The sequence below is a fragment of the Oryctolagus cuniculus genome, chromosome 10, assembly GCF_051225735.1.
Source record: "Oryctolagus cuniculus isolate XC-2025 breed Fujian yellow rabbit chromosome 10, ASM5122573v1, whole genome shotgun sequence".
NCBI lineage: Eukaryota > Metazoa > Chordata > Mammalia > Lagomorpha > Leporidae > Oryctolagus > Oryctolagus cuniculus.
The window spans coordinates 82,915,756-83,159,548 of NC_142876.1; the positions used below are offsets into that span (position 1 = coordinate 82,915,756).

At 41.0% G+C, this 243,793-nt stretch overlaps 1 long non-coding RNA gene and 2 pseudogenes across 3 annotated transcripts; 1 reads left to right on the forward strand and 2 right to left on the reverse strand.

Moving 5' to 3' along the window:
* Window positions 1-114,405: 114,405 nt before the first annotated feature.
* LOC149124317 (uncharacterized) lies at window positions 114,406-233,390 on the reverse strand. 3 transcript variants are annotated; one of them, XR_016214213.1, is made up of 4 exons: window positions 233,164-233,390; window positions 232,317-232,504; window positions 143,712-143,779; window positions 114,406-114,556 (listed from the first exon to the last, which is right to left on the reverse strand). It is a non-coding gene; the product is annotated as an uncharacterized LOC149124317 (long non-coding RNA). The 3 variants fall into 3 exon arrangements; XR_016214211.1 differs by lacking the exon at window positions 233,164-233,390 and having other exon boundaries at window positions 232,317-232,765; XR_016214212.1 differs by lacking the exons at window positions 114,406-114,556; window positions 233,164-233,390 and adding an exon at window positions 132,166-132,239 and having other exon boundaries at window positions 232,317-232,765.
* On the reverse strand, window positions 172,007-172,179 carry LOC108177180 (DNA-directed RNA polymerases I, II, and III subunit RPABC4 pseudogene; annotated as a pseudogene).
* A 3,492-nt stretch (window positions 233,391-236,882) lies between the features above and the next one.
* Window positions 236,883-241,009, forward strand: LOC149124318 (UPF0235 protein C15orf40 homolog pseudogene; annotated as a pseudogene).
* Window positions 241,010-243,793: the final 2,784 nt, after the last annotated feature.

Sequence of the window (243,793 nt, forward strand, 5' to 3'; positions counted from 1 at the left end):
TCCGATCCAGCTCTCTGCTACGGCCTGGGAAAGCAGTAGAAGATGGCCCAAGTCCTTGGACCCCTACCACTTGCATGGGAGACCTGGAGGATACTCCTGGCTCTGAGCTTTGGATAGAACCAGCTCTGGCCATGGTAGCCATCTGGGGAATGAACCAGTGGATGGAAGAGCTCTCTCTGCCTCTCAAATAAATAAATCTTAAAAAAAGTTTTATCCAAATATGAGACATATTTTGAGTAGGACATTTCAAAAAGAAGTATCATATACAACAAATAAAAATTAAGTAATGAACTAAAACTTTTATGGACACTTAAGCAAATTCTCTTAGAATAAGCTGGGCCCTGGGCAACTCTTTCTTAATTTGCTAATGATGATACACTCAAGTTATTGAGTTAATTAGAATTTCCTATATATGCAGCTGAACATTCTGGATTTGGCTTAGACAAATCCATATTATCTATTTTAAAAATTTATTTCGGTTCATTTTTCCCCTAGGACCAACAAAGATATCTGTTCTCCCTCCAAATCACTAAATCCAGCATGTTAAATTTGGTCATTTAGACCCAATAATTATATATAACACTGAAGAAAGTTTTGATTTTAAATTTATAAAAGTTCATAAACAACTCTAATTAAAATAGAAGTAAAAATGACTTATGAGATAATCAAGCCATTCCCATGCCAGAATTACAAAATTCTGAAATCTCTAGGTAGACAACATAAAACCTTTTATCTTCACCACAAGCCATTAACATTTAAAAATTGGCAAAGTTGGCCTTTCATGTAGTAAATAACCTCCTACGATACTACCATCCACACATCAATTGCCGTGGCCCATGTTCCAGCCTGACCTGGTCCTGCTTGGCTTGGAAGTTGCCAAATGTTACTTTTAAGAGCAAGCTTTCTGCCTGCAATAAGAGCTGGAGAGGAAAACCCTCAGAGCACAATATTAATAATTAGTGTGCCAATGATTAGTGTACCTTTAAGAGCCCATAAATTAGAAGTTCAAGTCATAAATACTGCAAACACTCCACTAACACATATGCTCCTAAAAACACAGTGGGCCATAATGAGGCCGTGGAAAGGGGGTAGTTTTTAAAATGTATACATTATTCATGTCCCATTGGTTTTTAGAACAAACAACCCCTTGAAGGAAATGAGCTGCCAAAGCAAAGTTAAAGCAAAGTAATCTTGGGACTGGGACTAAATCAGAGAATATAAAATTTTTTTATTAGGGCTGAAAATTCTGTCCCCAACGGACAGAGCAGTGGTCTGGATATGAGAGATCTAGATTTCTTTCTAAATCCACAGGGGATGAGAGAAGTGTTAATGACTGCTTCTGAAAAGAATTTGGAGTTACTCACCAGGGATGAAAATCATCCATGTGGTTCTGCTGATATTACATATTGCACAATGTCCTTCAAAGATTTCTCAGCAGCCAATTGCCACAGCTGACCATGACAGAAAAAGCCAGTGTGTTGCTTGGAAGATGATATTCCAGCTTGAGGCAGGGGTCTGTCTTTTTCTTTTTCAGTGATGTATTTTGCAAGGACAGCTCTATAAGACAGGCAATGCACCAGGTCCTCTTCCATCAGAGGATTTAGGTTTTAGTATATTGAGCTCCCAAATTATAAACATTTTTTCACTCTCTCCCCAGAAAGGTATGCTCACTGACCTAAAGCTAGAATCCTATAACACAGGCCTCTCAGGGACTTCAAACATACCCAGGTGTTCTTTCATTTCAGTCCTTTCCACCTCATTGGCACTGTGGCCTGACAGACAAACTGTTGCCATTGATTGCTCTCTTCGTTACACTGTCATTGTTACTCTAAGGTGAAATCTGTTGCTTTTACAATAATGTTCAGTGAGATGGTCTATGTGATGGACTGAATGCTTACGTTCCATCAAATTCATATGTCGAATCTGTAACGCCCCATGTGATGGCCTTTGGGGGCAGGGCCTTTGTGAAGTAATTAGGTTTAGATGAGATGCTGAGAGTGGAGCCCAGTAATGGAATCAATGCCCCTATAAAAATGGGCTGGCCTTGTGGTGCAGTGGGTTAAGCTGCCTCTTGCAATGCCAGAATGCCATATGAGTGTCAATTTAAGTCCTGGCTGCTCTACTTCCAATCCAGTTCCCTGCTAATGAGTCTGGGAAAGCAGCAGAAGATGGACTATGTCCTTGGGCCCTGCCACCCACTTGGGATACCCAGATGATTTTCCAGGCTCTTGGCTTCAGCCTGGCCCAGCACCAGCCATTGTGGCCGTTTGAGGAGTGATTCAGTGGATGAAGGATTCCCTCTCTCTCTCTCTCTTTGTGTGTGTGTGTACGTGTGTGGGTGAGTGGGTATGACTTGTCTCTCTGTAACTCTACCTTTCAAATAAATAAATGAATTTTAAAAAAGGAAGAGACATGAACTCCTGCTCTGCATATATGCAACCAGGAAGGCTGTGTGAGGACATAATCAGAAAGAAGGTCTTCCCAGAACCTGACCTTGCTGAAACCTTGTTCTTGGACTTCTGGTCTCCTGAATCAGAAGAAATAAATGTCTGCTGTCTAATACATTTCAACTATGTCATTGGTTAAAATAGCCTGAACTAATGTAGATTGTCTACAAAGTTTTTTATGTTTTTGAAATTAATTAAAATTCAAAATTAAGTTATGTGTAGCTATCCAATCCTGATTTTTAGGATATAGTGAAAAATACGTCCACACTTTATTAGGGGGTATTTAATCCTGGAGAAGCAAGAGCAAGAGAAGAGGTGAAATCAAGTCAAAGAATGAAGGGAAACCAAGGCAGAGTTACCGAGCTGGCTTCAGCCTCTCAGAGTCCAAAGTGCTAACCATTATACCATGGAACCCTGCTGGCTTTAGCTTTTCAACAAACACAGTGATCAGCCACTCAGAAGCCCAGTGGGGTAGCCATATCTAAGAACAGTCTACCAAGGGAAACAGTACCAGCACTTTATCTTATGGCCTCTTCCAATCTCCTGTGGTTTATATTTCAAAGTCCTCCCCATGGGTTACTGTCTTCTCTATTCTCTGGGTAGCAACTGGGAAAGCCAGAATCCTGTAGCTCCAGCTCCAGGGACTAGAACTGCTGTTGCTGTTGCACACTGAGCACTATGAAGACCAAGCAGTTATCTGATTTTGTCCTCAGGGGAGAGATGTCCATAAGAACTTTAGAGCCATAAAAGCAGGAATCCCCACTGGGGCTACTTGAACAGGAACATGGGCAAGCAAAAAAGACCCCCAAAGAGGCAGTGCAGGTAGAATGAGCACATTTGAGGCAACATGTAACCTGTATCTAGCACACGCTTTCTCTTCTCTTAGTGATGGATGCATTTAAGTAATATAGAATTCTTCCTCCCAGACAGAAGACTCAGCACAAGCTCTTCAAGCAACGAAATTTCATGGCCACATGGCAGCAAGAGCCAGCTTCACTACTACTGTGTGGCCAATTGAAACGCTGGCTAGAGAACACTGCAGTTAGATTTCAACAATTTCTTTTGGGGTTTTTGACCCTTGGAACTCTTTCCACAGATATGAGTACAAGGCAAGATCTTCAGCTCCTGATGGCTAAGAGAGAGGCAGGGTTGCTTGCAACTGTAAAATGGATGCAGATGACTTCTGTTTCTATTCTGTTTTTTTTTTTTTTTTTTTTTTTTTGACAGGCAGAGTGGACAGTGAGAGAGAGAGACAGAGAGAAAGGTCTTCCTTTGCCGTTGGTTCACCCTCCAATGGCCGCCGCGGCCGGCGCGCTGCGGCCGGTGCACCGCGCTGATCCGATGGCAGGAGCCAGGAGCCAGGTGCTTTTCCTGGTCTCCCATGGGGTGCAGGGCCCAAGCACCTGGGCCATCCTCCACTGCACTCCCTGGCCACAGCAGAGGGCTGGCCTGGAAGAGGGGCAACCGGGACAGAATCCGGCACCCCGACCGGGACTAGAACCCGGTGTGCCGGCGCCGCTAGGCGGAGGATTAGCCTAGTGAGCCGCGGCGCCGGCCTTTGATTCTGTTTTTAAAGATATGTTTCAGACATGGAACTCTAATGCAGCAGGTACATTGTATGTAAAATAGAGTTCACATAAAATGTATACCACAAGTTAGTCCTTCTCTCTAACAACTGCTTTGCTTCATGGCCTCTGCAGGGTCTGGGTGGGCCAATAATGGACTGTGCTACACCAGTGAACACTTTTCCAGCCCCCCCCCCCCATTAGGTACAGGCACTTTCCTTCATCTACCCACACTCACTCATCATTCACCTCTGATTGATTTGAGCAACTCACTGATTGAAGATGTGTGTCTGTATTTGCTTGTCTGTCCATATTTCTGGATCCTTACTGAAATCAATCTTTTATGAGCTTAATTCCTGTTTTTTTTTTTTTTTTTTTTTTTTTTTTTTTTTTTTTTTTTTGACAGGCAGAGTGGACAGTGAGAGAGAGAGACAGAGAGAAAGGTCTTCCTTTTGCCGTTGGTTCACCCTCCAATGGCCGCCGCGGCCAGCGCGCTGCGGCCGGCGCACCGCGCTGATCCGATGGCAGGAGCCAGGAGCCAGGTGCTTTTCCTGGTCTCCCATGGGGTGCAGGGCCCAAGCACCTGGGCCATCCTCCACTGCACTCCCTGGCCACAGCAGAGGGCTGGCCTGGAAGAGGGGCAACCGGGACAGAATCCGGCGCCCCGACCGGGACTAGAACCCGGAGTGCCGGCGCCGCTAGGCGGAGGATTAGCCTAGTGAGCCGCGGCGCCGGCCAATTCCTGTTTTTTAAAACATTTTTTTTTTTAAATTTGAGAGAGAGACCAGATAGAGAATGTGCACTCCCATCTACTACTCCACTCCCCAAATGCTAACAACAGCTGGAATTGGACTAGACCAAAAGCCAGGAGCCAGGAATTCAATTCAGGTCTTCTACTTGGATTCCACCAAATCCAGCTACTTGAGCCATTACCACTGTCTCCGTAGGTCAGCATTAGCAAGTAGCCGGAGTCAGGATCTGGAGATGGGCATTGAGCATAGACATTCTGACATGGGACCCTGGAATCTTACCCACTAGACCCATTGCATTCCAATTTTTAAATAATGGCAAAGAAGTTGCTGTTGCCAGTGGTAACAGAGGAAACAGTATTGAAATTATTTGTTTCCTTTTGTGTCTCAGATTGAAAGTCAAGAACCATCGTTAGCTTAGCTTAGCATCCTCAGTACCTAAGCTAGAACCTGCCCTACTGGGTGTATTCAATAAATATCTACTAAATAAACAAATGGTACAAAATAAGACAGAGAAGATCACATGCCCCTCCTCTTCCAAGCACAAACTTAGTTGTTATAAAAATCACTGGAGAAAAGGGAAGCAGAATAAGAAATAGTCCTTTTAGAAACAGGCATTGTATCTTAGTGTTTAGGAAGCCAGTTAGGATGGCCTGGACTTACTTCACAATACCTGGGTTCAGCTCCTGACTGGGGTGATCCTGACCCCCTGACCCCTGTGACGCAGAAGTGACGGCTCAAGTTCCTGGATCCCTGCCTCCCATGTAGGAGATCTGTAATGAGCTGCTTACTTCCAGGATGGGCTCAGCCCTGCCCATTGCAGGTGTTTACATAGTGAACCAACAGACGAAGTTTCCTCTGTGCTGACGTGTCTCTGCTGCTCAAATAAATAAATGATTTTTAAAAATAAATGGTCATGTTATGATTTATCAAAGTATGAGATAAAGATTGTGCTCATAAGGGTACTACTATCCACAGCCTCCTCCTCATCAAATAATATACTGGACATCAGGGTGAAGCAGAGTGACTGCTCTGCCCAGACCATGCCTTTGCTACACAGTTGTCCAATATCCCGATACCTGCACTCGAAGATTGGTGGGGATGGGAGAAACTCCACAAAGTCGAAGAATGAGAATGCAGGGCAGCAGTATGCCAGCTGTGGCTCAGGCTGCATACCCAAGCAGAAAGGACCTGGGCCTCACTAAACAAAACCCTGCTGTTCCAGGAATACAAAGCCAGCCTGTGCTCTTTGTACAGATTCTCGCTCCACAGAACTCTTTTAAACCCTCTCTCTTTTTCAGATTTTACACAACATAAAACCAAACTAGATGTCGGAAGGGAAGGATTATGGCAGTGGGCTCTGTGATTGTAGGCCACTGGTGCCCAATAGGAGGCAATGTGGGCCCCACAGGACATTGAGCAGTACCTGCAGGCAATTTTGGTTGTTGCAAATGGAGAGAGGGGCAGGTGCTACAGGTGGCTGACAGGTAGGTGTTCAATATCCTACAGCTTCAGGGAAACCCCCACAGCAGAATGATTTGAGTCAAAATGTCAACAGTACTGAAGTTGAAAAACTCTACTTTAGAATAGAAAGGATTGGGTCCCGAGTAAATAAAGTGTGGCCACCACAGAATGGCCAACTGCAGGGATTGACACAGGTTTCAGAAAACCGCTGTCACCACAACTTGATTTCATAGCTCTAACCTGCTTCATAGATTCACACTGGCAGAAGGAAAAAATGGATGCCCTGCCCTAGCTTGATCCTGTAATCTCATTATTACGCATTGGAGCATGTCAACAAAAACTCAAGGCTTCCCCTCTGTTGCCTGCAGGCAAAGAAGGCAGAAGGCAGACAACTGTACTACATTTTATTTCTGCCTTCTGAGCCTTTTTCCAGAACATCTGGTTGGCACAGTCTAAATGAAGGGATGCTGGGAAATGAAGATTTTGCTATACAACCTTGAGCTATAAAAGGATAATATAGATGTGGACTGTGTGACTTATTATGGCATTATTCTTAAATTTTTCTTTTTAAGATTTATTTGTTTGAAAGGTTGTGCTGTGTGTGTGCGTGTGAGAGAGAGAGAGAGAGAGAGAGAGAGAAAGAGAGAGAGAGTTATCTTCCATCCACTGGTTCATGCTCAAGATGGTGTTAACAGCCATGGCTGCACCAGTCAGCAGCCAAGATCCAGAAACTCCATCCAGATCTCTCAAATTGGTGGCAGGAACTCAAGTCCTTGAGCTATCATCCACTGCTTCCCAAGCACATTAGCAGGGATCTGGATTTTAAGCAGAGAATTAAGACTCTAACCAGCACTCCAGTATGGGATGCTGGCATCGGTAGGACCAATTCAACCTGCTCCACCACAGTACTTGCCCACATATCTGTATTTAAATATAATCCTGCTCCCCACCAGATGATTAATTGTACCTGTCTGTGTAATTCCTGCATTCTCAATCTAATTGGTCTCTCCACTGGCTGGCTTTGGTGTTTGAGATATTTACTCTCCCACAAGCATAGGTGAGCTCCACATTTCCTCATTTCATGGGGTCTGACATTGTCTCTGCAACCATTTAGAAAACACTAACTCTGTCATTTAGCATGTCTTTGGGGGCTCTCCCTCCAAACACAGAGAAGATTGCTATCTGTCTTCTGGAATGGAATGCCCTGTCTATGGAAAAGCCTGTGGCCAACGGATGCTTTCACTCAGGTACACAATATTCCTTTATGCCTGGAAAACAGAAGTACATGTGCTCATTGATCTGAAGATATTGTTCCTTCCTTCTTTGTGGGAAACTATTATGTTTTCTCTTTGAATGTATCTTGTTTGGTTTTGTCTTTTGCAGAGGAAATATCTATCTCAGAGATTCATTTATTCATGCTGGTTGTTTTAGTCATATTTGTCTATTAGCATTCTTATTGCTTTAATCTCATCTTCACTCACTATAATTACATACACTCTCTCTCTTTGCCAATAGTTGAATTTCCAGATTGTTTCTCTTACTTATTATTTCTATTTATTGGATCATTCTTTCTTCTTTCTTTCTTTCTTTCTTTCTTTCTTTCTTTCTTTTTTCCTTCCTTCCTTCCTTCCTTCCTTCCTTCCTTCCTTCCTTCCTTTCTTTCTTTCTTTCTTTCTTTCTTCCTTTTGACAGGCAGAGTGGACAGTAAGAGAGAAAGGCAGAGAGAAAAGTCTTCCTTTTCCATTGGTTCATCCCCCAATGGCCGCTGGGGCCAGCACATTGCAGCCGGCACACCGCGCTGATCCGAAGCCAGGAGCCAGGTGCTTCTCCTGGTCTCCCATGCGAGTGCAGGGCCCAAGGACTTGGGCCATCCTCCACTGCACTCCCAGGCCACAGCAGAGAGCTGGACTGGAAGAGGGGCAATCGGGACAGAATCTGGCACCCCCACCGGGACCCGGACTATAACCTGGAGTGCTGGCACCTCAGGCGGAGGATTAGCCTAGTGAGCCGCGGTGCCGGCTGGATCTGTTCTATAAGGATGTTGTTTTAGGACTCAATTTGTTTCATTGAGTCTACAAGCTACTCTGTTATTGTTTCTGTAACTATTATATGAAAATACTGGACTCAGTGGAACACACTCATGCAGAAAAAATTGAGTCACTTGCTCCTACTGCTTCTTCCAACCCACACTGTGTGCTAATCCTTTCTTCTTTTGATATGATAAGTTGGACAAGTCCCACAGTTTCCTTGGTCCCTTTCAAGTCAAAAGAACAGTCTTGTTACAGTAATAAAATCCCAGTGTAGAGCATATTATGTATCTAATTTTGAACTGCTTTCCCTCCCCAGTTTAGATTCACTTTAAGCAGGGAAGTCAATAGTGGGTTGTCTCCTCTGTTCTCTTGGCCCTGCCCAGTCCTCTGTAGCTTTTTCTCCAGCTTGACTTCTGAGGCACATAGACTCTAATCCAGAAAGAAGTTAATAATCAAACCCCCCCAAGGGATGGCACAATATTAGGGAGGAGTCCTTCACATGGGGACTGTGCTGTGGTTCTTTGGACGCCCTCCCATCAGGGACTTCTGACTATAGTACCCTTGACAATGGCAATGCCATGCTCCCCACGGGCCACTTCCATCTCCTCATCCTGTCCTGGACAGCCTGATTTCCACCCCTCTCCTGGGTCATTTCTCCTGGGTGGGAGCTTTTTGGCAATGCCTCTGTGCATCAAACAGCTTTCCCTAACATCAAGGGAAGTACACAGGCTTTCTCTTTGCTGTACCATCATATACTCAAACTGGAAGAGACAGCCACCGATTAGCATTCCTCTTACACCACATCCAGTTGTGTTCAGGGGAATACATCCCGTGTAATGTGGTGTGAAAATGAAGGGTTATGCCATATCAACATTTCTCCTCACACTTCCTTCCGACCTTAGCTGCCCAGAGAAGCCAGGGTGGTTATTCTTAAAAACTGGGCAACCAGCCTGGCCATTTCAGAATATCCTACTTTGCTTTATACTTCAGTATGAAGGGACTTAGCATCTATTACATTTTTAAATATAAGGATGTCACATACAGTAATTAAGACATATTTATACTAAATCTTAAAAGGCTGATGATTTAGTTTTTTCTTGCTGTCATAACAAATTACCACACACACAGTAGCTTTAAAAGCACAATTTTTTTACAGTTCTGTAGGTTAGGAATCCAACATGGGTTTCACTGAGCTAGAAACAAAATTCTAGTTGACAGGGCTTCAATCATGTCTGGAGGCAGATGGGGATCCCTGATGTAGGGAATATCTTCTAATAAGATGAAAACTGAAGTGTACTGACTAGACCATTATTTCCCTTAAAGACTGAAATTGAGCAATAAATATACTTAGTATGGTAACTTCAAACTAAATATGACTTTGTTGAAATAGCCACAGAATTGAAAATGGGATTTCTGAGTTAACTGTGGACTGAGCACTGTATTACATTAAATATTCAGAAAATTTAACTGATTAACCAAAATTCTAAGGTAGGGATCATTCTATTCCAATTTTTAAAATATTTTAATTTATATAAGGTGAAAAAATTTCATATATTTCATATATACAGATTTAGGAGCATAGTGACACTTCCCGACCTACCCTCCATGCTGCCCATGTTCCCACTTCCCTTCCTCCCTCCCTTTCCCATTCTCTCTTCCAATTTTTACATGACATATTTGTAGTGCACTCCATAATCAAAAGCTTAAGACTCAATCAAGTAAAGAATTCAATAAATAGCAAGGAGGAGGAGGAGGAGGAGGAGGAGGAGGAGGAGGAGGAGGAGGAGGAGAAGGAGGAGGAGGAGGAGGAGGAGGAGGAGGAGGAGGAGAAGGAGAAGGAGAAGGAGAAGGAGAAGGAGGAGGAGGAGGAGAAGAAGAAGGAGAAGGAGAAGGAGAAGGAGAAGGAGAAGGAGAAGGAGAAGGAGAAGGAGAAGGAGAAGGAGAAGACATTGTTCCTTAACAGTAGACTGCAAATCATAATCAAATTTCAAGATGTCAATTTCACTCACATAAATTACATTTTTTGTACTCTATTAGTTACCACAGATCAGGGAAAACATATGATATCTGTCTTTTTGGGTCTGGCTTATTTCACTAAGTATAATGGTTTCCAATTTCATCCATTTTATTGTCAAAGTCAGAATTTCATTCTTTTAAGGCTGAGTAATATTATATAGTGTATTTATACCACATTTGTTTTATCCAGTAGTCAGTTGACAGACATCTGGGTTGACTCCCTGTCTTAGCTATTGTGAATTGAGTTTCAATAAACATGGGAGTACAAAAAACTCTTTCATATACTGACTCCACTTTATTTGGATAAATTCCCAGGAATAGGATGGGTAGATCATAAAATAGATCTATTTTCAAATTTCTGAGAAATTTTCCATACTATCTTCCACAATGGCTGTACTAATTTACATTCCCACCAACAGTGGATTAGGGTACCTTCTTCCCCATATCCTTGCCAGCATTTATTATTTTTCTATTTCTATATGATAGCCATTCTAACTAGGGTGAAGTGAGACCTCACTATTGTTTTTATTTGCATTTCCCTGATGGCTAGTGATCCTGGGCATTTTTTCATGTGTCTGTTGGCCATTTGAATTTCCTCTTTTGAAAAATACCTGTTTGAGTCCTTTGCCCATTATTTAACTGGATTGTTTATTTTGTTTTTGTTGAGTTTCTTGAGTTCTTTATAGATTATGGATATCAATCCTTTATCAGTTACATAGCTTGCAAATATTTTCTCCCAATCTATTAGTTGCCTCTGAACTTTGGTGAGCATTTCTGTTGCAGTACAGAAGTCTCTTAGCTTAATGTAATCCCATTTGTGTATTTTTGCTTTAACTGTTTGTGCTTCTGGGGTCTTTTCCAAGGAATCTTTGCCTATGCCAATGTCTTGCAGAGTTTCCCCAATGTTCTCCCAGTGTTTGATGGTACCAAGTCACAGATTTAGAGCCTTGATTCATTTTCAGTTGATTTTTGCATAAAGTGTGAGGTAGGGGTCTTGTTTCATACTTCTGTACATGTAGATCCAATTTTCCCAACACCATTTCTTGAAGAGACTATCCTTTCTTGAGGGATTGATTTTGGCTCCTTTGTCAAAGACTAGTTAGTCATAGGTCTGTGGGTTGATTTCTGGGGTTTCTATTCTGTTCTGTTGGTCTACAAGTCTGTTTTTGTCCCAATGCCATGTTGTTTTGCTTATAACTGCCCTGTAGTACATCTTACAATCTGGTATTTTGTTGTCTCCAGCTTTGTTTTTGCTATTTAAGATTGCTTTAGCAATTTGGAGTCTCTTGTGTTTCCATATGAATTTTACCATCGTTTGTTTTATAGATCTGCGACGAATGTCATTGGTATTTTGATTGGGACCACATTGAATCTGTACATTGCTTTTGGTAGTATGGACATTTTGATTATATTAACTCCTTCAATAAATGAACATAGAAGGTTTTTCTGTTTGTGTGTGTGTGTGTGTGTGTGTATGTGTGTGTAAATGAGGAAACTGGGACAACAAGAGGTTAAGTAACTTGCTTATTATTTTTCAGGTAGTATGTTGGGGAAATGGGATTTGAAGCTTGGCAGTACAAGGGTACTTCAAAACATTCATGAATAAGTGGCATTAAAAAAGTGAAAAAGCAGATGGAAGACCTTTCTCTTTGCCTCTCCCTCTCTCTATCTGCAACTACATCTCAAATAAATAAATCTTTAAAAGTATTTATTTTGATGCAACAAAATTTTGAAATCAAGGTATATTTTTTCATAATACACATTTTATATGTATTATGAAGAAATTTTTTCAGCAAAAGAAAGTTTTGTAGCGAGGTACCTCGTGGTTTAGTTATATTTTTCCACGCACTTTTTAAGGTATGCTCATAAGTGCCCAGAGCCTATACTCCTAACCACTCAGTTTCACAACTTCTCTTTTCTTCCCTTAGAAAAAACCTGTATATATCCTCTGCCTGAGATGGATGACATATTCCCACCAACTACATGATGTTTTTGCTATGAAATCAGATGGGATCATTTCCTTCTTCTGGTCATTGAGATCCAATCAAATATTTTCCTCTAAGGATTTGAATTTCAAAGGAGTAATTCAAAAAGGAATCCATTGGAACGGTTTCTTCTTCTTTTTTAAAATTTATATAAGGTAAACAAATTTCATGTACTTCACATACACAGATTTAGGAGCATAGTGATACTTCCCACCCTCCCCTCCCTCCTGCCCATGCTCTCACTCTTCCTCCTCCTGTCGTTCTATTCTCTTTTAATTTTTATAATGACATAATCTCAGTTTATTTTATAATCATAGTATTAACCTCCTGCTAAGTAAGAATTCAACAGGCTGGCCATTCACCCCTGCTTCTACACTCCTGGGCTTGTATCTCTACTTTCTGAAGCCTGGATGTTCACCTCATATCTTCAGCTGAGACACCTCAGCAAGGAGTTTTTGAGGTTTTCTTTTGTTTTTTGTATGTTTTACCCAAATTTCAAGAGTCTATTTCTGTTGCTTCCCACCATATAATCCTGACATGTCATGTTAATGTTAAGCAGAAGAAAGAGCAGAAAGTCTCTGAATGGTAATTTTTCACCATCCATTTCACAGTCAAGTTGGGCGTCTTTGTTTCTGTGACATATTGGATGCCATGACTCACGGATCAATACTATCTTAGTAAAGTGTAATACTTCATTTTGCCTTACTCAGGGAGGAATTTATTTTGTTTGGGAGAAGTCAATGAAAGAGGGATAACTAATAAAAATTCAGTGTTTCCTTCCAGTGATTTAGGTTTTTGCTGAATTTGAAATTTTTATGCCAATACTCCATGGGTCACTGATTTAGATGAATTAAAGACATAAATCATAGGGAAGCTGTAATTGCCAGAGTGGTTTAGTTTTCACTTTATATTTATAAAATCTATTTATTTTGCTCAATATTATTGCTTCTGCTTTACCTGTTTATTGTAGTTATGCTCAAACAATTTCTTCCTTGGAATATCCATTTATCTATGCCCTGCCTAGAAAGTGTGTTGAATCATCATTTCGGTATACTGGGCTTTACCAGTTTGCCAAATAGTTCTTCCACCTTTGAAAGGAAACCTGAGGCAGCAACTGGATTGCAGTAGATTAATCCACCACTTGGGATAATGGCGTCACATACTGGAGTGCCTGGGATTGATTCCCACCTCCAATTCCAATCAGGCTTCCTGCTCATGCACACCTTGCAAGGCGGCAGACAATGGCTCAACTAGTTTGGTCCCTGCTACCCACAAGGGAGACCCAGAAGGAGTTCCTAACTCCTAATTTCTATGTGTTAGTACTTCTAAAGCACTTATAAAAGTTTTTAAGCCACAGAAAATCCTTGATAAATGTTAGCTACTATTTTTATTTTGTTTATACATTCAAGTGCAAATTGCAAACTTTTTAAGAGAGTATCAATAAAAAAAAGTCTCAAGTGTGCTATTGACATTTGGGGAGTGAAGCTGACTATCTCTCTGCTTCTAAAGTGAATAAAAATGAATGAATGAACAAATAAACACACTTTGAAGGAAGGGAGGTTTTCTTTAGTAACATTCATGGTATTATGAAGCCATGACAAAGTCCCTTGGGAAACAGCTATATTAATAAATACCTACAGGGCTGGCTCCATGGCGCAGGAGGTAAAAGCCCTGGCCTGCAGTGCCGGAATCCCATATAGGTGCCGGTTCAAGTCCCAGCTGCTCCTATTCTGAGCCAGCTCTCTGCTATGGCCTGGGAAAGCAGTAGAAGATGGCCCAAGTCCTTGGGCCCCTGGGTTCTAGTCCTGGTCGGGGCGCCGGATTCTGTCCCAGTTGCCCCTCTTCCAGGCCAGCTCTCTGCTGTGGCCAGGGAGTGCAGTGGAGGACAGGCCAAGTACTTGGGCCCTGCACCCCATGGGAGACCAGGATAAGTACCTGGCTCCTGCCATTGGATCAGCATGGTGCGCCGGCTGCAGCACGCCGGCCATGGCGGCCATTGGAGGGTGAACCAACGGCAAAAGGAAGACCTTTTTCTCTGTCTCTCTCTCTCTCACTGTCCACTCTGCCTGTCAAAAAATATAAATAAAAAAATAAAAAAAATTTAGTTTCACCAAAACCACAACTTAGAAATCCATCATCCTCAATTTACATATAAGTTACCTAAAACTTAGGGACTGTAAACACATCTGTCGCTCCCCCTCTTCACGGAGGAACGACACAGGACCCTGCGCTGTTCTTTTGTCTGCTCGGCCCTCCCCGGGTTTGCTGCTGGTTCTTCCCGGGTTGGCTACCATCCCTTCCACCCCCTGCCACTTTCCCCACTTCCGCGGGGGAGCGGCACACCGCCGGCCGGCTCTCTCGGGGGCTGCACAGGTGTTCCTTCAGATAGATGTTCCTGGTGCATGTTGTCTCTCTCCTCCTTTATAGTCCTCTTCCACCAGTCCCAACTCTGCTACCCACACGCCGAGTACGCTGCTCTCCTCCAATCAGGAGCAGGTCCTACAGTTTATTGGTTGAACTGGAGGCAGCTGTGTAGAAGCTGTTTCTCCCTTCTCAGCACCATATTGTGGGAGAGCAGATGCATAGAATAAGTCTTAATTCCAGTAACTTAGTCTAGTCCGAGTTGCTCCCCACAACATCCTTCAGACACAAAGAGACAGGGCTACCAGACCTGATGGACTCAAAACTCATTGCTGGAGCTGGCACTGTGGCGTAGCTAGTAAAGCCATCGCCTGCAGTGTCGGCAATCCCATATAGGCGCTGGTTCGAGACCCGGCTGCTCCACTTCTGATTCAGCTCTCTGCTATGGCCTGGGAAAACAGTAGAAGATGGCCCAAACCTTGTGCCCCTGCACCCGTGTGGGAGACCTGGAAGAAGCTCTTGGCTCCTGGCTTCGGAGAAGCACAGCTCCAGCCTTTGCAGCCAATCAGGGAGTGAACCAGTGGAAGGAAGACCACTGCAATAGTCACAGGCGCTGGAAGAAGAGACACAGGATGCAATGAGGATCATTGCAGAGAGACAAAGGGAAGTGTTTCTGAGACAATGTGTTTAAGTCGGTATCTGACTAAGGAATAGAAGGCAGTCAGACAAAGGTGGGGGTAGACTTGAGATACAAAAGGCCTGAGAAGGGAAATGATGCCATCCTGGTTTCATAGCCTCCTAGTCACTTGGTTGATGGGAATATGTCAGAAGTCAGAGGTGGGGGATGCATATCACTTTGCTTCTCAGGCAAGTTGTATAAACAAGTAGTTAGGAGTACAGACTCTGGCCACTTAATAAGCATACCTTAAAAAGTACATGGAAAAACAGAATTTAAAAATATGAGTCTATTATGGTGCAAAAAAACAAAACCCATTTATAGTTTTTTCATAATGTTCATTTTCCACAAATTTTGGAAAACAATTTTCACCAAAAATACTTTTGTACCAAAATAAACTCATACTTTTTCATTATCTATTTATTTTTTGTTTTATTTTAAAGGTAGAGAAACAGAAAAAATGAGACCAAGGAAAGACAAATAAAGATCTTCTATCAGCTGATTCATTTCCCAAATGTATACAACAGCTGGGGCTGGACCAGGTGGCTGATTCCAGGATCCAGGAACTTAATCCAGGCCTCCCATCCAGGTGAGAACGATCTAAGAAATTCAGCCATTATCTGCTGCTTTCCAAGGAAGCTGAATGGGAAACAGATGTGGGACTTGAGTCAAGTATTTTGATATGGGATGTGGGAATCCCAAGTGGCATCCGACCCACTATACCAAATATCTACTCTCAAGTTCATACACTATTTATTTAAGAGTTCTGTATCTATTTAAAATACAGAGCCTCTGAGAGAGAGAAAGAAAGGGAGAAGTGGAAAGACAAAGATATCTCTCAACTGCTAGTTTACTCCCCACGTGGCCACAATGGCCGGAATGGGGCTAGGCTGAAGCCAGGAGCCCAGAGCCCAGTCTAGGTCTCCCACATGGATGAAAGGGGGCCAAAGGATTTGGACCATCCTCCACTGCATTCCCTGGCACATTAGCAAGGAGCTGGACTGGAAGTGGAGTTACCAGGGCTTGAACCTATGCCCATATAGGATGTCACATTGCAACCTGCTGTGCCACAACATCACAACACGTGTCCCAAGTTCATACCTTTAATGCATTTTTCCCTGGACTTTTTGAAGTCTACTCCTATTGCTTGGGCTCAAATCCTGATTGTTCCATGTTTTTCTGTACATTAAGCAAATTATGTAGCCACTTGTTGAATAGAAGGGGTACCAACCTTAGAATTTTGTTAAGTGAATTAATTTTTATGATGCATTTAAAACAATGCTTAATAATCAGTTAATGCTCAGTAAATTTGAAGTTTTCTTATTATTATCTTTAAAGTATGCAGAATGCCTCTTATTGGGCAGCCAGATGTCAAAATGTCCCATCAGGACAATGAGTCAAACTAATGATATCAAGCCTTGACTCACTCAGAGTGAAGTGCAAGTGAGAAGAGGGGCACCAGCTTCCCCAGACTACCATTTTTCCCACAGAACAGTGCCTGGAGAGAGTTGGGTATGCACTGCAGATAAGAGGAATCATCTCCTGCTTCTTCCTGAGTCCATGGGCTGGAGGAGGTGGTGCCTGTGGACTACCTCGGCTGAGATCTCGGATTAGGAGGCCTCTCAAGGGTGGTGCCTGGGTGAGGAATGATGATGTGTGCATGCGTGGGGCTGGCCCAAGGAGCCCCCCACCCTTGACTGTACCTCCATCCAAAACACTGCAATGCCCTGCTTGTGTGTCACATCTGGTGTTGAAAGAAGAGTCCCTCACTCCCACCCCAGATGGGCCCACTAGGCAACGCCTCGTCTGTAATTGGCTATAGTTGGATCCAAAAGATCATACATGAGATTCTAGTTTGGAACCAGAGTTCTCAATATTCTATCAGAGCAATCGATTCTGGGGCTTCACTTGTCCCCATGAAGTTTCCCAGTGACTGATGACACTGTTATGGGAAAATGTATTGCAGCACATCATCTGTATGGAACCCTGTTGGTCAGTTCCACTCATTTTGTTTTTTGTTAAATAATATTCTGTCCCATATCAATGGTTTGGGAGACTGACTTCCCACTAAGAGGAAGAAACTGCTAACAACCGTGAACCTTTGCTCAGTTTCACACAAGGTCAGTGGTCCAGGTCTATGAATCCCTAAGCACCCTAGAGCTTCAGACACAGTCAGAGACATCTTGAAACTTGTTCCAGCAAAGAAGCCAAAAAGGTCAGTGCAACTAAAGAAAGATTAAATAGAGCCCAAGATGAGACAGGTAGAGGGGACCAGACAAAATGTAGATGAATCCACCAAGGCCATATAGCTAAATCAATAGGGAGTCAAAACTCAAAGTCATGTGTACTTGGTTCCAAAACCTTGCTCAATGCAACAATCTAGATGAAAATTAAATAATAAACAAACACTTAAAGATGATGATGGCTCAGGAAATGATTTTGGTGTTTCTGTAAAACTCTATACAAGGCAAACTGGTAATATTAAACATAGCTCATTATCAGGAATGGAGGAAATTTTTGCTGGTGATCCTAGAATGATATTTTAATCTTTTGGTCTTAACAATAGAGAATGAGGCTCCCATGGCTTGGGGGCTGGTGGGAAATGACAGACTGGATGAATGACTGGAATCCAATAGTTCCTCAGTGCAGATGTGTCTAATGCCCTCTCCAGCATTTAGCTTTACCATGCACCATAATGAGGGGAAAAGTAAATCTGAGTCAATGATACATCTGCTCATAAACTTAGATTTGTTAAATATGAAGCAAAATTCTGACAGCCATAAAGCAGGGTGAACAGTTGTGTGTTTGTATTAAAATATCATTGAGATAAGCAATAACCAGCTATCGGAGCAAAGGAACATCTGCGATATTATCACACTATTTCTGGCTGAGTCATCTCATGCTGGGAGAAAACACAGGGAAATGGAGATATCACTTGTGGTGTTTTTAATTGAGTTAAGAAAGGACTGTATTTTATCTTTCCAGGGTAGGCCTAGAGATGCAACAGGTGTCACTTAAAAATAAAATTTTAGCTGATTGTTATAGTTCACTGCAAAACAAGCCCTGCCATCAACTTTAAAATAAAATTGTGCCATAATAATTTCTGGAATAAAATGTCAGTACCCTAATTCCTATGAAGAATGAATCCATGAACTCCTCTAATGCCTGCATTTTTCAAAAGACTTTTTTGTTTCATCTTTGGAGTAGAAAATGACACATCACAAACATTTGAACATTTGGAGTGCTGTTTCTAAGGTTCTTTTCATGAAAAGACTTAAATAAAAAAATCCCTTCACAATAGGTATTAATAAAATTCTTAGTAATTTATTAACTACACATCTTGGATAGTGATCAGGCCAAAAAAGACACTTATTACACTGAGTTACATTCTATAGAAAAGTACTGAATTAATGAAATTAAGACTTCATATTGTTGCACAAAGCCCTAGAAGCAATTTATCATTCATCTCTCATCATACAGACAGAGACAATGCACGCACAAAAAGCACCCTGCCTGCACTACAGAATTAGAAGGTAAGAGTCATAGAGAAGGTCCAATGTAGCTGGATTAAATATTGGATTCTTTGGCCTTGAACAAGTTAGTTAATCACTCTGACCCTCAGTTTATTTTATCTCCAACAGTTGGTAAATGCTACAGAGTCTTTGTCTTACAGGATTCTTATAGGGTTCTTGTGTATTTGAGATACTATATTTAAGCTACCAAGACACAGCACTCTGCTCATCAAAGATGCTTCATAAATGGGCATCACTATCAGTTTGATTAGAGCCAGAAAGAGAAAAAAAGGTAGAATACAGATTTCCTGCTCACTACATCCAGTTATTTCTGCATATATAGCAAAAAAGATCATTGCCAGATCTTTGCCAATCCAAGCAACACAAAGAACAGGCAACTTACCCTGAAGATTGCTGAGTCCAAAGAACTAGATTCAGCCTCCGAGCCCCCAACTTATCCTCCACGTGGCAAGGAAGAACAGGTGTTTCCTTCCTTATTCCTGACATCATAAATTTTGCCAGGTGGCACTTGATTTGGGTATAGCTTTGCTTTGTACTCAGAAGGTCTGATTTGTAGATTTTTTTTTTTTTACAGGCAGAGTGGACAGTGAGAGAGAGAGAGACAGAGAGAAAGGTCTTCCTCTGCCGTTGGTTCACTCTCCAATGGCCGCCGCGGCCGGTGCGCTGCAGCCAGCACACCACGCTGATCCAATGGCAGGAGCCAGGTGCTTCTCCTGGTCTCCCATGGGGTGCAGGGCCCAAGGACTTGGGCCATCCTCCACTTCACTCCCTGGCCACAGCAGAGAGCTGGCCTGGAAGAGGGGCAACCGGGACAGAATCCGACGCCCCAACCAGGACTAGAACCCAGTGAGCCAGAGCCGCAAGGCGGAGGATTAGCCTAGTGAGCCGTGGCGCCGGCCTGTAGATGTTCTTTAAAAAAAATCTATTCCTTTGTTTGAAAGTCTGAGTTACAGAGAGAGAGGAAGAGACAGAAAAAAACAGAGCTCTTCCCTCCCCTGGTTCACTCTGCAGATATTCACTCTGCAGATGGCTGCAACTGCCAGGTCTGGGCCAGGCCAAAGCCAGAAGCTTCTTTCAGGTTTCCTACAAGATTGGTGGAGGCCCAAAACACTTGGGCCAACTTCCACTATTTTCCCAGGCCATTAGCAGGTAGTTGGATCAGAAGCAGAGCGGCACAGACATGAACCAGTGCCCACATGGGATGCCAGCACCTCAGGCAGCAACTTTATCCACTATGCCACAGCACCAGCCCCTGATTTGTAGATTTTCTCAATTCCCTTGTAGCCCTTCAAAAAACAAAGAACCCCACAGCCCAAAAATTCATTTCTATGGACACAGATTCAAAAATTCATTTCTATGGGCACAGATTCAACCATGCAGAGGAAACTTGGACCGAATTTTAAAGACAATCTTTTCTGTGTGCATCCATTAGGTAAGGAGATTTCTTTGAAAGTTATCTCTAAATAGGAAAATACAAAGAAACAGCTGGTAACTAGAAATTTACCTTCAGTTCTGCAAACTACAGTCATCAACTTAAATTTAATAGTTATAGTATGATGAGCTATAACTTTGTACAGTGTCTTTTACCTGTACTGTTTTTAAAATATGATTGATTGATTGATTTGGCAGGCAGCATGATAGGGAGCAGGGAAGGGGAGAGAAACAGAGAAATCTTCCATCTGCATTGACCAGGATTGAGTCAGGATCCTGAAACTCCATATAAGTCTCCCATATGGGTGACAGGAGTCCAAGCACTTAGGTGATCTGCTGTTTTAACAGGTGCCTCAGCAGGGAGCAGGATCAGAAGCAGAGCAGCCAAGATTCAAACCCCAGCACTTGTACATGGGATGCCAGAGTTGCAAGCTGCGGCTAAACCCACTGTCTCTCAATGCCAACCACTTTTACTTACACTTTATTGATCAGACAGCATAGTAAAGATACAAAATATTTAATAACTCATTTGAAATATTGAAAGCTTAGAGGGTTGGCTTTATTTCCAGTACATGATTCCTATATAAATATAAGTTACCTGACAAAAATTTGTTATAAATATTTGTCGCTCCCCCTCTTCGTGGAGAAACGACACAGGACCCTGCGCTGTTCTTTTCGTCTGCTCGGCCCTTCCCGGGTTTGCTGCTGGTTCTTCCCGGGTTGGCTACTATCCCTTCCACCTCCGTGGAAGGGCGTTCCCCCTGGCCACATTCCCCACTTCCGCAGGGGAGCGGCACACCGCCGGCCGGCTCTTCTCGGGGGCTGCACGGGTTCCCTTAGATGTTCCCCATAGATGTTCCCGGTGCATGCCGTCTCTCTCCTCCTTTATAGTCCTCCTCCGCCAATCCTAACTCGGCTGCCCACACGCCGAGTACGCTGCTCTCCAATCAGGAGCAAGTCCTACAGTTTATTGGTTGAACTGGAGGCAGCTGTGCGGAAGCTGTTTACTTCTCTCCTAGCGCCATATTGTGGGAGAGCAGATGCATAGAATAAGTCTTAATTCCAGTAACTCAGTCTAGTCCGGATTGCTCCCCACAGATCCCCCTTTCTTTTTATTTTTGGCGTTGATACGCGCCTGTCTTCGGTGCCCCGTGGCACGCACTCTGCTCTGCTTGCTAGAGTTGCCACAGGTTCTTACACGTCCTATCAATCAGGCAAACCGAATCCGGGTCCTCTCTTCGCCATGTTGTGAGGAGGTTTTTAGGCGCTGATGCGTGCCTGTGTTCGGTGCCCTGCAGCGCATGCTCTGCTCTGCCTGCAGGTGCTTACAAGCCCTAACAATCAGGCAAACCGAATCCAGGCCTTCTCATTGCCGTATTGTGGGGGAGACTTATTAGTGTTGGTTCGTGCCTATCTTCGGTGACCTGCAGCTCATACTCTGGTTGAGCTGCCTGCTGGTGCTTACCGCCTTAATCAGGCAGACCGAATCCAAGCCTTCTAATTGCGGTATTGTGGGGAGGCCTTACTGATGTTAATTCGTGCCTGTCTTCGGTGACCTGCGGCGCATAAGCTGCTAGCCGCCCGCAGGTGCTCACCACCTCCCTAATCAGGCAGACCGAATCCAAGCTTTCTTATTGCCATGTTGAGGGGAGGCCTTTCTACTTCTCTATTTCTCTATCTCCAGGCATTCCTATTTCTCCCATTTTACTTCTATCTTCCAGCATTCCTATTTCTCTCATTTTACTTCTAAACTTCCCGCGGCTTCTCTTATCCCCGCGGTTTCCCGGCGCCCGCCCGAGGCTGCTTCTCGGCACCTCGCCCCGCGGCAGCTTCACGGCTCTGCGCGGCTTCCCGGCGCCTCGCCCCGCCGGCGCCCGCCCCGCGGCGGCTTCACGGCTCTGCGCGGCTTCCCGGCACCTCGCCCCGCCGGCGCCCGCCCCGCGGCGGCTTCCCGGCTTTGCGCCGCTTCGCTCCGCGGTCTCCACGCACTTTGCGCCCGCACCACGGCCTCGCGCCAGCCCCGCGTTCCCCATCTATTCACGCCCCGTGCTCTCTCTGCACGCAGCGGCTTCCGTGAATGTTTCCGCCACCACCGGCATTCAGTCCAAGTTCCCCGGACTAACCTGGCGAATTTCAACCTGGCGGCCCACGTCTCTGCCTCTGGTTCCAGATCTTCGCCTCTTGCTCCCCGGGGTGACTTGAAGAATTCCAAGGTGGCTTATATCTCCGCCTCGGCCTGCACTCGCGGCTTCATCCTCCCTAACATTTTTCTCTACCCGGTATGTTTCCTTAAGTTTTCTTCCAACAATATTCCTCTCATTTCTCCTGGCTACTCCCCACAGTCCGTATCCGAGTCCAAGCCTCCTCCAGGTTTCACTTTCGCTTTCAATCTCCTAGCTTCCCCGCCATAATCCGCATCCGAGTCTATGAAAGCTTTCACTTTCGCTTTCAATTCTAACTTCTTTCCCACAGTCCGTATCCAAGTCTATGCCTAGGCTTTCAATAGCTTCTTCCGGCACCTTTCTCGTCTGGCTTTCCCCTAGGCTCTTCGCTAGTCTCTCTGGTAATTTCCCAGTTCTTCCCGTTTCTTCCCTCCTAAGTTTGCTATCCGTCCTAGGTTTCCTAATCCGAGTCACGGCACCATTATGTCGCTCCCCCTCTTCGTGGAGGAACGACACAGGACCCTGCGCTGTTCTTTTCGTCTGCTCGGCCCTCCCCGGGTTTGCTGCTGGTTCTTCCCGGGTTGGCTACTATCCCTTCCACCTCCGTGGAAGGGCAGTTCCCCCTGGCCACATTCCCCACTTCCGCAGGGGAGCGGCACACCGCCGGCCGGCTCTTCTCGGGGGCTGCACGGGTTCCCTTAGATGTTCCCCATAGATGTTCCCGGTGCATGCCGTCTCTCTCCTCCTTTATAGTCCTCCTCCGCCAATCCTAACTCGGCTGCCCACACGCCGAGTACGCTGCTCTCCAATCAGGAGCAAGTCCTACAGTTTATTGGTTGAACTGGAGGCAGCTGTGCGGAAGCTGTTTACTTCTCTCCTAGTGCCATATTGTGGGAGAGCAGATGCATAGAATAAGTCTTAATTCCAGTAACTCAGTCTAGTCCGGATTGCTCCCCACAAATATTGACCTTCCTTCCAAATATTCAGCCCACTTATAAAGAAAACTGACCTCACAGGGGCTCTATCAAGTGCAAATACTCTAGTTTTTGTACATTCCTTTCCTATATTGTATAGCATGTGAAGAATTACTTTCCAACATGCTGATATTTGTTGGGAGAATAGTAGAAGTAGTGCCCTCAGTGTGTGTGGGTTTAGTCCTGTCCAATTCCCAAATGGTGGGGGTGGGTGTTTAGCATAGTGATGAAGGCACCACTCGGGATGTGTGTATCCCATAGCCTAGATTTGAGCCCTGCCTCCACTCCCAATTCCAACTTCCGCAAATGCAATCCAGTAGCTGGTCCTTGCCACTCAAATGGGAGACTTGCATTGAGCTCCTAGCTCACAGCTTCATCATGACCAACTCAGACCACTGTGGCTCTCTGGGAAGTAAGCCAGCTAGGAGTTGGCTTTCACTCTTTCTCTCTCGATGCTTTTCAAATAAATTAAATACATTTAAAAAAAAAACTTTTTGAATGATGGCTTCCTGGTAGACACATTATCCAAAATTATTCCCAGCTTTCATTGCCTGGGTTTTTCCTATAAACCCTTGCTCTGAAATTGTAACATGCTTATTCTTGTTTTGCACAGGTTCTTAGATATCAACTTCAGCCATTTGGAGAACATAGGAGAGATGTCCACTAACCCCATGTTCTAAGAGCCACAGGGGTCTCCCGGTCCATCTCATGAGAAAATCCTAGAACTGGTGACCCCATCAATACAGCAACTAAAGAGCTGGCAAAATGAATCAGCCCTATCTGAAACTCTAAAATAGTTGTAACACGCCACAGAACTCACAGTCCCAACATGTGCAACCCCTTAAGACCTACTGTTGCAGTATCCACTGCAATCTGTAGAGAACAAGAGTGTTGCCAGCATGCAATCTTTAGACTTGGATGTTTGGGTTCTTAAGTGTTACTCTGGATATTTATTTGTATAAATGCATTATTTAGTATCATACAAGGACCCATTTGTCATCCTTAATTATGGCTTATATGAGAGTTTATATTGATTGGTTTGGGATTGGCTCTGAACTCTTTGTCCAGGGACAAAAAAGTAATTTCCATGAGAAATTGCCATTCGTTACTTTCTCTGCTGTTTAAAATATACTTGTTAAAAATGCATGCTTTTAGGATGACTGGGGCAGCAATCATTTTTAACTACATCTAACCTCTAGTTATTGGGTTGTGTGAGTAAAATATTGTAAGGTTTACAAGTAATCTAAAATAATTTAGGACCCAGAGTTGCCAGTTTGCATTAATGTTTTACAAAGTCTGTTCTTTTCCAGTAATGGAATTTTTTGTTTACATTATCTCAACAGGTTTGAATTTATATCTTTACCAAGAGAAAAAGAAACAGAGTGATACACAATTTCTTCACATACGATTGTAATTTTCTGGAGGTGTTTGTTATAAATCCTGGGCCATCTCTCTCCTAATGAATCAAACCTTACAAAAAAGATTATTACAGTGGATTAGTGGTTGTTCTTAAAGTTGGAAAGTAAGTATTATTGTTGTTGTTGTTGTTGTCGTTATTCCATCTTAAAAGTACTGAAAGTGATGCACAGATTAACAAATTTTCCCAGAGTAACTTCAATATTTAATAGCAGGGTCAAAGACTTAAACCCATGTGTATCTAATACCATAGCCTGCACCCTTAACCACAGTGCTTCAAAAGTATACCAAAGTTATATTAAATTGATGTATTAATATAAAAATTTAAATGAAGGTATGCATATAATATAGATACGATAAACAACAGAGACCCGGACGATAAAAAGTGGTTGAAAGAACAGTAAGGGAGATTTTTTCAGGAGATTAAAAAGAACTCATAGTTACCCCAACTGTAAGTGTCTGTTGGGACCTCAAGTTGGCAGAAGAAGCAAGGTCCATGCTGGGAGGCATCTTGAATACCAGGGAGAGGACAATGCCCAGAGCCACATCATGGTTCCGGACTTCTCTCAGCTTGCTCAAATCATGTCCCCATCCCCTCTCAGCTGGACCATGGCAGCATGCTAGGTGGCACTGGCATGGACCTGAGTAGCTTAATCTTTACTCCAGTTTCTTACCTCCACAGAGAAAACAATTCAAGACTGAGCCATTAATACAGTGCACAAGTGAGAGCAGGAGTTAAATTTGTAAGAGAAAAATGAATATACATTCATCAGTGAGCGCGGGTCACACCACACAGGGGGATACCCAAGATACGTGTCAAGCATGTCCCAGAGGGAGAAAACATGGGGGAGGCCAGAGAAAGATACATAAGAAGGTCCAGAAGCCCAGAGCTAAAGAAGCAAAGCTGTGCTGCCCCATTATCAGTCTCTTTTATGAGGTTGGCGGCTTTCTAGGAGCTTCATGGCACTGCCACATGGAGTTTAGCCTCCAGGTAGCCACCATGTCCCCTTTCCTTTCTGGTCCTGGATGAGACACAGATGCATCATGGGAAAGTGGTTCCACTAGGATGGTAAGCAAGGGGATACAGTCACCATGAGGGACTGGCAGAAACTCCAGCTCATTTATCCCTGTCTATCTCCTTGCCTAGTTTCCCTGTATCTGTATCTCTGCCTTCAGCCCTGCTTTCCCAGTATGTCTGCCATGCTTGTTCTCAGTGGTCCTTCCAAAATGAAAATTACATGTCCTTATTCTTCTTGCAACCCATCTGGAATCCCCCATTATCCTCAGAAAAAATGGAATCTAAGATGCTCACTGTGGTTCCCATAGTCTGTTAAAATCAGGCCCAAGCATAACTGCCTACATCTCCAGTCTTGGTTTCTGATGATGTCTTCCCACTTGTGCATTAAACCCTGACATCAGATGCACTGAACTTTCATTTCTTCACAAGGCCAATCTCTGACCTCCAACTTGAACTTCATCTATCCTGGTCCTTCCACATGAACATTTTTCTATCATTCCTATACATTTCACCTGCCAATCCTCACCTATCATTGAGATTTCTGATTATACACAATCCTTCCCGGCTCCAGCCAACCTCCCCAGGCCCACTTGCAGATCACTGTCCTTACGTTTTCTAGCATTATCTCATGATATCGTAATAAGCTTTGTGCTTTGAAAGGAACCCATTTGAGACAGCATTCCCTGAGTGTGGGTTCAAGCTCTACCTTGTTTACCAGGGAGTCTCTGGTGATCACTACACTATCTGCCAGTAATTGCCCTACACACAGTATTGGACAAGAACAAGAAGAGATCAATGGATGAATGAGTTATTGGAAGGAATGGAACAGGACAGATGAGGACAGATAAGAAAGGCTATATGTGAAAAATGGCACAGGGTAATTTAGTCACCTTGAATACAGGACTCAGAGAACAATATATTTAATACCACAAGATACCAATGCAAATATTTTGTGAGAAAAAAATGATTTATTTTTTCAAGATAATTGTACAGGATGTCCATAAAGTTTGAGAATACAGTATTTGGCTTTTTAGAAATTAAAGATTGCTTTTGAGGACTGGCACTGTGGCATAACAGTTAAAGCACTTGTCTATAGTGCTGGCATCCCAAATGGGCCAGTTACTGCCCCAGTTGCTCCACTTCCAATCCAGCTCCCTGCTTATATGCCTGGGCCCCTGCCACCCACATGGTAGACCTAGATGAAGCCTCTGGCTCCTGGTTTCAGCATGACCCAGCCCTGGCCATTGAGCCCATTTGGGGAGTAAACCAGCAAAGGAAAAATCAATCTCTCTCTCTCTCTCTCTCTTGCTCTCTCTCTCTCATTCTCATTCTCTCTATATATAAATCTGCCTTTCAAATAAAAATCTTTTTAAAAAGATTTCTTTGATGACCACAAATCATAATAATAAAAGTGATACATATTTGCCTGTTGTAGACACATCCATGGATATAAGAAGTTGCAAAGGACTTTCACGCAGACAAATAGCCCTTTAATCAGGGGAGAGGGAGAATTAGTGGATGGCACTAGGACACTACCTATCGAATGGCTTCCAATATCAATGAGATTCTCCCACTGCCAGCCTCCAGAGAGTTCATCTGAAAATCTGAAGGAGCGTGACAGTCAAGAGTGTGGCTTTTGATGTCACCCTGACATAGGCTTAAAACCCAGCAGGGCCACTGTCAACTTGAAACATTCCAAGCCTCTCAAAGTCATTTGAGATCATTATCTTGATTTTTGAGTGAGCCTCAGTGGATCTTCCTTAATTATTCAGGCAGTTTTGTCTTCTAAGTGAGGAACAAAGTTCAGGCAAAACTGCATCATATCTAAACTCTGGGTGTGGTTCTAACTCAGTGTAACTCAAAGTTTTCTACTGGGAACTTTCTTGGCCACCAACTCATAATCATTATTTGCATCTAGTACTTTCTTCATCAGTGTATCTACCAACCTGATTAGTCTAACACTCTGCCAGAAGCCTAAATCTCACATAAAACTCTATATACTCAGGTCATGTTTTGGTAGCACCTTTGCACTGGGAAGTAAATTCAATTCCATGTTGCTGTGCCCCCTGTAGAAAAGACCATCAGCAAATGAAAATTTTCCCCAAAGCATCCTCCTGCTTTTTAAAATTCACACATAATGGACTGGCATTGCAGTGAAAAAGATTAAGCTGCCACTGTGACACTGGTACCCCATATCAGAATGATGATTGGATTCCTAGCATCCCTACATTTGATGCAGCTCCCTGATAACCCGCAGAAGATGGCTCAAGCACTTGAGCCCCTGCTACCCAAGTGGGAGACCTGGATGGAGTGCCAGGCTCCTGGTTTTGATCTGGACCAGCCTTGACTATTGCAGCCATTTGGGGATTGAACTAGCAGATTGAAGATTGATCTCTCTCTTTCTCTCTCCCCCTCTCTCTTTCTCTTTCTCCCCACCTTTTTCCCTCCCTCCCTCCTTCCCCCATTACTCCATCTTTCACAGAAATAAATATTTTCACACAAATAAATCAAATAAATGTTACTCTAGGGTAAGGAATAATATGAAAGAAAATAAGCTAAATAAAAGGCTTGTCTACATGGAAATCAGGAGAGTGGTTGACCATAGACCAAGGGGAAAAAAAGGAAGCAAAGATCCAGAAATTCCTAATGGTGAAATAAAGCTTCACATGAAAAAAGTATTCTGTGCAACTGTGAATTCTCATGTGTACATTTCCCTCTAAAATCATATGCAAAAAATCACATACAAATTACTAGGAACTATTTATCCTAGTGAGCACAACTATGTTCACATTCAATTCTTGTGCTGTTCATTGCATTTATTCCTTTTCAGTGTTTCACTATTAGTTAAAATAAATAGAAGGTGCTATGCTGAATTGTTCTGCAAAAGTAGGGACCACAGTCTATTCTTAGATCTTTTGCTCTAGGCCTGAAAGTCTTTCCAGAGTTTCTTAGTTTTATATTTTGAGGACATGATAATCATTTTGCGATATTATGCTAGGCATTAGTTTCTTTAAAAATAACATTTCCTGGGGCAAGGGTATGGCTTAATGATTAAGATACCAACTGAGACATCTGTATCCCATATCAGAGTGCCTGGGTTTGAATCTCAGCTCCAACTTTCGATTTCAGCTTCCAGCTAATGCAAACCCTGGGAGACATCAATAATGACTTAAGTAATTGGGTCCCTACCACCTACATCAAAGACCCAGATTGAGTTTCAAGTACCCAACTTTGGCCTGGACCAGCCTTAGCCATTGCAGGCATTTGGGAAATGAACTAGTAGATGCATGCTTTCTCTTTCTCTCTCTCTCTCTCTCTCTCTTGCTCTCTCTCTGGCTCTTAAATAAATAAAAAAATACACAAAAGTTTGGAAAAATAGTCTGCCTGTATTAAATTCTTTGGCTTTTCATTAATGTTTTGAATATTTTAGGACTGTGGGTTATATTTCTCATTTTCAAAGGAAAATTACTCTGCATCTGCTGCTGTGAGAGCAAAAAACATACTACTCTCCGAATTGCCTTTTTTTCCTCTTTTTTACTGTTGTGTTACAGCACAACCTTCTGTGTATAGCATACAAATGATAGGTGGGATAGATATTGTGGGTTTGCATGCATAATAAATTTAGTTCTATTTGAGTAGTTGGTGAGTATTTCATAATGCAAGAGTAGAAAATGGGACAATTTAAATATTTTGGGAGGTTTCAATATATATTCACTGAGCATGCATATACATATTTACACACAATTTTCATCACTCTTATTTATAAGCAAATAGCCAAACAGGCAATTATTTGTCTGTGGGCCAATATGACATAGTCAATGGTTTGGAAAATATAGGCTAGTTAACTAACTCATTATTGTAAAATAGAAAATGCAAGTAAGGTATATCAGCTATTTGAACATAAGCCCCTGAAGATAAAATAGTTCCCCTAGAACTAAATTTAGGAGCTATGTTTAGATATAAGTTTTCTCGTTTTTGTAATATTTAAGAGAACACGGAAATACAAAACGTTTGAAAAAGCTATTTGAGACTAAAATGTCGCCCAATATCCTTCTATAAAAGAATCTAGCAAATCAAAACCAAACATATTCCTTCATAATTTTACATTTTAATTCCTGGGAGTGATTCTTTAGTTGGACTGCAGCTTTTAATGCAGTTAGTCATTTGAATAGCAAATGGCAATACCTGTAGAGAAAGGCAAAAGAAACCTAATGAGCTCTTATATTAATGTCAAGATCTCCATGGTCATCATATATTTGAAATGGCTCAAAAGAAGGCAAAAGAAGTTGAAAGAGGAGACTTATGTGCTCCAGGCTGTATTGTTTGGGCTAGCCAAGGTGTCACAGGCTAGTGACAGATGCAGCCAGCACTCCATCAATGCCCATCCTGCTAAAACAGTGAATGAAAATGACTGATCTCCAATTTGCATCATCTTTTCAGTCCATCAACACAACATTATTAAAACCAGTCAGCCAAAGCCCATTAGAACAGCACTCACGTAGGAAACAATGCCCAGGTCTGCTTGTTCTCCATTTTTATGCACTGCTACAGGACTATAAATATTCATCGTAATGTAACTGAAAATTATTGAAGTGAGAAAAAAGAGAAACAGGGAAGCCATTTGCTTCAATTCATAAACAGCATCTGTTGGGAAGTTATTCATAGATTGCTTCAGGGCCTGCTGAGCAGCCAGCCCACGGAAAAGGATGCCATTGCAAGCAAATTGGCGCAAACGGCATGGAGATGCTATTAGACATGACTCCCTGACAGCCAGGGAGAATGATCAGCCACTGGGTTGTTTTATGTGTTCTTTTATCACTGGGACACAGAACTACCCTCCAGCCAAAGTCTCACAGAGTTCAAATTAGAAAAGTAACCTTCTAAGTGCATTAAGGCCTCACTGGTGGCCAAGGAAACTTAGAGGAGGCAGCCACACTCCAGGTGACGGAACTTGCTTGCCTGCCTGTACCTTAGGCACACATCGCACCTTGCCTGTACGACCTTGCAGATTTGAACATCTCTGGTAATACACTGTCCATCAAAAGTTAAGCACTAAAGGAAAAGGATTCTAGAAGCTTGATTCTGAATCAGTGGTGTGTTCGCCCTGAAAGAAGTCAATCAGAACAGTTGCCACTTACCAAAGCCAGACTAAGAAGAAAAATTAGCACGGAATGCGTTCCAATCTGGCATCATGGAGAAGTCATATTTCATCAAAAACCGGATTTATGGCTTCGCAGTCAAAGCCCCAAATTCAGTTCAAAGAAAATAAACACAGCAAGAGCTTTCAAATGTGAAGTGATCATGAATAAAATACATGGGTTGATTTAGTAACTGTTTATACTTATATATAGATTTATGTGTTTGTGGTTAAACGGCATCTTTGAGGCTGAGGAAGAAAATATTTATCTCAGATTTTGGGTGTCCTTTTGGCAACACAAATGTCATCCACTTCAGCCTGAACCCACTGAGCAATCTTAATATCCCTAAAAGAGAAACAAGACACAATGCACCACCGAATACGAAGTCATGGCAAGTTTTACCTCTCCTCATGAAAGATCCTTGTGTATGCAAGTACACACACACACACACACACACACACAGAACCCAAGGAGATCAAGCCTTCAGACCTAACGTCCACTTTATAGAAAATATCAGGAAACAGGAGGACACATTAACACCATACATGTGCCATCCAGCAAATTTCAGACAGGGGAAAACTACAGGACAAGTGACCCAATTTCCTTGACAAAATGCAAAGAAAATGAGTGGGGTTAATAAAGAACCCATAGCTTAAAAAAACTTAACAGATACATCATTTAAATGCAGGACACAGATCTTGTTTGGATCCTGATTTACATAAACCAACTGTATACCCTCTCGGGGAGGAAAGATGCATATACATAAAATATTTTTGTGTATATTTATGAATCAAGCAAGCATGAAAGCTGGCTGGATACCTAATGGTTTTGAGGAAATCATTTTCATATAATAATGCCATTGTAGGTATTTTTTAGAGTCCTTATCTTTCAGATACATTTTGAAGTATAGTTTCCAAAATAATCCAGTTGAGAATGGAAGGAGCAGGTGGGATATGGATGACACAAGACTCCGTGTGGTATGATGCTATTGAAGCTATCAACAGAAACATGAAGGTCTATAGGCTAGTTCTCTTTATTGTTTGATATCTTTGATTTCCCATGATTTTTCTGGAATGGCTTACACTGACTCATGAGAGTTGATTGCTAGATTTTCAGAAATTATATGAGGCTATTGGTAAACCATTGGTGGCTTAAAATCAGCCATGGTGGGTATATTCATATGTTGAAATTCCATTAATGCTACAAACTGGGGCTTTTTTATTATTCTTATTCTGAAAAAAAAATTGTTAAACGCTGACTAGCGTATTGCCACATATGCCCAAGGTCTAAGGCATAGAACTACTATACAGTTAGGAAAACCTTCCCATCAGCAGTAGATGACATTGTCTTTTCAGCTTAGGTTCTTCCCTACACTCCGTACAATCTCCCCCGCTGCTTTGTCACTGCCTCAGAACACAAGGGTGATAGCCCATCGACCCACAGTTTACCCTCATAATGTGCTAAGTATCAGCTATTTCTTCTTCCACCAAAACTCATCCTATCTGTGGCCCTTGTTCCATAGAAGCAACCTTGACATAAGCCAGTGCTCAGAGGATCAGTGGGCCTGAGCCTAGCTACAAATGAAGAAGCTGAAACTCATATGTGGGGAGCAACTCGGACTAGACTAAGTTACTGGAATTAAGACTTATTCTATGCATCTGCTTTCCCACAATATGGCGCTGAGAAGGGAAACAGCTTCTACACAGCTGCCTCCAGTTCAACCAATAAACTGTAGGACCTACTCCTGATTGGAGGAGAGCAGCGAACTCGGCATGTGGGTAGCAGAGTTGGGATTGGCGGAAGAGGACTATAAAGGAGGAGAGAGACAACATGCACGAGGAACATCTAAGGGGAACACCTGAGGAACACCTGTGCAGCCCCCGAGAGAGCCGGCCGGCGGTGTGCCGCTCCCCTGCGGAAGTGGGGAAAGTGGCCAGGGGGAACCGCCCTTCCACGGAGGTGGAAGGGACAGTAGCCAACCCGGGAAGAACCAGCAGCAAACCCGGGGAGGGCCGAGCAGATGAAAGAACAGCGCAGGGTCCTGTGTCGTTCCTCCACGAAGAGGGGGAGCGACATAATGGTGCCGTGACTCGGATATGAAGCTTAGGCAGGGTTTAGTGTCGTTCCTCCACGAAGACGGGGAGCGACACTCATAAAATATTTTTCTTTGGCACTTTCCAGCCTTATGGCAGATTTCACTGTTTGGGGGGTAATTCTCACCCGTAAATCTCTTTCATGCATATTATTTCACTTATGCATTTATTTTTTATATTTATTAAGTGACTCTATAGTATATGCAAGCTAAATCTTCAATATCACATTGCTGCATTAAATCCTATGAACAAAAATATGACTCAAGAAAGAGGCTAGATTTATCCTCATTGACCAACTAAGGTCATAAAAATAAAGAAAAAATGAGACAACTTAAGTGTCTTATCTAAGGTCACCTGGCTAGTTAGAGACACACTCAAAAAGCCAATGCCTAGGAATATTTTCTATCATGATCTAAGAATCTTTGTTCAAACACAAGCTGCTTGTTTGTGTAATCATGAGTCAGGTTTGTGTAAACATGTGTATCACAAAAGAAAGAAATTCCAAAGACTTTTCCTGCCTTTCCCCCATGCCTTATTATGAAAGCCAATTGCTAATGAAGTAGAATCCCCAAGCATTTATTAAGTGCCTACGTAGTCAATGTAGCACCTGCTAGATGCTATCAGAAAATGAAAACATTCTACATTTTATGAAAAAGAAATGTTGGCTCCCTTAATTTGTAGTTAGCCTAGATTGCCAAAAGGGTGTGTTTTATTTGAAATACTGTGATTTGCAAAATTATGTGGCTGTCATTCCTGGTTTCTTCATGTATTCCAACAGAAGCCAAGCCAGGCAAGCCAAGCTTACTCAGGAACTATTTAGGGGGCTTAGGGCTGTTGTACTATTAATATCTAAATTGACTGCATTTGCATCCTTCTTAAACTAAATTAGTAAGACAAACAATCCCATCAGCACTTGTACTTTCCTTCTGACTTTCTGTGACTATTTTTTATTTATTTATTTATCTATTTATTTGCGAGGAAGAGTCATACAGAGGGAGAGACAGAGAGAAAGGTCTTCCTTCCATTGGTTCACTCCCCAAATGGCCACAATGGCCAGAGCTGTGCTGATCTGAAGCCAGAAGCCAGGAGCCAGGTGCTTCTTCCCAGTCTCCCATGTGGGTGCAGGGGCCCAAGGACTTGGGCCATCTCCTACTGCATTCCCAGGACACAGCAGAGAGCTGGATTGGAAAAGGAGCAGCCAGGACTAGAACCGGTGCCCATATGGGATGCTGGCACGGCAGATGGAAGATTAACTTACTGCACCATGGCACCTACTCCTCTGTGACTATTAATTCCAGCTCATGTCCTGCAATGGAGGATATGACCAGGTACGGGGGGCATGGTAGGGGTAGGGGAAGAATGTGATTTTCATGCTAACACTAAATATAAAGGCATTCTGACCTTGGCAGAGAATTGAGCATTGATAGGTACTCAGGAGATGACAGTGAAAGATCTTGGCCCCAAAGATTTGAGCACAAATTAAGGCCTCCCAATGGTTTATTAATTCTTTTTTGGTGTGCATACCTGCTAATGACCTGAGACAGTGATAGGTACTCAGGAGATGATAGTGAAAGGTCTTGACCCCAAAGAGTGCACAAGCATGTGAAAGGGACACTTCTAAGTAGAGATGTAAGTATATTTGAATCTGCAAAGCACTATTATGAGGCTAAATATCAAAGTGTTCAATGGAAGCACAAATTAACATCTCGCCTGTAGCTTTGGATCAAAAGAGATATTCTTAAAGACTGGGGTATCTAAGCCAAAACCTAAAACAGAATGAAAATATTTCCAAAGAAGTCACTGAACTGGGAGAAGATATCACAGACACTGAATAAACACCATAAATGCTGAGATTGGGAAGATCCCACTTGGAGATCATTTGATGCACTAGGACAGATGAAGCCTGGAGAAATGTAACTTTAGCAAGCAGATTGCTAATGCAAGTGACTAAAAACTTGGAGAAAGTGATAGTTTTAACCAGTTCCAAATGGGATCATATCAGAACATTTTGAAAGTTTGCCTAGGAATCCATGAAACTTAGGTTCATCAATGTAAGCCACAATTATGCTATATCTACTGTGTATAAGCTTGGAAGGCTAAGAGTGTAGCTTAGATACGGACCAGATACCCACCAAAATAGAGAGCACAGGTGTATTTCACACGTGAGGAATATACCAGAAGGTGCACAGCATAAAACAAAGGTCTTTTGAGCTGTGAGTTGCTAGACTAGGACTTTAAGAATGGAAAGAACACATAAAAGAAGGATCAAGAATTTCAGGCAATTGAGATTTGTAGATTCAACATCTAGATTGAGTTCAGAATTGGCTACTTCTTTTTTTTTAAGTTTTTATTTATTTATTTATTTAAACTTTTATTTAATGAATATAAATCTCCAAAATACACCTTATGGATTACAATGGCTTTTTCACCCCCATAACGTCCCTCCCACCCACAACCCTCCCCTCTCCCACTCCCTCTCCCCTTCCATTCACATCAAGATTCATTTTAAATTCTCCTTATATACAGAAGATCAATTTAGCATATATTAAGTAAAGCTTTCAACAGTTTGCACCCACACAGAAGCACAAAGTGTAAAATACTGTTTCAGTACTAGTTATAGCATTAAATCACGATGTACAGCAAATTAAGGACAGAGATCCTACATGAGGAGTAAGTGCACAGTGACTCCTGTTGTTGACTTAACAAATTGACACTCTTGTTTATGGTGTCAGTAATCACCCTAGGCTCTTGTCATGAGTTGCCAAGGCTATGGAAGCCTCTTGAGTTCTCTGACTCTGATCATATTTAGACAAGGTCATAGTCAAAGTGGAAATTCTCTCCTCCCTTCAGAGAAAGGTACCTCCTTTTTTGATGACCTGTTCTTTCTCTGGGATCTCACTTGCAGAGATCTTTCATTTACGGTTTTTTTTATTTTATTTTGCCAGAGTCTCTTGGCTTTCCATGCCAAAAGTACTCTCATGGGCTCTTCAGCCAGATTCGTATGCCTTAAGGGCTGATTCTGAGGCCAGAGTGCTGTTTAGGACATCTGCCATTCTATGAATCTGCTGTGTATTCTGCTTCCCATGTTGGATCCTTCTCTCCCTTTTTTATTCTATCAGTTAGTATTTGCAGACACTAGTCTTGTTTATGTGATCCCTTTGACTCTTAGACTTCTTAGAAAAGACCCCAGTGGCACAGGCAGTCAAAGCCAAAATTAACAATTGGGATTGCATCAAATTGAGAAGTTTCTGTACTGCAAAAGAAACAGTCAGTAGAGTGAAGAGGCAACCAACTGAATGGGAAAAAATATTTGCAAACTATGCAACAAATAAAGGGTTAATAACCAGAATCTATAAAGAGATCAAGAAACTCCACAACAACAAAACAAACAACCCACTTAAGAGATGGGCCAAGGATTTCAACAGACATTTTTCAAAAGAGGAAATCCAAATGTCCAACAGACACATGAAAAAATGTCCAGGATCACTAGCAACCAGGGAAATGCAAATCAAAATCACAATCAGGTTTCACCTCACCCGGTTAGAATGGCTCATATACAGAAATCTACCAACAACAGATGCTGGAGAGGATGTGGGGAAAAAGGGATACTAACCCACTGTTGGTGGGAATGCAAACTGGTCAAGCCACTATGGAAGTCAGTCTGGAGATTCCTCAGAAACCTGAATATAACCCTACCGTTCAACCCAGCCATCCCACTACTTGGAATTTACCCAAAGGAAATTAAATTGAGAAACAAAAAAGCTGTCTGCACCTTAATGTTTATTGCAGCTCAATTCAAAATAGCTAAGACCTGCAATCAACCTAAATGCTCATCAACAGTAGACTGGATAATGAAATTATGGGATATGAACTCTATAGAATACTATATAGCAGTAAAAAAAAATGAAATCCAGTCATTTGCAACAAGATGGAGGAATCTGGAACACATCTTGCTGAGTGAAATAAGCCAGTTCCAAAGGGACAAATATCATATGTTCTCCCTAATCTGTGACAACTAACCAAGCACCAAAAAGGATACCTGTTGAAGTGAAATGGACTCTATGAGAAATGGTGACTTGATCAGCCCTTGCCCTGACTGTTGATGAACAACTTAATACTTTATTCCTTTTAGCATTTTTTTGTTCTACTTAATACTATTGGTCGAACTCTGTAATTAATACACAATTATTCTTAAGTGTTGAAACTTAACTGAAAAGTGATTCCTGTTAAATATAAGAGTGGGAATAAGAGAGGGAAGAGATGTACAATTTGGGACATGCTCAATTGGACTTGCCCCAAATGGTAGAGTTAGAAACATGCCAGGGGATTCCAATTCAATCCCATCAAGGGGGCACATACCAATGGCATCTCACTAGTCCAAGTGATCAATTCCTGTTCACAACTGATCATAATGATAGGACTAAGAGTCAAAGGAATCACATAAACAAGACTAGTGTCTGCAAATATTTATTTATTTGACAGGTAGAATCACAGACAGTGACAGGAAGAGACAGAGAGAAAGGTCTTTCTTCCATTGGTTCACTCCCCAAATGGTGCAACGGACGGAGCTGCGCCGATCTGCGCCAATCCAAAGCCAGGAGCCAGGTGCTTCTTCCTCATATCCCACGTGGGTGCAGGGGCCCAACCACCTGGGCCATCCTCCACTGCCTTCCCAGGCCACTGCAGAGAGCTGGACTGGAAGAGGAGCAACTGGGATTAGAACCAGTGCCCATATGGGATGCCAGCACTGCAGGCGGAGAATTAACCTAGTGCACCACAGCACCGGCCCCCCAAAATTGGCTACTTCTTAGCTGTTTCATTCAACAAGTTGCAACACTTCTCTGTGCTTCAGTTTCTTCACAACTAAGATGAAAATGGCAATAATTTCAACTCAGCAAGATTGCTGGGAAAAGTATATGAAAAGATCTATCATGTGAAATATTTGTAGGGCCTGGTCTATAATAAGCACTCATCAAATATTAATTGAATAAGAAACAAAACTAGTTATTGCCTTCCTCTGTTGGAGATCCCAATTTTGACATAATCTCAGCAAATATTATAGGATGTGATGACTCAAAATGCCATCTTCAAAAAAACTCATGTTATAGAACCACTGTTCTCAGTTGCAAGGGACTCAAGACATCCTTTGGTTCCAACTCTACAGTTTACATTAGGCAGATTATAGTAAGAAAGGAAAAAATTTTGGAATCAGGTGTATCATATCTAGGTTTAAGTCTTGGCTCCCTACTTGTTGGCTGTGTAAACTTACATACTTTGAAAATTCTCCCAGGCCTGGAGATACAGTACAATAAATGTATAACTCTCACAACTGTTAATAGACATTATTCATTCATTCATTCATTCATTCAAAAATATGAATCAGGGTGAATGCCTAGTCTAACAATTAAATGCCTATATTCCATAGCAGAGTATCTGAATTCAATTCCCAACTCTGGCTCCCAATTTCAGCTTTCACTATGGTGCACTCTGGTAGGCAGCCAGCAAAGGCTCAAGTGACTAGATTCCCGCCACCTACACGTGAGACCTGGATTAATTCCCAGCTCCAGGCTTTTGTCCTGGCCCTGTCCTGGGTGTTGCATTTGGTGATTGAACAAGTGGGTGGAATTTTTCCCTCTCTCTTTGTCAACCTCACTCTCTCTCTAAAAATAAATAATACTTTTAAAATATGAATTGTTTACTATGCATCCCTCTGTGTGTCTGTCTCTCTGATTCTCAAGAAACTAATCATTTTTAAAATTTAATATGAAATAAGTATGTACCAGGTGTGGGTACCTGTTGTAAGACCTGAGAAGCAACAGTCAACAAATTAAGAGACCTCACATTCATGTAGCTTACACAGACAAGAAAAGGTAGAAACATTATTTCCCCAGGATCTGGTAACAAATTACTACAAACTGAGTGGCTTACAACAACATACATTTATCTGTCCCTAGTGACTAGAAGTCTGAAATCCAAGAGTCCTCAGAGCTGTTCTCCCTCCAATAGCTTTGGGAGAAGATGCTTCCTCTCCCCTTTAGCATCCAGTGATTGCCAGGATTCAAGGCATGCTCCAACTTGCAGAGACATCACTCCAATCTCTGCCTCTATTGAAACATGAAATTCTTCCAGCACATCAAAATTTCTTTTATTTTGGGGCTGGCATTGTGGTGCAGTGGGTGAAGCTGCTGCATGCAAACCATCATCCCTTATCAGAGTGCCTGGGAAAGCAGCTGAGATGGCCCAAGTGCTTGGGCCCCTGCCACCCACGTGGGAGACCTGGATAGAGTTCCTGGATCCTGGCTTCAGCCTGCCTACACACAGGCTGTTGCAATCATTTGGGCAGTGAACCAGAAGATAAAAGATCTCTTTTTCTTTTCCTCTCCCTCCGTGTATGTGTGTGTGTCTTTGTCTTTCTCTGTCACTTTGCCTTTCAAATAAATAATTAAAAAAAAATTCTCTCATTTGGGTCAGCATTTGCAATGTAGGTGGTTAAGCTGCTGTCTGCAACCTCAGCATCCCATATGGGGGTTGGTTGAAGTCCTGGATGCTCCACTTCCCACCCAGCTCCCTGCTAATGAACCTGGGAAAGCAGAAGAGAATGGCCCAAGTGCTTGGACCCCTGCACCAATTTGGGAGATTGGGAAGAAGCTCCTGGCTCCTGGCTTAGGACAGGCCCAGCTCTAGCCATTGCAGCCATTTGGGGAGTGGACCAGTAGATGGAAGATCTCTCTCTCTCCCTCTCAATCTCTCTAACTCGGCCTTTCAAATAAATAAATAAGTCTTTTTTAAAAACTTTCTTCATTTTATGATGCCTGTGATTGGATTTAGGGCCCGCCTTGAACCAATATGACTTCACCTTAGTTTGACAGCATCTAGGAAGACTGTTTCCAGAGAACATCACATTCATAGGTATTTGAGTTGGGATTTCAAAATATCTTTTTCAATAATACAATTCAACCTATAACCATATATAGTGGACAACCAGAGCTTCCAAGAGGCTCTCTGTCAGTGATAGTCATATGGGTATTATATATTTTCCTCACATGTTATAGATAAGATCATTGAATTTGCCTTGTGCACAAAGAATCATAAAACAAATATACCAGAAAATGGAATTCTGGTGAAACAACTCCTCCCAGAAGGAAGGCTATGTCTCTCCTAAGACAACAATTGTGCTCTGTAGGGCTCCTAAAAACCTTTAGATATTAACTGGACAATATTTGTTTTTAATAATTATATATTTATTTTAATGTTAGTAGAACTATTACAAGCATATTAAACCCATGATTTCACAAAAAAAAACTCTTGATGTGGTTAGCATAGAATTACCATTTAAAACTATTAGACATTTAAAGTGAATTAACTGACGGAAGCAATTGAGAAAAAGGTTAACAAGAGGCTAAAGCAAAAGTATTGTAGAGATATTTCATCAATTCAGATTCCAGATATGTGTCCTTTCTTTAATCGCTACTTGGTGGGAAGAATTATTTTCAGACTTCCCTTTAATTTCATAAACTTTTTTTTTTCAGTTTTTCTATGTCTTTATGTACTTACCATTCCCCAACTTCTCTTTCCAAGTTTTTTGCTTAGCCCATCATTTCCCCCAACTGTTGTCCACCTCCTCAGGCAGTCACACAAATTTGCCTCCAAATGTTTTAGACAAATGTTTCCACAGAACAGGATTTCATTTCATCATATGTTAGGTCATAATAAAGACATCCATGTAACTGGAGTTTCCTCAGGAATCTCCAAACAGGTCAAATTAACAATTCTCTGGGAATGAGACTTTGAATGGATTCCAGCATGTTCTTCCTCCTGCAATGGCTACTACATTGCTGAGTTTTCACAAGGATTTGTTTTATTAGTTTTTTGTATAAGTATTTTTTTAAAGATTATTTATTTGAAAGAGTTACACAGAAAGAGAAGGAGAGGCAGAGAGAGAGAGAGAGAGAGAGAGAGAGAGAGGTCTTCAAACCACTGGTTCACTCCCTAATTGGCTGTTGCAGCTGGAGCTGCAACAATCCGAAGCCAGGAGCCAGGAGCTTCTTCCAGGTCTCCCACGTGGGTGCAGGGGCCCAAGGACGTGGGTGCAGAAGCCCAAGGACTTGGGCCATCTTCTACTGCTTTCCCAGGCCATAGCAGAAAGCTGGATTGGAAGTGGAGTGGCCAGGACTCGAACCAACGCCCACTTGGGATGCTGGCACTGCAGGCAGCGGCTTTACCCACTACTCCACAGAGCCAGCCCGTTTTATTGGTTTTAAATGCTACTATAGAGCTGTAGAGAGGGATATGGGAATAGAGCAAATCAAAGTGCAACAAAGCTCACTCTTCTATTGAAGACTCACCTGTCTGTCTGAAATGTTCACCAGATGGGAACAAGCCTTTAGTTAATCCTAAAAGAGTTGCTTCTGATCACTTGCACTAATTTTTCTCATTGCCTTTAAGGAAAAGAGAACTTTTGGAGGTCCTAACTGAATCATTTTCAATGCTGTCAACTACATCCTTGTTTCTTCATCTCTAAATGGAGGATGGATTTACAACCTGCAATGTGTTGTTTCCCTTTTCTGCCTTTTTTCTTTTCCTTCATTTACTCCCAGAAAATATCAAGTGACAGGTAGAGTAAATATACCTTCATTGCTAGGCATTTTCCTAAAGAAACAAAGCTGCTATTATTGTTTTAATCAATTCATAAATTCTATTAAGTATAGGAAAAAGTCAAGGATATTAAAGCCCCATTGAGGTTCTGATGCTGGGCAGTTAGCTAGGTTCGTTTGCTAGGTAAGTGACTCCAAAATTTTGAAGAATTTAGAAAAATGGTACCTGATACAGACCTTTAAAGTTCCTGGTGTGCAATTTGGATGCCAATTTTAAATTTATATATATATATATATACACACACACATGTCAAGACTTTTATGTGAATTTTAAAGATGTTTAGAGTTGCTTTCTAGAATGAAACAGCTCAGGATATGCAAGAGCCCAAGCAGCATCACCAGTTATTTCATATGTCCTTTCCAGTCATACTTGACCTTCCCCTCAGTGCTCTCCCAAATTCTAAATTCTGTTCTGCCTAAAGGAAGGAAAAGCACTTCCTCCTGCCAGAGAAAGGCAAGATGCTGCAGAAACAACAGCTGGCCAGGAGTGATTTTCCCTTCCTGCGGAGCAAGCCACAGATAGAAGTGGATCATTATGTTCCTAGGTGACAGTCCCAGACTGGTACTTCTTGGGGCTTTATTTAACTTTTTTTTACATAAATGAACATTAACATACCATCTCTCTATACTCAAAGGTCTAGTTTATACAAAGCATAACCAGGAATACATTAGACTAAATAGAATGATGAAAATTATTTAGAGTGAGGCTACAATGACAACATTAAGACAAAAATATCATAGTACCTTAGTGCAATTAACACACAAAAACAAGACATAGTTTAGGGATGGTTATGGTTCTGGGGTCTCATAGGCAGTTGGGAAATGGGAACTTGTATTCCAGCATAAAAATGACTTACTAAGCACAGACATAGAATTACAACTTTGGCCAGTTTTTGGTCACATTATGGGATTCACTTACCACATTATCTAAATATTTTAGGCTTAGAGACACTGAGTATTTAATTTTTCATCTTGTCACTAAAACATGAACAGAATTTTTTAAAAAATAATTTCATGAAGAGAGGGCCCTGGAGAAAAATCCATTCATTTCCTAACTGCTCACTCGGGCTATTTTGATCTGCCAGAGACAAGGTCACCAGTACAAGTGGAGACTGCACCACTGGACATATTTGTCTGCTTCTTCGTGTGGCCTGAAACATCTGCCTGGGACAGAAACTCTCAGCCACGTTATTCATGTTTGCAGACAGATCCTGAATGATATGGGTCTCGGGAATGAAACACGTACCACAAAGTCCTGGCCACTTATTTTAATTCAAGAGGGAGAAAGGGAAGTAATAACCTTGTTCCTACAGTGAATTCCAAGGAGGAAGCTAAATGAATTGCCTCTACTCTGCCCAGACCACTATTAATCTATACAAATGCTGGTCAATTAAAATAGATTACACTTGTAAAGTGCTTGGCACCAGATCCTGACACATAGTAAGACCTCTTGCAAATCTTAGTGCCAATTAACAATAAATCATATTCTGATTGACTTGATAGCATTTTAAAGGCATCTAAAATTCAACAAACAGAATGACCTCATGTGAAGACACCAGACAAATGGTTCTTTGTAAACACATTGAGTGCCATATAGTATTTCACATTTGGGAGGTCAGGTACGCTGCTTTTGCATATGTATTAATATTATATGGAAGTGTGTTTGGGGAGCAGAACAACAACTGTGGAAGTAAGGGCTTACAGACATACAATTCATTAAAGTAAAATGTGACATGTCTGCCACTTAACTCCCTTGTGGACACTATGCTTTGCCAATGAACCAAAAACATGTGAATATTTGAATGACTATAGATTAAGCAATATCATACTACTCCATCTCAAAGCCTTTGTGTAAGAACCCTCAGTTAATTTCTATATTGAGATTCACTTCAGCAAAATTGTTGTCTTCATAATCTGCTTTCTATTTTCAGAAATCACACTGATTCATTTGGCATCTTTCTTTTGTTGCACTAGAAGCTCTAGAGTTATACCTAACTTTATCACCCAGGTGGGTAAAATCTGTTCAAATGACATGTGGAAAGCTAAAAACATCAACTCCTTCTGTTTTCTCCAGACAGTTTGAAGATGGCTTATCCTATCCAGTGTTTGAATTTGCCTTAAGCACATAAAGGTATAAAAAAGTGAAACAAGATAGCATTTTTTTTCTTGTGACACCCTGTGGATATTTTATTACATGAGAAAATGAATTTCATTATTATCGAATATGGGCTTGTCCTGCGAGGCCCACGCAATCTGGACGGTGGGGCAACAGTGTTTTTTGATAAGAAGCACCTGAGACAGTTTTGGTGATTTTGTCTGTTTATTAGCAGTTAGGCACAAGCTTTTATAGGGAAGGCAAAGGGGAGTACCTAGCTCAGGGTAGCAACACTCATTCTATACAATAAAGCCAATACTGGCAGTACTATGCTTCTCCAATCAGCTTGAAGGTCACACAGCCCATGTAGCCTTCCAGGTGGTCTTATGAGTCTGGACCACATCTGGGAGCTGTTTATCTAGCTAAAAATTACAAGGCCCCTCAACAGGAAGCAGGGGTAGGGGAATGTTCCTGGACTCCCTGCCACCTGCCAGCAGTCAGGTCATATGTGGGTCTCAGTGTGCTGAGTCCTCAACAGGGGTTTCTCTCAGGGGGCATGATGTGCCATGCCCTCTTGACCTCCTGCATAGGCTAAGCAGGCAGTCTCCCAGCCAGGCATAGGATCAACCACAGTCTAAGCCACTGAGTTGATTTGTTTCTTGCAGCTTAAAACATTCTGCTACAGGGTTCAATGGTTTCTTTTTTTTTTTCCTCAAATAAATCTTTTATTTAAGGAGTATAAATTTCATAAGCACCACTTTAGGAATACATTCCCATTATGCCTGCCCTTCTACCCCACCTCCTCCTCCCTCTCCCCTTATCAGTCCCATTCTCCATTAAGATTCATTTTCAATTAACTTTATACACAGAAGACCAATTATATACTAAGTAAAGAGTTCAACAATTTTCACACACACAAAACTTTTTGAGAACAAGTTTTACAGTCAGTTTTCTTAATACAACACCTTAGGACAGAGGTCCTACATAGGAAATAAGTGCACAGTGATTCTGGTTGTTAATTTAACAATTAATACTCTTATGTATGAAAGTCAGTGACTACCCAAGGCTCTTGACATGAGCTGCCAAGGCTATGGAAGCCTTTTGAATCCACAATCCCTGTCATAGTTTAGATAAGGACATAAGTAAAATGGAAGTCCTCTCCTCCCTTCAGAGAAAAGTACATCCTTTGATGGTCATTTCTTTCCAATGGGGTCTCATTAACAGAGATTCCTCATGGAGGACATTTTTTTGCCAAGGTGTCTTGACTATCAATGCCTGAAATGCTCTCATGGGCTTTTCAGCCAAACCAGAATGCTGTTTCTGAGGTTAGATTGCTATTTAAAGCTATTGTCACTCTATGAGTCTGCTGTTTGGACTGCTTCCCATGTTGGAACATTCTCTCCTTTTTAATTCTATTATTATTATCAGACACATGATCTTATGTATATGATCCCTTTAACACAATGTGGTCACTTTAACACTTAAGATGGTATTTTTACCACTCAGCTTAATGGGGTTTGGGGTCCCCTGGCAAGTCTTTAAACTGTACACTTAGAAGTAAGTCTGGAGTCTGGTACTGTGGTACAGCGGTCTAAAGCACTGGCCTGTAACACCAGCATCCCATATGTGTGCCAGTTCAAGTACAGGCTGCTCCAGTTCTGATTCAGCTCTCTGCTATGGCCTGGGAAGGCAGTGGAAGATGGCCCAAGTCCTTGGGCCCCTGCACCCATGTGGGACACCTGGAAGATAGGGATAGTTTTACTTCCTCTTCCCTGATTTGAATTCCTTTATTTCTTTTACTTGCCTAATGGCTCTAGCTAAAATGTCCAAGACTATATTGAATAGCAATGGTGATAGTGGGCATCCTTGTCTGATTTTGGATCTCAGTGGGAATGCTTCCAACTTTTCCTCATTAAATAGGATGCTGGCCATGAGTTTGTCATAAATTGCCTTCATTGTGTTGAAGAATGTTCCTTCCATACCCAATTTGCTTAGAGTTTTCATCATGAAAGCATGTTTTATCAAATGCTTACTCTGCATCTATAGAGATAATCATATGGCTTTTGTTCAGCAGTTTGTTAATGTAATGTATCACATTGATTGATTTAGGAAAACTGAAACATCCCTGCATATCAGGAATAAATTCTATTTGGTCTGGATGAATGATTTTTCTGATGTGTTGTTGCACTCGATTGGCTAGCATTTTTTTCAGAATTTCTGAGTCTATGTTCAACAGGGAAACTGGTCTGTAATTCTCTTTCTCTGTTGCACCTTTTTGGGCTTAAGAATTAAGATGATGCTGGCTTCATAAAAAGAATATGGGAGGATTCTCTCCCTTTCAATTGTTTTGAATAACTTCAGAAGAATTGGAGTTAATTCTTCTTTAAATGTCTGGTAGAATTCAGCAGTGAATCCACCCAGTCCTAGGCTTTTCTTTGTGGGGAGGGACTTTAATTCAATTTCTGTCTTGGTTTTGAGTCTGTTTACTTTTTCTGTATCCTCTTGGCTCAATTTAGGTAGGTTGTAGGTGTCCAGGAATCTATCCATTTCTTCTACGTTTCCCACTTTGTTGGAATATAGCTCTTTGTAGTAATTTCTGACTATACTTTCTATTTCTGTGGTGTCTGTTGTTACATTTCCTTTTTTATCTCTAATGTTATTGATTTGGCTCTTCTCTCTTTTTTTGGTTAGTTGGGCCAACGGTGTGTCAATTTTTTTTTATTTTTTCAAAAAATCAGCTCTTCGTTTTGCTGATTTTTTGTTCCAATTTTGTAGATTTCTTTTCTAATATAAATTATTTCTCTTCTCCTATTAGTTTTGAGTTTGGTTTGCTGTTGTTTTTCTAGATCCTTGAGGCGTATTCATAGCTCAACTATTTGTGCCTTTCCAATTTCTTAATATAGGCACCAATTTCTAAAAGTGTTCCACTTAACACCGCTTTTGGCGTATCCCATAAGTTTTGATATCTTGTATTGCCATATTCATTTGTTTCCAGATATTTTTTGATTTGTCTTTTGATTTCTTCTATGGCCCACCGTTCATTCAGGAGCATGTTGTTCGGTCTCCATGTATTTATGTATGTTATAGAGATTCCTTAGCTGCTGATTTCCAGCTTCATTGCATACCATGCATCTGAGAAGACGCATGGTATGATCCTGATTTTTTTTTAATTTGGTGAGTCTTGCTTTATGGCCTAGCATGTGGTCAATCCTAGAGAATGTTCCATGTACTGGTGAGAAGAATGCATATTCTGCAACTGTAGCATGAAAAAGTTCTGTAGATATCTGTTAGGTCCACTTAGTCTATAGTGCCAATTAACTCTGCTGTTTCCTTGCTGATTTTCTGTCTGATTGATCTGTACATTGCTGAAAGTGGGGTATTGGAATCTCCCATTACTATTGTATTGTAGTCTGTGTCTCCCTCTAAATCCTTTAACATTTCTTTTAAATATCCAGGTGCCCTGTAATTAGATACATATACATTTATAATACTTACATCTTCCTGTTGAATTGATCCCTTCACCATCTTTGTTTCTTTTAACAGTTTTTATGTTAAAGTTTATTTTGTATGATTTTAGGATGGCTAAGCCAGCTCCCATCATTTCACTTTCAGTCTGCATGCAACTTTGTTGGTGAGACCTGTTTCTTGTAGGCAGCAAATAGATGGGTTTTGTTTTTCAATCCATTCAGTCAGTCTGTGTCTTTTAACTGGAGAGTTGAGGCTATTGATATTCATGGTGACTACTGATAAGTAACAACTTTACCCTGCCACTTTTCCATAAATATTATCATTTTTTACTTTGAATTTCCTTTGTATTTTTTATGGGGAGATTTTCTTCCTTTGCCTTCTTTAACAGTGATTTTTCTGTGTTTCTGTGTGCAGCACATCCTTAAGCATCTTCTACAGGGCTGGACAGGTGGTAACAAATTCTTTCAATTTCTGTTTGTCATGGAAGGTCTTTATATCACCTTAATTCATAAATGAGAGCTTTGCAAGGTTAGTATTCTTGGTTCACAGTTCTTTTTTCTTAAGACCTGGAATATATCTTGCCATTCTCTCCTAGCCTGTAGGGTTTCTCATGAGAAGTTCACTGTGAATCTAATTGGAGATCCTCTGAAAGCAATGTGCCATTTCTCTCATTTTGGAGTCTTAATCTTTTACTGTGAGAGTTTTATTATAATATGTCGTGATGAAAATCTTTTCTGGTCATGTCTATTAGGAGTTCTATGTGCTTCCTGTACTTGGATGTCCCTTTCTTTCTCCAAATTAGGGAAATTTTCTGTTATTATTTCACTAAAAAAGCCTTGTAATCCTTTCTTTCCATGCCTTCAGGAACTCCTATAACCCATCTGTTGAGTAGTTTGATAGTATCCTGTGGATTCCCAATAGTATTTTTTAGTTTTCTAATTTATTCTTCTTGTGTTTGGTCTAACTGTATAATTTCCTGTGCTTTGTCTTCTAAGTCAGATATTCTTTGTTCTGCTTTTCATAAATTCTGCTGTTGAGGCTTTCCACTGAATTTTTTATTTGTTCTGTTTAATTCTTCATTTCCAAGATTTTATTTTGATTTCTCTTTAAGATATCAATTTCCTGGGAGAAATTTTCTTTCATTTCATGTGTGGATTTCATTAGTTCATACATTTGCTTCTGATTACTTCTAATGAATCCTATGATCAATTTTTTAATTCCATGTCTGGCATTTCTTCAGTCTCATCATCTTCACAATCTGGCATTGAAGTGGGTGTTCTTTTGGGGGAATCATGTTTTCTTCCTTATTCTTGTTTCTTGAATTGGTATGTTTGTTATTCAGCATTTGTGGAGATACTCGTTGGTTTCTTCTTTGTTGTTTCACTGTGGTGGATTTTTATCTTTGTGCTAGGCCTCGGTAGGTTACTGGAGTGTCTGCTTTCAGTAAATACCTATAGGTGTCTGGTGGGTATGGCCAGGGAGTTCTGTTCAGTTCTCCTGGGTGAAGGTTGTGTCTGAGGTGACACACTCAGGTTTGCTGTGGTAAATCTCCTCTTTCTTTCTTTTTTTTTTAGTCAGAGGGGAGGTTTGTTCTTATCTGTTGGCATACACTCAGCTGAGCTCCTCTCTTCAAAGGAGACCAGTGCCTGGGCACTAGCATGAGTGGGTATAATATTCGTCTGGTCTGCCACAAGAACCACACAAAGGATCTGCGCAGTCCTCAGTGTAAGCTCAGATTCCCCAGCAATGTCCCTCATGAGGTAACCAGGGAGCCCTGAGTGTGCATCCTCCCACAGTGATTGCCCAATGTCCCAGCCACACTGTGAGTCCTCCCACCTAGCCTCAGTATTTTCACAGTCCCAGTACACAGGCTTCCCACAGACACGAGCACCCAGCCCCCAGTCTGTTCTCTACACCAGACTTAGGAGTCTCTGCTTGGCTCATTGCTAGGCGCAGACACAGGCTGGTGCAGTTGCTACATATGTCCAAAATGGCACCCGCTTTCTAATGGCTTGTTATAGGATGCTATAGATACACTATCCCCCAAAGTGCTCCAAATCAGCTTCCCTCCAGGCTTTTCCACAAGCAATGTGGCATAATAGTAAGTTAAGTAATCTTCATGTTGAGAAAGCTGTGGTTCAAATATATTATTTACACCAATTAAAGGCTTCTATAGTGTTCTCATCTGGCATGGTCCTTTCTTGGCCTTTGCTCCTGTGTTTTACCTGGCCAGAATACCTTTTTCCTCTCTCTTCTGCTGCCTATGCCATGTCAGCAGTCAAAACCTTCATTCCATGTCTTTCACAGGTTCTCTCTGTAGATAATTTTTATATTGAGCAATATTCTTACTCTACCTTTTCAGTTACACTGAATTGCATTTCCCTCACTTACTAATCAAAGGCACTTGCCTACCTTGCCTACATCATGCTCAGTGCTGGGAACTCAGTAGTGACTGAGGGATGTGTACTCCCTGCCTCACTGACCTATCATTCTTGAGAGAAATACTAGGAGTCAAGAAGTCACCACGATTGCAAACAGTGGAGAAATAAAGCATGCTGTGCGATAACACTGATGGAGCACCTGACACAGTGCAGGGGAGCTGGGGAGGGGAAACCTTCCCAGAGAAGACAACAACAGATAAATTCCCTGTCAACTGTTCTTTAGGGGTTAAATTAAAATGTTATGTTGGCATTTCCTAATTTTGTGCACAGGGAATGTTAATGTTGACACCTAGCCAGAGGTACCATCGTTACAACTCTAAAACTATAACTTTTCCTTAAAATCCCCACCCACTAAGATATCATCTCCCCATTCTATTTTTATAGCTACATTTGCATTATTCATGATTATTGCCTCAAAAACATAGATTATCCCAGCTGTTCAGCCATCATATATATAGTTTCCAATCCCACCACCTACTCCCAATCAGTATTTTGGCCATGGCCCCAGCTGGTACTGAGAGAGAACTCATAAACGTTAAATACTATAACAATCTGTGGGACAAAAGGGGAAAAGCTCAGCAACTGACAGTGATGCAAAATAAAAATATCTCATCCAACTGTCTATTGTTGTGAAGTGATAAACGCTGACACAGCAACTCTGTGATAGGTCTAGTAAGCCCATCCTAAAACGGATGGAATGGACCCAATAAAACATTTCCTCTGACTCCTTTCCAGAGAACACTGTCCAGCTCGTTTAAGTAGTAGATTGAACATTGGTAACTGAGAGAGGACAATGTGAATCCCCATGCATCACAAATGCATTAATTATAGTTCAGAAATTATAAGAGCCAAAACATTTTAGACCTTGGTGAAATTTTTTAAACAAGGGGTCAATGATATTAGATGGCTCAATGTCTGACCATAGGGTTATTTTCTAAACCATGTGCCTTTTGGAAGTTCAGTGCAAAATGTTTTGTGAGGAACTGAAGTCAAAAAGATCCAAGACAGAATGCTGTCAAGCTGTCCTTCAAAACACAGGGATAAAGAGTAACTCTAGGCATTTCAGGCGTGGAAAGCCAAGATACTTTGGCAAAAAAATGTTCTACATGAAGGATCTCTGTGGGTAAGATCCCAGGAGAAAGAAGTGGCCATCAAAGAAAAATGTACTTTTCTCTAAAGAGAGAAGAGAACTTCCACTTTGCTTATGGCCTTGTCCAAATACTGACCAAGTTTGTGGATTCAAAAGGCTTCCACAGCCTAGGCAGTTCACATCAAGAGCCTTGGGTGGTCACTGACATCATACATAAGAGTGTTAATTGTTAAATTAACAACAGGAGTCACTGTGCACTAACTCCCCATGCAGGACCTCTGTTCTCAATGAGTTGTATTATGAGAGTTAACTGTAAAACTAGTTCTCAAGAAGTTTTGTGTGTGTGTTTGTGTATGTGTATGTGCAAATTGTTGAAATCTTTCCTTAGTATAGAGTTGGTCCTCTGTGTATAAAGTTAATTGAAAATGAATCTTAATGGAGAATGGGACTGGCAAGGGGAGAGGGAGGGGGAGGAGGGGTGGGAATAGGGTTGGCAGGGCAAGTATGGTGGGATGAATCACTATATTCCTAAAGTTGTACTTATGAAATTTGTATTCTGTAAAAAACAAGTTAATTAATTCATCAAATTAATTAATTTTAAAAAGAGTGACTCGAATAAAAAATACAAAAGGGAGCAAAACTATGGAATTATGTTGACATTCTTTTAGAGATATCTCAATCTTGGAGAAATACTTGAGATATTTTGCAGTCTGATCCCACATGTTGCCCATCACCCAGTACAGTCCACAATGTCTCTTGGCTCCTGTCCTTAACTAGTGCCAGCTTGCCGGCATCGCAGCTCGCTAGGCTAATCCTCCACCTTGCGGTGCTGGCACACTGGGTTCTAGTCCCGGTAGGGGCGCCGGATTTTGTCCCAGTTGCCCCTCTTCCAGGCCAGCTCTCTGCTGTGGTCAGGGAGTGCAGTGGAGGATGGCCCAAGTGCTTGGGCCCTGCACTCGCATGGGAGACCAGGATAAGTACCTGGCTCCTGCCATTGGATCAGTGAGGTGCACCGGCCGCAGCGCACCGGCCGCGGTGGCCATTGGAGGGTGAACCAACAGCAAAAGGAAGACCTTTCTCTCTGTCTCTCTCTCTCACTATCCACTCTGCCTGTTTAAAAAAAAAAAAATTAGTGCCAGCCTATAGTGAGTAAGACTGGCCTACGAAAAAATGGAGGACTATAACGTCTGAGATAAAAAAAAAAAAAATTCTGCAGCCTCTGACTTGCCCTCTCTTGGCTCAGTCACTCTGGAGAAAGCCAACCACCATATGAGGAGGACATTCAAGTTGTCCTCTGGAGAAGGCCAAGCGGGAAGGGATTCAGGCTTCATAATACAGCTAGCACCAACTTATATTCAGTTAAGTGAATATAAGCCACATCTTATATTCAGTTAAGTGAATATAAGCCACACTGGGAACAGAATTTCTAGGCTCAGCCAAGTCTAAAGATGCCTGCAGCCCTGACTGACAATTTGATGACCATCTCATGAGACACTCCAAGCCAGAACTCCCCAGGTAAGCCACTCCAGGATTCCAGATCCACAGAAACCATGCATAATAAACGATCCTTAATGTGTCAAGCCACTGTGTCTGGGAGTAATCTGCTTTGAAATGACATGTAACTAATTCACTAGCAAGATGGCCAAACAGTTACTTATCTGGACTGTAAAGTGATTATTTAATAACAGAAAGAATATTTACTGCACTAAATATTCTCCAGTTTGGTTATTGTTAAGAAGCCTATAATATTCTTTCTATGGTCTATGAGGTTCAATTTTGACATCTGAAAGATTCCTAAGACTCAAGTGTCTGCGCCTCCATTCAGTGCATATCCATTTTCAGGACACAATGGCAGAGTGGAAATACATTTGTTCCATCTTCAACAAATAGCTTGGAAAACAGGCTCATACCTAAACTTGCACCCAGAATGTCTCTCTATATCTTGACCTTGAAGGAATCACGCAGTTGTAGAACAAATCAAAGACCACAAACATTCTTAAATCCAACCCCTTTTCAACACTCCAGCTGTAGATTTCTTATACAAAGCCTGTACACCTCTAGTGAGAAGAACTCATTACTCATCAGAATGCATTCAAAAATTCTCCAGCAAGTGTGTTCAACTAAAATACTGTTTCCCTCTGAATTCCAAACACTGGTCTCACATATTCAGTAAGTCCTTTTCTTCTGTGTTAGTCCCTCAGATATCTGAATATGATTTTCACTTGAAATCTCTGTTATGTAGGAAAAAAATCCAGAATCAACCATATTGTAAAAGTGTGATTGAACTGCTGAAATCATTGATGCTTTCCTCTAAACTTGCACAGTTTTTTCTATAATCAGAATCCATCAATCAGCCCCTTATAGGTCTGTGAACCTTCTGAGGATCCTTTGTTGTGTGTTCATTTGTTTTCAGAGATTTGAATTCTGAACTTGATGATGCAACATGTTTTTTCAATTCCTACAAATCCCACATCCACTTCCTTTCTTATAAACCAATTAATTTTCTCATCTCTTACCTCCATCTCAGAAGCTCCCAGAACACAGCAGATATTCCTGACCTGCAATAGGATTACAAATGCTGCTGCTCTTATTACATATGTCACGGATGGAGTCAACTGAGATGGCTTCTCATAGTAACCACTGGGGCCAAATCAGAGCTCCATTACCTTCTTGGCTCATTCTTAAGTACATTAAGTTAATGAATACCTATTAAGCATCCTTACAGTTCCTCAAAACAGAGCTGTGTTGAATAACAGAGAAGATAGAAAACTGGTAAGTCCCTATCTCAAGTCCCTGAGCTGTGCCAGTCTTTCTCATCTCCACCCCCTACATGAAACCCAGCACATAAAGATTAACCAGTACACATGGTGGAAGGGAAGAAAGCAGGCATAGGTGCTGCTATAACTGGGAGATGAAGCCAACAACCTACAAATCTGAAGAGATAAAATACAAGAAGTATAAATGCTAGAGAAATTTAAGCAAGGGAAAGATATCTAAACTTCAATATAGTTAAAAGGGCCATGGAGGATGCGAATTCCTCACCGGGCAATTTCAAGTTTGCTCAGCCCACCACATTGAGCTTCTCTCAAGTATGACCACCCAGTGAACTTATTCATTGCCTGATAATAGCCACCAACTCTGTTTTTCCCCTCCTGAGTTGGAAATATTAAGGTCTAGAAGATTTTTGTTTGTTTGTTTACTGTGTGATTTAGCCATGCTTTGAATTCAGGAGAATTAGATCTAAGGTCTCCTTACCTTCTTATTAAGGAGAAAAAATATAGTGGGTCAAAAATGTATCCAGTGAGTTGTTCTCAGTGAGAAATATCAGGAGGAAATAAATATCCATAGCACACCTCAAGAGGTCTCTCTTTATTGTTGGCTTCATGGTACACACATCCTGGAAGCCTCAGAATAATTACTTCTCCAAATATAAGCTAAAGGGGGAACAAAAAACAGCACACAATGCCACTCGACTTTTAATTCTAGTGACAGCTAAAACACCATTAAACTGTACTTCAAGCCTTTGAAGTACTAAAAAGTTCAGTCACAAAATAGTATATGGCCATGTTTCCAATTTAATGGCTAATGCAGCTCCTGCTCTGCAGTTGAGAAGACATTCAGAGTACAAAGGAATGGCAAGGGAAGTTTTAAAGACCCAAAGGAAAGCAGCAAGCCTTTCAGAACAGTTGAAAGCAATGTGGAAATTGTTACGTCCTCTTCGCACTTCCCTGTCATAACCCAATCCTATCAGATGCTCTTCAGAGGCAGTAGAGATCAGTGGTTAGTGCTAGAAGTTTTCTGTGACACATTCTACACTGCCTCCTACTCTGTAGCCTTTACAAACTGTCATCTTGGTTCATATACCTAACATCTGTGATGCTCAGTTCTCTCATCTAAAAAGGCAGGTATTGGTAATTTTTAGAAGAACCAAATAAAGTGATACATACTAATTATCATAACTCTAAGCTGCCATTGACAGAGAGCTTATTATGTGTGGATCTAAGTAACACGCTTAATTCCAACAAACACGCTTCCCTTTGCCCATATAAAGAATATATTGAAGAAGCAGCCAATCGGAGGGAGAATGCTATTCAATTCCATTGAAACGAGTTCAGTCTGAAGCATCAACAGGGACATAGGAGGAGAAAGCACAGTCTCCCTCTTTTTTAAGATTTATTTATTTATTTTGAAAGTCAGAGTTGCACAGAGAGAGAAGTAGAGGCAGAGAGAAAGTCTTCCATTCACTGGTTCACTCCCCAATTGGCCACAACAGTTGGAGCTGTACTGATCCAAAGCCAAGAGCCAGGAGCTTCTTCCTGGTCTCCCACGAGGGTGCAGGGGCTCAAGGACTTGGGCCATCCTCCATTACTTTCCTAGGCCACAGCATAGAGCTGGATCAGCCTGGACTAGAACCAGCACCTATATGGGATGCCAGCACTGTAGGCAGTAGCTTTACCCGCCATGCCACAGTGCCAGCCCCAGGCTCCCTCTTCTGAACACATCCCTAGGTCATCCTCAGCTACAAGGAGGTACAGATGTTTCATTCGACAGAGTGCTATAGACACTATGTGAGTTCCTGTATCTCAGAATTTTTTTATTGTTTTCACCTTTGAGTAATGGCCTTGAGAAAGGGGTTCACATTGTTGGATATAACACGACTAACCTGTATGTAGTGGCTCAAAGCCTGTACCTAACATCACATCTTTATTTCACATCTGCATTACCTAAGCACTGTCTGTTGTCACCTAAGACCTGTTCTCCTCTAGATCATCCCAATACCTTTAGATTTTGAAGGCTCTGAACTATCATTATCACCAGAACTAATCACAAGGAAATCCCCATCGTTTTAGCTGATCATTTCTTTTGATTCTGGCATTTTCCCCCAGCTCTCCTTCCCGACTTTGACATAACTGCTTTTTGTAAGCAATCTCTGACAATGGTCTTTAAGCTAAAAATACAGGAAACAAAGGAAACACAAACAAATAAACTAAAACCTACTGACTGTCTATATAAAGAACATAGACAAGCATTTCTAACATTACCCAAAGTGCAACAAGTGTCCTAATATTTCCCTATGATTTCTAATCCTATCCAATATATAGCAATTGGCCCACTGTCTACATCACCCTGCTACATGAACATCTGTGCCTCTAGAAATCTGCTACTTTTAATTCTGGGACCATAAAATAAAATATACAATGGAAGAAATATTGAGAACTTAAAAGTGACAATTTACTATAGAAAGCAAAGATATGCAGAAATATGGAAACATGTTGAATTCAGGCACTCCCTTATTTGAAAGCCAAAGTTTCATGTAAAATGATGTTCAGTTTCTGTATCTAGAAATTGCTAATTGAAATCATATTTTACTGTCAGGTTTATAAGTCATTTCTATGCAAGTTGAAAGTTATAAAATTAAGCGTTCAACTTTAAATATGGCTAGGTGCTCTTATTATATTAAATGTGTACCTGTTCGCTTCCTCTTCCCTGATATAAGAAATGAATAAGAATTTATCAAGAATTGGTAAGAAGGAACATTCTATCTATCTAGCAAAAATATTCATGAAATGTAAAAAGCCAGTAACAGTTTATATTTAAAGGATACTTTATATTTTCTGTAGGATAACAAAGTACTGTGTTCTTAGCTATCATATCGAAATTAGGTTTAAAATATTTGAGTATAACTCACCAGATATTAAGACATAAGGCTATGAATGCATTATAAACATGTATTGGTTGTAAAATTTATTTAGTAAAGTTACACATAGAATATTTCAAAGTTCTTTTATCTGCTTAGAGCAAAACCAATGCCTAGGACTTTGTATATAAACTGTGAATTTCAGAGAAGAAAGCAGTTTACTGTCAAAGACTATTATCAGTTCCATTTTTGGAAATCTACATAGGCTTCTAAATGTTGTGTTGGCTTATTCCCATAACAACCTGTGAAAGAGACAATCTGTCAAATCTTGTGACTTATGTGCTTTTTTTCTAAAAGCTATTACTTGTGACATTTTTCTAGGATAATTTTCCCAAGAATACATCATGGGCCATATCCTGTCCCCATCCTTCAGACTTAATAGATAATAACAGAGCCCTATACTCAGTTCCTTCTGGGCTGGACTTGAAGCTCCACAGCTTCTTACCCCTGTCAACTCTGACTCTTTACTTAAATTCTCTGAGCCTCACTTCCTTCATCTGCAAAATGAAGTCATTTTAGAATATAAATATTTTCATGCTTAATTCCATTTTCTCTTTTTCTTTATGAAATTGGAGTATTAATTCTAAGCATTTCCTTTCACTTTCTGGTACGGCTTCCGATTTAGATTCACTTTTAAAGAGAAACAATTTTTTAATTTATTTTTGGTTGCTAATAGTTTGTAGGTTTAGTCCTATCAACTATGAAAGAACTAGAAGGAAAAAAGTCACACACACACACACACACACACACACACACAAAACCAAGAGGAAGAGAGGGAGAAGATAGCAGAGAGATCAAAAGAAAGCATAAGAATTATTTTTTAAAACAATGCCCTAGGATAGTAGAATCTGATCCTTGTAACAGCTGCATTAAAAGATTTAAGACCACCCACCTAGGAAGAGCCAAGTTTCAACCTCAAGCACATCACTTGGGGTGACACTGTACACACACACTAGAAGGTCATGTGAAAAATGCACTACGATACTCTTGCTATCACTGAAAGTAGACCTTTCTAGCTGATCTTTTCAGGAAAACCAAAAGAACAGCACATCACCATAAACTCCTGATAGGAGAGACACGACACTTATTTATGGAAAAAGACTTAGTATACCTCATTCAATATCCCCAAGGATATACACCCAAGTGATACCCCATGGCTATACATCTTAACGTCTCAGGGGACTTGCAAGCTCCTCCAGTGGTAACTGACACTCTGGACCCTAATTACGGAAAAGCTGGAAAATTTTCACCTCTTTTTGGGGGGTACTCTGGGGTGAACATATACTGAATGAACTCAAGGCCCTCATACTGTATTAGTGATTACATACACATTAATTCCTGGCTTACTGGGATCTTGAGGGCATCAAGTGAAGTGACTTTTGGATGTCATTAGTACTGTGACAATTGAAAATGGCAGGAATTTCATATCACTGTCATAGCTGCATGGCCACCTTCTGTTGTCAGGATACTAGGGGAAACGAATACAAATAAGTAAGGGAATAAAAGACAGCATATATTCTGAAACTGGGCAACAATTAGCCTTAGTTATCAGGCACAACTAAGAAACAGGAGAGAGCATAAGAGCGTCACAGGAAAACCTATCTATGATTTTTTTTACTTTGACGTGGAAATAAACTTGAGATCATCTAGTGCAACTTGTAGCCATACATGTGCCCGAGGAAGTGTTTTCAGTAAGTAATTACCTTGAAGTAAAGTACACATACAAGTACTCTGATTTATAATAATCTATATTTAAGGGCTTCATTTTCAATAATTGGTTCCATTGAAAAGTTCAACTAAATCAAAGTATATTAATTAAGGCCCTTTGGGAGAGCAAGTGATCTTTCACTCAAATTGAAGGAAGCAGAGAATTTTCTGGATGATCTGGTTGAATGAGTTGGAAGGAAGATCTTGAAGCAATAAAGGACTCAGATGTTCAAACATTATTGTCAGAACTCAGTCTCTCCCTGTTAGCCTCATTTTCTTTTGATCCACGTCTGAGGTTCCCTCCTTTGGATAACAGTCAACCAGCAACCTAGTTGCAAGATGACTTCCCTTTCACTACAGCTAAAGAACAAGTCGCTAAGCAAATGTCTTTGTTTCCTGTGGCCCTTGGGTCCTTCCCTGAGCTAAGCTTTGTGATCAAGATGGTCTATGTTGATTCCCCTGGCCTGGGGGCCTGGGTCACACAGTCGCTTTTGGAGATAGAACAGCATTTGATCCTCAAATGAAGAAGCCCAGAAAGACATTCCTCAAAACAAACTGAAATGCTGTTAGCAGACAACAGCAACAAAAGAGAGAGAGAGAGATGTAGAGCAAGCAAAAACAATAGATGCCAACTAACACTACTTTTATGAGAATGCAGAGGGTGGCAGATGGACAAAACCCAAGTATAAACTCGAAGTTCTTCAGAATACATTATTATTGTCTTCAGAGCATAGGCAACTTTCCAACACTGAAAGCATTTCCCCAAAATGGAAAAGGTCAGGAATCTGCAGACTCTTGTCTCTCATCTCCCTTCATAGACTCACAAACACTACATCAAGCATTAACAGTGAAATTGTGGTTTTCTTTACAATCTTAATGACCAGTTGTATGCAATCAGATTGGTCATCCAATCGATCCTATTCAGTTATAAAACAACTCCAAATATCAAAATGCCCTTTTTCAGTCTAGGAGTTTTAAATTCCTAGACAATGTCTCCCTGATTCTCATTTATGGCATTTTAATCCTTTTTTTTTCTTTTGGGGGTTTTCTTTTCCACTATTCTTACACACACCCTCACTCATATATATTCTCATGTCAGTATTCTCATGTCAGATCCTTCAATTCATTTTCATGTTCTCCTTTGTTTTCTTCAACTCAAATAAAGATATTGATTAAATTGTGTTCTATTGCATGTATCCAGCAAATTTCTGAGTTCACAGTCATAACCAAGTCGGAGAACATTGCTACTCTCATGTAATTCACACTCTGGTAGACAATCCATACTAAGGATCCACTGAGTAGTGATTTGTGCTTGCTGCTGTCCACTACAATCAGTCCTCATCATAGATTGTGGGTGACTTTACACAGCACGTTATCTGATTTAATCTTCCCAACTTCTTGAAGAAGGTGAAGCAAGCTTCAATGACCCCATTTTCAGATAGCTTTTAAGGAGAGGTAAAGTGGCCAGCGCCGCGGCTCACTAGGCTAATCCTCCGCCTGCGGCACCGGCACCCCGGGGTTCTAGTCCTAGCTGGGGCGCCGGATTCTGTCCCAGTTGCCCCTCTTCAAGGCCAGCTCTCTGCTGTGGCCCGGGAGGGCAGTGGAGGATGGCCCAGGTCCTTGGGCTCTGTACTCGCATGGGAGACCAGGAGGAAGCACCTGGCTCCTGGCTTAGGATTGGCGCAGTGCGACAGCCGTAGCGTCCACTTGGGGGTGAACCAACAGAAAGGAAGACCTTTCTCTCCGTCTCTCTCTCTCTCACAGTCTAACTCTGCCTGTCAAAAAAATAAACAAATAAATAAATATATTAAAAAGAAGAGAGAGCTAAAGTGTTATCATCAATGCAGTCATCCAGTAAGCACCTTTAATACGAATAGTACTTTAGAGTATTAGAATTGCATTGGCTGGGGCCAGCACTGTGGCATAGCAGGTAAAGCCATGCCGGCATCCCATATGGGTACCAGTTTGCATCCTGGCTACTCTACTTCCAATCCAGCTCCCGGCTAATGTCCTGGGAAAGCAGCAGAAGATGGCTCAAGTGCTTGGGCCCCTGCACCTACGTGGGAGATCCAGAATAAGCTCCTGGCTCCTGGCTTCAGATCAGTGCAGCTCCAGCTATTGTAGCCATCTGGGGAGTGAGCCAGCGGATGGAATATCTCTCTCTCTCTCTCTCTCTCTCTCTTTTTCTCTCCCTCTCTGCCTCTGCCTCTGCCTCTCTGTAACTCTGCCTTTCAAATAAATAAATAAATCTTTTTTAAAAAAGGAATTGCATTGGCCAATAATATTGCCATGAGCATTATCCTCATGAGTCCACTGAGGACTGTCAATAAATAAAATGGCAACAAAAAGATTTACAGAGCATCAAATAGCAAATTGGGGGTGCTCCTAAAACTAGTCTCAGAATTTCTGACTTAAGTCAGCTATCTTCACATATGGATCCTAATGTTGCCAAACCTCCTGCAATGATGAGGCACCATCAACAAAAGATACCCTCATCCTACTGCCTGCTGCACAGGGCAGGGCTAAAAAAAAATTTCTCTAATTCCCACTTAAGACAATGCTGGTATTGCACAAGAAATTCCACTGAACTTACTTCCTCTAACCACCTTCCCCATTTAACAAGATACCAGTAGCCGTCATCAGTAAGCCGTGATAAAATCAGATGGGCCAGACAGGACTGGATAGGACAGGATAAGACAGTTGACAACTCTGCTTTATCCCAGGCCATCCGACTCCAGAGATAGAGCCCCTAATCATTTTGCTATACCACCTTGCACCAAAGAAGCCCTTCATAAAGGAATAGAACACAGAAGGAAAAAGTGTCTTTCATCCAAATGAAAGCTATCAATTTATGGATATCAATTATGGTAATATAAACAACTGACAAAATACAACGAGTTATTTATAATGCACTACCAGTAACACATAGTATTAATATCAGATAAGAAGCATTATAAATTAATCAGAAAACATGAGCTAAAGATCCGAATAGGCAAAGTATAAACACCTAAAGGAATTTGAATTGGCAAACAAAAAAGCGGTCTGCACCCTAATGTTTATTGCAGCTCAATTCACAATAGCTAAGACCTGGAACCAACCTAAATGCCCATCAACAGTAGACTGGATAAAGAAATTATGGGATATGTACTCTTTAGAATACTATACCGCAGTAAAAAACAATGAAATCCAGTCATTTGCAACAAAATGGAGGAATCTGGAACACATCATGCTGAGTGAAATAAGCCAGTCCCAAAGGGACAAATACCATATGCTCTCCCTGATCGGTGACAACTGACTGAACACCAAAAAGGAAACCTGTTGAAGTGAAATGGACACTATGAGAAACGGCGACTTGATCAGCATAGCCCTGACTGTTAATGAACAACTTAATACATTATCCCTCTTAGTAGTTTTTTTGTCTGTTCTACTTAATATGACTGGTTTAATTCTGTAATTAATACACAGTTATTCTTAAGTGTTGAAATTTAACTGAAATGTGATCCCTGTTCAACATAAGAGTAGGAATAAGAGAGGGAAGAGATGTACAATTTGGGACATGCTCAAGCTGACTTGCCCCAAATGGTAGAGTTAGAAACATACCAGGGGACTCCAATTTAATCCCATCAAGGTGGCATGTACCAATGCCATCTCACCAGTCCAAGTGATCAATTTCAGTTCACAATTGATCATAATGAAAGGACTAAGAGTCAAAGGGAGCACATAAACATGTCTAGTACCTGCTAATACTAACTGATAGAATAAATAAAGGGGAGAGTGATCCAACATGGGAAGCGAGATACTCAGCAGACTCATAGAATGGCGGGTGTCCTAAACAGCACTCTGGCCTCAGAATCAGCCCTTAAGGCATTCAGATCTGGCTGAAGAGCCCATGAGAGTATTTCAGGCATGGAAAGCCAAGACACTCTGGCAAAAAAAAGAAAAAAAAAACCCTAAATGAAAGATCTCTGTGAGTGAGATCCCAGTGGAAAGAACAGGTCTTCAAAGAAGGAGGTACCTCTCTCTGAAGGGAGGAGAGAACCTCCACTTTGACTATGACCTTGTCTAAACAAGATAAGAGTCGGTGAACTCAAAAGGCTTCCATAGCCTTGGAAACTCATGACTGGAGCATAGGGAGACTACTGATGCCATAGACAGGAGTGTCAATTTGTAAAGTCAACAACAGGAGTCACTGTGCACTTACTCCTCATGTAGGATCTCTGTCCTTAATGTGCTGTACATTGAGACTTAATGCTATAATGAGTACTCAAACAGTATATTTCACTTTGTGTTTCTATGGGGGTGCAAACTGTTGAAATCTTTACTTAATGTATACTAAACTGATCTTCTGTAAAAAAAAAAAAAGAAGAAGAAGAAATTATCAATTCCCAACTTGACTCTCACTGGGATTAAACATGACAATAGGTCTGATCTGATTTCATCATCATTTAAAAAAAAATCATCTATTATTTTTCACTTTATGTTTCTGTGTGGGAGCAAACTGTTGAAATACTTACTTAAGGTATACTAAGCTGATCTTCTGTATATTAAGATAATCGAAAATGAATCTTGATGTGAATGGAAGGGGAGAGGGAGTGGGAAAGGGGAGGGTTGTGGGTGGGAGGGACGGTATGGGGGGGGAAGCCATTGTAACACATGAGTAGTACTTTGGAAATTTATATTCATTAAATAAATGTTAAAAAAAAAAGAAAAAGAAAACATGAGCTAAAGATCCGAATAGGCAAAGTATAAACACAATAGCCAAAAATTAAAAAAAAGTTCAACTTCAAGTAGCAACCAAAACATTGCAAAGTAAAATAACAATGAACAATGAGATATAATTTCATACATCTCAAATAGGGGGAGGTGTGCTGACCTCACAAAGTGTTAACACAACTTCCCATACTAGAAGGAACTGAGCCACTGTAGTTACTTTTGAGAATAATTTGGCAACTTGTCAATAATTTTTAAAATGAAACAATACAATTTGCAATCCAAAAATTCCATTTCTATGTGGATATAGTACAGAAAGTCTTGCATTTAGGTCCCCTAAGACTGTTCAAAAATGTCTACACTAACAGTGGTGACATTGTATTATAAGCAACCTCAACATCCATCAATTGCATAACAGAAAATTAAAATAGAACGTGGTAGAATTTAAAATGAAAAAGTTATACCTGTGCAATTCAACAAGGGCAGATACAAATAACATAATTGTAAGTGAAAATCAGCCCTTGTAGATAGTTACATAGGTATATTATAAGTCTGAATATTTTAACACTCAAACAATACTCTATTTATAGTATTATATCTACATGTGTATTTTACAAACTACCAAATAGTAAAACATTTTCTATGATATCGAAAAATATATTCCAGACAAAAGAAATAGAAGTTTAGAACTTAACCCAGAAGCACACATCTCTAACTCAGAAGTGGCCCAGGAAGGAAACATGAATTGGGAGACATACGAGGAACATCAACGTTACCTGTTTTTTTAATATCAAAAATATGAAACGAGATTGACAGAAAGTACATCATTAGTAGTGTGAGTATCCCAACATTTTTTTTAACTTTTATTCCAAAAGTACAGCTTTTGGATTACAGTGGCTTCCCCCCCATAACTTCCCTCCCACCCACAATCCTCCCATCTCCAGCCCCCTCTCCCATCCCATTCACATCAAGATTCATTTTCAATTATCTTTATATACAGAAGATCAATTTAGTATATACTAAGTAAAGATTTCAACAGATTGCACTCACACAAAAATACAAAGTATAAAGTACTATTTGAGTACTAGTTATACCATTGATTCACATAGTACAACACATTAAGGACAGAGATCCTACATGGGGAGAAAGTGCACAGTGACTCCTGTTGTTGATTTAACAATTCACACACTTGTTTATGGCATCAGTAATCTCCCTAGGCTCTTGTCATGAGTTGCCAAGGCTATGGAAGCCTTTTGAGTTCACCAACTCCGATCTTATTTAGACAAGGTCACAGTCAAAGTGGAAGTTCTCTCCTCCCTTCAGAGAAAGGTACCTCCTTTTTTGATGGCCTGTTCTTTCTACTGGGACCTCATTCACAGAGATATTTCATTTAGGTTTTTTTTGTTTTGTTTTGTTTTGTTTTGTTTTGTTTGTTTTTGTTTTTGTTTTTTGGTTTTTGGTTTTTTTTTTTTTGCCAGAGTGTCTTGGCTTCCCATGCCTAAAATACTCTCATGGGTTCTTCAGCCAGATCCAAATGCCTTAAGGGCTAATTCTGAGGCCAGAGTGCTGTTTAGGACATCTGCATTCTATGAATCTATTGTATATCCTGTTTCCATGTTGGATCATTCTCTCCTTTTTAATTCTTTCAGTTAGTATTAGCAGACACTACTCTTGTTTATGTGATCCCTTTGACTCTTAGTCTTATCATTATGATCAATTGTGAACCAAAACAGATCACTTTGACTAGTGAGATGGCATTGGTACATGCCACCTTGATGGGATTGAATTGGAATCCCCAGGCACGTTTCTAACTCTACTGTTTGGGGCAAGTCTGATTAAGCATGTCCCAAATTGTACATCTCCTCCCACTCTTATTCTCACTATTATATTTAACAGAGATCACTTTTCAGTTAAATTTAAGCACCTAAGAATAATTGTGTGTTAATCACAGGTTCAACCAATAGTATTAAGTACAACCAAAAAAAAATACTGAAAGGGATAAAGTATTAAATTGTACATCAACAGTCGGGACAAGGGCTGATCAAGTCACTGTTTCTCATAGTGTCCATTTCACTTCAACAGATTTCCTTTTTGGTGCTCAGTTAGTTGTCACTGATCAGGGAGAACATATGATATTTGTCCCTTTTGGAATGGCTTATTTCAATAAGCATGATGTTTTCCAGATTCCTCCATTTTGTTGCAAATGACCGAGTTTCATTGTTTTTTTCCTGCTGTATAGTATTCTATAGAGTACATGCCCCATAATTTCTTTATCCAGTCTACTGTTGAGGGGCACTTGGGTTGATTCCAGGTCTTAGCTATTTTGAATTGAGCTGCAATAAACATTAAGGTGCAGACAGCTTTTTTGTTTCTCAATTTAATTTCCTTTGGGTAAATTCCAAGGAGTGAGATGGCTGGATTGTATGGTAGGGTTATATTCAGGTTTCTGAGGAATCTCCAGACTGACTTCCATAGTGGCTTAACCAGTTTGCATTCCCACCAACAGTGGGTTAGTATCCCTTTTTCCCCACATCCTCGCCAGCATCTGTTGTTGGTAGATTTCTGAATGTGAGCCGTTCTTACTGGGGTGAGGTGAAACCTCATTGTGGTTTTGATTTGCATTTCCTTGATTGCTAGTGATCCTGAATATTTTTTTCATGTGTCTGTTGGCCATTTGGATTTCCTCTTTTGAAAAATGTCTGTTGAAATCCTTGGCCCATCTCTTAAGTGGGTTGCTTGTTTTGTTGTTGTGGAGTTTCTTGATCTCTTTATAGATTCTGGTTATTAATCCTTTATCTGTTGCATAGTTTGCAAATATTTTTTTCCCATTCTGTTGGTTGCCTCTTCAATTTCCTGATTGTTTCTTTTGCAGTACAGAAACTTCTCAATTTGATGCAATCCCAATAGTTGATTTTGGCTTTGACTGCCTGTGCCTCCCGGGTCTTTTTCAAGAAGTCTTTGCTTGTGCCTATATCTTGCAGAGTTTCTCCAATGTTCTCTAATAATTTCATTTTGTTGGGTCATAGATTTAGATCTTTAATCCATGTTGAGTGGATTTTTGTGTAAGGTGTAAGGTAAAGGTTTTGCTTCATGCTTCTGCACATGTAAATCCAGTTTTCCCAGCACCATGTGTTGAATAGACTGTCCTTGCTCCAGGAATTCATTTTAGATCCTTGATCAAATATAAGTTGGCTGTAGATGTTTGGGTTGGTTTCTGGTGTTGCAATTCTGTTCCATTGGTCTATCCATCTGTTTCTGTACCAGTACCATGCTGTTTTGAATATAACTGCCCTGTAGTTTGTCCTGAAATCTGGTATTGTGATGCCTCCAGCTTCATTTTTGTTGTACAAGATTGTTTTAGCTATTAGAGGTCTCCTGTGATGCCATATGAATTTCAGCATCATTTTTTCCAGATCTGAGAAGAAGGTCTTCGGTATCTTGATTGGTATTGCATTGAATCTATAAATCGCTTTTGGGAGAATGGACATTTTGATGATGTTGATTCTTCCAATCCATGAGCATGGAAGGTTTTTCCATATTTTGGTATTCTCTTCTATTTCTTTCTTTAGGGTTTTGTAACTTTCATCGTAGAGATCTTTGACATCCTTGGTTAAGTTGATTTCAAGGTATTTGATTGTTTTTGTAGCTATTGTGAATGGGATTGATCTTAGAAGTTCTTTCTCAGCTGTGGCATTGACTGTGTATACAAAGGCTGTTGATTTTTGTGCATTGATTTTATATCCTGCTACTTTGCCAAACGCTTCTATGAGTTCCAATAGTCTCTTAGTAGAGTTCTTTGGATCCCCTAAATAAAGAATCATATCATCTGCAAAGAGGGATAGTTTGAGTTCTTCCTTCCCAATTTGTATCCCTTTGATTTCTTTTTCTTGCCTGATGGCTCTGGCTAAAACTTCCAGAACTATATTGAATAGCAGTGGTGAGAGTGGGCATCCCTGTCTGGTACCAGATCTCAGTAGAAATGCTTCCAACTTTTCCCCATTCAATAGGATGCTGGCTGTGGGTTTTTCATAAATTGCTTTGATTGTATTGAGGAATGTTCCTTCTATATCCAGTTTGCTCAGAGTTTTCATCATGAAAGGGTATTGAATTTTATCAAATGTTTTCTTTGCATCTATTGAGATAATCATATAGTTTTCCTTCTGCAGTTTGTTAATGTGGTGTATCACATTGATTGATTTGCAAACATTGAACCATCCCTGCATACCAGGGATAAATCCCACTTGGTCTGGATGGATGATCTTTCTGATGTGTTGTTGCATTGTATTGGCCAGAATTTTATTGAGGATTTTTGCGTCTATGTTCATCAGGGATATTGGTCTGTAACTTTCTTTCAGTGCTGCTTCTTTTTCAGGCTTAGGGATTAAGGTGATGCTGACTTCATAGAAAGAATTTGGGAGGATTCCCTCTTTTTCGATTGTTATGAATAGTTTGAGAAGAATTGGAGTTAGTTCTTCTTTAAATGTCTTGTAGAATTCAGCAGTGAATCCATCCGGTCCTGGGCTTTTCTTTGTTGGGGGGGACTTTATTATTGATTAAATTTCTGTCTCAGTTATGGGTCTGTTTAGGTTTTCTATGTCTTCTTGGTTCAATTTAGGTAGGTAGCATGTATCCAGGAATCTATCCATTTCTGATAGATTTTCCCTGTTTGCTGGCATACAACTCTTTGTAGTAATTTCTGATGATTCTTTTTATTTCTGTGGTGTCTGTTGTTACATTCCCTTTTTCTTATTTTTTTCTCTTTTTTTAACTGTTATTTAGTAAACATAAATTTCCAAAGTATAGTTTATGGATTACAATGGCTCCCCCACACACACTGCCTCCCATTCGCACCCCTCCCATCTCCCACCCCCTCTCCCATTCCATTCACATCAAGATTCACTTTCAATTCTCTTTATAGACAGAAGATTGATTTAGTATATATTAAGTAAAGATATCATCAGTTTGCACCCACACAGAACATAAAGTGTAAAATACTGTTTCAGTACTAGTTATAGCATTACTTCACATTCAACAACACATTAAGGACAGATCCCACATGCAAAGTAAGTACACAGTGACTCCTGTTGTTGACTTAACAATTTGACACTCTTGTTTATGGCGTTAGAAATCTCCCTAGGCTCTAGCCATGAGTTTCCAAGGCTATGGAAGCCTTTTGAGTTCGCCAACTTCAATCTTATTCTGACAGGGTCATAGTCAAAGTGGAAGTTCTCTCCTCCCTTCAGAGAAAGGTACCTCCTTCTTTGATGGCCCTGTTCTTTCCACTGGGATCTCACTCGCAGAGATCTTTCATTTAGGTCTTCTTTTTCTTTTTTTTTTTTTTTTTTTGCCAGAGTGTCTTGACTCTTAGACCTATCAGTGTGATCAATTGTGAACTGAAATTGATCACTTGGACTAGTGAGATGGCATTGGTACATGCACACTTGATGGGATTGTATTGGAATCCCCTGGCACGTTTCTAACTCTACCATTAGGGGCAATCCGACTGAGCATGTGCCAAACTGTACATCTCTTCTCTCTCTTCCTGACTCCTGGCTTCAGCCTGGCTCAGCCCTAGGCACTGGAGGCATTTGGGGAATGAGCCAGTTGATAGTACCACTCTTTCTCTCTCCCCCTCATAAATAAAGAAGTAAAATACAAAATGACTTACTGGATGCTTGTCATGCACTAGTGCTAACAAATGTGGGGTCCAGGATCAGCAACTTATGCATCAGATGGAGCTTCTTAGAAATGCAAAACTTAGCCCCATTCTAGGCCCACAAAATCAAAATTTGTATTTTAACAAGCTCTCCAGGGTATGTATATTGAACTAAGAGCTTAAGAAGCACAGGAATTAAGGCTGCCATTGTGGCTCAGTGGGTTAAGCTGAAGACTGCAATAGGGGCATTCCAAATGAATGCCTGTTCCAGAACTATGTGCTTCACTTTAGATCCATCTCACTGCTCCTGTGCCTGGGAAAGCAATGGAGCATTGGCCAAGCGCTTGGGCCACAGCCACCCATGGTAGAGAACACAATGGAATCCTGGACTCCTGGATTCAGGCTGGCTCAGACCCTGTGTTTACAGCCATTTGAGGCGTAAACCGGTGGATGGAAGAGCTCTCTTACTCTCTCTCTCTCAAACTCTTTCAAATAAAATAAATCTTGTAAAAACCAGAGAAGTATAGGAATATAGGCCCAGGAGAAACAACAGCAATAACTAAGTTTGATATTTTGTTAATGGGCTGTCTTAGTTTAAGTCCTGGCTCTGCATTACCAGCTGTGTCACCCCTGACCAAATAATTTGGCATTCCAAAATCACAGTTTCCTAATCCAAAGCATCTGCCTCACAAGGTTATCGTAAGGCTAAACCATTGTCAATTTATGGTGTTAAGCACAGCCTTGAGACTGCTTTTCTGATCATTTTTGTTATTATATGATGTTAGTTTTTGTTATTAGAGTGAACATATGAAAAATAATTTAAATTGGTCAAATGAAGATATGGAAGTAAGAGTGGCAGGAGATTCCTTAGGGGAAGAGATGGAGCTGGAGGAAAAAGTTGCACACAGTTGTGATGGTGAGAGCACAGAGCAGGGAGGAATAACTAGAAAAGTTTGCCATGGCTTCATCCTGAAATAGACTGAGAACTCCATTCTACACCCACTTCTGCTCCGGAGTCGGATGCAATTGGCCCTTTGTTCTTCATTCCTCAAAAACAAATTTTCCTAGTGGTGATTTGTTTTGGTGTTCATGATTTCATGTTTTATTTTTAAACACTTCAACTAGAAAATCAATATGTGTGTACAGTGCAAGCTTCTTGCTCACACTGGAATATTCGATCTACTCCTTTTCAACACAAGAAATACTGCTGAGGCACTGAACAAAGTTCTGTATCCTTCCCTAAGGACTGCCTCTCTGCCTGCATTCCAAAATGCTCTCTCCGTGGAGTTCTGCTTCCACTCAGTGTTTCAGCCACCTGCTCTCTCACCTGGGACTCCTTCTACTCTTGCCCTGCTGTAGTCTCACTACACAAACCAGCAAACAGGAGATTTAAAAATCTTAATTCTAGCTTAATCATAGTATTTAAAATAGTTAATGATAATTGTCCATTGCCTTTTAGATATAAATGAAAATTCCACCACCACAAAACTTGGGCCTTTATCAGCTTGGCTTCTAAGTCTTGTTTTGTACAGTGCCTGTCTGTCTCCCAATCCTCAGCCATATGAGCCTGCTTGTGTTTCCAACAACCCTGACCCCTCCACCCAGACACCTGGTCCCACGGCCAGCCCTACGCTCTATCACCCACTGCTGACCTCTGCTGCTCCTCCCAACTCAACCTCAGGGCCTTCCCCGAGTATGGGGTATTCAGCAAAGCTCCCACAGCAAGGCCTAGCCCACTGTAGGCAGAAGAATTGACATGGTGCTCTGCAGAGTGCACCTCAGGACATGACTGAGTTTGGGAATTCCATTCGACTGTGGACAATGCTTATCACACACTGTGAACTGCTCCCTTTAAAAAAAGATTTATTTATTTATTTGAAAGTCAGAGTTACACAAAGAGAGAAGGAGAAGCAGAGAGAGAGAGAGAGAGAGAGGTCTTCCATCCACTGGTTCACTCCCAAATTGGCCGCAATGACCACAGTTGTGCCAATCTGAAGCCAGAAGCCAGGAGTTTGTTCCAAGTCTCCTACATGGTTACAGGGGCCCAAGGACTTGGGCCACCCTCTACTGCTTCCGCAGGCCATAGCAGAGAGCTGGAGCAGAAGTGGAGCAGCCAGGACTTGAACTGGCACCCATATGGGATGCCAGCACTGCAGGTGGCAGCTTCACCTGCTATGCCACAGCGCCAGCCCCAAAACTCTTTCTTTTTATCTATTACCTGTGGCAATTTCTCTTCTCCATTACACACAAGGTGACCTGAACTTTTAGCTTATGCTCCCTTCTCTTAGCTTTCAGGGTTTTTTTTTTTTTTTTCTCCCTTGCCTATGAGATCTTCCCCAACTTTTGAAGGAATTTAGCAACTTATTTGAAAGCTTTCTCATTATAATTATTTAATATTTGGGTGTTTTGACACTCAAAGATTTCTGGGTATCTTTGTGTCTAATATTATAGGAAATATTGTAACCTAAGAATGTAAATGCGTACTTCTGTTATTTAAGAAAATGTGTCCACGTTGGAATTCCACAATGGAATCTCTAAGAGAATACAATGTGTGTGATTTGGCTCCTCCACAGTCCTATTTTTCCATTGATGCCTAGCAGAGAATAGACACCCCCTCCCCTCTAAAAATATTTGTTGAATGAATGAACAGATCAGAGCTGGAGGGTGGGGGATTCTCCTTGGAGTGGCTTGCTGAATAGGAGGCTGATAAAATTTAACTAAAGGCGAAACGACAAATTCCAAGATGTTCAACATTCTCCCAGGCACTTGCAGATGAAAGCCTCAGAGTCTTTGATCACCAGAAACTCTGGCTCTCCCACTAGTCTAATGTCATTAATCTTTAATGCATTTTTCACTCCATCCATCCTACACTTACGTTTCCACGTTCTTCATTAATTCTGACATCAGTAGGCTGAATTCCTCTGAGGCCCAAGGCACTAGAGTGCTCCCTTCAAATACCAAAGGCACATTTTTAACAGACAGGCGTAATTTTGGCCCACATGATTTTGTGCAGCAATATTACCAATTAGCCCCTTGTACCATCCAAATAAATTGCCTACTGGTCATCACTTTAAAGGATTAATTGACCATGCAAATACTGAAAGGCATAAAATTCAAACACAGACCTAGTTAAGGTTTCTTTACATATTTCTCCTTGGAAGCAAACTCCTTTATATTTTATTCATATTGTATCATTGGGATACAAATTACAAAGTCCACTTAAGTTTTTCATGCCCAGGATTATACTCAATTTATTTGTCCTTTGCTGTTTGAGACTGGCTGGTATTTCTTCAAAGATTTCACACAAGGAGGCAGATGTTAGAAAGCAAATGTGAGAACTCCAGCTGGTTTTCCATCTCTCTTTGGTACTCTACAGAGATCTACCATGACAGAATTCCCCCTGATGAACAAGAGAATTCTGAGCTTGTCTGAGCTACGTATACATCCAACCTTCTCTTGATAGCAAGAGGCTCCTTGAGGATCCTCCATGTCCAGTGAGAAGGAGGGGAAGAAAGGAAAGCAGAGTCTACTAGGCAAGCTGCTAGCAAGAAATAAATGAGACAGAAGAATGTGGAGAGTTTTTAATAAAGGAATTGTTTGCAAAGGGTGTGAGAAAAACGCAAACCTTGTAAAGAGAATTGATGCTAGTGCCTGCACAGCTGTTACCACATCTTAGCTGGAAAGCGCAAGGATTGGAAAAAGTACAAGCACTTGGAAATAAAGAGAAAGGGAAAGGACTACCTTCCAAGGAGCTGTGATCTTCAGTCAAAGTGACTATGTTTACCCGGCTTGACTAAGTTCCAGAACACTAATATGGCAGAAATGGTCCATCTCGTAAGTACTTTACAGATTTGTCAGCAAGGCTATTGATTTTGCCTCCTGCAAGACTTTATTTACATGTTTATTAACACGATCAACACCAAGGGAACTTGGGTCTCAAGAATTCTAATTGTAGGCCGGCGCTGCGGCTCACTAGGCTAATCCTCCGCCTGGCGGTGCCAGCAACCGGGTTCTAGTCCCGGTCAGGGCACCGGATTCTGTCTCGGTTGTTCCTCTTCCAGTTCAGCTCTCTGCTGTGGCCAGGGAGTGCAGCGGAGGATGGCCCAAGTGCTTGGGCCCTGCACCCGCATGGGAGACCAGGAGAAACACCTGGCTCCTGCCTTCGGATCAGCGCGGTGCGCCGGCCGCGGCGGCCATTGGAGGGTGAACCAACGGCAAAAGGAAGACCTTTTTCTCTGTCTGTCTCTCTCTCTCATTGTCCACTCTGCCTGTAAAAAATAAATAAATAAATAAATAAATAAATAAAATCAAAAAAGAACTCTAATTGTAACTAGAAAGCACTATCTCAGAACCTTGCAGATTGAGTCACATGATTTGAGAGTTCTTCCAACTCTTTCCAATTCCCAAAGCAGGTGGATTTTATCTTCCGGGGATACACCCCAGTCTTACTGACTCAGAATCGGCACAGGAGAATCCCAGATACATGAATTTTGAGCAAAGTGCACAGGCAATTATGATACATACTTACAAGTTGGAATCATAATTTTTACCTTAAAAACCTACTTTGAAGTATTTTACAGCTCTAACTAGATCAGAAAAAAAATTAAAAATTCAGCAGTACAAATTTGTCTGTGCACCACCAAAGCCAAGTTTCACTGATTAGCCAAAGAAATGGGAATGTTTAGCAGCCCTAAATTTCGACCTGGGTAGTTCTCCACCCTGGTTACATTAGTACTGCTGTTCCAAGCATTTAACTGTTTAAGTACTTATTGGTACTCAAGTAGACACTACCATCAGCTTCTCAGTTTCCAATCTGCACCCCAGTTGTCCAGAACTTCTTGAATTCAACAGGTAAAGAGAAAATGCTTAGCCTAACACTCTGCTATCCAGTCTTAGATGCAATTCCACATGTTGGGTTTTGACAGAAGACTTAATCTGCAACCATACTTTTCCTCTTAATGTGGAATTCTGAACTGTAAAATTGATAAAGTTCCATCAAAATTAATAATGGACCCAACTGCCAAAGACAAGTATAGAAGAGACAAAGAGACTTAAATCAGCTGGGTATTTTTCTCCTAAATTAAAAGCAGTGAGTTGTACATCTTTTTCCCACAAACAAACTGGGGGGAGCGAGCATAAATCCAAGAGAATGGCACAAAGTCAGAATCCTCTGTTCAAACTCAACTCTATCTTAACAAACCTAGTAGACATTAGTTAAGCTATTTTAGTTTTTACTTGTTTATTTTTAATTATTTGAAAGGTGGTGAAAGACAGAGGGACAGAGAAATCTTTCATCCACTAGATTACTCCCCAAACGGCCACTAGAGCCACGGCTCGGCCAGGCCAAGCCCAGGATCAGGAACTAAGTTCCTGTCTCTCATGCGGCTGGTAGGGACCCAGGGACCTGAGCCATCACTGCTACAGCCAAGGGTGTGCATTAGCAGGAAACTGGAATTGGGAGCAGAGCCAGGACTTACTTGACCCTAGGCACTCTTTTATGGGATGTGGAAGACCCAAGTGACATCCTAAGCATTGTACCAAACCCCTTCCCCTAGGTAAGCTATTTAAATTACCACTTAAAGGTAAAAATAAAACAAACAAAAAAGAATAAAACACTACCTAATATTCCTGGCCAAACTATCCTGTTTTAAAATAAACCTCATGTTTTGATTACTCAGCTAGGAAAAGCAAAGAAATAAAAAGAGAAAAAGGAAAAAGAAGAAGAGAAGAATAAAGCTAAAATGAGCAGAAAAATAAAGACAGCATACTGAGATGCACAGTCACATAAATAAAACAACACTGTTAAGGAAGTCATCACGCTTCACCAAGGGCTTAGTAGCAGCTTTGTCCACATTTAATTCTCACTCAGATCCTAATAGGCAGTGCTGCTAAACCTACTGCACTAAAGGGAAAACTGAACTCAACTACTATAGCCACTATTAGCAAGATCTCTGAAATTGCTTACCAGCTACCAACATCTGTTTCAGAACAGAGAGAAAAGAGCAGAATACAGGTTTTCATGGGAGACCATTACTATCCTGCTGAATAAAGTAAGGTGCATTTTCTTAAGCCCTCTGTGATTACCTGGCTTGACTAACTTCCAGAACACTAGTATGGCAGAAATGCTCCATCTCGTAAGTACTTTAGAGAATTGTCAGCAAGGCTATTGATTTCACCTCCTGTGAGACTTTATTTACATGTTTATTTTTTTTAAACTTTTATTTAGTAAATATAATTTCCAAAGTACAGTTTATGGATTACAATGGCTTCCTCCCCGCCATAACCTCCCTCCCACCCGCACCCCTCCCATCTCCCGCTCCCTCTCCCATTCCATTCACATGAACATTCATTTTCAATTATCTTTATATACAGAAGATTGATTTAGTATATATTAAGTAAAGATATCATCAGTTTGCACCCACACAGAAACACAGAGTATAAAATACTGTTTCAGTACTAGTTATAGCATTACTTCACATTGGACAACACATTAAGGACAGAGATCCCACATGAGGAGTAAGTACACAGTGACTCCTGTTGTTGACTTAACAATTTGACACTCTTGTTTATGGCATCAGAAATCTCCCTAGGCTCTAGTCATGAGTTGCCAAGGCTATGGAAGCCTCTTGAGTTTGCTGGCTTCCATCTTATTTAGACAAGGTCATAGTCAAAGTGGAAGTTCTCTCCTCCCTTCAGAGAGGAGATGGCCTGTTCTTTGATGGCCTGTTCTTTCTACTGGGACCTCACTCGCAGAGATCTTCCATTTTTTTTTTTTTTCAGAGTGTCTTGGCTTTCCATGCCTATAATACTCTCATGGGCTCTTCAGCCAGATCCAAATGCCTTAAGGGCTAATTTTGAGGCCAGAGTGCTGTTTAGGACATCTGCCATTCTATGAATCTGCTGTGTATCCCACTTGCCATGTTGGATCATTCTCTCCCTTTTTTATTCTATCGGTTAGTATTCACAGACACTAGTCTTGTTTGTGTGATCCCTTTGACTCTTAGTCTTATCATTATGATCAGTTGTGAACAGGAATTGATCACTTGGACTAGTGAGATGGCATTGGTACATGAAATCTTGATGGGATTGTATTTGAATCCCCTGGCACATTTCTAACTCCACCATTTGGGGCAAGTCTGATTGAGCATGTCCCAAATTGTACATCTCTTCCCACTCTTATTTCCACTCTTACATTTAACAGGGATCACTTTTCGGTTAAATTTCAACACCTAAGAATAGTTGTGTGTTAATTACAGAGTTCAACCAATAGTATTAAGTACAACCAAAAAAAAAATACTAAAAGGGATAAAGTATTAAATTGTACATCAACAGTAAGGACAAGGGCTGATCAATAGTGTCCATTTCACTTCAACAGATTTCCTTTTTTGTGGTTGGTTAGTTGTCACTGATCAGGGAGAACATATGATTTTTGTCCCTCTGGGACTGGCTTATTTCACTCAGCATGACGTGTTCCAGATTCCTCCATTTTGTTGCAAATGACCAGATTTTATTTTCTTTGACTGCTGTATAGTATTCTATAGAGTACATGCCCCATACTTTCTTTATCCAGTCTACTGTTGATGGGCATTTGGGTTGATTCCAGGTTTTAGCTATTGTGAATTGAGCTGCAATAAACATAAAGGTGCAGACAGCTTTTTTATTTGCCAATTTAATTTCCTTTGGGTAAATTCCAAGGAGTGGGATGGTTGGGTTGTATGGTAGGGTTATATTCAGGATTCTGAGTAATCTCCAGACTGACTTCCATAGTGTATTTACATGTTTATTAACATGATCAACACCAAGGGAACCTGTGTCTCAAGAATTCTAATTGTAACAAAAAAGCACTATCTCAAGACTTTATAGATTGAGTTACATGATTTGAGAGTTCTTCCAATTCTCTTCAGTTCCCAAGGTGGGTAGATTTTATCTTCATTCCCTCACAACACTCAGGAAACTGGCCCTGGGGGAATCTAGCAATGTGTTGTTTAATAAAGATTACTATGGTGGCAGGAATGAAATGCAACTTACGGACTCTTTCCACAACAAATTAAGAAGGAAGATTTAAAAATAAAACAAAACAAAATTTTCCCGATCATGAGAACACCTTGACTTTGGCTCCTATGTTTTAGAACAGACAGAAAATTCATTTCTGAGTCACTCTCCTCTAGTATGGGGCTCCAGGATCTTGCAGACCATCGGTCTCCCAATCTCAGGAAAACCACACTCCAGCTACAGGAAGAAGCATCAGTGCCACCTGCCTTTCAGAATGGTTTGGGGATGTGTCAAAGCTGATGGTTCTTGAAATGTCTGCTTATGCAGAAAGCAGAATCTAGAGATGTACTCAAGTTCCTGCACCAGAAACATAAATTTTCACAAATTCTTCCAGAATCTAACTCACGTTTAAGAACCAGGTATTTAGCCTGTTTTTAAGATGTCCGTGTATCACATCAGGCTTGAGTTTCAACTACAGATTTGGCTCCTGACTCCAGTTTCCTGCCAATGCAGATCCTGGGAGGCTCTGGTTCCAATGATTAGGTTCATGCTACTCCCCTGGTAGATCTGGCTTGGGTTCCTAGCTCCTGGCTTTGGCCTTAGACCAGTCCTGGCTGTTGTACATAATTGGAGAGTAAATCAACAAAAGAGAGCTTTCTCTTTCTCTCCCTCTCTCTCTCCCTCTCCCTTTCCATCTTCTCTCCCTCCCTCACTCCCTCCTTCTCTCCGTTTCTTCCTCTTTCTTTCCCTCTCTACCTCTGTCTCTCAAATAAATATTATTTAAAAAATAATTCATGAAAAATGGAAGTCAAAGATACATTTTAAAAGAAGAACCACTGCTTTGGCCCACACATCTAAATTTACTGATAAAATGCACCTTACTGAGGCAGGCTTTTGACATAGCAATTTACATGCCCTTTGGGATTCCTGGGTTTGAGTCCCAGTTCTGCTTTCCATTACAGTTTCCTGAAAATGCACACACTTGGAGGCACCAGGTTATGGCTCAAGTGGTTGAACTGCTGTCACCTTCATGAGTGACCCATGGAAACTGAGCTCCTGGGTCTTAACTTCAGCCTAGCTGAGCTCTGGCTAGTATGTTAACTTGAGAGTCTCTTTCCCTCTCTCCCTCCCTCCCAAATAAATAAGAACTTCAAAGACAAAAAAATCGTTTAAAAATGAACTTGGTGTATTATTCTTCAACAAGGGTTTCTAGCTAGTCAAGTAGATAAGCCTCCCACAGTATTTCTCTGTCTCTGTGAGTCAGATGTGTTTAACTGGCTGAGTTGTGTCCCTTCAAAATTCACAGGTTGAAGTACTAAACCCACTACCACAGTCTGAGTGTATTTGAAGACAGGAATTTTAAAGTAGTACTTCAGTAAAAATGAAGCCATAAGGCATGCCCTAATTCAATCTGATTGGTGTTCGTAGTACAACAGGTGACTGGGACACACTGGAAGGCATATCAGGGGGACACAGAAGTGCAGCATGTAAAGATACAGCATGGAAGACCTTCTGCAAGGCAAGGAGAGAGGCTGCAGAAGAGAGCAAACTTGCCTCTAGAATTATGGGTAAACATATATCTGTTGTTGCAATCGCCCAGTGTCCTGCAATGGGTTCCAGCAACACATCAGTATTTCCCATGGATCCCACAGATGATGCTTCTGCCACAGAAAATTCGAGAAGTTTTTCCCTTACCCTTTACATCCCAGTGTGATCTTTCCAACAGCCATATCCCCAACACAATCAATAAATCATATTGTGTATTTTCACAGCATTTCCAGGTCATTTGGACACTTTATGGAGATCGAGAAGCATTGCTCAACACCAAGGCATAGAACCACCATGGTTAGCAAGCAAATATTTGCAATTTGGGGGACATACTCACTGTATTAGTCACCTTTTCATTACTTTAACTGAACGTTACTTCACCTGACAGGAGCCACTTAGGAAGGAAGAAGGCTTATGCTTACAGTTTGGGGGTTCACAGTTCAAGACTGGGCAGCCCCATTAGTTTGACACCTGGTGGAAGCTAGCAATGGCAGATCACATGAGGAGGAGGGATCAGATGGCAAGCCAGGGAGTAGAGTCACTCAAGGAGCCCACTCTTGCCTGCACTTTACACAGTCCCTCCTTATAAAGCCCAATCCCTAATCCATCACCTCCCAAGTGCTCCACCTTCACATGACATAGTTGGATCAAGCCTCCCTTCTACTCTTGCAACCATTAGCACAAATCCATTAACTGTCAAAGTAAGACTTTGGGTTCAAACATCTACAAAAATTTGGGGAGTCAAATCCTATTTGATCCTTAATGCCCATCCATCCATCCATACATAAGCAGATGAATTTATAATAAAAAAAAAATTTCTGCCAGTGCAGTGGGGACTGGTTTGGTTCACCAGAATGATGTCAGAACAAGACTGTCAGAGACTCAGCTCCAGTTTCTAAAAGCAGCCTTTAGGATTGTGTGTTTCTTATCCACAAATTGAATAATGTAACAACACTCAAAAGGACTGACATTTCCATTAGTTGAAAGAATAGCAAATCTCGACGATCTTGTCTAATCTTCAGGTACCGAAATTTCTCACTGGAAACATCTCTATCAATCCTGAGTCTTAGAGCTGACAGCTTGTTTCCTGGAAGGCAGCCCTGAGTTCAGAGCTCCTCATCATCCAAACAGCCTCAGAAACATCACGTGTTTATTTCTTGTGAGGGTGCCATCTCTCTCAAAGTTAAAACGACAGATCATTTATGCTGCTATTTCTTTTAAAAATCACAGAATATTAGCACTGAAAGTACACTTAATGTAACCTCCTCTCACAGCAATCGTATTCATAACAATCACTGTTTATAGAACAGTTACTAAACATCAAAAATAATGTATAAATTGTGTTTAAGGAAATTCTCCCCATCAAGTAGGTACAATAAACTTGTTTTCAAAGCGCTAGTATGGCTCACCCTAGGCTTTGCTTACTATGTGCTGGAAACTTTGTTGAGGTTCTTTTTTGGATTTACTCACTCTCACATTAACACTATAAGGAAGATATGATTTAGATCATTTTACCTATAAGTTATTGTTCCAAGGACCTCACAATAATAAGTAACTGAGCTGTAAATACAAACTCTGGCGAAGTATTTTTAAAGTCTTTGCAGCAGCCGGCTACACGGCTCACTAGGCTAATCCTCTGCCTGTGGCGCTGGCACCCCAGGTTCTAGTCCCAGTTGGGGCGCCAGATTCTGTCCCGGTTGCTCCTCTTCCAGTCCAGCTCTCTGCTGTGGCCTGGGAAGGCAGTGGAGGATGGCCCAAGTCCTTGGGCCCTGTACCCGCATGGGAGACCAGGAGGAAGCACCTGGCTCCTGGCTTCAGATCAGTGCAGCACGCTGCCTGTAGCAGACATTTGGGGGGTGAACCAACAGAAGGAAGACCTTTCTCTCTGTCTCTCTCTCTCTCTCACTGTCTAACTCTGCCTGTCAAAAATAAAAAAAAAAAGTCTTTGCAGCTAATTACTGATTTTATTAACGAAGCAAGTCATAATGAAAGAAAATTAATCAGAGCTAATATTTGAATCCATCTCTGTGCTCTGAAAGTCCATCATTTATGTGGACAAATTGGAAGCCTCAGATAGCTGAGGGACCAGGCTACAGTCTCACAATTGCTAGCGACCCCATCAGTCCTAAGATTCTGCATTGACGAGCTCCAGTTCAAAGATGTTTCCACTCCATCAACACAGCAGGTGGATAGGTGACACCAAATGCAGGAAGTTCCCTCGGCAGCTCATGTTTGCTTTCAGCAATTAGCTGAACCTTCAATGGCTGACATTGTGTGGACAGAGGAGTAGACACACAGAAGTGTATCATCTGTGTGAAGCCTCAAGGACTAACATCTGGAGAGTACTGGAATGTGTTAAAATATATTTATCCATTCATTCAACAGTACCCTGAGTGGTCTTGTCTTGCCAACCATTCAGCTACTCTCTCAATAGTTGTCCTGAGTTTCAATAGAATGACAGAGTACTTCACACATACTTCTTTGATCATAATGGGATATACACCTTGCATATCACAAAATAATTCTAACAACCTTATTCTCTAAGAAGTTTTGACTTTACAAACCAGTTAGAGGTTGTTTATTTCAGTTTCTTACCATTGCATATTTGTTTGTAGAAAAAATAATTAAAAGATAAATTTATTTTGTACGTTAAGATAAAAGCTTACTGATATGAGAAGGATGAACTTTGCTGCCTTGTGAATCACTAATCATCTATTGCTGGGTTGTATGAGCAGACATCTCATGTATATTATGTATATCATAATACATGCTTTCCCTGAATGTTTTGAAGAACCCTCATATATTATCATATAGACTGAACTACCCACTGGCTGTGACAACCTTGGGCAAGTTACCAAATCTGAGCCTCAGTTTCTTTACTTATAATTATGAGTGCAAAGTCTCTAGCACATACAGTTGTTGTAAGGACTGAATGAGTGCACTAATGTAGTTGGAAGGATGCCTGTTACATAGTAATCATTATAAGGTGTTAGTTATTATTAACAAACAAACTGAGGTTCCCAGATCAAATACTTTCAAGTGTGTTCCTTGGACCACCCAAGTCAAAATATCTCAATGCATCTGTAAAGAAAAGGAGATTCTTCAGTCTCATCTACTTAATCAGAATCTTGGTGAATCTATTGATGTTCACAGCCTTTCCTCCTCACTCCAAAGTTATGCCCATGAACTTGAATGTTTGAGAGGCCCTATTTAGAGGATCAGAAAATCTACATACTTCTCAATGACTGCATTTCTGCTACCAATAATGTAAACAGGCCAGGTCCATCAGAAAGGTCTCAATTCCTTCCACATCAAAGAGTGCCAAATAGAATAGAAGTGGTTTTTCCAAGGTAACCAGTTACCTAGTAACAGGCAGAGCCAGGATCTCAATGTGTGTCTCTGACTGCAAAGATCTGTTCTCACATACCCCACCTACAAGAACACAACAAATCTACCCAACAGAGGCTCCCCTGCCTCTGAAGAAGGAGCAGAATAAAGTCTCTGAAAGCATATTTCAATAAAGAAACAAATAAACAAACTTTTTAAAAGAGAACAAATAAAAGAAAATCAAACAGCCAGCGTGGAAGCACAGCAGGTCAAGCTGTCACCTGCAATACTGATCTCCTTTATGAGCACCAGTTTGAGTCCCCACTGCTCCACTTCCAATAAAGCTCCCTGATAACGCTCCTGGGAAAGCAACACAAGATGGGCCAATTACCTGGGTGCCTGCCACCCATGTGGGAGAACTGGATGGAGTTCCAGGATCTTGGCTTTGGCTTGGCTCAACCCTAGTCACTGTGACTATGTGAAGAGTGGACCAGCAGATGGAAGATCTCTCTCTCTCTCTCTCTCTCTCTCTCTCTAACTCTGTCTCAAATAAATAATTAAAAAAAACTTCTATTTCAGTGCCAATTTTAAGTCACATTTTCCACTAAGCCAGAGTATTATTTCTGGAAACAATTAATAATTTTCATGCTTAAACTGGAGAAGCTTTGTACTGAAAAGTGGGGCCTCCTGAGTAGCCTGCCAGGGCCAACCTTGTCCATGCAGGGCATGTATCTTCCAGGCACAGCCTCACTTGGGAGCAGTGTGCACCTACAGACTAAGAGCCCATTCCCAAAGAGCCAGCTATGGCCAGGAGAGGTCTTTGAAATCAACAATTTCACATCATTGAATGCTCTTTAAAACAGGGGCTTTTAATTTTTAAGACAGAAAGAGATCAACATCACAGCCTCATCAACAGGTCAACGTTCAAGGGGAGAAAGAGTTGGTAAAAAGGTAAAAACTGCCCTAGTAAAAGTCACTTAGAAGACACAAAATTAAATATAATAGCTGATAGTCAAGATGGCAGAATAGCAAGGGAGCTTACTGCTCTAGTCTAGGGGAAGCTAGTTTAATAAAAGGGGAGAGAGAGCAGTCTCAGGGAAGAGTTAGGGAGAAAATGGCAGAGGAAACTCCACACAAATTAGAGGGACACTTAGATCTATGTAGATGGTATAGACACACACAACTCAGAACCCCAGCAGCCGAGAGCCTCAGCACCAGTTTTGGAGAGTGAGGTGAGACCAGACTGCAGAAGTGCAAGCCACTGGTGATACAGCTGTGGGAAGAGCCTGGCAGGAGTCCTGCTTGTGGTCCTGTGGGGGGACAGTGTACCTGCCAACCCAGAGGGAAAGAGAGGGCATGTTTCTCTCTCCCCAACTACCAGGCACCAGAGAGAGAGGGCAGGCTCCATTTTGGTCATTTGTTAACAGCTGCACCAACTCATATTTGCACATCTAGCAACTAGCCAAGAGGAAATGCCTGAGTCTGGCTGGGAGAATTGATGGGGAATGGGAGCTCATGACTATAGGAGCCTTGTGTGCCAGGACTGTGAATACACTGTGGCTACTTAGTAGGGTGTAGGGTGTGGCTGGCCCTAGGGCAGTCACTGTGGGTGGCTCCACATGCTCCAAGCTCCCTGATTCCCTAAGAGTCATTGTTGCAGAATCCGTGTTCACACTGAGGACTGCATGGATCCTTTGTGTGGTTCTTGTGGCATCACAGATGAAAACTGCCTGGCAAGCGACCAGGCATCTGTCTCCTTTAAGGAGAGGAGAAAAGTGTGAGACTTTGCCAACAGAGCAGAACAAATCACTCCTCTGATTTTTAAAAAAAAAAAAAAAGAGGAGAGAGATTTATCACACCTAGCTTGGTTGTCATCTTAGACACTCCCTTCCCCTCACCTTGAAGCACTGAACGGAGTTCTCTGACCACACCCAGCACATGCCTCTGGGTATTCATTGAAAGAGTGGACACTCCACTAAGCCACAGAGGAACAGTTCAAAGATAAAAGTCATCACAGGGAAAGCAACAACAATAAATATCATCACAAATGCCTAATAATAAATGCAGCAATTCAAGAAACAAGAATAAAGAGGACAACATGATGCACCCAAAAGAACACAACTCTTCAATACTAGAATGTAAAGATGAAGACACTGACCAAAAGCCAGAAATGAAATTCAAAAAATTGATGGTAGGATTACTTAGAAGTAATCAGAAGGAAATCCATGAACTAATGACATGACTGAAAATTTTTCCAACAAAATTGAGATTTTAAAAAGAAATCAAAATGAAATATAGAAAATGAATAATTCAATAAGACAAATAAAAAATATGGTGGAAAGCCTTAAGAACAGATTCAGTGATGCAAAAGAAAGAATATCTGAGTTAGAAGACAAATCTCTGGAGATTTTACAGTCAGAACAAAAAAAAGAAGAAGAATTAAGACAACTAAAAAATAATATCAGAGATTTATGAAATACTATCAAACAACCCTTTCCTGAAGGTGTGAAAAGAGAGAATGGATTAGAAGGCCTTTTTTGTGAAAAAATTACGGAAAACTTTCCTTATTTGGAGAAACAAAGGGATGTCCAAGTACAGGAAGCAAATAGAACTCCTAATACACATGACTAGAAAAGACCTTCAACACAAAACATTGTAGCCAAAATCTGCACATTAAAGTATGAAGAAAAGATTCTAAAGTGTGCACAAGAGAAATGTCAGATTACTTTCAGAGGATCTCCAATTAAACTCACAGCTGACTTCTCATCAGAAACTCTACAAGTTAGGAGAGAATGGCGGGATATATTTCAAGTCTTAAGAGAAAAACTGTCAACCTAGAATACTGTACCCTACAATGCTCTCATTTATGAATGAAGGTGAAATAAAGACCTTCCATAACAAACAGAAATTTAAAGAATTTATCGCTACTTGTCCAGCCTTACAAAAGATGCATAAGGATGTGCTATGAATGGAAACACAGAAACATGGTCATGACTATGAAAGTGAAGGAAGAAGATCTCTCAGTGAAAGTATAAAAGAAATCCAAAGTAAACAACAGGAATATATTTATGGAAAAATGGCAGAGTCAAGTCATTTCTTACCAATAGTCACCTTGAATGTAAACGGCCTCAACTCTCCAGTTAAAAGATGCAGACTGGCTTAATGGATTAAAAAACAAAACCCATCTGTCTGCTGCCTACAAGAAACAAAATCACCAATACATGCAGATTGAAAGTGAAAGGATAGAAAAAGATATTTAACGTTAACAGAAGTTAAAAGAGTTGGTGTAGCCATTCTAATATCAGACAAAATAGACTTTAACCAAACACTGTTAAAAGAGACAAAGAAGGGCACTATGTGACTTTTTTTTTTTTTTTTTTTGACAGACTGGAGAGTGAGAGAGAGAGACAGAGAGAAAGGTCTTCCTTTACCATTGGTTCACCCTCCAATGGCCACTGCGGCTGGCTCACCACGCTGATCCAGCTGATCCAAAGCCAGGAGCCAGGTGCTTCTCCTGGCCCATGTGGGTACAGGGCCCAAGAACTTGGGCCATCCTCCACTGCACTCCTGGGCCACAGCAGAGAGCTGAACTGGAAGAGGAGCAACCAGGACAGAATCCGGCGCCCCAACCCAGACTAGAACCTGGTGTGCCGGTGCCACAGGTGGAGGATTAGCCTATTGAGCTGTGGCCCCAGCCTGACTTTCCTTTTTTTTTATTTTCCTGTAACACATTACCTGGAGCTCTTTCTATAAGTTTAGGAACAAATCATAAAAAATGATGGGAAAAAATGCAACAATGTGCACAATTCTCCTGACCCAGTCCCAGGCATCCATCATCATCTGACTGTGTAGTCCTATCTGCTTACTCTGCTACAACCATGGGAGACAGTTTCTAGATACTTTTCTAAATGCCTCTCTGTGTGTACTGCTGCCCAGCTAAACCCAGGGCCCAAACCATCCTCAGTTTCCTTCCTCAGTAATAACATATTTTTCTTTGTTGGAGAATGTACTTGCTAAAGATAACATTGTCATAGCATTGTCTCCCAGTTGCACATGCTCTTCTCAATATGTGATTTTCCCACTCTTCCATAAAGAGGGGTGTCTGTAACCATCCATCCAGAATGTGGTAGAATCTGTGGCTGCCTCTAACAACAGAGTATGGCAGAGTCATTCCCTAGGACTTCCCAGGCTAGATCACAAACAGCGGCATGGCTGATACCTGATTCTTTCTCTTCAGGGATGCCCATTCTTTTTTTTTAAATTTTATTTAGTAAATATAAATTTCCAAAGTACAATTTATGGATTACAATGGCTTTCCCCCCCATAATTTCCCTCCCACTTGCACCCCTCCCACCTCCCGCTCCCTCTCCCCTTCCATTCACATCAAGATTCATTTTCGATTCTCTTTATATACAGAAGATTGATTCAGTATATATTAAATAAAGATTTCATCAGTTTGCACCCACACAGAAACACAAAGTGTAAAATACTGTTTCAGTACCAGTTATAGCATTAATTCACATTCAACAACACATTAAGGACAGAGATCCCACATGAGGAGTAAGTACACAGTGACTCCTGTTGTTGACTTAACAATTTGACACTCTTGTTTATGGCATCAGTAATCTCCCTAGGCTCTAGTCATGAGTTGCCAAGGCTATGGAAGCCTTTTGAGTTCACTGACTTCGATCTTATTCCAACAGGGTCATAGTCAAAGTGGAAGTTCTCTCCTCCCTTCAGAGAAAGGTACCTCCTTCTTTGATGGCCCCGTTCTTTCCACTGGGATCTCACTTGCTGAGATGTTTCATTTAGGTCTTCTTTTTTTTTTTCCAGAGTGTCTTGGCTTTCCATGCCTAAAATACTCTCATGGGCTCTTCAGCCAGATCCGAATGCCTTAAGGGCTGATTCTGAGGCCAGAGTGCTGCTTAGGACATCTGCCATTCTATGAGTCTGCTGTGTAAGGGATGCTCATTCTTGAATGTCAGCCACTATACTCTAAGGAAGTCCCTGTCACAAGGAGAGGCCATGATCCAGCCAACGATCCAAGCCAAGGTCACAAGCAATAGCCACCATCAACCATCAGATAAATTAGTGAGGAAAACTTGGAGAGGACACCAAGCCCACCACTATCTGAATGCATCCATGTGAGAAATCTCATCTAGAACCAGGACAGACAATACTAAGTTATTGTTATTTTATATCACTAAAGTCAAGGTATTTTATTATATTGTGATAGGCAACTGATATAGATTTGAACAGTACACTATAGTTTACAGAGTACTTTTACATTCATTCTCATATAATCCTCAAAACTCCATAGATAGAAGTACGGTAATAAGATCACTTTTACAGTAAGAAAACCTGGAGCTTTAAAAGTAAAGAGAATACATTTACAAATATCACAGACCTGAGTCTCCATCCTGTTTCAGATACTCACTAGTTACATGATCCTAGACAGTCTCCCCAGTTCCTTCATCTATGGAAAGAGTACAATGACATGATGAAGTTACAGGGCTCAGCAATGGATTGCATAATGTATGTGCTACACAATGCATTAGCACTACCCTATCTCAGCTTGGAAAACCTTGGAAGCATATTTGAACCCTTTCCCTCTTCCCTTACATTCAACCACCAGCATATCCTAGCAGTTCCCACTTCAGAATATATGAAGAACCCACACAATTTCTCTCAATCTCCACTGGCTGAGGTCCCTATCATCCCCCTCCTGCATTAGGGAAACTACCCCAGTGTTCTCCACGCTTTGGTCTTTTCTCCACTTAAGTCTGACTTCCATATGGCTGCAGACATGAACCTGCAATCATGAAATCATTTGTGTCATGAGTCTTCTGCAAATCCCCATGGCTCTCCATTCCACTCAGAGAAAATGTCCACGTTCTGCTGGGACAGGCTGAGGAGCAAAATTTGGATCCCTGTTCTCTCTCCCACCTCCTTTCCTCCAATCTTTTCCCCCTTGCTTGCTCCCTTTCTGCTTTGATGGCCTTTAAACTCCTCAAACATACCAGGCCTGCTCAAGCTTCAGGCTCTTTGCTCTTAATGCTCCCTCTCTTTGGAAGGCTTTTTCTCCATACATCTACCAGGCTCACTGCCCCCTTTCTTTGAAGGCATCAATCAACTGCTTTTCAAAAACATCTTATTTAAAACTGTCAGCTTCCTATACCCTGGAACTCCCTTTCTCCCTCCCTTGCCTAATCATCAGACATTCCATATACATCAAAACATTATTTATCTCTACCTACTTCCAAGAGAATAGCATCTGTGAGGACAGAGATCTCTGTCCATTTTATGAAAGTTCCAGAATCGGGGGCCAGCACAGTAGCTCACTTGATTAATCCTCCGCCTGCAGCACCGCATCCAATATAGGTGCAGGGTTCTAGTCCCAGTTGCTCCTCTTCCAGTCCAGCTCTCTGCTGTGGCCCGGGAGGGCAGTGGAGGATGGCCCAAGTGTTTGGGCCCTGCACCGGCATGGGAGACCAGGAGGAAGCACCTGGCTCCTGGCTTCAGATCGGCACAGCGCTGGCGGTAGCGGCCATTTGGGGGGTGCACCAAAGGAAGGAAGACCTTTCTCTCTGTCTCTCTCTCTCACTGTCTATAACTCTACCTGTCAAATAAAAAAAAAGAAAGTTCCAGCATGTATAATAGTACCTTGCAGTTAGTAGATATTCAGTAAATATTTGTTGATTACAAATGAGCGCCTGCCACATGGCAGAATCTTCTTACAAGCTTTCTGACTTCTACCTTTATGTACATTACAATGGTTTGAAGAGGATCTAAGCCCCAGACACTGTGAAAGGAATCCCACTTTGTAAAAGGATCTTTACAGGTATAATCAAGAAGCTCAAGATGAGATCATTCTGGTTTTAGCCCAGATCCTTAAACCAATGACCTTGTAATGAATGTTCTTATACGAGGGGAACACACAAAGGGTTACAGAGAAGACCATGTGTAGAGGAAGGTTGAGGTCACAGTGAGGTATCTGCAAGCCAGGGCACACTGAGGATTGCCAGGCAGCTGCCAGAAGCCAGGACACAGACTAGGAATTGATTTTTTCTGAGCCTCCAGAGGGAACCTGCCAACACCTTGATTTTGGACTTCTAGCCTGTTCAACCATGAACAACTCAATTTCCCATCAAGTCCACTATAGCTAGGAAATGGAAATTAATACATCTAGTACATCCCACTGGCTCCTTAAATGTAAAACTGTTCTTCAACCTGGCTCACCCATCTGGACTTGACTTCATTCTGTCTGCAGTGTTCATGGTAACTGTATGCCTTTTCCACGTGGACAAGCACCCTGGCAGAGCCTCTGTTCCAGTCTGGGTACCACTTTGGCCATTTCCCTCACTGGGGCAGTCTGGCCTGTGATCTTGATGCTTCCTGGTTTGTTCTGAGCATGGATAGCTCAGTGCTACTGCAAATTACCGATAAGGCTCCTTACCGCTGTCCCTCTGCCTGTATTTCCAATGACTGTCTCTAGACCCAGCTGGGCTGGATGAAAAACAGCATCCAACAGCCAGAACAACAGCCCTTCCAAGCCCCTGCCTGTCTGTGGGGTTGGCTGGGAGTCACTCAGGGATCTGCACCTGCCGGTGATCTCACTGCCCCCTGAACCCGCCAGCCAGACTGCATTAATAAACTGCTGGAAGTACCTTAGGTTCCTGTAACTTTTCCCAGCCTGATATCTATTGTGATGTTTAATTTATGATGTAAGAAATAAAAGGAGTACAGTCCTTCCTGCTTAAAGTGTTTACATCAGCTGAGATCTGGCACTGCTGTTCTGTACCAGGGAGACAAAGCATTAGGAGGAAGACTTTATGTCTTAATCCACAAAGGTTAAACAACATCCTCCTCCAAACAGGTTGAAACAAACTATTTCAGATTTCCCAAAAACCTCTAGATAGAGAAGAGCCCCTCCCCATTGTAAAGCTGAATTTCAAAACCCGCACATCTTAATCTGCACACAGGAACTGATTATTCAACACGAGGATTTCAAAATGTCCTCGGCTTCTTGTTTCTCAAACTGTCACACTCTCATTGCCAGACAAGACGATGTAGGGATCTCCACCTCCTTCCCAGAATCCTTTTCTCATTCGCTGAGAGGCAATCTTTTGAAAAATAAAAAGCAGAGTTCTCAAGCACTCATCAAACGGAAATCTTTATCTGCTCGAGTAGGCAAAGGCTAAGAAGTGAAAGCTGAGAAAAATGGTTTCTCATATAGTTTGAAGATTGTTCGGTACTAAAAGGTATTTTATTCAATGGGACCAAGATGCATTGAAGACTTCTGTGTCCTCAAAGTAGCCTGTTCCAGGAAGGCCATGCCCTTGGCATGTACACCCTTCTATGGTCACTGCAGTCTCTCCCGTGTTCCAAATGGTCCCGGCCCATTGCCGGCTCAATGAATACAAGGGTGCTTCATGAAAAATAAAATTGAAAGGTAAATTTATTTTGGTGCAAAAAAACTTCTGAAATTCATGTATGTCAGCGGTCATGAAAAAGTTCATGAAAATGTATACAAAAAATTATGCATGTATGTCTAAAAATTGCATCAAAATAAGTTATTTTTTATTTTACTTGTCCATGAACTTTTTGGAAGTCCCCTTGTGCAGGAAGAAGACTGCATCCTTAGGCAACTAAGGAACTGGAGTTCTGGAAGAAGCTCTGGAATGTGTCCTGATTCCAAAGCGGTCAGGCCTCTGGGGGAGGATCCAGCCTTGTGCTTACTATTGAGTCCCAGACGCTGAGTTAAGAACTCAAGATTCATTTCCTTATTTGTCCCCACCACTGTTCTGCTCATATGCATAAAGCAGTGGAAGCCAGAGAAAGCAAATAGCAACCCCAACACTTAGGGAATGGAACACACTTAGGGAATGGAATGGCCAAGTTAGGATTCACACAGGTGTCTGAGGCCAGGGTGTAGATTCTGCAACTCTGGGCTCTATCACCACCTTTGATACACTGAGTCCAAGAAACACACTGAGGCTATCCTAATTTGCATAGATAAGAAGCAGCATGGAGGATTACACCTGGCATTACTGACTTACTAATCCAGGATTCTTGCTACAATTCCACATAGCCTCTTTTCATTGGTAAAACCAGAAATCTTGAAACTTCAGTTCTTCCAGAAAAAGTGCATTCTCACATTGGCATTCTCATCCCCTTGGTCCAGAAAAAAAATCTGGTTAAAATCTTTAAAAAACAATTTTTTTGTAAAATCAGGAAATTCTTTGGGGAAAGGCAACATGTTTGATCACCAAAAGAAAAAAAAAATAAACAGCTTTATTCACAGAGAAAAAGTTAAGCTGCATAAAGTATGAATACAATGTTCACAGACAAACTTTCTTCCAGGATCTGAAAGAGTTTAATATAGCTCATTAGTTCTTAGGCTGTTCCTGGGAGGGCAGAAAGCAAGCATAGTTGTCTACTTAATCTGGGGAAACTGAAACATGGCACCAAGTAGAGAGCTGGGAGGTAGAGACAATTTGGGTTCCAGGCTGCATGTGGAAGACGCCATCATTAAGTCAAGGGAGAGCTGGAATATTTGGGGAGTGTGGATCCATTCTGTGAAGCACATTGCTCATTATTGACTGGAGGCTCCTTTAACCTCTGAGCACTGAGTCCCTGAAATTTTCTTCAAGTGACAATTTTGACAAAGTGATGTGCAAATGTGAAACTATACTGGAGTCTCCAAAATGGAGAAAACACAAGTGGCTGGGACTCACCCCCAGAGAGTCTGATTCGGTAGCTCTGGGGTGTGGCCAACCACACATGATGCTGACGCTGCTGGCCCAGGGCCCACACTTCGGGAGCAATCAGCTAGTGTGGCCTGGCATTGAAGATGGCCCCAGAACAGGGAAGTGCCTTGATCCTGGAATTAAAGCTGCTCAAATCTTGATATAGGACCTGATGTTGATGTTTACATAAGTAATGTTTTGGTATGTTCATTTTTTCTTTTGAAAAAGAGAATTTATGATCACAAATTCACAGGATATAGGAGGAAACTCAATAGTTGCCCTCATATTTTGCCATGACTCAGGCTTAGCAACCTTCCCTGACACTACAGAGCCCTAACAAGGTATCATAAATTAGGAAATATCCCTTCCAAGAAACTGGACAGTCCCCAGGGAAATTAACATCAGGCAGAAATTTCTACTATGGGAATGATCACAAAACTCATAGGGCCTGAGACTTTGATCAACTGGGAATATGCTTTAGGATATGAACTCACTAGACTTTCTTTAAAAGTCCCATTAGCAAAGGATAGGGAATCTAACTTTGATACATTTCCAGAGCGTTAAGTAACAAATCATCAAATTCTAATGATGCTGGCAAGGATAACTATATTTGATGGAGGTATATTCAGTAGTACTTAGTCTGAATTTTAATGAAAGACATTTTCCTCCTGTTCCAGTTTGCAATTGTTTCCCACTCAGAAGAAAGGACATTCTATATGAACTGAAACACAATTGTATATCGAAATCCTCACCTAGGTTTCCACAGTACTTTCCGAGAAATAGAGGATTTATTCTCCATGTTTAAATTAAACCACTTGGAATATTTATTGCTTGCTCCTTCAAAGGAATAGTAAGAGTATAGTTTAAATAACTTATACTAAACATGCATTTTCAGGTAGCTAATAGCTTTCATGTTTTCTCTAGTGCTTTATTCATGTATACAGGTAATGCTATGAATTTTTTAATGTATATTCATTTATTTTTCACTACTTGAAGGACAGAGAAACAGAGAGAGACAGAGAGAGATCCTCCACCTACTGGTTCATTCCCCAAATACTTGCAATAGCCAGGGCAGAGCAAAGCCAAAGCCAGGATCCGGGAACTACATACAGAACTCTCATGCAGGTGGCAGGGACCCAAGTACCAGGGCATCAACCACTGCCTCCCAAAACGCATTAGCAAGAAGTTAGATAAAAAGTCAAACAGCCAGAACTCAAAATAGCACTCCTATATGTGATGTAGGTAACCACTGTGCCATAACGCCATAAAGGAATTTGGGTCTCATATGATGCTATGGATTTTTTTTTTTTTGACAGACAGAGTGGACAGTGAGAGAGAGAGACAGAGAGAAAGGTCTTCCTTTGCCGTTGGTTCACCCTCCAATGGCCGCCGCGGCTGGCGCACCGTGCTGATCCGAAGCCAGGAGCCAGGTGCTTCTCCTGATCTCCCATGGGGTGCAGGGCCCAAGGACTTGGGCCATCCTCCTCTGCACTCCCAGACCATAGCAGAGAGCTGGCCTGGAAGAGGGGCAACCGGGACAGAATCCGGCACCCCGACTGTGACTAGAACCCGGTGTGCCGGCGCCGCAAGGCGGAGGATTAGCCTATTGAGCCACGGCGCCGGCCAATGCTATGGATTTTTAAAGACAGTTAATCAGATAGCACCAGTTCAGCATCTCCAAAGTGTTCAATCTCATCCCTTCCCCAACCTCATCCCCCATCTTTCATCAGTCCACAAGGAGGAGTGCTCATTTCTTCCAATTTATCACTGCCGGGATCAATTTAATTTCTTAGTAGACTGTGCAAAAATCAAATCCCCAAAGGAAAGTATATAAACTGGTCCTAAATCATAATACATGGAGTTGGGACAATACATTCATTTAGTGGCCTGCAATGAATGACACTTTCAAGTATTCACACCCATTTGGAACACACTCCCATTAAATCTGAGCCAGCTTCATAACCAACATGATATAGTAGAAATGATGATGAGACTGTTTTTGTTTTTTCACCAAGTCTGAAAAGAGTGTTACCTCTTCTGGTTTTGCATTCTGAGGGAAGCCAGCAACTCTGGAAGATCTTACTATGCTGAAACTTCCATGCTGTGCAGGGTTCAACCTAGTCACGTGAACAGGTGCCTGTGGAAGGGAACTGGGACCCAGGCCAGGAGCCCCAGTCAAGCTCCCAGCCAACAAGCTGCACGAACTTTCCATCATGGGACTGTGGCTGACCAGGTCCTGGATCCTCCAGCTCCAGTGGAGCTGCGCCAGCTCACACAGTTTGGGGGGAAATAAGTAAAATGGTTACTGCTTATTTATAGATGTGGTTTCATGAGCCCAAGCAGCAGGAGAGAAGTGACAGGACTAACTAGAAGAATCATCTAGTGCTGCTTAGGGCAGGTGCTGTGGCGTAGTAGGTTAAGCCTCTGCTTTGGATGCAGGCATCCCATATGGGTGCCGGTTCATATACCAGCTGTTCCTCTTCCAATCCAGCTCCCTGCCATGGCCTGGGATAGCAGTGGAAGGCGGCCCAAGTGCTTGGTCCCTGCACTCACATGGGAGACCCAGAAGTTCCTGACTCCTGGCTTCAGATCTACTCAGTTCCGGCCATTGCAGCCATCTGAGGAGTGAACCAGCAGATGGAAGACCTCTCTCTCTGTATCTCCCTCTCTCTGACTCTCAAATAAATAAGTAAATCTGCCTCTCAAATAAATAAGTAAATCTTTATTTAAAAAAAGAGTTTATCTTGATATCCCTACCTAGCACATGACTAACTCCCAGGACTTTTTAAAATGTATTGATTCAAAATAAGCCATTATACATGTATTATTCGACACTAGTTATTAATAACTGTTTGCTGTTCTGTTCTCACCTTGTTCATTTGATTTGTCAGTCAAGGAACAAGCCCGGAGGAAATTTTCTTTTTCAATCCTGAAAGTCCAATAATCTAAGCCTGACATTTAATTACTTCTCATGCTCATTTTTATCATAAGAGCATCAGAAAAAGACCTGAGAAGTGCCATGTACAAAGATGATGGCTTAATTGACTAGACTGCTGCACGCAGCTCAGTGCACCTGAGGCTGCTAAGAGGCACTGGCTGCAAAGTGACACATTCCATCCACCAGCATGCTGTCGCCTTCCTTGGGAGAGCCGCACATCTGTAAGGTGATAGGGACAACTATGTCAGTCAAACTTCTAACCCTTCATCTTTTTATGTCACTAATTCTTATAACTCATCTTTCTAAAATGAGAGACAGTTCACAACAGCCAAAAGGTAGAGGCAAGCAAAATTGTCACTACGTAAACCTCTTATGAGACCTAATTTTGTTCATTCTTAAACTCTGAGTAAAAAATTATACAACTCCAGTCATAACAGCCAGGGGCTTCTTTTAAAAGGGTCTAAATTCTCTATGGAACCATTTCTATAGATTTCACATCTCTAAATCTTTTTTCTCCCCAGAGAACAGTAGGTGGTTGCATCAACGATTTGCTAGCCAAGAGAGACTAGAGTATGTTTTAAGGTTGTGTGTTTACCTTCGCAACAGTGAGGTTTCCCAAAACTCCTGCAAACAGGTACTTTAACCTTGTGAAATGTTTCATGGGAATTGAATACAGACAAGAATATACCTACAAGAAAAATGAATTATACTGTTTACATAGCACATTTGTCTTCCGCTACAGAGAGTCAGTGAGGGAAGCACACTGGGAGGAGACTTGCTCTTGGACTATAATTAATGCCGTGACTCCCTGGGCAAGTTCTTGAATACTGGAAGCTTAGTTTCCTTATCTAAAAAACTAGAATAGAAAAAACTCCCCATGAGTGAAAGAAGATACAGGAAATGTTTGGGAAACTCTACAACTCTACAAAAACAAAGAAGGATGAATATGGTATCATTTCTATTATTATAATCTTCTTAATCACAATTAAATATTAAGCAACTATCATGGTGGATTATCCATTTTGCATTCTTTGGAAGATCTTTATCTTCACTGCCATAGTAGTTGTATGATCTTTTTTTTTTTAATTTCATTTATTTATTTTTACAGATAGAGTTAGACATTGAGAGAGAGAGACAGAGAAAGGTCTTCCTTCTTTTGTTCACCCTCCAAATGGCTGCTACGGCCAGAGCTATGCCGATCCGAAGCCAGACGCCAGGTGCTTCTTCCTGGTCTCCCATGCAGATTGGGCCATCCTCCACTGCCCTCCTGGGCCACAGCAGAGAGCTGGACTGGAAGAGGAGCAACCGGGACTAGAACCCGGTGCCTATATGGGATGCCAGTGCCGCAGGCAGAGGATTAACCAAGTGAGCCGTGGCGCCAGCCCCTGTAGTTGTATGATCTTGCACAGATTAACTTCTCCCGCAGGCTCTCTTTTCTCCCCATCCGGTACTGAGATGCTGGGAAGATTAAGCAAAATAAACTTGGCTCATGTTATTGACTCCTTTTGCACTCTCCCCAGGAAACCACAGCTGATACACAGCCCTGAGGGCTTCAACCATGGATTCCTCACCACAGAAGACCCTCCACCATTTCATTCATTCATTCATTAATGAATGAATTAATATTCACCCATTCATTCGCCATTGCATAGCTGCTGTTGATGGCCTGCCCTACTCCAGGTCTCTTCAGCACAGCTCTGAGCAGGTCTGTACTATTGCATACAACTGCCAGCAAGCTAGTCATCTCTCACCTCTCCTGCCATTCTGCTTTGCTATCTGAACATCTGAACATCTGAACAGTTTCTCCAATTCCTCAAGAGCTCCACTAACCCATAGCCCACACACGGGGGAAAATGTCAACCACTGATAGGTGTGATTTGATGGGTGAGGAGCCCAGTTTCACACTGAGGTGCTTCTAATATTCTTTCTAGAAGATTCCTCAAATCAGTCTCAGAAATATTGAATTAACCTTTCTATAATGTAACCCCCTCATTAACACTCCCTTTAAAAGGCTTTGCATGATCTCCTCCTACCTTCCCCATTCCTTCACTTGAGCTTCCTGGTTTTCTTCCATAATAAACAAATGAGCCAAAAACCTTGTCTGTAGGTCAAGATCCAGCTAAGACATCACACAAAATCTGAAGTGGATGCACCTGACTTGCCAAGCCTATCATCAACCATTGCCAAGAATAGTGACTGTGCAACATTTTCATTTTCTATAGTGAGAATAATCACATCACCCCTGTCTCTCTAGCATCTTTATCTTCTATAGCCGCCCAAGGAGCAAAGTCCTTTGGGATATGTATACTAAAAATTAACAGATGTCTGCCACTCTTTTATTGTTTTTGTCAACAGAAAGAGGTACACCATGCTTTGTATTCCTCTGGGATGTAAATATGTTGTAAAAACTTAAACACTGGGCCTGGTGCTGTGGCATAGCAAGTAAAGCCACCACCTGCAGTGCCAGCATCCCATATGGGCCCCAGTTGGAGACCCGGCTGCTCCACTTCCAATCCAGCTCTCTGCTATGGCCAGGGAAAGCAGTAGAAGAAGGCCCAAGTCCTTGGGCCCCTGCACCCACGTGGGAGACCAGGAGGAAGCTCCTGCTTCCTAGCTTTGGATCAGTGCAGCTCCAACTGTTATGGCCAATTGGGGAGTGACCCAGCGGATATAAGACTTCTCTCTCTCTCTCTCTCTCTCTCTCTCTGCCTCTCCTCTCTCTATGTAAATCTGACTTTCAAATGAATAAATAAATCGGCTGGCGCCGCGGCTCACTAAGCTAATCCTCCGCCTTGCAGCGCCGGCACACCGGGTTCTAGTCCCGGTCGGGGCACCGGATTCTGTCCCGGTTGTCCCTCTTCCAGGCCAGCTCTCTGCTGTGGCCAGGGAGTGCAGTGGAGGATGGCCCAAGTGCTTGGGCCCTGCACCCCGTGGGAGACCAGGATAAGCACCTGGTCTTATAAATAAATAAATAATAAATAAATAAATCTCAAAAAAAACTTAAACATCATCTTTACTACTTATGCATGGTTCCCAAAATTTATTTATGACTCTCATAGTCTTCCTGCTCCCTATCCTCAAGAGATCCCCGGGGCTTTTTGGTCTAATATTAGAGTCAACCAGCATACCCACTCACAGTAATTCAAAGACCTTGGTCTCTCAATTTGTCCACAGTCTAGTTAAGATAATCATGTGCTTGAGTAGCTCTGATTTAACATGAACTCTGGCTAATGCTATAATGCAAGTCCAAAGGTTAAGATACTGGGGAAAGGCAGGATTTGTTTCCAATGAGAGGATCAGTAAAAGCTCAGGCAATTATCCATTTACAGACTCCATGCCACCTCTCAGAGATCAGCAGTGTGGCCAGCAAAAGCATGAGCACTGATTTAAAAATGTGCAAAAATTATGTTTAGCCCCCATGAACGATATGCAGCTGCAAACGTATGGATGTGAGTAAGACAGTGTGTTATAGAGTTACTGGGAACTCCTACAGGGACTTGTGCCAAGCAGTTGCACCAGACTATTGCTGAGTAAGTGCAAGGTCAGTGCTGGTTCAAGCAGGGAACATGGCCCTGTACTTGACACAGTGTTGTGAATCTGGCAGGACAAGGAGTTGGGCTAGGAGATGTGCACTCATGATCATGCCTCATGTACTTAGTACGTGTTGAGGAGAAGCAGCTTTCTGAATCACAAAGGCAAGGCTGGCCTAACGTGGTGCAGAGAAGTTTTCTTTTTTTGCATAGCAAAGCTTACAAGCGGATCAAGAGCTGGTTTCACCTAAGGTTTTGGCAACCCTATACATGCATTCCCAGTTGCAGCCTACCGTCATGTGTCCAGTTAACTGTAAAACCAATGAGAATTTTACCTCACTCATGGACCTCTATCCATTTTCCCCCCAGCTTAATGCTACTGTTACCTCCATGGTTTTATTTGTTTAAAGATTTGTTTATTTAATTTGAGAGGCAGAGTGTAAGAGAGAGAGAGAGAGAAGGAAAATATCTTCTACCCACTGGCTCACCCACTAAGTGGGTACAGCAGCCCAGGATGTGCCAGGCCAAAGCCAGAAATCAGTAACTTCCTCCAGGTCTCCCATGTGGGTGGCAGTGACCCAAGTACTTGGGCCATGATCTGCTGCTTTCCCATGTACATTAGCAGACAGCTGGATTGGAACCAAAGTACCTGGGACTTGAACCATTACTCCAATATGAGATGCTGCCATCAACGAGGAAGCAACTATACCTGCTGTGTCATGGCCCCAGGCCCCCACCTCCCTGATTTCAGATGTTGGAAAATTCTCTCTGGATTTTTGCCATCTAGCCACAAGTTTTTCCTTAGCAATCCAGTCTACATTACTCTTTTAAAAAAGATTAAATTTCGAAATCCAGTCATTTGCAACAAAATGGAGGAATCTGGAACACATCATGCTGAGTGAAATAAGCCAGTCCCAAAGGGACAAATACCATATGTTCTCCCTGATTGGTGACAACTGACTGAACACCAAAAAGGAAACCTGTTGAAGTGGAATGGACACTATGGGAAACGGTGACTTGATCAGCATAGCCCTGACTGTTAATGAACAACTTAATACATTATCCCTCTTAGTAGTTTTTTTATCTGTTCTACTTAATATGACTGGTTTAATTCTGTAATTAATACACAGTTATTCTTAAGTGTTGAAATTTAACTGAAATGTGATCCCTGTTAAACACAAGAGTAGGAATAAGAGAGGGAAGAGATGTATAATTTGGGACATGCTCAAGCTGACTTGCCCCAAATGGTAGAGTTAGAAACATACCAGGGTACTCCAATTTAATCCCATCAAGGTGGCATGTACCAATGCCATCTCACTAGTCCAAGTGATCAATTTCAGTTCACAATTGATCATAATGAAAGGACTAAGAGTCAAAGGGAGCACATAAGCAAGTCTAGTACCTGCTAACACTAACCGATAGAATAAATAAAGGGGAGAGTGATCCAACATGGGAAGTGAGATACTCAGCAGACTCATAGAATGGCAGATGTCCTAAATAGCACTCTGGCCTCAGAATCAGCCCTAAAGGCATTCGGATCTGGCTGAAAAGCCCATGAGAGTATTTCAGGCATGGAAAGCCAAGACACTCTGGCAAAAGATCTCTGTGAGTGAGATCTCAGTGGAAAGAACAGGTCTTCAAAGAAGGAGGTACCTTTCTCTGAAGGGAGGAGAGAACCTCCACTTTGACTATGACCTTGTCGAAACAAGATAAGAATCGGAGAACTCAGAGGGCTTCCATAGCCTTGGAAACTCATGACTGGAGCATAGGGAGATTACTGATGCCATAAACAGGAGTGTCAATTGGTAAAGTCAACAACAGGAGTCACTGTGCACTTACTCCTCATGTAGGATCTCTGTCCTTAATGTGCTGTGCATTGAAATTTAATGCTATAACGAGTACTCAAACAGTATATTTCACTTTGTGTTTCTATGGGGGTGCAAACTGTTGAAATCTTTACTTAATGCATACTAAACTGATCCTCTGTTAAAAAAAAAAAAAAGAAAAAAAAAAAAAAGAAGAAACTATCAACTCCCAACTTGACGCTCACTGGGATTAAACATGACAATAGGTCTGATCTGATTTCATCATCATTAAAAAAAATCATCTATTATTTTTCACTTTATGTCTCTGTGTGGGAGCAAACTGTTGAAATCCTTACTTAATGTATACTAAGCTGATCTTCTGTATATTAAGATAATCGAAAATGAATCTTGATGTGAATGGAAGGGGAGAGGGAGTGGGAAAGGGGAGGGTTGTGGGTGGGAGGGACGGTATGGGGGGGGGAAGCCATTGTAATCCATTATTCGTACTTTGGAAACTTATATTCATTAAATAATTAAATAAAAAAAATGAAAAAAAAAAGATTAAATTTATTCATTTGAAAGGCAGAGTTAGAGAGAGAGGGAGAGAGGGAGAGAGGGAGGGAGAGAGAGGGAGAAAGAGGGGGAGAGAGAGGGAGGGGGAAGAGAGAGGGGAAGAGAGAGGGGGAGAGAGAGGGAGAGGGGGAGGGGGAGAGAGAGAGAGAGAGAGAGATGGATCCTGTATCTACTGATTTACTCCCAAAATGGCCAAAACAGCAAGGGCTGGGCCAGACTGAAGCCAGGAGCCAGGAGTTTCTACCTAGTCTCCCATGTGGGTGCAAGAGCCCAAGCATTTGAGCCATTTGTCACTGCTTTCCCAGGCATATTAGCTGGATCAGAAGCAGAACAGCCAGGACATGAACCAGAGCCCGTATAGGTTGCCATCATCACAGACGACAGCTTTACCCACTATGCCACAATGCCAGCCCCTACATTCCTCTTACAAAGTTACTTTTCTGAAGCCTGAGTTCAAGCAATAGGATAGTGATTAAGAGCATGGATTTTTGGCTGGCGCCATGGCTCACTAGGCTAATCCTCCGCCTGCGGCACTGGCATCCCGGGTTCTAGTCCCAGTTGGGGCACCGGATTCTATCCCGGTTGCTCCTCTTCCAGTCCAGCTCTCTGCTGTGGCCCGGGAAGGCAGTGGAGGATGGCCCAGGTGCTTGGGCCCTGCACCCGCATGGGAGACCAGCAAGAAGCACCTGGCTCCTGGCTTCCGATTGGTGCAGCACCGGCAGTAGCAGCCATTTGGGGGGTGCACCAATGGAAGGAAGACCTTTCTCTCTGTCTCTCTCTCTCTCACTAACTCTGCCTGTCCAAAAAAAAAAAAAAAGAGCTTGAATTGCAGTCTGGATTCTGTAGGTTAAAAGACAGTGAATGGTAGCGATGATCTATTTCTGAGATTGTACATCTGCCACAAAGCCTGTTCGTGTAACAAAGTTCTATTGAAACGCAACCACACCAACATTTTCATACTGTGTATGATTGCTTTTCCACTACATCAACAGAATTCAATATAACAGGGATTGTACAGCCCACAAGCCTACAATATTTGCTATTTGATCCTTTCTGAAAAAGCTTGCCATTCCTTAACTTGTATCATTTTACCCTTGGAGGATTAAATATCAGAAACATGTAAAGACAATGCTGATGGGACTGACACATTATAAACACCTGATAAATGTGAGCTGTTATAATTGCCATTATTATGGTAGAATCTCTATTCTTTAAACTCCTTGTCATCATTCCACCCCATTAGCCAGCATTTGCCATTCCTTGTATTCACCATAGCTGATGCTCAGGGCAGGGGAAAGTGCTCAGCTCAACACAGAACCACATTCATCACAAGAAAAGCAATCCAGCCTACATTCAACCCTTATCCAATTTCTCTTCTCCCTTATCCCTAATCAGCAACTAGATAGTTCTCTTTCAATGTCAATCCTCAAATACCATAGGCTCATAAGTATGTTCTTTACTCTTCCAAATGGGCTGCTTCTCCTGAACTCCAAACCTCCGTGTAATGCCTTACTATTAATGAAAGCTGGAATTAAGCTTAATATTTAGAAAACTGTGTATCTCACAAAGTGTAAGATATGTGAGCTTTTAAAGCCAGAATAGAATTATAAAATGCAGTTGTCTTGCTTCTTACAAATCCAGAAACTCCTTTCTTTTATTTAGTGTAACTTACAGCCAAATCACACTTATTCTTTTCAAGTGTTGCTCACATCTGTCTGTTCCTATCTCATACAGACTTCCACTATTCCTATACTTACTCCCCCTTCATTCATTCCACTGATGCTTATTGAACAACATTAAGCCATATGTATCAGCGAGGTGCTGAGGATTTGACAGTGCATAAGACTCACCACCTGCCCCTCCAAATTACAATAAAGCTTAGTGGAACAAAATGCCCATGCAGAATAACGAATACTAAATTCTGATATCCGTAGCCAGGCATATATAGCTCATTCAATATTTGCCCTCTGCAAGTCTTCTTTTTGATGTTCCAGAAGTTTGAAGTTATATTGGTTAGGATACAGTCATCCATCTCAACTCACATGCGGACTACAGGAAACAGCGCTCCTATTTGTAGCATGAGCTTCTCAGCATTGATCTTAAAAATTGCTACTGGTGATTTAGCTTTATCCTGGGATTCTCAAAAGACACTCTCTAGATTTCATGGCATTTTACTCAGCCTCTTTAAGTACTGATTCAGGTGGAAAAGGAATGGGAACGAGTGGGCTCCTCCCTTCAATCAGCAATGTCAGAAGAATGATGCGATTGTAATCACAAGAGTTTATAGAACCGGGTTCTGATGTTAAAAAAAAAGTTTTTAAACAATCAATTTTCCTCCTTATAACAGCAGCTTTTTGTTTTAAATTCCCTCAAGTAATTATAATTCAAAGAGAAAAGTAATTATAAAAAAATTTATGAGCACTTAAAAAGTACTTTATGCTTTTTAATCCTCTCAGTATAATCATACCTATTTTTTAAAAGATTTATTTATTTATTTGAAAGTCAGCTTTACACAGAAAGAGAAGGAGAGGCAGAAAGAGTGGGAGAGATGGAGAGAGAGAGAGAGAGGTCTTCCATCCACTGGTTCACATCCCAGTTGGCTGCACTGGCAGGAGCTGTGCTGATCCAAAGTCAGGAGCCAGGAGCTTCCTCCTGGTCTCCCATGTGGGTGCAGGGGCTCAAGGACTTAAGCCATCTTCTGCTTTCCCAGGCCACAGCACAGAGCTGAATCGGAAACAGAACAGCCGGGACTTGAACTGGTGCCCATATGAGATGCTAGCAATGCAGGCGGTGGCTTTAGCTACTACACCACAGCACTGGTCCCAATCGTACCTATTTATTTAGGTCAATATGTTTTAGGTCAAAGAGCTGAAGTGACTTCTGTGGTTTCCTGTAGATCCTGATCTGTTTGGCTCTGCTCCTCTGCTTTGGATGGTTAGTAGGCTGCCTTCTCCCTTCACACAGCTCTGCATTGTCTCTCACTTTTTCTTTTCATTTTTTTTTCTTTAGAAGAAATATCTACAGTAGTCCCTTGCTTTTCATTTCCTTTTTTTTAATTTGTTTGAGTTTTGACTTATCTTTTCTTCCCTAAAGACAACAAACATGACTGTTTGCCTGGCTGGTCCCTTCTCCCTCCCATCTGTCCCACACTCACTCACTCCAAATACAATTTTCTTTGTCCTAATTTCCAGTCTCCTTATTACAGCAACAGTCCTAAATTGTGTTAATAGATAATCCATTTAAGGCTGGCATCGTGGCTCTCTAGGCTAATCCTCCGCCTTGCGGTGCCGGCACACCAGGTTCTAGTCCCGGTCGGGGCACCGGATTCTGTCCCGGTTGCCCCTCTTCCAGGCCAGCTCTCTGCTGTGGCCAGGGAGTGTAGTGGAGGATGGCCCAAGTCCTTGGGCCCTGCACCCCATGGGAGACCAGGATAAGCACCTGGCTCCTGCCTTCGGATATGCTCGGTGCGCCGGCCGCAGCGGGCCAGCAGCGGCAGCCATTGGAGGGTGAACCAATGGCAAAGGAAGACCTTTCTCTCTGTCTCTCACTGTGCACTCTGCCTGTCAAAAAAAAAAAAGAATTGATAATCCATTTAAGTAAATTAAAGATGGTGGAAAGGGAAAGGGAAAGGGAAAGGGAAGGGAAGGGAAGGAAAGGAAAGGAATGAGAGGAAGGGAAGAGGAGGGGAGGGGAGGGGAGAGAAGGGGAGGGAGAGGGGAGGGGAGAGGAGGGGGAGGGGAGGGGGGAGAGGAAGGGAGGGAAAGAGTCAAGGCAGTACTAAATGGACTCATATTCAAATGAATTTGGGAGGCACTTTTGTTACATAAAGATTTATGAGACATTTCATTAAGCAAATGTCTATGTGATATGAAGAAAGAAATCATCAACTGGAGGCAAAGACAGAATACAATGCATTCGGCAAACTTGCTTTCTCTGTATTACAGTGTCTGTGTATAGCCTTGCCTTTACAGTGTTTTATGCTCTTTGTCCAATGACTTCACCTCTGACTTCAATGCCCTCATCTATAAAACAAGACAATCCCTGCCATTATAAAATGACTCCTAATATCCTCCCCTCCTGATATTCACACTTTTGTATGGTCCCTTCCCCCAGGGGATAGGACTCACCTTTGTAAACAGTAGGATACTGCAGAAATATTTTCTAATTCTGTTACCTGCTTGCTGTGTGTTACATCACCGTGTCAGGAAGACACTTAAAGAGCGTTACAGAAAGACCAGGTGAAGAATAATCGAGCCTTTCAGATGGTCGCCAACACCAACACACTGCCCAAGTGAGCAAGCCACCCTGGACAGGGCTACTCAGGACTTCAACGAGCCTTTTGAGCACTCCAGCTCAAGCAGCCATTTTCACTGAAGCTTAACAACAGATGCTGAGCCTGATCCATCCAGCCCACGTAGCTCCTCCAAAGTCCTGATACACAGGAAATGCAAGCGATCATAAATGCTCAGGTTTTACGCCAATTACACAGAGGAAATATGAGAGATCATAAACATGCATAGTTGTTTAAGCCATTTTTAGAGTAATTTGCAACATGGCAATAAATGACTAATGATGAAAATGATGCTACTGATGACTATGAGAGTTTCTATCTATCACAGACAACAAAAGATAAAACAGTTGCTATTATTGCCCATAGCCTAGAGCAAGAGTGGCCATGAAATCAAAGTTGAATATTAATAAGAGAGGGAATGGTGATAGGCAGGTGTAAGATGCCCTCTTTTTATGGCTCAGCTTGAGGAAACTGTGTTCTCTGAAATACACTTTGAAGAAATTTTCTCTAAGACCCAAATACTCCAGCCATTTCTAAATAAGGCTACTCCCTTACTCTCACCCATCTCCTCCAATGACTCTCTAAATCTGCCCAAACAAACCTGTGATTTGCATATTCAACTACTCCATACTTCTTGCTGTTCTACCTCCTTCCTTCTTCTAAGATAAATTTTAAACACCACCCTACTGAGAATTTACAAATAAATGAATTCACTAAGCCTAATGCTATTTGTAAGATTCTCAAAGGTGGAAGCAAGTATTAGTCATTTGAATCACCTTGAACAATTAGAGAATATTATAAAATGTTTAAGAAAAATGTTTATTTAAGAACAACCCAGAATTGGAGAAATATAGAAATAGACTTCATATAGCTAAACTTCTCACAAAAAAAAAGTAAAATGCAAAACCAGCCACACAAACCTTAAGAAGTAAAACTGTGAATAATGAAAACACGAACAGTGTAAGAAAAGCATGAGCTAGTATAAAAAAGGAGTCCATGTTCTTCCTAAATGATATGGCTCTTCAATATCTAAAAACACAACCCAGCAACACCATGACAATGGCCCTGTTTGTGTTGATGCAATGCCAAAGTACTATCTCAATTGGAATACAGTAATTGTGCATCAAATTCTCAAAAGTACAATATGTCATAAAGTTTGCTTCTTGATCTTGTCAGTGTACATACATTGGCATGTTTTATTTTCTTTATTATTTGAAAGGAAGAGAGAGACAGACAGACAGACAGACAGAAAGAGATCTACTGTCTGCTGAGTCATCCCCCTAAACCTCTAATAACTAGGGTTGAGCCAGGCTGAAGCTGAAGGCTCAGAGTTAATGCAAGCCTCCCATGTGAGTGACACGGACCCAGCTACCTGAGCCAACATCTGCTGACTCTCAGGGTGCACATTAGGTACTCAGATGTGGGATGCAGCCATCCCAAGTGGTATCTTAGCTGCTACACCAAATGCCCACCTTGTATTTGCACATTGTAATACAAGCATAGCATAACATGCATTAATGTAATTTTATACTTAGAATGTAAAATATCCAAAACACATTCAAATTTAAGTTTTTAAAGATTCATTTATTTATTTGAAAGCTATAATAAGAGAGAGAGGGAGATGGAGAGAGACATCGTCTATCACTAGTTCACTCCCCAAAGGCTTACAACAACCAGGACTGGGCCAAGACAAAGCCAGGATCCAGGAATTCCATCAAAGACTTCTACGTGTGCGGCAGGAACCCACATAATTCAGCCATTGTGTGATGCCTCCCAGGTACATTAGCAGGAAGCTGGCTGGAAATCACAGAGAAGTCAGGACTCACCACTCCGATATGAGATGCAAGTGTCCCAAGCAGCTGGCTTAACCTGCTGTGCCACAACACCTGTCCCAAGAATTTAAAATATTAAACAGAAAGCTTAGCCAGCGCCGTGGCTCACTAGGCTAATACTCCGCCTGCCGCACCGGCACTCTGGGTTCTAGTCCCGGTCGGGGCACCGGAATCTGTCCCGGTTGCTCCTCTTCCAGTCCAGCTCTCTGCTGTGGCCCGGGAGGGCAGTGGAGGATGGCCCAAGTGCTTGGGCCCCTGCACCCGCATGGGAGACCAGGAGGAAGCACCTGGCTCCTGGCTTCAGATAGGTGCAGTGCGCTGGCTGTAGCAGCCATTTGGGGGGTGAACCAACAGAAGGAAGACCTTTCTCTCCAACTCTGCCTGTCAAAAAAAAAAAAAAAAAAAAAACAGAAAGCTTGACACCAAATTTGCACACTGCACACTGTAGTATTATCTTAGTTTGACATTCTTTAAAATGTCTCATCATATCAGAGAGACACAGAAAATTAAGCAGAGTTTTGCACTGATGAATGAAATTAAAGCAGATACAAATCAATGGAAGACACTCTGTGTTCACAGTGGCATCTTTCCGAGAAATAGGAAAAAAAATCCAAAATTTTTATGGAGCCACAAGACACAAAACAACCCTTAAAAAAAAAAAAAAAAAAAAAAAAACACTGGAGGCAACAGCTACCTGATTTGGAATTAAATTACGGGGCCAGTGCTGTGGCATAGTGGGTGGGCCACCCCTTTCAGTGCCGGCATCCCATGTGGGCGTCAGCTCAAAACCCAACTGCTCCACTTCCGATCCAGCTCTCTGCTGTGGCCTGGAAAAGCAGTGAAAGATAGCCCAAGTCCTTGGGCCCCTGCACCCATGTGGGAGACCCAGAAGAATCTCCTGGCTCCTGGTTTTGGATTGGTGCAGCTCCAGCCGTTTCAGGCAACTGGGGAGTGAACCAGCAGGTGGAAGACCTCTCTCTCTCTCTCTCTCTCTCTGCCTCTCCTTCTCTCTCTGTGTAACTCTTTCAAATAAATAAATAAACCTTTAAAAAATCAAATTACAAATAAGTAATCAATATTGTATGGTTCTCAAATAAAACAAACACATAACAAAATAGAACAGAATAGAGGCTGGAAATATAACCAAGCGTATGAGATCAATTAATTTTCAAGTGTACCAAGAAGACACAGTAGGAAAAAGAGTCTCTTTCATAAACAGTGTTGAGAAAATTGGATATCCACATGCAAAAGAACGATGCTGGACCTTTACCACACACTATACACAAAAATCCATTTGGAATAGATTAAATACGTAAACATAAGACCTAAATCCTAAAAGGAAACACTGCGGGGGGTGGGGTGAAGATGCTTTCTGACTGACATTGGTCTTGGCAATGACTTCTTGAACAAATCATCAAAGGCACAGGCAACAATGGAACCATATCAGGTCCCATAAAAAGCTTCTATATGGCCAATGAAACAATCAGAATCAGTGAGGGTTAATTGAAAATTAAAAAAAAAAAAGAGAGAAGGAAGCAACTGAGATTTTTAGGTTGTTTGTTACAGCAGCTAGGATTGTTCACCCTGACAGAAACAAAGACCCAGAACTGTGACTGCATCCCCAAGGCTTCACGTGAATTCAAGCTACAGTGGTCCAGTAATTTTTCTACCCAAAGATACTGCGCTTTTTTTTTTTAATCAGGAAACTTCACTCTTGCTTTCTCCTATTTTTTAAAACTCATTTGGAAAAGGTCCCTATTTGCAAGTACTCATGTGTTTCCTCTCATAGCTTATCTCAGCTGAATATAAAAATGTCACTACATGACCATGACATTAAACTGAGTCATTACATCATGAAATTACAGTAGTATCCACTCAAAAACATTTAAAGCAATGCCATAATACAGCACATTCTGCTAAACAAAGCAACATAGCTTAACCTTTCTCCTTCCACCAGTAACGGGCAAGGACAGCCTGATGTGATATGGTCAGAGTTCTACAGTCTCAACACTAAGAATTTTATGTACTTCAAAGAACACCTTCTCTCCTCCCCCAAACCAATTGTTCTGCTCTAAATTTAATTATATGGGAGTTTTTTTACTTTAACAATCTCACAATGTAGGGCATGGTGTCTTTAAACACAGTCCTAAATAGAAACTCTAATAAATCACCGTGTTTTGGACAAGAGCCACGTCGACAGTGTGAACTGAAATGAAAGATAAATGATTCTGCAGAGGGGCATTCACCTAAATAGGTTTATCCTCAGCAACAATGGCACTCCCTGCATAGGCTACAGGGATATAATGGGCTCGCCAGGCAAGTTTTAAAGTCAAGACAGCCACAAGCAAAATGACATCCTTCCTGTTGAACAGCCACGCCTAGACCCCTTGACTAAGAGTTAAGGATATCCGAGGCAAAGGCCTAAGCAGCAGAGACCATTGAGGTCCCATTTCTTATGAGCTTAAGATCAGGATAAAAGCATAGAAATTCAAACCTGGGAGGGAAAACTCAGCAAATAAAAGGCAAGATCAGGGGGATGGTATTGTTGATACAGCAGGTTAAGCTGCCTCCTCCAAAATGCCAGCACCCCGTATTGGAGCACCAGTTCAAGCCCCTACTGCTCAGCTTTGGATCCAGCTCCCTGCTAATGTTTCAGGGCAAGAAGCAGAAGATGGCCCAAAGACTTGGGCCCCTGACACCCATGTGGGAAACCTGGATACTGTTCCTGGCTCCTGCCTTCAGCCTGGCCCAGCCTTGCCTGTTGTGGAGTGAACCACTGGATGGAAGATATCCCCCTTCTCTCTCCTTCTCCCTCTTCCTCTCCCTCTCTCTCTCCCTCTCCCTCTCTCACTCCCTTTCCTCCTCTCCCTCCTCCTCCTCTCTCCCTCTCCCCCTTTTTCCCTCTTTCAAATAAATAAATCAATAAATCCTTTTCAAAAATCAAATAAGGCCGGAGCCGTGGCTCACTAGGCTAATCCTCCGCCTGCGGCGCCGGCACACCAGGTTCTAGTCCTGGTCAGGGCACTGGATTCTGTCCTGGTTGCCCCTCTTCCAGGCCAGCTCTCTGCTGTGGCCAGGGAGTGCAGTGGAGGATGGCCCAAGTCCTTGGGCCCTGCACCCCATAGGAGACCAGGAGCACCTGGCTCCTGGCTTCGGATCAGTGCAGCACGCCAGCCACAGTGGCCATTGGAGGGTGAACCAACAGCAAAAGGAACACCTTTCTCTCTGTCTCTCTCTTACTGTCCACTCTGCCTGTCAAAAAAAAAAAAATCAAATAAAAGGGGGCCAGCACTGCAGTATAAGTAGGTTAAGCATCTGCCTGCAGTGCCTACATCCCATATGGGCACCTGTTGTAGATCAAGCTGCTCCACTTCCAATCCAGCTCTCTGCTATAGCCTGGGAAGGCAGTGGAAGATGGTCCAAGTCCTTGGGCCCCTGTACCCACATGGGAGATCCAGAAGTTCGTAGCTCCTGGCTTCAGCTCCAGTCATTGCAGCCTTTTGGGGAGTGAGCCAGCAGATAGAAGACCTCTCTCTGTCTCTCCCTCTCTCTAACTCAAGTAAATAAACAATTTTTTTTTAAAAAAATCAAATAAAAGGCAAAAACACGAACACACAATCAGATTTCGGGGAGGCATGGGCAAATGTAAAGTGTAGTCTCAAAACAGTGACCAATTAATTCAGAGGAGAAAGATGTATACAAGGGTAGAAGAGGGAGAAAATAGAAAATAGGACTTCATAGCTAAAAAAAAAAAAAAAAAATGGATCCAAAACTCAATTCTGCTACCATCAGGTTGCTACTGGGAAGCCATCTTATCTATTTCTTCATTGATATTATAGGAATACACAATTATATCTGATCATAGTTAATTTTATACAAATTCAAACACAAAAGGTCTTCAAAAATATATGGAAAACATGTTATGAAAAAATTTCTTGCACCAAAATAAGAAGTAAATGGAAACTCATCTTTTAATTCTACTATTTCATAAACTTTTTCAAGTTTTTTTAAGTGCTCAGAAAAGAGAGAGAGAGAGAAGTTAATTAGCACAAGAGTCCGGCTAACCATAAATGCTGGTAGCAGCTATGTGTTTCAGAGGCCTTGTCCATTTTTCCTGATTCCCACATGACTCTCACAGTGTGCATTACACCGTGAGCACCTTAAAGTCAAGGACTTCATCTCTCTGGTTCATCAATATGCAGTCAATATCTGGGATAATACCTGATGTGCAGGAGGTCTTAAATATTTCTAGAAGGAAGAGAAGGCAAGAAAAAGGGAGGAATATAAAAAGGAATGAAGAATTATTTACAGGGAACAACTGCTGTCCTGAGTATATCTCTATTCTTTTGTACAGCATGATCCCACCATATCAGGTGTGAGTGGAAGAAACAGCAACGAAGCGTAATACTTGTGTGAGAATGAACAGTGCTGGACTTTTTGAGAGTGAAAATCCTCAGGGGTAATTTTTATCATACAAAATTATCTGTGTACTCTATAGCCCAACTCCCCAGCAACATGCAACTCTTCTGTAATAATAATTATAACCATACCTGAATAATCTAAATCACTAGGCTCAACTAAGAATTCAAGAAGATTAAAGTACAGACCAGCACCTGTGAATAATAATATTGAGGCATGCAAATGCCAAGTGTAAATAATTTGTGTGATTATCTGACTCCACCAACCAGAATACCTCCTTGCATTGAACTCTTATAACACAATAACTGCATACAGTTGCATTAGTTAGCTGATGAAAGGATTTCTGCAATTGAGCCGCTGGAGTTGATGATACCCAAAGGACAGAAAAATTAGTCAAGGAAGGAAATAGCTGCTACTCATCCCATCAACCAGCTAGCCTTGTAGCACTATTGACATCCCCATCTGGGCTCTGTGGGGTTTGTCAATAAAGATGCTCACAAACAATTAGAAGCTGTTACTACCATTGTTAAGCTTGTAAGCATGCACTCCTGACTATTTGTGAGGTAGTTTATAATCTAATGAAAACTCAATTGGTCAGTCACTGCTAAAATAGTGCAGGCAAATGATTTAAGTGAGCCACCTGCGCCTCCAGATAGCCCAAAAGTGAGGTTGGGGTTCTCCACTTATGTGTTATTGGACTTTAAACAGCTACATATTTCTCTATGGACTCTTCTTAATGTTAAAATAAGATTCTACCTTTGCTCTCAAATTTTATGTCCATAGATAACCTTTCAATTACAACCTTAATGCTTATACCATAGTTCTAACCATGTAAATTTGTCTCTATATTCAGTTGATTATGACAAAGGCTGGAGTGATCTTTGATGCCTAACTTCCCTCCATCCCTCCAAAGATCTAATCCTCACCAAGTTCTGTAGGTTCTTCCTCCAAAGTAAATTTCATTTCTAATAATATCTCTCCACCTCTAATATAATCACCCTACCTCACACCACTATAACTGTTTTGAAGCATCAGTAAGCCCCTTACTGTTCCTGTGCTGGAAGTTTGGTCACCAATGTCATGGCATTCAATGGTGATGGAATCTTAGGATGAAGAGCCTAGCAGCTGGTCACTGAGTCCTGACTGTCCTTACATAGGGATTAAGGATTCATGCTGGTCCCAAGGAGTGCATTAGTTCTGATGGGAATGAATTTGTACCTGCAAGAGCAGATTGAACTAAAAGAGCAAGCCAGTTCTCTCCCTGGTCTCTTGCTTCCTATCTCATCTGGTTATCCCTTCCACAAGCAGTGCTTTCTTCTTTGACGATTCCCACTATGATGCCATCCAACACGCAGTGTAGCCAAGGGGCTCTCAATAAATGCTGACACCATGTTCTTTGGATACAACAGCTATAAGAATCATGATCCAAATAAACCCTCTCTTTATTTTTTATAACGTACCTAGTTGCAGCTATTTTCTTGTAGCAGTACACAACAGGCTAAGAGAGAATCCAACTTCTAAGTAAGAGACAGTTCCACTGCAATCATAGTTGAGTCACCTCACTTAGACTCATACAGAAACACAGCGACATCAAAGTACATAAAATGCACTTTTAAAAACACAGAGCACTTACAAAATTTCATATTTAAGTATTTTTATTATTATCACATTTTGATTGCTGGTGTATCCTCTTTATAAAATCCTGGTACACCACATGAGAATCAGTACCCATGTAAGAATTCAATGGTTTCAGAGGCAAGGAACAAAAAACCCATCTGAACCCAATTTAAGTAATAAGGTATTTCACTGGCTCACAAATACAAAACTATCTAGAGACAGGGAGAATAATCAAGACCTACAACTTGTTTCTTTGTGATTCTCTTGGCTTTCCCTTATTCTATCTGTCAGCTTCATCTCTGAATTGGTACCATAGTTCTACCATGACTATGTCCTTGGTTTGAGGTCCATCTTTTCCCATGGCTTTTCCTAAAGCTCCCTGCCAGTATCCTCTCCTGCCTTTTACCTGTACTGATTCATACGCTCTTTCCTGGGTGAAGGAATGGCTGCTTGTCTTAGGCCTAGGTTCCTACACCAGCTACTGTCAAGGAGGCAGGAGACAAATCAGCTCCACCCTGGACCTGGGACAGGCTGGCTTCCCCTGAAGCATTTGTTGCTACAAGGAGGAAATGTAAAGACGTAAGGGTAAATCAGGCAGCAAAGACCCCAGTGTATTCTGGATAAGAAACAAATTATATCCGCTACATTTGTGGAGAAAATTAAATGGCTCAAGACAGGCAGAATGCTTGGATAATACCTGGCACGTGGAAAAATGCTCAGTAACATTAGCTGTTCTTCTTGGGGGACTAAAATTACTAACAAATCTGTTTTAAGTCAATTTCTAGAAATTCAGCAGAGAAGAACTAGTATCAAATCAAGAGGAATTATGGTCTCATATAAACTCTTTTATAGGTTTTTTGCTCGACCTAAGATTAGATATTATACATTCTCCAATTGGATTTTGGTCAATCAATATGTTTAAGTGCCTACACCATGAAAGACAAAATGAAAAATGTTATAAGAGACATTAAGTCTAAAATATAACATCCTCTCTCTAGGAACTTGGAATCCAATGTATAAAATGTATTCCATATCAATGTATAAGAGTAATATTTATTAAATATCATTATTCACTATTAAATACATAATCTATGAAATAATAGAAAAACTAGTTAAGTGGTTCAGGATCATGGTGTTTAAGAGTCTGGTCTTAAACAAGGGTATGAATCCTTGCTCGGGGATTAGTATCTAGGTGATATTGAACAGTGGGTTGATCCTCCCCAGCTACAGTCTCCTCACTTGTGAAATATACCTAACTGCCCAGGCTGCTATAAGGGTTATATTAAATGAGTCCATGCAAATAACTGCTGTCGCTGCAACTGCAACATTCTAAGGACTAAAAAAGGCTAGCGACTCTTAGAATCATCATCTTCATTATGAGTTAAGTTTTAAAAAATTTCATCTCAGTCTCAAAGGAAGTATAGGCTGTAGAAAGGTTAAAAAAAAGAGGAGATGGTGTCCATGTCACCACGGGTCACAGTGGGATTTCAATAAATAGCCCAAACCAGGGCGGGGGAAGTGTCTAGGTAGCAACTGACCATATTTGGGGAGCATTATCTCACTCAGTCCTTCTATTTATCATGTAAGTCGTTATCTCCTCTCTTTCCCATCTCCCACCCATTTTGCATACACCTCCTTTTTAACAGAGAAATTGAAACTCTGGTGGTTTCGTATTTTTTTAGAATTATAAATCTATGTTCCAGAGTAGCAACTGACCTGTTCTTACTTTGAAAATCAAGAAAGGAGTACAACTGTTAAATGAGTGGTGATGCAGTTAAAACAACTGAGTTAGTAAAATAACTTGATTACATAGTAGTCATTTTATGTAAACAGCAGGGAGGGGACTGGAAAAGTACTCCAGCGTGCTAATTCCCAATTTTTTTTTTTAATGTTTCCTATGATACCTGACTCCCTCCATGTGAAGAGATTAGGTGACAGAATTGGCAAGGGTGATTTCTGGAGCGTGCAGTGGCAAAAGCTTGGGTAACACAGATCCACTGTGTTCTAAGAGTCAGCAAAGTATAGTGAGGAAGCACACATGTCTCATCAAAGCCTCAGCACCTCCCCTTCTGTGGCTATGACCTTACGTAAGTTACCTAACCTCCCTCAATCTCAATCCCTTCATCTATAGACATGGCATAAAACAATACCTTCCATCTCTAAGAGTTGCAAAGATTCAACAAAACAGCATGGAGGACCCACCTTTAGGAGCAGTGTTGTTTTGTCTTCAGTTCCTCTACATCCTAGGAGTACATGCAACCCATAGATGTGTTTGTCCCTTTTCAGAGACACTGAGGTTTGTTTTTCCAGATGTAGAGCTCTGCACTCACCAAGATGGGACAGCATCACACTGAAACCCTGTAGGGAACCAACACACAACATTGCAGGGAAAATGGTCACTACTCAGTTTCCATGGGTCTGTTACTCAAGACTGACCTGAGTATCAACAGCCACAAAATATGTGGAATGCAGGGTAAAATGAAAATGTAGGGCTTCCCATTCCAACTGTATTATGTATTTCAAGATAACAACAGCAGAGTACTAACCCAAGTATGGAAAGCTTTGGAACACATGTCCAGATTATATACCCGTGAAACCAGCTGAGTTGATACTTTAAGCACTGTTCTTCAATCCCTTACCGTATTTCTTTAGCATACAGATGTTTAAAGGGGCACTTCAAAAAGTTTGTAGACAAGTTTAACTTGATATCAAAATAATTGAAATATATGCAGTTTTTTCATAATGTGCATTTTAATGAATTTTTTGAAGACTCCTCATCTGCATGGATTTCAGAATTTTTGTACCAAAATAAACTTTCAGTTACATTTTCAAATTTTTAAACTACCCTCCATATAGCTCGAACTCTTGCTATAACTTACATTACCTATGAAGTCATCTTTCTGCTACTTTCACCCCTAGTGCCTGGCAGCAAGCAATCGTCTTTCTTTTGATCTTAGTATTAAACTTGCTCTGCATTCTGAAATTCGACTACCTGGATACCAAGTTGGATTCCATCCACTGATTAGCCTCTATGACCATAGGCATGAAGCTTAACTTCTCTTGGCCTCATCTATTTAACTGTAAATTGAAGATAGTGAAAATAGCAACCTGTAGACCCGCAGATTAAGGGAGCTCATCATGCTCATAATTTAAAAGTTTATGAATAGTAACTAACACAGTGGTTCTCAACCCTGGCTTCACATTAGAATCTCTGGGGAAGCTGTCATAAAATTCCACTGCCTGAGCCCCACCTATGACCAAATGAATCAGAGTCCTTGGGGTTGAGGACTACCAGGATACTGATAGTTTTCATAAGAGATTGGCATGATCAGGACAGTTGGAGAGCATCAGTGTTGTATACAGCAAGTGCTCAATAGTGACTAGTTATTATTACACAACTAAGCTAAACAAAGAAGTAAAACATTCTGCTTCAGTTCTTCCCTTGGATCTACTTCCATCTGCTTTGATCCAGCAGGTACCTGCAACCAATGTACATCTAAACCAAAGCTGTTCTAAGGTGCTCCCCACTGAGACAAAGGAACCTTTGAATACAAGTCTTGCCATTAACCAGAGATGAGAGGGGAGATGTCAACTTCCCCAACAGGGGTCCTGTCTTTGATATCAGGGTAGCGCATATTCCAAAAGCTTTTAACACACTGCAGGTTTTAGAGGGGGCAGGGAGGACTTCAGCCAAGTCACCAGAGGTCCCTTAAATAATGCAAAGCAAAGCAAAGTGAGACAGCATGAGAATGTTAATATCTTGAGCTTATACTTCTCTGCCATCAGCATGGATAATCATCTTTTTGAAGTTGTCTCTCTGTCATATTTATGATGATGACACATCCATTATGAATATAGTAGCTCATTTGCAACATGACCTGACAAATATTGAATGTTCTAGGCCACATTTAATTCCAAGGTAACTGCAATCATTTGTGTTTCTTAGTAACCAGAAAGGGCTTGGATCACACAAAGCTTAAAATAGTGTAGTTTTTATGACTCATCCTTCACAACCAATCCACTGACCATGACCTGGATGGAAAGTGAAGTAGGATCTGGAGAAGTGGTTGGCCAAATTAATTTGGCCTCAAGATCAAGGGTAAAGGGCTGAGACTCAGGACACATTGTTAGAGGGGAACTGAGCAAGCTAGTCACATATGGTTTCCCAACTGAATTCGTTGACCATCTCTTCCAGCTACATCAGAACCTAGGGTTACAGACCCAAGGCTATGAGGACTCAAAGAAGCTGAACCTGCAATCCCCAATAGTTGACAACTTGCTACAGCTGCTGGGTTTAAGGAAAAGAAGCAGAGACTGCCTAGAAACTATTTATATTCCAGTTAGCTTTCCAAATTCTAAATATTTCAGAAGGAAAGTCACAAAAGATAATGCACACTGGTGTAAGTTTACATGACAATAGAAGCAATGTAGTTTTGTAACCAAAGTTAACTGATTAAGTCAAGACAACATTTCATTTCAGAATAGCATGGAAAAGTGTGAACTAGATTAAGCCAGAATGCTTTCCTTTTAATTAAGTAACTTGTTAGGAGCAAGCACGGTTTCCTAAAAGATTTTTTAACATATATATGTTCATCTGTGTGCATATTAGATTACAATATAAATTTTTTTTTGCTATAATTCTTGTCTCCTATAAAGAGACAGAGTCTCCCCAGGACATGGTTTACAAAAAGATGGCTCATAGGATATACTGTAGTCCATCCAGAATGTGTCTAAGTGGTTTTGTTATGGATGTTTTATGGTTTACAAAACGAAGTTTTGAAAAAACAAGAGTTGATAGCTAGTAGTTAAAAATTTAAAAGTTTCATACTTTTAATATGCAGATTTTTAAACTCCTCTTCAAATATTAGAATATTTGGCAATAATGAGTCTGCCTTTCCGGAGGTCAGGATAATCCAAACTTTCTTCTGAAAAAGGAAAAAGTCTGATAGGTAAACGGAGTGGCTCTATCCTTACATTGTCTATGCCTGGATCCTTTGGCTTGACAATATTTTGGACCTGTGATTTGCTCTTGCTCTCACTCCAACCTGTATTTCTGGCCTTGGTGCACACCTGCCTTCTATTCCAGTCAGGAGAGAGGGCTATGTTACCCAGGGACAGTTCTCTGAATCCTCTGAAATACATGGTGCTAGCTCTTGACCTAGGCAGGGTCTCTAGCTCAGACCCTGTGCCGGCTGAAACTTCCTCAGTGCCCAGTTTAGATGTGTAGACCTTCCAGAAAGTGTTTCTGCATGCTCATCTACCTCCTGGGAGTTCCTTTCCCTGAACACAACCAATGCATCTGTCTCCTCCAGCAGCCCACACAGTACTCATAGTTCTCTAAAATTATCATCCTTGTTTATTATCAGTTGCTTCCTTCAGTTGGTCGAAAGCTCCCTGAATGCAGGGATCATGCCACATCTACCTCGGCTTTACCACACCTTCTTCCAGGCCAATGGATTGCATCTAGCAGATACTCAATAATTGTTTGGTGAATTAGATTACAAAAGACTGCACTATAAGGTTATTTGGTGTGGGCCAGGCTGATGCCAGGAACCAGAAACTTTTTCTGGGTTTCCCACACATGTGCAGGGGCCCAAGAATGTGCACCATCCTTTACTGATTTCCCAGGCACATTAGCAGGGAGCTGGATTAGAAGTGAAGCAACCAGGACTCGAATTGGTACCCATATGGGATGCAGGAAGCCCAAGGGGCAGCTTAACCGGCTACATCACAGCACAGGCCCAGTCAATTAAGTTTTAATAAATTAATTACAGCACCTCCAGACAATGTAATACTCTAAAACCACTAAAAGTGAATTTAATAGACACTTCACTAATGAAAATATATAAAAGTTTATTAATTCATTTACTTACCAATGTTTACTGAATGCCTACTACAAGCCAGGAACTATTTGAAAAGGATTAAACTAAGCAAATTTCCTATGACCTTGGAAATAATACTGTAGTACAGAGGGCAGAAAACAAAACCTATATGTAAGATAAAAATAAGTGCAATAAGAGAAGTAAAGCAATGCATTGAACAAAGAATGACAGTGCAGATATGGGAAATATTTCTTTACTAAAAGAAATGGTCAAAAACATCTCTCTTATGAGGAATTATTTTCCCCCAGAAACATGAACACAGTGCGAGACTAAGCCACATGGCTATCTGGTGGAAGAGGATCCCAGGCAGAGAGAGCAGTAAGTCCACAGTGCCGAAGGTCAAAGTCTACTCGGCATAGTGGGATAAAGTAGAAAAGGGAGGTGTGGTAGGAGACAGGATCAGAGAATAAGTGTGAAATCACATTATTTAATGCCCTCTAGGAGACTGTGGTTTTTATTCTGAGTAGAAAGAGAGGAATGGCAGGTTTGAGAAAAATAATCAAGAGCTTCAAAATGGACATGCTAAGTCTGAGAAGCCTACTGCGCTTGCAGGTGGGAGGCAGACAGCTGGATGTAGAATCCAGGATTCAGGAGTGCAATTGAGGCTGTAGTACAGATTCAGGATGGCTTATAAATGGCGGTTAAGGCCATTTACTAGGCTTATGAAACTAACTTATTTTATTTTTTAAAGATTTATTTATTTATTTGAAAGTCAGAGTTACACAGAGAGAGGAGAGGCAGAGAGAGAGAGAGAGGTCTTCCATCTGCCGGTTCACTCCCCAGATGGCTGCCACGGCCGGAGCTGTGCCAATCCGAAGCCAGGAGCCAGGAGCCAGGAGCCAGGAGCTTCCTCGGGGTCTCCCATGGGGGTGCAGAGGCCCAAGCACTTGGGCCATCTTCTACTGCTTTCCCAGGCCACAGCAGAGAGCTGGATGGGAAGTGGAACAGCCGGGACTAGAACAAGCGCCCTTATGGAATGCCAGCGCTTCAGGCCAGGATGTTCCTTAACCTGATATGCCACAGCGCAGGCCCCTATGAGACTAATTAAAATGTGAACGTACAAAGGAGAGAAGCCTTTGTGGTACACCATCACACAGGAGTCTGGGAGAAGAAAGCTAAGTAAAGGCTACTAGGAGAGACTGCTGAGAAAGGAGAAAAAAGGAGGGAGCCCTCCGAAGGAAGCATAGTAGACGGCGTGCTACTGTCAAAGAGGAAGAGACCAACTTTCAAATTCTGCTGAGAGGCTGAGTAAGAGGAGGACCGAGAATTGACCATTGAATTTTGTGCCATGAAGGTCACTGATGACCTGAATAAAAGCAATCTTAGAAGAATGGTGCAGATAAAAGTCAGAGTAAATTAGGATCTCAAGAGAAGGAGAAGCACTGACAGCGAGTTTCCACCATCCTTTCAAAGCCTTTTCAGCGTTAGGAAGTAGCAGACAAATAGGGAGGCAATCTAGAAATCAGCTGGCCTGTTGTCCACAAAAATGTCAATGCAGTGAGAGAGAAAGGCTGAGGAAATGGGCCATGTTAAAAGAGGCCAAAAGCCACAGCTAAATTTTATATGAGATTGGTGACTGATCCAGGATTGGGGAGGGGAATTATTGTTAAGAATATTATTGAGGGGCCAGCGCTGTGGCACCATGGGTTAACGTCCTGTCCTAAAGTGCCGGCATCCCATATGGGCGCCGGTTCTAGTCCCGGTTGCTCCTTTTCTGATCCAGCTCTCTGCTAAGCCCTGGGAAAGCACTAGGAGATGGCCCAAGTCCTTGGGCCCCTGCACCCGCATAGGAGACCAGGAGGAAGCTCCTGGCTCCTGGCTTCGGATCAGCGCAGCTCCAGCCGTTGCAGCCATTTGGGGAGTGAACCAGCGGATGGAAGACCTCTCTCTCTCTCTCTGCCTCTCCTCTCACTGTGTAACTCTGGCTGTCAAATAAATAAATAAATCTTTAAAAAATAATATTATTGAAACAATTTATAAAATTTGAATGTGGGCTGTATTTTAAGCAAGAGTATTGTATAGTAAAAATTTCCTAATGTGATCCCTAAACAGTGGTTGTGCAATAAAATGTGTTGTTAAGAAGCACACAATGAAGCACTTTAGAGTAAAGCATTATGACAGATGAAAGTGTCACTCAAATGATTCAGAAAAAAATAGTATGGGGCCAGTGTTGTACTATAACAAGTAAGGCTGCTACCTGCAGCCCCAGTATCGCTTATGGGTGTAGGTTCCGGTCCCAGCTGCTCCACTTCCCATCCAGCTCCCTGCTAATGGCCTGAGAAAAGCAGCAGAGGATCCATCAAATATTTGGGTCCTTACAATCCATGTGGGAGACTCAGATAATGCTTCTGGCTGGCCCAGAGTTGGCCACTGTGGTCATCTGGGGAGTGAATCAGCAGATGGAAGATCTCTCTCTCTCTCTCTCTCTCTCTCTCTCTCTCCCCCTCCCCCCTCCCTCTCTCCCTCCTTCTCTGTGTAACTCTAACTTCCAAAATAAATACACATATAAATATATATACATATATGGGTGTTTATATGAAAATAATAGATAACAGAGAGAACATATATGTAGAATACAGAATGCATATATGCAGAATATAGGATCTGAGTGAGGGGTATACAGGAGTTCTCTGTATGATTCTTTAAAACCTTCCTGTAAATTTGAAATTATTTTATGATGAAACATTTTGAAAATGTTAACAGTCATTATTTTTAAGAAAACAACCAATTTTTTCCTGTCTCTATTTTCTTCTTCCTCAACAACAAGGTTCATTTTTGTAACAATATAAGTATTTTTTAAAGATAAAATTTCCAGTCCAGCTCCCTGCTAATGTCTCTGGGAATGCAGCAGAAGATGGCCCAAGTCCGTGGGCCTCTCTCTCCTTCTGTACCCCTCTCTCTCCTATGTGTCGCTGCCTTTCAAATAAGTAAATTCTTTTTAAAATGAATAAAAATATGTATCTGTTAACTTTATGAACCACTCAAAAGGGAAATGCTTTAATGATCTGAGGCAATGCTAGTTTCATAAGAAATATTTATAAATTTCTTAAAATCAAAAAACAAGTTTTATGACAGATCCTTAGTGGTAAGATTATATGTCACACATATTTGTGGGCCAAAGTTCAGGTTTCAGGAAAGAGAAAGTTAATAAATAGGGATATTGCTTCACAGTTTTACGTTAATTATAATGGGAAAGCACCAAATAAATTGTTAATTTTAACTTTCCCTTAACTCAATGGGCATAGCTTCCTTGAGGGCTTAAATTATTATCTCTATGCTTTATGTGTTGGCTTGACCATCCACAGCAGAGAAATCTCAAAAAGCAATTAATTATGCCCTTTACTCTCCCTGAGAAATTCCTATAGGGAATCTGTGAAAGAAGGGGCAGGATTAGGGTAATCACAGAAAATCAGTTTAGTCAGATTCTCACCCTGGGGAAAATCTGGCTTAATACTTCTTGGCTAAAAGGCCGAGTTTGCCATTATCACAATAGCAGGTTTTTTTGTAGGTACTCAATAGCACCTGTTGATTAACTGACAGGAAAGGGAGGAGAGTCTGAGAGACAACTTGACTTTGTACAAGCTAGCAGGGTTATTGCCAACTCTCACTCTTTCAAAATGTACAATAGAAGGCTAGAGTATCAGGAGAGTGATGGATTTTTTTAAATGTCTAACCATCTAATAGGGTGGATAGGCTACTTTGTTGACCATTAGCCTAGACTTGCCAAATAACAGGGGAAAAGAGGAACAGATAAAGCAATTTAAAAATATAAAAGTATACTTTTAGAATTATTACAAATACTGCACTTTGATACTATTTTGTATAAACATTTATTTATTAATGCATGTCTCTCAATTTCAGATCCTGATAGCATGGCACACTAAATAACCTAACTGACCCTTTTTGAAAAAATTGTTTTATTTAGTTGGAAGAGTGACAGGGAAAGAGATAGAGACGGAGAAAGAAATTTTCCATCCTCTGGTTCACTCCCCAAATAACCATAAGAATTCATGCTGGATCATTCAAAAATCAGAAGCCTACAAATCTACTTGGATGGCAGGGGTCCAAGCACGTGGACCACCTTCTGCTGCTTTCTCAGGTGCATAGGCAGGGAGCTGTATCAGAAGAAGAGCAGCCAGGACTAGAGTGGCACTTCAACATGAGATGCCAGTGTCACAAGTGTTGGCTTAACACAATGCATCATAACGCTGGAACCCTAATTGATCATCAACACTAGAACCAGAAGGAAATAAATTTAAACATCTACTTTTTTTTTAACTTTTATTTAATGAATATAAATTTCCAAAGTACGATTTATGGATTACAATGGCTTCCCCCACATACCGTCCCTCCCACCCACTACCCTCCCCTTTCCCACTCCCTCTCCCCTTCCATTCACATCAAGATTCATTTTCGATTATCTTAATATACAGAAGATCAGCTTAGTATACATTAAGTAAGGATTTCAACAGTTTGCTCTCACACAGAAACATAAAGTGAGAAATAATAGATGATTTTTTTTTAAATGATGATGAAATCAGATCAGACCTATTGTCATGTTTAATCCCAGTGAGAGTCAAGTTGGGAGTTGATAATTTCTTTCTCTTTTTTTTTTTTTTTTTTTACAGAGGATCAGTTTAGTATGCATTAAGTAAAGATTTCAACAGTTTGCACCCCCCATAGAAACACAAAGTGAAATATATTGTTTGAGTACTCGTTATAGCATTAAATCTCAATACACAGCACATTAAGGACAGAGATCCTACATGAGGAGTAAGTGCACAGTGACTCCTGTTGTTGACTTTACCAATTGACACTCCTGTCTATGGCATCAGTAGTCTCCCTATGCTCCGGTCATGAGTTTCCAAGGCTATGGAAGCCCTCTGAGTTCTCCGATTCTTATCTTGTTTAGACAAGGTCATAGTCAAAGTGGAGGTTCTCTCCTCCCTTCAGAGAAAGGTACCTCCTTCTTTGAAGACCTGTTCTTTCCACTGGGATCTCACTCGCAGAGATCTTTTGCCAGAGTGTCTTGGCTTTCCATGCCTGAAATACTCTCATGGGCTTTTCAGCCAGATCCGAATGCCTTTAGGGCTGATTCTGAGGCCAGAGTGCTATTTAGGACATCTGCCATTCTATGAGTCTGCTGAGTATCTCACTTCCCATGTTGGATCACTCTCCCCTTTATTTATTCCATCGGTTAGTGTTAGCAGGTACTAGACTTGTTTATGTGCTCCCTTTGACTCTTAGTCCTTTCATTATGATCTACTTTTTTAAAGACTTATTTATTTATTTGAAAGGCAGAGGCAGAGAAAGAGAGATAGAGATCTTCCATCCACTGCCCCACTCCCCAAATGGCTGCAATGGTTGGAGCTGGACCAATCTGAAGCCAGGTGCCAGGAGCTTCTTCCGGGTCTCCCATATGGATGCAGGGGCCCAAGGACTTGGGCCATCTTCTACTGCTTTCCCAGGCCATAGTAGAGAGCTGTATTAGGAAATGGAATAGCCAGGACTTGAACCAGGGCCCATATTAGATACCGGCACTGTAGGCAGCGGTATTATCTGCTATGCCACAGTGCTGGCCTCTAACATCTATTTTAATTTACTATTAAATTGGCAATAAGATAAGAGTCCTGCAGAGGCCTAAAGTCAAGTGAAAACAAGAGCCCAACATGGTAAGCAAAGGACCAAAGTTTACTTTTACCCTGGAGGCAACTTCTGAACACACATAAGTTTGGGCTTGCTTTTTCATAGCTGTACAAAGGATGAAGAAAGGAGAATTTTTTTTTCACAAATTGGTAAATCAAATAGGAACATCTACACTTCTCAAAGTTTCATGGAAAATGTGTAATCTGAAGAGAAAAAATACTATGCAGGGATTAATTTAAAAATTTATACCAAAATAAACATCATTTAATTCCATATTTCCACAAAATGTTTGAAGTACTCCTCATATATTTTGTGCAAAAAATATGCATGCCCAGCAGACAAACTAAAAATAAACCATGTATCTACTCCTTATTTTACAGGAGGAAGTCAAGGGGAAATACTGAAAAAACAGAAGGGCACAAAAATTGAATTTCTATTTGACAGACAGGTGAAATACGTAATTTTTAAAGAGATAACTTCTGCAACTGCACCAGCAAATCCATCTAACCAAAGCTACACAAGACCTTAACCTTAATAAAAATCTATGAAACTCTATTGAAAGATATTAAGAACTAAATAAATGTAGAGATGTACCATTATACATACAAAGGCAACCACAGCATTGAGAAGATACTACTGCTTCCCAAATTGATCTATGTATTCAATCCCCAAAGATTTTACTCTGAAACTGGGTAAGAAAATTGTGAAATGTAAATATCAGGGCAAAAACCAAGAATGGCTCGAACAACTCATAACAGGAAGTACATTGCGAAATATTCATCTTACCGGGTATCAAGAGTTATTATAGAAAGTTAATATTTAAGATATGGTGGTATGGGCCCTGGGATACACAAAAGAAGTGATGGGACAATTACTAGAACACAGAAACATTTCCACAAACACATATGGAGTTTTGATTAATAAATTATTGGGAAACATAGATTTTTCTATAAATGATACTAAAACAATAAAACTGAATGCCAAAAATAATATAATTTCATACAGACATAAAATCCTAGATATGGATATAAAGGTAGAATAATTTTATAGGCAATACAGAAGCATGTCTTGGGGTCAGCACTGTGGCGTAGCTGGTAAGGCCACTGCCTGCACTGCCTGCATCCCCCTATGGGCACCGGTTCAAGTCCCAGCTGCTCCACTTCCCATCCAGCTCTCTGCTATGGCCTTAGAAAGCAGTAGAAGATGGCCCAAGTGCTTGGGACCCTGCACCCACGTAGCAGACCTGGAAGAAGCTCCTGGTTCCTGGCTTCAGATTGACACAGCTCAGTCCGTTGCAGCCATTTGGAGAGTGAACCAGTAGATGGAAGACCTCTCTCTCTCTCTCTCTCTCTCTCTGCCTCTCCTTCTCTCTCTGTGTAACTCTGACTTTCAAATAAATAAAACTTTAAAAAAAATAACATGTCTTTACCATCCCATTCAAGGAGCCCTTTATTTTTTTTTCTGGAGTTGACCTTGGAGTGGGGAAAGATTTCTTGAATAATACGTAATTAGACACCATAAAGAAAAAAGCTTAATTACACCAAAATTAAGAGCATCTGTTCATTGAATTACACCGTGTGTCAGAAATCATGAGTCCTCCTCAATATCCAAGTACTTCTCTACACTTCCAAGACTCTCTTACACTTGATTGAGGTCTTATGACCAGATGTCACAAGCCACTTCCAGAAATAGCCTTAAAAATAATCCACACCATCCTCCAGCTCTTCTTCCCTTATCATTGGATAACACAAAGACCACGAGTAATCCAAGACATTGCTACTAATATCAGGCTTTGTTTTTCCATTGAGATTTGACATTCATCTGTTACTTCAGTTTAGCCTATCCTATCCTATCCTGAAAACACTACAGAGAAAGTGACAGCAACAACATGGAGAAGACATTTGCCATATATCTAATAGACAAACGGTCACTATACAAAGTACTTTTGAAGTGCATATTAATCAATAAGAAATGGATAAATATCCCAATACAAAAGTGGGCAACATGTTTGAACAGCTTCTCTCATAACGGTCAATAAACACATAAAAATAATTCATTCTCTTTAGTAAATGAATTTTTATACTCATCAATATGGCAAAACTTATAAAGGTCTGGTACTACTCTGATTTAAATTAAATGTAAAACAACAAAAATTCTTACCCACTGCTAATAGAGTTCTAATTCAATATAACTACTTTGCAAAACTGCTTAGGGTTATGTAATTATAGTAATAGAACGGATACTCTTCATCATAGTTACTTTGCTCCTGAGTTTATACCCTAAGTCAGTGCCATCCAACAGACTTTTGATGATGAGAAAAATATCCTATAACCTGGATAAACCATGGTACCCATTTTTGATTGAGCACTTTAATTAAATTGGGCTACTGTGACAAAAGACAATCATATAGTAGTCAAAGTAATTTTTTAAAAAAGAATAACTTGTCCACTTCCATTGGAAAGCTATAGTTGATCTAGTCCTATTTATAGCAGGTTGGGTCATATTTACAATAAAATCCTGGGATGAACAGTAGAGAGAAAGCAATCTGACTGGCAGGGATAAAAGGACCCAACAAATAACACAGTGATAAATCCCCTAGGTGTTATTTTTGCCTCATATAAGCCAGAATTGGAGCTGAATAATTCATCAGCCCAAAAATACCCATAGAGACAGACCAAGAGAAGAAGTCCCCAAATCCCTATTTTCTTCCCAGGGAACATAGATAAGAGCAACCTAACAAGCCAGAATATCTTTAGATAATATCTTCCCCACTCCAGTCAAACACCACTAGGGGTAGGGGGTGGGGAGAAACCGTGGCTCCTATCCTACCCACATTATCAAAGGGTTGCAAAATCAAAGATTTTTCAACCATTGAAGGCCATAAAAATGTCCTACAACACTTCTAACAGAGTAGTCTCACAAAATACCAAGTATAGAACTTGGGCATCCAGCTCCCCTCAGCAATAATGAGTTGTCAGTCCACCTTCCCACCAAAGTGTCAGCAAATACACCTGGGGAGCCAAAACGTCTAACCACACCCATAAAGAATAAAAAACAATCGATAAAGATGTCACCAGACACCAAGTGAAGAACCTTGACTTCTATCCTCATCCTATCTTTGTGCTAACAAGTTTACGCCTCCTCCTTCCTCACCAGAGTGATGTCAGAGAAAGCAAGCTGAAACACGGGTTTAAACAAGACCAAAAGATTCATAAATAAACAGCATTGTCCAGATTTCAAACAAAAGCCATTCACTCACCAACCAAAAACAGAAGAAACTCATGTTGAATGGAAACAAAGGTAACCAAGAGATGTCAAGATGATGGAGATATTAGAATTATCTAACAAAAAGGTTAGAGCGACCATCATACAAAGGCCTCAGGGAAAAACTAAAAATATGCTTGAAACAACAACAACAAAAAACAGAGCTCTCATGAAGGAAATCAAAATTCTGAGCAAAGAAATCAGAGATAGAATTAGAGGAAAATTTGAGAACTTAAAAAATACAATAAACAAAATAAAAAACTTGATGGATGAGCCCAACATCAGAATGGAGAGGACAGAGGGAATAATTCATAAAGTAAAAGGTAAAATAATATAAATTTTCCAAGCTGAACAAAAAATAGAGGAAATAGGCAACAAAAAATGAACAAATCCTCTGGGATGTCCGGGACTATAACAAAAGATGTAACACTCATTTCACTAGAGGAAGAGGAGACAAAAGGCGAGAATAAATCCTTGACCAAGTAATGGCTGAAAACTTGCCAGACCTAAGAAGAGACAGACACTTAGATTCAAGAAGCTGAGCAAACTAGGCTGGCGCCGTGGCTCAATAGGCTAATCCTCCGCCTTGTGGCGCCAGCACACGGGGTTCTAGTCCCGGTCGGGGCGCCGGATTCTGTCCCGGTTGCCCCTCTTCCAGGCCCGCTCTCTGCGGTGGCCCGGGAGTGCAGTGGAGGATGGCCCAGGAGAAGCACCTGGCTCCTGGCTTCGGATCAGCATGGTGTGCCAGCCACGGCGGCCATTGGAGGGTGAACCAATGGCAAAGGAAGACTTTTCTCTCTGTCTTTCTCTCTCAATGTCCACTCTGCCTGTAAAAAAAAAAAAAAAAAAAAAAAAAAAAAACCTGAGCAAACTAAATAAGAAAGAAAGGAAATCCATTCCAGAACATAATCAAATTAAAGAAAAATATTGAAAGCAGTTAGAATTGCTGTAAACCTGACAAACTATCTTTGGTTCAAACACAATTAGAATGATTAGAATGACAGCATATTTCTCATCAGAAACCCTGGAAACCAGGAAGAATTATAGCAACATGTTACAAGTGCTGAAAGAAAAACACAACTCAAAATCATATATCCAGTGAAAATATGTTTCAGGAATGAAGGAGAAATCAAGATACTTTCTAATGAAGGAAAACAAATATAATTTGGGAACAGCAGAACTACTCTAAAGGAATCTCTAAACAGAAAATACCTAAAGTAAACTTGGTATATCAAGAAGGAAGATGCTAATCACATATTATTATTAAGATAATAATATTGCCAATATTTAGATATCAATGTTATTCATAATAAGGGTAACTACTCATAGACTCTATCACCTGTTCAGTATTGCAAACTATATTTGCTGGTAGAAGCAAACAAATTATACTATTTGATATAGTTCTAAAAATATACTGAGGAAACATTTAGAAAATCATGTAAATGGAGGAGTTTAAAGGAATATAAAGAGATATCAAATTTTTATGTATCACTTGACTGGATAAAATTATGACACCAGCAGGAAAGTATATATCCTCAAAATATTAACCAAATGAAAGTAGGACTGGATATATTAATATAAATAATAGGACAGACTACGGAGAAAAGAAAATGATCAGACTGTAATGATAAAAAGGCCAGCCCAATGAGAAGACATGGTGATTTCAAATGTGAGAACAACAGACAACAGAGTTGTAAAATACAAAATAACTGAAAGGAAAAAAAAATAAATCCACAATGACAGTTGGATATTTTAATACCCCCTCATCAACAATTGATATAATTAGACCAAAAATTAGCAAGTATATAAAAGAACCCTACAAAATGATCAATTAGTATCCAGTCAACTTTTAAAACAGTACATACAGCCCTTAATAGGTGGATTTAACCTTAGTCTAGCATGAGTTCAGCCAGAAAGTTCAGTTGGCACAAGAACTAAAATTCTAGAGTGATACCATGCCCAAAATACTGACCATTTGCTCTTGGTCTCTTTTTTACTTATTTTGTGTTGCAGATGGGGGAAAACGACATATATATGCATATGTGTCTCTGTGTGTATACATTCTCTAGAGAACTGTTGGGGAATTTTCAGCAAGTATAAGCAGAAAATGTTATGAGAAACTCATGAACTATCATACTTTAACGTTTTTCTGACTGTATAAAATAAGATCTAACTTGAGGAAGGAATTGCTATTTTGTGTTATGGTTGACAAAGAAACTAGGATTTCTGAAGCAAAGTACTTAACGTATGCATTCTATGAAGTGGGTTGTACAACAACATCTTCTCTAAGAGTTTTTGGAGGGCAAAAATCCAACTTTTCCTGCTTGTTTGGAAAAAAGGAAAGCTGTTTGTCCAAGCAACAACAACAGATTGAAAAAGTAGTTCTGCTCCCCCAAAAGGCAAAACAATCTCTGAGAAGACAGAACTAGCTGGCTGTTGGTGTAACTCAGCAATACTTCCATCCACTGGCAGAAATAGCAGTGTATTTCCTGTAGATCAAATTTGCAATTTTTCTCAGAAAAAAATTTCTTGGGTTTTGTAAATGCATATTCATAAAATTAAAATAGCTTGATTTGTTGGCACTCAGGGCCTGGAAGCAGAAGCGTGAGGGAAAGGTGGAAGAATATTCCCAGGGGTTAAAGGAAAAACACAGGGTCAGATAAACTCAGAAAGTAAAGCAAAAACACAGGTCAGGTCTCTGGGCAGAGCAGGGAGAACCAGATGTTAACGGTGCAGATGTGTGTGGGAAAGAGGACAGCGTTTCCACTCAGGTTCCTATAGTGTGAACTTGAAAATGCTGGTTGCCTACCCAGATGGTAGAGACTCAGGTCTGCCAGCACAGAACTGAAGGTGTGTCTGGATACAAGCTGGCTGGGATTCCAGCCAGGGAGACAGCAGTGAAGCTGGGAACAACAGGGCGGCATCTGATCTAAACGAAGTGCCCTTCAGAGAAGAGTTCATGTCTACTTGGGTGGCAGCTGCTTGCAGAAAACAGGGGGGATAATCTGAAGCTTCTTAACTGGCCCCTCCAGCTCCACCCTGTACTTCTTTGTCTCTCTGTCTTGCTCTCTCTCTCTTTTTAATGGATGGAAGAGACCTCATAGTTTTACTCCCTATCTCCCTCTCTTGCCAGGCTACGAGACAGCAGGAGCTATCTTCTTCTTCCAAGGCCACAGCTGCTTTTGGGCAGTAGTAACTGCTCTCTCTTTTACCAGACATGAGGTGCTTCCTCGTTGTTTGCTTGTTTCTCTTGACACTGTCCATACATTCATAATGTTCCCCTCCTAAAAGTTGGTTCAGTTCTCCCATTTGAATGTAGGGTGTGTTCCCTGCCAGGATCCTCACCCAGGCAGTGGATTTGTCCCAGGTAGTAAGTAAGCTCCAGAAACACAATGTGAAGAGGAGGAAAGAGCGGTGACAGCACGCTGCTTGCGGTCTTTGGCTGTCCTCTAGGAAAGCAGCACTGCCATCGAAGCCATCTGGCTTAGGTTACGGTGTTGCACAAATTAAGAAAACGACTTTGGGTGTCATTGGGAGTTTGGAGAGGGGAAGCAGTATGAAGTCATAGAAAGAACACAGGCTTGAAAGTCATACAGAGCTGGCTCTGTTAGTTCCTATGTAATCCAGAGAAAGTGACTTAAATCTCTGAGCTTATGTTTCTTTCATCTGTTCAGAAAGACAATAGCACCAACACACTGGGGATTTTGTGTGATGGTGAATGATTATGGTAACAAATAGAATGCATCCAGGACATGGTCTAGAACATTGCAAATTCCAGGTCAATGTTAGTTCCTTTCTTCCTTTTTGGCTTCCAAGTCAAGGGTGGCCAAAGCCTAGAAAAGAAGAGGCTTTTGGGTGCCAGCACCATGGCTCACTTGCCGGCAGGGTTCTAGTCCCGGCTGCTCCTCTTCCAGTTCAGCTCTCTGTTGTGGCCCAGGAAGGCAGTGGATGATGGCCCAAGTGCTTGGGCGCCTGCACCCGCGTGGGAGACTAGGAAGAAGCACCTGGCTCCTGGCTTCGGATCGGCATAGCTCCAGCCATAGCGGCCATTTGGGAGGTGAACCAACGGAAGGAAGACCTTTGTCTCTCTCTCTCTCTCTTTCTCTCTCTCACTGTCTAACTCTATCTGTCAAATAAACAGAAAGGAAGAAAGGAAGGAGGAAAGAAAGAAGATGCTTTTGGAGCAGAAAGATACTCAGTGGCACAGTGGTGCTGACCTATTGCTTTGCTAAGAAAAGGTCCGGGTACTCAATGGAATGTGCATTGCATTAACATCAGACCTGCACTCAGTGTATAGCTCATAGATAAAGCCAGGTGATGTATACAAAATGCTTGAACTGTTAAAGCCCCTGTATTCTACTAGTAAATGAAGAATTTTGGTCAGATCACCTCTTCCTAAAGAAATGATTACAATCAGGAATTTTGAGGGAGAATACAGCACAAGGAGGGGAGCACGTACCCCTCAACTTCCAAAAGGAAAGACAGAACACAATAGAAATGACAGCAGTGCAGCAGAAATGATGTGCTGGCAGGCCATAAGCTGAATACATTTGCAGGAATGTGGGTTTTTTTGTTTTGTTTTGTTTTGTCTTGTCTTGCTTTGTTTTGCTTTTTGTTTTGACCTGTGCAGTGGTGTTATAATTTTAACATTAGTTGACATCCTTCAAATTCAGGGGACATTGTGTGAAAATTCCAGTTACAGCTTCTTTCAAAAGTCTGCCAGCCCTCCCTCACTATAACACAACTTGCTCCAGGATAGTGATGGCCAGAGGTGAGTCCCGGCTGCCACCCACAGAAAGAAGCTGAGCCCTCCCTGTGGACCCAGTCTTCACGTGGCCCACTTCCTTCAAGGATGCTACATGCAGCCTTTTGAAGACACTGGAGCATATGCCACCTAATCAATTAAGAAATGTAGATTTGCAGTAGCTTACAATATGGAACAAAATGGAGAATACATCAGTATATGGCAAGTGATAAGTGACACAAGTAACAATTCAGTGACACTATGTTTGCCAGCAATAACTTGTGTTGCCTCTTACTTTGTTGAACACCTATTCCAAGGAAGAAGCTGCATCATTCTCAAAACTAACACATGAAGGAAGAAAAGCAAAGATGTAGTCTACCATTCTCATATAAACTCTGTTTTTGGTAACTACTAGGTAAGAGGGGAAATTTACCTTTACACAATGTTTCAGTGAATAATTGCAGAAGGAATGATAGAATTCGGATGCCATGTGTTGATACACGTGCTTAACGATTTCAATAAGCATCAACGGTTGTTAAGTCCAAGAAAAAAAAAAAAAAAACAGGAAAGATCAGGTTATTACAGAATCACAGAATCATGGTGGACACATACAACATCAGCTCCAAAGTATCTCATATTAATTGAACAAACAATAAATGAAAATGCAAGAGGAAGGAGGTAACCTTTACTTGAAAAAGGATTTGATACAAATAACCTATTGGTAATGCATGGACTTTATTCAGAATAAGCTGTACAAAGTTTAAAAAATTCAGGAGGTGCTCAGGGACATTTGAATATTGAGTGAATCTGAAACTTAGAAATTAAATTACTTATTTGATTAAAAAAATCACACAGATAATTTATTATTATTAATAAACTTCATTTCTGGGGCTGGCGCTCTGGCGCAGCAAGTTAACACCCTGGCTTAAAAGAACGGCATCCCATATGGGCGCCAGTTCGTGGCCTGACTGCTCCACTTCCAATCCAGCTCTCTTCGGTGGCCTGGAATAGTGGTGGAGGATGGCCCAGGTCCTTGGGCTCCTGCACCCAAGTGGGAGACCCGGAGGAGGCTCCTGGCTCCTGGCTTCGGATCAGCACAGCTCCGGCTGTTGCTGCCAGTTGGGGAATGAACCAGCAGATGGAGGACCTTTCTCTCTCTCTCTCTCTCTCTCTCTGCCTCACCTTCTCTCTCTGTGTAACTCTGCCTTTCAAATAAATAAATAAATATTAAAAAAAACCTTCATTTTTCGAGATGTGCAATTCGGGACATGCTCAAGCTGACTTACCTCAAACGGTAGAGTTAGAAACATACCAGGGGATTCCAATTCAATCCCATCGAGGTGGCATGTACCAATGCCATCTCACTAGTCCCAGTGATCAATTTCTGTTCACAATTGATCGTAATGATAGGACTAAGAACCAAAGGGATCACATAAACAAGAATAGTGTCTGCAAATACTAGCTGATAGAATAAAAAAGGGAGAGAATGATGCAACATGGGAAGTGAGATACACAGCAGACCCATAGAATGGCAAATGTCCTAACAGCACTCTGGCCTCATAATCAGCCCTTAAGGCATGCGGATCTGGCTGAAATGCCCATGAGAGTATTTCAGGCATGGAAAGCCAAGACACTCTGGGGGAAAAAAAGAAAAACCTAAATGAAAGATCTCCACGAGTGAGATCCCAGTGGAAAGAACAGGTCTTAAAAGAAGGAGGTACCTTTCTCTGAAGGGAGGAGAGAACTTCCACTTTGACCATGGCCTTGTCTAAAAATGATCAGAGTCAGTGAACTCAGGGGGCTTCCATAGCCTTGGCAGCTCATGACAAGAGCCCAGGGTGATTACTGATGCCATAAACAAGAGTGTCAAATTGTTAAGTCAACAACAGGAGTCACTGTGCACTTACTCCTCATGTAGGAGCTTTGTCCTTAGTGTGCTGTACATTGAGATTTAATGCTATAACTAGTACTCATACAGTATTTTTCACTTTATGTTGCTGTGTGGGAGCAAACTGTTGAAATCTTTACTTAATGTATGCTAAACTGATCTTCTGTATATAAAGAGAATTGAAAATGAATCTTGATGTGAATGGAAGGGGAGAGGGAGTGGATAAGGGGAGGGTTGCGGGTTGGAGGGACGTTATGGGGGGGAAGCCATTGTAATCCATATTATGTACTTTGGAAATTTATATTCATTAAATAAAAGTTAAAAAATTTTTAAAAAAATATAAGTTTTGGAAGAAAAAAAAACCTTCATTTTTATAGCAGTGTAAATTTCCTAGTAAAACTGAGTGGAAAGTATTGAGTTCCCATCTACCCTGTCTCCTCAAATGCCCAACATCCCCACCACTCACATTCCACATCAGAGTGATACAGTGATACGTTCATTACAACCCATTATCCTACCACTAGTACCCAAATTCCTTTATCTGGTGCATAGTTTATATACTTGGCTGAATGTATAGGGGGCTTTCAAAAAGTTCATGGGAAATGCATTTTATGAATAAACTATACACAGATTGCAAATTTTTCTGCAGCAAAATAACTAAACCTATTTTTTACTCCATTTCTTCATGAATTTTGTGAAGTACTGTTGTATAATGATGTATATCTGCCATTAGAGCATCACCAGAATGTTGTACTGTCATAAAAATCCTCTCTGCTCTGCCTGGTCATCACTCTTTCCCACCTAATCCCTAGCAAATGCTATGCTTTATTCCATTTCTGTGGGTTCGCATGTTCCAGAATGTCATATGGTTGGAATCATGTAGCACACAGCCCTTGCACATGGTTTCTGTTACTGAGTAATACACATTGAAGTTTCATCCAGTTCTTTTCATGGCTTGATACTTTTTGTTTTAGCTATTTATGGTTTATTTATCTATTCAACTACTGAAGAATTTATTACTTCCAAGTGTTAACAATTAGGAGCACAGTGGCTTATCAACATCTGTGTGCGGGTTTCTATGTTGACATATGTTTTCAAACTATTTGAGTAATTATTGCTATTATTATTTGAGTAAATATCAAGGAGCACAACTGCTGAATAACATAGTAAAATATATTTAATTTTGTATTTCTGTTCTCCAGAATGGTTATATCACTTTGCAATCCCATCAGCACTCATGAAGAGTTCCCACTGCTCCACACCACGACCACCATTTGGTACTGAGGTTTTCTGGATTTTGGTCATTCTGATGGGTACATAGTATTACCTCATTGCTTTATATGTCAATTATCTATCTGGTGTTCAGTATCTTTTCGTTGGCTTACTTGCTGTCTATTCATTTTGGTTGAAGGGGTCTGTTCAGGTCTTCTGACTGTATTTTTTAATTGAGGTGGGTTTTTTTTTTTAAGTCTATGTTGTTGAGTGTTAAGAGCTGTTCTTTCTTTGAGATAATAGCTCCTGAATAGATATAAATAGATATGTCTTTGCAAATATTTTCTCCCAATATGTGCCTTGAATTTTCATACTCTTGACACTGATTTTCACACAGCAGAAGTTTTTTTTTTATCTTAATGAAGTGCAAGTTATCATTTATTTCTCTCATGTGTTGCATTTAAAAAGTTATCACCATACCCAAGGTCACCTATGCTTTCTCCTGATATCTTATAGGAGTTTGTAGGCTTTTAATAAATTACTTAAGAGGCAGGGACTGAAAAAGGAGAGAGAGAGAGAGGGAGTTAGTTGGCTATTCTGGTCTTTTGCTTTTCTGTATAAATTTTAGAATCAGTTTGTTGTTACCCTAGTTTGCTTATTATATATATTTATTTTTATATTTTGTTAGATTACATTTCCTAATATTGGATAAGCTCATGAGAGAGGCTGGTATGTAATTTTCTTTTCTTATAATGTCTTTGTCTACTTTTGGTAGTCAGGTAATGTCAGCCTCATAGAGTAAATAAATAATTATTCACTCTGCTTCAATCCTCTAGAAGAGATTGTAGAGACCTGGTAAAATTTCCTCCTTAAAGGTTTTGTAGAATTTACTAGTGGATCGGTCTGGGACCGTTGCTTTCAATTTTGAAGAGTTCTTAGTTGTTGACATTATTTCTCCTTTTAAAAGATTTGTTTGTTTGAAAATCAAAGTTAAAAAGAGAGAGGAAGAGACAGAAAAATCTTCTGTCTGCTGGTTCATATCTCAAGTGGGCATAATGGGTAAAGCCATGTCAAAACCAGGTCTCCTGTGTCTCCATGTGAATTTTAGCATCATTTCTTTCTGCATCTGAGAAGAATGTCCTTGGTATTTTGACTGGGATCACACTGAATCTGTAAGTCGCTTTACAAAGTATGGACATTCTGATAATATTAATTTTTCTAATCTACCAACATGGAAGGTGTTTTGTTTTTTTTTTTCATGTTTGGGCCATCTTCTAGTTTTTTTCTTAATTTTTATTGTAGAATTCTTTCACATCCTTGGTTAAATTTATTCCAAGATATTTAAAATTTTTGTATCTATTGTTAATGGTACTGATCTTAAAGGTTCTTTCTCAGCTATGGCATTGTTTGTGTATCCAAATGCTATTGAGTCTTATGTGTTGATTTTACATCCTGCAACTTTACTAAACTCTCTTATGAGTTTCAAAAGTCTCTTAGGCGAGTCCTTTGGTTCTCCTATGAATAGGATCATGTCATCTGCAAACAGGGATAATTTGACCTCCTCCTTTCCAATTTGTATTCCTTTCTATGACTTCAGGAACTCTTAAGACACACGTTTGGTCATTTGATAGTAACCCATAAATCTTGAACACTTTTCTCAGTTGCTCTGATTCTTTTCTTATTCTTTTTTATTTTTTATTATTTTTTGTCTGACAGAGGTATTTCCAGGGATTTGTCTTCTAGCTTGGATACTGTTTCTTCTGCCTCACATAGCTGTTAAGCATTCCCACTGCCCACTGCCTTTTTTTTTTTTTTTTGACAAATTAAATCCTTCATTTCTAATATTTCAGTTTGGTTTCTCTTCAATATCTTTAAATTCTGGCAAAATTTTTCATCCATGTAATGTATGGATTTGTTTATCTTATGTATCTATTTCTCTGTGTTTTTGAGAAATATTATGATCAATCTTTTGAATTCTTTTTTGGGCATTTAATCAATCTCTATCTTAACATTCTAATAGTGAAGTGTTGTTCTGTTCCTTTGGTGGTATCATATTGTCTTTCTTGTTCATGTGTCTTGTATTTCTGTGTTGATTTTTAGTCATTTGTGGAAAACCTTGCTGGTTTTTTCCTATGATGTCTTTTGTCTTAGAAATATACGTTTGTGGCTTAGTGGAGTGCCTGCTCCTTCAATGGATATCCCAAAGGAGTGTGCTGCATGGGGCCTGGGAGCTCCAGTCAATGCTTCATGGTGGGGTCACCCCTTAGTTGGGCATTGTAGATCTCCTCTGTTGTCAGCAGGGTGAGGGTATGATCTCATTGGCTGGTATGGTCATGGTCTCACCTCCTCCCTGCCTGGGGTTAGCCCACAGTGGGTACACACTCCACCCACACAGGCACATGGACCACACAAAGGCTAAGTGTGACCTCGGAACCCCCTGCAATGTCCCACCCCAGGAACTCAGAGAATTCTGAGGCCTCTGACCAGATGCAGGGATTGCCGAAAGATCCAGCTACATCTCACATCTCATTGTGCAGTCAGAGAATACTCAGAGTCATAGCACACAAGGCTTCCACAGGCACAGAGAGCAGAGGACCCACTCTCAACCCCACAAGCCTTCCCTGTTCATGGAGAGAGTGGGGGTGATCCCAGAGTTAGCTGCCTGTTGATGTTCCACATTGACGGCTTGAATCCAGGTGCACATGAGAGAGTGGGGAGAGGGAAGTGCCTCACAGTCCTCAGTGGGTGCCCCACTCCCTGCAATCATTCAGGGCAAAGTTAGTGGGGACCTCAGACTCATCTCTCTGATAAAATATTCTGGTCTTGTATTCACCAGGCACTCCTGGGGCCAGCGGGATGTGCTCTCCCTTCAAGGAGTTAGCTGGACATCCTGTCCTCCCCTAGAACTCCAGGCCAAGCTCAATGTCAGGGTAGCCCACAAGGTTATCACTCAGGCAGCATCATCAGTGGCACAGGCTGCACCACAATCTCCTCTCATCTGGCTCCAAGAAAGTAATCTCCTCCAGCTGCCAGCTGTGGGAGTCATTGGTGGTATCACCATTCACAGTGTTCAAGCTGCTCCACAGTGTCTCTCCTCTTCCCACGGAGTTTCCACTGCAAACTTCTCTTTATCTCCCCCTTGGGAATGCAGCCACTCCATCTTTCCTCTGTTATCTTCTCATGGTCAAAATCAGCATATCAGTCATTTTTTTTATTTGACAGGTAGAGATATAGACAGTGAGAGAGAGAGAGACAGAGAGAAAGGTCTTCCCTTCGTTGGTTCCCTCCCCAAATGGCCACTACAACTGGCACTGCACTGATCTGAAGCCAGGAGCCAGGTGCTTCTTGCTGGTCTCCCATGTGGGTATAGGGGCCCAAGCACTTGGGCTATCCTCCGTTGCCCTCCCGGGCCACAGCAGAGAGGTAGTCTGGAAGAGGAGCAGCCAGGGCTAGAACCATCACCCATATGGGATGCCGGCGCTGCAGGCGGAGGATTAACCAAGTGAGCCACGGCGTCGGCCCCATATCAGTCAGTTTTGATTCTCCACATTCTGACTTTCAGAGAATTTGCCTGTATACAATCAAATTTCTTGGGTGAAAGTTATTCATAACATGCTTTTATCATCCTTTTAATTCCCACTGGACATTAGTGACGTTCCCTCTTCTATCTCTGACATTAATAATTTATGTCTTTTCTCTTAATCCTGAGTTGAGGGTTGTCAATTTTTTGTTTATTTTAAGGCAATCAGCTTTTGGTTTCATCACTTTTCTGATGGGACTGGGCCAGGCTGAAGCCAGGAGACAGGAGCCCCTTCCATGTCTCCCACATGGGTTGCAGGGGCCCAAGCACTTGGGCCATCATTCACTGCTTTCCCAGGCACATTAGCAGGAAGCTGGAGCAGAAGTAGAGCAGCTGGGACTTGAACTGGTTTCCTACTTTTAAATTTCATTAATATATGCTCCTATTTTTATTATTTTTCTCTAATTTACTTTGGATTTAACTTGATATTCCTTTTCTAGTTTTCCGAAGTAGAGTCAAAGATTACTGGTTTTTGGTCTTTATTCTTTTCTAACACCTGCATTCACTGCTAGAAATTTCCCTTTAATCACTGCTTTCCCCAAACCCCACAAATTTTTTAAGTTGTATTTTCATTTCATTCAGAATATTTTTTTCTTGATAATTCTTCTTTGACCTATGTGTTAGAGATTTATTGTTTTGTCTCCAAATTTGTGGAGATTTTCTACCTATAATTTTGCTACTGATTTCTAGTTTAACTCTATTATGGTCTGAGAGTAGACATTGTATGATTTCAATTCTTTTGAATTTGTTAAGGTGTGTTTTATGGCCTGGAATATAGTCTATCTTGGCAAATGCTCTATATAAACTTGAAAAGAAAGTGTAATACAGTTCTTGAAGGAAACAGTCTATACATGTCAATTATATCCAGTTGATTGATGGTGCTGTTGAATTCATCTATATTTTTCCTGATCTTCTGCCTGTTGAATGTAACCATTTCTAAAAGTGGAGTGTTGAAGTCTCCAACTATAATAATGGAATCACCTATTTCTCCTTGAAGTTCTCTCAGTTTCTGATTCATGTATTTGGAGAATCTGTTGACAGTCATATATACATTTAGAATTACTATGTCTACTTGGAGTATTGACCCCTTCATGATTATTTAATCTCATTCTTTATCCCTGGTAACTTCCTTGTCCTAATGTCTAATCCACCTGCCACTGCCATAGCTAGTCTCATTTCTTTTGATTAGTGTTAGCATGATGTAGCTTTGTCCATCCTTTATTTTTTTTTTAATTTTTTGACAGGCAGAGTGGACAGTGAGAGAGAGAGACAGAGAGAAAGGTCTTCCTTTGCCCTTGGTTCACCCTCCAATGGCCACCGCGGCCAGCACGCTGCAGCCGGCGCACCACACTGATCTGAAGCCAGGAGCCAGGTGCCTCTCCCGGTCTCCCATGCGGGTACAGGGCCCAAGCACTTGGGCCATCCTCCACTGCACTCCTGGGCCATAGCAGAGAGCTGGCCTGGAAAAGGGGCAACCGGGACAGAATCCGGTGCCCCAACCAGGACTAGAACCTGGTGTGCCGGCGCCACAAGGCGGAGGATTAGCCTATTGAGCTGCAGCACTGGCCTGACCATCCTTTTAATTTATATGTGTCGTTATATTTAAAGTGGGTTTCTTGTAGAGAATGTATATGTGAGTCAGAATGTATATTCTGAGCCACTCTGACAATATCTGTCTTTAGTGGTTATAGTTAGATTATTGATAGTTAAAGTGGTTACTTATAAACTTCTATCAACATATACCATATTTGTTACTTTTTCCATTTGTCACCATTGTTTATTTTTATTCATGTCCTTCCTGTTTTTCTGCCATTTCTGGTTTTAACCAAACATTTTATATGATTCCCTTTTCTTCTTTTCTTAACATACAAATTACATATCCCTTTTCCCGTTTTTAGTGGTTAGGCTACAGTATGAAATATACACCTACAACTAATACAACTCTCCTATCAAATAACATTACACTGCTTTATAGGTAGTCGATTGCCTCATAATAGCAAAGCATTCCCAATTCTTCCCTCCCATCCCTTTCTATCATCTGCATCGTTAGGTAAGACAAGACGGTTAGAAGGGGCTGGAGTTTGTGCCGCAGCAGGGAAAGCTAAAGGGAGTTGATACTGAGTATTCCCTTTCTCCCTTTTAGAGGGATAAAAACCCTGATAAAACCTGAGGAAATATCTTGGTAAGAAGACAGTGTGTTCTGGCATATCTCAAAATAACCCCTGTATTAATCCATTGTTCACCATTGCAACAAAAGAGCCCAGTCAGGCGAACTTTAAAAAGAAAATAAGTTTTGCTAGGCTCGTGGTTCTGGATCTAGGGGCCTCATGTGATGATGGCTCTCCTGCTGCAGAGTCCCAAGACAGTGCAAACATCACATGGCAGGAGACAGGCAGCACAGACCTGACTGATTGGTCTCTCCTCCTCTTCTTAATAAAGCTCCCAGGATTGAAATACGGGGTTTCTGTCCTAGTGACCTTATGTAGCCCCAATCACTTCTGAAAGGCTCTACCTCTAAACCCCATAATCAGATAAAATTTCCACCCTTTTAACAATCTACACTGGAGATTAAATTTCAACACATGAAGCCCTGTGGGGCACCTCTGCTACGTCCAAGCCACAGCAATCCTTCTTCTTCTCACTGCAAGCACAAGGGGCATCTCGTCAATATTCACCGTGAGAACCTGGTAGAGCTCCTGGTGGTGAAACTCACACCACTGTAGGGACCTCCCGCAGACCAAGCCCCCCAGAGTTTTAACTCAGTTTTCACACTGTCCCTCCAGGAATCTGTTCCTTATAATCAGGCTATCCTACCCTGGCCCTGCTTCTCCCAGCAGTTTCTATTTGGGGGTGTCTGCTCCAGTAAGTCATGGTTTGCTGTGCCCACCTGTCTGTCTCTCCAGTTTTCCTTACGTCACCTGTCTGAAGGATCTAAGAAGAGCTGTTGGTTTTTAGACTGTTCTTAGGAGGGAGTAGCAACTTCTAAACTCTTTACATACCAGACCAGAGAGACTGGAAACTGAAACTCCGAATTTTTTTTTAAGATCCATGCCAAAATAACATCACAGCTAGGATTTGCTTCAAGACAGTCTGGAAGGATCAGGAGAAACGGGCAGGGAATATGGGTGGAATGAGATGGAGAGTGACTTGACCATTGCTGAATCTGGGTGGTGGAGACATTAGCATTCTTCACATTATTCTTTATACATTTGTATTTGTCTTTTCAAATGCACAGTTTTTAAGGTAGTTCTCTTTACCTTCTTGAAGAACTTCTAGTAACTATAGCTCTTCAATAGGCCAAGTCTTTTCCTGTCTCTCCCTCCCTATCTATCCTGTCTCCCTTCTCTCCAAATATAGAAAACTTAGACAAGGATCACCCATGTCTTAAAAGGAAGAAAAATAGCTTTTCTCTGGTAGCACTTTTCACATTTTCGTCTTTTATCTTCTTTATCTTGGATCACCTATTCTATTATTTTCCCTAAAATTTTCTTTGACTTTTTCAAATTTTTATTTACTTGAGAAGCAAAGAGAGAGAAAAAGTACTGTCACCCATTGGTTCATTTCCCAAATGCCCCCAGTAGCTGGAACTGAAGCAAGGAGCTAGCAACTCAATCCAAGTCTTACCCATGGACCACAGGTGCTCAATTACTTGAGCCATCATCTCTTCCTCCCAGGGTTGACATTAGCAGACAACTGGAGTCAAGAACCCTAGTCAGTCATAGAACTCAGACATCTGGATATGGGACATAAGCATTCCAACTGGACTATTAACCGCAAGGTCAAATGCCCAATCATTTAACTTTTTTTAACTTTTATTTAATGAATATAAATTTCCAAAGTACAGCTTATGGATTACAATGGCTTCCCCCCCATAACTTCCTTCCCACCCACAAACCTCCCATCTCCTGCTCCCTCTCCCCTTCAATTTTCAATTCTCTTTATGTACAGAAGATCAGTTTAGCATATATTAAGTAAAGCTTTCAACAGTTTGCACCCAAACAGAAACACAAAGTCAAAAATACTGTTTGAGTACTAGTTATAGCGTTAAATCACAATGTACAGCACATTAAGGGCAGAGATCCTACATGAGGAGTAAGTGCACAGTGACTCCTGTTGTTGATGTAACAAATTGACACTCTTGTTTATGGCATCAGTAATCACCCTAGGCTCTTGTCAAGAGCTGCCAAGGCTATGGAAGCCTTTTGAGTTTGCTGACTCTGATCATATTTAGACAAGGCCATGGTCAAAGTGGAACTTCTCTCCTCCCTTCAAAGAAAGATACCTCCTTCTTTAAATCATTTAACTTTATTTAAAATTAGTTGTTTTTTTTTTTTTACTTTTCCCTAAGAATTGCATACATAAATCAAAGGATCAAGATTGCAGCAATATTTTAACTCATATGGCAATGAATCTTTGAGTCTGGCATTGTGGCACAGCAGGTAAAGGCTCTGCCCGCCACACCAGCATCTTATATGTGCACTGGTTCGGGTCCCAGATGCTCCACTTACAACCCAGCTTCCTGCTAATGCACCTGAGAAAGCAGTGAGAGATCACCCAGGTTTGGACTCCTGCCACCCAAGAGGAAGATCTGAAAGAACTTTCTGACTCCTGACTTTAGTTTGACCCAGCCCAGAGCCATTGCAGCCATCTGGGGAGTAAACCAGCGGATGGAAGATCTCTGTCTCTCTCTCTCTCTCTCTCTGCCTTTCAAATAAATCAAATCTTTAAAAAATGAGACCCTAGCCACTACAATAAGCTTCATTATTCTGTTCACTTGCATGCTTCCAGTGGACAAGTGCGTTTCACTCTGGGAAACATGGCACTAACTTGAGTGATGGCCATAATCTTGGGGAGAGAAGCACAGATTCCCAGCTCCCTCAAAACCTAAGTCACTGTTAGCCTTTTCCTTTCCTGCTCTAACAGCCATTGGATGCTCAGCTGTTCTAAGAGGAGGCAACAGCAAAACGAAAACCTCTCATTTCCCCAGTGGAGCAGTTTGTATTGTACCTGAATTTTTGGGAAACCTTGTAATGACTACTGGGAACATTCCCAAAAGTTCAGAGAATCCAACCAGCTTCCCATCAAATGAGAGAGGTAGAAACACATGGTTGTTTCTTGTGAGAAACTTCAGAACGCTCACCCAAAAAGAGATCTGTTGCTTTGGATCCACTTTGTTTTTAATTTATCTGAGAGCAAAACTATATAAACTGATGATTGAGGATGCTTTTTGTTTCTGAATGTAGTCATGGGAAAATCAATGGGCATTATACAAAAGTGGAAATCCGTTTCAATCATACCTTAGAGTCTGCTCTCTTTTTGGACTCCCAAATTGAGTTTTCTTTCATCAGATCAGTGCTTCTGAGACCTGGAAGAGAGAAAAAGAAAGAAAGAAAGGAGTGGAAGTTTGGACTCTGGGTAAATCTTAGAGAACTTGAAAAATGACAATTCTTTCTTTAGTTGGTCTTTGAATGTGACAGAACCAGCAGTGGAGTGATTATAGGAAAATAAGTACACGGGTAAATTTGGTTGGGTATCACTACCATCATTAAAACCAAGCATTTACTTCTGAGAACTCAACAAAATTCATGAAAACCATGTAAGGACATGCTTCTGAAAATTGAATGACTACTGAACACTTGAACTTTATAAAGAGCAACCAGGAAAATGTCCATAAATGCATCAGCTTTTTAAATTAGCCCTAAAATAATGAATGTCAATTTTCCACCTTTTTAGGCTATTTTATTTCAAAATAGGTGATGAATGCTGCAATATCACTTTTTACTCTGGACCATGAAAATATTATTCTCCATAGACATTGCAACATAAAACAAAAATGCTTTTATTACCAGTAGCAATGATGTGACAAGCCTGACAAATGCAAGTTTAAGATTCCTTGGGGTTTTGGCATCCCTTCGCACTTGTTTTCAAGTTACTAATAGATTCTGTAGGTTTGACTAGCCATCATTTAAGAGTGGCATTTAGTCTGAAATGACAGAAAAGTAAAGCATTCTTAAATGTCCAATTTTTCTCTTTTCCCTGACTGAGTTGCTAATGACTGAGAATAATATCTTTTATTCATGTTGTCTATGTGATGAAATTGTCATTGCCAAAGATGAATATCAAGCAAAGATGTTTGCATTTAACACTCTTGAAAAAAATTTACCAAGAACCTGGCAGCTCAGTGTTTTTTTGTTGTTGTTATTGTTTTTAGGTTTTTTGTTTCCCTAAAGAAAGTTGGATTGGAGGATGAATTCTTCTAATTGAATGCACCTTAAATATCCCCCATGTAAAATTTTTCATATATTAGATCAAGTCTGTTACAAATAAGTTCACTTAGAGGCTAATTAGTGCATTGAAGACCAAAGCATGGTTTTATCATTTGTGTCTTCAACTGTGGGGGTTTCTAAAAGGGTGACAGGTAAGGACTTAGATGGAAACAGTAAATGACAGAACAGTGAGTGGAAGAAAGGAATAGGACAGGTGCTACTTTGGAGAGAAGGGTCAGCAAAGGAATCCATACCCATAAGTGTGTTCCCTGGACCCAAAGTTTCTATATCACCTGAGATCTTCAGGGCAATGCAGATTCTTGAGCCCCACCTCCACCTACTGAAGTAGAAACTCCACAGGTGGGCCCATCTGTCTGACTTCAAAAGGCAGCTCATACCCCAGCTGATGGTGATGCACTTTGCAAATTTGAACTGTACCCAGTGATCTCCTCTGAATAAGTGCTCCAGGTAATTCTGATGCAGCCTCGCACCCTGATGCGTTCCTGACTTTTCAGTGACAGTAACTTAACAGTGACACTACTCTCCCTCAGTGGTCCATGTTTCACCCCTCTTTCCCACAGAATTCTCAGAGTTCAAGTTCTTTTCTCATAATCGGCTTCAATTCTGTTCCAATCAGGTTTACTTCAATAATGCGACATCAGAACTGCTCAAGACAAATTCACAAATGACCTCACTGGCAAAAACCAAAAGATTTCAATCTTTGTCTTGCTTGAGTGATTCACAGCATTTGCAACAATCGACCTACCTTCCCTCTTGAAGGAGTTCGTCCTTGGACTCCCTCCTACCTTAATAATGGATCCTTCCTGTTCACAAATCTTTATCTGCCCCACCTGTCAGCATTGTCCCTTCACAGAGCTTAGCTTAGACCTAGGACCTCCCATCTGCCCTCTGGACAGTCACTCCCTCAATGATTTCATTTGGTTTTATGAGCTGAAATAAGGTATGCCTTTCAACCCCCAAACTTAGATCTCTGTCTTTGACTTTTCCTGAAATTTTAGACTCCCATTCTTCATGTGGATATCTAAGAGATACTTTAAAGTTGGAAAATCATAACCAAACTTCTGATTCTCCTCCAACAGTCTGCTTCCTCATCTTAAGCAAGTCCATCCTATGCACTGCTCTGGCCCAAAATCTTGGAGTCAACTTTGACTCTTCCTTCTTTTTCACCCAACATCCATTCTTTCATCTGTAAATTGATAAACATAGATAGAGATGGTCCCAATGTTTGGGCCAAGAGTGGCAATGAGGGAACAAAACGTCAGCCACTTTGACCTTGTGCAGAATCACATTCTTTCTCTGCATCCCTTAAGACCCAGGGAGGCTGAGCGTCATCACATCCTATGTTATGTTCTGAGAGCTATGACCATAAAAGCCACACACACCAACCTTATGCCCCTAGACAGCCTCTCAGATGCTTTAGCTCATAGCCCTCTTCCTCCAAGAATCTATTTGTCCCCCCAAATCTGCTCTATATGTATTTTTCAGTTTCCATTTCTTGTTTAAAGACACTTTGCTGTCCTGCCTGCACTAAATCCAAACACCTGATGCAAAACTTGTGTGATTCTTCCCTCCCACCCCATCTACGGGTTTCACCTTTGTAGTCTGTTCAAAATTTTTTAATATTTTAATTAAAATATACCTAGGACCCAACTATTTACCACAGCTGGTGCAAGCCACCATCATGTCTCACTTGGATAAATGCTCAAGCATCCTAATGGGTGTCCCTGGACTCAACGGGCTTCCTCCTATTTTCCGTCAGTAGACAGAGTTACCCATCTCACTGCAAAGCCCCACAGGAGCTAGACCGATTCCTGCTGCCTCTCTGAGCTGCTGTCCTACCAGCTGTACCCTCTGTCCCCAGACCCCACTCATACTTGGCTTCCCAGCTGACCTCAGGACTTTGCTATCTGCTTCCCCAGCCGCCCGCAGTGCCTCTCTCCCCAAAGTATTCGTATGGCTTATCTACGACTCCCTTTGCTGTCTGCTAGAATTGCCTACTTGACTATTTTCCATGGGATGCAAACCCTATAAGATCCAATCCAGCTGCTCATTTATAGTATTTGTTGACCTCTACCCCCTCATAAGAACTGGGGGCAGAGACGGTCCATTTTGTTCAGTTTTATCCAGTATCTAGGAGAGTGTCTGGCACAAAATAGACTTTTCAATAAATACTTACAGACAGAATGGCTTCCAAGCTTCCAGTCTCATATTAAATATCTACTCCTTTAGGGTACATTAACCCATCCAAAACACCCTTGTACATCCCTAGTCTCCAGCCTATCACCATGTTCATTTCTTTATTATAATTGTGGAAATAGATGATATATTTTTTATTGTTTTACTTATTTGTACAGAATCTCCCTCCCAAAGCAACTGGAATAGATGTTCCAATTGGGGCCAAGACCTCATTAATCCTCAGGGTTCTTAGCCTAGTGCCTCAGATCATGGTGCTTCCCAAATAGTTTTTAGCACAAGAGTATAAAGAAATATGATACTTCTCTATTCTCTCTTGATATTATCTTATTTAACTTGCATGTCAAGTTCTGAGGGATGTGATATCATCCCCATTCTATTCATGAGAATACCAGAGTTCAGGGAAGAGCACAAAGTACCTAAAGCCACTTGGAAAGCAAATCAAAAATCTCTAGACAAACTCTCAATCTATTGTTTTCATTGCATTGCTCTAAAGAGAAACCAGCCAAGAAGGGCAATAGGTAAGATCCCTTTGGCACCACATCCTAATGTGATGAAATATTTGGACTACAGTGTCAATAATCAAGAATCCCTTCATGGTGACTCCTTTCTAGTGTTTTATTGTTACTCTAAACAAGGAATTCGATATTTTAATCAAATGAATAACAAAGAAATGCAGACATAAGGGAGAAATATTTGGGGACATGCTTTTAACAATTTCACATCGAGAGGATAATATAGTGGAGGGAGTACTGAATGTGGGGTTCAGATCTGCCACAAATTAGACTTTAAGAAGAATCACTTCACATATACAAATGGCAAATTTCTCACCTAGAAAGTGAGAATAAGGCCTGTTTCCAAGAGCCACAGAGATAACAGGAAGAGCAGTAAGCATGGCAAACTGTTGCCACTTCGACATCATTGTGACCCTTTCCAGGCTGTTGTCCGCAGTGCACAGAGGTTGAACCTGCAATTCCCTGAATCCTCTTTGTGGAGCGTCCCCAGGCTGGATTCAGCCAGGAGAACTTGTACACAATCTGGGAAGCAAAAGGGAGACTCAGGACAATCCGATAAAGAGCATCGCAGCTGATGAGAAAACTGCACAACTTCTGTGCAGGCTTGTGCATCTCCCACTTCAGTGATGAGGGCATCAGGGGCTGTGGAGTGTGACATCCGCAGAGCCCTCCCCTCGGTCGCACAGGCTGAGCAGATCATCGGGGCTTCCTGCAGCTCCTGAGACATCAGCTGGCAGTGGGCATCCAAAACCAACCAGTTCAAGGCTGCAGGCTGAGATGATTAGAAATGGTTTTTCCCGACCTTTGCTCCTTTACAAAAATTGCATAAGCCTCTAATTCCCTACATTAAATATCTTCGTACTTAGCATAGATAGAGTGGCTTCTGTTGGTTTGATGAAACCCAAATCATAAATAATAGCAATGCCTTATGTATTCTGACCAGTGCCCAGTGGGTGGGCATAGTGCACTCTCTCATCATGAGGCTGATGCTATTATCAGGTCCATTTAACTCATAAAGAAACTGAGGCTTAGATGGACAAGTTGCCCTGAGTCACAGAATTTAGAAGCCCCAAGCAGGAATTAAACAAAAAGGCACATCACAAACTGAAAAGCACAGTACAGATGAAAGATGTACATCATATATTTCTTTCTGGCACAATGTCCCACAAGAGTGAGCACAAACCCATCTTTTTCAGTGACAGGGTCCTCCACATTCCTCTATTCTAGGGTTTCTTTTTTGGGGGGGGTGGGTATTGCAGATAAATTTATTTTGGTGCAAAACAATATTGAAATCCATGTGTTTGGGGCCTGCTCTGTGGCATAGTGGGTACAGTCACCACCTTCAGCAACAGCATACTATATGGACACTGGTTCGAGTCCCAGCTGCTCCACTTCCAATCCAGATCCCTGCTAATGCACTGGGGAAAGCAATGTAAGATGGCCCAAGTGCTGGGGCCAGTGCCATGGCTTACTTGGATAATCCTCCACCTGCGGCGCCAGCATCCCATATGGGCACCGGTTCTAGTCCCGGTTGCTCCTCTTCCAGGCCAGCTCTTTGCTGTGGCCCAGGAAGGCAGTGGAGCCCAAGTGCTTAGGCCCTGAACCCACATAGGGAGACCAGGAGGAAGCTGGCTCCTGGCTTTGGATCGGCACAGTGCGCCGGCCATAGTGGCCATCTGGGGGGTGAACCAATAGAAGGAAGACCTTTCTCTCTGTCTCTCTCTCTCACTGTCTAACTCTGCCTGTCATCTTTTTTTTAACTTTTATTTAGTAAATATAAATTTCCAAAGTATAGTTTATGGAATACAATGGCTTCCCCACCCCATAACTTCCCTCCCACTTGCACCCCTCCCATCTCCTGCTCCCTCTCCCATTCCATTCACATCAAGATTCATTTTCAATTCTCTTTATATACAGAAGATCTATTTAGTATATATTAAGTAAAGATTTCATCAGTTTGCACCCACACAGAAACACAGAGTGTAAAATAGTGTTTCAGTACTAGTTATTAGCATTACTTCACACTGGACAACACAGTAAGGACAGATCCCACATGAGGAAAAAAAAAAAAAAAAAAGATGGCCCAAGTGCTTGGGCCCCTGCACCCACATGGGAGACCCAGACTTGTTTCCTAGCTTTGGATTGTTCTAGGGTTTCTTGATGAGGCTCTAGTAACATTGTGGGCTGGACAATTCTTCGCTTGGCTGGGGGAAGGGTGAGTGTCCTGTGCATAGTAGGATGCTTCCCAGAATCCCTGATCTCCTGTACACACTGGATACCAGAAGCACCCACTCCCATTCACCCCCACCCCCCATAACAGGTGTGACAACAAAATGCCTCCAGGCATTGCCAAATGTTGCCTGGGGTCAGGGAGTAAAAAATGTCCTCTACCACCATTGAGATGGAGTCTTCTCACTCAGAACCAGACCTGGAGTGGCCACAGGCTTAGCACCCATTAGGTCTCCAGGTTCTCCAATTGCTCACAGTCCCTGCAAGGAAGAGCAGGGTTTTACAAAACCTAGAAAGATGATGCAGAATATTGTATTTAGTATGATACTGGTTGGTTTAAAAACACTATCCTACCTACAACCAAAGATAGGAAAGATTTGCCCCAACCTGCTCCTGTTCCTTATGATCATGATGTAGGCAAGAGCAGCAGGACAGTAGTGATGTCGTTTGATTTAAAATGAGCAAAATTTACTCTTTCAAATATTTTTCAATTACACTGACACATGCAGGATATATTAGAGCAGCCAATAGGCACAGACTTTATACCAGTCATTGTAAAGAACACCAAGATGAAACATACAAAGTCCCTACTGAGAGCTAACCCCAGGCCTTTCTAGAAATGCACACCATAAAGCAAGGCACCAAGCCAGAAAATAATTCTGGGTGCATTGTGGCCCTACATCACAGTAATCCTCAATCAACATTGTTTTGGTTAACTATACTCCCACCCTAACAGCTACTGAGCCCCAAATCTCAGGCTACAGGACCTTGAGTCCCTACATCCAAAAGAGTGACAATCCCCTGTCCTTACATCAGCCATCCCGGACCCTCCCACAAGAGTAGAAATAAACCCTGCCTCAATGAAATGCAGAAAAAGCTGTTGATGGGCCATGCCCTCTCATTCAACTCACAACATCAGCTACTAGTTTGCAGGTCTTTGAGTTAAGGCCTGTGTCACTCAACTCTGGAAGTCTGTCCACACTCAAGACCACGTTGCTCAAATTAATTGAGTGAACTCACCTGGGATCCCCATTAGTCATTTGAATATAGGAGAGGGGCTGGTGGTGGTAGAGCCATCTGATTTTTAACAGGGAGATATTTTGATACAGAAATGATAATGTCTTCTATACACTAGGCAAGCAGTAAATATTTTTTAGTTGTCATGAACTGACTCACATGAAAGGCAAGAGAGAAGCTTTCCTGGAATGCTACAATTTAAAGAGGTGTTGAGTTGAAAAAAAGTGTGAGTTTTTCAAGCTCTGCGTGTCTCTTCCACAAACCTCTGTGATTTGCGTAAAAGCAGAGCAGCTTTCAAATTAAAGAGCAGCCTAAAAGGCCTTTAGAAATGGATGTTACTTTCATCCGGCAAATGGCCCCACATTCCGGTTGACTTTGGAATGTAAGTCTAGCGTCTGAACAAGCTGTTAGTCCAATCTAGTCCTCTGAGAAATGTTTGAGAGCAAATGATTATTAAAAACATCACCAGAAGGTCATTTCATCACCTTCCTAATTTCATTTTCGAGGCTCTAAATTTCCTTCTACCTGGATGTCTGCCTGGAGCAATCAAATCATGTCTGTGTCAGCCAGGTGAAGGGGACTGATATGTGCACGTACTTCTAAGAACATCTGGCCTTTCAAGTTTGGAATCACGGAAAGTTTCAAACCCTGTTCTAACTCAAAAGGGAGCCCCTGCAAAGTAGGACACGCAAGAGGGAAACAGGAGCTCCTCTTTAAACAAACTCTAAGAGGGAGATAGTTAGAACTACCAAGAAGGAGATTATAGCACGCCACACATGGGAGGAAATGGGTTGAACACAGTAAATAAACATTAATTACTCTTGATAAGAAGGTGGTTAAATTAAATTTACACTGAAAGAATGAAATTTGGGGAAAATCGTGCACTAAAGTCTTCATTTTAAATGATACATTTTCATCCAAAGAGCAAATTGTCTCAAAGGCTCCATTTTATTACTCAGCACTGTTTTCACTTTATGGAATATTTTGCATTATATTTTAATTAAAGTTATAATTACAGAACTAAATATAATTAGCTTCTTTCTTCAAAAGAAATTGGAAGTGAACTTTCTTTATTAAATTTTCCATTTGTTTCCTGCAGTGTTACATAGTTTATTCTAATTAATTGAAGGAGAGCTCATAAATATTTTATCAACATGGGGATGTGAATAAAAACTCAAGAATTTTTTCCATACTTTTATGTTTTATGCTGCTGATTTCTGACTTGTGTCCAGATGTATGCAGATGTAGTGGTAGCCCTCATTGGGCTTCCCCTTGACCTGATGTGCAGTGGCCAAGTTGGCCAAGGCATCCCTTTCTCCATACTCTTTCTTACGGATCAGCATTTTGAAGTCTTTCCACAGGGGGAAAGGAAATTTCCTTTGCTCACCTTTCCTGAGTGGATACACTAATGAACCCAGTATCGCTACCAGATATCACATCCTCATCCCCCGATAAAACATAACTTCCACAGGGTGGGTATTGTGGCACAGCAGGTAATGCTACTGCTTAGAACACCCATATCACATATTAGACAGCCAGTTCAGGTCTCAGCTGCTCCACATCCTATCCAGCTCCCTGGTAATACAGAAAATGAGCAAATATGTGGGCTCCTGACACCCACATGGGGAAACTGGACAGAGTTCAGGCTCCTGACCTTGGCCTAGCCGCAGCTTTGGCTGTTAAAGCCATTTAGGGAGTAAACCAACAAATAGAAGATCTCTCTCTCTCTCTCTCTCTTTCCCCCCTTCCTAATACATAATAAATGAATCACACACACACACATATATATATATGATTTGCACAAGAACAAGGACAGGCACTTCATTTTTGAATGATTGTTTTGCTGGCTGCTCATACACAGCACTGAACAGCAGCCAGCACGTAGTAAGTGCTCAAAAAATGTTTAATGAGCCAACAAACAGAGGCACATTTGCCAAACCTGTCCCCTTGAAGACTGGTTCTGAATAAAATTTCAGTAAACCTTCATTCAAAGGCTCCTTTAGTCTTGACAGAAAGACATCCAAGATCAGAATCAAATATATGATGTTACTGATATTTCCTTTACCAGGAAATCCCAAACACTCCCTCATCTCATTTTGACTACTGTACCGCAGACTATACATTGGGAAGTGCTGTTGTATGTCTTACTGGCTTTGAAAAAATTTTAGCCTTTAGAACTTGAAAGTGCAGTGAATTGTACCCCTCAACTCTTTGTGCATTATCACCACTGACCCTGGGCCAAGGCCCTGTCCTGCCCTATTGATTGACACTGAATTTCCCCTGAAGTCATTCCCTCTGGTTCCTCTACAGCCCACATATCACTGCATATGATGTGTATATTTTTCTCCATATATATATTTTTTCTTGTTTGGGGCTGTGAAATTAGTGAAGGGGATATAGAAGAAAACATCTCTGATTACTCCTTTTTGTGTATAGTTTTGACTTTCTAAAATGTTTCATGTTTTACATATTAAAGAATCAAATCAATAAGGTTGGAAGGAGGAGGGGACTAAAGTTGGGAGTAAATTGAATCACATGGATTCCAGTGTGTTTCATATGAATGTCATAAACATCCTTATGTGGAAGAGAAAGAAACAGAGGAAGGGAGGGAGGAAGGGAGAGACAATGAGAGAGAGAGAAAACAAAGGATCTAAACAATTCACTATACTCTGCTGAGTTTGGGGAAGACTACATTGGGGTGGAGGCAAAATCAAATAACTATTTTTAATAAGCTTACTTATGGTAATGGAATGGGCAAAGTTGTGAAGCTATTCTAAATACATGCTAGGATTCAGCAAATGAACACATTTGGAAGCCAGTGTTCTCAACGAGAAAGAAGCTATATGCAAACATGAATTGAGAAGAGACAAAAAAAGTACATTGTGAGGGTGACTTAGAAACTGGGGATATCAGTGTGAATTCATGATTTCAAAGTTATGTGTAAGTATGTGAATATATGTGCACATTTTAAGCATATATGTTTATGTAAGTGTATGTACGTGTGTATGTATATATGCATACATATATGTACATATATATCCAGCTATATGTATTTCCTATCTCTGTACCCTGAAAAGCCAAAAATACTACATTGCAGTAGCAATGAGCATACTTCGTGCCTAGAACTTGGTATATAATAGCACTCACCACTAAAGAAACCAGAACTTCCTAGAGAAATGGCTGATTCTGGGGTTTGATGAGCATAGCTGTGATGAGTCAGGAATATCTGGTTATGCTATAAAGGAAGCACATAACGAACTGATGGGTATATGGCCAAGGACACAAATGCCAGCTTAAAGATTCTCCAAGAAACCAGATATGGTACAGGTTCAGTACCAAAATAATTTCTACAATAATATATTTTTAAATTATGAGAGATGAAAGGAATTCATTATTCTACATTGATGACTGGTAGAGAGAGATGATAGAGACTCTTGCTAACATCAGAATGCCAAATGCTGGCTAATCAATGTGGAAGGAGTACTAGGTTAGAAAATCAGCAATTTGCAACCACTGTAGTAAAGACTGGGCAGGCAAGGTTAATGAACAAATGCTAGTGATCTGGGTAGAAATGTAGTGAGGAACAGAATATAGGCATGCTCTTAATGTGCATCCCCAGAGATTATTTATAACTGGCAAGGGAAATATAGTTAATTCTGCTCACACAGGAGAGAGGGCAGAGGACACCTTGGCCAAGTGATCACAATTAAGCCAATTAGGGGCTGATGGGTGTTCTACCACCAATGTTGATGCCCTGAGAGGTACACAAGCAGTGTTCTGGGGAAGAATGAAGAAACAATGAATAAGGCCCAAATGAGGAGCATTCTGTTAGGAAACTGGTGCAGTTTTAGCCAGGTGGCCACAGGGCCCAGCTACCTGAGCCAGGCTCCACCCCCATCCTAATGGGATTCGCTGCTCCTGCTTCCCAGCCCGCCCTCAGGCAAAGTTTTAAAAGGGCCTGTTCCTGCACACCTGCTTTCTTGGTCCTTCTCTCCTGCACTCTCTTGGCCTCTCTTGGCTCCTCTCCTCCTCTCATCTCTCTTCTTCCTCCTCTCTGTCTCTCTCTCTTACAGTCTCCTTCTCTTTTTCCTTCGCTGCCCCTTCACTCCGGTCTGTAGGATGTTCCCCAATAAACCCTTTCCCTTACTCCGGTGTTCGGTGTGTTTTGCGACGGCTAACATTAATATATAACACGTTCTGTTAAGACAAACATATATAAAGGAGGGCTGTTTTTTCCTTTAAATTTTCAGGTTGTAAGGAAACAAAGGCTGTGGAGGTAGACATGTGAAAGAGAAATACAATACCTGACTGTAGGCTAGATCTTGTAATGGAGGAGTGAAGTGCTATGAAACACATTTTTGGTAATTAATAAAATTGGAATAAAACAAAATTATATCAATATAAATTATGACATTATGTAAGGAAATGCATGGTGAAATATTTTTAATGGTGATGATGGTTCTAAATTATCACCAAAAGGTTCAAAAAAAGAAAATGTATGAGAAAAGGACAGAGAAAAAGAAAGAGAGGGGGAGGGGGGGAGGGAGAAAAACATACATCAATGCCCACATGGGGCAATGATGAAAGAAAAAGAATAAAATATGAAGAGTAAATCATTGGGTTTTCACACTGTTGTAATTCTTATTCGAAATTATTCTATTCATATTGCAATTGTTTATGGTACTCTATATTATTCTCTGTTGAATTCATTTCCAAATACAATGTTTAAAATTAAAATGAATACTTTTTAAAGAAATTGCTTTCCAGAGTGGTGATAATACTGAAGCTGAGCAGTCATTACATAAAGATTCAATATTCTATTTTGTTTCCTTGGCACACATTTGACCATAATAAAGAGATTTTCTCTTAATTTTAGAAATGGCTCAGCTTGTTAGTTGGTTTTTCTTTAAGTGTTGATTTCATGTGTGGACCTTGGGCTATGTGGAAGAACTATACATGTGAGATGTTAAACTCTACAGCACTGGGCAAGCGAATGTTCATCCGATACAAATGCGTCTTCAAGGCTCAGCTTTCCCAGCCCTCCAGGCTCATCCAGTCCTATGCTGAGACTCTGACTTTTGTTTATGTCTCCTTGAACCTCTCTTTTTCTCCCTTTTTCCCTCACCACACTCCCCCCCCATCATCACCACCCTTCTCAGAATTAGAGACATTTGCTCCCTTTGAGCCGTCCATGAGTGTGATAAAGTATGGCACCTGCCTTCCTTGTCTCCAGGCTGATTTCTCACTGTCTTCCAGACTTTTCAACTCTTTTTTTAAATTTATTTAATATTGATTTAATACTTCTACAGCATAACCATGTTTCCCAAAACACTTCCACATACATGTCACCTATAATCATTCTGTAATTAGATAATCAATACATATTAAAAAAAAAAAAAAAAAACCTTGCCAACTTGACCACCAAAGAACCTGGAGAGGGAAACAGCATATCCAACACCAGGAGGAGGAGCAAGAATTAGAACTCAGGGCCTGTCCCTGTATACCATGCCTTTTTTTAATAAACAACATATCACAGGAAAAAGTCAGAGAAGAGAGAAGATATGCAGAGCCCAAGTCTATCAAAAGATTCTGGTAAGCTTTCAACAGCACAGGGCTTGATTTTGAGCTTACAAGCCACCCCAGCTTGTGCATCATTCTCTGCTGTGACTATGCACAGCCCTCCTTTCCCAGTCTTGGAACCGTGTCTTTCGCATTTGTCCATATTGACTTCACTTCCATATGAAATATTTACATATGTTTATCACATTGTCGTCATTTAGCACGGCATCTGTTTGCCAAATGAGTCAGGTCTCAGCCACAGCAGCTTGTCGGATCAACGTGAGCTCTCTAAATGGAAGAGCAAACTGTCTTTGGGTAGGTTCCCTTAAAATTGGGTTAATCTTGCCTTAACTGCTAGGCCAAATGCCTGCTCCCACTCCCCTCCTCAGAGTTAGAGGGATTCCCAGCTCTAGCTCCCGACTCCAGCTTCCCACAAATGCAGACCCTGGGAGGAAACAGATGACCATAGAAGTAGCTGGGTTCTTAGCACCCAGGTGAGAGACCAGGTTTGAGATATCAGCCCCGGCTTTGGCCTGACTCAGCCCCAGCTGATGTGGGCATTTGGGGAGTGAACCAGTGAACAGGAGTCTTTCTTTCCTTTCTCTCTCTTAAAAAAATAAATAAATAAGTGGGTTATGTTATTAATTATTACCCAGCATGTCATTCTTTACAGCTTCATTTCAGACTTAACAAAGTATTTGGTGGCTGTGAACCCAACATCTTAGAAGATGAAATGATTTGAAAACAATCCCAGAGCTGAGATGGCACAGGTCTCCCAATTCCCAGACCTGTGTTCCTTTGTAATTAAATGTGCGGGGTCACAGCATAAAAGTAAACACATAGATGCAATAATTTTGCAAAGATGCCAAAAATCACTTTTATACTTAAAATAACAGCTACTAGGTTTCAGTATTCATTCAGATATTCAAGAGTATTTCAAAAAGTTCATGAGAAATGGAATTAAAAGATAAACGTATTTTTCTGCAAAAAAATATTTGAAATATATGCATAGGAAGGGTCTTCAAGGTCATGAAATGCGTAGTATGAAAAAGCTATAAATAGATTTCTTTTTTATAGAAAGTTTTTATTTAATAAATATAATTTTCATAAGTACAACTTTTGGATTATAGTGATTCTTACCCCATACCCGCCCTCCCACCCCTAAATCATCCCACCTCCTACTCCCTCTCCATCCCATTCTTCATTAAGATTCATTTTTAATTACCTTTATATACAGAAGAGCAACTCTATACTAAATAAAGATTTCAACAGTTTGCACCCACACACACACACAAAGAATGAAGTACTGTTTGAAGACTAGTTTTACCATTAATTCTCACAGTCTAACACATTAAGACAGAGGTCCTTAATGCTTCTCATAGTGTCAGTTTCACTTCTATAGGTTTCCTTTTAGATGCTCAGCTAGTTGTCACAGATCAGGGAGAACATATGATATTTGTTCCTTTGGAGCTGGCTTATTATAAATAGATTTCAAAAAAGTTTTGCACCAAAATAAACTTATCTTTTAATTCCATTTCTACACATTTTAAAGTCCCCTTACATAAAATAATATTAAGCAAAATACTTTCTGTGGTCTCTGGAAACCAAATATATCCCAAAAGCTCCCAAGAAGTAATAGGTAGCCCCTTATGCAGAAAAAGAAAGTGACCACATTGGTCATTGGACCCATACTCCACTTTCTCAGCCATCTGTACAAGAGGAATACTCATGGTGAGAGAATTTGGTGCAGTCAGGATAATTGTTCCCTGTGGCCACTCTACAAGTCAAGAGAGTTTATTTTCAACAAAGGACTGCAGCCTTGATCACAATGTGGGGAGCCTAAGGGCTCATTAGCAGGCAGGTGCTTGCAAATCTACAGAAAATCTTGGTGTTTTCCACCCCACCCCTTGTGTCCTCTACAGAATTTAGTGTTAAAATTATCAAGATTTTTGTATGTATTTCTTGACTTGCATACATGCCACAAGAAGCCAAATTTTCACTTCCTGTCTCAAGTTTTCAAGCCCAATGACATGGCAAGGGAGGGCAACAGTGGAAACAGCCTACCCAACCACCATGGAAAATTTCCCGCCCACCGAGTAAATGTGTAAGATGGCTCAGCCCATCTTACCAGGGCCACACACGAGGCCACTCCAGCAGGGGAGCCGGGAACCCTCATCAGAAATCAGCTGTAGGGAGTGCGTTCTGTGGTACAGCAGGTTAAGCCACCACTTGGGGTGTCTGCGTCCCATACCCCAGTGCCAGCTTGAGTTGCAGCTTCTTCGCTTCCTATTCAGCTCCCTGCTAATGCACCTAGGGATACAGCAGAGATGGCCCACGTTCTTGGGTCCCTGCAACCTACACAGGAGACCTGGATTGAGTTACAGGCTCTTGGTTTCAGCCTTGCCTGGCCTTGGCTGTTACCGCCATTTGAGGAGTGATGCAGTGTATGAAAGACCTCTGTCTCTCTCCCTCTGTCACTCTGCCTTTCAAATAGAGGAAACATAAATAAACATGACTTTCTTAAGGATGAAAAGGAAGGGAGGAAGGGAGGAAGAAAGGAAGGGAGGAAGGGAGGAAGAAAGGAAGGGAGGAAGGGAGGAAGGGAGGAAGGAAAGAAGTAAGGAAGGGTGTTGTGGGCCACAGAAACCAGCTCATCACTTCCTCTAACGGGAGATGAACATCTTTGAATAATTGCCCCAAAGTCCTTGTCTTAGGTCAAGTTCCCAAGAAGCAGAGATTGAGACAAAGATTCAGATGAATGAGATTTAAAGATGGAGAAATGCCAAGAGACACCTGAAAAGGAAGGAATTAAACAGAACAGGGAAGGGAAAGAGCCAAGCAAAGAAGCACTCACAGGTAAACCTAGCTTTGGCCTAGCCCATGGTAGAGGAGGGCTCTGTGGCATAACTAGCTGGCAGAACTGCCCTGTGCTGAAGCAAGCAGTTGGCTTCCTGTGTTTCTGTGTCAGTCCTTCGTGGTCTATTGGTGTCTAGAAAGGGAAGGTTGGCTTAACCAAGCAAAGTCTCAGGCTAAGGAGCAGAGCGCAGCAGTGAGCCACCCTATGGGGATGTTTGCCCTGATCAGTAAGAGGCATCCATTGCTCTACCACATGTCTGTCTGTCTGAGGAGAGTGTTCCGAGGCACATTCCACATGGCACTTCAGAAAGATTGAACCCCAACCCCTCATTGTAGTGGCCTAACCTTAGCATTACTTTTACTGTTTTCTCTCCTGTCTCTTTCCCATTTCTTCATTTGCATGCTCTGGGACCACTTCCTAGCAAGACTAACTGTACCCATATTCTTCTCTTAGGGTCATTTTTCTGCGGAGACCCAAACTAAGACAATTACCAAAATAAAGATTGTACCAAAGGGGACCTACAATCATGGGCTTCAGTCAAGTAGCCTTAAGGATCAAAGAATTAAAAATTACATTTTCAGGAAAAAAAGGTCTAAATCTGTTTTCTGCCTGTATTTCCATCAAAATTTTTTAAGTAGTGATTATAAGACATATCTCTCACTTTTTTACAAATTTTATTTCAATGGCAAGAAAAGTGAGAGAGACAGAGACAAAGAGGAACAGAGAGACGGTTGGTTCCAGTGGTTCACTCCCCAAATGCCCACAACAGCCAAGACTGGTCCATACCAAAGTCAGGAACCTAGAACTCAACTTAGATCTCCCAAGTGTGTGACAAGGCCCAAGTGCTTGAGCCATCACCTGCTGCCTCCCAAGGTGTACATTAGCAGAAAGCTGCAGTCAGAAATGGATCCAGAGCTTAAAAAACATACACGATGCGTCACCTTAACTACTATACCGAACACTCACCCCAGTCTCCATGAAATTAAAGTTGATTCAGACGTTGATAACCATTCATCATCTCATTTATTCCTCACAGAAACTTTCTGCAGTAGGTGTAATTATCCCCCATTTCATACAAACAAATTCACAGAAGGTATGCTGCCCAAAGTCTCTGAGCTCAGGTTCAAGTTCATGTAGTATGTTTCAAAAGCCAAGGAACATCTCATCTACTAAACCACACAAGCTTCCTTAAGGAGGTAGAAGCAAGACGCAGATATTCATTTGCTTATTTTTAAAATTAAAGTAGGCTCCTAGAATAAACCAAGACAGTGGTGGTGAGTACACTCTTTGTGAGTTGAAGTAGCACATTTTTTCTTTTCTAATGCAGCCGGGAAGATGAAAAGGGCAGATAGCATGTTCTGTTGTTAAACTGACAACATTATTGATATTTTTCAAATTATTACCAGAAAGAGCTAGCATTCACATGTTTTATTTAAGGCAGTTCCTGCATTGTTTGGACATTACATTATTTATGTCAAAACCGGTATATTGGGTGAACATTTATTCACCCAGTAACATTTATTAGTTACAACCAAGCAGTTTTAAGACCAGAATAAAAGATTGGAAAAAAGAGGGTTGGTATAAAACAGTGTCTTATTTCTCTGGCACTCTTCCTGACGTGCAGAGATTGTGTTCATGTTATAAACCAAATTCCCAGCACTTGCTTTACAAGGTAGACACAAGACCCTAGGCAGCTGCTTACTAGCAATGACTATTAAATCCGTCAGGGAAATAGGAAGGTGCCAACTACAGTTTATGTGCAAGAGGCTGTGCTGTGCAGTGATCGGGGTGATTCAAATGTTGGTAGCAGGTAGTATTTAATTTAAACTTAGCCCAGACACTTACCAGCTATGCAATCTCATATAACTGCTTTTGCTCCTTAAGACTCAGTTTCTTCAAATGAAAATTGGAGGCAATAATGGTAACTACCTGGTAGGGTGTAGGAAATATTAATGTGATTGAGTTACATGATTATCTAGAAACAGAATGAGTACTCCCAACGTTATACCCATACTCAAGAAGATGTTTTTCTTATGATTAAAACAGAGCATAATAAAGAGGGTACTTTGATGAAGTGACAGTTCATTCTGAAATATGTTAGCCTATGTTGTTCAGTCTTTGAAACACCAGACTTTCCTGCAGGCCACCAGCAAGCACCTGTGAGATGCTCAGCATGGGCAGATTCACTGGGCAACACACATCTGGATGACTGTACTACTGACAAGTGTTTCTCTGGAGCCATGCCACCATTCCCCTGTGTGGTGCCTTTGGGGGATTAACCCTCTTCCTTGGGAAGGCAGAAAGAGAAGAAAGGGATTGCAGACACAGTGGAGAGAGAATATATGTGAAGCGGAGCGCTATAAACTTACATTACCATGAATCTGGGATGACAGCACAAGTCATGAGAAGGGAAGCGTCAGATGAATTACATGGGCCTTCTTCAAGCAGTGGCAATAAAACAGTGGAGTACCCTTCACTGCCCCATATTTCACTTATGCCACATAAATTCAACCCAAGAATTTTATCTTAATTCTTCCCCATTTTTGGCCTCCTGCTTATTTCTCCTGCCATAGGACTCAGAATTATTCTTTCATTTACCATAGATTTATGGGGTGCCTTTTCTTTTGCATGGAAATCCCCATAGGGTATTGTCAAGCTATATGTGCAAGGTACCAAATTCAACTGTTCTGTTTTAAAAGATGGAGAATTGATAAAGAAATAAATGTGTGTTAAACATCATATATAATCACTCTCTAACCAACACCATTGTTTTATGTAAATTAAGAGTAAATGTCAACTGATTTCATGGTTGCACTTGTGGAAATGTTAATACTACAACAATGAAGGACACTAAAACCTCATCTCCCATTAACTTGCTGAAAGCAGAATGTTATTACTAGCACGTATTCAGGAAGGACATAATTGTGTTAACACATTTAATTCCTTAAAACTCATGTAACTTTTCCAACGATTTCTGGAACTAAGCCCATGAACAAAACATGTTGTATACTGAACAGAGAAAGTTCTTGCTCATTTATCTAAAAGGAAAACTCTTATTCATCCTTCAAGACCCAGTTCAGATGTCATTTCCTGAGGAAAGCCATCTTTGCCCATCTTGTCTGTCAATCTGCTCTGACAGTTTTGCCCCATTCCTTACACACGTTTCTCTGGTTGCCCTTAGCATTCACTGTGTCCCTCACCAGAAAGCCAGGCGATGTGTTAGCCACCCCTCTTTGCCCTGAGCACCTATCAAAGTTCCTGGTTTAAAGGTGAAATTCATTAAACGTCATAAAAAAGCATTAAAGAGAACATCCCTCTACAAACACAAGGAGTCATCCTTTTAATCATATATTCCTAGGAGCTGCTGTTGGAGATGATGAAAACATTAAATGCAGTAATTGTTCCCAAGAAGGTCAGTAGCGTGGAAGGGTGATGTCTACTCATTCACTCAATCATCATTCAACAAATATTTATTAAGTGCCTATTACGAAGAGAGAAGAAACAGCATGCAGCTCCTGCATAATAGATACAAGGAATTTAATTTTGTATGCTCCCCCCCTCCCCGAAGTAAGTGAGTTTTAGACCCCGGTGAAAAGGGCTATGACTAGCACTGAGAAGGGATTGAGCAATGGGAACAAACCTTGCCAACGAATATGAGACCATACAGGAACCCTCCCCACCCAGTCCAGACTGAAGACAATCACCCAAAGTTTTGCTTCAGGATTAAGGGTAGGCATGTTCTCAAAAAAATTCTCTCCTGCTATTGCTGCAGGAAGAGTTAATTGTTTATACTGTTAAATGTACTTTAACACTAAAAATGTTTGGTAGTCAAATCATTTACATCAACAGAGAAACTAATTTTTACTGTAACTATACTTTCAAGCCTTGCATAATTACTTAGGCCATGTTTCAACACCATCAAAACAACTAAAAGCCAACAGTCATTAATATTTCTAATATTGGGAAACACACACATGTACTTCTGTGTGTATGAATGTGTGAGGTGTTGCCTCATTGATCTAGATATATGCGCAGGCAAGAAACAGTTAGCAAACAAGGATTTTACATTTGGGTAGCTAATCGTATGAACTCTAGAATGGTCACTTTCTACGTGTGGGACCTTATGGAAAAGGTCCTCACCTCCCTAAGCCTGTTTGATCTGTTTATGAGTCCTTTTAACAACCACAAGAACAGCATATCTCCTACCAGACTACTGTTTGAAATAAAGATCTTCTACATCAAACTCTCAGAAGGAACCTGGCACATAGTAGAAATACAGGAACTGATGGCCTAGTAAACATATCACTATTATGATTATGTTTACATACCCTGAGCCACTCTATTTTCACCAGCCACGCCTCATCTCCACCTCCAAAATTCTCTAAGAATCATGGAGGATAGAGAAGTCATTAAGAGTAGGTCAAGAAGCAGGCACTGGTGTACAGCAGATTAAGCCACCACTTGGGAAGCCTGCATTCCCACATCAGAGTGTCAGTTCAAGTCCCTGCCACTCCACTTCTGATTCAGTTCCCTGCTGATATGCCTGGGAAGCACGAAATGATGGTTCAAGTACCTGGGGCCCTGTGACCCACATGAGAGACTCAGATGCAGTTCTTGGCTCCTCTTTTCAGCCTTGCCCAGAGTTGGCTGTTGCAGCCATTTGGGAGAGAACCAGCATTTGGAAGACCTGTGTCTCCCTCTCTTTCTGTCATTCTGCCTTTCAAATAAACAATTCTTTAAAAAGAGAGAGAGAGAGAGAGAGAGCAGGTGAATATGAGAATTTGAAGGTCCCTAAGAATAATGGAATCAAGTAAATCAATACTATCTTTTGGATCAGTTTCATTTACGAGTCTAATAAATGCATATAACTATCCTCTGATAACCTAAGGTCCCTATTTACAAATTAGAGGTAAAAATACATCTCCTTTGCAGGCTTATTTTGAGGATTACATTTAACATATATAATTTATCCAGTACAGTTCATGGTATACAGTAGACATTCAAAATGGGACTATCACTATAAATAGTATAATAATAAAATATAGTTGTATTTCCGAGTATGATAACAACAATTAAGATTTATATTTAACACCAAAGAGTCCCTCTGATGGGATATCATGAAGATATTACATTTTTCTTCTTTTCTCCCTTGCAAATCCTTATATCCTGTCCACAAGGGTAGTTCTAGGATACTAAAATAGATCAGGGAAAGCTAACAACCTCAAGAACTTCTAGAAGGTGCTAGATGGAGTGTGCTAGAAGCAGCTGTAAGTACATCTGAGAACCCAGACATACTGTGGGCTGCCCAACTCACAGTGCATTACAACTTTATATGTTTCTCTTAATCCCCATGGCTTTAGTTTTAAATAGTGCTGGGTCATGTGGGATTATGACAAACACTTCTCTGAAAATCTAAAAGAACTATATGCTCTGTGTTAGTATGAAGCCTTTCTTATGACTTTATTATATTAAAAAGAGGTGTAGTTTAACAGGTTTTTCTCTTTTTCAAATTAGTACAGGACATAACTTTATTCTACATATCTCCAAAATATTTCTGAAATCCTTCCCACATTGCAGTTCATTTATCCCAATTAGAATTCAATAACAAAAGATAAACCACCACATTGAAAAGGAGAGACTGGGAATATAAAAGGGTACAGGAACTCTGGAAGACAGTTTGGCAATTTATTTTTGTAAAGACTGAACATGTTCATGTAACATGAATATGACCCAGCGGTCCCACTCTTGGAGAAATTTCCCAGGGAAATGAAAAATTATCCTCACACACTCAAAAACTCTTATATACAAATAATCATAGCTGCTTTATTTCCAGGAGCTAAAACCTAGGATCAGCATAAATGTTCTTCAAGAGTTGAATGATAAACAGACATTTGTACATGCACGCTATGGAGTCGAACTTAGCAATAAAAGAAACAAGTTATTGATGCAAATAACAATCGAGATGAATTCCAGGGAATTATGCTAAGGGGGAAAAATGGTAATCCTAAATGGGCAAAGTGTCGATTTGATTTTTTGATGAATTTTATCAATTTATTTATTTTATTTCAAAGGCAGAACATGAGAGAGAGAGAGAGAGAAGCAGAAAGAGAGATTTTTCATCCACTGGTGTGCTCCTGAAATTACTTTGGTCACACCAAAGTAAGGAGACTGGACCTCCACACAGATCTCCCTGGTGAGTGACATGAACCCAAATACCTTACCCAAACACTCCGAAATGGGAAGTAGGAATCCCAAACAGCTGCCCAACCTGCTGAGCCACACAACACCTTCCTCATTATGTCATATTTTTGAAATGCCAAACATTTTTATAAGGAAGGCAAATTGTAGTTGTCAGGGATTAGAGCCCAGAGGGAAGAGAAGGATGACAAGAAGGATATGAGGGTAATTAAAGGACAACATAAAAGATGCTTGTGAGAGGTGGGCATTCGGTCTAGTGTTGAAGATTCTTGCATCGCATATCCAAGTGCCTGATTCTGATACCAAATTCAGATTCCTGACTCCAGTTTCTTACTGTTAAAGACTTCGGAGACAGCAGTGGTGGCTCAAGGAGTAGCAGGATTCCTGACACCTATGAGAAAGACCAGGATTGAGTTCCTAGCTCCTGGCTCCAGCCTGACCATGCCTCTGCTTTGTAAGCATTTAAGGAGTGAATCAACACATGGGAATTTTTTCCTCTTTGTCTGTCTCTCCCTCTGCCCTTCTTTGTTTCTGTCTGCCTCTTTGCCTTTCACATAAATAATTTGCTTAAAAAATTCTTTTAGATGATGCTGTGGTGTTGGAAGTGTTGGAACTCTTGACTATCTTGACTATCATGGTGGATGCCAGAACCTATAGATATGATCAATTGCATAAATTTCATTTCTAATCCACACAGTTATACAGATAGGATGAATATAATTGAAACTTGGAAAATCGGAATAGATTGTTTAATTGTATCATAGCCAATATCCTGGTTATTCTAATTTTGCAAAACATTACCATTGGAACAAAGTTGGCAAAACAGAAAAAGGATCTTTTTGTATTGTTTCTTAAAATTGCCTCTTAGTCTACAATATCACAAAATATCAACTAAAAACTAAGCTAAATGAAGACATTAAGGAGAAGGAAAACGTACTTCCCACAATGTCAGTGTTTAAAGAAATTTATGAAGTTCAAATCCCTAGAAAGTTCTAGAATTATTACCCAGTATTGCTTATCTCTATATGCTTGAACCAAAAATGAATTTACCTTCTGAAGTAATTAGTAATTTTTCCTCATTCTAAAAGTTCTTCCTAATATGGAAACAGAGTCTCTTTTGAAGAAGTTATATAGATTGGTCCCACAGTATTTTTGTTTTTGTTTTTAATTCTTACTACTGGTTAAATTCTTACTTAGTGGAGGGTTAAGCTTATGATTTTAAAATAAACTGCAAGCATGTCATTGCAAAAATTCAAAGAAAGAATACGAAAGGGAAGAGAAAGGAGGGTAGGAGTGTGGGCAGGAAGGAGGGTAGGGTGGGAAATACCACTTTGCTTCTAAATCTGTATATATGAAATAAATGAAATATTACATAAAATAAATGTTGACCTTACAAAAATTAAAAAAATGATTTAAAAAAACAAAGTTCTAAGCCCTCAGACACATGGTAACCTTCAAAATCTAAAAGAGAGCTACATATTTTTTGCTCTGAGTTTGATTTTTTTTCTGTGATAAATATTCTGTGATGTTTCCTCATATATCATGATTTTGTACTTTTTCTCAACCTAAATAGCTCTTCTCTAAACATATTCCAATGCCACCAATTTTCTCTTAGAGAGAGTAGTGTTTTGAGTATGGTATAAACAGCAGAGAGTAGAGGGACAATAGCTGTCAAGAGCTAAGGACAGGAAGTAGCTGCAGTTACAGAGCGTATTGAAAGCTGGGAAACACTGTGGTGATGGAATTATTTTGTAGCTTGACTATATCAGTGTCTGAACCACAGCTGAGGAGCTGGTGCTGTGGCACAGTAGGTTAACCCTCCACCTGCAGTGCCAGCATCCCTTATGGACACTGGTTCAAGTCCCGGCTGCTCCTCTTCTGACCCAGCTCTCTGCTATGGCCTGGGAAAGCAGAAGAAGATGGTCCTAGTGCTTGGGTCCCTGCACCCACGTCGGAGACCCAGAAGAAGCTCCTGGCTCAGCCATTGTAGCCATCTGGGGAGTGAACCAGTGGATGAAAGACTTTTCTCTCTGTCTCTCTTCTCACTGTCTGTAACTATGCCTCTCAAATAAATAAATAAAATCTTAAAAAAAGATAAAAAATTAAAAATAAAATAAAGAATAAACCATACCTGAAGTGTTCTATAATCTTGCAAGATAATACTAGTGGGAGAAAAGATTTAAGTACATACATGATCTTTGTGTATCATATGTTAAAACTACAGGTGAGCCGGCGCCGCTGCTTACTAGGCTAATTCTCCACCTTGCGGCGCCAGCACACCTGGTTCTAGTCCCGGTCGGGGTGCCAGATTCTGTCCCGGTTGCCCCTCTTCCAGGCCAGCTCTCTGCTGTGGCCAGGGAGTGCAGTGGAGGATGGCCCAGGTGCTTGGGCCCTGCACCCCATGGGAGACCAGGAGAAGCACCTGGCTCCTGCCATCGGATCAGCGCGGTGCACCGGCCACAGCGCACCAGCCGCGGCGGCCATTGGAGGGTGAACCAACGGCAAGGTAGGACCTTTCTCTCTGTCTCTCTCTCTCACTGTCCACTCTGCCTGGCAAAAAATTAAAAAAAAAATAAACTACATGTGAACGTACAATTTTTGGAAAAGGCAATGTTTGAGTAAAATGAAAAGAGAGTTTGCCTCAACATCTAATGTCTTACCATTGGTTGAGTTCTTAGGAAACAAAACACTCATACTCCCTGGGTCAAACTGGATGTTAGCATGCCTTGACTCCAAATGGCACACACAAAAACTACTATGTGAACTACAGCAGCTGCATATTTGGAAAGTATGAGTATTTATTTATTGCATTTTTCTGTTACTTCAGCTCTCCAAAATTATAACCAAAACACCAAAAACCCAGACTCCTCCCCGATCATGCTTTCTTTTTCACATTTGATGCCCAATCTATCAGCAATTTTGTTGTTTCTGCTTTCAAAATACACTCAGAATCCAACTACGTCTTCAACAACTCCACGGCTTCTGGCATCTCTCACCATCTCCACTAGCTTCCTAGAGGCTTTGCACAGTTTGCCTGTGCCTCTGCAGTCTATTTTCAACACAGCAGCAAACACAATCTTTAAAATGTGTCTGGTCATGACATTCTTCCCTTCAAAACTCCCTGTAAGGGCTGGGTATAGGATAATTATGTCTCTCTTTTTTTCTTTTTTTTATTTGACAGATGGAGTTATAGACAGTGAGAGAGAGACAGAGAGAAAGGTCTTCCTTCCGTTGGTTCACCCCCCAAATGGCCACTACGGCCCGTGCTGCATTGATCCAAAGCCAGGAGTCAGGTGCTTCTTCCTGGTTTCCCATGCAGGTGCAGGGGCCCAAGCACTTGGGCCATCCTCCACTGCCCTCCTGGGCCACAGCAGAGAGCTGGACTAGAAGAGGAGCAATCAGGACTAGAACTTGGTGCCCATAGGGGATGCCAGCGCTGCAGGTGGAGGGTTAACTAAGTGAGTCACAGCACCGGCCCCGTATTATGTCTCTTTTTCAAAACCCATGCAAGCAATTCCCAAGTTCTAGAAGTATATGATCATATGACTCCCACCTCTATCTATCTAACCTATGTCTGTTACTTTGCCTTCTCTGTATCCTCCAGTCTGGCCTCATGGGTCTCCTTAGTTTTGCTCAAATATGCCAGCCAAACCCTGCCTCAGGGCCTTTGCACTGGTTATTTCCTCTGCCTTTGATGCCTTTCCCTAAGATATCCATATGACTAACTCTGTACCACCCTGATGTTTGCTAGAATGCCACCTTTCCATAAGCTCTTGGTTCCTTTCCCTGTTCATTGTCTGTACAATTTAACACCACCCACATATTACTTATGTATCTTATTTTTTAGTCTGACCATTAAGTGTTTATTTTGTTCACTGGGACCAAGAAAACTGTCTAACACATAGAAAACACTTTATATTTATGGGAAAAATAAAATGAATGAATAACTGAAATGAGTAGATGAGACAATTCAATGATAGTAAGCATTGGTTGGAAATCAAACTGCCCTTTAGATGTCTTGCCCTCTTGATTAAAAGAGAAGTTCAAGAGAGGGAGCCACATTCTAGCCCTTTGTAATCCTTCAGCAGTATGGGGAGAGAATGACATAGATTGATACTTTCTGTCCTTGGATTTCATGATTCCTCCTGCATTGTTTTCAATATGAATTATTCCCTTAGGAAGATTTATGTATTGATTTTAAAGACAGAGTTACAGAGATGGAGAGAGAGGCAGAGACAGAGATCTTCCATCTGCTGGTGCACCTCTCAAATGGTCATAATGACCAGGGAGGGTTGGGCCAGGCAGAAGCCAGGTGCCTGGAGTTCTATGAAGGTCTCCCACGTGGGTAGCAAGGACTCAAGTGTTCAGGCCATCTTCCGCTGTTTTCTCAGGTGCCATCCGTAGGAAGCTGGATCAGAAGCAGAGCAGCTGGGATTCAAAACAGTGCTCATACAAGATGTTGGCATTGCTGGGAACAGCTTAACCTGCTGAGCGAAAATGCTGGCCTCATTTTAAACTATTTTTATAATATAATTATTTTATTTATTTGTATGAGAGGCAGAGAGAGAGTGCCCATCTGCTGGTTCACTTTCCAAATGCTATAAGGGTTGGGTACAGGTTCATGATGTCTCTTTTTCAAAAGTAACTGAGGGTCCACAATACTCTGGCTGCTCACGGTTTTCCCCTGGAGTGAACTAATAGAATCTTTCAGCACCACCCCACCAACTAACATTCCCCACTGGTGTACTCTGTAGCCACATGCTTTCCATTAGTTAAGCTGGAAGAAAGGGCTGTCCCCATGAATATGTAACTCACAAATGAAAGTGATTTCATGGGATAGTTCATCATTGGGGAAGGGAAAATATTTTGGAGCTCAGAGGCACTAAGAAAAGTTTTGATTAAATTCTCCTAGTTCTGGGGCTTCCACCTTGCCTCACATAATGACTGCAGCAACCATGTCTGTTAGACTTTAGAAATGCAGATTCGGAAAATTCATTTTAGTGAAAATCAGAAACCTTGCTTTTTATCTGACTGTTTCTATCCTTAAGTGTCACTCTGAGTTTAAAGCTCTTGAATATTGTTTTATGTGGAGTCCTCAGAGATAACTTTGTATATTGCAAATTCAGTTTGTATAGCACTGAGTTTGAAGAAAAGGACTAGGGCAGCAAGAAAAAACTGTAGGGAATGAAAATTCATAAAGGAGATGCTACTGATATGAAAAGGGGGCAAGCAAGAAAAAACAAACCTCATTTTTGTGAAAGATAATAAAATACAGTAAGTGCTTGGGGAAAAAAACCTAAAAATCATTTATTTCAGCCTCTTCTTTATGCAAGTAAGAACTTCTTCAAAATGCTGAAATAAACTGCCCAAGGTCGCAGAGAAGTTAAAGGCAGGGATCTTAGCAGCAGCATAATAATGATAATAATAATAATAATAATGATATACCAATGTCCTCTACTGTGCTTCTCAAGTCACTGGAAATACCTGTTCTAATTCACATTGCCATCTCCTTTAAGTCCATTATACGTTACCACTTAGGTTAGAGATCCATTCAAACCAGATGGAAAGCTCATGCCTCTAGAGCCCATTTTCTTAGCATAGGTTTTAAAATTATTGCTATGTTAAGAACACTTACTATGAAATCTATGTTCTCAGCAAAATTTTAAGTGTACAATATTGTTAACTGATATTATAGTATTGTGTAGCAGGTGCCTAGAATGTATTCATTTGCATAACTGAAACTTTATACCTGTTGAATAGCAACCCCCCATTACCCCTTGCAGTTAGTTCCTGGTGACTACCACACTATTCCCTGTTTCTACAACCATCTTTTCATCTTTTCCTGCCTGAGAGAAAAATCACAGATGACTCCAACATCATTTTTATGATCAACTGATAGCATTCTCTATTTTCAAGGACAAGGGACTAATTAGTGTTGTGGAAGCACATGTAGTATAGCTCATTTACCTTTGTTATTAAAGTAATGGTTTTGATGATAATTATTGAAAGAATGCAAACCAATTTAGCATCCAATTGAAAAAATGCATATTTCCAAGGCACAAATTGGAGCCACATTTACTCTTTGTTCAAGATCCTCTATCAACCATTCTTGTACATTTCCTTGATTGTTGCAAAATTTGAAGTACTCTAAAAGTTTTAAAGTCTGTTTCTGTCAACTTGCTATATTCTCTTATTAAAAGGTCTTTAACAGTTATGTTATTTCCTTGATGACACAACTGAGCTTGAATTCATTTTTCCATAATCCATTGTACCTCATCCAGGCCATAGCTATGAAGGGAGTTTAATAAATGCTTAAAGAAATAAGCAAAATCTGGGATGCACAAGCCATAGCTCTTGTCAAATTCAGTCTTTTTGTTTGTTTCTTTGTTTTAGTTTCCAAGGAATTTCTTCCACTAGCCTTTCAGAAGACTCTAAAAACCTACATCAAGGACCCCAGATGCTTCTAGGCTTTGAATTTAAGGACAGTTTGAGGAAGCAATTTGAACCTTCATTGTGTATCAGATTACATGAACAACAAAATTACATTATAAATCACATAATTGCACAAATTATTTCTTTATATTAACAGATCCCTAAATAGAATATGGTTTTCAAAATGAAATCATATGTAGACAGTTGCAATCATAAAGCATGCTAAACTGAAAATGATACAATGAGAAACATTAGCAGCAAATCCTAGTACAAATGAAGATATTCCTCTAAAATTGCATGCTTCATCAAGCATCAGAAATGACCCATCTTTTAGTCCTTTTCTTGTACATTTTTCTGTATCCACATTCTATGTATCTGATTGGATTCTTGGTTTTCATTTCATTTCCTGTGTGAAATTCTCCTCAAATATGATCAGTGGCTGCTGCTTGGGGGACTGAATGTCCTTTTGGATGTCCATTGTCAGGTCCCATGTAACACAGACAAACTTTCTAGATTCCTAACAGGGCCCAGCTGTCACTACGTCCTCAACTTCAGGATCCTTATTAGCCACCAGCTCTATCAATGCCCCTCACAGGATAAATGGGCCTTAGAGACATGGGCAATCATACAATACAATAATAAGATTTATTCTAGCATTTTAAAAAAATCAGGCATAAATCTTTGTGCATAATGTGTATCAGCGCCTAGAAGTATATAGTGGTGACCTGATTTTATAAATGAAGATGCTGGCCTTGTTGATACTCTGATTTTTAATTCTTCCATTCAAAAACGTCAAGTCCAATATTTCCCCTGAAGACCTCACAGAACCATTCTGAGGCTGAAGGGAGCTCCAAAAACCCCAAGGAATTATTAATTTCTTAAGTTTATGAACAACATTAGAAATTTTAAAAGTTCCTTCACACTTATTACACATTTTAAAATCCCCAGGGTTTTGTAAAAAGGTATTTTTCATTTGTTCTACTGTTTTTAGGCACTACAAGGTAATAATAATAATAACTGAGCACCAAAAAGGAAACCTGTTAAAGTGAAATGAACACTATGAGAAACGGTGACTTGATCAGCCCTCACCCTGACAGTTGATGAGCAGCTTAATATGATATCCCTCTTAGTATTTTTTTTGTTTGTTCTACTTAATACTTTTGGTTGAATACTGTAATCAATACACAATTCTTCTTAAGTGCTGAAACTTAACTGAAAAGTGATCGCTGTTAAATATAAGAGTGGGAATAAGAGAGGGAAGAGATGTGCAATTCGGGACATGCTCAAGCTGACTTACCTCAAACGGTAGAGTTAGAAACATACCAGGGGATTCCAATTCAATCCCATCAAGGTGGCATGTACCAATGCCATCTCACTAGTCCCAGTGATCGATTTCTGTTCACAATTGATCATAATGATAGGACTAAGAACCAAAGGGATCACAAAAACAAGAATAGTGTCTGCAAATACTAGCTGATAGAATAAAAAAGGGAGAGAATGATCCAACATGGGAAGTGAGATACACAGCAGACCCATAGAATGGCAAATGTCCTAACAGCACTCTGGCCTCATAATCAGCCCTTAAGGCATGCGGATCTGGCTAAAAAGCCCATGAGAGTATTTCAGGCATGGAAAGCCAAGACACTCTGGCAAAAAAAAAAAAAAAAAAAAAAAAAAAAAAAAACACCTAAATGAAAGATCTCCACGAGTGAGATCCCAGTGGAAAGAATGGGTCATCAAAGAAGGAGGTACCTTTCTCTGAAGGGAGGAGAGAACTTCCACTTTGACCATGGCCTTGTCTAAAAATGATCAGAGTCAGTGAACCCAGGGGACTTCCATAGCCTTGGCAGCTCATGACAAGAGCCCAGGGTGATTACTGATGCCATAAACAAGAGTGTCAATTTGTTAAGTCAACAACAGGAGTCACTGTGCACTTACTCCTCATGTAGGAGCTTTGTCCTTAGTGTGCTGTACATTGAGATCTAATGCTATAACTAGTACTCAAACAGTATTTTTTACTTTGTGTTGCTGTGTGGGAGCAAACTGTTGAAATCTTTACTTAATGTATGCTAAACTGATCTTCTGTATATAAAGAGAATCGAAAATGAATCTTGATGTGAATGGAAGGGGAGAGGGAGTGGGAAAGGGAAGGGTTGCGGGTGGGAAGGACTTTTTGGAGGGGAAACCATTGTAATCCATAAGCTGTACTTTGGAAATTTATATTCATTAAATAAAAGTTAAAAAAAAATAGTTTCAAAAGCTAATTAAAAAAATACACTAATCTTAGTGCCAAGAGATTTACACAGATTGTCTTAATTCATGGTAAAAGAAACAGAAGAATATTGTTAACAGCTTACTATAAATGTAAGAAAATAAATGGAAAGTAAGTAATGACCTCCTTCAGTTTTAGCACGTTAACAAGTCAGATTTTAAATTTACATAACTACCTTGAAAATAATAATTTATTTAACCACAGAATTCATCCAAGATGTCTTATGATGACAACCAAGTGAAGAATTCAGTGTGTGTGTAATGTTGGTGTTATGATACCTTACAAGTGACAGGTTGGGAGAGATGCTTAAACTTTGAATAAATTATGTGCTCTAAAACCTTACACACACACACACACATATACACTCAGACTTATCTGGATTCCCTTTAAAAAATTATTTGTATGTCAATCGCTTCTATTCAGCATGTCTTATCAGTTCAACAACTATAATACTGGAGAATTATATATTTGCAATAAAATATTTATAAATAAAATCACATGGTAGAGATGCTGGTTAGGACAGTTCAGCTTTAAAGGAGCCCTAAAACTAATAATTTTCTGTAACAACTAAAATAAAAATTGCTTTCTTAAGTTGTACCACTCAGTAGTTTTATATATCAAATTTTCTCAATAGTACATCACATTTTGTTCTGACAGATTTTATTTTTGTTTGTTTGTTTGTTTGTTTGTTTTGACAGGCAGAGTGGACAGTGAGAGAGAGAGACAGAGAGAAAGGTCTTCCTTTGCCGTTGGTTCACCCTCCAATGGCTGCCGCGGCTGGCGCGCTGCGACCGGCACACCGCGCTGATCCGATGGCAGGAGCCAGGAGCCAGGTGCTTTTCCTGGTCTCCCATGGGGTGCAGGGCCCAAGCACTTGGGCCATCCTCCACTGCACTCCCTGGCCACAGCAGAGAGCTGGCCTGGAAGAGGGGCAACTGGGACAGAATCCGGCACCCCGACCGGGACTAGAACCCGGTGTGCCGGCGCCGCAAGGCGGAGGATTAGCCTAGTGAGCCGCGGCGCCGGCTGACAGATTTTATTTTTAAAAATAGTTTTACATTTATGGAAAAAGTGAACAAGTAATAGAGTTCTCATACACTCTCCCTTCCTGCTCTCTGCACACAATTACCACTATAATTCACATCAGACATTGAGCATAATTAATGTACCAATAGTAGTGCATTGTTATCAACTGAATACCATACTTAATTTAAATTTTCTTAGTTTTGGGGCTGGTGCTGTGGCACAGAGGGTTAACACCCTGGCCTGAAGTGCCAGTGTCCCATATGAGCTCCAATTCAAGACCTGGCTGTTCCACTTCCGATCCAGCTCTCTGCTATGGCCTAAGAAAGCAGTAAAAGATGGCCCAAGTCCTTGGGCCTCCGCACCCATTTGGGAGACCCAGAAGAAGCTCCTGGCTCCTGGCTCCTGGCTCCTGGCTTTGGATCGGCACAGCTCCAGCCATTGCAGCCAATTGGGGAGTGAATCATCGGATGGAAGACCTGTTTCTCTCTCTCTCTCTCTCTCTCTCTCTCTCTGCCTCTCCTCTCTCTGCGTAACTCTTTCAAATAAATAAATAAATCTTTAAAAAATAAATAAATAATTAAATAAATAAATTTCCTTAGTTTTTACCTAATCTCTACCCAGGATGCACAGTTCATGTAGCCATGTCCTTTAGACTCCTCTTAGCTCACACAGCTTCTTTAACTTCCTTTGCTTTGATTACTTCAATAGTATTTTTGAGAGAGAGAGAGAGAGAGAGAGAGAAATGCCTTCACTCCCCAAATAACTGCAACAGCAAGGCAAGCTCTGGACCATATCAAAGCCATGACCACGAACTCCATTCTGGTCTCCCAGGTGGTTACAAGGGTCCAGGTACTTGGTCCTTCCTCCATTGCCTTCCCATCAGCAGGAACCTGGGTCAGAAGTGAAGCACCAGGGACTCGAACCAGCACTTGGATGTGGGATGCCAGGGCTGCAGGTGGCAGTTAAACCTCTGTGCCACACCACTTCAATAGTTCTGAAAGTCACTGGGAGGTGTTTCTAGAATGTCCCTCTGCTGGGCTTTGTCTGATGTTTTTCTCACCATTACAGAGAGATTATGAGTTTTGAGGAGAAAGACCACAGGCTGAAGTGCTGTTTCCATTGTATCACATCAAGTGTACATCCTAGCCACATGATTTATGTCTTGATACTGATCTTTATAACCTGGCTCACATGGTATTTGTCAGGTTTCTCTAGTATAAATTTACTCCTTTTTCATCATCTTTCCATAGTGTAATGCTTGGAAAGAAATCACCCAGCACACACTTAAGGAATAGGGGGTTATGGTCCTATTGCTTTACCATGTAATATACACCTGATTTATTTGGAATTCTACTGCAAAAAAGATTTATTTAGTCTATCTCCTCTCCCCCACTTATTAACTTATTCAATCACTTCTTACATTGGTAGAGACTCATGGATATTTACTTTATACTTTGAGTTATAACTCAATGCCACTTTATTTTCAGTTCATTTCTTCCAGCTTTAGCCATTGAGAGCTCTTTCTATGGGTGCCTGTGTTCTTCTGACATGCCACCATCAATGGGGCAGTGTACTTTATCTACTTCCTTACGTTCTGGCCCTAAAAGATGCTTCCCCTGTCTTAGAATCAGCTGTTTCTTCCAAGATTCCTTGCTCCTTTTTATTAGAGAGTTGTATTAGAAACCTACATCTTGAGGCAAAAGGTGCTCGTTGTTACAAGCATATCATTTATTTGAGGCCCACTCAGCTGACAGAGAAATATATACGCGTATACTAACATATACATATATGTTCACACAGACACCGGCCGGCTCTGTGGTGCAGCAGGTTAACACCCTGGCCTGAAGCACCAGCATCTCATATGAGCACTGGTTTGAGACCGGGCTGCTCCACTTGTGATCCAGCTCTCTGCTATGGCCTGGGAAAGCAGTGGAAGATGTCTTAAGTTGTTGGGCCCCTGCACCCATGCGGGAGACCTGGAAGAGGCTCCTGGCTCCTGGCTTCGGATTGGCACAGCTCTGGCCATTGTGGCCATCTGGGGAGTGAACTATTGGATGGAAGATCTCTCTCTCCGTGTGTGTGTGTGTGTGTGTGTGTGTAACTCTGACTTGCAAATAAATAAATAAATCTTTAAAAAAAAGAAGTATTCTATACCCTGCTACTTTGCCAAACTCTTCTATGAGTTCCAATAGTCTCTTAGTAGAGTTCTTTGGGTCCCCTAAATAAAGAATCATGTCATCTGCAAAGAGGGATAGTTTGAGTTCTTCCTTCCCAATTTGTATCCCTTTAATTTCTTTTTCTTGCCTAATAGCTCTGGCTAGAACCTCCAGAACTATATTGAATAGCAGTGGTGAGAGTGGACATCCCTGTCTAGTACCAGATCTCAGTGGAAATGCTTCCAACTTTTCCCCATTCAATAGGATGTTGGCTGTGGGTTTTTCATAGATTGCTTTGATTGTATTGAGGAATGTTCCTTCCAAACCCAGTTTGCTTAGAGTTTTCATCATGAACGGGTGTTGTATTTTATCAAATGCTTTCTCGGCATCTATTGAGAGAATCATATGGTTTTTCTTCTGCAGTCTGTTAATGTGGTGTATCACATTGATTGTCTTGCGCACATTAAACCATCCCTGCATACCAGGGATAAATCCCACTTGGTCTGGGTGGATGATCTTTCTGATGTGTTGTTGCATTCTATTGGCCAGAATTTTATTGAGGATTTTTGCATCTATGTTCATCAGGGATATTGGTCTGTAATTCTCTTTCAGTGCTGCATCTTTTTCCGGCTTAGGAATTAAGGTGATGCTGGCTTCATAGAAAGAATTTGGGAGGATTCCCTCTTTTTCGATTGTTCTGAATAGTTTGAGAAGAATTGGAGTTAGTTCTTCTTTAAATGTCTGGTAGAATTCAGCAGTGAATCCATCTGGTCCTGGGCTTTTCTTTGTTGGGAGGGCCTTTATTACTGTTTCAATTTCTGTCTCAGTTATGGGTCTGTTTAGGTTTTCGATGTCTTCCTGGTTCAATTTAGGTAGGTTGCATGTGTCCAGGAATCTATCCATTTCTGATAGGTTTCCCTGTTTGCTGGCATACAAGTCCTTGTAGTAATTTCTGATGATTCTTTTAATTTCTGTGGTGTCTGTTGTTACATTTCCTTTTTCATCTCTGATTTTATTGATTTGGGTCTTTTCTCTTCTTTTTTTAGTTAGTTGGGCCAATGGGGTGTCAATTTTGTTTATTTTTTCAAAAAACCAGCTCCTCGTTTGGCTGATTTTTTGTAATGTTTTTCTTGATTCAATCCTGTTGATTTCTTCTCTGATTTTAATTATTTCTCTTCTCCTACTAGATTTGGGTCTGGTTTGCTGTAGGTTTTCTAGATCCTTGAGGTGAATTGAAAGTTCATCTATTTGGTGCCTTTCCAATTTCTTGATGTAGGCACCTATTGATATAAACTTTCCTCTTAACACTGCTTTTGCTGCGTCCCATAAGTTTTGGTATGTTGTGCTGTTATCCTCATTTACTTCCAGAAAGTTTTTGATTTCTCTTTTGATTTCTTCTATGACCCATTGTTCATTCAGGAGCATGTTGTTCAATCTCCATGTGTTTGCGTATGCTCTAGGGATTCCTGAGTTGCTAATTTCCAACTTCATTCCTTTATGGTCTGAGAAGCTGCATGGTATGATTCTAATTCTTTTGAATTTGCTGAGACTTGCTTTATGGCCTAGTATGTGGTCAATCCTAGAGAAGGTTCCATGTACTGCTGAGAAGAATGTAAAATTTTTAGCTGTAGGATTGAAAGTTCTGTATATATCTGTTAGATCCATTTGGGCTATAGTGTCGTTTAAATCTACTGTATCCTTGTTGATCTTCTGTCCTATTGATCTGTCTATTTCTGAGAGTGGAGTATTGAAGTCCCCCAGTACTATTGTATTGGGGTCTAAGTCTCCCTTTAAGTCCGTTAACAAATCTTTTAGATAAACCGGTGCCCTGTAGTTAGGTGCATATACATTGATAATTGTTATATCTTCCTGTTGAATTGATCCCTTAATCATTATGTAGTGTCCCTCTTTGTCTCTCTTAACAGTTTTTGTGGTAAAGTTTATGTTGTCTGATATTAAGATTGCTACGCCCACTCTTTTTTCATTTCTGTTGGCATGGTATATCTTTTTCCAGCCTTTCACTTTCAGTCTGTATGGATCTTTGTTGGAAAGGTGTGTTTCTTGTAAGCAGCAAATAGATGGGTTTTGTTCCTTAACCCAATCAGCCAATTGGTGTCTTTTAACTGGACAGTTCAGGCCATTCACGTTCAATGTGACTAATGATAAGTGGTAACTTTGCCCTGCCATTTGCCAAAGATAAGTTCTAATATATGCTTTGAATTCCCTGTGATCTTTTGCTGTGAGGTTTCCTTCCTTGGTTTCCTTCCTTTACCTTCTTTCATATTGATGACCGTGTTTCTGTGTTTCTGTGTGTAATACATCTTTAAGCATCTTTTGCAGGGCTGGACGAGTGGCCACAAAGTCTTTCAATTTCTGTTTGCTATGAAAAGTCTTTATTTCACCTTCATTCACAAATGATAGCTTTGCAGGATATAATATTCTGGGCTGGCAGTTGTTCTCTCTTAGTACCTGGGCTATATCTCGCCATTCCCTCCTAGCTTGCAGGGTTTCTGATGAGAAGTCAGCTGTGAGTCTGATTGGAGATCCTCTGAGAGTAATCTGACGTTTCTCTCTTGCACATTTTAGGATCTTTTCTTTATGTTTCACTGTGGAGAGTTTAATTACAATGTGTCGTGGTGAGGATCTCTTTTGGTCGTGTTTATTAGGGGTTCTGTGAGCTTCCTGTACTAGGAGGTCTCTGTCCTTCTCCAAACCTGGGAAATTTTCTGCTAATATCTCACTAAAAAGGCCTTCTAATCCTTTCTCCCTCTCCATGCCTTCAGGAACTCCTAGAACCCGAATGTTGGGTTTTTTAATAGTATCCTGAAGATTCCCGACAATATGTTTTAGATTTCTAATTTCCTCTTCTTTTCTTTGGTCTGACTGTATCCTTTCCTGTTCTCTGTCTTCTAAGTCCGATATTCTCTCTTCTGCTTCACCCATTCTGTTTGTAAGGCTCTCTATTGTGTTTTTCATTTGATCTATTGAATTCTTCACTTCAGTCACTATCACAGTTTCCTGTTGTACTAGTTGTTTCGTTTCATTTTGATTCCTCCTTAATATTTCATTTTCCCAAGAGAGATTTTCTATCTTGTCCATTAAGGATTTCTGTAGTTCAAGAATTTGTTTTTGAGAACTTCTTAATGTTCTTATCAATTTTTTGAGATCTGCTTCTTGCATTTATTCTATGTCATCATCTTCATAATCTTGAATTGGGGTGTCTTTTTCATTTGAGGGCGTCATGGTGACTTCCTTGTTTTTATTACCTCGGTTTTTGCGTTTGTTATTTGGCATATTGGAGATACTTGGTTTCTTCACTGTGGTGCTTTTTCTTGTTATACTATGACTCTAGATTAAGTGGACTATCTGTTTTTGATGGAGCCTTAGGGCTTGAGATGGGTGTGGCCTGAGAGCTCTGTTTGGTGTGCCAAAGGTGACACTCCCAGGTTAGGCGTGGTAAACCTCTCTCTCTCTCTCTTTCTTTTTTTTTTTTTTTTTTTTTTTGATTCAAAAGGGAAGTAATTCTGCACAGCTGAACGAAGTTGGAGGTAGTTAGCAGGCAAATGATATACCCATAAGAGCCAGAGATCGGAAGCTCTTTCCCAAGGACCACACAGGGAATCTGTACTCAAACAATATATTTCACTTTGTGTTTCTAAGGGGGTACAAACTGTTGAAATCTTTACTTAATGCATACTAAACTGATCCTCTGTAAAAAAAAAAAAAAAAAAAAAAAAAAGAAAAAAGAAATTATCAACTCCCAACTTGACTCTCACTGGGATTAAACATGACAACAGGTCTGATCTGATTTCATCATCATTTAAAAAAAATCATCTATTATTTTTCACTTTATGTTTCTGTGTGGGAGCAAACTGTTGAAATCCTTACTTAATGTATACTAAGCTGATCTTCTGTATATTAAGATAATCGAAAATGAATCTTGATGTGAATGGAAGGGGAGAGGGAGTGGGAAAGGGGAGGGTTGTGGGTGGGAGGGACAGTATGGGGGGGAAGCCATTGTAATCCATAAATCATACTTTGGAAATTTATATTCATTAAATAAAAGTTAAAAAAAAAGAAGTATTCTTACAAAAGTTCATGAAGGAAATAAACTTACAAATAAGACATAAATTTAAAAATAAATGTTTCTGTGTTTTTCTGCTGAGAATTTTTTATTTTTAATCCATGCAGTTTTTCCACAATATGTATTTTCTGTGAACTTTTCAAAGTACCCTAATATATATATATATATATATGTAGACATATTCATATATCTATGAATATCTTTCTATATAACCATCTATATCTACATCAACTTTAACATAAACTTTAACTGAAGTCTGCAACTCTAACACATTATCACATGGATCACCTCCTCCTCTTCCCCTAGTGCATTGTAAATTTCTGCTCCAATGGTAAGGAATATAACTGCCACCATTTGCCATCCATTGGCTTCACTGTTCAATTCCAGTATCCATATAGGCATTACCAGATTTGTTATTCAGAACCCAATGAGAACCAACTTTATCAACTAGAGCACAGTGTTCTTGCACAGTTCCCTCTGCCTTCAGTCTGATGGACCCCGTTCATTTCCAAAGTTACTTAGGGTAACACCTTTACCTTCTATGCTTTGTTAAGATTGTATCAACTTTGTAACTAAATGAGATTTTGTTCTCAAGTCTCTATTGTTCCTTGGATCCCCAATCTCCTATTTTTTAAACTTGCATGCGTTATGCTCACCCTGTGTAAAGTATTATGATTTTTGGGGCCGGCGCTGTGGCACAGCAGGTTAAAGCCTTGGCCTGCAGCACCAGCATCCCAAATGGGCACCAGTTCAAGTCTCGGCTGTTCCACTTCCAATCCAGCTCTCTGCTATGGCCAGGGAAAGCAGTAGAAGATGGCCCAAGTCCTTGGGCCCCTGCACCCACATTGGAGACCCAGTGGAAGCTCTTGGCTCCTGGTTTTGGATCAGCTCAGCTGTGGCTGTTGCAGCCATCTGGGGAGTGAACCAGTGGATGGAAGATCTCTCTCTCTCTCTCTCTCTCTCTCTGGCTCTACCTCTCTCTATAACTCTGTCTTTCAAATAAAAAATAAATTATTTTTAAAAAAGTATTATGACTTTTGACAAATACCTAATGTCATGTATCTACCATCAAAATACTGAACAAAACAGTTAACAATCTCCTGTTCCCAAAAAGCCTCTATGCTTAATCTATTCTTGCCTTTTCCTAACCTCTGGTAACCATTGATCTTTTCATTTCTTCTATAGTTTTCTTTCTTTCCAATATATTACATAATTGGAATCATACTACATGGTTCCTTTTCATACTGGCTTCTTTCATACATGCATGTAAGTTTCTTCCTTATGTTTTATTGGCTTGAGAGCTCATCTTATTGCTGGATAATATCCCATTGTACAAACATACTATAGTTTATGTCTTTACGTATTAAAGGACATCTTGGTTAACTTCATGTTTTGGTAATTATAAATAAAATGACTATAAACACTTGTATGTGGGTTTGTGTGTCAACATTTTTCAACTTATTGAGTAAATACCTAGAAACATGATTTTAGATAAGACTATATTCAGCCTTCTGAGAAACTGTATTCTAGGTGGCTACATCATTCTATGCTCTCGCCTGCACTGAATGAGAATTTCTACTGCTCTACATTCTCCATAGAATTTAGAGCTATTAGTGTTTTGAAGTTTGGCCATGCTCATAGGTGTCTAATGGTATCTCTTTATTGTTTCAGTATACAGTTTCATAATGACAAATGACACTGAGCATCTTCTCTTATGTGTATTTGCCATTTTTGCATCTTATTTGAGGAGTATACCATCCAGATTTTTGCTCATTACATGGAGTTCTTTGTATACCTTTATATTTTGGATTTAACTTCTTTATCGGATGTTTTGAAAATATTTTTTGATTCTGACTTGATTAATATTTTTCATAGAGTAATTTTGAAATTAATACAGTCTAGTGTATTATTTTTATTTGCATGGATTATGATAGTGATGTGATGTCTAAAAATCTCATTGCCAAACACAAGGGTCCTGTATTTTCTCTAATGTTATCTTCTAGATGTTTTATAGCTTTTCTTTTTCAGTTTAGAATTATGACCCATTTTGAGTGTTTGTAAAATGTTTAAGGTCTGTGTCTAGCTTCATGTTTTTGCTCATGGACATCCAATTTTTGATGGCCATACGCTGAAAAGAGTATCCCTTCTCAATTGAATTATCTTAGCTCTTTTTTAAAGATCAGTTGGCCCATTGGGTGGTTCCATGCCTGGGCTCTCTCTCATTGATCCATTTATCTATTCTTTCATCAAAATGCCACTGTATTGATTACTGTAATGATGTCAACAGTCCTCCACTTTGTTCTTTTTTGTTAGTGTTCTGCTTACTATTTTCGGTCTTTTGTCTTTTCGAGTAAATTTTAAAATCAATTCATAAATAGCTACAAAAATAGCTGACTGAAAATTGATTAGGATTGCACTGAGTCTGTAAATCAACTTGTGATGAATGGGTATGTCAACAGAATTGAATGTTTCTATCCATGAAATGGAATAACTCTTCTTTCATTTATATCTTTGATTTCTTTGATCAAAAATCTCTCCTTTTCTTGTCCTACTGCACTAACTAGAAATTTCAGTAGGGCAATAATAAAACCATAAAAAGCAAACAACCTTACCCTATTTCCTGTTGGAGAAATAAAGTATCCAGTTTTATACCACTCAGTATAGTGATAGTTGTTTTTTGTTTGTTTGTTTGTTTTTGACAGGCAGAGTGGACAGTGAGAAAGAGAGACAGAGAGAAAGGTCTTCCTTTTGCCGTTGGTTCACCCTCCAATGGCAGCCATGGCTGGCGCACCACGCTGATCCGAAGCCAGGAGCCAGGTGCTTCTCCTGGTCTCCCATGGGGTGCAGGGCCCAAGCACTTGGGCCATCCTCCACTGCACTCCCGGGCCACAGCAGAGAGCTGGCCTGGAAGAGGGGCAACCGGGATAGAATCCGGCGCCCCGACCAGGACTAGAACCCGGTGTGCCGGCGCCACAAGGCAGAGGATTAGCCTAGTGAGCCACGGCGCTGGCCTGATAGTTTGCTAATGCTGTTCCTTGAGATTTTTCTAAGTCAAGTTGAGAGTGATCTTTATTTCTTTCTTATTCCAAAGATTTTATTTATTTATTTGAGAGGCAGAGTTATAGACAGAGGGAGGGAGAAACAGAGAGAAAGGTCTTCCATCCACTGCTTTACTTCCCAAACAGCCACAATAGCCTAAGCTGCACCGATCCGAAGCCAGGAGTCAGGAGCTTCTTCCAGGTCTCCCACGTGAGTGCAGGGGCCCAAGCACTTGGGCCATCTTCTGCTACTTTCCCAGGCCATTAACAGAGAGCTAGATCTGAAAAGGAGCCACCAACACATGAACCAGTGTCCATATGGGATGTGAGTGCCATGATCTTTCTTTCTTTGTGTCACGAATGGATGTTGGAGATTTGAATTTTGTCAATTGCCTTTTTTTGCATCAAGTAAAAGAATCACATAATTTTTCTTTAGCTTGTTAATGTAGTTTGTCATTTATCCGATTTTGATTTTTGAATACAAAATTAGTCTTACACACCTGGAATAAATCCCACTGGTGGTGGTGTATAACTATGTAAATTTTTGGATTGAATTTGCTAATATTTTCACTGACAATTCTTGTATCTACATTCATGAAATACTTTTTAAAAATATTTATTTTATTTATTTGAAAGAGTTACAGAGAGAGGTAGAGACAGAGAGAGAAGTCTTCCATCCGCTGGTTCACTCCCCACATGACCAAAACGGCTAGAGCTGCGCCGGTCTGAAGCCAGGAGCCAGGTGCTTCTTCCAGGTCTCCCACGTGGGTGCAGGGGCCCAAGGACATGGGCCATCTTCTACTACTTTCCCAGGCCACAGCAGAGAGCAGGATCGAAAGTGGAGCAGCAGGGTTTCGAACCGATGCCCATATGGGATGTGGGTGCTTCAGGCCAGGGCTTTAACCCGCTGCACCACAGCGCCAGCCCCATCATGAAATACCTTTGATGTAGTTTTTTTCCTTGTAATGTGTTTCGTAATGTGTTCCTTGTAATGGTTTGGGTATTAGGATAATATTTGCCTCATAAAATGAGTTGAGAAATAAACCTCATGCTTCTATTTTCTGGAAGTGATTGCACAGAAATGACACAACTTTTGCCTTAAATACTTCATAGAATTCATCAGTGAAACAATTGGGGCCTCATTCTTTATTTTTTGAAAGATTACGAACAAATTTTCCATTTATTCAATAGATATAAATCAATTCAGATAATAAATGCACCTTGCATGAGTTTTGATTATTTATGCATTTCAAGAGATTGGCCCATTTCATGTAAATTATCAGTTTTTCAGCATAGATTTATTTAAATATTCTTTTTTTAGATATTGCCCACTTTGAGGTATTGAATGCATAAGGAAAAGATTAGTTATGTCCAAATAGCATGCAATAAAGATATTTTTAAACCAACATGGTTAAGTGTTAAGATTTTTAGAAATCAAAATATTTCACTTAATTTTAACCAAAGTAAAAGTAACATATTCTCCTAATATCCTTTTATTTTCCATGGGATCTGTGGTAATTACCTATTTTTCATTTCCATCATTAGAAATTTGTGTTTCTTCCCTTTTTTCCTTGGTTGAACTATTTGCAGTTTATCAATTTTATTGATCTTTTCCAAGAACCAGCTTTTAGCTTCTTTGAATTTTTTGTTGATTTTCTATTATCAACTTTATTGGTTTCTGTTCAAATTTTCACTGTCTTTTTCTTTTACATAGTTGAAGCTTAAATTGTTTTTTCTTTATGCTGCTAAGGCATGTTTCTGTTACTGAGTTAGATCTTTCATAGTTTATATTATATGCATTTTATGTTATTAACTTCCCTCTAAGCATTAGTTTCATAACATTCCATACATTTTGATATGGTATGTTTCATTTAATTCAAAACATTTTGGGGGCCGGTGCTGTGGCACAGCAGGTTAAAGCCCTGGCCTAAAGTGCCAGCATCCCATATGGGTGCCAGTTCTAGTCCTGGCTGCTCCACTTTGATCCAGCTGTCTGGTATGGCCTGGGAAAGCAGAAGATGGCCCAAGTCCTTGGGCCCCTGCACCCATGTGGGAGAACTGAAAGAAACTCCTGGCTTCGGATCGGCACAGTTCTGGCCGTTGCAGCCGTCTGAGGAGTGAACCAGTAGATGGAAGACCTCTCTTTCTGTCTCTGCCTCTCTCTATAACTCTGTCTTTCAAATAAATAAAATAAAATATTTAAAAAATAAAGCCCTGGCCTGAAGCACCGGCATCACATATGGGTGCCAGATCTAGTCCTGGCTGCTCTTCTTCCTCCAGCTCTCTGCTATGGCCTGGGAAAGCAGTAGAGGATGGCCCAAGTGCTTGCATCCCTGCACCACGTGGGAGACTTGGAGGAAGCTCCTAGCTCCTGACTTCAGATTGGCTCAGCCCCAGCCCTTGCAGTCATCTGGGGTGTGTACCAGCAGATGGAAGACTTCTCTCTCTCTCTCTCTCTCTCTCTAACTCTTTCAAATACATAAAATAAATCATTAAAAATATTTTTTTACTTTTAAAAATTGTTTTCACTTTATTTGTAAGGCAAAGAGAGAGAGAGAGAGAGAGAGAGAGAGAGAGATCTTCCACCTACTGGTTCACTGCCCAAATGCCCATAATAGGCTAGTTCAGGTTCAAATCAGGAGCCAAGAACTCAATCCAGGCCTCCCACATGTGTTGTAGACTACATGAGTCATCATATACTGCCAACCAGCTCCTTTGTAATGCTGATATCATTCATATCTAATCATACACTATACATTGTACTTTCATGCATTGCTTCTTCGATGCTATTGATCTATTTAGAGCCAAGCTTCTGGACTATATCAATTTTCTTGTTTTTGAAGAAACTTTATTTATTTGAAAGACAGAGACAGAGATCTCCCAGCCACTGGGTCATTCTCCCAAATGCCTGCAACAGCCAAGACTGGGAGAAGCTGAAGTCCAGAGCCTGAAACTTCAGCCAGGACTCCCACATGTGAGGCAGGAACCCAATTATTCATATCACCTGTTGCCTCCCAGTGTACACATGAGCCGGAGGCTAGAATTAGGAATAGAAACAAAATTCAGATCCAGGCACTCAGAAATGGGATGTGGGCATCTTCTCTGCGGCACTAAATGCCCACCACCCCAGAAAACTATTTTTAGCAGTTATTGCAGGGTATGTCTACATACCAACAACTTCACTCACTCCTTGTCTCAGAAAACCTTTACTTCACTTCCATTTTTGAAGGATAATTTGAATATAAAATACTAATTTAGCAGGTTTATTTCTTTCAGCACTTCAAATATTTCACTCCATTCTCTACTTGTTTGTATGGTTTCTGACAAATAATCTGATATAATTCTTAACCTTACCCTGTACAGCTTCACAAACACTACAGATTCTTTGAAGATTATTGTTTTATCTTAAATATTACCTATTTTATGATTTTTTATTTGATTGTGATTATCCTGCTTGGTGTTCTCATAAATTTGAAAAATTGTTGGTGATAATGATTTTAAATATTTCTTCCACTTGTTTCTTTCTTGTTTTATTCTCCTACTATTCCAGGGATGCTGTACCTTTTGAAAGTGCCCTAAAGCTCTTAGATATTTGGAGATGTGTTTTTGTTTTGTTTTCTCTGTGTATTTCAATTGGCATGGTTTCTACCGACAGATATTCAAGTTCACTGACTCCGTCCTTGTCCAGGTCCAGCCCAGCGATGCTCTCATCAAAGTCTTTCTGCCTCTCACAGCAGTGTTTTTTGTCTCCATCATTTCCCTATGATTCTTTTTTAGAGTTTCCATGCCTTTGTTTACCATTACTCATCTGTGCTTTCATACTATTTACTTTTTTCCCTGAGATTCTTAACATAACCAATCAGTTATTTTAAGTCCCCTGTCTATTTTAAATTCTGTGTCATACCTGAGTCCAATTCAGATTTTTGCTTTATCTCTTCAGATTACTCATAAGTAATCTTCAGATTACTTATTTTCAGCATGCCTTGTGTTGGGTTTTCTTGTCCTAAGTCAAATGTGGTACATCAAGTTAAGGGAAACGAGGAAGAGAGGTCTTCAGTGTGAGATTGTGCTTGATGTTTTCTAAAGCCATTGACACCACAGACTTCCACTTCCTCTGATTTCATTATTGCTTCTTCTGCTGTTGTGGTTCCCTGAGAACTCCTCCTTAAATAGTCTTGGACTTTTAGTTCTTTGCATTGCAAACCCTCATTGTTATTCTGGATCCCTGTTGATGTAGAGGCAAGCAGACAAAAAGGGAAGCCTTCTATAACCTTGTGATCAAATTTCAGTCTTTTCCTGGGCCTGAGTCCCTTAGCAGTTCCCTTTACAAGTGTTTCTTAGCCCTTTCTTTTTTCCTCTGCTTAAACAATACAGGAAGCTAGAGGGACTGCTGTTGGCTGATTACTCTCCCAAATCAACCAAGTAGTTTCCCTTGAATAGTAAGCCTTTGTTGTGGAGAGTGCTCTGGGAATATTTCAGAATGGTACTTTTCTCTCCACCTCCAGGATTGTCATCATGAAATCTGGTGGACTTCCTGAAAGTCAAAACCATCTTAGGATGCCCCCTAAGACTGAATCTCCATTTTTTTTTTACACTCAAGCCATACTTCTCTCAGTTTCCATAAATTTACCAGTTTTGTGCTCCAGTGGCTCCTGCTCCTGGTAAGTAGACTAGGCTGATTCTCTGTATTCCCATCTCTCTAGATTGCAGAACACGGGTTTACCTTGGGATCTTAAATTTCTGATTGGTCTAGGAAAAATCATTGATTTTCTTTTTTTTTTTTTTTTTCAAAATGAGTAAGATTTATTACATAATTTATGGTCAATCTTATATTTCTCTGAATATATCTGTAAATAAATTAGTCTAAAATGCTTTCATACTAAAACATCATTTTTATATTTTTACCTCAAGGTGGTACATTTTATTCACTTACGATTTTTGTGTTCAAACAGAATTCTATGTGGTTCTCGAAGAAATTGTCAAAATCATTGATTTTCAATTTGATCAGCCTTTTGTGATTGGTATAAAGGTGAGTGTTTAGAAAGTACTTTGCATGTCAGAGCTGAAACTAGAAGTTCATATAATCCGTTTTTAGAGCACTTTCTTTTTACTCCTTCTGGAATGATTCTTGTGTATTTCTCATACAATTCATAAAGTTCTTGCTCTTTAATAAGGCTTAGTGACCCTGGAATGATAGTTGGGTTTCTTTTAACTTCATTATTCTAAAATTCAATCACTCATGTCTATGAAAAATTTATGACAAAAGAGAATTCTGAAGTTTAAGAAGCTGAGTAACTAACTCTCAGTCACACATACAGCTAACCCCAGGAAAGAACTAAATCTCTCTGACCCACTGAACTCTCCTCCCAGCGGCCTCACCTCTGCATATTTTCAATGTCTAGCTTCACAGTATCATCTCCTTCCAATACAATATAATATGGTAATGCTGTGAACCAAATGCATTTGCTGCTCATGTTTTGGCTTGCTGCAAATAATAGTAATAATAATCCACACGGTCTAATATCATACATCTTTATTTGGTTTCCTTTCTTGTAGACCTTACACTCTATCAACTCAGGAGAAAATCATATTAAGGTATTAAACGAGTACTTTTTGCTAGAACAAAAGTGAATATCAGTTAAGAGCTTGAAATCCCCTTTCCCTGTTGAATGACTTTACTTTGAATCTTTGGGCTTTTTCATTGCCTTTTAAATGGCACATGCTTTCCTAAAATCCAACTCAACTGAATATTTATTTACTCTGTGACTCAAGAAATTGCTGAAATGGTAAGAGCTTACAGAATTATTGTCCAGACTGGCAGCATGTGCAGTATTAAGAGAGAACATCCAAACAAAGGTATATTAAGGAATGTCAGTTCGGCCAGCTGTGTTCCTTTGAAAAGGACAACGTTGATTTGGAGCCTCTCGTTTGTCTATTACCTCATTTTTCCACTGTCTGTAAAGATGTTCCTCCTAAGGCACCTAACTGTCTCAACTACTAAGAAGCCATACTCCAAAATCAATGTTGGTTTTGCCTCCCACTCCTTCACAGACGGTCTTCCTTTGAAATCAATTTCTCCTTGGGATAATTGTTTAAAAGCTATGACTTCATTTTCAGGTTAAATATATGTCTGTAGCATTCTGAGAATTTCAAGAAAAAAAAAAAACAAAAACACAAAGAAAAGAAAATTAGTCTTTGAGTACTATGTTCAGTTTGCTTCTTTTTAAAAATCTGAACTACTGAAATATTTTGAAAGGTAGTTTTTGGTGTGACAGGTGCATAATAATATCTGCGGCTGAAGGGCCTTTCTTAGAAAAGCATCCCATAGCTACTTTCATGAGCGTACTTGGTGTCATCTATAATTCATACAAGTATATTGAAGCTTTCTGCTACTGTCCAAGAAAGATGGTTTTCAAAGCTACAGAGTGCAATAATCCAATACTCCTTGTAGAGATTCCATACATCTCACATAGATTTTTACACTGGAGATCATTTCCATGCTGATGTACTAAAGAGCACAATATGATATTTTCAGGAAACACAGATTTATGCCGCGTGTTAGTTTTACAGGCTTGGGGGATGGCCATTAGATCTTCAAGTTGAGGATATATTTCTAGCCAGTCTTCATCAACACTATTGTGATCACTCCAAAAGGAATGGAATGTTTAAAGAACTTAATGTTTTCTGTCCAGTATGTTTTACAATGGAAAATGAATTTGATGATCAGAGCATATTCTTGATGGAAGGCAAAATGTCCATGAAAATGATCAAACACTTATTCTAAAATATGGGACTTAGGGAGCAGGTGTTTGGTCTAGTGATTAAGATTCCAGGTAGGTTGCCTGTGTCCCAAATTGAAGTGCCTGGATTTGATCCCCAGCTCCTGATTCTAGCTTCCTGAAGGTAGTGGTGGCAGCTCAAGTAGTTGAGTTCTCTGCTACCCATGTGGGAGAAGCAGATTGAGTTACTGGTTTCTGACTTTGGCCTGGCCCAGCCCTAGTCATCGTGGGCATTTGGGCAGTGAATGAGAACATGATCAGCATCTATCTATCTGTATCTATCTGTCTGTCTATCCATCTATCTCTGTCTATCTCTTTATATGTAGACTTATAAATTATTTTACTATATTGCTTAAAAATGGGACTTACAGGAGCTTAGGGAGTAAGATCAACTTCTGTTGCATTATGTTTCTGTTTAAAAGATGTAAGTTTCCCAATTACTAGCCACTACAAGAAAAATGGTAATGTTATATACAATGAATAACAGGTAGTTGTTTAAATATCTGTGTAATACCACAATGCAGTACAAGAACACATAGTCAAAAAAATAAAGCATTCAAAGCCATTTTCAACAGAGCAATCTATGCAACATAATCCACAATCAGAACCTAATTATGGGAGATTCTCTAGCCATAATAATTTTTGAGTAGCTGCCACCCTTTCAATATTTTCTTTCTTTTCTGAATTCCACGAAATGATACCAGTCTACTGCACTACTCTAAAACATTAACTACCCAACATGGTATACCACAGCTTCTCAGCAATGTGCCAGCCACTGGATAGAGAAGACAGCCATGACAGAGCTGTAGACCCCTTAGGTACTAGCAGACATAAAAGAATATGGTAAACAAATTCAAGAACAGAAGTAATGATTAATTAGTAAATAAATGAGTTTCTCTCTTAACTAATTTGCTTCTCTGAACTAAAAATTGTTTGAAATTTTTTGTTTCAAAGCTGTAAGTTTTTTTTTTTTTTAAATAGAGGGGTATTTTTAAAAGTTCATAGAAAATAGAAATAAAGGATGAGTATTTAGCACAGTGGTAAAGAAGCTCATGTTAGAGCCAGTGTTGTGGCACAGCAGTAAAGCTATCGCCTACAACATTGGTATCCTATGGGGCACTGGTTCAAGTCTCAGCTTCTCCACTTCTGATCCACCAGTCAGCGAATGTGCCTAGGAAAACAGAGGAAGACGGCCCAAGCGCTGAGACCCTGCACCCACATAGGAGATTTAGAGGAAGCTCCTGGCTCTTGCCTTCAGTTTGGCTCTGCCCTGGCCAGCAGATGGAAGATTCTCTCTCTCTTTCTCTCTCTCTCTCTCTCTCTCTCTCTCTCTCTCTCTCTCTTCTCAAATGAACAAAATAAATCTTTTGTAAAAGGCCCATGTTACATCTTAGAGTAACTGGCTTGCTATTTGACTCCTACTCCTGACTCCAGCTTCCCGCTAATGTAGGCTCTGGGAAGCAGCAGTGATGACTCAAGGAGTTGGGTTCCTGCCACACAACTGGAAAATGTGGGTTGATTTCCTGGCTCCTGGCTGTGAACCCAGCCCAGTTCCAGCTGTTTCAGCTTTAGACAGAGGGAACTGCTAGTTCACTATCTCTGTGTCTGTCTCTGTCTCTCTCTCTCTTTCTCCCTCCCTCTCTCTCTCAAATAAATACAAATATCATAAAGATAGTTCCCATTGTGTAAAGAACATTTTGAAATTCATACATGACTTTTTCATAATACAAATTTACCTTAAACTATTCTAAGTACCCTCATTAACCTTTTATTTTAGAATATATTTAAATCTACATAAAGTTGCAAACAGAGTACAGAGCTCCTACTTACCTTTTACTCTTCCCTCATTATTAATATCTTACATTAGTATTGGTACAATTAGGCTGGCACATGGCAGAGTGAGTAAAGCTATCACCTGTGCCGGCATCCCCTATAATCACTGGTTCAAGTCCTGGCTGCTCTACCTCTGATCCAGCTCTCTGCTAACATGCCTGGGAGAGCAGCGGAAGAAGTGTTTGGGCCCCTGCACCCATGTGGGAGACCCGGATGAAGCTCCTGGCTCCTGGCTCCTGGCTCCTGGCTTTGACCTGGCTCAGCTCCAGCTGCTGCAGCCATCTGGGGAGTGAACTAGCAAATGGAAGATTCTCTCTCTCTCTCTCTCTCTCTCTCTCTGTGCATGTGTGTCCTTCTCTCTCTGACTTTGACTTTCAAATAAATAATTCCTTTTTTTAAAAAAGTATTGGAACTTTTGTCACAATTAATGAAAAAGTATTAATATGTTATAATTAATTAAATCCCATACTTTATTCAACTGTTCTTACTTGTCGGCTCATATTCTTTTCCCAGATACCATACTACATGTAGTTGTCCTATCTCCTCAGGTTCCTCTTAGCTGAGTCAGTTTCTCAGCCAAGATTCTAATGACATTGAATATTTTCAAGACTACTGGTCAGGTGTTTTGCAGAATGTCCCTTTCTGGGCTTTTTCCTGAGGTGTTTCTGATGATTAGATTGGGATTCAGTACTTTTTGAAGAAAGATCATAGATACTAAGAATCATCTTGCCACTGTTGAAATATTTACTTAGTATAGAGTTGATCTTTTGTATTTAAAGATAATTACAAATGAATCTTAATGAAGAATGGGATGGGAGAGGGACTAGGAGTGGGATGGTGTGCAGGTAGGAGGGTGGTTATGGGGAGAAGAACCGCTGTAATCCAAAAGTTATACTTTTGAAATTTATATTTATTAAATAAAAGTGTTCTGTTAAACATACCTTTTGCACCAAAATAAAACTATCTTTTTACACTAAAAAAAAATCATCTTAGCAAGGGTACATGCCATCAATGCATGTTAGCACAGAGGATGTTAACCTTGATACCTTGGCTGAGGAGATGTTTGTCAGATCTCTCCACTGTATATCACTTTTGTTTACTTTCCCTATCTTTGGAAATAAATTACTAAATGGAGTCCTCACTTTAGAAATAGAGAGGTGTAGGGCTGGCACTGTGGTGTAGCAGGTGAAGCTGCCGCCTGCAGTACCAGCATCCCATATGGGCGCCGGTTTGAGTCCTAGCTGGTCCTCTTTCAATCCAGCTCTCTGCTATGACTTGGGAAAGCAGTAGAAGATGGCCCAAGTCCTTGGGCCCCTTCACTCATGTGGGAGACCCGGAAGAAGCTCCTGGCTCCCAGCTCCTTGCTCCGGATCAGCGCATCTCCGGCCATTGCAGCAACTGGGGAGTGAACCAGCAGATAGAAGACCTCTCTCTCTCTCTCTCTCTCTGCTTCTCCTTTTCTCACTGTGTAACTCTGACTTTCAAATAAACAAATAAATCTTAAAAAAAAGAAAAGAAAAAGAGAGGTGTATTCCAGCTCCTTGAGGATTAACTACAAATAACATCTGAAATTGCCTTGGCTGAGGGATTCATCTGTCCAATTTATGAAGCTGATCATTTATTTACATCAGTATGGATGCATGGGTACTTATTTAATACTTTGGGTTATAATCCAGTATTACTTTATTTTGTTACTAACTTATTCAGATTTTGGCCATTGGAAGCTCTTTCATTTGACTTCTATATTCTTTTTGCAATGTCCCTAATCACTACAGGATTTTTTTTGCCTTTTTGGAGAGAATAAGGGGACTTCTTTACTTTCTAATATTAAAAAATTTCCCAGTCTCATCTCTTCTACTTCCCCAGACCTAGAATCAGCCAATCTCTCAAGAAATCCTTGTTCCCTTCAGTGGAAGATATGTTAGAAACCAAGATTTCAGCACTAGATTCTTCAGGAAATTTTTGTTAGTTGCTGTGTTTGCTCATCGTATGTTGAGAATATGAATATTCTCATATTATTTCATATATATATCTCATATATATCTCATATCTCATATTATCTCATATTCACGGAATATGAAGCAAATAATGATAATGACTTTGCTTCCCAAAGTCGATCTCAATTCTCTAGAACTTTTGCTTTTGTTCTGATGTCTTTTCCTTGCTACATGAATACACTATAAAGTTATAAACTCTCATTCTAGTCCTTGCTCTGTTGAAAAGAATTTTATTTTATTTTATTTTATTTGTGCATTTCTTTTTTTTATTTTTTTTAACTTTTATTTAATGAATATAAATTTCCAAAGTACAGAATATTGATTACAATGGCTTCCCCCCATAACGTCCCTCCAACCCGCAACCCTCCCCTTATCCACTCCCTTTCCCCTTCCATTCATATCAAGATTCATTTTCAATTCTCTTTATATACAGAAGATCAGTTTAGCATACATTAAGTAAAGATTTCAACAGTTTGCTCCCACACAGAAACATAAAGTGAAAAATACTGTTTGAGTACTAGTTATAGCATTAGATCTCAATGTACAGCACACTAAGGACAAAGATCCTACATGAGGAGTAAGTGTACAGTGACTCCTGTTGTTGACTTAACAAATTGACACTCTTGTTTATGGCATCAGTAATCACCCTGGGCTCTTGTCATGAGCTGCCAAGGCTATGGAAGCCCCCTGAGTTCACTGACTCTGATCATTTTTAGACAAGGCCATGGTCAAAGTGGAAGTTCTCTCCTCCCTTCAGAGAAAGGTACCTCCTTCTTTGATGACCCATTCTTTCCACTGGGATCTCACTCGTGGAGATCTTTCATTTAGGTGTTTTTTTTCCCCCAGAGTGTCTTGGCTTTCCATGCCTGAAATACTCTCATGGGCATTTCAGCCGGATCCGCATGCCTTAAGGGCTGATTATGAGGCCAGAGTGCTGTTAGGACATTTGCCATTCTATGGGTCTGCTGTGTATCTCACTTCCCATGTTGGATCATTCTCTCCCTTTTTGATTCTGTCAGCTAGTATTTGCAGACACTATTCTTGTTGATGTGATCCCTTTGGTTCTTAGTCCTATCATTACGATCAATTGTGAACAGAAATTGATCACTGGGACTAGTGAAAATTCTTTTCTTTCTTTCTTGAAAAGAATTTTATTTTAACCTAAGTCCTCCTTTTCTGTAGTGGTACTATACTATGTGCTCACCTAACCCCACAGGATTAGTCTGCAGGTAGAACTGACACAAAGTGATGTTTACACACATGGACAGGTGATAGCGCTGCTATCATTCTTGTCGGTATCATTAAATCTCTTTCCACTGCTCTTAGGTAGCTTCATTTCTTTCCCATTCCCCACTTCCCCAAATATTGATGACATTGTCTTGAATCCATCCATTAATTATCCATTTGAATGGTACCAGATTTCAAAAAACACTAGTGTCCAAGTTCAAAAGTAACCTTTGTTTTCAAACTATATTGTTGGGGAGCAACAGGTTCAAACCACCTGAATGCTACCCCTATCCGCCAACCCTTCAAAAACACCCAAATATGGAGTGCCTAATCCTTCGAAACAAAGAAACTTTCTTTACAAGGTACCTCCTAGAGAGATGGGGGAGAAAAAACAAATCAATCTCCCCATTCAAAAGTGGCTTTGGAACTTACAGAGTTAGGATAAATGCGGCATAATTGGGGAAAAAAAAAAAAAAAAGACTGGGTGATGGAACATAGCTACTGACCGCAGGGTCTTTGGCTCGCTTGCAAATAGAAATTAACAAGAGACCAACATGTGACCTGGACAAGCTTTGCTGAGGCTTATACTGGAACACAAAGGAAATAGCACAGCAGGGAGAGGTTCTGCCAGCTGGCTCTCTGACAGGAACTGAGAGGATCTTATGGGATTAGGGAGGTGTGACAGTTCCTCCTCGGTCCACAATACTTCGCTTTGCACCCAACACTTCGGTTTGCATCTAGCTTGGTGTTCTGAGCAAATGTAGGATTTTTCCACAAGATACATACAAAATGGCAATGTTGCTCACTACTGCCACCTATGGATCACATTGGATTGTACTACACATGGGGGCAGGCTGGGGAAAAAAATAACAGTGCAATAGGGAGGTTTTTTTGGTTAGAGTCTGGATGCTCTTTGCTCTTTCTTCATTTGGAGCTGGAGGTGTATACACATCAGGTCAGGAAAGGTTTGATTTGGTGAGTCCTGTGTCTAGCCTGTCTCATCACGATAGGTGGAGAGGGGTATAGGGGAACCCCCCTGAGCATGCACATTAGCAGATCATGTTTTTATATGCATCATCAAGGACATGTAATTCAATGAGCCATGAAGTAACTCCCATGAGCTGGTCTACACAGACTCCACTCATTTTCTTGTCTGCTGCTGCTTCTGTCCACTATTATCAGTGATAATCCTAAAAGATAGCTCAGCAAAGACAGTTTTTATGGGCTAGTGGGTTACTACACAATAGGCTGGCGAATGACTATTATGGGGTGTTAGTATGATAGAAAGCTAATGGAAGCTTGCTGGTAAGCAAGGGGGTGGGAATACTTTATTGTCCTGGGTTACACTATTACAAGAAATCCACACTGGGCAACCACTGTGTATGCTTAAGATTCAGTTAATATTTTTTATAATTTGTCCACAGACAGTATTCTAAGCTGATTACCAGTCCCTGTTTGTTGCTCTTGAACAACTTTAATTAAACCAGGTGTAACTAAGGCTACTGAGTTACTAGGTCATAATAAAACTGTAAAGATATATGTATGGCATAGCAAGAGATGGCAGGAAAGTGTGCATATAAAAATGCCCTCATGGGGCTAGCATTGGGGTGTGACAGGGAAAGCTGCCACCTGTGATGCCACCTTCCCATATGGGCACAAGTTCAAGTCCCAGCTGTTTCACTTCTAATCCAGCTCCCTGATAATGCACCTGAGAAAGCAATAGAAAATAGCCCAAGTTGTTGGGCTCCTGCCATGCATTTCAGATACCCGGAAGAAACTCTTGGTTCTGGCTGTGGACCTGCCCAGTTCCCACCATTAAAGCCATTCTGGGAGTGAACCAGCAGATGGAAGATCTCTCACTCTTGCTCTTTCTTTCTCTCCCTCTCTCTGTGTGGAACTCTGCCTTTCAAATAAATAAATAAAAATAAACATTTTTAAATGCCCTCATATCAAATTACAGATGCAAAGCAGGTGGATTCTTTCCTTAAGAGTAAGCACTATCAGTTGTTTACACATGGTCACCTGTCACAGTCAAGTTTTGAAGTCCAATCATCTTACTACCCTCTCCCAAGGTAAAACAAAGCTCTTCATCATGACGGATTCACTATACACAGTGTCAGAATAAATACATGAGTGAGACTCATCTCCATAGAATGCATAAACCTTCTAAAACATTTTAAGAGTTAGATATATAAGGGGCTGGTGCTGTGGCCCAGTAGGTTAATCCTCTGCCTGTGGCGCCAGCATCCCATATGGGATCTGGTTCTAGTCCCAGCTGCTCCTCTTCCAGCCTAGCTCTCTGCTATGGCCTGGGAAAGCAGAAGATGGCCCAAGTCCTTGGGCCCCCATGCCCGTGAGGGAGACTTGGAAGAATCTCACGGCTCCTGGCTTAGATCAGCACGGCTCCTGCCGTTGCGGCCATCTGGGGAGTGAAACAGTGGAAGGAAGATCTCGTTCTCTGTCTCTCCCTCTCTCTCTCTGTAACTCTACCTCTCAAATAAATAAATAAAAGCTTAAAAAAAAAGAGACCGAGCACCAAAAAGAAAACCTGTTGAAGAGAAATGGACACTATGAGAAACGGTGACTTGATCAGCCTTTGCCCTGACTGTTGATGAACAACTTAATACTTTATCCCTTTTAGTATTTTTTGTCCTACTTAATACTATTGTTTGAACTCTGTAATTAACACACAACTATTCTTAGATGTTTAAATTTAACTGAAAAGTGATCCCTGTTAAATATAAGAGTGGGAATAAGAGAGGGAGGAGATGTACAGTTTGGGACATGCTCACTCGGACTTGCCTCAAATGGTAGAGTTAGAAACATGCCAGGGGATTCCATTTCAATCTCATCAAGGTGGCATGTACCAATGCCATTTCACTATTCCAAGTGATCAATTTCAGTTCACAATTGATCATAATGATAGGTCTAAGAGTCAAAGGGATCACATAAACAAGACTAGTGTCTGCTAATACTAACTGACAGAATTAAGAAGGAGAGAATGATCCAACATGGGAAGTGGGATACACAGCAGAATCATAGAATGGCAGATGTCCTAAACAGCATTCTGGCCTCAGAATCAGCCCTTATGGCATTTGGATCTGGCTGAAAAGCCCATGAGAGTATTTCAGGCATGGAAAGCCAAGACACTCTGGCAAAAAAGAAAAACAACTAAATGAAAGATCTCTGCAAGTGAGATCCCAGTGGAAAGAACAGGTCTTAAAAGAAGGAGGTACCTTTCTCTGAAGGGAGGAGAGAACTTCCATTTTGACCATGGCCTTGTCTAAATAAGATCGGAGTCAGTGAACTCAAAAGGCTTCCATAGCCTTGGCAACTCATGACAAGAGCCTAGGGTGATTACTGACACCATAAACAAGAGTGTCAATTTGTTAAGTCAACAACAGGAATCACTGTGCACTTACTCCTCATGTAGGATCTCTGTCCTTAATGTATTATACAATGTGAATTAACGGTATAACTAGTACTCAAACAGTATTTTACACTTTGTGTTTCAGTGTGGGTGCAAACTGTTGAAATCTACTTGATATATACTAAATTGATCTTCTGTAGATAAAGATAATTGAAAATGAATCTTGATGCGAATAGAATGGGAGAGGGAGTGGGAGAGGGGAGGGTTGCGGGTGGGAGGGAAGTTATGGGGGGGAGCCATTGTAATCCTTTAACTGTACTTTGGAAATTTATATTTATTAAATAAAAGTTTAAAAAGAAGTGTTAGATATAACTGTTTGCATGTTTATTTATTTTACAATATGGGTAAAAAAAAAGTGGGAGAGGTTAGGTGAATATCCATCTCTAAATCCTTTGAGCCTCACTTCCTCCAAGATGCCAATCATATGCCTAGTTTTCCTTATACTTAATGGCAGCATTTTCAGAAGGAAAACTGAACTAGGTTCCCATGCATCATGTATTAAAAGTCACTGCACTCTTGCTGATACACTTTTCTAGACAGAAACGTCAAACTTATTTGTATGCACCAATTGATGTTTTTATTATTGGTATAAGATCTATTTGCACGTCAACAACGTGCATAATAAAATATTTGCTTTGCTTTATCTGATCTCCTTAGCGTTTTCATGTGTCTAACATATAAAGAGTCCAATGTATTAGTAATCCTAAGATGGATGTGGTCTTATGTGCGGATGCATGTTTATATTAGAATTGCTTTTTCAGCTGATTTGTCAGTTTCTGTTTCTCCCCAGTTTCCTAGCTACCCATTTTTTTAAGTTAATAACAGATTCCCTAACCAGTGTGAACTTAAGGGTGAATTAATGTCAAGACTGTGTAGAGAAAGAACAGCTCAAAGATTTACATTTACATGTTTTTCCTGGAAATGAGAGTAGATTTCAGGGGAGGAAAAGGCATTTTTCCCCACCGATTATAAGTGTTGTGCTTGAATTACAACTGGCTGGTAATAACATGGAAGAGGGAATAAGGTGAGAGTGTCTGAAGATTAGGCAATTCCCTGAGGAATCTGAGAGCCTAGAAGTCCTGCTGCTTCCTTTCTCACAATTGGATTTAATGATGCATTGGTTTGTTTGTGTGGGCTTTTGAAGATCATTAAGAACCAACCTGAGAATGATCAGAAATTCTGATGGACACAGGAGCAACACGTGACAACGCAGTGCGTTCTGGTGCAACCTGCTTTAAAAGGCAAATAGGGAAAATAGCCAGTGCAGAGAACCCGACCATGCAGCTCATTTTAAATTAAATATCCCTTGCTGTTTAAGCCCTCTGTTTCGGCAGAGAAGGAGACATGAGGTGCCACTCCATACCCATGCCTGAAAAAGTCATAGCTAAAAACAACGGCCTCGTTAGAAGATTCAGAGGAATTCTTAACAATCAGTCAATGAAGCCAGACTATCTGGGCCTTTCCCTTGGTGGAATAGCAAATGGAAAATTGCCCCCGTGTCCAAACTCAGTGTTTCAGCCATGCCACATTCTTTAAAAACTCACAGTTTTAAGCGACAGAACCCTAATTTAAATATATTATTAAAAATATATTAGTGCATCTATATTTCCTTCTCTTCCCCAGATGGAACATACTTGGAATATATAAACAACTCATAAAATCAATGAGTAAAGAGAGGTAGCCCCATAGAAAAATGGGCAAAAGATACAAACACTTCACAAAAAAATGATATTAAAACAGTCACTAACATAAATAAAAGCTGCTCAACTTCTTGAGTCATATGGGAAATATAAATTAAAACCACAATGCAGTATCCTGCCACCCCTACCAGAATAATTAAAATGAGCAGAATAGGAAATACTCAGAGCTGATGAGAAGAAAGCAGAGTCACAGGAATTATGACCATAGTTGGAGGAATAGTCACTTAGGAAAACTCATTGGCAGTATCTAATAAAGTCTAACACATCCATTCTCCCACAATGCACGAGTGCTACCCTCAGTCATAGACATACTAGGAATGTATGCATATGTTTACCAAAAGATATGTTCAAGAATGTTCATGACATCACCAGTCATGATACACAAAAAAAATCTAGAAATGTCTAGGACAGTGCCAGAATAAATAAATTGTGCTACTATGCATACAGTTAGAAGCTGTGTAGCATCCAGAATCTAGAGACTAAATCTACACACTACAAAAGGGAGAAATCTCAGAAGCAGAATGTTGGATGAAAGAATAAAATGCGAGACAGAATATAGCATGGAAAGAGGAAAAATTCATACAAAGGTATTTAAAAGTTTGGGGAAATTATACCATAAGGTGTAAAAAATTTTGAAGTTCATCAATAGTTTTTTTATAATAGTTTATAATTTTTTTCATGAAATTTTCGAAGACTCCTCTTATGTACAAATTCAAAACTATTTTGCGCCAAACTAGAATTTTCACTCCATTTCCTACAAACTTTTAGTGTCCTAGTATATGCTGTCAACATTCAAAATAGTGGTTACTTGCAAGAAAAGCAAAAAGGAGACAAGAGACAATGTGTTGGGAGCTATAAACTTTGGTTTCTTGACTTTATGCTGTATTCGTAGGAGTGTCTAGGTTAAAAATATATCAACCTGCATACTTGAGATTGGTGAATTTACATAATACTACAACAAAAAGCTTAAACAAGTCACTTTTATAATTGAAATATAAATACACAGGCTAAGTCCTCAGAAGCAGCCCTATTCTGGCACCCAAATGATGCCATCAGGAAACTCTACTTATCTGCCCTGCTTTCTTCTTCACTGGTTATTCCCTTGGGAAGACTTTTTCTGTCTAGTCTCAAAACACCCACTAGAACTCAAGGCTTACATGTTCTCTAGTTAGAAACAGGAAAAAAAAAATGTGCACACTTGAAGGCAGCAAGCAGTTGGATCCCTGCCACCCATATGGGAGACCCAGATCAATTCCAGGCTCCTGGCTTTAGCCTGACCCAGCCTCAGCTGTTACAGGCATTGGGAAGTAAAGCAGTAAGTGGAAGATACTCTCTCTCTCTCTCTCTCTCTCTCTCAAATATAAATATAAAAAAGAAATTGAAAAAGAAATACAGCAAAAACAGTTTCTCTACACCTCCATTGTAAAAATTAAGGAGTTGTTCTCATGGGACCACACTGAGTCACATGTCCATCCCCGTTTAAAGTTGTGTTTGGTAGGGGTTATGGTACACCAGCAGGTCAGGTCTAGGTCCTGTGCTCAGCACAGAGCCAATACAGCACATCGTCATCATCATTCTCATTTTCTGTCTCAGTTCTAGATGCTGACTGCTCTGTTAAGCTCTTCCCCAAGGCATCTCACAGTTCAGATGTATCTGGTCAGTGGCTAACCTGGACTCATCACAAGCACATCAGCATATCATCACATCTGGGAGGGAAGACTTAGACAGCTGGGTGCACTGGGTGTCTCCTTCTGTGCCTACTCAGCATTTCCTCACAGCTCCTCCCTCATGGTAGCTTCAGGGTGGCTAGACACGGTGAATCCAAGAGACAGCAAGAAGATACCCTAGCCCATGGGTTGGCAAACTATGGTTTCAGAATCAAACCCAACTTCCCACCTAATTCCATAAACAGTTTCACTGGGACACAGCCGAATCTGTAGCTCCATGCTACAATGGCACAGAGACCATGTGCATGAGGCCTGTAACTGATCCTTTACAGAAAGTTTTCTGACCTTGGACCTAACCGCAACTGTCACTCTGTGTCATTTCTGCTGCCTTCTATTTCTCAGAAATCAGTCACCGGACCAGCATTGTGATGCAATGGATTAAGCTGCCTCCTTTGACACTGGCACCCAACAGGAACAGCAATTCAAGTCCCAGCTGCTCCTCTTCTGATTCAGCTCCCTGCTAATGCTCTGGGAAAGCAGTGCAAGATTACCCACATTCTTGGGCTCCTGCCACCCACGTGGGAAACGAGGATGGGGTTCCAGACTTCCTGATTCATCCTGGGCCAGTTCTAGCCATTGCAGCCATTTGGGGAGGGAACCAGCAGATAGAAGCTCAATCTCTCTCTCTCTCTCTCTCTCTCTCTCTCTCTTTCTCTCTCTCTCATTAATTCTGACTTACAAATAAATTAATCTTTAAAGCAAACAAACAAAAAGAAGTTCAGTCACTAAGGCCAATTCACATGCAAAAGGAGAACTGGTGGATATGTTCTAGTCACTGCAGAGTGGGCATCACCTAATACTATCACACACGCAGAGAGGAAAGTGGAGGTTCTGTTGGCTGAGGAATGGGACAAATATGCTGAACAGACCAAAGCACAGAACTCTCCAAGGTGAGATGTCACAGATCTAACTGTCCAGGAAGGTTAACTGAGTGGAGCAGGCATAAATGATGCATCTTTTTCCCACATTAGTTAACACCATTGTCCACACCAGGGTGGTAAAAGCAGACTTGCTTCCCTCCGAAATGATCCCTATTGCTCAGGGGCACTTATGTTCAAGCCGTTCTGACAACTTCTACAGTGCTCTAATTGAACTGCCTGGGCACGGAAGAATTACTTCTTGCTAAAGGAAAATAGCCGAGAGAATTACAAAAATGGCATATCAGAAAAAATGCCACATATTCTCCGGCTTTTGAAATGTCAGACTTCTGGGCACCAATTTATCTGACTTATATTATAGGGCTACCAGCAGTCAGCAACTCTTATTTGGCCATTTTTCACAATAAAAATACATTTCTTTAAGTGCTATTTTAGCTCAATAATGATTTTACAGATCTATTTATTTTTCATTTGTGTGTGTGTGTGTGTTGTGTGTGTTTTGGGGGAGGAGCAGCTCCCTAAGTAATACCTTGCCTTTGGCAATGTTTGGCAACAGAGGAGAATGTATTATATTAATCAGATTGGATCACTTGCTTAGTGAGAAGAATGTAATCTGGGTGTTAACAAAATGCAAAGCATAAAAAATCCACATGGAAAACTAAGCAGTCCCTGAGTTCTTCCTACCAGGATATGGCACTGACATCACCTCTTCAGCTCCAGGGTACTGCAGAAGGAGAGAAGGCTCAAGGCCACGATTATAATCCTGAAGAGATTGCTTTGGATTGTGTGATGCCTGGGGAAGCAGCTTAAGTGGGTTCTAAGTGGATGGGGCCATCTGACATAGTGGAATAACAGATTTCTTTGGACTGATCCTACCTCTCCCATTAACAGGTGCAAAACATCTTAAGAGGCCAACAGCAAATTTATAAAATACAGTCCAGGTGTTGATAGAAATGTTATTTTTAAAACTTTATTTATTTGAAATGCACCGTTTCAGAGAGAGAGGGAGAGACATAGAGAGAGATCTTACAACCTATGGTTCACTCCCCAAATGGCTGGAACGTTTGGAGCTGGGCCACACTGAAGTCAGGAACTTCTTCTGGAACACCCACATGGGTGCAGGAGCTCAAGCACTTGGGCCATCTTCTTCTGCTTTCCCAGGTGCATTAGCAGGAAGCTGGATTAGAAGTGGAGCATCTGGGACTCAAACTGGCACTCATATGGGATGCCGATGCTATAGGCAGCAGCTTTACCCACTACACCAAGCCAGTTGCAGACATCATATTTCTGCCACCTATATTTTACCTGTATTTCAGTACTGGTTTAAAGCAGAGCTTTGGGGTTTGTTTGTTTTTTATTTTATTTTTTTGGGACCCTTTCTTTGGAAAAGATTGTTAGCCTAGCACTTGAGACGTTGCTTGCCACATGTGCATCCCACATGAGAGTGTCTGGTTCAAGTTTCTGCTCTGTTCCCAGTTACAGCTTCCTGCTATTGTGTACCCTAGAAAGTAGCAGATGATAGCTTAAATAATTGGGTCTCTGACACACATGTGGGAGACCATGATTGAGTTACTAGTTCTTGGCTTCATTTTCATCCAGCCCCAGCTGTTGTGGGCATAGGAGAGTGAAAAAGCAGATGGGAGATCTCTCTTTTTTCCCTGCCCCAAATGTGTGTGTGTGTGTGCATTTCTGCATCTCAAATGAATAAATATTTTTAAAGTCTATTTCTTCAATAAGTTCATCACCTAATAACAGACATGGGCAATGCCCCAGCCATTATAATGCAAGGCATAATGTAAAAAGGGCCTGCTACAGAGTAGGTGTTCAACAAATACACATTCGGGGCCAGGCACTATGGCTCAGCGAGTTAAAGCCCCAGCCTGCAGCACCAGCATCCCCTATGGGCACCAATTTGAGAACCTGCTGCTCCACTTCAAATCCAGCCTCCTGATAATGCCCCTAGGAAAGCAGCAGAGGATGACCCAAGTCCTTGGACCCCTGCACTCATGTGGGAGACCCGGAAGAAGCTCCCGGCTCCTGGCTTCAGATCAGCGCAGCTCCAGCCATTGCAGCCACTTGGAGAGTGAGCCAATGGCTGGAAGACCTCTCTCTCTCTTTCTCTCTCCCTCTCTCTGTAACTCCTTCAAATAAATAAAGTCTTTAAAAACAAAACAAATACAGGTTGGGTGAGAGCTACCTTTAGGACTTATACATGAAAAAGAAACATGATAAATGCTTTACATATATTGAGCTCCCACAATCACTTAATTCACTGTATAGTATTATATTTATTTTAGAGGCAAGGAAGTTAAGGCTTCATGAGATCAAGTAACTTGATCACAGTTACATAAATTTGATTTTGGAATTGGATTTGAACTAAAAATTCTGAAGTAAGAAAATCTGTACTCAATCACTGTATATTATAGCCAATCAATGGAATGATGATGGGTGGACACATGGGTGGAGAGATGTCTGCATGGATGGATGAAGATACGGGATGTAAACAAAACTCTATGATAATGCAGGGGAAGGAGGAAGTAGATATTGTACCAGACAATACTAAACAAAAGAGGTGGCATTTGTTCTGAGTCCTGGAAAACACAAATGTTTCCAGGCAGAGGAGATGCACATAGAATTCCCAAGCTGGCAGGGGAGGAGGAGCAAAGACCCAGGACACCTAAGTGTTCACGAACGTGGAAGGTGGCAGGTGGCCCTGCAGGACTGAGCCTGGGGCAGCAGTTAGAGTGGGTCTATATGCGGTTGGGTCAAGAATAACGAGTTGAGTGTAAACTCTCTTCCATATGCACTAGAGAGCCCTCAAGTTATTTTTTTTCTATTTTGTTAATAATGTCTAAAATTTATTGCAGACTTAACTTGTGCTAACCATAAAGCATCAAAATTCTCACAAGAGCCTTACTGAGGCAGGTGCCATAATTATTCTTTTATTTTATACATAATGGTGCTAGGTTTGGAGAGGCTAATTCACTTGCCCAAAGTCATATAATCTAGAACTGCTTTGAATTAGAATTAGAATTTGGGCAGCCCTCCTGAGCTACAGAGCTAAACAGAGCAAGAGAGTGGCACGATTTAACTCTGTTTAAAGAGATAGCCATGGCAGCAGTGTAGATGCAGATGAAACTGTAAGACAGAAACTAATTACAAAGCTGCTTATGTTTAGACAAAAGAGCTTGGGGAAATGATCTAAAGCAAGGTTTCTCAACTTTGACAGTATTAACATTCTGAGTTGGGTAATTCTTCCTTATTGGGACTGTCTTGTGAATCGCAGGGTCTTTTGTGACATCCTTGACCTCTACAATAAATGCTGCAGATTGTCTCCAAAATGTTTGTGACCAGAAATGTTTCGTATATTGGATTGCTTTTGGGATTATCGAAATTTTGTATATCCATAATGAGATATCATAGGGAAGAGACCGACCCAAGTCTAAACACAAAATTCATTCAAGTTTCACATATATTTTATATATATAGCCAGAAGATAATTTTATATGGTATTTTTAGTGTACTTACATTTTGTTTCTGTCCCATTGCATGAGGTCAGATGTAGAATTTTTCACATTAGGGTATCATCCCAGTACTCAAATTTCAGATTTGCAGATAGCTCAGATTTCAGATTTTCAGATTAGGGATGCTCAGACTGTAGTAGTTGAATAGTTGTAATAGTTAAGTAGTTATCTTTCAAGCCATGAAAAACAGTATCTCTGGGCATTCCCAAATGTCACAAGCAGGTTAAAGCACCATCAACAGAGAACCAATGAGTTAAGGCACTGACAAGGGATTGCAGAATAGCAGATAATTTAGAAATGGAAACAGGACCAAGTGTTTGCGAAGTGAAGGGTTCACAGCTATGTCCAGATGTGTACCACAGCCATGGTATATGGCATGTGCCCAGAATTCCAGAGCTCAGAGTCTGGATTCAGCAGACCTGGGCCCGAAACCTAGTTTTGCTATTGGCCACTATGTGAACCTGGGCAAATAATGCATACTCCCTAGTACTTTCTTTTTAAAGATTCATTGGTTTATTTGAAAGATAGAGTGACAGAGAGATGACACATATACAGAGATCTCCTATCCATTGGTTCACTCCCTAAATGCCCACAACAGCTCTGGCTACACCAGGTGGAAGCCAGGAACCAGAAACTACATCTAGGTCTTCCACATGGATGAAAGGAACCCATCCGTCATCCGCAGCCTCCCAGGCACAGTAATAGGAAACAGGATTTGAAGTTGTGGAGTACAGTGGACATGAACCAAACACCCTAATATGGATGTAGGCATCCCAAGCAGCAGCTCAACCATCTGCACCACAAAACCCACCCCTCCAGTATCCACCTCCAGAAGTTTTTATAAATATTAAAACAGGATACTGTGTGTAAGCGTTTAACAGAGTTGCTTGCACCTCATCAGTACTCAATAAATATTACTATCAGCCAGGAAAGGAAATAAAGGATTGCTTTCTTTAATCCCAATTTGTGAAACACAGGTTGCTAGAATTTTTTAGTGAGAGGGTACTATGAATTCTATAAACAATTTTCCACTTGATTTCCAATTCATTAAAGTTGAGTTGAAAAACAATATACAGCCGGTGCCACAGCTCACTAGGCTAATCCTCCGCCTTGCGGCGCCAGCACACCGGGTTCTAGTCCCGGTCGGGGTGCCAGATTCTGTCCCGGTTGCCCCTCTTCCAGGCCAGCTCTCTGCTGTGGCCAGGGAGTGCAGTGGAGGATGGCCCAAGTGCTTGGGCCCTGCACCCCATGGGAGACCAGGAGAAGTACCTGGCTCCTGCCATCGGATCAGCGCGGTGCGCCAGCCGCAGAGCGCCGTCCGCAGCGGCCATTGGAGGGTGAACCAACAGCAAAGGAAGACCTTTCTCTCTGTCTCTCTCTCTCTCACTGTCCACTCTGCCTGTCAAAAAAAAAAAAGAAAAGAAAAGAAAAACAATATACTACTGAATAGTTGATTTGATACCAACTGTAGATATATACCAATTGTGTGTTGGGTGTGTGTGTGTGTGTGTATGTGTGTGATGTCTATGTTTTTGGGTATACCTGTGTATATACATGTATACATATCTAAATGCAATAATTGGCAATATATCAAAATAACATTACCAATTATTTCTGGATAGTAATATTATGAGCGAATTTAATTTTTCCCTGTTTTCTATTATTTTTCATTTTCCTGTAATGAATAATATACTTTTTAAAAAAGAGAGAAAAACAGTCTACAATGTCTCTGTTTGATATATTGATTGAAATACAACTATCAGGTACCATACTTGAAATTAAAAATACCATAATGAGACCTCACACACATACACACATGCATGTGCACATATGCACACACACACACACACACACAAAGCAACGAGAATCGTAGCAAACCAAGTGTTCGTACCAAAAAGCTAGAATTTAAAAAGCAAGTTCAAAAGTAAAAGCAATACTCCAAAAGCAGCAAGTCTGGCTGGCTTTGACAATGACATCCTATTGATGCATTGAAGTTTCACAAAAAATATCCGAAGAATTTTCTAATTCTATTTTGCAAGAGGTTCAGGAGAGAACACCACTGTCATCTCTTTTATAGGATTTTGTTTCTCTCATGCAACACTTTCTCTCCTGGGGATGAATACAATACAATTTTTTAATGTCCAAATCAACCTTGAATCTGATTAGGAGGGATAGCTCCCCTGGAAACTGCAATCTTCCACGGAGAGACTTATTTCAGGAACAAAGACTTCTCTTAAACAGTATACAACAGGTTTTCTATTCCAAAATAAAAATCCTTGCCTCTCTGCACATTAAGGAAAAGTTAAAGCAATATGCGTTTTTCTGAGCTCCCACAGACTTATGAAAACAGTAATTTGGGCCTCAGGAAAATTCTCCAACATCTTGACTGTGTGTTTAAGTAGAATGGAAGCCCTTTTGTGAGACTTGTTATAGCAAGGAGATTCTGGCACAAAGTTGTCACTCTCGGTTTCAACTGGTGTCGCTGAGTGGAGAGTAATGGAAATGATCAGTTAAGGATACCTACACCACCTTCTGTCTCCTTTTTAATTGAGGACATGCTAAAATGACACACTTCATGCAGGTGACAGTGCAGGCACTCTGTCTCTTGTCATTCATTCTCACTGCTGTGTTTCTGGGATTAGCCTTCATGTTCTGTCATCCTGAATATTTTAATGCTTTACTGATCTCAAACGTGTTTAGCCATAGGAGGACAGCAGTAAAATAAAATTTTACAGCCAACAAAGTCCTTTATACCTAAAGTTTATTACACATTTTATATTTTGTTTAATAACACATGGCTCCTCAGACTCACAGAGCTTCCTCAGGTTGCAGTTTACTTTGTGTTATTTTTCTTCCCCTTATTAAAGATTGATTCTAATAATAAAATCAAAAGACTAACTGGTAACTAGCCAAAGTGGCTGAAATTCTTTAGGGAAGGTACTTCTTTCTCCAAATGTGTGGAGACTGCACGAAAGCTCTTCTGTGCTATGAAAATTCCCCACTCATATGTTTCCTTCGAAAGCACATATGTTCTCTATCCAAAGTGACCATTTTCCACAGATTCCCTAATTGTCTTCAATATGGTTCAACCAACAAGTCGGGGAAATCAATTGACAAAATAGGAAGCAGTTATTGAGTCTTCATGTACCTGATGTTTCCAGTTTTTTATTGTTTGGCTGGGTCTGTAAAGGTGTTGTTTTATCATAAAGACAGAATTATGCTTTCCTCCATTTTTAAGAAAAGTAATTATCACCACTTTTTCATTGCTCCCTGGTTTGCAAAGTTGGCATGGTAACAACAAAATTGGTTGTTTTTTTTAAATACAGAACAAATTATTATAGTAGCTTCTATTTTTTATAAATTGAGAAAATTTCCCCTCTCCCTTCCTCCCTCCCTCTCTCATTTGTTTTGCTTCGTAATAAAAAATAAGCAAGCAAATAATTCTCAGTTTTTCCTTCAGTCAAGCAACAGAGAGAAGAGTATAACGGAACGGAAACATCAGCCTACTGGATTCGGTCCCTACATCTGACATTGCTATTCAGAAGGCATGTGGCTTGGCTGCTTCATCAGTAAAAACTAAACAAATAATGACTTAGATTTTACTAACTTTCTAGCTCAAATCTTTCTACACAACTAGTTCTAACTAGAAAGCCTACCAGATTTAATTCAAATTACCTCACTGCCAGAGATTTCATTGGCTCATCCACTCATCCATATCTCCTACTGAAATAATCAATATCCATTACGACCTCAATGTCAGTTGGTCATCTTCACCACGAGCGCTTCCTCGCAGGAATATTTCAGGATGCTCCTGCGAGAAAGGGTTAAAAAGCACAGGAACCACCATGCAGAAATAAGCGACTGATCTCCTTAGTCTTACTGAGCTCTTGGCCTATTTTCCTGCCTGAATGGCCAGGAAAGAAACTCAAAAGCCTTTAACCCTCTTCATACTTCGAGATAGAATCTAAAAATATTCAGGTGGGATAGAAGTTTCTTGCTACCTCTTATTATCTCTGAGGATGAGATCATCGAGTCGGAGAACGGGGACACTGTTAGAGAGGTCGCTGTTTCTGGAAACTGACCTCAGATCTGCAGAACTCTTGAGCCATTGCTGTTGGACACTGAGTCTTCCGTAAGGCCATGTGAAGAAAAGAAATGTACCGGAAAGATCAGAATGTAGTTCCTGGACTTTTAATGACTCAATTCCACGACATCTTAGTGGTGAGCAAGTTCATTTGATTGTTCACCTTGCTTGGTGTTGTTTCAAATGCATTTTGTTCATTCCGGCTCCTACTGCAATGGAAATAAGACTTCACGTGCCCCTTTGAACAGCCCTTCTTACCCTTGAAGATGGTTGTGCAGGTGCCCTTCAACTGTCATTACCGTAAGCCATGCATCCTTGGCAGTAAACATAATTAAAAATGACTCCAGGGTCTTCTTAAAGTAATGTGAGATTTTTACATTTTTATTCCTGGCATGGGCGATGTTAAAGCAAGTAGTGCTGAGACAGGAAGGTAAGAGGGCTGTCAAAAGACACCCTCCGTCCTTAGTGCTCCCTTGATGGAAATGACAGTCTTATTTGTTTTGTTAACCAGCGCATAATTAAAAGTCAATATTCAAGATCATAATAAAAATCTGTGTAACTGCTCATGTTGTGAGTCTGAGGTTTGGGAGGAAAATCCATTAAAACACAGCCATGTGTAACTTACAAGAAATCAGTCATAAAATGTTTGCTCCCGACATTATCTGCAAAATGCTCGGTATATTACCAGAATAAATCTATATTACTCGGAGGCCGTAGATAAACATCCATAGGCAAAGTTCACTCTGAGGTTATCTGCCTCCTGCTCTCTAGTGGGGAGCGCCGTTCGGAGGAGATAAATGGTGGCTTACTTCTCCAAGTCTCAAGTACGTCGTGCAGAAATGAGTCTAGTTCCTGAGAGGGCATCTGTCACATCCATATAGGAAAGAATGCCATTACACTTCTGTGGCCATTGCAGAAAGAACAGAGTCGGGCCTCAGTGGGAAACAAAAGGAAGCTTCGGAACAATGAAAAGCCCTGGATGTCCCTTCTAGCCACAATAATAAGAGATAATTTATTGTTTTTTAAAATGCTGATTCACTGGCACCTAACTATGCCATGTTTCAAGGGACCAGGGAGTTTACTTTACACATATGTGAAAGTATTCATGTGCCTCTGCCTTGGTATCTGAAATAAGGTTAACATTTATACATTCAGTAAACAATCTAACAGTAACACTGTGGAACTCTGAAACACCCTGGCAGAGACCAGGGCCAGCATTGCTGTGTAAAGCCACTGCTTGCAACACGGGCATCCTATATCCAAGTGCCAGTTAGATTCCCAGTTCAAGTCCTAGCTGCTCTGTTTCTGATCCAGCTCCCTGCTAATGCACCTGCGTCGGCAGCAAAAGGTGACCTAAGTTCATGTGCCCCTGCCACCCACATGGGAGACCCAGATGGAGTTCCTGCCTCTTGGTTTTGGGCTGGCCCAGCTCCAGCCATTGTAGTCATGTGGGGAATGAACCAAGGGTGAAGGATCTTTCTTTCCATCTCTCCCTTTCGCTTCATCACTCTGCCTTTCAAATCAAATAAAGAAAATAATTTTAAAAAAATGTAATACTTCCTCCCAAACAAGCCCAGAATATTGTGGAAGAGAATAAAACCCCACTGAACGTATGGCCTTGCATTCAGCAAGGGACTTTCATTTGGTCATCCATTCAACAAATACTCAACTGGAGCCTCCTACAATTCGGAAGTGCAAACAGGAACATGATAGGAACATTTTCTTCAAGAATCCTGCATTGCCTGGAGACCTCACAGCTGTATGACTATGGAGTGACCTAAAGGGAAATTTGGAGTTCTCTCCTCCTCCCTTTCCATGGCCAGCACCTGCCACTGATCTTTAGGGTTTGCCTTGGGGTTAAAGGATGGCATGGCCCTCTGCCCCGACAGGTATCAGCTTACATGAGTCAGTTTGCTGAATAGGAAAGCACAGCACACTTCCTTCATGTTGGGACAAATCTGAAGTGGAACTTACACAGCAGGGCTCCCTTGGGACTTGGGCTGAAGACTTCCCCTCAGAAAGTTTTGCCTGGGTTCAAGATGGAGGACTGCTTGTTTTCCTTCCTGACTGTCTTTTCCAGGTTCGTCCTTGCATTCCTGAGAGCAGTTCCTCAATAAAGCACTTACAGGGAAGGTGTTTGACACAGCGGGTAAGCCACGGCTTAGGACACCCACATCCCGTACTATAACAGGTGCTTCAACTTCCACTTCTGCTCCCAACACAGCTTCCTGCTAATGAGCACCCTAAGAAGGCAGCAGTGAGGGCTCAAGTGCTTGGGTCTGTGGGAGACCTAGACTGAGCCCCTGGCTCTTTGCTTGTGGCCCAGCTCTGACTGTTGTAGGCTTTTGGGGAGTGAACCAGCAGAGGGAAGAATTCTTCCCCTACGTGGCGTCCCCTTGACTCCCTTAAGGTGAGCCCACCCTCAGGAGGTCCCTCAGCTGCTTCAGATGTCTCTCAGTCCCTCCCAGACAGATTTCTCCCAAGTGCCTTGGGTGAAGTTTTCCCCAAGTACCTCAAACAGAGTCTTCTAATTCCCCTTTGACAGACTTCTCTCAATTTCTCTGAGATCGAGTTCTATCCATTCCCGTCTCCAGAGAACCAGAAATGTCCAAGGCCTAAGGGTCAGCACTGCCCAGGTGCCAGCTGAGATGCCAGTTCTGGGAGAAGCCACCCAAAATGCTGGGGTCTGTCAAGAGAGCTTTTCAGGACCCTGTGTAATCATCTTGGTACTAAATCAAAGGCACAGATTAGCAGACGGTAACATTTCCAATAAGCATTTGGAAATCCCACTTTTATAACATACGGTGAGGCTCCTCTGAATTAAATCAGCCCAGGAAATAACATGTGATAGGAATCAAGTGTCAATAGCTGTAACCCCAAGCTCCCAAAAGCTCAGTTGTTGTCTACTGCTGTCCTTCTTCAGAGCACCCATCGGACTGCTTGCAGGGAAGAGACACACTGCTGCCTGCCAATGAACGTGACACAGTCTTTTCCCATTTACTCCAGCTACAATCCGGTAAAGCCGAGAGCTTTACACGCTTGGTGCTGCTGGCTTTTTCCTGTCTCCTCATTCTCCCGCAGGGAGCTCCAGGCGCAGGAGAGCTGCCTGCTTTAGGCAGAGCTGTTCCCTACAAGCTCCCTGGGACCTGCAGGTGAGGGCTAGCTCCCCTGTCCTACTGGAATCTGTCTTCTGGGCAGCTGCTCCTGAAATGTCGATGGCTGGTCTTTTCTCTCAGGGTGGGTGGGTGGGGCACAAAATTGCTCCCAGGAGCTTGGTGATTCCTTCACCGGCAGCCTTGAAGATTTTGAGTGCTACTGATCTCCTGAGACACCAACAAGCACAAAATGGCAACAGCATGGCCCCCTAGCACTGTTGAGTCTAAGTTAAATGGCTGGAAGCTGTCTCCAATTAATTTTAGGCAATCCAAGACTATCCAAAGCTGGGGTCTGTGTTTTTGCTCCAGTGGGTTCAGGCCTCTCATGAAGCTCTGTGGCATCATGGGAGGAGTGCAGAAACTGGCTGTGATGATGGCTTCAAGGGGAAGGCAGGGGGCCTGAGATCCTCCTCCCCTTTTTCTCTATGGCCTGTGCATGATGTGGAATAAATCTAGAAATTCCTGTAAGAGTGGGTGGCTGGGGAAGGGGAAGCAGAAAAAATGTCAAGAATAAGGAGTCAGCACATTTTGGGGGAGTGGCTGCTAACTACAGCCAAGGGATCTGCAGAGCTGCAGTCAACACCCTGAAGCAGAGCAGATCTGGACCCCTGGTGGAGTCTTAGCAGCAATTTTATCTCCCTGCTCACCCCGTGTCACCATTCTAAAATTCTAGACTCTGCTACTCATATGGAAATGGAAGCATCTCGTTTCCTTTCACTAAACTGGACTTTTAAGACTATCTCTCTGGGGCAGTTGAGCTCAAAGTGTAGTCTAAAGACCAGCAGTAGCAATCACTTGGAACTTGTTGGAAATGCAAATTCCTGTGCTCCATCCAAGATCCAAATCAAGGAAGGAGGTTACAGATGTCACCTGAAGGCAGACAGAGAAAAGGCATCTAAAAATCAGGGTTCTCAGATTGTGCACTGGATGCTACTGCAAACAAAGGGGTCTTCTATTTGTAAGACAAACTCAGGAACACTCAAGATCTATCAATACTGCCTAGACTTACTAGCTTGTAGTAATTCATGGCTTCAACATTAACTCCAGCTCCTTCTAACGACATAACACATTTGCAAAGCTGGGTTTTCAGTCCCTCCTTAGTGTGATAAAAAGCCAGTACTATGTAAAAATCAATGTGGAACAGGAAATACAGGTGATAGAGTCTTGTACCTGTGACTAATGAGTGAATGAATGAAATCTCCCCAGCAACTGTACTGTGTTTTACTTCACTGCCATCAGTCTTTCAAGACACAAAACCAGAGACAAGACAAAGATGACCAATACAAATACTATTTGTCAGCACCCTTGGGAAGTTCTCTTTCAAGAATTATATTCTCTAAAGAGCTTCTCACAAGCCATTGGTTAAAAGATTTTGCCTGTCTGAAGAATCATTAAAAATCTCTTTATTTTGACAGAAACAGCATTTCTTGATAAATTCATTGACTTTAAGAGTAACTTTTTAATCACTATCTATATTCACCAGAAGGGAGGTGGGTTCAATTTCATGCATGTTCTTCTGTAGGTCATATAAATAAATAACACTGTTGACCCAATTCCTGTATATCTAATCATATCTACTATCATTTTACTCCAAGAATATACCTGATTACTCAAGTAGAAGAGGAAGACTGACTGAATTAAAATAATTGCATGAAAGTAAAGTTCACTGATGCAGCTGACAGACTTTTTAGGTAGATGTGTTTACAAATAGATTTTTTACTACAATGATTCAGTTGTAAGCCAGTTGCATGAAACATGAAATCCACTTTTCTGTTAAAAAAATTATAAAATGCAGTTAAGTCTAGCTAGCCAACCTTATTTATCCTGTAACTGTGATAGAATATTTTCAAATGGAGTTCATATTGCCTTGATGTTTAGGGTTAAACGAAGTATAGCAATAGTAAAGAATACAAGGCCAGCATTGTGGTATAGCAAGTTAAGCCACAGCCTATGAAATCAGTATCCCATATGAGCATCTGTTTAAGTCTCGGGTACTCCAGCTCCAAACCAGCTCCATGCTGATGTGCCTGGGAAAGCAGTGGAAGATGGCTCAAGTGCTTGGGCCCCTGTCATCCATGTGAGAGCCCAAGATGGAACTGACTTTGTCCTGGCCCTATCCTGGTCATTGCAGCCATCTGGGAAGTGAGCCAGTGGATGGAAGATTTCTCTCTCTGTCTCCTCCCCCTCTCTCTCTGTAACTTTGCCTTTAAGTAAATAAAAAAATCTTTTAAAAATATTGAGTAAACATTTTCTATTTTAAAATATATCTTGAGATCTCCTGCTCTAAAAAGAGGCAGTTTTAAACAAAAAGGGTCAGATATACAAAGAATTCAAGAAAGATTTTGAAACCATTGTTTGTTAGGGCTTTTTGGTTGGCTTTCTGTCATTTTCAATCAAAAGGGTTTGTTTACTTTACAACAAATGTCAACTATTAATACATGGCTTTGGTTGCTTCTGTAGGAAAGACCCACCCAACTGCTTCTCAGATTCTGACAGCACGTGAACTGGATTCCAGACATTTCAATGACAATTTGAGTTAGAGGACACTGGTGAGATAAGAAATGTGACCTACCTATGTACGGTTTTCCTTTCCTTGATTTGAGTCTATTCTCCCATTGCATACCGGAAGGCAGGTTATAGGCATATAATCAAGAAAGAATAAGAGAATAATATAGAAATAAGGCAAGACAGAATTGTTTTTATTAGAGAATCAAACCAGAGATCATTTTCTTTCATTCATAAACAGATAATCTTAGCAAAACCACTTTAATCTCTCCAGACCTTTGCTCTCATATTTGTATAGGAAGTGGCTATGATTCTGAGAGTTCTGAAGCAATTAGGGTTGGAGAGAAAGGAATTACAGACTAGGGTTAAAATAATGGCATGGATACAACTATGAAAGGGATTTCCTGAGGTGTAATAAACCGAGCTGAGAACAAAGCAAGACAAGAAAATTGAGCATGTCCTGGACACAATCCCAGGGAAATCAAAGGCAGGGTTGGAACGAGACACTGGGTGAAATGATGCTGGCAGTGCCATCAGCCCCAGAAAGGAACTCCCAAATGCAGCATTTACAAATTCATCAGAATTCACCCACGGACAGAAGAATGACAGCTTCATCTTAGTGACTATACCCAAGGAGTCTCTACTTAACCATCAGACCACTTGCCACAGAAAACCCCAGATAAGGAAACACTGAATTTTATAAAAAGGAGGTGGGAAAGAGGGACATTTTATGACAGAAGGTTTTCTTTCTTCTGCAAATGAACATAACTTGGTCCAAGTGAGCAAGGGTTTTTCAACTGGGTAGGAATAGCTATTGACATCTGGTTATATCAACCAATTCGATTGTGTAGATTTCTGCTCCTGCCAGCTATGTAACATCCACAGAAAGCCTTTAATCCCAAAGGAATAGGATGCTGGTAGGATGGTACCAAGCTACTGAGGTTATAAAACTCAGTAATATGTGCACATTTAAACGCAGCAGTGTAAAGTCAGCCCTGAATTGTGTGTGTAATGTGTCTGTCAATATGCTCTCTTGGGAGACGGACAACGCTAACTTTATTACCACAGGCTGCTTGCCACTTGGCCCAGGGGACTCTCTTGAGTCAGCTGATGTTCACACAAAAAGAGATTCAGTGTTTTGTGTCTCATCTACAAAAGCCAAAATTCCTCTTCCAGTCCAGCTCTCTGCTGTGGCCCGGGAGGGCAGAGGAGGATGGCCCAAGTGCTTGGGTCCCTGCACCCATATGGGAGATCAGGAAGAAGCACCTGGCTCCTGGCTTCGGATCAGTGCAGTGCTGGCCATAGCAGCCATTTGGGGGGTGAACCAATGGAAGGAAGACCTTTCTCTCTCTCTCTCTCTCTCTCACTGTCTAACTCTATCTGTCAAATAAAAAAAGCCAAAATTCACACTGAAAAACAAAATGGAAAACTCAACAGCCATTAAATGGTAGAATTCAGGGGATTTCCACATCAAGGATGATGAAGTAGACACACTTTGTCCTATTCCTTTCGCTAAGCACAACTACAAACTCTATACACTATACTTACAACAAACCTAACAGATGCTGAAAGACAGAGAGGAAAAGGCAGAGGAACCAGGGAACTTGGGACCCAAGGAACAACACAGTAAAGGAATACCTCGGGTTTGGTTAATTTTGGGTTTTGCGATCTTTGTCTCCTGTGTTCAATACTTGCTACTGAAGAAGTTGGCAAACAAGAAATGCTAATGGGCACAGACAAAAGCCACATACAAGCATACACACACATGTACAAATGCTCACACACACACACACACACACACGAATTCTACCATCTCCAGCCAAACGACAGCTTCATGCATCACTGAAGAAATGGTGCCTCCTTCCTGACCAACAGCAGCAAAGGCTGCCGGGGAGCCAACACTTCGTCCTTGCACGATTTTGACAAAGGCTCCGAACTCCATTGGGGCAGTTATCAGAAAGCAGAGCAGGTACTCAAAATCTTGATATCCACAGGACAATGATGACCCTCACAGCCAGGTGAAGAAGCCAGCTAAAAGAGAAAGCTTAAATAAAATTCAGAGTATTCACGATATAAAATCCCAAATTTCCATAGGTTTAAATAAAAAATCACTCATTATCAGGGCATGAATTTGACTCAACACTTAGAGTATGGCTTGAGACACCATGTCGCATATCGGAGTCCCTGGGTTTGAGTCCCAGCTCCACTCCTGATTCTAGCTTTCTGCTAATGTGCACCCTACGAGGCAGCTGGTGATGATGCAAGTAGTTCGGTGCCTGCCACCCACATAGGAAACCTGGAAGGAGTTTCTGCTTCCTGGATTCAGTGTGTGTGTGTGTGTGTGTGTGTGTGGCCTCTCTGCCTCTCTTTCAAACAAATTAAAATTTTTTAAGATTTATTTATATATTTATTTGAAAGATCAATAGTGGGTGGATCTCTTCCATAAGTTGATTTACTACCCAAATTGCTACAACTGTCAGGGCTGGGCCAAGCCTAAACTAGGAGCCAGGAGCTCCATCCTGGTTTCCCATCTGGGTGGTATGGGCCCAAGCACTTGAACCATCCTGCACCGCCTTCCTAGGTACATTAGCAGGAGGCTGGGACACAAGCTGAGCAGATGGGATTTTAACCAGGCCTCCAATATGGATCCAAGCCTCAAAGGAGCAGCAGCCTAATACCCTATGCCACAACACTGTACATCAACAAATCAAAATTTCCTAAAAAATTTATAGGTAATGACCACAAATGTTAATTAAATTAAAAAATTAGGGGCTGGCGCCATGGCTTATTTGGTTAATTCTCTGCCTGCGGTGCTGGCATCCCATATGGGCACCAGTTCTAGTCCCAGTTGCTCCTCTTCCAGTCCAGCTCTCTGCTGTGGTCCAGGAGGGCAGTGGAGGATGGCCCAAGTGCTTGGACCCCTAAACCCACGTGGGAGACCAGGAAGAAGCTCCTGGCTCTTGGCTTCGAATCGGCGCAGCACCAGCTTTAGCAGCCATTTGGGGAGAGAACCAATGGAAGGAAGACCTTTCTCTCTGTCTCTCTCTCTCTCTCTCTCTCTCTCTCACTGTCTATGACTCTACCTGTCAAATAAAAAAAAATTAAAAACTTAAGCCAACACAATTTTGCAGTTCGTGCTATCTTCCCATTATTAATTAAATGAAATCACACTGAAGCAGAACAATCTTTTTTTTTATTTATTTATTTTTAACAGAGTTGGAGAGAGAGAGACAGAGAGAAAGGTCTTCCTTCCATTGGTTCACCCCCCAAATGACCGCTACGGTCGGAGCTACACTGATCGGAAGCCAGGAGCCAGGTGCTTCCTCCTGGTCTCCCATGTGGGTGCTGGGGCCCAAGCACTTGGGCCATCCTCCACTGCCCTCCCAGGCCACAGCAGAGAGCTGACCTGGAAGAGGGGCAACCAGGACTAGAACCTGGTGCCCATATGGGAAGCCAGCGCCGCAGGCAGAGGATTAACCACGGCGCCGGCCCCACAGAACAATCTTAAGACAGAACATGACAGGTTTATTCCAGGGATGCTTCAGACAAGGAATTCCCAGGCATGCGGTTGGTTTCCTGGATCCTCCCTCGCAGGTGAGCACTGTCTAAGAAAGGCCTTACAGGGAAACTCAAGCAGCAAGAAGGTACCTCCAGGAGGGAACTTGGGCACTCCGTGCCCATGAATGGTTCACATCCAGCTCCCAGAAATGTCTTCCGGGGCCGGCGCGTGGCACAGCGGGTTAATGCCCTGGCCTGAAGCACCGGCATCCCATGTGGGTGCCGGTTCTAGTCCCGGCTACTGCACTTCCCATTCAGCTCTCTGCTATGGCCTGGGAAAGCAGTAGAAGATGGCCCAAGTCCTTGGGCTCCTGTACCTGCATGGGAGACCTGGAAGAAGCTCCTGGCTCCTGGCTTCGGATCAGTGCAGCTCCGGCCATTGCGGCCAATTGGGGAGTGAACCAGCAGATGGAAGACCTCTCTCTCTCTCTCTCTCTCTCTCTCTCTCTCTGCCTCTCCTTCTCTCTCTCTGTAATTATACCTTTCAAATAAATAAATAAATCTTTAAAAAAAAAAAAAAGAAAGAAAGAAAAAAATGCCTTCCAGAGGGGATGACCTCAGCTCACCAGACAGCAAGACAGATCTGTAAGAATTCAGACACATATCCCGATGGTCTTATCTAAGCCTTAAACTTCTCATATGGTAAAGCAGCCTGATATTATGATGAGTAACTTCATTTTTGAAAGAAATCAGCACTTTCGGAAGCAGTTGAACCTGCTCATCAGTCCAGCGGTGGACTCTACCCTGAGCCCAGGATTCACAGACTGGTTCACTGACTGAATTCCTGTCAATTTATCACCAAAATCCTGGAGCAGCTACACTTTTCATTTACCTCAAATTTTCTTCAATTCCTCATACATTGCTTTCAACTGATCCTATTTTCATCAGTTCTGGCTTCACTTAACACAAACTTGTAATACCTTTTCATCTTCCTTCTCCCAATCTTTCTAAATGTTTTTTCATATTCGAGGAAGCCTGGCTGCACACCCCTATACGCATCCTGGATCTTCCCTTTCCATAGATGCATATGAAAAATCCACAGGCCAATCACACAGCTCTCCTCTTCTAGGCTTCTCTGAGTTTCTTGAATCTTTTCTCATAAAGACGCTATTTGCTTAAAAAGCTCCCCCTCTGCATTCCTCAGCACCCATATCAATGGGGCAGTGTCTGTGAGCCTCATGCCCTAGAGAGTCAGAGCAGAGCACACAGAGTAGGCTCTTCTCCTTGTCCCCAAAGATCTTCTTTGGGGCAGATGCTGTGGCACAGTGGGTCAAGCTACAGCCTGCAGCACCAGCATCCCATATGGGCACCAGTTCAAGTCCTGGCTGCTCCACTTCCAATCCAGCTCCCTGCTAATGCATCTGGGAAAACAGCAGAGGATGGCCCAAGTGCTTGGGCTCCTGCACCCACGTGGGAGACCCGGAAGATGCTCCCAGCTCCTGGCTTCTGCCTGGCCAAGCCCTGGTTCACTCCCCAAATGGGGAGTGAACTAGCAGATGGAAGTACTGGAGACTGGTTTTTCTAGCAATGGACGCAAGGTTCTTCAAGTGAATATTGGTTTTCTTTCTTTTTTTTAAGATTTATTTATTTGTTTGAAAGTCGGAGTTACACAGAGAAGGAGAGGCAGAGAGGGAGAGAGGGAGAGAGGAGAGAGGGAGAGAGGGAGAGAGGGAGAGAGGGAGAGAGGGAGAGAGAGAGAGAAAGTCTTCCATTTACTGGTTCACTCCGCAATTGACCACAACATCCAGAGCTGTGCTGATCTGAAGCCAGGAGCCAGAGATTCTTCCGGGTCTCCCATGTGGGTGCAGGGACCCAAGGACTTGGGCCATCTTGCACTGCTTTTCCAGGCCATAGCAGAGAGTTGGATAGGAATTGGAGCAGCCGGGACTCTAACCGGTTCCCATATGGGATGCCGGCACTGCATGCGGCCACTTCACCCACTGCGCCACAGCACTGGCCCTGAATATTGGTTTTCATGGAATTGTGACAGTTCATTGTACACTGTACACTGGGTTTCTTCCCAGGAAAGACAAAGACAGGGCATGTAAAAGCTGTGTCCACAGCAGATGGTGACTGCATCCATATAATTCAGGCGTATGAAGCAGATGAGTTCTTTTTGAAGACTTACTTGTAGGATGTCTGAGTCCATTTTTCTAAGGACTGTATCTGTGGTCTCACCAGCACTTGATACAGAAATGTAACTCTGAGGCCAGTTCAGAGATCAGTGCTTCTCTGCATAGTGCTGCTGGCAAATTTACGAAGCCCTATGGGTTCTGGAGAATGCTATATATATATATATATCCACTCATTATACTAAGAACCAGGAAGACCTCAAATCGAGTTAAAAAAAAAATCAATAGATGTCAACTCTACACTAGACAGAGATGTTAAAATTGTCTTACAAAAATTTTAAAGCAATCAACACACAAAGATTTAATAAGCAATTAGGAATACTCTGAAAACAGATGAAAAAATAACATTTCAGTAAAGAAGTAGAAGTATCAATATGTAGATTTTAGACTTGAAAAATAAAAAAGCAAAATATAAAACCTGGAAGCATGGGCTCAGAATTAGAAGAAGAAGGAAAGATGAACAAACCATGAACACATATCACCCCATCTGAACATGAGGAAAACAGATCTTTTTTTTTTTTTTTTAACTAAATGCCTGTAGCACCTGTGGCCTCAAGAGCCCACGGGGCTAACAACAAAAAGATCAACATCCACATCAGTAAGGTCCCAATAGGAGAAGAGAAAGAACAGGACTGAAAAAGAATTTGAGAGAATAATGGCCAAAAACTTCCTAATTCAGCAAAAGCCATAGACCTACAGGCTGAGCATGCCACACATGGGATAAACTAAAAAAAAAAAAAAAGTTGTACGCTATTCAAGGTCCATTTGGGGTACCGTAAGAGAATATCACAGATTAAGAGCATAAAGAGTAGAATTTTATTTTCTTACAAATCTAGATGCCAGAAATCCAAGATCAGGTTGCTGGCAGAGGAGGTTTCTGGAGGCATTTCTTCCTGGCTTGTAGATGGCTGCTTCTCATTATGTCTTCATGGGGTCTGCCTTCTGTGCACCCACAGAGAGAAAGCAAGAGGGATCTAGTGTCTCTTCCTCTTAAGATGACACCACTTCCATCGTCTAAGGGTCTCATCTTCTTTAGGATCTCATTCAACTTTCATGACTTCCTTATACAAACACAGTTGCATTGGGAGATTTGATCTCAACACATGAAGTTGAGAAAGAGGACATAGTTTAGCCCATAATACCAAGAAACATCACAGTTGAAATTCTGAAGAATAAAGAATATACATACAGAGACGATCACTGTGCTGTAGTGGGCTATGCCTCTACTTGCCCATATAGGTGCCGGTTTGTGTCCCAGCTGCTTCACTTCCAATCCAGCTATCTGTGTATGACCTGGGAAAGCAATAGAAGACTGTCCAAGTTCTTAGACCCCTGCACCCACATGGGAGACCCAGAGGAAGCTTCTGGCTCCAGTTTTTGGATTGGCCCAGCCCTGGCTACTGCAGCCATTTGGAGAATGAAGCAGTGGATGGAAGACCATTCTGTCTCTACCTTCTCTGTCTGTAACTCTGCTTCTCTAATAAATAAATAATTTTTAAAAAAGAATATACATATATGCATAAATTATCATAGGATTGCTTAAAAGCAGCAATAAAGAAATGACATCTGTAAAAGAAAACTATTCAAATGACAATGTATTCCTTACCAGCAACCATGGAGGCCAGAAATAACCCCTGACAACATTTTTCAGATGATAAATAAAAAGAAGTATAAAGGTGTAACTTTACATCCAGAGAAAATATCATTCACAAATGAAGAAATCAAGATGTTTCTCAGATGAAAAAAAACTAAGAAATCTGTCTACAGCAGTCCTACCTAAAGGAATGGTTAAAAGAAGTTCTCTGAACAGAAAGGAGATAATAAAAGAAGGAACTGCAGAATATCAAAGAGGAGAAAGACCATGGTAAACAAAAATGTAGATAAATACCAGATTTTCCTTCTCCTTGTCAGTTTTCTCATCCACCTTTGATGGCTAAAGCAAGTCACAACACTGTCTGATATGGTATTAAATATATTCCCAGGAATACTTAAGATCATTATGTTATAAATGAGTACAAGAAAGGGGATATAAAGAAAAGCAATTTTATTATTTAATCAACCACTAAAAATCAAAAATGTACAAACCAAAATTAATTCTAGAAAGTGATCACATGACCCACAGAAGAAAAAAACCAGAAATCAAAAATGTAAATGGCAGGGGGTGGGTATTGTGGTGCAGCAGGAGGAGCCACCACCTGGGACATGCACAGCCCACATCAGAGTGCCTGGAGCTGATCCCTGCTCCTTAGCCTCCCAACAGGCTTGTTGGTAATGCACCTGGGAATCAGCAGGTGATGGCCAAAGCATGTGGGTTCCTGTAACCCATACAAAGACCTGGATAAAGCTCCAAGCTCCTGATGTCCCCCAACCCAGCCTGGGCTGCTACAAGCATCTGAAGAATGAACCAGCATGTTCCTGTCTCTACTCTCTGTCTCTGTCACTCCAACTTTCGAATAAATAAATAAATCTTTTAAAATAGCAATAAAAAATGACAGTCTTAAGCCCTAACATAACAATAATTCCATTAAATGTAAATGGTCTAACTATACTAATTAAAGCATATAAATTATGCTTTAATACAAAATTCACTTTAAACATAAAAATACAAGTGGTTAAAGTATGCAAAAAGATATACTATGGAAACAGTAATCAACAGAAATGTAGTGACATTTGTAAAATAAAATTGGATCGTGTAACTCATATAACACACAAAAAATAACTCAAAATGCATCATGATATAAATGTAAAAGTTAAAACTATAAGACTATCTGGGGAAAAATAAGTATAAATATTCATGATCTTAGTTCAGACAATGTTTTCTTGGATATGACACTTGACATAACAGTCAAAGAAAAAAACAGATACATTGCAATTTGTCAAAACCGTAAAAACTGTTGTACTTAAAGGATATTATCAAGAAAGTAAAAAGACAACACACAGAGAGGGGAAAAAATGCTTGCAAGTCATGTATGGATTTAGTATCCAGAATAGACTATATTCAGAGTATATAAAGAACTCTTACAATTTAACAATAGACAACATAATTTTAAAATGGATCATACTGAATAGACATTTCTTCAAAGAAGACATACAAATAGCCAACAAGTACATGGAAAATGATTCTCAATATCACTAGTCATTAGGGAAATGCAAAACAAAACTACAATGAGATACCACTTCACACCAACTAGGAAGACTATAACAATAAAGACCAAAAATTTTTAAAAAGTATTAGAAAAGAGATGAGTAAACAGGAACCCTTATACATTGTTGGTGGGAAAGTAAAATATTGTAGCCACTTTAGAAAAAAGTTTTATAGTTTCTCAAACAGTTAAATATGGTTGTCCAATTTCACCTCAAGACCCAAGAGAACTAGCAATCTATGTGTACACACGAATGTTCTTAACAATGCTTTTTATAAGAGCTAAAAAGTAGAAACATTCCAAATGTCCATCACTCAAATAAATGATGAACCTATGAACAAATGTGGTAAATCCATACAATTCACTGCTAAAAAGGAAGGAGGTACTAAAACATGAATGAATCATGAATACATTGTACTCAGTATTAAAAGTCAGACATGAAAGTATATATCTCATATACTTCTATTTATATAAGATTGCTACAATAAATAAAGCATTAGAGAAAGAAAATAAATTAGTGGATGCCAAGTGTTAGCAGGAGAGAAGAATGGCATGTGACCAATAATGGAGTTGGTGTTATGAGGGGAAGTGATGAAAATATTATGGAATTAGATGGTGGTAATTGTTGCATACAATTAACTTTGTGACTATACTAAAACTATTGGATTGTACAATCTAAAAGAGAATGTTATGTATGTAAATTATATCACACATTTTAAAAAGAATTCTGGCATTGCTATATCGTATCAAATAACATAGGCTTCAACACAAAGAAAATTAACAGAGACAGAGGGATACACTGCAATGATTAAAGGGTTAATCCACCAAAATGACAGCAATCCTACTGGCTATGCAGCAAGTTGCCAAATGGGAGAAGCAACAAATCCACAATTATTTTTGCAGACTTCAACATTCCTCTTCAACAATTGATAGAAAAATTAAATAGAAATCAGCCAGAATGTGGAACTCAGCAACACCACTCAGCATTTATAGAATATTCCACACAACAAAAGAATATATGCTTCTTTGGGCCATCAAAGAAGGAGGTACCTTTCTCCCCATGTATGATCTCTGTCCTTAATGTGCTGTACTATGTGAATTAATGGTATAACTAGTACTCAAACAGTACTTTACACTTTGTCTGTCTGTGTGGGTGCAAACTGTTGAAATCTTTACTTAGTATATACTAAGTTGATCTTCTGTATATAAAGATAATTGAAAATGAATCTTGATGAAGAATGGGATGGGAGAGGGAGTGGGAGATGGGATGGTTGCGGGTGGGTGGGAGGTTATGGGGAGAAAAGCCGCTATAATCCAAAAGTTGTACTTTGGAAATTTATATTTCTTAAATAAAAGTTAAAAAAATTAAAAAGGAATATATGCTTCTTTTGAGTGTCCACAGAATATACACAAAAATGAACCATAAAACAAATTTCAGGAAATGTAAAAAAATTAAATCATACAGAATGTGTTTTCCAACCACGACAGAATCAAACTAGAAGTCAGTAACACAGAAACAACAGAAAAGTGCCTATATACTTGGAAGCTAAACATGCTTATAAAAAAATCCATGGGCCAAGAGAAGTCTCAAGGGAAATGAATAAAAAATATATTGAAGTAAATGAAAATCAAAACACAATGTATCAAAATGCGTGGTACACAGCAAACACAGCAAAAGACATATTGGGTGGGAAGTTGGCAGCATTAAAAGTAGGTATAGGAATGAAGAAATGTTCAAATCAAGAGTCTAAGCTCCCACCTCACCAATCACGAAAAAAAAAAAAAGAGCAAAATAAACACAAGGCAAACAGAACCTGGAAGCAACAAAGATGAGAGTGGCAAGCAACAATGGAGAAAATCAGTGAAAACAAAGAGCTGGTTCCTTGAAGAGACTGAAATGATTGACAAATCTCAATCAACACTGTCAAAACAAGAGAGAAGACACAAAGTACCAACATTAGGAACAAAGCAAGGGATTTCACTGCAGACCTTGAAAACATCAAAGTATAGTCAGAGGGGCCAGCATTGTGGCACAGCGAGTTCAGCCGCCACCTATGGAGCCGGATTCTCGTATCAGAGCACCAATCCCAGCCCAGTCCAGCTCCCTGCTAATGCACCTGGGAAGGCAGCAGACGATGGCCCACGTGCTTGGGCCCCTGCACCCAGGCTCCTGGCTGAAGCCTGGCCCAGCCCAGGTTTTGTGGACCTTTGGGAAGTGTATTCGCAACAGAAGATGTTCTCCTTTTCTGTCTACCTTTAAAATAAATCAATCTTAAAAAAAAAAATATAAGAAGCTGTTATGAAAATTCTACACACATCAATTTGACAATTTGTATGAAATGAACCAAGGCCAAAAAAAAAAAAAAACCCTTTCACAACTCATCCAGAATGAATTAGATCATTTGAATAGCCCTAAAGATATTAAGGAAATTGAATTTGTAATTTTAAACTCCCAAAAAAGACTTAACATCAATTCCAAAGGGTTATATACTCCATTATTCCATTTATATAATATCCTGAAAATGACAAAAATCACAGAAATGAATAAAAATTAGTGTTTGCTAGGGGTTCAGGAAGGGGAGAGGGACAGAGGGATGATGACATATACAGAAGGTAACAGGGAAAACCGGGAAGTGGTGACAATGTTGCTCTTGACTGTCAATATCCATATCTTGACTGTGATATGGTAGATAATTTTGCAATATATTACCACTGAAAAAACTGTGTAAAACATGCATGGGATTTCTTACAATTGCAAGTGACTCTGCATCATGAAATAATCAAAAGGATCTCAAAATAAAAATGCAATTAAAAATACTGGTCACCAGAGTAAAAGCAGCCAACTACTAATAGGAATATTGGCAAAACATATGTTTCACTCTTGTTAAAAATGAAATAAAGGCAAATATGAATCTAAAATATACATGTCTGTGTCCAAATTAAACCCCAATTGTTCTGAGTGTGTTTTTAGCCATGTTCAATACAGATTTACAATATCTGGATCCCTTAGACTTCTGCATGTACTAACATTGGTTTAATTAAGCTTTAGATCACTCCCTCTCTTCCTTTGTTAAATTATGAGAAACTAGAGAAACTAAGCCTGTTTCCTAAATGACCTGCCATAAAATTACATGTGTAATATATTTTATCTGATGGCCCTATAATTAGAACAACCACAACAAACCTGTTCCTTTGACACAAACCTCAAAATTATACATAATGGTAATAAGTCAAATGGGTTGATGGATTAGACTTTCCGAGGCAGAATCCTTGGGGAGTGACACATAGGCATACACACACACACACACACACAGAGAGAGAGAGAGAGAGAGAGAGAGAAACTTTCTGAGTTACTACCACTACCTGATTGCACTGCAGAGTTAACAAGAAGCTACTTCTCTCTCCGTCTCATGCCTTTTTTTTTTTTTTTTTTTTTTTTTTTTTTTTTGCTACAAAACACACCATTGGTCTGAATTACCTGGGAGACACCAGGGTTAGGGCAGTGAATGATCAACACCTTTCCTCTCTGATGTAAAGATTCAGAACAAGGCCTTTTGCTATATTTGTCTGTTTTCTGCTATTTTAACAAAATACCTGAAGATGGGTACCTTAAAAAGTTTATTTAGCTCACAGTTTTGGAGGCTGAATGTCCAAGATTGGGTGGCCTTACCTATTCAGCCTCTGGTGAGGGCCCCCTTAACTTTGCCACAACCTGGTGGCTGTGTGAAAAGGGCCCATGTGCATGGAGTGGCCTTGCTTTATAAGAACTTGCTCTCATGAAAATTCACTCCAGGAAACCAGTATTAAACCCTTCTAGGGGTGGTACCCCCATGACCCAACAGCTTTCAAGGGCCTCACCTCGTAAATGTTCTACCTGTCAACATCACTTCACTGGGAACCAAGCATCTAGCACATGAACCTTTGGACACTCATTGAAACCACATCCAAACCACAGCAGGTACTGGAGTTACCAACACAGCGCATATGGGCATGCAAACACTTGTGATCCTAGAAGATTTTCTGAAAGTAATGTTACTGTAGACTTAGCTGCAACCCACCTGAATCGGTGAGTAAGGAATACTCACTTATTGGTGAGTAAGGAATATTTCGACTAGGAAATATAAACATATGGGATAACCACTGGGGTTCATAAATGAAGATATTTGCAATGACTTGGAGAGGCTCTCTGTGTGAACTGTGTATCCATTCAGCTCTTCAGGATGGCAGAAGAAAACTTTAGATGCTAAAAATGAGGCTGAGAGAGTAGAAAGATCACAGCACATAACCCACAACAGGTAGCACTGAGATGATTCTACCCTGAAGGATGTGGCTCTCCTGAGGACCAATGGTATAATAACAGGGCAACTGTTTGCTCAGTCCCTGCTGTATACAAATTTGCCCATGGAGTGGCACTCAACCTCCTTTTCATCATTCAACATGGTCACAGATGTTGCAAAAGGGGGAAGGAGACTACTGGGTATTAATAGGCATAAAAAATTATAGACAAGTGAAGAAAAATAGAAAGAGAGCTGATAAAATACACAAATTGAAAAGGAGACAAAATACACATGTATGGCCCAGAGTAAGATGAACACTTGGGCTAAGTGGAATTTAGTTCCACTCCATGTGAATTTAAGTTTAAGACCAAGGCCATTAGGAGGAATGCAACACACGAATGCATTCTAACACTCTTGTCTATCTCTTTGCTCTGCCAAACACATCAGCTTGTTAATGGATTGGACAAACTTGGTATCATGAAATTTTTCAGGACAGCACTAAACTGTCATTTCACAATTTTCCAAAATGTAAGAAACTCCATCTTGTTTGAGTTTGCACTCCAATGTTTCTTCCTCCAGTTAGTAACCACATACCCCTTTTCAAAATGTCTCAGACTAACACTCTTCCTACGGTTTTCTTAGAAATATAAACAATGATAAAAAATTGAAAAGCCTGGGGCCAGTGCCAGTAAAGCCACCACCTGCAGTGCCAGCATCCCACATGGGCACTGGTTAGAATCCCGGCTGCTCCACTTCCGATCCAGCTCTCTGCTCTGGCCTGGGAAAGCAGTGGAAGATGGCCCAAGTCTGTGGGTCTTAAGCCTGAGGCTGGCCCCTGACCAGCAGGGAATAGTACAAGCACTCCCCGACAAGGCGAAAGGGAAAGGTAAGGTCGATGGGTCAAGAACACAGCAAGCACCCGTGAGTTCTGTCAAAGCAGGAACTGCTTTATTGAGGAAGTATACAGGCTTATAAGGCTTACAAAAAGACATGCGCAGCAGGGGAGCCAATCAGCAAAAGGTCATGAAGGTGTGGGTGGACTATGCACAGGGGCTTCTTAAGCAAAGTAGAGGGATCATGCACTGTCCACGTGTCCGGAATTAAAGCGGACCTATCCCTGCCGGTGGTCCGATCTTACCTGGCTTAACCGCAGCAGCCACAGACACGCCCCTCGAACATCCGCCAGGTGCCATATTGTAATGGAGGTTTTAGGCAATGCCCAATACAAGTCCTTGGGCCCCTGCACTCAAGTGGGAAACCAGGAAGAAGCTCCTGGCTCCTGGCTTTGGATCAGCTCAGCTGTGGCCATTGCGGCCATCTGGGGAGTGAACCAGTGGATGGAAGAACTCTCTCCCTCCCTCTCTCTCCCTTCCTCTCTCTCTCCCTCCCTCCCCCCCCCACTCTCTCTCTCTCTCCTCTCTCTGCCTCTGCCTCTCTGTAACATTGCCTTTCAAATAAATAAATAAATATTTTAAAAAAATTTGACAAGCTGTTTCCCTTGCAAGACCTGAATTTCCCTGGGCTGGGGAAGAGGGAAGAGTGTTCCCCCACTGTCAGCAGCCTGTACGTAGAATGGGTGAATGTCAGCCACACACAGTGACAGGAACAGTACTGGGGCAGTTCCTCCAGCTACCCAACATTCAGACTGAGGCTGGAGATTTCTACATTTGACAATGTCTGCTCTCAGACTTGAAGCCCACCAGGTGCCAAAGACAACTACAGAGAAAAGTTCCTTAGCTCAGGGAGGAGCTCTGTACAGGACTACCACGGCACACTCATCAGGCAAGTGTTAATCCTCTATCAGTGCCTTCAGCTGCCTCTCCACTGCGTGCCCACCGCACTACTCCACATATGGCCAGTTTCTCTAAAGCAAAACAAAGATATGAACAGCAGACACACCGCACAGTCTCAAAACCACCTTCACTGAAGAATGTGCAAATTAGCCAATATTTGGGCAATAAAAATCTTATTCTTAAATAAGCAAACTTTTCAGGAGAAGGTGTATTTTGCAAGCTGGAAACTGATACCAACCTGTGTTAGTTATCTGTCAACCAATAACCTGGAAACATACATCTTAAACAAACAAGTACCTGTTATTTCGTGGTTTCCAAGAGTCCAGAACCCAGCAACAGCTCAGCTCCGTGCATCTGTTTCAGGGTCATTCACACGACTGTTGGCAGGCTTCGCGGACTTGCTATCTGTTAGCTGAAGACATTAATTCCTGCCACGTAGACCTCTTCATGGGGCTTTTCCCAGCTTGGTTCCCCTACGTCAAGAGCTGCAAGAGCAAGTGAGAGAGGGAGCAGCAACGTGGAAGCCGGAGTTTTTGTAAGCTGCTCTCAGACGTGATAGGTTCTCAAGTTTTCCCTGTTCTGTTCAGTATAAGTCCTTAAGTGCAGCTGACACTCAAAGGGAGACGTTCATGGAAGAGCAGGGGTCACAGGGGGCAATCTCCGAAGCTGCCTAGCACGCTGCATAATTCCTCCTCCCCACCTTAAACAATACTGCAACGACCCATGCTCGTTCCTACCCCAGGTGAAACCATTTAGGGATAGGTCGCATTTTCCCTAAGTAAAAATACTCTGAGAAAAAGCAAACACAACATACAGCCTTGCCCCTAGAAGATGAGAGCATTCACTAAGGCCACATAGCCAGACTAGCCTCTTGCTCCTCATTTTCTCCCCGACCTTCACCTCAAGGTGCCCGCCAGTCCTCTCCTTATCATGCTTAAACTCTGTTCGGTCATAACCCGTTTTCTATCTAGGGAGATTCTCCTCCAAATTGTCCATCCCACCCCCCAAAAACCTGTAAATTTCCTGGCCTCCTTTCACATTTTCACACAGTACAAGGACTTTGTCAAACGTGTTCTCCCTTATTACAGCAGGATAAACAATTTTTCTAAAAGACACATCTTATATATTTGAAAGGCAGGGTTACCAGGAATCAGGGTGTGGGGAGAAAGGTTCCATCCACTGGTATACTCCTTAAATGACCCTAGTGGCCAGAGCTGGGCCAGACCAAAGCCAGGAGCCTGGAACTCCATCCAAGCACTTGGGCCATCTTCTGCTGCCTTGCCAGGTGCTTTAGTAGGGAGCTAAAGTGAGGCAGCCAAGACTTCAAACAGCGCTTATAGAGGCCCAGGCCGTGGCTCACTTGGTTAATCCTCTGCCTGCAGTGCCAGCATCCCATATGGGCACTGGGTCTAGTCCTGGTTGCTCCTCTTCCAGTCCAGCTCTCTGCTGTGGCCCGAGAGGGCAGTGGAGGATGGCCCAAGTGCTTGGGCCCCTGCACTTGCATGGGAGACCAGGAAGAAGCACCTGGCTCCTGGCTTCCGATCAGTGCAGCACCGGCCGTAGCAGCCATTTGGGGAGTGAACCAACAGAAGAAAGACCTTTCTCTCTGTCTCTCTCTCACTGTCTATAACTCTACCTGTCAAATAATAATAAACAGTGCTTATATAGGTTGCAGTGTCACAGTCAGTGGCTTAACTGTACCACAACACCAGCCCAAAGATTTAATAATAAGCTTGATTTTGCATGTTCAATAGATTGTTATGTGAGTCTGTAGAGAGGTCCAGACTCAACAATCTCAAGGGTAAAAATGATTATTTACATTTTCTATTATCCATGAATTGTTATCCACTGCCACTAGAGAATCATTATTTTAGCAATCTATCCCGGACTTAAAAATAAACAAATACAATTATAGTTATATATTCAACTGTTATGCTAAATTCCCATTACTTAAAACTGTACATTTAATTAGACTTACAGATAGCAAAAGGTCTAAAGTAATGAGTGTATTTTTTTATATCACTCTGCTATTTCCTGACCTTCCCTACCAGCCCCAAGACCAGGGCAGGTGTAAAACTGCCAACTGGCATCCTATATGGATGCAGGTTCATGTCCTGGCTGCTCCTCTTCCAATTCATCTCTCTGCCAATGGCCTAGAAAAGCAGTAGAAGTTGGCCCAAGTACTTGGGTCCCTGTACCCAAGTGGAAGACCTGGAAGAAGCTCCTGGCTCCTGGCTTCAGCCTGGCCCAGCCCCAGCCTTTGTGGCCATTTGGGAAGTAAACCAGTGGATGGGAAGCCAGATGGAAGACCTCTCTCTGTCTCTCCCTCTCTCTTTCTATAATTTTGCCTCCCAAAAAAATAAATAAATAAATCTTTAAAAAGAAAAAAAAAAAAAGGAATTGCCAAGCCCTCTTTTTCTGCACAGACAAAACTTTGCCTGGATTCATCACTCACAAGATGATACCTTTCACAATTCAAAATGTTGCCTTTGTGTTTCAACGTTTTTTAAGCTATTCTTTGATATATTTGGAATCTGTGACTTTTTTATTTTGGGATGAAAAATAAAACATCAAGCTCTGTTTTCTGTATTTGGTGTCAAAAGGCAACCCTCCAGTGATTCCAGCATTCATCTCTACAGAACTTGAATGAAACGAGAGTGCTTTGTGGGGTGAGATTTCCTTTGGTCATTGTTAGCTTATCAAGATTAGATGTTTTACTCATGTGAAAATGGCCATCAATTATCAGAATGTTAACTTGAATGTGGACTCTAAAAGTCATCTGACTTCCTTCAGACTGCTTCTTTTTTTTTTTTTTTTTTTTTTTTTTTTTTTTGACAGGCAGAGTGGACAGTGAGAGAGACAGAGAGAAAGGTCTTCCTTTGCCATTGGTTCACCCTCCAATGGCCACCGCGGCCGGCGTGCTGCGGCCGGCACACCGCGCTGATCTGATGGCAGGAGCCAGGTACTTCTCCTGGTCTCCCATGGGGTGCAGGGCCCAAGCACTTGGGCCATCCTCCACTGCACTCCCTGGCCACAGCAGAGAGCTGGCCTGGAAGAGGGGCAACCGGGACAGAATCCGGTGCCCCGACCAGGACTAGAACCCGGTGTGCTGGCGCCGCAAGGCGGAGGATTAGCCTAGTGAGCCGCGGCGCCGGTCCCTGCTTCTTATTTTTAAGATGTGTTTCAGTATCTTCCTCTTAACAGCATGTTTTCTTGTACCCAGTCTCTGTCCTCATTCCAAGCTAGAATGTTCGGTGGTAATGATGGAGAAAATGGTTGTAATACATAAGCAAGCCATCCTTACTTGCACTGCTTGTCTTCTAATGATGATTAATGCTGCTTATCTAGTGCTCAACTGAATTTATGTGTTTTAAAATTTGGTTATTATTCAAACAGCCACATAGCCCACCGCTGTAAGATTGGACCCATGAAATTAGCCATAGGACATGGGAAAATGTTTGTCCATAGATGATTGAGCATTAAAAGGAAAAGAAAATTTGGGGGCCTGCGCTGTGGTGCAGAGGCTTAAAGCCCTGGCCTACAGTGCCGGCATCCCATATGGGCACCGGTTCTAGTCCTGGCTGCTCCTTTTCCAATCCAGCTCTCTGCTATCGCCTGTAAAAGCAGTAGAAGATGGCCCAAGTCCTTGGGCCCCTGCACCCATGGGGGAGACCTGGTCTAGGATCTGTGCAGCTCTGGCCGTCGCAGTCAGCTGGGAAGTGAATCAGTGGATGGAAGACCTCTCTCTGTCTCTACCTCTCTCTGTCACTCTGTCTTTAAAATAAATAAAATAAGTCTTTAAAAAAAGAAAAAAAAGAAAAGGAAATCTTGCAAATGTAACCTTTTTAAAAAGATTTACTTATTTATTTAAAACACAGAGTGATGGGATGGTAGTGGGGTTGGGGGAGGGTGAATTTCCATCTCTTGGCTCACTACTCAAATGGCCACAACAGCTAGGGCTAAGCCACGTGGAAGCCAGAAGCCAAGTCCTCCACCAGGGTTTCCCACATGGGTGGTAGGGGCCCAAGGTATTGAGCCAGCATCTATTGCTTTCCCAGCACATGAACTGGATTGGAAACTCAGATGTCAGTACTTGAACCCACACTCCAGTATGGGGTGCCCAGGTCACAAATGGCAGCTTAACCTGCTACCCAAAATTTAACTTGAAAAATTTATGTAGGCAAATGGAAACCTGGTTATTTATCTTAGAGTGAGGAGTTTTGATTAAATAAACATGAAAGAGAAAGGCTTTCCTGTGTTAGTACCATGTTAGAACTTCCTAAGATAATTTCCTTTTCATTTTAGATCAAAACCATGGTCTTACAGCTTGGAATACAAACCCATTTGAGACTTTGGGACTCAGCCAATCCTTTTAATGAAAATCACTATATTTCCTCAAGTCCTAGGGTATTTTAGTCCTTGCATTCGAATGAGTAATTAGTACCACTACCAACCCATTAATCACATATATTGCTGCTTTAATAAGTAATTTTTCTATGAATACAGCTTAAAGATTATGATTGAAATGAGAATGGCCCTGCTTTATCAGCTTATTGATGTTCTTGATGAATTAATTCAGGCCCCATGTTTTTACATATTTGGACTTGATTTCACAAAATAAATTATGTCATTTTTCATAAATGTTCATAGTCTTTCTAATGTTCAACATTCAATCTGATCAAGCAGTACAGTATGAAATATGAAGATCCAGTGAAAAGTCTGCTATCAACATGTAATGAGATCAGTTATTTTACACATATTAATCTTGATTTGCATGAGAAAGGATCACTTGTTGATTTATAAATACACCTCTAGATAATGAGTTTCATAGATAATAAATGTTTGTGTGCAGGCCCATCTCGCGGGGATGCTGAGGCTGGGCAGCTGCTGGTTAAGGGAGCTTGGGCCAGGCCTTGGTATCCGGGCTAATGCTGGGCTCCATTTTGGCACCAACATGCCCAGGAAAGCAGGTGCGATGAGCCAGAGTCAAAGCCAGAGCAAGGACCAAGAGACACCGCTTCCTACTTGGGCCATGTGGCCATTGATCCTAAAAGTTGTGTCCTCAAAACTGTCAAACCAGGCACTGAGCAGAACGCTGTGACAGACTGACAGCTGAAGCTGTAAATGTAGCTATTGCCCCACCTCAGCCAGAAGGAGAGGCTAAGACGGAGCTTTTTCGGTACCTTTCCAAGGTCTTAGGGCTCAGGAAAACTGACGTGGTTTTGGATAAGGGTGCTGGATCTCCGGAGAAGGTGGTGAAGCTCTTGGCCTCTAAACGCCAGATGAAATCTTGGAGAAATTAAAACAGAGCACTGAAAAAAAGCAAAAGCACGAAATTGAAAAGTCGGTCATCATTGAGAAATGTACTGCTAATGATGAACAGGCTATTAAACAGGAAAATAGGTTTAAATGCACAGAACATGAGAGAAAATGTATTTTTGTATATATTTAAATATAAATAAGACAAAAAAAAAGGAGAAGTTTTAAAATTACTATGCATTGAATAGGTTCTAAAATTCTCCAAACAACCTTGAACAAATTACTCTGACTTCATGGCACCATCAAATAACAGTGAAAAAATATTCAAGAGGACCTGGTTTTACCCTTTTCATTCTGCAATGGGGCTTCAGGTACCCACAAGTGACTGATTCAAAGTCGCAGCGTGCAAGATGGCACTCAAGTCCATGTCCTTCCACTCCAGGTTGAAAGCTAAAATGGGACCTCAAAGCAAGTCTGAAATCCTGGGACGGGAAAACTAATCACACTGCTCTGAACTCTTACCTGGCTCCTGGCTCCTGGCTTCAGATTGGCCAAGCTCTGGCCATTGCAGCCATATGGGGAGTGGACCAGCAGATCGAAGATCTCTCTCTATCTGTTACTCTGCCTTTCAAATAAATAAATCTAAAGAGAGAGAGAGAGAGATAATGAAATTTCATTAAAATCTCTTTGAGGGGCAGGTATCACAGCATACCAAGTTATGTTGCTGCTTTGGAATGCCCATATCCCATATCAGAGTGCCTAGGACTTAGTCCCAACTACACTGCTTCCCATCCAGCATCCTGCTAATGTACATACTGGGAAGACAACAGATGATACACCAAGTATTTGAGTCCCTGCCACCCCTGTGGGAGACCTGGATGGAGTTCCTGGCTTCTGGCTCCTGGCTTTGGTCTGGCCCAGCTCTGACTATTTTAGCCATTTGGGGAGTGAACCAGCAGGTGGAAGACCTCTCTCTGTGTGTCTTTCCCTCTCTCTGTCTGTAACTCTATCTCTCAGATAAATAAGTCTTTTTAAAAAGCCCTTTCTGATGCAAATTCCCAAATGTGTTTACTTATCCAAATCATAACCATTAATCTAAATCACTAATTTTATTCTGTTGATTTTTGAAATGTTTTATTTGACAAAAAGTGTATTATCATATACAATATAATGTTTGGAAACCTAGATACATTGTGGAATGGCTAAACCAAGATAATTAACACACATCTTGGCTCATATATTTATCTTCTTTTGTGGTGAGAACAGTTAAAGTATACTCAGCAATTTTCAAGTGTACAATGCATTGTTATTAACCATAGTCACCACTATGTATAACAGACATCTGCAATTTATTCCTCCTGTCTCAGTGAAATTTTGTACTTTGCCTAACATCTCCCCAGCCCCCAGCCCCCAAAGCCTCTTATAATCACTACTCTCCTCTTTACTTCTGTAAACTGACTTTTTAAAATTCTACAAACAAGTGAGATCCCATAGGGTTTGTCTTTCTGTGCCTTCCTTATTATACCTAACATCATACCCCCCTACACAGCAGACTCATAGAATGGCAGATGTCCTAAACAGCACTCTGGCCTCAGAATCAGCCAAAGGCATTTGGATCTGGCTAAAAAGCCCATGAGAGTATTTCAGGCATGGAAAGCCAAGACACTCTGGCAAATAAAATAAAATAAAATAAAATGATCTAAATGAAAGATCTCTGTGAGTGAGATCCCAGTGGAAAGAATGGGCCATCAAAGAAGGAGGTACCTTTCTCTGAAGGGAGGAGAGAACCTCTACTTTGACTATGACCTTGTCTAAATAAGACAGGAGTTGGCAAACTCAAGAGGCTTCCATAGCCTTGGCAGCTCATGACAAGAGCCTTGGGTGATTACTGACATCATCAATAAGAGTGTCAATTGTTAAATCAACAACAGGAGTCACTGTGCACTTACTCCCCATGTAGGATCTCTGTCCTTAATGTGTTGTACTATGTGAATTAACGGTATAACTAGTACCCAAATAGTACTTTACACTTTGTGTATCTGTGTGGGTGCAAACTGTTGAAATCTTTACTTAGTATATACTAAATTGATCTATATATAAAGATAATTGAAAATAAATCTTGATGAAGAATGGGATGGGAGAGGGAGTGAGAGATGGGATGGTTGTGGGTGGGAGGGAGGTTATGGGGGGAAAAAGCTGCTATAATCCAAAAGTTGTACTTTGGAAATTTATATTTCTTAAATAAATGTTAAAAAATCATATCCCCCAGGGTTCAGCTACATTGTTGCAAATGCCATGATTTCCTTCCTTTTTTAAGTGTGAATTATAGTCTACTCTGTGCATGTATCACAATTTTCTTGTATTTTTTAAAATTTATTTATCTATTTGAAAGGCAAATAGAGTTACAGAGAGGCAGAGGCAGAGAAAGAGAATTCTTCCATCCTCTGGTTCACTCCCCAAATATTCGCAACGGCCAGAGCTGAGCTGATCCAAAACAAGGAGTCAGGAGTTTCTTCCAGGTCTCCCACATGGGTGCAGGGGCCCAAGCACTTGGGCCATCTTCTACTGTTTTCCCAGATCATAGCAGAGAGCTGGACTGGAAGTGGAGCAGTTGGGACTTGAACCAGTGCCCGTAGGGGATGCAGGTGCTGCAGACGAGACTTAGCTCACTACACCACAGCACTGGCCCTCACAATTTTCTTTATCCATTCATCTGTTGATGGACTTTTATGTTGCTTTTGTAACTTGGCTATCCTGAATAGTACTTCAGTGAACATGGGAGTGCAGAAAGCTCTTCAACACACATATTTCATCTGCTTTTGATTTATGTTCAAGTTGGGGCAGTTTTGCTTCCTATCCAGCTCCCTGTTAACGTGCCTAGGAAAGCAGTGGAAGCTGGCCCAAGTACCTGGGTCCCTGCACTCCCATGGAAGACCTGGAAGAAGCTCCTGGCTCCTGCAATCATTTGGGGAATAAACCAGCAGATGGAATATTCTCTCTCTGTCTCTCCCTCTCTGTAATCGTGCCTTTCAAATAAATAAATCTTTTTAAAAAGAAGGAAGGGAGGGAGGGAGGGAGGGAAGAAAACCCCAGGATTGGATGGCTCCACAGCTGAGTGAGTGAAGGGCAGGTAATACCTTTATGTTCTTAAATCTGTATGCATGGCCGGCGCCGCGGCTCACTAGGCTAATCCTCCGCCTTGCGGCGCCAGCACACCGGGTTCTAGTCCTGGTCAGGGCGCCGGATTCTGTCCCTGTTGCCCCTCTTCCAGGCCAGCTCTCTGCTGTGGCCCGGGAGTGCAGTGGAGGATGGCCCAAGTGCTTGGGCCCTGCACCCCATGGGAGACCAGGACAAGTACCTGGCTCCTGCCATCAGATCAGCGCAGTGTGCCGGCCGCAGCGCGTCGGCCGCGGCGGCCATTGGAGGGTGAACCAACGGCAAAAGGAAGACCTTTCTCTCTGTCTCTCTCTCTCACTGTCCACTCTGCCTGTCAAAAAAAAAAAAAATCTGTATGTATGAAATACATTAAATCTGTTCTCTTTATATAAATAAATAACTGCATTTATTTTAAAAAACATGAACATGTTAATAATAAAGACAGTTGTTCCATGGAGTGCAGCAGGAAAGGGTGTGCAGCCAGGGTTGGGGAGGTGGTTCTTACTGCTTATTTCAAACACTTTTCTGATTGTCTACATATTTCTCCTCAAGGTTTCACAAACTTCAAGTTTTAAGAAATAATTTTAGGGCCAGTGCTGTGACAGAGTAGGCTAAGCCTGCGTCTGCAGCACCAGCATCACACACGGGTGCCAGCTTGTGTCCCAGCTCCCGGCTGCTCTTCTTCTGTTTTTTTTTTTTTTTTTTTTTTTTTTTTTTTTTTTTTTGAAAGACAGAGTTACAGAGAAACACACAGAGAGAGGTCTTCCATCCACTGGTTCACTCCCCAGATGGCTGCAACAGCCGGAACTGTGCCAATCTGAAGCCAGGAGCCAGGAGCTTCTTCCGTGTCTCCCACATGGGGTGCAGAGGCCCAAGGACTTCAGCCATCTTCTACTGCTTTCCCAGGCCATAGCAGAGAGCTGGATTGGAAGCGGAGCAGCCGGGACTAGAACTGGTGCCCATATGGGATGCCAGCACTTCAGGCCAGGGCATTAACCTGCTGAGCTCTTCTTCTGATCTCTTTCTCTCTCTCTTTCTATACCTCTGCCTATCTGTAACTCTGCCTTTCAAATAAATAAATAAATCTTTAAAAATAAATAAATAAATAAAGTTAACTAAAAATGGGTCTTTGTGGATAATGGGACTGGGAATGGGAGAGGGAGGAGATGGAGGGGTGGGAGGGCAGGCATGGTGGGAAGAATCGCTATATTCCTAAAGTTGTACTTATGAAATGCATGAAGTTTGTATTCCTTAAAAAAAAAATAGTGCTCAGACAGAGCATTTATCACATCATGTTTACTACTTGTTTGTTCATGGATCCAATTCAGAGTTCCTGGAGAGATCTCATTATTAGTTTTGTGCTAAATATTACCTAAAGGTTTTGATTTTATTATCTATTTGTTGTGTTTTTGTATGAGGGTTTTGAAACAATGACAAATCACATTTCTCAGCTGCAATCTTCCTTTCACAATATATTTTTAAGTGAAGAAAGTAACTTAGAAACAGTATGAACAATGGGATCAGCAGGACACCAATTTCTTTAAGGAGCTTAGATAATCTGTATGTAAGTACCCCTCGCTATCCAACTCTGGTATTGAGTTTGCACAGCAAGTTCAAAGAACAAGAGATTCTGTGCTATCCAAAATCTATTTGGTTCTTCGACTTCAGATAGGAAGTAGCACCAGGCTTCTGAGTGAATGAGCTATCAGAAAATGAATTCAGATCTATTCATCTCCCAAGTTCAAATAGCAAAATTTACAACTTAATTACGTGGTGGATGTTATGTCTTAATTAACACTCAAGATGAAATTTCAGGAGACTGCAGGATTTTTACTTTCTTCCTTATTTCCTTCTGCCGTCCAGAAATTTTCTAAATGAAATGTAAGAGCTTATTTTGTTTTAAGAAAATAACTTATGTGATTAAGGACTCACACTTTAACATCTCTTTCCAGAAATAAAGATCTAAATCAGTATCAATAAAGATCTAAATCAGTATCCATGTGAACTGTGTGACTGGCCATCAGATTTTGTGCTTTCAACATACAAGTATTGGCTAGTGAGAGACACCTGCTAAAAACTGAGTTTTGCAATCCTTTGAATAAAAGGGAAATATTCTAAAACACATGTTTGCTAACAGGCACAAACCATTCTATACAACACCAATTAAAATGCATCATATTTTTACTTACTCTATTAGATCACTTAATTTGTGGAAGAAGAAATTCTGTAATAAAATAGAGAGTAAGATTATTTTTCTCCTAATGACTATGTTTTTTAATCAGGTCACTGTGAATTCAATAAAACCAATCTATTTTTGTTCTGTCTGCTTTGCTGAGATCAATTCTTCAATTGCAAAAGCAATAAACAAAATAAATTTAAATGTCTGAGTTAAAATCAATATAATTTATTCCAGGATTCACTCCCATTTTCTTGAAGTGATGCACCTAAGGTATTTGGAGAATCTCTGCACATCTGCCAATATGAAAATAAAAATAAAGTTTAGCCTAAAGATATCAATATAAGTACAGTAGTGGCAGAAAAAAACAATGAGGCATTTATTGAGTGGCTATACTTCTCAGGTTATTATGAGAGAAAGCAGAAATGCAAATGTCTGAGTCATGAGTGTATAAGACATTTTTCATATGTCCCAAAAGCTGACATCATAAGTAACTCAGATGGTGTTTGGTTTGGATAAAAGTCTGGGTGTATTCCAAAGGTCCATGTGTTAAAGGCTCAGTCTACAGAGTTTTGTAGTAACAGACTCATGACAGACATTAATCCAATTATGGTGTTTGCAGTGGGGCCTTGGAAAGCGATTCAGTTGGCTGAAGCCACTTGGATGGAGCCTCTGTGATCAAAGCTTGGTGGCTTTAGGCAGAGGGACCTCTAGGCACAGAGGATGACTTTGCTGCCTCTCACTGCTTCCAGGTCGGCCACTGGATCCTCCTGCTGCACCTGTTCTGCCATCCACTGCCCTCCTCAGGTGCCAGACTAAGGGCTTTGCCTGATTCTGGACTGTCAGCTTCTAAAACCATAGCCAAATCTTCTTCCTTCCTAGACAGGTTCTCTTGGATAATGTGGTTGCAGTAATGAAAAGTTGACTAACAGCGCTGGAATGTTTACACAGAAAGGCATCACCTGGGTCTTGGGGAAGTTCAGTGTGATGACGATCCTAGTGAATCTTGTCCCTTCAGCCCATGCTCTACTGCCATTCTTCTCATCAAGAGACCAAATCTACGTCTCTAACTCATTTAGAACTTTGCTGGCTTTGTGTCCTTCTCCAAGCAACAGAATCTGGACAAAAATGTTTTGGGGGTGTATCTCCAAACCTGGGCTTTTAGAGGCTTGGCAGCTTTTGT